At 41.5% G+C, this 229,198-nt stretch overlaps 15 protein-coding genes, 1 non-coding gene and 1 pseudogene across 24 annotated transcripts in view; 9 read left to right on the top strand and 8 right to left on the bottom strand.

Moving 5' to 3' along the window:
* celsr2 (cadherin, EGF LAG seven-pass G-type receptor 2) overlaps positions 1-47,924 on the top strand; it is a 70,091-nt gene extending 22,167 nt beyond the window's left edge. The window contains exons 2-34 of one of the 3 annotated variants that reach the window (XM_006783399.3): positions 3,634-4,335; positions 12,547-12,769; positions 20,097-20,212; positions 20,309-20,397; positions 27,090-27,247; positions 27,668-27,831; positions 28,116-28,241; positions 29,831-30,000; positions 30,393-30,572; positions 30,656-30,769; positions 30,946-31,102; positions 31,286-31,427; positions 31,642-31,762; positions 33,286-33,469; positions 33,583-33,684; positions 33,812-33,906; positions 34,970-35,179; positions 35,397-35,580; positions 37,412-37,730; positions 37,877-38,044; positions 38,119-38,242; positions 38,329-38,529; positions 38,618-38,792; positions 40,217-40,329; positions 40,568-40,650; positions 41,417-41,543; positions 41,634-41,744; positions 42,829-42,959; positions 43,046-43,131; positions 43,235-43,405; positions 44,282-44,494; positions 44,587-44,809; positions 46,710-47,924. In XM_006783399.3, coding sequence (XP_006783462.2) covers positions 3,634-4,335; positions 12,547-12,769; positions 20,097-20,212; positions 20,309-20,397; positions 27,090-27,247; positions 27,668-27,831; positions 28,116-28,241; positions 29,831-30,000; positions 30,393-30,572; positions 30,656-30,769; positions 30,946-31,102; positions 31,286-31,427; positions 31,642-31,762; positions 33,286-33,469; positions 33,583-33,684; positions 33,812-33,906; positions 34,970-35,179; positions 35,397-35,580; positions 37,412-37,730; positions 37,877-38,044; positions 38,119-38,242; positions 38,329-38,529; positions 38,618-38,792; positions 40,217-40,329; positions 40,568-40,650; positions 41,417-41,543; positions 41,634-41,744; positions 42,829-42,959; positions 43,046-43,131; positions 43,235-43,405; positions 44,282-44,494; positions 44,587-44,809; positions 46,710-46,716 — 5,489 coding nt within the window. In that variant the 3' untranslated portion in view covers positions 46,717-47,924. Of the gene's footprint in view, positions 1-3,633; positions 4,336-12,546; positions 12,770-20,096; positions 20,213-20,308; positions 20,398-27,089; positions 27,248-27,667; positions 27,832-28,115; positions 28,242-29,830; positions 30,001-30,392; positions 30,573-30,655; positions 30,770-30,945; positions 31,103-31,285; positions 31,428-31,641; positions 31,763-33,285; positions 33,470-33,582; positions 33,685-33,811; positions 33,907-34,969; positions 35,180-35,396; positions 35,581-37,411; positions 37,731-37,876; positions 38,045-38,118; positions 38,243-38,328; positions 38,530-38,617; positions 38,793-40,216; positions 40,330-40,567; positions 40,651-41,416; positions 41,544-41,633; positions 41,745-42,828; positions 42,960-43,045; positions 43,132-43,234; positions 43,406-44,281; positions 44,495-44,586; positions 44,810-46,654 lie in introns of all 3 variants that reach the window. The other 2 variants (XM_035904082.2, XM_035904077.2) reach the window with 2 other exon arrangements.
* Positions 47,925-49,736: 1,812 nt separating this feature from the next.
* Positions 49,737-80,495, bottom strand: dstyk (dual serine/threonine and tyrosine protein kinase). The gene is made up of 14 exons (XM_006783400.3): positions 79,299-80,495; positions 75,138-75,547; positions 65,812-66,306; positions 65,462-65,657; positions 60,284-60,522; positions 59,185-59,268; positions 58,902-59,078; positions 55,629-55,758; positions 55,068-55,224; positions 54,420-54,552; positions 54,166-54,279; positions 52,259-52,373; positions 51,978-52,112; positions 49,737-50,376 (listed from the first exon to the last, which is right to left on the bottom strand). Exons 1-14 carry the CDS (start codon positions 79,495-79,497, stop codon positions 50,189-50,191), a joined length of 2,772 nt encoding a protein of 923 aa, XP_006783463.1. The 5' UTR covers positions 79,498-80,495; the 3' UTR covers positions 49,737-50,188.
* A 3,907-nt stretch (positions 80,496-84,402) lies between these two features.
* Positions 84,403-94,110, top strand: nuak2 (NUAK family, SNF1-like kinase, 2). The gene is made up of 6 exons (XM_087840765.1): positions 84,403-84,832; positions 88,788-88,908; positions 89,630-89,781; positions 90,708-90,773; positions 90,902-91,154; positions 91,248-94,110. The coding sequence occupies exons 1-6, from the start codon at positions 84,593-84,595 to the stop codon at positions 92,294-92,296; spliced, it is 1,881 nt and encodes a 626-aa protein (XP_087696891.1). The 5' UTR covers positions 84,403-84,592; the 3' UTR covers positions 92,297-94,110.
* ccnd3 (cyclin D3) lies at positions 93,985-97,766 on the bottom strand. 2 transcript variants are annotated; one of them, XM_087840766.1, is made up of 5 exons: positions 97,438-97,766; positions 97,150-97,365; positions 95,810-95,972; positions 94,935-95,077; positions 93,985-94,709 (listed from the first exon to the last, which is right to left on the bottom strand). In XM_087840766.1, the coding sequence occupies exons 1-5, from the start codon at positions 97,678-97,680 to the stop codon at positions 94,512-94,514; spliced, it is 963 nt and encodes a 320-aa protein (XP_087696892.1). In that variant the 5' UTR covers positions 97,681-97,766; the 3' UTR covers positions 93,985-94,511. The 2 variants fall into 2 exon arrangements, with proteins under 2 accessions (XP_087696892.1, XP_087696893.1); XM_087840767.1 differs by having other exon boundaries at positions 94,575-94,866.
* Positions 97,767-99,541: 1,775 nt separating this feature from the next.
* bysl (bystin like) lies at positions 99,542-107,850 on the bottom strand. Its single transcript, XM_006783402.3, has 7 exons — positions 107,458-107,850; positions 106,286-106,436; positions 104,402-104,540; positions 104,059-104,192; positions 103,805-103,965; positions 100,351-100,453; positions 99,542-100,193 (listed from the first exon to the last, which is right to left on the bottom strand). The coding sequence occupies exons 1-7, from the start codon at positions 107,720-107,722 to the stop codon at positions 99,839-99,841; spliced, it is 1,308 nt and encodes a 435-aa protein (XP_006783465.1). The 5' UTR covers positions 107,723-107,850; the 3' UTR covers positions 99,542-99,838.
* A 177-nt stretch (positions 107,851-108,027) lies between these two features.
* med20 (mediator complex subunit 20) lies at positions 108,028-110,537 on the top strand. The gene is made up of 4 exons (XM_006783403.2): positions 108,028-108,110; positions 108,322-108,467; positions 109,741-109,994; positions 110,125-110,537. Exons 1-4 carry the CDS (start codon positions 108,097-108,099, stop codon positions 110,344-110,346), a joined length of 636 nt encoding a protein of 211 aa, XP_006783466.1. The 5' UTR covers positions 108,028-108,096; the 3' UTR covers positions 110,347-110,537.
* Positions 110,538-111,827: 1,290 nt separating this feature from the next.
* Positions 111,828-120,752, top strand: usp49 (ubiquitin specific peptidase 49). The gene is made up of 7 exons (XM_006783404.3): positions 111,828-112,065; positions 113,378-113,500; positions 113,639-115,083; positions 116,692-116,899; positions 118,609-118,717; positions 118,931-119,136; positions 119,245-120,752. Exons 3-7 carry the CDS (start codon positions 113,704-113,706, stop codon positions 119,346-119,348), a joined length of 2,007 nt encoding a protein of 668 aa, XP_006783467.1. The 5' UTR covers positions 111,828-112,065; positions 113,378-113,500; positions 113,639-113,703; the 3' UTR covers positions 119,349-120,752.
* An 851-nt stretch (positions 120,753-121,603) lies between these two features.
* Positions 121,604-128,803, bottom strand: tmcc2 (transmembrane and coiled-coil domain family 2). Of its 2 annotated transcripts, none has more exons than XM_006783405.3 (5): positions 128,410-128,803; positions 125,367-125,780; positions 124,409-125,031; positions 123,179-123,314; positions 121,604-122,879 (listed from the first exon to the last, which is right to left on the bottom strand). In XM_006783405.3, the coding sequence occupies exons 1-5, from the start codon at positions 128,410-128,412 to the stop codon at positions 122,580-122,582; spliced, it is 1,476 nt and encodes a 491-aa protein (XP_006783468.1). In that variant the 5' UTR covers positions 128,413-128,803; the 3' UTR covers positions 121,604-122,579. The 2 variants fall into 2 exon arrangements, with proteins under 2 accessions (XP_006783468.1, XP_035760039.1); XM_035904146.2 differs by having other exon boundaries at positions 128,415-128,803.
* Positions 128,804-130,524: 1,721 nt separating this feature from the next.
* cdkn1a (cyclin dependent kinase inhibitor 1A) lies at positions 130,525-134,244 on the bottom strand. 2 transcript variants are annotated; one of them, XM_006783407.3, is made up of 3 exons: positions 133,919-134,244; positions 131,931-132,381; positions 130,525-131,848 (listed from the first exon to the last, which is right to left on the bottom strand). In XM_006783407.3, the coding sequence occupies exons 2-3, from the start codon at positions 132,370-132,372 to the stop codon at positions 131,793-131,795; spliced, it is 498 nt and encodes a 165-aa protein (XP_006783470.1). In that variant the 5' UTR covers positions 132,373-132,381; positions 133,919-134,244; the 3' UTR covers positions 130,525-131,792. The 2 variants fall into 2 exon arrangements, with proteins under 2 accessions (XP_006783470.1, XP_006783469.1); XM_006783406.3 differs by lacking the exon at positions 133,919-134,244 and adding an exon at positions 132,718-132,795.
* An 8,711-nt stretch (positions 134,245-142,955) lies between these two features.
* On the bottom strand, positions 142,956-148,487 carry srsf3b (serine and arginine rich splicing factor 3b). 3 transcript variants are annotated; one of them, XM_006783409.3, is made up of 6 exons: positions 148,363-148,487; positions 147,607-147,817; positions 147,040-147,180; positions 145,020-145,058; positions 144,469-144,555; positions 142,956-143,681 (listed from the first exon to the last, which is right to left on the bottom strand). In XM_006783409.3, the coding sequence occupies exons 2-6, from the start codon at positions 147,807-147,809 to the stop codon at positions 143,654-143,656; spliced, it is 498 nt and encodes a 165-aa protein (XP_006783472.1). In that variant the 5' UTR covers positions 147,810-147,817; positions 148,363-148,487; the 3' UTR covers positions 142,956-143,653. The 3 variants fall into 3 exon arrangements, with proteins under 3 accessions (XP_006783472.1, XP_087696887.1, XP_087696888.1); XM_087840761.1 differs by lacking the exons at positions 147,607-147,817; positions 148,363-148,487 and adding an exon at positions 145,994-146,441 and having other exon boundaries at positions 147,040-147,168; XM_087840762.1 differs by lacking the exons at positions 147,040-147,180; positions 147,607-147,817; positions 148,363-148,487 and adding an exon at positions 145,994-147,038.
* Positions 148,488-149,757: 1,270 nt separating this feature from the next.
* On the top strand, positions 149,758-163,902 carry LOC102780377 (S-adenosylhomocysteine hydrolase-like protein 1). Its single transcript, XM_087840760.1, has 17 exons — positions 149,758-150,282; positions 153,309-153,420; positions 153,683-153,826; positions 154,998-155,098; positions 155,436-155,538; positions 156,363-156,457; positions 156,683-156,789; positions 156,875-156,991; positions 158,765-158,828; positions 158,974-159,062; positions 159,319-159,389; positions 159,558-159,652; positions 159,792-159,890; positions 160,164-160,232; positions 160,577-160,655; positions 160,820-160,940; positions 161,097-163,902. Exons 1-17 carry the CDS (start codon positions 150,103-150,105, stop codon positions 161,101-161,103), a joined length of 1,653 nt encoding a protein of 550 aa, XP_087696886.1. The 5' UTR covers positions 149,758-150,102; the 3' UTR covers positions 161,104-163,902.
* A 1,453-nt stretch (positions 163,903-165,355) lies between these two features.
* On the top strand, positions 165,356-177,703 carry strip1 (striatin interacting protein 1). Its single transcript, XM_087840758.1, has 20 exons — positions 165,356-165,487; positions 167,460-167,529; positions 167,627-167,701; positions 167,796-167,930; positions 168,027-168,147; positions 168,475-168,650; positions 168,734-168,861; positions 168,978-169,160; positions 169,622-169,842; positions 169,970-170,035; positions 170,130-170,193; positions 170,306-170,377; positions 170,777-170,851; positions 171,224-171,321; positions 171,679-171,805; positions 174,207-174,307; positions 174,429-174,495; positions 174,589-174,693; positions 174,800-175,004; positions 176,319-177,703. The coding sequence occupies exons 1-20, from the start codon at positions 165,377-165,379 to the stop codon at positions 176,564-176,566; spliced, it is 2,448 nt and encodes an 815-aa protein (XP_087696884.1). The 5' UTR covers positions 165,356-165,376; the 3' UTR covers positions 176,567-177,703.
* A 211-nt stretch (positions 177,704-177,914) lies between these two features.
* Positions 177,915-183,067, top strand: LOC102793897 (tripartite motif-containing protein 16-like protein). Its single transcript, XM_006783496.3, has 7 exons — positions 177,915-178,385; positions 179,346-179,441; positions 179,522-179,755; positions 179,836-179,992; positions 180,069-180,158; positions 181,688-181,747; positions 181,860-183,067. Exons 1-7 carry the CDS (start codon positions 177,915-177,917, stop codon positions 182,402-182,404), a joined length of 1,653 nt encoding a protein of 550 aa, XP_006783559.3. The 3' UTR covers positions 182,405-183,067.
* A 1,209-nt stretch (positions 183,068-184,276) lies between these two features.
* Positions 184,277-204,729, bottom strand: LOC102790228 (sodium-dependent neutral amino acid transporter SLC6A17-like). Of its 2 annotated transcripts, XM_006783412.3 has the most exons (12): positions 204,400-204,729; positions 200,679-201,124; positions 196,947-197,104; positions 196,258-196,384; positions 192,942-193,123; positions 192,740-192,850; positions 192,417-192,658; positions 190,255-190,447; positions 189,985-190,177; positions 189,549-189,708; positions 189,288-189,450; positions 184,277-188,953 (listed from the first exon to the last, which is right to left on the bottom strand). In XM_006783412.3, exons 2-12 carry the CDS (start codon positions 200,959-200,961, stop codon positions 188,552-188,554), a joined length of 2,214 nt encoding a protein of 737 aa, XP_006783475.2. In that variant the 5' UTR covers positions 200,962-201,124; positions 204,400-204,729; the 3' UTR covers positions 184,277-188,551. The 2 variants fall into 2 exon arrangements, with proteins under 2 accessions (XP_006783475.2, XP_087696883.1); XM_087840757.1 differs by lacking the exons at positions 200,679-201,124; positions 204,400-204,729 and adding an exon at positions 197,321-197,451.
* On the top strand, positions 197,474-197,544 carry trnag-ccc (transfer RNA glycine (anticodon CCC)). Its single transcript has one exon. It is a non-coding gene; the product is annotated as a tRNA-Gly (tRNA).
* A 6,961-nt stretch (positions 204,730-211,690) lies between the features above and the next one.
* LOC102780081 (RNA-binding protein 15 pseudogene) lies at positions 211,691-215,743 on the top strand (annotated as a pseudogene).
* An 8,070-nt stretch (positions 215,744-223,813) lies between these two features.
* LOC102779804 (amphoterin-induced protein 1-like) lies at positions 223,814-228,924 on the bottom strand. The gene is made up of 2 exons (XM_006806727.3): positions 228,757-228,924; positions 223,814-228,404 (listed from the first exon to the last, which is right to left on the bottom strand). Exon 2 carries the CDS (start codon positions 228,334-228,336, stop codon positions 226,816-226,818), a length of 1,521 nt encoding a protein of 506 aa, XP_006806790.1. The 5' UTR covers positions 228,337-228,404; positions 228,757-228,924; the 3' UTR covers positions 223,814-226,815.
* Between the last annotated feature and the right edge of the window lie 274 nt (positions 228,925-229,198).

Genomic DNA, 229,198 nt, shown 5'->3' with positions numbered 1-229,198 from the left:
AGTCTGTGGAAATATGTTTCTAATGTACTGTATGTTTCACTTGGAAAATAATCAAGATGTTATCAGATAAGCTATCAGAAAGTAATTTCAGAGACAAATCGTAGCAGACTGTCACTAAAATCACTGGTTTAAGCCCTGAATACACTGAAATAACAGGTCGATTATCCTGTGAAACCTCATATTTTTCTTTTCCAGCCACCAGGTCCTAAATTCCACCTTCAGTCTTTAAACAGTGGTTTATGACAATAATCATGAGTGTGACACATAATGAAAACAGTAACTTTGTAGCTTCTGCTGTAAATTAGGGGGTTTTTTTCTAAAAGAAGATAGAGCATCATCTGCCTTTGTCTTCTCTTTGTCACCTTCTAGACACTTATCTGCAAACATTTCCTTGTGTACACAGGTGTGTGTGTGTGTTTACAGTAGAGTGTGAATTAGGAGCGACCCTCCTTGTTTTTGGTCTTTGATTTATTCCCTGCACTTCCTCTGCTAAGGCCCTGTATTATTACAGTGCTGGAAGCGCTTGAGTGAAAACTGAAGGATTAAAGCCGTGTCAAACATGCTTCTCTGTCTCACTTCCTCTATGAGCCCCCCTCTCCACTCGTCCCCATCCCACCCTCCTCTTCTTCCTCCCCCTCCCCCTTCCCCCCTCCCCTTGGCACTTTGTGTTTAAACTTGTCTGGTGCCAAAACAGGGATCTGGTAACTTTGAGCAGTGCTGTTTGTGTGAGTCCTGCTCACAGGTTCTGCTCTCTGGCCGGCGTCCAGACACCCCAAACAAAGCGTCCTATTGATTGTTTTAGAGGGAGAGGCCGAGGCTTGTTTTAGTGACACATTTGATTTGATTAAGCCCGCTTTGTGTTTGCTCTCGAGGCTACAGAAACCCACGGGCCGGCTAGATAGACAAAATGATAGTGGTCTCTCGCCGTGACCTCAAAGTAAGCCTGTGTAGCTTTTTAAAGGCGGATTGATGTAAGCTTCCTCTTGGAAAATAATAATGTTTCAGTCTTTAAATAGACTGGTTCAAAATAATCAAATACAGATTATGGTGTTATTCTGCGATTACGGTGGCTGCAATAGTGGCATTTCAGCAAAAGCCACTTAGGATTAATTAAGACACATGAACTTTTGCATCAGCCTTATTCTGACATTTTGCTATAAATGCCTAGAATAGAAATGATTGTACATGCTTCTTTCACTGCTGTTGTTGATTTTTGAGCATTTTTAAATAATTTGTTGGCATAAAAAGGGAAAAAGTGAATGTTTGTACAGCTTAAAGTGTTTGAACATTGTCAAAGTGTTTTGGCAATTTATATTTATGATGACGATAAAGCAAGAGATGTGCCATGTACATTTAAATTGGTCCTAAATGTTAGGAGAACATTTAGCAGAAATGAATTAGGTTTTCAACAATGCAGTGCAAACTGTTTGTTGTGTAACTGTATGCTGGCTTTGGCCCTTTGTCACTGGGCAGAAAGCCAAAGATCCAGGTTAGGAAGTACATTTGTGTTAGACTGTTTCTATCGACTGGATTTAGAGCAACATTGAAGCTGTAACAGACCAAAAAAAAAGGTTTTGTGCTTGTTAGCCACGCACTGGACTTCCCTGTGTGCTCCTTACTCACATCAAGGCTGTTTTCATTATAATTTTACTCCTCAGTGAGCAGTGCTCTGACTCTGTACTGTTCGACTTCCAGCTCATACTTGCTGATGAGCATTTTTACTTTATTGTAAATGGGCTCACAGTGGGGGGAAAATAACCCAAAAATATCAGCTCAGCAAAGTCATAAGTCAGTGCAAATGTTGGCCTGATATGATGCAACATAATGTCTACATTAGAAAGTGAACTCTTTAGTAAAGACCTAACACACAAATTCATGCAGTGTACAGTCAAGACATCATGTACAACAGCAGGAGTAAAACAACACTGGATTCAGAGCTGAACATTTGAAGTGTACTGATAATTAAACGCTACCAGGATCTGGTTTTAAAAACAAGAGATCCGCTGAGCTGAGAATTGCTGAAAGTGGTGAATTTGAGACTCGAGGCTTTCAGCGTGGCATGTATAATGAAGTAGCATCTCTGCTTCCGGACAAAGAAAGCAAAGAGTGAGCTGTGAATACAGGCGTGAAATTGCTGATTAGAAAGTTGGAATGTATTGAAAGAAAACATACACTTGTTCTCTCTTGGGCCTGGCATTCATTTCTTATCTACTCTGGCACAAAACAAGAAAAACACCCGTCTGAGCCAAGAACAAGTAAAAAGGTGTTATTATTATAATATTTATCAAAACACCAATTTGTACATTATTGTGGCTACCGTCTTTGCTTTATACCACCATCCTGAGCTTTAGGAAAGATGCTGCTACACTGTGTGGAACAGCTGTGTAAAGCCACCACCATTCACCTTCATGTCCTGATGTTACAGCTGCTCCGTGTGTTGGCGAGACTCAAGTTTAGATTATTATAATATACTTTGGAGGATAAAAACATCCTGTTATTTCAATTACATTATGATGGCATGGCTCAACCCCCCCAAATCAAATGTATGTGTGTGTGTGTGTGTGTCAACAATGTGTGCAACATTGCACTACATTCCTATATGACTGTGAACACTGGCACGTCTGAGTCACTCCTATGTATACAGGCCTGCTTTTTTCAAATGCTGCAGCACCAACTGTTAACTCATGTCTGAAAATAGTCCCCGAACAAATACAGCGTTTACTTTCCCCTGAGTAACCGACTGCATCTAGCTTCTTCGAAGTGTATTAGTTCCTAAATCAAAGTGGATTTTTTAGTGACGCGTGCTTTGACATTTGTGTGATTGGGAAGGCCGGTAAGCTGAGAGGCGCAGATCGACTAATGCGTCGTTGTTTTTCATCTTTTAAAGATTTTTGTGACAGCGTGACATAAAACCTGGAGTACATTCAGCCTTCTTCATCCAACCCACACACCAGCACTTCGCAATCGTCCCCATCGCTCTACTATTGGCTACCGTTTTGAAGCACTGAGTACAGCGTTTTGGCCGTCGACATGTTTTCTTTAGAGCAGCAAACAACCATATTTGGACGAGAAGGTGGAGTGCTGTGTTCGTTAGTAAGCTGCATCCGTAGGCTGTACGTATGAATCCTGCAGACACAGATATCTGATTGTTAGTGCAGCTTACATTTAAACAAAAATAATGCACATATTTCACTCACTGGGAAAACAAATGGAGCCCAGACTTCTTGGGTGGGTTGTTAGCTCAGTTAACTGCACGGCAAGACATAATATTTTCCAGGAAATCACCATGAGTATGCTCCAGGGGTCAAATTCAGAAGATCAGAATAGCAGGTAGTGATCAAGTCGGCAGCCACCTGTCACACAGCAGTCTTTATAATGCATAACTTCAGGCCCAAATACAGGTGAAGTATGTTAGTTATGGAAAGTTCATCACTACTCTAAAGAGGCCAAACCTGTTTGTCTACCAGGCTGTAAATGTGATTTTTGATACCTTTAAGTTTGTCATTTTAAAACTGAAGTCTATGGAGACTCATTCGTTTTTTCAGTCCTGGAGGTTGGCACTTGGTTTCTGCTAAGAGAAGTTCCAAAATTGCCATTTTTAAAACGTTTTTCTTTTTCTCCCCTGTTTCTCAGATGGTGTCCACTCAGTCTCAGCTCAGTGCATTCTCCAAGTCACCATCATCACAGATGAAATGCTGTCCAACAGCATCACGTTGCGATTGGCCAACACCTCCCAGGAACATTTCCTGTCCCTGCTGCTGTCGCAGTTCTTGGACGGCGTGGCCCGGGTCCTATCCGCTGCCCCTGAAGACGTTGTGATCTTCAACATCCAAGATGACACGGACGTCAGCGCTCGCATCCTCAACGTCAGCTTGTCGGTGGCTGTGCCCGTGTTTGGGGAGGGACACCAGCGTCCTGGTGGGCTCGGTCACGGAGGCGACGGGCCGGGGAGAGGGGCTGAGCCTGGGGAGTTTTTCGGCTCGGAGGAGCTCCAAGAGAGATTGTATTTGAACCGCAGTCTTCTCGCTCAGATTTCCTCCCAGGAGGTTCTTCCCTTTGATGACAACATCTGTCTGCGCGAGCCGTGTGAGAACTACATGAAGTGTGTGTCGGTGCTGAAGTTTGACAGCCTGGCGCCCTTTGTTGCATCCGATACCATCCTGTTCAGACCCATCCACCCCATCGCTGGGCTGCGCTGCCGCTGTCCCACCGGCTTCACGGGGGACTACTGCGAGACTGAGATCGACCTGTGCTACTCTAAACCGTGTGGACCTCATGGCGTGTGCCGCAGCAGAGAGGGAGGCTATACCTGCGAGTGCTTTGAGGACTACACAGGTGAGAGACTTCACTGAACACAATAAGCACACTCTTAGACACAACTCAATTCAATAATTGACCCAGTTATGTTGCGTTCATGTTAATAGACATATGAAAAGAAAAGCTGTCAGCCTTCGGCCTCTTTGCCTTCTTCCACATGTGGTGTTTTCTTAACTAGTATCTAACTCATGGGCCTGATCCATCACAAGGCTAACATAGAGAGACAAAGACCACCATTCTTTTTTTTTTCTTTGCTCCTCTTGTGTAATGCGTCCTTGGGTTACAATTTGACAGTGTTTGAATTTAACAAAAGTGGGGAAAACAGTTTGTTGGTTTCACCTTTAGTTGCAACGATTTTCTGGCATAGTTTGCAAAGTACTGTGCTTTGTTGGAGGTTGTTGAAGTCTGTTTTGAGGTACTAAATCGTCAACAGGCATTCTTGTTGGCTCACTAGGGAAGGTAAAAGCATCGTGCTGCTGTACAATGAAGTTGTGTTATGGCATTTTTACATCACATAAAGATTTATACGAGTATAATTGTGGACGGTGTTTGCCCTGGGATAGACTGGCGACCTGTCCAGGGTGTACCCCACCTCTCGCTCTATGTCAGCGCCCAGCAACCTCGAAGTGAAATAAAAAGTTAAAACCTAAAATATTGTATTAAAAACCCTCCTCTAAACTTCAGTTGCAAGGTTTTGCACCATTCTGCTGTGTGCAGAAATGAGGTTTTAGCAAACTGTCACTTTCAAGCTCCATGCTGAAAAGCACCTGTCTTCAAGTGTTTAGTGCCACTAGAAAGTGAAGCGGACCAGTTTCTGCCAAGCTGTTCACATGTCTGTTTGTCTCTTCACAAACTCCCACGGGGGCTTTAATGTCTACATCTGTCCCTTTCACTCCCCTTTTCAGCTCTTTATACCCACAGACCGTCCACTTCACTAATAACCCGCTCGGCAGACACAAGCTGAGTGATGACTTATTTGATTTATCCTCATGCAGTAAGTCACAGCAGAAGTAAGCGGAAAAAACACGAGCTGATTAACTGCTATACATCTGTGTGACCTCTGACTCACTTACCGGAACAAGATCCATAAATATCAGAATACTTTTTCTCCTTCTCTGTTTGTGTGTTTGTGTCACAGCCACTGGATAAACTGTATAGTTATAGACATTCACACCTACACTCATGGGCTCAGCAGTGGACGGGGTCTCAAAGCTAAGATCCAAGGAACAGGAAAAGTGATGATAAAACAGCTCTGTTTGCCCTCTCATGTTTTTTTCTGAGACTGGAGACATTAAAAAAAAGTTGTTTATTGTGTTTTTAAAACAAAAAACAAAAAAAACAAGACCACCAGAGCCCTGAGTGGAACAAGGGGAGGAAATTATTAAATATACATGGCTACAGATGGAGCGTGTCCCCTAGCTGTGAAATACCCCACGGCTTAACAAAAAAGCATCACAGAGCGCACACAATGTCGAGACGGAGAGGACAGAAGCTTCCATTTCCAGTGATAATGAAGGATTAATTTATCACTGTTGGCAGCAGAATAGTGAAGCAGTTGCAGGAATTGTAATTCATTCATTGCTCTAAAAATTATTCACGTCTTCAAAGGGTTAAAGAGGGTCCGCTCATTCGGGTTTATAGTTAAGGGGTAAAGGGGGAAGTTGAAAAGGAGTTTAAAGAGAGTGAGAGTTTAAATATGCTAATTAATACAGTTTGAATATTAGGCTAGTTACCCTGTCTTTTTGTTGAGAGGTTAAGTGGGTCAAATACTGACTTTTTAATGTGATTTAAAGTTTCATCTTGTCTTTGAAGCCCCCATGATTGTATATTTATGATTACAGAGGAGCATTTTAACACCCTCTTTTCATCTTAGCTTGTTTATAACACGGAATAATATATACATATCTATATATTTGCACTTTATATGTCAATAATTAATATTCACAGTCAGAAGCTAAGTGTAAGTGTAAGATATAGACTGTATATAAAAGATGGAGAATGTCACCTGCTTATGCTAACTAGCTTCTTTTTTTTAGATTATATGTTTTTGTTTGTTTGCCTGCTAATTAAACTTAGCACACAACTGTATCTTAGGCCTCTGAAAGTTTTTCTCTATATCAGATATTATAGCTTTATTATGTTGCCTAGCAACCACCTACCAAAAGGCTAAATATGTTCCCTTCATGGTGTTTATGCATCTACAACACCTTAAATTTTGATTTATTCATAAATACATTCAATAAATCTGTGTGATGTAAGGCATGCTGTTAATAAATAGCATTATTAAAAACCCAGCAATTCAAAATATTATGAAGGCATATTTTATTTTATTTATTTTTACTTTTTTAGTTTATTCTCTATTTTGCATGCTGAAGCAGAAAATGCCCTTACAACAGCTTAAAACGACTATAAATCTTTTATTAAGTGTTGATATATCTCATACATATTCCATAAAAGGGTGTAAAATAAAGAGTGCACATTACATATTTTTTCTGTACTTACTGAAGGGATGATACTTAAATAAGAGACAGTTGTTTTGGAGCTGATTAGTTTATGTGCAGATGTGTAGCAGCTGTGAAATCAAAACTGCAGACCTGGTGAAGGAGCACTTCACTTCCTGAATAATCCGAAGATGATTACATTGACTAAGATCTGCTTGAAAAGGCCTCTAGTTTAAAAAAAGAAAGAGCTGAACTGAAGAATTGCTGAAAACCCCGCTGTTGTTTTTGTGCTCTCATTAATAGCGTTGCTTCCTTTGTTCCTCATCAGGCAATGAAAGATTTTTTTTTCACCTGGAGCTGCTCACAAAGACTCAAATAGTGTCGGCATTTGAGTGTGTGGGCTGGGTCGCTCCGAGTCCAGGTTGAGTGGCACTTACATATTCTTGCACAGTTGTGGGTGTTGGAGCTGTACCGCAGGTGCTTTTAACGGGAATCAGCAGAGAGGGAGTGAATGTGCGAGTGGGTGAAGTGGGCGTATTTTTGTCCACAGCTAGATTCATTTGCATCACTTGATGAGGTTTAGACCCCGATGCAGAGCGTTACCTGAATATGATGCAGTGGTTTACAGTTTAAGATGTCTCACTTAATCGGTTTGATCAAACAAGGTCATTTAAACACGGTTATACATGACGTATTTTCCTCTGATGTACAACTCCTGCTGCCGTTCCTCAGTTCATCACTCTCTACACTTCGATGGGGTTCAGTGAGAGTGTGTGTGTGTGTGTGTGTGTGTGCACGCGCGCGCTCTAAATTGCTCACTCTGTCTCTTTCAGGTGGGTGGCTAAGTGCTGTATAGCTGTGATTTTGTGTGTAAAGAAAGGTGGATGGACAATCTGTGCAAGGTTTATGTGTTAATGGTGCGTGTGCGTGCGTGCTGGGCAACTGTTGGACTGTAGGCGTCACCAGATGGTAGCAGGACAGAAAATGAAAAAAGAAAAAGAAACAAAAATGTATAACAGCCATCATCGTAGCTGTTTTTCAGAAACACGGAGTAAATGATTTGGCTCCTCCGATTCATTCTGTAGATGACGAACAACAAGACTGTTGTGCTGCTTTTGCTCTCACACATGGTCGTCTTAAAACACACGGCAGGAAGGATGCTCCTCTTTTCGAGCTCTCTGCATGAACGTGACTTCTCGTAGGAATCCTGGATGTGTTTGTGTTGATCATTCAGCAGATAACTACTGACCTCCACCTCCCTGTGATGATGAGATTTTTTTTTTCCTCTTTGCTAATTCGTACAGTCATTGAGAATACATTTGTGGGCTTTTAATGTGCAGACATGGTTTGCAACAAAAATATTCACACTCACATTTACAAATCGCCATGAACTCCTGCCAGACACACTGCAAGCCACTACAATTTTCTTCTGAGAGATGGCATGAATAAAAATGTTACCAGACACGTGTGTGTGTGTGTGTGTGTGTGTGTGTGTGTGTGTGTGTGTTGGTTTTTTTTTAATCACAGCATTTGCAAGATGCAACAGCCTCACTTTTTCTAAAGACTTTAGCTTGGGGCATCAGTCGATATGGATTCCCTGAACTGACTACCTCGCGTCTACCTCACTGTGTGCCCTTTGTCTTTATTTAGCAGTCAGTGGTGTAGAGAGGTGCACTAAACACCTGTAAACACCTCAACTTCAATTTCAGGGATTAACTGTTTTATGTAAAAAGATCCAGGACATTAAAAACTCACAGAGCATGTGTGGTCTTAATGCATGCAACAGATGATTTGACTAGTGATGAGGAAATTTATTTATGTGAACAAGTCACATTTGCCTCATTCTGTGTCCCTAATTTTTCCCTCGTATTTGCCTTAATTATTTATTAATTAAAGAAAATTTTGAGATGATAGAAAATGAACGGAGAGAGAGATGCTTAGTGATCTTATCTCTGTGTTGTAGGTATGTTTGTGTTGCGTGTGTGTGCGTGCGCGCTTGTGTACCCAGATGACAGATACAGCCAGAGGTCATGTATCAGTTGGGCTATCGATCACTTTATCTCATTATTCCCGAGTGGTTGCTCGCTTTAGCTGAACACTTTGCATATTCTCGCCCTGACCTCCTTTCTGTTACAGACAGGATCCTTGTTTGTTCTGTGATAGTGGATTTTACTCCCGGTTACTCTGCGTTTTTCGGTGCGTCCGGAGGGATCCACCCACCCGCTCTGTTTCACTGAGGAGGAGCGCTGATGCTCTTCTGTTACCTAGCAGCTCAGAAACACCCAGCTCTAAGATCTCTGAGGAAACGTCCCCTCTAGGAACGGTTTGCACAGATGGATGGTGGAGAGCTGCACTACGACCAGATATGTTTTTTTTTAAATGTATTTACAGCATCCCTGCCGTCATACTCACCCTGCTTCATCAAACACAACAAAGCGATAGACAAAACATGCATTTTTTATTGCTAATTGGCCTCAGATAAAGTGCAGCTGAATGTTGTTTTAATGTGCTGAGAGTGTGAGCCATAAGGAGTAGGTGTTGTCCAAATAATACCAAATAATTATTAGGTTATTTTGTCATGTTTTGATTTTCAGGGGTACATTTAGGGGTTTTTTTTGTTTCTCTCTCAATGTGACGATCCTGTGGGATTTATGATTATCTAAAAATACTATGAACCCATTTTGCAGAGAAATTATCAGAGAAAAACATGAATCATTTTGCTATTTGTGTAGGCAGAGGTGTTAATATCCTATTTTATATTCCATGATGTTATTTGCTTTGAAGCTTTTATTTCACTTTTACAGTTTGATGATGCCAAAAGTGACGTCTGCCTTATTTTTAGCTATAAAGTTTAATTATGGTTATTAGCAGAAAAGCTTATCTACAGGGCTTGCTAATAATATATAAAGACTGTATAATGTATATATTTAGATGTACTCACAAAAAGTAGAAAATGAAGGAGCCCAGTGGTTCCTCCTGTCTAAATTAAAGCGCGATCTCTGAGGTGTCTGTTCAATTTGCTGCTTAATGATTCATGCCGGCAGCAAACAGAGAGTGAGGGCACTGGATGGACTTATAGAGGTGCGTAAACAGAGCACAGAAGATGTGTCTGAATTATTGATCAAGACATTGTGTGGAATTGGGATTGTGAGCCCGTCCCCGCCCTGCTGCGCCGCTCACCTGGCAACACAAAGCTGCCATTTGCAGCACCTGTGGTGCAGGCATCTCCGCAGGGAGCCGGCAAACACTGAGAAGCATTTTACCTCAGATCAGTGAGCATGAGCTCTACAAATCGCTACCAAAATGTTCTGACTAATGTGTTTTTCCACAGTAAAGAAAACTTTGATGTTACTGGGACTTTTCTTCAGCTTCAGCTTCAGTGTGTTCGTCCACAGCGACTGCTTAAAGAAACAAAAGTGCTCTATTGCCTAAACAGCAAGTTGCTGAATTAATAACAAGGTTGCCAGCAGTGTAACAGGAAGGTTTTATTTTACAGCTGGCTGGCCATCAGTGGCTGTTTGTTCTCAGGAAGCATCAGTAAGAAGAGGACAGCTAATATTTGCAAGATGACAGGTTGGAGCCACTGTTAGGCTTCACTCCATCTGGAACAGAGCACTGACAGATTTTGACTTTATGCCACTTCAGGAAAGAGCGCACTTAGAAAGTGTTCACGATGGAGAGAAAATACACTGTTGTCCAGTTTTGCGATATTTTACTCATTTTTCCATTTAATGTTCATTTTATCCCACAACTCAGAGTTAAAGCAGCAGTTTATCTTTTAACCGCCCCATTAACCATCGCATTTTTATTCTGCAACCCTTCAGTGGGCCCTGATCCCCAGCTGGGATGCTAAAAAAGCAGTTCATGGCAGACTGGGTGGTTCCCGGGTTGTTCCTGGCCAATTTCCTCTCATTTGAGGAAAACGTCTTATTAGTGATTATTAATAAGAATTTATGAATAAAGGAATGAATACTATGTCGATGGTTTTCTGACTGAGAAACTGTGCTGTGAGAGCATATATATATATATATATATATATATATATATATATATATATATATATATATATATATATATATATGTATGTATGTATATATATATATATATATATATATATATATGTTTCTCAGCATTAATCTCTGCATTCTGACCGTGTCTCTGCTTTTGTGTTTATATAATCTTTTCTGTTAATCAATAAACGTTCAGAGTCATTATCAGGAAGTCTCGACCGGCAGTTCCTGAATTTATTGAGACTGAATGGATGTTTTCCAACAACGGCAATAAAACAAAAAAGCGTGCTTTCTGTGGACTGTGAATGGAGTGATTAATAGTGAAGGAGTAAATGAAAGGCCTGTGTATCAGTGCTGTTGGATGAAGATGTGAGCTGTGTGTGTGTGCCAGTGTTACAGTAGTGCTGCACGCAGCGGAAGTCTTCCACACTGCTGGCTTAGTGGCTTTGACACAAATTCCTGTTCGCCCGTGGGAGAGCGAGCAGTCTCGCCTCAGCAACCACTGCAGCCTCCCGTCCCCAAGACCGAGACAAATGGCACATGTGAGACAGACAGCGCTGCAGAGAAGGATGAAGACTCATTCATGGAGTCACAGTACACCGTCTGTCGCTGTCCCACGGCTACCCTGGTCCTTCCCTTCACATTGATCACAGTCTTCCTTTACTGGCGTCATGTGACCTCTAACCTCTCACAGTTCATCTCTGTGGATCTGGGACTGCAACTAACAATTCTATCATCACTGATTGAACTCTCAGTTAATCCAAGAACTGCAGGGTTTTTCCTGGCTCTGAATGGACCTTCGCTTCCAGTGACTACATGCGTAAACAGGATCTCAGTCCATGTGCAGTTTTTAGCATTATTCTACACATTTAACTGTTTTTCCTGATAGTTTGTTAATCACAAAATGCCTCTTATGTCTAATGAAACCCTATTTAACAAAACGGATTAACTTGGAGGTGCTAAAAAAAAGTCCTCTATGCAGACAAAACATCAACAAGAATATTTACTGTCTTATTTTTGCTTTGGAAAAATACTGATTTATTTGATTACCAACATTGCTGTTCGCTTATTTTCTGTTTATCTGTTTACTGATTAGTAAATGTCTTGTTTCCAGCCCGGTAGTTTGCCCAACCCACTATGAAACTTTACCGAACCCTAATGGATCAAAATAGATAATTCTCGATGGAGTTCTAAAAATGATATTTTTTTTTAGAGGAAAGGTAGGAGACAAGCCCTTTTTTGATTTCAAGTGATGAACTCGTCAAGTGTCTGAAAGGTGTGGAAAAAGCAGGGAGTAATCATCAGGAGCCACCTCAGTCTGCAGCAGAAAGTGCAATCATATCGTTTGAAAGCTTCAGAGTCTGAATGCACTTCCAGCTCGCTGCTTTTCAGCCATCGTGTCATTCTGCTGAATATAATTCAGCACAAACTGCAGCCTTATTCCCAGAGGGAGCAGAGGGAGTCATGCTGGGTGTGATACAGAGGAAAGAGACAGCCTGAAACTGCAGGCACTATCAAAGAGAAGCCAGTGTGCATGATTTCCTCTGATACACTCTGTAAACAGTGTTTCTAATTTATTTTTTATCGTCTCTGTTTCTGTCTAAGAGGTATTTATGAGCTGATATGAGGTGTTACTCTTGTGTAACGGCACATATAGGAGAGTTGCAGTGACAGAAAATAGCATATAGCACTGCCGCGTCCCAGATGGTATGCCTGCCTTATCACAAGTGATATGAATTCTCATTTCGCTCCCCTGCCTTTCTTCTATCCACCTCCAGGAGAACGCTGCGAGCTGTCGTCTCGCTCAGGCCGCTGTGCGCCGGGGGTCTGCAAGAACGGAGGCACCTGTGTGAACCTGCTGGTCGGCGGCTTTAAGTGCGAGTGTCCACCGGGAGGCTACGAGAAGCCGTACTGTGAGATGACCACACGAAACTTTCCCCCGCACTCCTTCCTGACCTTTAAGGGCCTCCGCCAGCGTTTTCACTTCACCCTCTCGCTCACGTAAGCTCCTCCTCCTCCTTCTCCCTGCAACCAGCTGCAGCTCACCTGCGCCACCTGTTCTGCACCATAGCTCTGTGATTCACTCTTCATCGACTCCCACACCCTGTGTCTGCATGCTCACTCACCAACCCTCACCCTCGCAGGAGTGTGCTCTGCCACCTCACATTTATGTAACCATAATGGTGTTTAATAGCAGTAATGGGCTCACTGAACAACAGCCATCTCCTGTAGAGCCACTTTAACTTTAGAGTATAGTATCTGTGCTGTGAATACACAATCACTGCTCAAACATACTTTCTGTTTGGCCTGTGTGCTCTGCACAGGCGTGCAGCATGACAAGTAAATGTTAGAAGGAAGGTGACCTGAAGAAGCTATGGTTTTGGAGAGGAGCCCTGCATAACATGGGGATGCTAATCCAACTGCCAAGAGTTAGTCTGATCTTATTACAGTCAGTGTCACCGGTCACTGTGAGCTGTGAGTCAGCAGCTGTCCTATTTTAGCACAGTCTCCCTCACCAGGACAAAGACTGGGAGAGACTGGAAAATGTGTGGCAGCATTACTTAGATTTAATCACCCTTTAAAATGTGTTTTTTTTATTCACAGTTCCTGGTTTTCTCTCCCTATTGTTGGAAAGAAGTCCTTGAATTCTTAGAAGAGTCAACATTTCTAAATGAAAATGTAAAATGTCATTTACATGTAGTCAAGGTTTTTGCCGTCTGTTTTTGGCAGAAACTTTCTTCTAATTGCTTTGGTTGCTATTGTAATTGGAATGAAAGTGATGGATCGGGCTCCTCAACCGGTACTGAAACTGTGAAAACGTGCAGCACAAACCAGAAATGGTTTGCACCCTTTGAAACATGTTAGCTGCAGTGCTGAAGCGCAGCTTTTACTTTGAGGATGAACCTTCTGAATTTATGGTCCGCATCATAGGTTATCATGCTGCACTACCCCTCAGCTAGCAGTTAATATTTCCAGACAAAGATGCAAACTCTTTGCAACCAATTGGATTCAAGAAGAGCCACCAACTTCCAGGAACCACTCCCCATATACATGTTCTTCTAGCAACCAGCAGTTGTTACACATCCACTATGGCGGACAACTCCTGAGTTTTGCACATGTGAGAAACGTCACATGAAAAATTTCAGTAGGAGTATAATCAGAATAGAACCATTTGAGTAAAGTCATCTTACCGACACATTGCAGATAAGTTACAGACAAGTTGCCCTCATTTGCACAGACTGACTCAGATTTATTGCAACGTGTTGGCAATCTGTCTGGGTTTAAAAGGAAGGCAGCAATTATTTGCAAACCTTCTCATATTTGTCAGAGACTGATTGTAATTGTATGTAGACTGGTTGCGTCCCCTTGCTCGAGCTGTATAATTGACTTGCAACTACCGTCAACCTCAGGGCAAGTTGCAATAATTACTTGCAAACACCAAGCAACCCACAATTTTTCTATTGTTGCAAGGAAAAATATCTACTCTAGACTGAGCCATGACGCATTAGACAGGGGGATGTGTGTATCTACAATATTTTTATTGCACAAATAAGATATAAATCTAAATCAGTGAGCCTGGTGAGCTGTTGGTGAGAAGAACAAAGCAACCCATATCCATCTGTTAACGAATGTAGCATTATCTATTCATCTGTTTCATCTATATCTATTCAAATAGCAGGAACAAATATGCACATTTTCTGTCATCTAACATAAAGTTAGAACTCAAAAGCAGCCTCTTTTTGTTCCTTTAAACTTTTCCCTGAATTTAACAGCGTAAGTAATGTCAGTGCTATCACTGGCGCTTTCTCTTAGAGCTAGAGGCGATACCTCAAACTAAAATTAGCATTTAGAAAAAATAGGAATGATTTGAGCCCAAGGTTCACTTTATTTTTTTTATACAAAAAGAAAAAGCTAAGCTACAAACCTCTCATGTATATTTCATGAAGCTCTGTTAAGTTTTTCTTCTACATCTTTTCAGCTTTTATTTCCTATCACGACAGTCCTTCTGTAGATAATAACACTTATAGTTTTACCTCAGAAATGCTCTGTAGTATCTGTGAATGCATTTTTTTTCCTTCCTTGTGGCATATCCTCCTTAAAGGTATTTTATCATATTGGTGCATTTTTTGTGCAACTTTAGCAGAATTCAAAATTAAACCAGAATCTTTAAATGTGTTCTGATTATTTTAAGGAGGATAATGAAGGGGGGGAGGTGCTTTAGAGGAGAGCAGAGAGTGAACACATGCAAAGACAGCAGGACCTGATGTCTTTGCATGGATCCTCCGTGTTATGAAACTAAATCAATGATAAAAGCTGTTCGTTGTGTTTGATATATGTCACAACAAGTGACAACAAGTATCACCTGTGGGATGGTTTCACAGGGAGTATGTCCTGACATTGTGCTCAGCTCACAATGGCTGTTAGTGGAAATGATATCCTCCCTTTGCGCTTTCTGGACCGGTCCATGTCTTTAAGTGAGGTTCAGATGACAATCTTTTTTGATGGAGAACTGCTCAGACCAGTTTTCAAAGCCATCTGTATTTCATGTGCATGTGAGAGAAGCTGTGAAGTAGCTGCTGTGCCAATACTTAGAGCTTAAAGCTGGTGAGGTCAACAAGTGGCTGTGTTACCTGAGCCTGCACCGATTGGGTTTCTTGCAGAGCTTCTGTCATGAAAAATGGCTCAGGGTGTGTGGTTGTTCACTCACTCAGTGTGACGACTAATTTTAGGTGGCTGAGATTTCAACAATATTACAAAAAGTGTATTTGGCTCAGAGCGAATAAGATTTAAATAAATTGCTTAAAAACTCAAGCTAAAGATTTTTGAGGACTTCTATTTTATATTAATCTTTTTAATATTGTCTGTAAGTGAAAAATAATATAGAGGTCACAGTTTATCCCATTTACTAATTCACATTAAAGTCAAAGTCGTGCTGAAAAGGGTTGTAAATGATATTTGACAGAGTGAGATGGAGGCAGATGATTTGCTGTGGTGACCCCTGAAGGGAGAAGCGAGCAAAAATAATGTAAACGTTTTTTACAGGATTAAGGAAACATCAGACATCCTTTGGTCCAAGCAGAAACTGCTGAAGCAACGGGATGTAAAGGCCTTGTAGTAGTCTGGTGGCTAGATGGTTACAGGGCTCACTTTGCTGGGAACCCTTCATCAGATTCAGCAGGTGTCTCAGAAGTGTCTCACCCCACACCCCACCTGTGAGAGGCATGCAGGTTGTGGTAGATGCTATGGGGTGAAACACCGACCCTGCAGAAGGGTTCTCATCAAGCAACTAGTCTCAGCTGCCCACCTGCTTTCTTCAGTTTTTGAAGCTTAAATGCAAACTTTCTTGAGGACATAGTAAAGCAGAAAACCACGGCTGTTGAGTTGGATGGTAAATGAGACGTGCAATACTTTAGCAAGGACCTCATCAAGCAGATATTGGTTCTCAGCTTTCTTCTGTTTCATAAGAACTAGTCTGTCCTCCCAGGACACAGTATGTCTGACCACCACAACGTTTTTTGTCGTGTCTGTATGGTGTGCGCTGTCACCTATTCTGGGAGTCTCCCAGTGAGAAGCTTGGTACAAGATAGAGGGCGGGTCCTAGGCAGGTGTTGTCACCTTGTCACCTTCCCATTGGAACTGAACAGGTTTGATCTCCCATGACATATTAGTGAGACCATGTTAATTGTAGCCTTTGTTTCCTGCTGACAGAAGTTGTACCCAGTGTGGTCTTCTGCTGCTGTAGCCCATCTACTTCAAGCTTCAGCGTGTTGTGCATTCTGAGATGCTCTTCTGCAGACCTGTAATGAGTAGTTATTTGAGTTACTGTTACTACTCCTATCAGCTCAATGCAATTTGGCTATTCCTCTCTGACCTCTGGCATCAACAAGACCTTTTCACCCAGAGAACTGACTCTCACTGGATATTTTCTACTTTTCAGACCATTCTCTGCAAACTCTAGAGATGGTTGTGTTTCTGAAATCCCAGCAGATCAGCAGTTTCTGAAATACTCAGACCAGCCCATCTGGCACCAACAACCATGTAGCATAGTCATCAAAGTCTCTTAAATCCACTTTCTTCATCCTTCTGATGCTCAGTTTGACCTTCAGCAGGTCGTCTTGATCAAGTCTACATTGCTAGATGCAGTCAGTTGCTGCCATGTGATTGGTTGATAAGTTGTTTAGTGAACAAGTGTAAAACAAAAAAAGAAAGAAAAACATTGAGGTTATAAAACTATTAAATCATTAAATCAGTATGTACGTGTGGGAAGATTAAACTAAAGCTCAAAAAGACTAAAGTATTTTACCCAACCCTAGGCTGTAACATCAATAATGGGATCATTTCTTTTCCTCCTGACTTCACACGTCCTCTGTATCACAGCATGTTATCATAGCGTGACATGGTTCCCCACATAAGGGGAGTCTGGTTGTTATTTTTACTGATGGGTGCCTAATGTGACACGCAGTGATGCCCGTGGAGTCAGTATTTAGTTCTGGCTGATTACCCTCATAGTTCAGAGGGCTCAGGGGGGCATTGTAGAGCAGCCTTTTAAATCGATACGTCAAAGACGAAGGACCGCTGAAGAGGCTCCAGAGCGGAGATAATAACTCTCCTTGACATTCTCTATTTTTCACTGCATGTTTAGAAGGAGTGTGACGGCACTGTCTGTACTCGCTCCACCGTCATTATCAGCCGGAGCATCGGCATCCTCTTTTCTCTGCGGTCGTGATTATCTTATCTCTCAGTAAGCAGGTCAGTGGTGCCATGCCCTCTGGCTGCTCTTCAGCTGGAGAACACGGCACAAACAGCATCATATACAGTAGCCCCTGAATCCCTGAAGACTGGCGGGGGCAGCTGTTCATGTATGGATATTTGGATGTATGAATGACATCCTTGCTGTAGAGACATAGCTTAGTGGGAGGCTACAGCTTCATTTTGGTAATGGAGAAGTCTGAGCGTGACCTTTCTCAAAGAAATATTTAATTAGCTCTTTCGAGGAAAATTTAAGCCGGATATCAATCGAGTAAAACAACCTGAAAATTCAGATGCCAGAAAGTCACACATTCTTCTCAGGTGGCAGATTTGCCCATTGTTGGTTCCCCTGTGGGGTGGATAATGAATGAATGTGGTAGTTAGCACCAGATCTAGTTTGTCATGGCACACTTTTAAATATCTCAGTGACCCATTTCCACAGGATCAGATTTACGACCACAGACTGCAGCTGACAGGTAAAGGCATGTTATTTTTAAACCACATGCTTTGATCACACATAGACAAAGCATCATCAGCTCTTTGCACCTGGGCTGTAAACTGTGTGTCCATATGTTTTGAAAGGTGCATTAATATGCGAGGACTATCCCTCTCTCTCTCTCCTCTCTCGATGCACCATCAAGACACAAATTTAAATCTGAACAACCACAGCATTGACTCCTTTTATGAGAAAGCTGCTGTTGTCATTACTCTGAGTTGTTTTACGGTGTGCATCTTCCTTAGTTGCAGTAGTGTTTTCCCCCCACTCTGCTGCTTTGACATTGCCCTAGTTTTCTGTCTCAGTGTTGCAGTGTGTCATTTAATGTGGCTCTGCTTCTATTCGTGGCACGCTGATTCCTTGACTGTCTGTGCTTCAAATAGTACTTTTTCCTCTCCTTTTGTTTTGTCTTGGCCTTATGCACACGATTAACCATATTATCTGTTTAATAATAGTTGTAAAAAAATGTAAAGAATTCTTGAGCTCATCTTCGTGCCAGCAAGCTGCACATCACACTGCGTTACTGGCTGTTTCCCTCCTTAGTGAAAGAAAGCAAGGTGATTCAGACGGGGTAGTATGAATCTTTTTAAATGGGTCAAACCAGACCCCTGCCCTCCTTCTTTTCTCTTTTAGCAGCAAATACAATCACGGCACCCTGCGTTTGCTTTTTCTGTTAGACGTCGTGTTTTTTGGTATCCTTATGTTTGAAGGCTGTAACATAAAAAGCAAATTCCATGCAAACAAAATTCCTGATGACCACAATACTTTAAAAAATACAGTAATTTTTGGTTGGAGACACATTTTTTGGACTTTATTTCCATAACACATTAATGTGCACATACACTTACAGTCATGGGGAAAAGGACTGTACAAAACTAAGCACGCTTTTACTATTTCCATATGAATTACAAGCATAAGTTGGAGCCAGGTGGTGTGAATCAAATGTATATGATTAATTGATCATCAGCAAGTGTAAAGACTTCTGTAAACAGGCGTCTTTATAGAGGTCTGGAATGTGTTAGCACAATGCCAAGGAGGAAGGGACATTGGTAATAATCTTAGAGAAGCAATTGTTGGTTCCCATGAATCTGGGAAGAGTTTTGTAGAAGAACCTACACAGACACACACACACACACACACAAACTATACTGAGCATTTTGTTTTTGTTGCTCGACCCACAGCAATCCTTTTTGGTTTGGCACACACTTCTGACTGCAGCTCTCTCCCGGCATTGTGCACACCTTCTGAAGGAGGCGTCCTCTTCACTCCAGCGTTACTAAAAGAAGTAGAGACCTTGTCAGTGTCACTCACCTGCCTGGCACCGCCCCTTGAGCTCACTGCGCCACCCCTCCCCTGCAGCTGAGCCAGAGACCACACCTCTGCCACATGTTACAAGACCATTTTTAAATAATAAGAAGTCCATCATTCTTAATGATTATACACAATTGGAAAAAAAATTAAGAAAGTTGCCAGTAGTGGATGCCCCAACAAATTCACCTCAAAGTCAGACTGTGAAGAAACTGCAAATAAGAAACCAAGAGATACATTTCAGACTCTGCAAACCCCAGTTTGATGTTAAATATTAAAGTTCCTGATAGTACAGGTACAAAAAAACAAATGAACAGGTATGATTTGTTTAGAAGGGCTGCCAGGAGAAAACCTATTTTCTCTGAAAGAACTTGACAACACAGTTTAGGTTTCAAAAGCTGTGTCTGAATAAACTACAAGAGCCCTGAAAAGGATGAGCATAAACACCTCATACCAACTCTGAAGCACGGTGGTGGAAGGGTGATGATTTGAGCTTGTTTTGCAGCCCTTTCTTTGCAGGACCTTAGCACCTTGCATTCATTGAGTTTAACATGAACTCCTTTTTGAACCCAAATGTCTGCAGGTGTATGAGATGAAAATATAATATAATACAATAACCACAATCATTGTTGTAAAGTAACAAACAGTTAAGTTTAAGCTGTGTAGGCAAATTTTGCTAAATGCAAAACAACAGATTTCTAACTTTAATTTTGGGGTTGAGTAAAAGAGACAGGAGATTGAAACCGGATTATACCATGTTTTCTCTTTTTTCAGGTTTGCCACCAAAGAGCCCAATGGTTTGTTACTTTATAACGGCCGCTTCAATGAAAAACATGACTTCATCGCAATGGAAATTATCAACGAGCAGATACAGCTCACCTTTTCCGCAGGTAGAGAAGTTCTTCATCAGGGTGGTGTTCAGAAAATACCTTTTTAATTCTCATTATCCTTGAATCTGTGCAGTCATTCACCTCATTGTTCTCCAGGTGAAACCAAGACTACAGTTTCCCCCTACATCCTCGGAGGTATCAGCGACGGCCAGTGGCACACGGTGGAAGTTCACTACTACAACAAGGTTTGTGTGAACTCTTAATTTTGCGTCTATGGTTCAAAGCAGTGGTCCTCACACTTTCCCGGGCATAACCTTGTTTCAGAAGTTTGCACTCACTTCTCACAGTTTGGTTTAATCAGTAACGAAACGAATGGATCTGAGGGGAATTTTCTTGAAAGAAAGGTAAACACATTAGCAAGCTGTCACTTAAATAAATATAATTTATTGCAAGTAAACTAACAAAATTCAGATATAAAAGAGGATTGGTGGCAGGTGGAAAGGAAGAGATGGCCAGCTTTTATAGCCTGGAAGGCCCGAGTGAGCTGCACTAGCTCACATGTCAGTTAATCATTAAGAGTAGGCCGGTACTTTCATGCAGATAGCAGGAGGAACGTCACAAAACCATAGAGAAAATACACTATTCCGTTTTTTTCCACTCAAATCGCTCATTCAACTTAGTTTCACTCATGATTTTTTCCCCCTAATCATCCACACCAACCCTGCAGAGGCTCACTGCCCAACTGTGCTTGTCTATGTCCAAAAGTGCTTACTTGCCAGGATCAGGACAAACTAATTAACACATTTGTTTTGTTTAAAATGTGCCAAAAATGTGCCCTTTCTTTTTGACTGAGATTTTTCTTGTGTAAAATTATTTTCTTTAGACATTAAATATTTGAAATGGCTTCGGTTAAACATGAAAAGCAGTGACCAGTTGGGGTCGGTCACTCTAAATTTATGCTGTGCATCGAAACCCAGCTCAGCCGTTTTCACACATCAGCTCCAGACAATGCTGAGAGGTTCAGGTCAGGACATCATCTGACATCCTTTATCATATGTAGACCACAGCATGAGATTGTTGCCTGGTTATGTTATGTGGTCATGTGATGTGTGTATAATTCACCTTCAAGGTTAAGGAACATTTAGCATATGTTCTGACTGAGTCAGACAAATATACCCCCCATGTTTAGAAAAGTACAGTGCTGCAGTGTATATTCAAAAACTGCTTTTCAGAATACAAAAACATCATTAAGCATTGTAACTAGACTTTCTATTTGATGCCCCCTTTGTAAAAGCAAAGGTCTCTTGGGTTTGTTCAGTTGGCACTCGAGTGCAAAAACCTAAATCAGTCACTGAAACAGGAAAAGGTGGAAATCGGTGCTTTCTTGTGTTTGCTCTTCTTTTCTCTTACACTTATGTTTAGGCAGAAACAAACTCATGATCTCGAAAAGATAGGAAAAGGTTGAAGTAAAAATTCATAAAACCATTAAGGAAAACTGGAAAGTGCTCGGGGATAGGAAAGTGTATACCAGGTGGTTAAATCCAGCCAGGCTGAGTTAGTGACGACATCTGGAGAGAAATCCTGATATTCTGCAGTTGACAGACTGCAGTGCTCCAGCCTGGCTGGCAGCAGCGATAACTGGCAGCTGACGCTCTTCCTCAGCGGCCTTCAAGGCGTTCATAGAGGGCTGACTGTAGTGGATGTAAACCGGTTTGCAGACAGGAAGCTGTGAGCTGTGTAAGTTGGCTGTTCTGCTGCGCCATCAGACTAAAGAGTCGTTGCTGACAGGCTGATGATCTGGAAGAGAGCCAGCATGCCAAGCAGACACTGATGGAGGGAGAGCGACAGACGAGAGAGGAGGGGCGGTGAAAGAATGAGTGGGGAGGCCCGTGTTTTTTCCAGACATGCTCAGATTGGGCCTAATATGTCTGACTGGTACATTTCTCTGTAAGAATCTCACAACAACTCAATCAGTGGAGGAACTTATGGAGCTGTTGTGTCAGTACTTTCCCACCCAGGACCAACAACGCAGGATGTCACATTTTAGTCTATTGAGGAAGTCACTTTGCATCATAAAGATGTTGCCAGGCAACACCCCCGCAGTGCATATCTTCTATTCAATGCGTATAATAACACGGCCATGTTAGATTTTAGCCAGTTGTACTGATAAAAAAAAAAGGGGGGGGGGGCACATCTTGTTAACTTTTGGATGGAAACTTGTTGATTCTTCGCCTACAAACATTTTTGTCTCATTAATCAAATCGATAACAAAAACTTCAACAGCTCTGATTCTTTGTTCAATTTATTTTTAAATTGGGTAGAAATTCCCAATACAGCCAAATGAAGCCTTATTTATACTTCTGAGTGAAATAGACATCATAAGCTACGTCTTAACTGGAAACTCTTTTAACCCTACCCATATGAAAAAGAAATAGTAAAAACATATATGATTTTCTCATGAAAGTGGCCACTTTCTCATTACTTTCATATATTGTTTTAGTAAGTATCCAAAACATACAAGTTTCATTATATAATTTTTCAAGGGATCTTATATGTGTTTTCACTCTTGTATGCTTTTCATAAAAGTTTCACACAAGACAGATACAAACTTTATAAGATTTATATATATCTTTTCCATATGGGTACACCCAATCCTTTCGCGTAACCTGACGTGGATGTAGAGAAATTTTGCTATGTGTAGAGTCGGCGCGGTCCACAACACCTGAGTGGCGTGGAAGGTTATGGGATAGGGTTAAAAGGGTTTTCCGGTTAGATTGTCACTACTACAGTGTAGCTTTCCCACAGAAGTCTAAATCATGCTTTAAGCACATGGCTCTGGCTGTGGAAGCCCCACCCACCTGCTGCTGTTTGAACATTATGTTTATGAGGGGCAGCCAATCAGAAGAAAGCTGGCTTACAGGGAGGGTGGCCTTAATGGGAAGTAGTTAAAACAACTTAAACAAATAATGAACATTGAACTCATTGAGCCGTATGTGTTCGGCACAGTGGCCACTTCATTAAGGAGAAGAGTAATCCTGCCGTCACTAAGGTTGTTCAGTGTGTTCATTCAACAACTCTATGATGATTTCAAGGCTGTGGTTTGTGGTGCACCTCTTTGAGGTGTTGTTCTCATTTTCCCACCTTGTTTATAACAATGAATGTAAGCCACATAATATCTAACTAACGCAGAGCAGTCAGACTTCTCTGTTTGGCAGCTGAGAATATTCATTGCACTGAAAGCCTCATATTTTCGGGGGCTGAATATCCCAGAAGTGTGCAGGATTCAGCTCAAGCTCTAGCTGAACTAATCCTCTCATATTCCACATCCTGTGAGTCGCTGAGGTAGAAACATGGCTCCTCCCTCAGGAGGTATCCCACGGTGGCCCTCTCTGACCCGTCCCTGTCCACGGGGGGGTGGGGCAGGGTGAGTGAGGGAGGAAGGGGGGTGGTGGTGGGGGGGCATTTTTAGATTGAAATGTGGCTTTCAGGACGGCGGGGGACTGTGGAGAATGGCAATGACCGCTGCCTTTGTGTTTGCCTCTGCTTCCTTTGGGACCATGGGCAGTGAATGATGCTGCCCCGGGGAAGGTGCCCCTCTCTCTCTTGCCCAGCGAGGACAGAAAGGCAGAGCAAGAGAGGAGCGAAAGGAGTGTAAAGAAAGGCAAAGTGAAGTATTGACTCGGGCTTTGAACGAGGACGCCGCGCTTCAGGGCCAACCCCTCTTGTTGCTATGGTTTTACTAGTCAATCTTAGATCCCATATTTGTGTTGCTCGCTGCCAGGCTCCTCCTGCGCCACCCCCGTCACCCTCTATGACAGGGAACTCATATTCCCATAATCCCCTGTAGCGGCTTGTGAGAGCAGCGTTTTAAGCGGAGCAGAGCAAATATGTGCGCTCCGATCAGCTCTGACAGGACGTGTTTTGTGCGGCAGAAAGACACGCTGACAGACAGTCATTATTGGAGAGTCAATAGCCGTGACTGATGACAGCAGAGGTCAGTGAAAGGAGCGTCCAAGCTGGAGCGCTGCCTGTTTCAGAGCTTTCACAGCGAAGGGAAAACCGTGGAAAAGAGCATGTCGGGTGATTTCACCTTTGGCAATTCAGACAACATGTTTGCTTGTTTCATCATCAACAAATTTGTAACAAATTGGTCTCAAGGAGGAAAAACTGCAAGGCAAAAGCCACCATCAGACTCTCCTTTTTCCATTCACCGCTGAGCGTATTGTGACTTCCTGTGGGAAAGGTGCTCAATAACAGGGCCCGTTGTGCTTTTCTGGGAAATAACACTTTCAGGACATGCACAAAATGGATTCATCTTCATATTTGACTCTGTAGGTTTCAAGCGAGTCAGTCTGGAGGATAGATGGGCATTTGTGGCGATGGTCGTTCCAGCAAAATAATTAGTGCACCCATGATGAATCTGAATGAGCTGTGTGCTGTCAGGGCCAGACATAATGGCCTAAGCATCCTTTCTGACAGTTCTCACCATTTACCGCCTCAGTTTGAGCCCCTGTGAGGTCTGCAGATCTGTTCATGCAGTTAGGTACCCTGCATTTTAAATTATATTCAAGTGTTTTATGCATCTTTTTTGATGTATGTGCAGGTTTATGCTTTACTTTCAGAATCAGAAAAGGTATTTTTCTATTGCACAAAGCTTTGGACTATTTCATCTCCACAGCTACAGCACCAAGATTAAATAATACAATATATTACAAATGTTCCCTAATAATACATATAGGTCTAATAATAATTTAAGAAAGATAACCTGCTATAAAGAAGTTGTTTCTGACTCACTCTCAAAACCTCCTGAAGAAGCCTTCATGTTCAGAAAAACAGCAGCACTTTAGATTTCTTTAATAAACTTGAGTGTGCTCAGTCCCTCCGGTGGATCTTCCACAGCTGGAAGCAGAAAGGCTTAAAGGGATAATCTGGGAATTTTGGTGTCTCAGATTGGGTGCAGGTACCCCCGGGGGTGCTCTGGTGTACTGCTATGAGTGGATGAGTTCTTTTGTAGCAAAAACAGCATTGAAGTGTTTTTCAGTTACTGGTTTGTTTAATAAATCAGACACTGATGGTGCACTGCTGTTTTCAGGTACCCATACATATTTTTTCACCCTTTTTATTCAAAGTGGAATACGGTTCTGAAAAACAAACCACTACTTTAAAATCATTTCTATGATCTTTGTGTTTTTGAATACTTTGACTTCTTTGCAAAAGTCCTGATGTTTATGAGTCAACGTAGATTGCATGAGTTCAGTACAGAGTCTACTGCTAACTCATAGAAAAACCTCATGTTTAATCTTTTCTGCATTATATAGCATTATATCAGTAAGCCCTCACCTGCCCACTATTGTTTTACCACCTTTTCTATAAACCATCCTTTCTGTATGTTTTGAGCTTCTGAAGAGTCGTTAGTGATTAACTTGGATCAAAACCTGAAAATCCACCTACGTGATCCTCTTTGCATTGTGAAGCATTTCAGGTGAGGTCCTGTGAAAAGACCAATTATACAGCCAGATACGTTATTGGGTTATTATTGGTGCTGTTCATATCACCAGCACTGTGCACACTGCAATCACAAGACACAAAAGGGAAAATTTAACAAACTGTCGCCTCTCTGTTACAGATTTAATGCAATCCGCTCGATGAAAATCATGTGAGATGAGTTAAATTGCTGCAGTGCCTTCAGCTAAAATTATCTGTCATTACTTCATACTTTCTATACTGGTTTTTTTTCTTAATAGTCTTGCTAGGATTGAGCTGCTGAAAATCTGCAGCATATCTCTAGCTGGGTTTCTCTCATCAGAGCTTTTAAATTAAGAGATCAGACGTCAGCGACAAAGGAAGTCATAACAGTCAGGAAATTATCATTCCTGAGGCTCATCCAGAGGGGATGTGTTTTAATTTAACCTCATGGAGGAATCCGTTTTTCAGACAGCGAAAACAGAAACCTAATGTGTGTTTCGAAGACATCAACAATAAGCCAGTTTTTTCTTACTATCGCTGCACATGAGACTAGATAATTCCTGCTAAATCCTGTCTGACCAGCTGACGGCTCAGCGGCCCGTCCTCGCCTGCAGACGGCCAAACTGGTCAGCTGTGCGTGAGGGTGGTCACTGCTCTGCTCTCAGCTCGTGACACCAGCTTGAACCTACACTTAGGGTTATTAGAAGCTTGACGTGACCCCGGAGAAACCGGGCGGTTTGAAAAGAGGTCGCAACCTTTATTGACAGCATCATAATTCTCTCTCTCCAGCCCTCCTCCTCCTTTTCTTACTCCCCCCCCCTATTGATTTCTCAGACAATGAAAAGATCCTTTGTCGACCGGGCGATGTCCTGCGGAGAGCAAGCCCATCTCCCGCATGTGTGTGTGCATGCATGCGTGCATGTGTGTTTGCTTGCCAGCCGTTGCCTTTACCTCGAGCTGCTATGATCTGAATTATTAAAATGCTCGACGGCAGCGAGCTGATGCTGAACGGGAACTGAACTGAGTGCGATGCCAAAGATCATTTATTTGCCTGTTGTTTTCCACTTTCAAAGTTTGAATCTTTAATCTGGCTCATAAAGCTACAAACAGCTTAGCTCCGGATGAGACACGCAGAACTTTTTGTTCTGTTTTATTAATCTTTTAGCAAATGGAGCACAATAATGTGTATTTTCATAATAACACATTTCTGAGGCTATTTATGAATGCTGAGTGATCAAAAATACCTCAATTTTTCAAAAATAGCAACATGGTAATACTGTTTTTTTCTTTTTCTGTGGTTCATGATTTTGTCGGTAATTCTCATTTATATCTGACATGCAATACAAAAATGGCAAAATTCCAAATCCCTGTGAACATGGATGAAAATGTGAAATAAAACTATTCTTAGTTAAATCCCCACCTTATGGAGAAAGTGCCCCTTAATTTATCACGCGTTTGTTTCGTTCTACAGCCAATCTTAAACCAGGCCGGCCTCCCGCAGGGCCCCTCAGACCAGAAGGTCGTCGTAGTGACGGTGGACAACTGCGACACCTCTGTGGCCCTGAGGTTTGGGCACATGATTGGAAACTACACGTGCTCTGCTCAGGGCAGCCAATCAGGGTCCAAAAAGTAAGTTTGCAACAGGCACACCAGAGAAAAGAGCTGTTCTGTTGAGATCGAGAGATAAACCGTAACTAACCTTCTTTTCCTTTGCTTTGTGTAGTCTCTCTTTACTTCTGTATTGATCTCAGCCATTTACTTTATTACTGTCTTTGCCTTCACCTCAGTAGTTCGAGTAAACTTGTTTTGAAATGAGGTTCCACATCTGCGGGGTGTTGGCTAAGCTTTGGTTTCTTCATTTACTGCAATGTTTATCCTTTCTTTTCCTTTTTTTTATCTCCCAAGGGAAAATAACACAGCAAGACCGTGCCTGTAATGAATATTTCATCACCTCTCTCCCCATACCCCCCACATTACTGTTGATAATGTGTTTGGTTTAGGCAGAGTGATACTCTGGGTGCATGTATGTTCACGGTTCTGTGTTGTCAGGTCTCTGGATCTGACGGGCCCCTTGCTCCTCGGAGGAGTCCCTAAACTCCCAGAAGATTTTCCTGTTTGTAACCAGCAGTTTGTGGGCTGCATGAAGAACCTGCGTATCGACAACCAGCACATAGACATGGCCAGCTTCATCGCTAACAATGGCACTCTGCCAGGTATGCATTGTTTTTAAGCTCGCTGTCCTTTAGTTCAGCTCTTAAACCTGGCTCTGCTTTGCAGTCAAACAGTGCACACTGTTAGATCAGCCAAGTGAGGAAAACCTGGCAGAGGAAACAGCAGTGACTATAATGAGAGCAGCGGGGAAGGTAGAGTCAGTGGGAAATGATTGTTGTACCTGCTATGAATAGTTTATTACCATCTGACTCTTTTCTACTGATGAAATAATGAGCTACGATAGATCAAACGGGTGTATTACCCTCTTATTTTCCTGCCCTTCAAGGATGCTCTGCCAAGAGACACTTCTGCAACAATAACCCGTGCCTGAATGGAGGAACCTGTGTGAATCTGTGGGGCTCCTTCAGCTGTGATTGCCCACTTGGGTTTGGAGGACGAAACTGTGAAAGAGGTGAGTGAGTCAAGTGGAAAAGAGCGAGGCATCAGGGAGGGGGAGACACTCAGACATAAGATAATAGTAGATATGAATTTGTCTGCAGCTGTGATGGAGGTCTGTGAACTTGTAACGTGAGTGTGGAGGCGGCAGCTAATGCCTGAAAAAGCCAACAAACAAAGAAAAAACCCTGAGCAGTCTGGAGTGTTTTGCTGCACACTGATAGCTGCTTTCTGGGTGCAGTGATCTCATTACAGCAGCTTAAACGCCCGATTTAGGACCGAACTTTAAATGTAATCTGCTTGATGTTGAATTTTCTCTGGTTTACATGATGTTGAACCAGTTTAATACTAATGTTTTTTAACCTTTGAAGATATATACAGTATGTAGCTTATATTTCTGTTCAGCGTCTCTTTATGTTTCACTCGATCTCCTGCAGCTGTTGTCTGCGCTGATTTATGGTTTAAAGGAATTTGAGAAGAGACAGCCGAAGAGAAACGAGCTTTAGAAGAGATGGCAGTAAAAAAAAATGTTCAAAAAGCACCTTTGTTTTTACAAGAAGTTGGGTCGGGTTATTTATTGGTGTGTTTCTTTCATGCAGAACAAGTGAGGATTGCAAGTTCCTGAGTTGCGCTGACAGGTGTGCTGTGAAGAACAGACACGTGTGAAGGAAAAGTGAGGATGAGAGTGGAAGTGGGGCAGACTTTAGTGTAATAATGTGAAATTTCAGCATACTTTAAACAAAGGAGTTTTTAGTGCCTTAATGTTTGTGAAGCTATCCGTCCCTTTCACCCTTCAGCAAATTGCATTTTTCATTATTCGCTGACATTTACCAGACAAAATCAATAGAAAGACATATTTCTTAGCTTTCAGCTTGATGCACAAAATATGGATTTATAAATGACGACTGCCAAAGGTAACCAGGTGTTGAATGAAGGGTTTTTTTATATATTATTTTGAATCTAAATGATTGAAATCTAACTGGAGATTCTCTCTCTGTATCTCACTCATGCAGCCACAGTGTGTCAGGTTTATTTGTCATCGATAATCAATCCTCAGGGCCTGGGTGACTCAGGTGCTTCACTTCACTTCACGCAGAGACAGCTTAATGACGAGGAAACTGCTCCACATAAAGCAGAGTGTCCTTCTGTGTCACTTTTCTCAGCGTCTTAAGGGACCGAGGAAACTTCTCATTCAGTGCGTGTTGGAAGTTGAAATGAAAAAAAAGAAAATGATCAAAAAAGCAAAAAATGTAATCAGAGTTGAAAAGAGATAAAAGAGAACTTCAGAGTCATCTTATCTGTTCCATGGAAGCATTTCTAGAAAGCTGCAGTTCAGAAAGCAGATCTGTAGAGAAAGGTCTCTTACGTCTCTTTTCGTACCTCAAAGAGTGACGGTTGTTCAGTCAGTTTTGGCTAAAATCTGAAGAAAAGCTGCAGAGAGCTTCCTTTCTGACAGTAATGGCTCCCTCTGTCAGCTACTGTGAAATTCTCCCTCCTCATTTTCAGCATCACCCCTTCTGCCTTTCAGCCACTCGCTCTCTTTACCATGAAGTATGTCATGTGATTTTTGTCATCCGTTTTCGTCTCTGCCCTCTTTTTCTGTAGTTATGGCCAACCCACTGCGTTTCCTGGGTAACAGCCTGTTGCAGTGGAATAACCTCGCCACGGTGGCGGCCTCCGTCCCCTGGCATGTGGAGCTCATGTTCCGCACACGCCAAGCCAGCAGCACGCTGCTTCACATCTCCTCTGGCCTGCAGCACAACCTCACACTGCAGGTGAGAGCCACATATCCGAAACGCGCATCCTGTCAGGACCGAAGCAGATATGCGGTTTAATAGGAGAGGAGGAGCTGGGGTGATGATGGGTTGCAAAGAAGCTTGCAGATGTGCAGTCGCTGATGTTAAGAGAAAACATGTCCCAAAACACGGGACATTTTCAACTTTATTCTAACTTTAGTTCTTTTTTTTTGAGCTTGTCTCGACTGGCGCCTCTTTGATGTTACATAACTCAGTCTATTTCCAGCCCTGCACACCTATGATGTGCTGCAACACAAGGGATGATCTTTTGAACTGGAGGCTGTTCAAAGGTTGTTATCTTCTGCAGTGCAGTTTCTTTGCGGTCAGTTTTTCATCCTGTGTCCGTCTCCCTCCTGCTGTCGTCTTTGTAGCTGCGTGGTGGGAGTGTGTTGATGGGGCTGCACAGGGGGGAAGACTCCACTCTCTCCCGTGTGGAGGAGGTGCTGGTGAACGACGGAGACTGGCATCATCTGCAGCTGGATATCAGCATAACAGGGGGAGCGGCAAGCTACCATAAGGCTGTTTTATCTTTAGATCACGGACTCTACCTGGTGAGTTATTAAATTCTAGCTGCGATTATAAATGAAACTCTTGTAGCTTTTAGCCATGAAGTCACTGCCGTGTTCCTTTTCAGGCCAGCATGGATGTGGATGGAAAGCTGCAGGACTCCAAATTGAAGACTGTGAGCGTAGGTGGTTTGGCAAAGCCTGATGGGAAAATTCAGCATGGCTTCCGCGGCTGCATACAGGTTTGTCCTCTCTGCAGACCACATTCATGTCTGCGTTTGTGATCGTGAAGGCGAGCAGTTCAGTTTGATGTTTTAACGTTTTAACCTTTATTTGAATTTGTGTGAACAGCTGTTTGTGTAGTTTAAAGACATCGTGCTTCACCCCTTTGCTTGCATGTATGATTGTTTCCCTGCAGGGTCTGCGTGTTGGCGGGGCTGTGAGTCTCTCTCAGGCGAGGAAAGGGAACGTGGAGCAGGGCTGCAGCGTGCCCGATCCCTGCAGCTCCAATCCCTGTCCGTCGAACAGCTACTGCAGCGACGACTGGGACAGCCACTCTTGCAAGTGCATCAATGGTCAGTCTCGTCACATGATCACAAACCCATGAACGTAACATGTTTTTTGCCTTTTTATCATTCTGTTTCTGTCTTTAATCTTTAGTTCAAATGAATAATCATTTTTTTAAATTGTTGTTTATTGTTTTTACCACGAGCCACTGCAATTTACTGAAAGTCCCCACCTGCTTTATTTTTTTGCAGGTTATTATGGCTCCAACTGCACTGACGTGTGCTCGCTGAACCCCTGTGAACACGAGTCGGCGTGCACCAGGAAGCCGAGCTCCTCTCGGGGTTACACCTGTGACTGTCCCAACAACTACTTTGGCAATTACTGCGAGAAAAAGTATAGCCTTCCACATTTATGTAAAACACTGCAGGGCTGGTTTTAACTCGGCTAAATCCAGCTGGCCGGGTTTAAATCCAACCCTTTGCTGTGTGTCTCTGTTTCCTCTTCACTGCACTGATTTTCCAAATTATAACAATAATAAAAAACACTGCAGTGTTCTTCCTCCTGCACCGCAGACAGGACAACTGACCTGTAATGTCTGTCTCCACAGGACCGACCTGCCGTGTCCCAGAGGCTGGTGGGGTCACAAGACCTGCGGCCCCTGCAGCTGTCAGACAGACAAGGGTTTTGATTCTGATTGCAACAAGACGAGCGGAGAGTGTCGCTGCAAGGTGAGCTAGCATCCCCGATTTATTCACCTGTAATAAAGTGCACATCATGTCCACTCAAATAAATACAAGCTGTGCATTTTTTAACAACTTTCACACAATCCCAGCCCATTCTTCGTTAGCAAATCTCTCTCAATCTCTTCCAGATTTGATGGTCTTCTTCAGTTAACCCACAGATTTTCTGTTAGATTAAAATCAGGTCTTTGTGCAGGCCAATGAGTAATGCTCACTTTGGTCTTCTGATGGTAGTTCTTCACCAGGAGCAACGTATGTTTTGAGTCTTTGTCACGTTGCAAGACATCATGACGACCCAGACCCCAAACCTTCACAAATCATCTTTCCTTCATGATTCACCTTCCAGGTTCCAAATGCACTGAAGTATCCCCACAGCATGATACGCCCTCCACTGTGTTTCACTGTGGGGACATTGATCTTTGGGTTGTACTCCTCTCCCTCCTTTTGCCAAACATAAGCAGCGTCTCTGTGGTCAAGGAGCTCTAGTTTCATGTTATATTCTCATTACTTCAGTCTGGCTTGAAGATATCTTTTCTGCAGAAGTGGAGTTTTTCTTGGTCTGATACGTTCAGTTCACTCCTGCAGGGTTCTAGTGACAGTCTGCTTTAACACTATAATTTCCAACTTGGATAAGTCATTCACTCGTGTCTTGGCAGTTGTTCCATGTTCTTTAGACTCATCTCTCACTAGTTTTCTTTCCAGAGTCTTTGAAGTATTTCCCTTCATTCCTCTGCCAGACTCGTTCTGTACTCTTTAGCTCTCTTTCTTGATCTTGATGATACTTCTCACTCCAGTTCTTGACACTTGGAATCACTGTGATAACTTTGTATAGCCATCTGCTGCTTTTTGAGCATCGGCAATTCTTTTTCTCAAGTCTAAACTGATGAATTTTGTTTTCAGCATGATCCTTTCTCAATTGACTCCTAAAATCTTGCTGCAGTTTTTATACTGTGTGCAAATTGAAAAATAACCCACAGTTTAAACTTTATTTTGCAAGCTTTGAGCTTTACATAGTTAAAGCACATTATTGTACACCTATAATTATGCTTTCTAAACACACATTAGAAATCTGTAGACATCCATCAGACGTCTGCTGCTTTATGGGAACTCTTTCCTGAGAAATGAAGAAAAAGCTGCACAAATGTGGCCCTCACAGGAACATGTGAAACTTCTGAATCTGTGTCCAAACTTGGTTTCTTGCACACTTCTACGACACGTGTAGCAGACTGGCATAATATTAAGGAAGAAGCTGTTTTCATAAGCAGTCGTTATACATCTTCCAACATTCAGCGCTGATCCATTTTTACAGCTGTGTTTGCTTTGCATTGCACTGCGCTGAGGGACAATTAAAGATTTATTTTGTGTGCTGGAGGTTTGTAGCGTCGTTTTCCACCTTTTTCTTTGGCTAGAAAAAATCCGGGTGGGAGAACAGCTTGTCTGGTGGCAGTCAGATGCTTTTGAGCGTGCGGTTTGAGCTTGCCGTGACGCTAAGGAAGAATTCTCATTTGCAGGACAATCATTACCGGCCTGAAGACAGCGACACCTGCCTGCTGTGTGACTGCTACCCGGTCGGCTCTTTCTCCAGAGCGTGTGACCGAGAGAGCGGCCAGTGTCAGTGCAAACCCGGCGTCATCGGACGTCAGTGCGACCACTGTGACAACCCGTTTGCTGAGGTTACCCCTAACGGCTGTGAAGGTCCGAACACGTTAATTACAGCTTCGCATCAATTCCCTTTTTTTCATTATAGGTACAAATACATTAGATATTGTTCTAATTTTATCCTCATCATCTCCTTCCATCTCTCTTAGTAATATATGACAGCTGCCCTCAGGCCATCGAGGCTGGGATATGGTGGCCCAGGACTAAGTTTGGTCTCCCTGCAGCGGTTCCCTGTCCCAAGGGAACTCTCGGTATGATGTTTTTTTGGCAGCTCATCAAATTACCATATAATAATGGCACTATATGAAACTTGCCTCAAGCTCTCTCTCAGCTGCAGCCTTTTCCTCATGCGATAACGCTCCCTCTCCTCCTTCCCAGGCACAGCGATTCGACACTGTGACGAGCATAAGGGCTGGCTGCCTCCTAATCTCTTCAACTGCACCTCCGTTACCTTCAGCAAGCTGAAAGCTTTGGTGTGTAGCTTTTCTCTGTCACTATTTTAAATTTTAAAGTTAGTTTCCAGTTTCTACAACATCATCCTCATTTGTGAGGAGAAATAAAATGTTTTCATGAGCGTCTGCTGCTCTGCGGTGCTGCTCTGAGCATCACTGGCTTAAAGTGATAGTCCCAAAAAACTGTTCTTCGTTAGGTACACTGTTAAATATCTGCGTATGTGTTGTGCAGATTAACGGCACTTAATAAAATCCAGCTGAGGCTGCAGGTGTTTGGTTCTAAATCAAAGCTAATGTGATTAATCCCATCGGAGGCTGGATCGGATTTCATGATGGTCTATTTAATGTTTCTCAAAATATTTCACACAAAATCTCACTAAAGGATAAATCAGGCGATTGCTAAAGTCAGTATGGTTGATGCTTTTGAGAGCAGGAGTGTTCACAATCTACTTTCCAGGGGTGCTACAGGAGAAGTCAGTTACTTCCTGGGATAACTGATAAGTGCTGCAATGACACGTCACAAAATACAGGAAAAGATCAAAGGATCATTAAAACCTCAGATTCATCCTCTGGGAAAAATCAATGAATGTACGTTCAGCCACTTATTTCCCAATCGCTCACCCCAGTGGGCAGATCCACTATTTGATTTGGTGCAGATTTTATGTTCGATTCCTGATGCAACACTTCCACTTCTCTGGACTTGGAATAGAATTGAATTCAGTGGAATTCAAGTGAATCTCTTTATTATTTTAAACACCTTTGTGGTGTTTACGCCCCAGGAGAAGTCTGTGACCCTCTCCACACGTCCCACTGATAATTAAAGGCTTAATGTTCATATTTTTTTCTTCTTGAAGTCATGTGATCAGTTCTTTTGTTGACTTGTTATTCTGCACCAGTGAGACAGGCACTCCACCTCATCTCGGGCACTAGTAATGAAGCATGCATGGCAACAAAGGTGTTGCTTCAGTTTTAATCTCGTCTGACCTGCAGACATTTACATTTTAAATCTCATCTCTGTGTTACTAACACTTGTCTTTGGGATTTCTTTTCTTGTGAAAATTGATTTATTTATTTTCTTCTTCAGTCTGAAAAGTTTTTCCGTAACGCCTCGCTCCTCGAGTCTGGGCGCATTCAGCAGACGGCGGCGATGTTGGCCAACGCCACGCTGCACACGGAGAAGTTCTACGGCAGCGACGTGAAAGTGGCCTACCGGCTCACGCAGAGTCTGCTGCGTCATGAAAGCAGCCAGCAGGGCTTCAACCTCACCGCCACACAGGACGTCCACTTCACAGAGGTGAACAACCACGTCACTTCTAACACTCGTGCAGACGGAGAGCAAGAACAGAGCTCTGTTGTGGCTGTTTCAGTACACAAAACTGGAAACAGGAGGCCAGTCCTGCCTGGCTGGACATCACAGCCTGTCATGTTGTATCTGCAGGGAGTACATCACACTTCATTTCACTCTCTGCTCTGACATCCTGTCACGCTGAACTCTCGCTGTTTTCTGACAGAATCTGGTCCGAGTGGGCAGCGCCATCCTGTCTCCAGACACACGGCAGCACTGGGAGCTGATCCAGCACACGGAAGGCGGCACGGCGGCGCTCCTGCGCCACTATGAGGAATACGCAAACACGCTGGCGCAGAACATGAGGAAGACTTACCTCAGCCCCTTCACCATTGTCACACCAAACATAGGTTTGCAATATTTAGTGCCCAAAGTTTTCAGCTTATCTGTCACAGCTGTCATCACAAATGAACTCCACTTAAAAAATATATCAAAGAATATATTAAAAGAAAATTCTTATCTCAATCTTTATCTGTGAGATATTAGTCCATGCTTTCATATCAATCAGGTTAGTTTACTGTAGTGCTGTATTTGCAGGACTGTTCAGATCATCAGACTGATACTACCCCAGTACTGAAGTCACTTCATTCATGCCCAGTTAAACACAGAATTACCTTTAAAATCCTTCTATTAGTTTATAAAGCCACCAATGGTTTGACACCCCCCCCCCCCCCCCCCCCCCCCCCCCGTGACTCGCTCAGTCCCCATAACCCTGCTACGTGGGCCTCTTTCTAGAAGAAATGCACACTTACTCCCTGATATATGTTATTGTTAGAAAAAGAAGTGCAATTTCAACAGTGCATCTCAGTTTTCCTGTATAACAAAAAAAAACAGCAGCAGTAAATGAAAGAAATCATAAATTGTAAGAAAAAATGTGGAAACATTACAGAAAAGGTTCACTGCCCAGACTGTCCTGTAAGTATAAAACAAGAGGTTTTTGTTATTTCACAGTGAAATGTTTTTAATTGCTGTGGACATATTTTTATAGTAGTTTTTATAGTAGATGTCTGTTAGTTTGATGTAATAGGAATGGTTGAATGGCTGTAGGGAGGTCAAAGCAGGAAAAAGTAATGAAAACATAGTTAAAAGTCCAAAATCTACTTGTTCCAAAGCTGTGAAGTGGGCCAGATTGGAGTCTTTTGTCGGCTGATTTTGGCCCCAGGGCCTTATGTTTGGTACCCCTCCCTGCTATATCTCTCAGGTCAACGAGTGCAACTCTTTTAAATGTTCCCAGAATTTGATCTAAACGTGCTCAGGGTTTCAGTTACTGTGCTTCTGTTCTTTGCAACCAGCTGCTGCTGACCTGAGGTCAGTCACAGCTGCGTCTACATTCAAGAACAAACTCAAACCCTTTTTCCTCTCCCCAGCTTACATTTAATCACTGTGTGCATTTTTTTGTCTGTTATGTTAAGCACATCGAGTTTACACGTAATGAAATTTTGCTATATAAATAATAATGTCATTGCCGTGATCAGGACACATGCTGCACGCAACAGGAGCACTTCAAACAGCTTTAACTGCTGGAAATGCTTCACACATGACTCCCCACTCGCATGCTGTGAGGTTTTCTGAGCTATCTGTGTAAGAGTTCGTATCAGGCACAGTAAAGACCGTTTAAAGTGCACGTCACAGCTGTTAAAGCAGAATTTGCCCTGAAGAAACCGGCAGTGGTGCAAACCCCAATCAGAGCAGTCATGTGTAGTCGAGATCAAATAAAGGTTGAGTTCAATACCTGATCAGTTTGCTGCGTGGACGAAAACTGTTTTAATAAAATAGGGTCAAACTTTATTTTTAAAAACAGACACTTAGTATGGTTCTCATACTTAACTAGATTAAAAACAGGCTGTGTTGATGATTTTTCTATAAAGATTTTGAACATTATCAGTTCAGTCACAGGGAAAGCATCCTTCGCCTTCTTCTGTGTTGCAGGTTTTAGCAGATTATGTCCTTTTATTTCCATTAAACTTCTTATTGCACAGATAAATCACATGGTTCATAAAATGTGAGGAAATTAATATGAACTGAACAAAAGCCCTAAATTCAGACGTCCTCTTTTTTTTTTATCTAAAATGAGAAAGTTATCAGATTCGTTTCTGTCAGATTAACTGTTTGAACTTAAAAACGCCGAAGCCCGTTTTGAAGCAGCGTTCTCTGACCTTCCCTGTGTGCTGGTTTTTGCAGTCATCTCCGTGGACCGTTTGAAAAAGATGAATTTCGCCGGCGCCAAACTGCCGCGGTATCAGTCCCTGAGGGGCCCTCGTCCTGCGGATCTGGAGACGGCTGTCACCCTCCCAGACTCAGTCTTCCAACCACCTGTGGAAACGAAGGGCCACAGACACCTGGACGTCTTCCCAGAGTCCTCGCTGAGGAACCGCTCGGCCAACAGGAAGAAACGCCACCCCGATGACAGCCAGCAGGACGCCGTCGCCAGCGTGATCATCTTTCACAGCCTGGCCTCACTGCTGCCCGAGAGCTACGATCCAGATAAGAGAAGTCTGCGGTAATAAAACTTATTCTGACTTTTTTCAGAGTGTAGAAAGTATAGAGAGGCTAATCTGCTGCTGCTTTTAGTCGTTTTCATTTCCTTTCCCGGCAGAGGAGAGAAAAAAGAAACTTTATTTCTTCTTTCGTGTATTTTTGCCTCAGTGTCCCAAAGCGTCCTGTCATCAACACCCCGGTGGTCAGCATCACTGTGCACGACAACGACGCGCTGCTGCAGCACGCGCTGGACAAACCCATCACCGTGCAGTTCCGGTTGGTCGCCACCGAGGAGCGCTCCAAACCCATCTGTGTCTTTTGGAACCACACCATACTGTGAGTGCAGCTGTAAGTGAATGGGGGCGCCCGGGCGAGGTTGTGCTGTGCTCACGTTTGTGTTTGTGTGTCAGAGCTGGTCACGGCGGCTGGTCGGCGAAAGGCTGCGAGGTGGTTTTCAGAAACAGCACCCACATCAGCTGCCAGTGTTACCACATGACGAGTTTCGCAGTTCTCATGGATATCTCCAGGAGAGAGGCGAGTGACACTCACGCTTCTCATGTGATCAGAATCAGAGTTGCTCCTCACTGTAACGTCGCATTTTCTCATTCTAAACGCACCAGAACGGAGAGATCCTGCCCATCAAAATCCTGACGTGGAGCACAGCCGGTGTGACGCTGGGCTTCCTCTTCCTCACCGCGATCTTCCTGCTCTGCCTGAGAGCCATGCAGTGCAACAAGACGAGCATAATCAACAATGGAGCCACCGCTCTCTTCCTCTCAGAGCTCATCTTCATCCTTGGCATCAACCAGGCCGACAACCCGGTAAGCGCTTTGGTTCTCGTCTCTCTCGCCTCTTCCCTCTGGCCCTGAGAGCTCCCAAAGTTTTAATCATTCTGTATTCGCTCTGCAGTTTGTGTGCACAGTCATCGCCATCCTGCTGCATTTCTTCTACCTCTGCACTTTCTCCTGGCTCTTCCTGGAGGGGCTGCATGTTTACCGCATGATCAGCGAAGTCAGAGACATCAATTATGGACCCATGAGATTCTACTACCTGATTGGCTGGGGAGTTCCTGCCTTTATCACAGGTGTGAACCTCGAATTAAAAACCCACTCTACAAAGGAAAACCACTCCACCCAGCTTGTGTGTTGAGTGGAATAACGAGGATCTTAAACCTTTATAACGTCTTTCGTGACAGCGGGAGCGGAAATGAGGAAAAGAATCAGACACGTCTCAAATACAATCACAAAGAAGTTGAAAAGCAAATTAAATTTTTAAAATAAAGCTGAGTGGATAATAAAAATAACAAACCAATTACATTTGAATTATCTTTTTCATTATATCTGCTCTGTGATCTGAAGACATCGCAAAAGGTTTGAGGAAGGTGTTTTTTTACAGGGTCACCTTTCTTGATCAGATTTTTTTTAGATAATCACAATTATATTATTACTGGCCGGCCGTCAGCTGTTGGCTATTTTTAAAGTCTTTCCGCACTGATCCATTCAACATTTCTTTGAATCGAGTCATTTCTTAAATCTTTTAGCTTTTCCCAACATTTTTATTTTGCAGAAGGATTTTCTATAAATCTACACTGCTAAAGAAAGACGGGAACACTCGATCATCACAGTATAACACAAAGTCAGTTAAACTTCAGGGATATCAATCTGTTCAGTTAGGAAGCATCAATCACTGTGAGTCCATTTCAGCTGTTCTGGTGGAAATAAAAGTGACAACGAGTGTGCTGGAGAGGCAACAACACAACCTCCAAACAGGGAATGGCTGTGCACACACTCTCTCCTCATCCTGGCAGGCACTGCCCACTAGAGGACGTCAGACCCTCAGGCCACCCTCATGAAGTCTGTTTCTGATTGTTTGGGCAGAGACATTCACACCAGTGTCCTGTTGGAGGTCATTTTGGAGCTCTGCCACTGCTCATCCTCTTCCTCTTTGCACACTGGAGCAGATACCAGTCTGGCTGATGGGTTAAGGACCTTTTAAGGCCCTTTCCAGCTCTCCTAGAATAACTGCCTGCCTCCTGGAGTCTCATTGTTGCCCCTCTAGTCCACCTGTTATTCACTTCATTAAAACCAAAACAGCTGAAACTGAAACAACCCTCTGCTACTTAACTGACCAGATCAATATCCCAGAAGTTTAACTAATTTAATGCGACAAACCTGACCCAGGACCACAACAACTAAAGAGATTTGTGTTTCTTCCCAGGATCAAACCAGGGGTCTGAATATCAGATGTACATGTTGGTCATTACCAACAGTCTTACAGTTAAATTAGTTTCGTTGAATAGCCAATTAAGTTAGTTCCTGTACAGATTATAAACCCACAGAACGTGTCTATATACCCAGCCACACTATGAGAAGTCATTATTTATTCAGCTTTAGTAACTTTAACTGTGACATCATCCTCTGGAGATAAAATAGTTTCAGTAAAAAGTGAATCAAGGCAAAAATTAAACAAACTTTTCACACTGTCTATTTTTTCTGGGGTCAACTCCAGGTTTGGCGGTGGGTTTGGACCCCGAAGGCTATGGAAACCCTGATTTCTGTTGGTTGTCTATGTACGATACCCTGATCTGGAGCTTTGCAGGACCCATCGCCATAGTGGTGTCAGTGAGTACCTGCATCCATCCATCCAATCGCACATGAATATCTTGTAGTTTTACTAAAAGATATAAAGAGACGGAGGTAAAGCTGTCACCTCAGCAGCGTGCATAGCATTTTCACGCTACATTAACTATTGTTTATTCTTCTAACATGCTGCACTGCAGACCTTCACTTTACTGTAGTTTTGTCACAAACTCCTGCTGTGTTGCAAGTAGTGACATACTGGTGTGTTGTGTATCCACAGATGAACATCTTTCTGTACATCCTGTCGTCCAGAGCCTCCTGCTCGCTGAGACACCACAGCATCGAGAAGAAAGAGTCTCGTGTGTGAGTGTCCCGGCCTGTCATTCAACACCAGCGCCGTTTACTTCCTGCCTGATTAGAGGATGTCAGTTTGTTATTTAGACAGGAAAATGTTTTGCACATAGGCAGTCCTTATGTTTAGCAACACAATTCAATTCAGTTTTATTTATACAGTTCACAATGCCAGTCACCTCAAGCCTCTGTAAATTTAAGGAAAATACCCAACAAGTAGTAGAGGGAAAATCCCAACAATCAGCAAGCACTTGGCGACAGTGAGAGGAAAAACTCCCTTTTAACAGGAAGAAACCTCCAGCAGAACCAGGGTCGGGGACCCAGGGACTATGAAACCAGTGCAGATGTCATTATTGGGTATTTCCAAAAAGAAAAGAAACCAGGCTGACATCAGCATGTTGTAATATAAACATCATAAAACATAAAATCTTTAGTCTAGGCCTTGCTCTTCGGGGGGAGCTGCGGTCTGTGCGTGTTCTTTTTTTTAATATTTTCTGCAATAATCCCCTGACCCAGGCCACTCTAAGCACTCAGTTTCAGACAGTTTTTTTCAACTCTTGGGTCTGTATGATGTCATAGAGAAGGGATTCCCCCAATATGGTCAGCTCAGGCTTGCTTATCGTTGCTGTTTTTGTTGCTGTTTTATCCTCAGATTCATGTGCTGCTCTGTTTTTCCGTGTGTTGCATTGAACTCTTGTTGTTGGTTTCCGAGTCAGGTCACTGGTCACTCCAGAAGTCCTTCCTCGCTAACTTCTCTTTGTGGTTTCTCTCGCTGCAGATCTGGCCTGAAGACCGCAGGCTGTGTCCTCTTCCTGGTTTCAGTCACGTGTTTTCTCGCACTCCTCTCCGTCAACAGCGACATGATCATCTTCCACTACCTGTTCGCTGGTTTCAACTGTGTGCAGGTGAGCCCATCGGTTCACCCTGAAACTGCTTGAAAGGCTCAGTTGTGCCTTTTTACTAACCTTTAACCTTTTCCTGTCGTCCAACTCCAGGGTCCCTTTGTTTTCTTCTTCCGTATTGTCTTCAATAAAGAAGCAAGGAACGCTATGAAATACTGCTGCAGCCGCAAGCGACCCGATCACATGATCAAATCCAAGGCCTCCGTGAGTCCCTCGTAACAAGCGGCGAGAAAATATTTCATTCGGTTTGACACCTCTGGGATACGTAGTTATGCTGTTGATACTGCACCATCTGTTCCCGACAGACTCAGCTTTGAGCTTTTTTTGACATTTAAAAAAGGAGGATTTATTCTCCACCCTAAATGACTGACTCTACTAAACAAGTAAAGTAAATCTCATTCATCTGTGCCAAAAAGCGCTATCTCCACCGTAAAACTGTTGCTGGAAACAAACAGGTAAACTGGAGCGTGGCATGTAATCCACAGACAAATACTCACTCAGATATTGAATGGATATTCTTAGCAAAAAGACCTATCCTTGTGCCTGAAAATCAGTCATATTGAAACTGATTTTCAGGCAGAAGGATGAAAATCAGTTTCAATATGACGTTTTTTGTAAGGATAATGTTGTGCTCGGCGCTCCAAAAACAGAGACAGAGAGGCCGGTGTTTGTGAGCACTGATCAGGAAGGAAATAGACGATCTGAGTTTGGAGGGGAATCTGTGCCGTATCCTGAACTGTTACGTCTGGCACGAACTGATTATGTGCGCATGTGCTCTGGAGCTGTGATTTCTGCATGAGATCCTCTTGCCAGGCCTCTCTTTGATACTCCAGTGTGGCTGTACAGTCGATTCGTGACAGATCTTCTTCAATTGTAGATTTAGAGATAGATCCGGTGGCTTATTGGAGAAAGGGTGGAAATGTTTTCATTAAGAAGCTGCAAGGTTACAAAATTCTGAAAAAATCCGACTTGGATCAGCAGAACATTTCTTGTAAATGGGAAAATCTCTTTTATAAATAAGTCCTTTACTGGTTGTCTTCACTTAGAGTCTTTTAGAGTGTGATGTATCCTTCAAATGACTAAACAGAGACAAGTTCACATGACAGACCAGTTTAAATATTATTTAAAGAATAAATTTTTTTCTCTCTGATCCAAGTTTGTTTCTTAGCATCTGTACAAAAAAATTGCAGGAACAATAAACTCCCTGTTATGTTCTTTACATCTGAAATAACTCTGCATCGTATTTTTATAACATGTTTCTCTGCCTGCCTCTTGCCTCCAACTCCAGAGCTATAAATGCAACACGAACTACATGGACGGGAGGTTGTACCACCTCCCCTTCGGCGAATCCAGCGTGTCGCTGAACGGCACCATGCAGAGCGGGAAGAGCCAGCAGAGCTACGTGCCATTTGTCCTCCGGTGAGGAAACCACTTAATAAAAAACTACTATGAGTGTGCTGAGTGACGGACTGAGTAAGTGAACTGAACTGTTTCCATCTTCTCAGTGACGACGGGTTGAGTAACAGTCAGGCACACATCGCTCTCAATGACCACACGTCGCTCTTCCATGAAACTAAGGAGCACTTGGACGGTAGCGTGCTCATTTTCCTCAAATCTGTTCTTCACTCTCCCACTTTTGCACTGATGGAGTCACTGGATTCGTTTTTCACTGACGCTAACCCGTCAATGTTTAGATCACGACAGCGACTCGGACAGCGACCTGTCTCTGGAGGACGACCAGAGCGGCTCCTACGCTTCCACTCACTCCTCTGACAGCGAGGACGAGGAGGGCCCCCTCCCGCCAGAGGAATGCTGGGAAAATCTGGCATCCAATGTCGCCAAGAGACCCCAACCACTCAGTCAAGGTGCTCTCCTGAACCTGTTCACATGTATTGCTTTTACACTAAAGTCACACCACAAAATGGTTTACTTTCTGAAAAGCAGTCAAACAGTCAGAGTGAAAAGAAAGTGCACTTATGAACTACATGGAGGACAGGCTGTACCACCTCCCCTGTTCTAAAGTCTTAGAAGGAATATAAAAAAGTCACATAGTCCTTAGCAGGTCTTAAAATGAGGTCGATACAAGCTGCGATTATCAAAAAAACATGACACGACACAATGGGTCAGTATTTATTTACCTAAGGCGAAATGCACGCCACGATTCAGCAGGTTGACGTAATAGTTTTCTGCGTGACGTTCAGTCTCACATTATTGTCGAGGAGTTTTGCCTCAGTCGTCTTTACCGTGTTGCTTCTATTCATTGAGCTTTGCAGGCATTCATTTACACACAGCTCTTTCATGGTCACACACAGGATTTCAGTCGCGTTGAGGTCTGAATCGGTGCAACACCTTACTTTATTTTCTTTTTTGCTTGGCGTTGTTGTTCTTTTGCATGTTCACGTGTTCAGTCGAGCTTTAGCTGTCGGACAGAGGAGAGGAATTCATGAGCAACTCGGTGACTGCTCAGGTCCCATGCATGAAAAACAAGCCCAAATCACCACCCTTCCCCCACCATGGTTGACAGTTGGTCTGAGGTGTTTGGGCTGATGTGCTGTGTTTGGATTTCAAACATGGTGATATGCATTATGACCAAACATCTCCACTCCGGTCTCATCTGTCCAAAGGACATTGTTCCAGAAAGAAAAGTGTATAATTTGTGTGTATTTGTGTACATGTATAATAAGAATCCAGTACAAGAAAATTGGATTCGCTTTTGGATGTAAATTGTTTTTGTTTTCCAGACAACGGTCTGAATAAGCTGTACTGGCCCGGAGAGTACGCTGCCACAGTGAGTGACAGCGAGCTCACGGGTGGAGACAGAGCGAAGATGGAAGGGCTGGCCAATCAGGAGCCAATCGTCCGCGACCCCCGGTTATTATCAGACGACAGAACAAAGGAAAGCGTGACGGTGCTGCTGCCTAGTCTGCCGAACTTCAGCGCCCACCCTCACAAAGGTAAGCTCATCCAAACCTCAGAGCTTTAGCTTGACCATTATTAAATAAATAAGCTAAACCTCTGACACAAACCAAATCTTACCCCTGTCCAGGGATCCTAAAGAAGAAGCAGCTCTCTCCCATCGTGGAGAGGAACAGCTTCAACCGCATCAACAATGAACTGTGCGAAAACGCTCCGGGTACGGCGTCCCCTCATGGATCTTCCTCTAGTGAAAGTCGAGTGGCCTCGGCTAAACGCAGCTTGCCTGACCAGCTGAACGGGGTCGCCCTGAGCATCAAGGCGGGGACAGTGGACGGCGACTCATCGGGATCAGAGTGAGTATCAGGAAGTCGATACAGATGAAAACCAGCATCAGATTCTGAGAAAAGGGAAACTCACTCATGCAAACGCATCAGTGTCGTCGCCTACGTGTGTGTCCGCTGTTTGTTGCTGGAGTCGTTCAGTGTTTCGTTCAGCTGTCTGTGTCAAATTATGAGTCTTGCTGCCATCAGTGGTCGTTTTCATTCCTGGTAGTCTGTGTCGTTTCCACTCGAACCGCTTAAATGTTAACGTGAAACCAAATGAAGACAGCACCATTCCTGATATCCTGTACACAGTGAAAGTCAGTGTGGGCTCAAAGAGTTCACTTAAGTCTAAAATATTATCACTATAGGCACTGACCTTAAAGATCAATATATTTTTGGAATAATCACTATATTATATATGTAATAAATTTCTGTGGCCATCATGTTTAAAGGAGCAGTTTAGACCTTTTCTATTTTAAATGTCAGTTTTACTGCCATCGCTCCTTTTCTCTGTTCTGGACATCGGCAGCTTTCTGTCATTGTTTTAAGGCAGCTTAGTGCTTCACGCAAACACATCTTACTAGTACAGAATAAAGCAAAGACAACATGTGCATGTGCAACATGTGAATAATACTGCGCAAATGTCTTGAGTCCCATTTATATTTTACTTTGAGTTCTGCAGACTTTCTCGAGGTCTTAGTTATGGCCAGAAGAGAGAGAGTTCAGACTGAAGAATAAAGGAGATCGTAGCAAATATTGATTTCGAAACACGTTAAAAACTGTACAAACTTTGCTATATTTACATTTATGTTTGCGTGTTTCAATAAATCGCCGCAGCTATTGTCTAAAAACATATACAGAATATGTCTGTGAAGGTTCTCAGTCATCCATATACAGAACATATACAACATATACAGAAATAACAGTGGGGCTCAAGACTCATACACAGTACTCTTAAGTGTGGTTTTTACACACAGTTTGAGATTTCTGGAACAACAAGCCAAAAATACCACATTTATAAAACTGCTTGTTAAATGGCGTCTCAGTGTCACTGATCATGAAGTCAGTTTAACTGTAAACGCAGTGATAGGTGACGATTTTCACAGGGTAATGAAAGCTTTAGTGCCATAAATGTAAACATAGTGATAGTTAAAGATCCTGCACACCTATCCATAGGATTTTATTAAGTCTTTTTTTAGCAGCTGTTAAGAAAAATTAAAAGTGACCTTACTCTTGTTCTAGTAGGAGAACTAATCAGGCCAAAGATTTGATACAGACGGATGCTAGAAAAGTTTCTCAGTTAGGAGAAGGTTCACTGCAAAGAGGATTCAGACAGATCGTCAAATTTGCACATTAAAAGTATTTGAAAAAGGCACAGAAATTATTTGTGATCATGTAGACAAAAACCTGGAGATCCAGCAAGAAGAGAGGAAATCTTTTACTATGAAACTGTATAAAACCAGTGGCCCACGGCTGGTTCAGACGTAAACACTTTTCTATTCATTAAAAGGTACTTTAAAGATTTTGAAATGCAGTCATTATTCACAGCAGTGTGAATTCCAGTTTACTAACCAGCCTTCTTTACCCCCTTTTTCTCTTTCCAAAAATCTCAGATTTTTATTCTTTAGTTTTATCCCATGAAGCTCTGATCCTCATTCAGAAACAATCAGGATCACTGTCTTCAGATTGGTGCATCATTTTTTCGGTCACCCCTCACAGCCCGTGTGTGTATCTGTGTGTGTATCTGTCTGTGTGTGTGTGTTTCATTGTCATTTTTATTTCCTTTTTTTAATTTATTGCATTCGTTTCCAACACTTGTCTCTCCATCCCATCATCCTCTGATTCATCTTCATCGTACCCACCCTGTTTTCCCAGCAGCCACTGCAACACCTCCATGTGACCTTGCTGACGGAGGGGTGTGTCTTTGCAGGTCATAGAGTGACTGCAAACAGGAAGCACTGGATTTCCCCTTTGATAAACTGTGGAAAGAAGGAATTCCCCCTTCCCCTCTCGTCGTCTGAAGGAGTTTATGTGTGCGTGCGAGTTCATACACGTGTGCCAAAACTTCAGGAGTCCCTGCGCCACCACCCCGCCCGCACCCTCACACAACAAGCCTCACTCTCCCTTTAAAGAAACGGTTTTGTTTACATACTTGAAGAAATGCACTTTTTTTTTGATTTACTGTCCTGATTGGCTGGTGGTCCATGTTTTTTTCCAACTTTGTTTATTTTTCCAGGATTTTTATATCGTTTTGATGACAGATAATAAAAAGAAGTCATACTTTCAGGCTCATTTAGTTGTACACTTGCAAACATTCAGGGAAATTTTCCATTTTCATCTACTGCTGTGTTTTGTGCCGTCTCTCTGGTCACTGGAGCTGTTGCCGTCTCTGCCCGTCTGACGTTCGATGACTTCAGACTCAGGTTGTTGAGGTTTTACAGGCCTGAAAATATCCAAGAGACGCAACACGCTCGAGTGCGGGTCGTCCTCAGAGGCTCTTTGCGTGTTCGTGGACCGTGAGCTGCTCACTAAGACTGACTCCATCTGCCTGGATTCTCCATGTAAGCTACTGATTACTGAAGGGTGTTTCCAGAGGCCACAGGTGGGAACAAACCTGTATGTGCAGACCTTAAAAAGTAAAGACTCAAAGGACTTTTGATACACTTTTTTTTAAGCCACTGAGAGCACGTCTTTTTTTTTTTTACGGATGTGGGAATTTTTCATTGTTTTATCCGAGGGACGCACACATCTGAGTTCAGTGACTAAACAGCTGTATTTTATAGACTAGCAGCGAAGCTTGTGTCTTTTGTAAAGTAATTAAATACATGCAAATTTGAGCTGTAATTCATTTTTACTGTACAGAGTGGCCTGTAAATGAATTGAGAACATATCGTTAAATGTTAGTAAATATGTACACACGTTCAGACCTTGGTTTTAGGAAATACTCTTGATACCTGAGAGAAAAAAAAGTCTCTTATGAGTAACTACTGAGATTGATGTGAAGCCATTTTTTACCAACCATATGAGTTTAATGTATAAATTTCATGCCAACACTACCACGTCAGTCATGGTGTTATAACACTGGTGTCCAAACAGAGGATTGTCTTTCATTCTGCCGCTCCTGTTTGTACTGATTAAACTGTTTTCTACCATTCCCGTCGTTTCGGCCTGTTTATTGGAGCCAGTTCAGGTAACGCTGCGTTTCAGATGTGTTAGTTTGATAGTCCTTCAGTACAGCTGTTTGCAGCTGTCACGCATGGGTTATATTCTCTAAAAAGAAAAAAGAGTTGATCACACTTACACACTTTAACTTTAGAAATTAGAGTGTTGTTGTGTTCTTATAAATGAACATCACTGGAATCTTTTTGGAATTTGGAAAAGTGTGCTTTTATGTCTTGAGAGCTAGAAAAATGAGTCATCCACAGCCAGGAAATGGTTATTTTAGATAAAAATGGTAATGGAGCTCAGCCTGACAGCTATGATTATTGAAACAGATGTTATCTCCGTGTTTTTTCTAACATTAAAATGACAAATTGTAAAAACAATAGTTTTACTTTATATATTAAGTGTTTAGTGGGGACTTTAACCTCCACCTGCAGCAGTCCAGAGGCAGCTGAGAAAAGCCATGGCAGTGGTGGGCGACTAGTTTTTCCTAAAGGGCCACATAAGGAGCTGGGACTGTCATGGAGGGCCGCACCCTTATTAGAAAGGGCCTCCACAACAGTCCCAGGTCCTCATGTGGCCTGTTGGGAGTCATGTTGTTTTATTTTTGCTTTTTATGCTAAGCTAAGCTAGACATGTGAGCTGCTATTTCACTGGTAAACCTTTTAACTGTAACTACATTTTTCATTTTTTAAAAACTGTTTTTTTTTTTTCTTCTAACCTTTGGATTGCAGGGTTAACAGTGGCGTCATTGCTAGGCCACTCTCAGAGATGAGCTGCCAGACAGAAAAAACTGAGTGCTGGGAACACAGTCATTCATTCCTTTCATTTTTGTTTTTAAGTTCATGCTTTAAAGTTCAGGTCTGTTGCTATAAAATCACCACACACAAGAAAAATGTTTGATTATGGTTTAAAAGAAGACATCAAAAAAAAAAAAAGCCAGATTTGTGTTTATGTATTTAAAAACAGACGCACAGTCAAGTTTATACCGAAATAAAAATATAACACCGGATATCCTGATCTGGTCGTGAACCATGATCTGATGACAAGCAGGTTAACTTAAGATTGTAACTACCACAAAACAGACATAAAAGGTGTTTTTATAGATCATTTGTTTGCACAGGTGACCACAATTGGCCTGGGTTTGACGGACCTCTGTCCAATAAAGGCTAAAATAATCATTCTAAAAACAAAATTGATGGAAAGTATGATTGCAGTTATTGGTGATTCATCACTCAGATATTTTAATCTGTTTATTATTTATAATATATTAGGGAACTTTTCTGAGAGACTAGGTTAGGACTTTTAAATGGAGCTGGATGAATTTGGGTTGTTTTCTTATCATGTACTGTATGAGCTTTGTGCCACGAGTCACCCATAACTTTCCAAACTTGTCTCTCAATATTACAACTCAAGCCTGTAGCCCACTAGATGGTGCTAATGCTCTTTACCTGCTTTCTGTCTGGAGCTCCAGCTGCTTCTGAAATGAATGCACAAACTCAATATCTTCGAAAAGCACTGCTTATTAAACATTTGAATTATAATTTTCCCTGAGAAAAGTCCTCAAATGCAAGAAAGAAAAAAAAGTGTTACATTAAAAAACAATAAGAATATTTAACAATCAGTTGTAAAACAGCCTTTCAATACTGGATGGTTGGTGATGAGCCTTTGCCTTTGCATCAGCATGAGGATTTACTGCCGCAAGAAAATGTCCCCAAAAGTCAATTTCTACTAAAAACTTCTTAAAAACTTGTTTCCTAAAATTGACTTAAAAATGAATCTGCAACATGATTGATTGGTTGTAACAGATAATTTTATTTAAAAAAAAGATGTGCTTGTATAGACAGACATGTTCAGTTTAAATACAATCTAAAATTAATTTTATATTTTTTTCATAATACTGGGAATGGACTACTTTTTAAAACACTTTGAACCTAGTAACATTTCTATGACAAAGTAGCAATTAGCAGTGCAGCAACAAGCAAATAGTAGAGTTTGTATACAAATCAATTACACACAATCAATAAAACACGTATTTGCAAACTTCTGGTCAACATCTCATAAATAATGTAAATGCAACAAGTGTGAAACAGGGAGGTCAACTTGGACATCTTTTTTTGTTTTTGTAAATGGTGCCTGGTTTTCCGAAATTCTCCGTTCAGCTCCATTCTTCATAAATACAACAAAAATACTTTTCCAAACAGTATCTCTATCACACACACACGTGTTAGTTTGTCTGGAGTGTATTCAGTTTGAGTCCTCCAGGCTGCTGCTTTTCTGCTGCGAGTTGCAGTTGCAGAGCCGCTTCATAATACTTTGCAGGCTCGGCTCAACGATACCAAGAAGGGGTCTCTGGGAGGGGTCCCCGTTCCAGCAGGCCTCCATCAGCTGCCAACACTCTTCGTCAAAAGTAGGCACGCGCTCTGGTCTGGAACCTGATGGAGGACAACATGGATACAAGTGAGTCTCTGGCCGAAACACGAGCGATCCAAAGATTTCCTCAAATATTCACCCTGTTTGACAATCAACAGATTATCTGTGTGTTCAGCAGTGACAGTTACACTTCCTTACATGACCTACCACTAGGGATGGGTACCGGTTCTGTCATAAACGGTAGTAACCAGACCGAAAAGCAGCACACATTTCGGTGCTTTATTTCGGTGCTTTTTTTTTTTTCCTGAGCTGTGCTACACTTTAGATTCTAGCCAATCATTTTACGTTTCCGAGGATAGTAGGCGGGCCCAGGTAGGTACGTTCTTTCAGAGCAGAGCTACAGATTAAAAATGCCCAAGGCGAAGCGGTCAAAAGTCTGGCTGTACTTCACAGCAAAATATGCAAACTCACCAGCCTGCAACAAGTGCTTTAAGGTGACACTGTGATACTGTCAAAGGAGGTAACACCTCAAATCCGATGAAACACCTGGCGACGCATAGCATTTTTTTTAAAAGCCGAGAAATGCGCCGTATTTGATAGTTTGCTGCGAGACCTCACACCGAGCACATCTACTGCGGGTGGGTTGCCTGTTATCGGACCCGGAGTTAAAAACATCCCCCAAAAACCCGAAGATTAGAGTCCTGGCCCCAACCCCATCCAGTGTAGCAGAAATGATGAAGGATGAGCAGCAGCTGTTCTTCTCTGCGTGAGTAGCTTAATGTTGCCCGTGTGTAATTTACGTTGAGTAGGCTAACCACGTTATTACATTAATGCACGTAAGGTGAACTAGCAAACACCGTCGTAGTTACATGCGGCTGTCTTCTTTGATGGCAGATACTCCCTTCACCCTGGCCAAAAAGGCTAAAATGACCAAAGAAAAAGTGGAAAACAGTTAAACATGAGAGGTTTTTGGACAAAGTTTGTTTTTTCCATTGTTTAAGCTCTGCTTCCAGCCAAGAGTGATACCATATATGCCCCATAGCTGCAGAAAAGGCTAACATTGTTATCTTTTTACAAAAAAAAACAGCTGAACATGAGAGGTTTTTGGACCAATTTTATGTTCTCCATTCTTTAAGCACCGGCACCGTTTCAAAAGTACCGGTTTGGCACCGGTATCGGATAAAATCTAAACGATACCCATCCCTACCTACCACTTCATGGCCGAGTTGCTGTCATTCCCAATTGCTTCTACTTTGTTATAATACCACTAACAGCTGACTGTGGAATATTTAGTAGTGAGGAAACAGCTGGACTTGTTGCATAGGTGGCGTCCTATCATGGCACCACGTTGGAATTCACTAAGCTCCTGAGAGCGACCCATTCCTTCACTAACTTTGTAGAAGAAGTCTGCATGCCTACGTGCCTGATTTTATACACCTGTGGTTGTTGAAGTAACTAGAATACCTGAATTCAATGATTTGGATGTGTGAGTGAATACTTTTGGCACTGTAGTGTACATTTTGTTTTGGGATTAAAAAAAAAAAACTCTCTCCCAAATTTGCAAACTAAACTAAGATTTGTATTCTCCAAGATTCAAAGTTATTAAATGAGTCCAAGTCCACCACCTAGGCTCATGTGATTCTAAGGTGTTAGGGCCGTTTACCTTTTTTAACGTTGTTCCAGAGCTGATCCTTGCTGGAACATTTCTCAAAAGCCTCTGGAAGTTTCACTGAACCGGTGCACAGGTACCAGAACAGGATCCCAAAGGCGTAGACGTCGACAGAGTTGTCATATTTTCCTGTCGGGAGACGAGCCACAGTGAAGTTAAAACCTGACACACAAAACAAGCTGCAGTTATGACTTCCTGCTCTTATAACTCTGCTGTCTTCTTCAGTGAGTAAAATGGCAAGGTTTCTTTTTTAATGCACTGCCCCATCATCATACCTGTAAACAGCTCTGGAGCCATGTGGATGGGAGTTCCTACTATGCTGCCAGACATCATGGCTTCTGGTTTACAGAAGCCCAGGTCGGTGATCTTTGCCCGATTTTGTTTGTCCAACTAGAAAAAGCAAAGAGATGGTTATCTAATCAAGTAGAAAATACTGCAGTAATTAAATTTTCGCTCATAAAAATGTGGTCTGATCTTTCTGCGAAGGCCGAGTTTACAGTCACCTGAGAGCATTCGTGCACACAGCACGTTGTAAGAGTCCAGCTGTAGGACGCATGCATAGCTATTGTGCTGCAGTCTGTAATTTTATATTTATTTATAAGCATGCGTGTATATTTTCAATTGTATAATCAAAACAGGTATACAAACAAGATCTGCTAGACAGGAGCAGGCATTAACAAGCATGTGATTCCTCCTACGCTTTTCCAAACAAAAAGGGGTCAACTTATTTTTCGAAGCTTTCTTTGATTCATGTTTATTCATTTTTTTTATGTGCATTAACACTTGTTACTTGAATGTTTAAAATAAAGATTGGAAACTGTACTTCTAATGTTGGCTACAGCTATTAACAAAGTTAAATCAAACTACACTAATAACAATCAAACTGAACTTGCATCTGTTGAACACTTTTATCATCACATGCATTTAATGTGAAGGCTGCAAAAACTAAGAAAACTCTTGATTTTACTAACTTGTGGAACCTCATTCAGCAGCAACAACCTCCACCAGATGCTCCTTGTAGAACGAACACAACACAAAGGACAAATTTAGGAAAGTTTCTCCCTGCAAAGCTGTCCAATATTTATGAGATTTCCTGATTTAACCCTGGGCAGACCATGCCACAGCATCTCTACAACCACTCTGATAATTTAATTTTGTGCACTGAATTAACTGTTTCCTCATTGAATACAGACTTCAGAGCCAGGATGAAGTTTTGTTCATTTTTCTCACAATTCTGTTTATTAAATTTGGGAAAGATAAAAGAACAAACTACAAAAAACTATCAAACAACGCTACAGTGATGCTGTTAAACTGAAGCTGTGACATCAGTAATGCAATGAGACAATACTCCGCACTTGCACAGGGCCCGTTTTATATAGTGAAATACAACAACTAGTCCATAAATCCAGTCTACGTACTTTAGACCAAAAAGGTGGCGATCATCCGTGTCATCTATTCAATTCCAGATTATAAATCAACAGACGTTCCACTGATCACGTTCTTCCATATTCACAACCTCTGAGATTACAGATTTCCACAAAGAAATAGAGGAAGGATCATCTCTGACCCACTTCAACATTAAAGCATTAAGAGACTGGATCACATCCTCTTTTGCAGACAGGAGGGAATCTTCCCAAGCAGATGTAAGAGTGCATTTTCCAAAAGCTGCTGACCTGTTGTTGCACTAACACTTGAACATACTACCGTCCAGACGGTTTGTGCATTCCCACAAACAACGCAACCTGAGATTTACATTTACTTTTCTCCATTTTTGCACCCGTCTGTAAAACCTTTAGCCAGAATGTGTGGAGAACATCCAGGTGGTCTTTTGCAAACCTGAGACATGCTGTATTTTCCTTGTGGTGTTTTTCTGTCAGCACTCTGCCCATTTACTATTATTTACAGTGGAAACAGACATACAGCTGTTTGCATTTTATTAGTGTAATCAGACTGTTTATATTTGTGACTCAGATCACAGGTGAGTAATCGATGTAGAGATTATTGTAATTGTATGATGCTGAACCTATGGAGTGCATTTTCTTCTGTGCTTGGAAAGGTGTCATTTCAGATCAACTGTGCCATTTATTTTATGAACGTGGGCCACTTTGATAATATAGTGTTCTGATAGAGCTACACAGTCACAGACTATAACCGGTCTAACTGACAGCTGATCTGAACTTACCAGAACATTTTTTAGCTTTATGTCTCTGTGCAGGAGACCCTGACCATGGAGGAAACGGATCCCCTCCACCACATCCAGAGCAATCTGCAGTCTCTCCTTCAGTGATAAACCAGCCTGGCAGGGACGGACAAAAACAACAGAGAGAGAGAAACTGGAGACTTAACAGGATGTAAAGAGCAGAGTAGAAGAGTACGGAGTTGCTCCTATAAAGCAATGACCTAAGATCTCTGTTATTCGCTGCTTTATCGAGTCACCTTCAAGCCTGTGTAGAGGTCTCGGTGCAGCCGCTCCATGATAAGCAGCACAGATATGCTGGAGCCGTCTCCGTAGGTGTAATCAATCACAGAGCCGTGCAGGTCGACCAGCCTCTCATGTTTGGGCAGTGACCTGAGGAGACGCACACACCCAAGGAAAGGGGAGGGAAAAAATATATTTTAGCTATAAAATCATAAAATGTTTACTTCCCACCCGCCGTCCACCTTCTTCTGCTTATACTACTGTTATCTTGAAGTCGACCTTGTTTGCCTTTGATAAATTCGCCTCTGCAAAGTTTTGGAGATTCCAGAATTCCTCAGAGCTGAGGCGGTTATAGCGCACAAGCATTAACTGTGCTAACGAACTCATGCTGTCATCTTTAAAAATAAACACTGACATGACACAAAAGAGCTTCAAGGCTTCAACAGCCAAAATGACTTTTCTATAAGCTGGGTGGAGTTTGGCCTTGAAAACAGGCAGCCTGTCATGTTCTATAAGCAGAGCTCTGCTCTTGATGAATGCACCTGCTGCCTGAGAAGCTTTCTTAGTCACAGCTGCTGAGCGCGAGTAAAGCTGCGATGCATTTGGAGCCAGCTGTTTGGTGTGAAGACGCGACTGTGTTCAAACACTTGTTCCTAATAACTCACCGTGTGTAGTGAAACTCTAAAGCCAGGTCGTTCCAATGTTTATCGTCAGGCGGGACCACGGACTTTAGTGCACATGGGTAGTGTCCTCCCCAGCTGTCACACAAATACACAACGCCGTACTGACCCCGACCCAACTCCCGCCCGAGCTTGGGCTTGCCTGTGAGAAGAAAGGGAGAAAAAAAAAAAAAGAATTGCAGATAATAAGATTGTGTTTAGAAATGCAGCTTTGAAGCTAAGTCTGAAACTTTGCCAGTGTCTGAGTATTTTAACCAGTCACTTATTGTGTTTCTAAATTAGATTTGCCTATTTTTAAGTAGTGTACTCACACTCAATTATACAGTGACCTTCACTGTACAGTTTCATCTACTGGGAGTGGAAAGTCTCCCTGCGTTTTTCCCCCCATGACCTAAAATTTATACTTTTCATTCAAGCAGGGACACATCTTGGAGTTAAATTAGTTAAGTTCAGATTTAGAACTTGACAGAGCCACAGTTTAGCAGAAACGTGTGAGTGCACTGTGCCTGTTTGTGGAAACGACAGAGGAATTTGGTGGCGACTCACCGTGCAGCAGCACATCCCTCAGAGAGCGGCTCTCCAAAGACAGGCGGGCCAGTCGAGGGGCGTGGTCCTTCCTCACACGCAGCCACAGGTCCTCGGTGCGCTCCAGACGGCCCGTGTGCCCTTCCTCCAGCTGCAAACACAACACATGGCGTAACAACTCATGCCCAGCATTAGGACATATCAAAGAGCTGATCTCATTCATTAGCAATAACATTTATTTTCCAAAATAAGTTACTAACCAGTTATTTTTGTAGGGAAAAAAGCCAGCAGAGAGGCTCCTCTCTAAAGGTTTAAACTTAATGTAAGCACAGCTCTGACTGCTTCTTGAAAATCCCCCTTTAACTAACAGAGTCCATGTACAGAGCTGATGAATGCTTCATTGAGCCACCCATCATGTTTGTTTGGCCCAAGAACGTTCTCCCTCATAGTAAAACAAGTTTGGTCTCAAAAGAGTTGCACTAACATGAGTCAAAGACTGCTTTGCTCTCTACAGAAACATAAGCATAGGCAGCTCATTACACATTTTAAGTTTCCTCCGTTTCCTTTAAGAACACCACATCACACCATGCTGAGATATACCAAAGTTCAACTAACAGCCTTGGTGAATCATCTTATTAGTACAAAATATTATTTTATGTCTGTCAAACTGGGTTATCGTTACCATTTTTGTAGATTCAACTAAATAAATGGTTTCTGTGGTTTTGTGACTAAAGAAAATGTAAAATTTGTCCCTTTTTGCACATCCTGTACATCATTTTAAATTGAAAGCTCTGACCACATGTTTTTGGATTCAATAATCTCAATCCATCTGTATGTTGTTTTTACATTAAAGCGTGAGATACTACCATGGAAAACTCGCTGGCCCTGACGTTCTCAGTGACCCCTGGCCAGCTGTTTTGACCCCTGTGGCTATGTGACGTCATTTGTCAGGGGTCAGCGCAGAGGAGCTCACCGACTCACTCTTTTTTTTTTTTAAACCAGAGAGCAACAGTAAATTAAAGAACGTGTGCTGTGTGTAAAACAGCTCTAATCTACACGGTCTGGTCACCACTAACAGCTCACTGTTACCAAACTAATAAAATACTGCAAGTTCAAACATGGTTAAGTAAATTAAATTACTTATTTGTTTACATCAGGGTTTTTCCTGCATTGTGAATTTTTTTTTGGTTCCAACTCAAAGAGAATTCAGGCAGCTCCAGAGAAAATTCCCCTCCTGGCTTGTGATGAAATTATTTTTTAACCAGTTTTGTTAACTGGGGTTTCATCAGCTCAACCAGAAAAGACATTTCTGTTTATCCAATGTTCCCCACAGGCCGATTCTGAGCCAGAAAACAAAATGAACAACAATTTAAAATAATAATAATAAGAAGAAGAAACGGAGCAGATACAATAGGGCCTTCGCACTCTCAGTGCTCGGGCCCTAAAAAACAACAACAGAGTAAGCTAGATTTGTTCATATATTCAACACAAGGCAGCTTTGCAGCTAAAGACAGAACTATGCTAATCTCAGCTTGTCTCGTAAATAAATCACGAGACAAGCTGAGATTGTTAAAAGACATCTGCAGGAAAAAATTCACAACAATTAGAGTGATTAAAAAAAATGCTTGATTGTATAAAGAACACATTTTTCTTGGTTTTTATTTACTCATGTATGTGAAGTATGAGCTTTGTATTTAAGAAATTAAGAAAAAAGAAAAGTTTGGATGCTGCAAACTGTAACGTGTTGCTTAACGTGAGAATCGGTGAGACTGGAGATCATCCATATTTTGCACCAAAAAGCTGAAAAATTGCCGATAGTTTAATATCTGACTCTACCGATTCCCAGATGCAGCTCTGTAATGGGAAAAATTACAGGTCTGTAGTGTGTAAGTGAAATCACCTTAGGGGCTCATGTAAAGTGCCGAGTATCATCGTCGGGTGCTCTTTTAGGCACAAAGGCCATTACACACCATTGTAAAAAACCATGACATCAATTTGAACATCTTCACGAGTTATTGCATTCACAAGATTTTCAGAAAACTTGATCTGTGATCTTGACATTGAAGTCGAGGTCACCAAGATTCAAACTTATTTGAGATTTTTAGTAGATACACCCTTTGTATGAATTTGAAAATCCTACGTTGCTGTGTTCTTGAGTTACTGAATTCACAAAGCTGGGAGTCCACGCAGCTCGCCCACCTGTCTGGTGAGGTGACAACAATACCTTATCAGACTTTCAAGTGTTACTAATCCTGAATATCACACCAAGCCTGCGTTTTAATGTCCGTTATTCGCCGGTGTCCTGCTTGTTTTTCTGGTCGCTCCAACAAGAACGTGACACACGTATGATGTTATTTTAGTCAGCTGGTTTCCACGGCACTCGACAAGTGGATCGGAAGCATAAATAACCTAATTTTCAATTAGTTATGTTCACCCAACATCACCTCCTCTTCTGTCACAATAAATCATTGTATTTGTGTAACTGCATGATAATGGAGACACTGATGTGGCCCACACTGTCTGTCATGTGATAAATATCATTACTCATCTGTCGGGGGCTTTATGGAGGGATGTCCACACCATGCACGCCATTTGCATAAATACAAAAATAATAACAGTGAATCTGATTAAATAACTAATTTGTTGTTTTATTCTATATTCTATTGTTTGACATTGTTATTTTACTTCTTGCTTTATTGTGATTTGTATCTGTGAAAAGTGGTATTTAAATAAGTTTTACTGATTTAATAAATTGTCTATTTTCGAGCTGTGCAGTTAGCAGCCTTTAGTCTTGCAGCTGCTAAAGAGAACGGGCTTTCAAAGCGTTCGGGTGAAGAAGCGGCTGTGAATTGCTCCCAGCTCTCGCATTTTTTGGCTCCCTGTGAAACCAGCTGCTAATGTTACACAAACAATACTAGAGCCGTCCCAAATACCTCTCTGCATATGTGAGAGCTCCAGGAAATGTCTCATAAGGTATACCACAGCATCACACGGCACTTTCATCTCCGCTGCTCAACAAACAAACAACAGTGTGTAGATGTTTTGTGGTCACGATTTTTCCCTATACACCAGCGGTAGTTCTAGTTTCACAGCCTCACTGCCCTGGAGGTGGTGCCTTACTTTAAACCAACATTTTTTTGACTGCAGTGAGAGTTACTGGTGAGTAGTCAACCTTTATTGAATCATCACCATTTCATTGACAGTTTTTTACGTATATTTAAGATCATACAGGGGAAAGTATTTGTAGGAATAGGAAAAAAAAAGTGCAGCTAAAGCAAAAGAGAAGGTTTTAACCTGACGCAGAGATGCCGCGAAAGCCTCGTGGGAGCTGTTGAGCCGGGTCCTGAACTGCGAGCAGATACTTCGGGCCAGTTTGGCAGCGCTGAGACTTTCGATGGCATCCTGGGCCACTTTGCGCTTCCACTCTGGAGTGATGGCAGGAGGGTTAACAAACGTTATCCGGTGGATTATCTGCAAGGAAGACGAAGAGACTCATATCAAAAGGGAAAAACATAGCCATCTCATCAGAAGTCCGTGTACTTTAAAAATGATTTGTGTGAATGTTTGAGACACCGACCTGTTTGATTTGCTCCCAAACGAGTCTCGTGACAGAAGATCCAGAATGAAAGGTGACCTCTACGTGATAGGCAGCATTTAACAGCTGTGACAGGTGAGAAAAGAGTTAGCACAAAACCAAAATTTTAAGACAATCTGTGAGTCTAAAAAGCCTCTAGCATGACTAATAAGGGCTCATTATTCTACTTTTGTGTAAAAAACAAAACAAAAAAAACCAAACATCTCGAATAACACGTGAAAAAAAACACTTTTCCACTTCAGGAACTCAATCAGGCACAAGTTCACAGAACAGGCTGCTCTGTTCCACTGTGTAACATCCACTCACCTAATGTGGTGATGTAACAGCACAACAGCTTTGACAGTGACACCGTTCAACAACACAGCACAAAGTATGAATAACTGTATCTGTCAGACGCAATCAAAGACAAGAATATTAGAATTAAACTGTTAAATTGTTAGACGGGCGCTCTACAAAAGATAAAGTCACCAAAAGAGTGCATCTTAACCAAAACCACAAACCCAATTCCAAAAGAATTGAGGTGCTGTGTATATTATTATTAATATTAATTATTTAATTAATATTAAAAACAGAATGATTTGCAGATCTCAAACTCATATTTTATTCACAATAGAACATAGAAAACATTTCAAACGTTTGAATTGAGAAAACATAAAAGACACATCCTAGTACACACATCTGTGGTATAAATTCAAAATCCTACGTCACCATCGCATTCACCCCGCTCGCCCACATAACAACAGTAAAGGCTGAGGGGTAAAAACAGTGATATAAAAGAAGAGAGAAGCAAACCAGAGACACCGGACGTCACACATCTTTGTTGTGCTTCTGAAAATGAGCTTTTAAAACTGTGATGGTTTTAGGTTTAATTCCTGTTTCTTTAGAGGCCCTCAGAAGTCCACAACCCAACAGGAAATACTTTCTTTCTGCAGTGGAAAAGACCATTGTTCCTGTTGGCCCTTCAGTAAAGTTTCCCCTTTAAGCTTTAATGAAATACTTCTGACATTTTTATATGCAATTAGTGTTCACACCTTACATTTCTTGACACAAACATGTTACATTAGCCTCCTTTCTCACCCACCTGTTTGAGATGATTAGAAGTGATATTGTGAACAGAAGAATCAAAGTTGGACTTCTCCAGACTGTCGAGGCATCGCTCCAGAGTTCCTACAAAGCTCTCCCTCAGATAATCCACGGAGCTGATGAGCTTATTCGCCACAGCCTGATTCAAACTGGCCACTATCAGCTCCTGGATCTGGTTGATGCAGGATTTTATCTCTTTTGACGTAACAGGCTCTCCATTTGTTGTCACGATGACGTCTATTTGACGTAAAAGAAAACCATTTGTCATGTTAACGTGTGGTACATGTAAACAATAAGGACAAATAAATATTGAATAACTGATGTCACTGGATTTTCATTTGATGCTCAACATGTGTACTGGAGGATCAACTTTATATGACTGCATCAGTTTTTGCGAAGACTACTTGTTGAAAATCACGTTTCTCCACAAGAACAAACTTAACAACGCTTCCTACAAGAAAAATAATCACCCCCAGAGGGATCCAAACTACCTCACAGGTACTCTTCATGCTGTTTGGAGGTAGATTGACTCTCCAGGGTTTGAGCCAACAAGAATGACGAGCAGCGATCATACACTTTAATCATCATCCAGCATTAAAAAAAATTCTTGAAAAATTATTATATATATATTATACATTTTGCCTTTTACTGATCATCACTAATATTAATAAATGTAAACACATTTTAAAACACCATTTCTAATAAAAATGTTAATGAAATGTTAATAAACACTCTGAAGACTATTGACACTTTTCTATCACACCCACGTTTTTGGATGAAAGGTGAAAAAAAGGTTCCAAACTCTAACACACATTTCATTTTATCACTCATTAATTGTGCTGTAGGAGCGGGAAAAAAAGGTTCTGAATTCTATTAGCTAAAAAACTAGTTAAACTTTTTTTTTTTTTTATAGTAACTACCTGATACTATGATTTTATGAATATGGACTCTCAAGAGTGTAGTTTAAGTTAAAATAGAACGATGAATGAAGTCCTTAAAATATTTTGATGTTCATTGTCTGGCTGCAGATTGGAAGGCCTTTAGAAACTGCATAAACAAGGAACTTAATTCTTCATACTTGTTTAAAAACAGCCCAAATCACAGATATTAAAGCTTTAAAATGAAAAAAAAAAAAAATACAAAAATTCAACGTCAGTGCAATAGTCCCAACGTACAACACCACGTACCAAATTCAAATGATTTTTTTTTTCTTTTTAGAAAGAGAAAGTTTCAGTTAATATACTGTCCAAACTTTCTTCTCTGTAATTTCTTGATAAACTCAATACATTTTTGAATTATTTTTTTTTAATTTGATGAACTGACACTGAGTGCTCCAGAGCCAAGCTGGATTTTTTAAATTGAAGTAATTAAAGGAAAGGGTTGACGTTGGCACAATAGCGTTTGCAAACTTGTCAATATAATTTTGTTATAATTCTGCTTCCAACAGGTCTTCTTCTCCTTTGTGTACAAAGCATTGTGTCAGACTTACTGTAGTTTCAACAATGATCTCTACTATCTTTCTCCAGAGGAGAAAAATCTATTTATGTTGGAACACTGATGATAAGGTTATGGGTGGAAAAAGTGCACGTTGCTGATTTCCTGATTAATGGATGACTAAAAAGGGAAAAAAAGAAAAAGAAATGGTTCAGTGTTAAAACACCTGCACGGAGTATTACTCAATGTTTTCCAGATAACCAAGAGAAGTTGTTTCTCGAACATACCCGGAGCAAAAGCAACAGCCAATGAATGCCTTTTCTTTCTGAATATGTTGAGTCAGACAGTGCCAAACTTTGGGGGCAGATTGTGAAGCACAGATGGCTTGGTTACATCTGCTTAGATCTATGTAAGTATCTAAAGACTATGCACAGTCTGGCTTTGTAGGCTGTAAACAATGATACACTCACTGGCCATGTATGTATACCTGTTCAATACAAATTTCTAATCAGCCAATCAGATGGCAGTAACCCAATGCATTTAAGTACGCAGACACAGTCAAGGCGACCTGCTAAAGTTTAAAAGGAGCATCAGAACGTGAACAAAGGTGAAACTGAAACTCGCCTGACTGATTTTGGGTGTCAGTCAAGCTGGTTTAAGTATTTCAGAAACTGCTGACTTGCTGGGATTTTCCCACTTAACCATCTCTATTGTTTACAGAGAATGTACAACATGTTGCAAAGTCCAAATCATCTCAAACTGGTTTCACTGTACTCCAGTGGCCTCCACAGGTACCAGATCTGATTCAATAGAGCACCTTTGGGGTGTTTTGGAATGGGGGATTCACATCATGGATGCACAGCTAACAAATCTGCAGCAACTGTGTGATGCCATCACTTCAGTACAGACCAAAATCTCTGAGGAACATTTTAGCACCTTGTTGAATTTTTGCATTGAAGAATTAATTCTGCTCTGAATGCCGAAGTTGGGGCGAGGGGGTCCAATCTGCTCCTAACATGGTATACCTTACAAAGTGGACATTCCCCCAGAAACTCTGAACTGGATAATTGGGGAAAAAACAAATGGATGGATGGCACAGTCTAATCAGAGGAATAATGAGTTTAACTTACCTAATTAATAGGGGTGCAACGATACAACAAAATTCACGGTTCGGTTCGATACTTTGGTGTCACGGTTCGATATTTTTTCGATACAAAAAAAATGTTCATGCCTTTTTATTAATTTGTCATTTATTAAATTTTCACGGCACATTCTGCACCACATCTCTGTGCGTTCATCATTTGTTTGAAGCCAGCTCACCTCCTGCAACCACTTTTCCGAGAATACGTGCTTCTTTTGTGGTTCGGACTCCTTCTGACATTTCTTTGGAGGTGGAGGAACATCACAGTAATTGCTTAAAGGAGCTTCTTCGACATCTTTAAGAGTTCTAAACAAATGTCTGTCCTCTTCCTTAAAATCTTATGTACGCAAACACGCGTTGCAACTTCTTATCTTGTGCGGGTTTTTATTTTGACAGCGAATGCGCACCTGCGGACCACTTATGTGCAGCCCTGGTTATTTAGCTCGTCATATTGCAGCCACAGAAATTCTTTTGTCCATGAAACCATAAAGCTGCACTTTCTTTTTGCCTTATAGTCTGATTTGTCATAACCTTTCCGTTTTGTCACTTCTTCACCCTGACCTGTCTTATTTGGCTCAGCAGAACTAAAATATATATCCTGCTGCTTTTACACACGCACTAACATAACGCTCAGCGATTCTCTGCGCGATCAACCTCTCACATGTTTAAGCTGCAGGAGATTTCACTTGTCATGTTTGCATAGTAAGCTAACGATTGATAAGACGATGTCAGAGGAATTGGTGCGCAAATTATCATCACTCACCAATCAGTACTGTCGCTTTCTATACACAGTTCACGCGATTGCAAAGTGAAAGCAAAAAACAAGCGCAAATTCAAACGCGATTTCAGTATGTCACATATTGACAGTGGCCGATGCCAATGACATAATTACCCAGCTACATTTCCGAAAGAATGCAAAAGCACTGACATATATTTTTCCTTCCTACGATAGGCCGACGGGCAGGGCAGAGATAGATTTTGGTAGCCCGACTGGAAAAAAGCCCCAGGACGTCGGGCTAGCGATTTTGCGAGCCCTGTATCTGATTGAGGAATCACTCATCTTTGGAAAAGAGAGTTTATTATGGAGAAATGTCTCTTTCCAAAATAAAAGCTATACTATACGCTTCTTCTGGGCTATATTCTCAGCAGCATATTAAACATATCAGGTCCCCATAAGGAGAATCATGTGCTAACGGCTGTCTAAATGACTCGGGTAAAGTTTGTAGCATGCGTGCTTGTTTTTGTCTGCTTCCACTTGTCTTTGCACTAGGATGATGTCGGAGTAAATGTGCAGTCATATTGGTTGTGTTCCCACTAGTGCTGTCAGCGTTAATCTGAAATGACGTTAAGGTCACAACACGGCAAATCTCCGTTAACGAGCTACCGCGGATCGCCTCATGAGTGGGGCTGGAAGACGTCAACACATTAACGAGCTAACTGCGCTAACACACTAGTTCCCACCAATTGAGCATTGCTGGCACATCCAACATACTGTTTTACTTTTGTCCATGACACGCTTACCTTCAGGGTCATACGTCACATGAAAACCAAAATAGTTCCAAATGCCAGATCTGAATGAGGGTGGGGGAGGTTCAATTTGCCATGTTGCAACGAGCTTAACTTCTGTCTAGCTAGCTTGCCCTGCGCTCAGTGAATCTGTGTTCGACTACTCCGCCTAGGCTGCACTGTCGAGCGCAGATCCACTGAGCGCTCAACACAGACAGCATCGTCAGAAGGAAAGTTGATAAAATAAATTAAAAATGTTGTATCGTTCGATACATATGCTACCGAACCGAAAGCACTGTATCGAACGGTTCGATATCGATACGAGTATCGTTGCACCCCTACTAATTAATTAATTTAACTAATGAACACCGTGCATGCACGTGTGCCAGCGTTCAGCCAAAAATATTATCAGGGTGATTAAATTAATCTCGAACAACACCCATACGCCCTCCTCAAAAAAATATTAAAATAAATAAAAACAAAAAACACAAACAAAAACCCAACAACAGGCTCCTGTAGATGGAAACGTAAACATATTCCATTTATACAAATCACAAATAGAAATACTGGGGCTCTATTAATGATATATTAATGTTAATTAGTCACAATTAAATATTTTAAGTTTTTCCTCAGAAACAGAAAACCTTATCTTGCTTGGTGACATCTAACAGCCACAGAGTCAAATTACCAAAAACCACAGAAATCAACAGCTCATCTATGCTAGCCACAAACACCAAACATGGAAACCGCAGTACTGCTAAGGTTAAAACACATCCTCTGCGATGCTCATTCAAACAGCAACCTTGCACATTGTGTGTGCAGACGTACACAGAAAGACTACAGATGAGGTGAGGTGCAAAACATTATTATTATCATCATCATCATCATTACTATTAACAATAAAAACATTAGTTGTGGTTTTCCTTATACTTTTTCAAGGCTAAATAAAAAAAACTGAAAAACTGTTTAGACACAAACAAGCCGATCAGATTACTAAGATACTTTGATGTAATCTGTGTAGCATCTTTTGTGCATTTCCCTTATAGTATGAAAGATCCTACGCCTGTCTATTAGCACCGGTGCTTATCTGCTCACCTGTAAACTCCAGGTTGGCAGCATCCTCCAGTAACTGCTCTTTCATGCTGGTGAGTGTCTCCACTATCATCTCCTTCATCTCTTCCTGTTTGCGGTTAGCAATGGCCATAAGGGAGTTGAAGAGTTCACCCTCTTTCTCGCGGGTGTACTCCAGCCTGCGTGGTGTTATCTGCAGGTCCCTCTGCATGTCAAAGGCCTGCAGGAAAGTGAGGCACAAAGGACAAAGGTCTGTTTGGACCCCCACTGTGACCAAGCAAATCATCAAGTGATTGTCTACTGTGAAGCAGTAGAGCAATACATACAAACATATGAATAAAGACGAACAGTAGTAGGAAACATCATTGTCTGACCTGGTTGATAAAAAGATCTAGACACCGACAGTGAAGTCCATTTAGAAGGCTGGCAGCTTCCACCTGCTGATTTTGAAGCACCTGGCGAGCAAACGGCACCAGTAACCGATGCAGTCTTTCGAAAGATTCACCCAACATGCTCTGGGGCTTGGAGCCCGGTGTGGGCATCTGCGTTGGGGTGCCACAGGAACAGTTTCCTGTCGGGCTATTGAGAAAGCCAAGTGACAGTAGCTGCTTGTGAAGGGGGCTCTTCTCTTTCTCTGTGTGGCGGCCACATTCTGGGGACGCTGCTGGAACGCTGTCAGGCAAACGGACAAAACAGATGGGAAAGGAGAGGATCTCTTTGACCTTCCGGAGCTGTGCCACCTGTTCTGAGCTGAGGGAGTCCTGTTTGATGGCATAGAGTATGACTGGGATCACATTGCGAGTGCAGTCTTCCAGAGCTTCTTCTATGGGCTGGACACTTGGGCAAGGCACCACCATGACCTTTGCTTCCTGACGAGGGAAAACAAAACAAAAACAAAACAATGTGACGCTTATTAAAACCAAATGTTTATGCAGACATCATTACAGGCAACGTGTTCATCTTTTTAGAAAACAGACAATTCAATCAAATTAAATAAAAATTAAAATTTTAGTGAAATCTAGCAATACAAAAACTACTAAAAGGATGACGCCGGGTTTATTTCACAAATATCTGACGAAACTGGCGTCATTTAATTAAAACTAATAAGGACAGAAAACAGAGTTACTTTATTTATTGTACATGTAATAAAATATGTACAATTTCCCATGTGTGAAACAAAAACTCAACAGTATCAGGGGAAAAAAAACTTCAGATAAGACCTTCATTCAATCTCTGCTCGGCACCAAACAAAAGGCTGATAAACAGTGACTATTAGTAAATAAGTAAAGTAAATCCCCTTACAGCCAGACTTCTGGATACCACTGATTGGCTGTCTCGCTATGTGGCCCACAGATTACAGTCAATCAATTATATATACTCATGATCTCAACTCATTATGTATATAAGACGCACCTGTCCATCGGATCAGTTTCCTCTATTTAAACATCTCCACCATCACGGGCAAAATCATAGGTCAAACAACGTCAAACCCTTGCCTCATGGGGTGAGTATGGTCATGGGAAAAGTGGTGGATCAGCCCAAAACCACACACGAACAGCTTGTAAATAATCTGAAGGCAGATGGGACCACAGTCACCAAGAACAGTAATGGTAACACATCATGCTGTAATGGACCCACAGGGTCTTACTGCTCAAGAAGGCAGATGTACAGGCCCAGTTTAAGCTTTCCAGTGAACATCTAGATTCAGAGAAGGCTTGAGAGAAAGTGATGTGGTCAGATGAAACTAAAATCAGGGTTCTCTGACATCAATGCAACCCTTTGTAAGCAGGGAATCAAATGATTATTTACCCCACTGTAGGTGTCTCATGGGAGCTGGTGTAGGGCATAGATTTAAATGTTTTCTTTTTTCAAAAATTTTTTCCAAGCTATTACAGCCGTGGCAGGCGTGCCTTACATTTATGTCTTCAACCTGCGGTGTCATGTGCACGTTGCGATAACACCAAAGTGTAGTGGCACACCAGCACTTCAGCTGACGTGGCATCACTTTTTGCGCATGCTCCTTTTCGCAAGCATAAACCAAGATGCGGTGCTGTGCACTGGCTAGTTTACAAATGCAGATAAACATTAAAGAGCTAATAAAACACTATCAGATGATGATGACTTCGAGATTGCATTTTGGCAACTGGAATTCATCTTTTTCTCAACATGTAACAAAATGCCTGCTTAAACACGATTGGTTGCTAAAACCCAGTGTACAAAACAAACTAAAGAGCTACTCTCACCAAATATTTGAACCCTTGCCTACTGCTCAGCTGTGATATGTGCCCTGCTAATAGAGAACTGTGAACAAAAGCTGAAGCCGCACTGCAAACTGTCCAAGCCTGTTTTTCTGCATTAGGTTTGGCAGCAAGTACAAGCTTCCATATTGGTGCAAATCAAAAGGCAAATACACCGGTACCAATCTGTAATTGGTTAATTCCCGATCATTAACCAATGGACTGCTATTAGTCAGGCTCTAACTCGGCCATTAACCTTATGACCTCAAATACCAGCACGACAAACTCCTGTTAAAGACAATCTACAATTCATGCAACAAGATGTTCAAAGAGCTTTCCCTCTGGGAAAGAAACAACACGTCACAGACCGTTTCTAATTCTGAATACATCATGGCACATAAATATTTGTAGTGGTCTTGGGAATGGCTGTGACAGGGCAGAAAAAAAATTAATGCAAAAAGATTTTCTTAACCCTTAATAATTTACGACATTTACAAAAATAGAAGGAGAGACTGTGACGGGGTGGAGGAAGAAAAAAAAGAGCCAGAGGGGGGGAAAGAGGCAGAAATGACCAACAGCTACACAAAGGAGACAGTCAGTCCTGTCTCCAAGAAACAAGCAGCGAGGCCGTCTGAGCAGTCTCTTTGGAACAAAGATAGCCTGCAAACATTTGGTCGCAACCAATCAAAATCAATACAATGTTTGAATTGCCTTAATGGAGCCTGTTTTCAACAACAACCCTTCAAGAGGAAGCCTGTAGGGTATTTAGATGTTACTGTTCAGGTTTAATACGACTTCAAAGCCCACGTTAGACTGGGCTTCTACAAAGAAACACAGCAAAGAGAAACAATCATATAAAGTAATTATAAACTTCTCCTAAATGCATATTTTAAGGGTGACTGGCAAAATCACAGTTGTTTGTAAGAGTCTGCAGAAGTGTGGCAGTAAACATATTGGATTATATACCTCAAAAGAATTTTTAGAAACATGGTGGTAGATTAGCACCCTCATATGTCAACATGGTTAGACTGCAGTTAAGTTGAAGCAGGAGGCATGCGTAAATACCCCGGGATGAAGTGAGGGCCAATTAGCAACTGGGCTCTGATCTGCTGGCCTCCTCTATGGCAGGAGTGTGTGAATGCCACAGCCAGCAGAGAGATTCTGTGCCTCCATTTATTTCTTATTCTCTGCTCTTCGTTCAGCAGAGACATAAAGCACTGGGCTGCTTTAGTTGTCTGGTTTGAAGAAAGTGGATTTCATTTTCTTCAAGTGTAGTTAATCAAATGCATACAATACAAGATCACACTGGTCCTTCTGTCTTTAATTTTTTCAAAGAATCTGAATCGTTGCTGAAAAATATGTCAGCTATTTCAGCTTCTAAGGTCACAATAAGGCACATCTCATGCCCCCCAGTCACACATGAAAGTAAATGGAGATTTGAAACAACCGCCTTTGTTTTCAGTATCGAGGTTTTTCCTTCAGACATTAATCTGTAAAATACTAAACTGTCGCTAAATTAATTTTAATTTGGTACTTACAAATAAACACGATTGGATTTATCTCTGTCTGTTGTGTTTTTCTCCCACACGCATATTCTGATGTGTGCTTATAAACCCGAACACTATTGGCTTTTTTAAAGAAAAGTTTTTAATGGATCTTCTTTTATTAGCACAGCCAACATCAAATGCTAATCTATGCCTTTGAAAACAAAACAAAACACAACAAAATATTTTTCCTAGTGATATGAACACCCAGTGTCCCAGATCTCAACTGTAACCATGGCAATTGTACCACACCAAAGAGTTTGAGATCTGTTTTTTACATGACCTAGTCATGTGAATCACACCAGACCAGTAGCATTACGTAAGGGGGTTGGGCGGGTGGGCTGGGAAAGCCAGGCCTAGTTTCTGGAGATCTGGGATCCTTTGGGAGGCCTTTCCATGTGCCACGCATGATAAGAAATGACTACAATTCACAGACCAAACCAAATCATTTAATTTTCTCAAGATGCTGTGATTTTCTGGTCACACGACCGCAGAGCGTGTGTGAAAAACGGAGGTGAAACACTGCATGCCTAAACAACAGCACAAATCAAAGTGAAAAAACGAACAGCACAAGAAATAATCAGCTCTGCTCAGTAATCTGTTTATGAGCTAAGCCACGTGAGCAAAGCTAATTCAAGCAGGAGACAATGATGAAAAGAATAAATCGATCCATGAAGGGAAAAAAAAAGGAGAACAATAAATATCAGCTCACAAAATATAAGTACACACTGAATTTTTTTTAAATACATTTCATGACTGAAATAAACCGTAATCAAGGCACTGTTTCATCATTTTTCCACATGATGAAAAATTAAACCAAAAACGTTATCTTTACCGGCTCTAAGTTCATTTAAATAAAAACCTGATATGAACAAAAACTAAATATTACAAAAGTATTACGCTGTATCATTATTACTTTAAACAAAAACTAAACAAAAATGCTAAATTCCTATTTTCCAGGGTCAGCATCAGCCAGGTGCTGATAATGAAATACACTTGACTAACTGATCAACAACAAGTGTTAGCACCTCTATAAAAGATGAAGTTCTGGCAGTTAATAAGTCTGGAGCATTTGGGTTTGTGTTAATGCCAGGAAGGAAAGTCAAAGGAGCTTGCAAAGAAAAGCGTCTGGACTTCTTTAAGTTACTTGAAGACGTTTCACCTCTCATCCGAGAGGCTTCTTCAGTTCTAAGGTCAAATGGTGGAGAGTCCCAGATATAACCCTAGTGGGAGTGTCCCCCCACAGAGGGACAAAAGGACCCCCTGATGATCCTCTAATCGCCTGAGCCAAGGTGTGGAACTGGGTGTGGGTCCCAATCACAGACGCTTTTCTTTGCAAGCTCCTTTGACTACGATGACCTGGATGACTGAGAACCTTCACAGCCAGGAAGGAAAGACATTAGCGATGATCTTAGAGAAGCAACTCTTCCTGCCCATCAATCTAAGGGGTTTAAGGCCATTTCCAAAGGTTGAGAAAGATAATTCACAAGTGTGAAATGTTAAAGACAGCTCCCAATAATCCCAGTAGCGGTCATTCCAGCAAATTCACCCCAAGGTCAAACTGCGCAATGCTCAGAGATATTGCAAGAAATCCAAGAGCTACAATCTCAGACGCTACAGGCCTCAGTGACCATGTTAAATGTTAAAGTTCATGATAGTGCAATTAGAAAAAGACTGAACAAGTGTGGCTTGTTTGGAAGGGTAACCAGGAGAAAGGCTTTTTTCTTTAACGACTTATGTTTGCAAAAGTTGAATCCAAACAAATCACAAGACTTCTGGAACAATGACCAAAACTGAGATATTTGGATATGATACACAGAACCATGTTAGGAAAAAACCCAAACACAGTATATTTGCCTGAACACCTTATAACAAGTGTCAGCACGGTGGTGGAGGGGTGATGATTTGGGCTTGTTTTGCAATCACAGGACCCTGACACCCTGCAAGTGTTGAGTCAACCATGAACTCCTCTGTATACGTACTCTAAAGCCAAACTGGAGGCCATCTATCCGATAGCTAAAGCTTGATCTAAAATATGGATCAACAGGGTTGGTCAACAGGATAATGACCCCAAACACAGCAGCTAAACTATCCCAGAATGGCTGAAAAAGAAAAGACTCAAGGTGTTGCAATGGGCGAACCCAACCTGACTGAAATGCTGTGGCAGGAGCTCAAGAGAGTTCTGCCTGCAAACCCGATCGAAGTCAAGCTAGTCAAGTGTAATTTCATTTTCACACTACAGGGTGGGTCATTTATATAGATACACCATAAAAACATGGGAATGGTTGGTGATATTAAAGTCCTGTTTGTGGCACATTAGTATATGTGAGGGGGCAAACTCCTCAAGATGGGCGGTGACCATGGTGGCCATTTAGAAGTTGTCCATCTTGGATACAACTTTTGTTTTTTCAATAGAAAGAGGGCCATGTGACACATCAAACTCACAAGAAAAACAATGGTGTGCTTGGTTTCAACGTAACTTTATTCTTTCATGAGTTATTTACAAGTTTCTCTTTGTTCACAGCCATTGACATGTCGAAGAGGTTAACACGTGAGGAGCGGATCGAAATTGTGTTGATATCTGGTGAACGCAGTAACCGGGTCATTGCAGCAGATTTCAATGCAAGACACCCTACGAGACCATGTTACAGTTAGCAAACTACTTGCTAAGTTTCGTGAAACTGGTTCAGTGCTGGATTTGCCAAAATGTGGACGCAAGAAAACTGTCACTAATGAAGAAACATCAGTGGCTGTCCTAGCTTCATTCAGCAAGAGCCCACAGCGTAGCACTCGCCGCATGTCACTGGAGAGTGGCATTAGTCGAACATCCCTTGCGCAGATATTAGCTACTCACAAATGGCACCCTTACAAACTCCAGCTACTGCAGCATCTCAATGAGGATGACCCAGATCGGCGCACAGAATTTGCAGAATGGGCAAAACAAAAATTGGAACAGGACCCTCAGTTCACGCAGAAGATTTTGTTCAGTGATGAGGCAAACTTTTATGTGAATGGTGAAGTTAACAAACAAAACCACCGCTATTGATCTGACACTAATCCACATTGGATGGATCCCTCCAAGACTGTTGGAACAACAAAAGTGATGGTTTGGTGTGATATATGGGGTACAACGATAGTGGGTCCATTCTTCATCAATGGAAACCTCAAGGCCACTGGATATTTGAAATTGCTACATGATGATGGTTTTCCCTCTTTATGCACTGAAGCTGGCACGTTCCCTGAGTTTTTCCAGCAAGATGGTGCACCACCACATTATGGGTGCCAGGTCCGAGCATTCCTAGATGAACAGTTTCCTGGAAAGTGGATTCGTCGTCGTGGGCCAGTTGAATGGCCCCCAAGGTCTCCTGATCTGACCCCCTTAGACTTTTATCTTTGGGGTCATCTGAAGGCAATTGTCTATGGTGTGAAGATATGAGATGTGCAGCACCTGAAGCTACAGATACTGGATGCCTGTGCTGGCATTTCTCCTGCGGTGTTGCTATCAGTGTGTGAAAAGTGGGAGAAGAGGGTTGCATTGACAATCCAACATAATGGGCAGCACATTGAACACATTTTATAAGTGGTCAGAAACGTGTAAATAACTCATGAAAGAATAAAGTTACATTGAAACCAAGCACATTGTTTTTCTTGCGACATTACCAATAAGTTTGATGTGTCACATGGCCCTCTTCCTATTGAAAAAACAAAAGTTGTATCCAAGATGGCCGACTTCTAAATGGCCACCATGGTCACCACCCATGTTGAGGAGTTTGCCCCCTCAAATATACTAATGTGCCACAAACAGGACTTTAATATCACCAACCATTCCCATTTTATTACGGTGTATCCATATAAGTGGCCCACCCGGTATATCATGTTCTAATAGAAGTCTATAACGAGTAACAATACACTATGATCATGATTTTCCATAAATCTGCTCACACCAGATTCACCAAAACCTTTTCAATTAAGAATCAGACAAAATCACCTGCCTTCACCCTAATGAACTTTACAACAATAACTACACAACTGCTCGAAGCTTTGGGGTCAAATGGTTCTTGAAAGAAAGCACGTTTGTTTATCAAAGGTTGTAAATTATGACGATGATTATTAGGGCTGTTCGATATAACGATATATATCGGATGCCGATATAAAAACGTCTATCGTTTCATTTTACGCTATCTTTTGTTTCGTGGTGTTGCAAAATAAACTGTTTACAGCAATATTTTTTCATCGTTTGATGGTCACTGTAGTGGCTATAATAATTTCTTCTTTCTCTCTTTCTCTTATATTTTATATAACCACAATAAAGACGGACAAGCGCCTGTTTTTATGCATTGTCATTAGCAACAACGACGGTAAAACCACCGCGTTTCCGCTTGTTTATTTTCCACATAAACCTTTCACAATAAAGCTCAAGATCCTGTTGAGACTTTTCAAAATAAACTGAATCACGTGAAAGAGTATGCGGAATATTTACGGATGAAAAGCAAAAAAGAGCCATCAGGTTCTAAAAAATAAATCTTAGACTCAAATGTTAGAACAGGCTTTTCCCCGCAGCACGCTGTGTGATAAATACTCACAAAGAAACGGCGGCCGTTACAACTTATGTCTAAAAATGTATCGTTTCATGCATCGGTTAAAACACTGGACTCCAGCTACATGACGCGCAGCTGGAAACAATTCCCGCAAGTCGAGATTCACAGAATTTACAGAAAATGTTTTGTGATTTATATCGTTATCGGGACGATAGAATTCTTATATCGGGATATGAGATTTTGGTCATATCGCACAGCCCTAATGATTATGTTTATTGTTATATTGATTCCATTAAACAAGTAACCACACGGGTATAAAAAGCGCGTTGCATTACCTAATGCCAGTTTATTGTGTTAAAGTCTAACTGATAACGGCAGAACAGCTTAAATCCACTCTGCTGATAACAGACGGAACAGAATTGGCCAGTTAAATGTCTGAAACATCAGCCGTTGTGGGTTGACCATAAAATCAAAATGCTCCTCAAGAAAAACTTCATTGACAAAACGTCTCAGGATATTCTTACTATCCTAGTTTGCTTTTCTGTAAAAGGAGTAGTAAACACGACTGCATTGATCAATAGTTTTCACTTCAAATTACTTTAAAAAAAAACACAAAAAACAACAACAGAAGTTTTGTGTGCAATAGTGTACCGTACATCAATGGGAAGCACATATATGGCACCAATCTCACATAAAGGAATTCATGTCACACTACATATTTAAATTATGAGGGTAAAAAAAAATTGATCCAGCCATCTGTCACTTATGCTCCTGAGCTCACCTAGCAGGCCTCCTAATCAGATCTGTGAACCACCAACAATGGCTCCATTCAATTAACACTAGTATCAGCTCTACTCTAAGCCTTTCATGAATGGCTCAACCCAAACACCATTCAGAACAAACTCATTATCCGTGCTTCTATCTCCAATCTTACTAATTCAGTCTTTATCCACAATCGTAGCGATCACTGAGGGCAAGAACGTGGATAAACCTATAAATCAACAGCTTTTTATGCTCAACTCTCACTCCTTCGTTGAAACTCCTTCCTGGCCCAGAGAGGGAACGCCACACTTTTCTGTCTGAGGGACATGGCCTGAGATTTAAACAGCTCATTCTCTTCAAAGACACTTCACACCTAGTTGCACACTCCCCACCACGGGCTGGAGGTCACCGCTCGAGGAAATGTGCACCTTGGTTGTGCCTTGAAATTCTCTTTACAATATTTATTAAAAAAATGTTGACAAAGGAGAACCCTGTCAGAGTACAACACCACCAACACCAACACAGGAATGAGTCTTACTTATTGCTAGCAAAGCAAAGCAAAACCTCTCTACTGTTAAACAGAGTTAATTCACGACATCTGCACATGTTTCAAGCCTACCTGAAGCAGCGAGTGATGGAGAGTGATTTCCAGTTCTGCTAGCCTGTGGGCTGGGTCTTCACATTCCTCATGGATCTCCAAGTCCTCCCTGGGAACCGTATCCCAGCGACCACAATTAGCCGCCAACTGGTGCACCAGCTCATACTGGCCAGGCAGTGCCAAGCTGAGCCGTGTCTGTCTCCCATGGGTGAAACAAAGTTTCCTCCTCTTGCAGACAGTGCCCTGGACTCCTTCACAAGGCTCTCCAGCCTCACCGCCCAGTGGCAGCAGCTTCTCCCCTAGAAGGCTGTTGACCAGCTGGTAGCGAGCAGCGCAGTTCTGGCCCAGCACAACGATGTAGGGGGCAGCACCCACATTGTTGCGTAGGAACTCTTCTTCATGAGCAGGGAACGAGATGCAGCTCAGCTGACCTGGACAACATGAGGAGGACATGTTATTTAAAACCACATCAGTATAGTAGAACAAACACTTCGACTCAGTAAGCTGTTTAGAAACTCTTGGTCGGCACTACAGGTGTCAGCATCAGCATGCTATCTGTGTTTCACCTCCTCCTCACAGCGTTTTTGAATGTTTAGCCAGCGAAAAATTAATGTGACATGACAGCCACCGTAATGGGTAAATCACTTTGCTCTAGTCCTATTAACCTGCATTCACTTTACCCTTGTTTGATACGCATCAAACCAAGAAGTCAAAGTGGTGACTCTTGTAAATTAAACTGGCTGTGTGTTTGAGCAAACATTTATGGTGGGGGTTTTTTACATCTAAAAAACACCATGAGATTGTGTTGTGCACGGATTTTGCACTGGTTTTGCTTTCAAAGGCAGAATGAAGAGCTGAATGTTGTTAAAAGAGAAGCTGTTCCTCAATTCCCTAGCATTAAAAAGGCAAATAACAATAAACAAGTAATACCTGACTTTTTGTGTTTGTTTCGTGTAACTGTAAGAAAATCTTATCTATCACTAAATATTGCTATCGGCATCCCTTTAAAAAATCCAATCAGTTAGACATCTCGACTTTACCTACCATTTGTTAGATGTTACAGTCATCTTAGATGCATAGAAAGTATAAAAACATGGATGTAACTAGCATGATGTCATCCACTGGGTTCAGAAACCCTGTTTTGAAGCTTTAAGATTTGCGTTTTAATTTCCAACTCGGATAAAATAAAAATTTAAATGATTTTTAATTGACTAACCACTTGTCATTAATATGTGTTTACAGGGGGAAACACAGTAAGCCATTTTCCCTTAGACTTCTATAGAACCAGACGTCCTTTCCCCCCCCAACAGCAGCTATCGCAATCTGGTGGCCCTTAGACAGAACGCAGGTTTAAGGCACTTTCTCATCAAGCCCCCAGTATACTCGCCACAGTGGTCACAACCTCGTCTCATAGTCGCTTGTATTTTTACCCGCCATTACAGTGCAGGGAGCCACTGCAGGATTCTCCTGAAGGATAGGTGTCGCCACTCAGACAATATCATCACATAAACACTGCTATAGGAGGAGAAAACTGGAAAACAGAAAGACTCTGTCGAAGGTTTTTTGCAAAGTTTTTTGCACAAACTCAAGTTTTCAAACTGTTCCAACATGTCCCTCTGTATATCTGTGAGCTTCTGTGCTGGAATATCATGAAAATGGTGCTAAAAAACAACACATACCAGTTTACAAAAATCAAGAGGCGCATGACCAACCAAAGCATCACAAAGATTGTTTTGCACGACACATGACGTGACATCAAAATGGGTGTGCAACACAGGCGATGTTGCGAGCATAACAGCCCCATTAGCTTAATTTTTCCCAACACAGAAGATACGTCCACACGTTAAACAGTCTCTGGTTAGATAAAGGAAATCTCATTCAGCTCATTCTACAATAGCTGCGCGGTTAAAAGCCTGTAAACAGTATTAATGTCACTTTGGCAGTGTTGGATATTTCCTGTCTTGTTTCTTTTTGACCCCATAAATAACTTTGAAATAATCCAATGAAAATAAGTGAAGATTCACCTGAGTCTGTAAGAGCTAGTGCTGCTAGCATTATGATGTGGAGTTTGAAACATGGAGGCTGCCATTAATGATATCTGCCACTCTCCTCACAATGCCCGTGTCTACTAGAAGTTCGGAGGAATTGGTGGGAATGCTATTTAAGGCCGCTCACACATGGACTCGATCCTCACACCAAGCCCTTTGCACTACTTCCAAGCATTTTGTCCTCTAATGTGTACCTTTCTACTGTTTTGTATATATTCCTCCAGTTTGCATCCATTTATCCTGTTTGTTATTTATTACTGCACATGCGTGCGCCGGGGTAGTGTGGAGCACTCATAATTTCGCTGTACAAGCGAAATGACAATGAAGGGTTATTCTATTAATGAAACTGTTCCTAACCGGTTTTAATCACAGTACAGCTAATTTTTACTGCATGCTTTCCTGGGCTATTTCCAGTATAGATATGGCATTATGGTTAAAGATTTTCCACTGTCCTGACAAACTAATCAGAATTAAAAGGTGGTGTTTTATCTGTAAAATTAGTAGAAAGAAAACTGGGCACAAATACTTTAAAGGTATCCAGGACACCTTTAAAGTATTTGATATCCAAGTACTTGTAGGGTATCGTATCCTACAAGTACTTGGATATCACTAATGCAGTCATCAGAGATACCCAGCTGTTGTTGTGAACAGTCTTCCCACCATTATTGTTTTTCAAACCTTCTGTTTGCAAGACTCAGCCAATCAAGAGAAAGCTGGCTTGAAAAAAGAGGAAGCACTAATACAGTTTAAAGAATGAAGTGAGGTAATGCACCACAGTACATATAAGATAAATATGGGATTTTTTTAAAATTATTTTTATGAAACATTAATAAGAATAACAGGTTATCTTTACACATCATTCATAACCTTCATATTGGCTCATGTGCACCCTTATCAATAACATATCACATAAAGAAGCAATACAATGTACTATTGTACTAAAGTCTTCTCCCACCCCTAGTCAGCACTGTCAAAGATGGGACACTCAGATTATTACATCTATATTATTCTTGGTATTTTAGCACAACTCCAAGAATACAGGACATTATATTCCACAGCAGAGACAATGAACCACTCTTGATCAAATATTATTTTTTGGGATTATTTTTTTCCCCCCTAAGGTATGAAGCGCAAACAGAAGAATCGATTCATTTTGATCATTGCGGGGCTCTGATATAATCCCCAATGATGCTGAGTCACAGTCTAACAGTCTAACACTTACATAACGAAGACAGCGCATAGCTGCAACAGCCGCCCCTTTATAGTCACATACCACTGCATTACTTTCTAACACTACAGTGGCTTTACTGCACTTCTAACCTGCCCTTATTGACCTAACATGAAGCAATAACGCAAGGAAGTCTACACAGAAATGTACATACCAGTACAGGACCCCCGCCCCCCAACACACACACACACACACACACACACACACACAATCACACACACACAGAGAGAGCAGGTATATATACCCAGGACATTTCCAAGATGAATCTACTCTGGCAGGTGAAGGCATGCACTTGGCAGCATTTTGTTATCGTCTTTTTTCTGTTGATTATGGCTAACCTTCAGTTATCTTTGAACATTCAACACGGAGAGGAGGAGGAGGAGGAGGAGAACAGACTCTGACCCTCTCTGTATGCAATTCCTGAAGATGATTATCAAGTCTAGTCTGTTTATTTCACAGAAACAGATATCTGAATTATCTGATGATAATTATGTGATGAAATGATGCTGCTGACAGTGCTCATAGTTTCGGACACACAAATGTAATGGCGAGTAATATATATATATATATATATATATATATATAAAGAAATCTATGACCCGTAACTTCAATCTAATCAGAAATGACTCAAGCAGCCAGTGCATAATTCTCAGCATATTTGGTGCACTTATTCTGCACATGTTTTCCAGAGGGGGGGTTAATCCCTTTAGTTTTCTTTGACCCAAATGAATGGATTTAGCTCCCAACCTGCCCGCTAGTGCAATAATCACTTGGCAGTAGCAGCAGTTAGCCTTTTCTTTTTACTTCCCTTCTGCATGCTTAAGTGTAACCCCGGCTGTGGGTGCTTTAAACATGCAAACATGTGGGTGCAGTACTGATGTATTTCCAGGTGGTGTTCAAACCTACCTGCCTCCAGAGAAGCTGAAGCCGAGCTCATGGTCGATGCACAAGCATTGCTGTAGTTTTGCCGTATTTCCCGGAAGAAAGCATTAGTCTCCTTTAGGTTTTTCTTCAGCTGTACGGAGTGCTTGTTGTAGCTGGTAAATACTCTCGTCAGTTCCCGAGTTAGAGGAGTCGGTTTCTGCTGTTGTGCATTTCCCTCCATGGTAAACAGACTGGGCTGCTGCTGCCTTGTCCTCGATGCAACTTAAGTGGTTAAGCAGGTGCCAAACACCTTAAGTGAACCCGAAATGTCTTAATGCACACACCTTTCCTTGCGCGCTAACTGGTTAGTTAGTTCCCATGCTCGCCCAAAACCACCTGCTAGCATTTGTTAATTAAAAAGAAAGAAAGAAAAGGAGTCAAGTTAACAGGTAGTCCTTAAACATACATGAAGTAGGAGTGTGTCAGTGCTGAACGGTCCCCACAGTCTGTTGTGCCCGTGAATGAGAAGAAGGCATTTGTTGTTGTCCAGTTGACAAGCACGGCTAGGCTAGTTTCACGTCAAGCTTTGAGTGGAAGAAAACCGCTTCGAGTTACCGCTATTTAATCATTTTTACTTCATTTTGATAGTCGCAGTTTTTTTCGTTACTAACTACAAACTTGTGAGTGTCTTAAAAACAAAGCACGCCTGTAAGGCTATGTTGTGTCGGCCAAAACGCTAAGAAATCAGTGCTTCTGCGACCTAGCTACGGTCCACTGAAAGTTAGCGTTGCTAGCCAGAGGGCATCTCCGATCCGTCCCCGCCTTAGCCTGGCACGGCACACATATCCATTTAGCCTGACGAGGCACACTTTCACAGCAGTGCAGCCCCGTGTTTAAAAGAGAGGGCCCGGCTTTAGCGTTTGCCTGTCAACGACAAAAACAGCCCGAGCACGACTTTAAAACAACAACACCAAAAAACCTCCGTTTTTTCCAGAGGAGGCTGCGCTATTGACCGTTCCTAGCCAACAGTGGCCCGGTGGAGCCAGCGGACATCCTCCACCCCCGAACACCGACGACTGACAGCGGCCAAACCGAGCCGGGTGCTGTCGCTGGTGGTGGCGATGAAGAGGACGAGTGGTGCTGGTGCAGGGCGAGGAGTGTCCAAATCACATAGCTGAGAGAAGCAGGAGTGAAATCACAGCAAAACAGAAACTCGACGAGAGCGGTGTGCGGAGGAAAAAGGCGGGGCCCAAGCGGCATTCTGGGAAGTGTAGGCATTAGAGAGAACGCCTTTCCACCGGGAGGCGAAGATGTAGAAGCCTGGAAAAAAGTAATTATGAACGTAAAAAGAAGAGTGGAAAATATCCGGTTTATGGCTTTTTGCACACAGTCTAATATATGATAAATAATAATCCCAGCAGATATATAGATTTACTGATTAGTTCTCCAACTAATTCATGAGCACACATGTATGGATATCCTTGAAAATGAACGTAACTTGCTTTTGTGTTTGGTTATACTATCACCGGTATGTACATTTGGTTTAATTATTTCGTTTAATAATTGGTTAATTCTAGGTCAATCACAAGTTTCCTTGCTTTTCTCGCAGTCTATCCAGCATGCGGTTACCTCTCATGACACATGGATTTCTTTACATTCAAATCATTTTTATATCACTCCACAAGACAAACTTCTGCTAGACAAAGACACTAAGAAATTACAAGTAATATGGGGCTGTTATTAGCCCCATTCCAAGACAAGAGTGAGAAACTGAGTGCAGAGATGTGTCAGGACTACAAGCTGCTAGTGAGCTCCCTCTTTTGGCAGAAAGGTTGAATTACATAAACAATATCTTTGAAAGGGTTAGTTAAGGTCAGATCAAATCAGGAATATTTTCTCTGCCAAAGCTTTATATGATCTGATTTAATGAATGTATAATATTTCAGATATAGCGTCAGATAACACTAATAATATTTGGACATCACATGTACAATCACTTTACAGATTCATTTATGTTCTCTTTTGAAACTTCTTGTTTCAGTTAAAAGGTTGCCACTGCAGAGCATCTGCCTCCATCTCACTTTATCCCCAATCATCCTCCTCTGTCATAGCAACCCTCTGCATGTCTTCTTTCACTACATCCTCCTGTCTTCATACCTGGCAGCTTAATATTTAGCGTCCTGTCAAAGGTCAAAGGTCAAATGTATTTATATAGAAGATTTAAAACAACAGCGTTGACCAAAGTGCTATACATTAAAAGTATATAGCCTCAAGAAAAACTACAGTAAAATCCAGAAATATTTAGCACAACACATAAAATAAAATAAAATAAAATAAAATTGTCCAAAAGTATGTTGCACTCGAGTCAAATGCCAAAGAGAATAAATGTGTTTTTAATAAAGATTTAAATGTGTGTACCCTTTGTCCAATGCATCCACAGTCCCTCCTCTGCACATGCACGTCTCCAAATTGCTCAGCTTGAGCTGTCGATCTAATCTACTCCTTTCTATTTTTGTCCATTCTCATCACTCCCAGTGAAAACTTTAACATCTCCAGCTCAGCCTCCTGTGTTTTTCTTAGTTCTGCCGTCTCCAAATCATACATCACGGCAGGTCTCACAAGCATCGTGTAAATGCTTTCTTTCACGCTTGCTGCTATCCTTCTGCCACAAATCACCCCTGACACTCATCTCCACACACTACACCCTGACTCCACTTTTCTTCTTCACCTCTTGTGCACTGTCTGTTCCTTTAGATGGTTGACTCCAGGTGATCTGCCTTCACCTGTCTCCTTCTCATTCACATACATGTATTCTGTCTTGCTTCTACTGACCACTACAGATCACAATGTCATCTGCGAACACCACAGTCCACAGTGACCTTATCTGACCTGACCTCCTTGCCAACAAAACATTTTTGGTTATCTAGCTGGTATTTTGATTTGATTCCCAAAACAATATAAAAGTGCTGCGAAAGCACTTTTATATTGGTGTTCTTTTTTTTCTACATCACTGTTGTTTATTTGTTCACAATGTTCCTCTGCATGCACGAGTGAATAATCTGTGAAACATTACTGAGCGGTAGACAGAAAAAGGCCAACGAGTTCTAACACTGGTTCCCAAAATGTGGAGCAGACCCCCTGCTGAAGCATAGCATCGCTGCGGGGTGCGCAGGCAACCAGAGTGGGAAAAACTGCAGTTCAAGTAAGTTTGACTAACAGCTTGTTTGTTTCAGTGAAATGTAATGCTGTATGTGACTTTTCAGCTTCTGAAGGAGAACAGAATAAAAGTTTGAGGTCCTGTCAGTTAAAACAGAATGTGTGAACACGCAGCTTTGCTTGGCTTAAAGTATTAATTCATGAAGATCAGGGAAGGCGGCTCATCTTGTCTTGACTGACAAACACTTGTCAGATGTTTTGCCTTAAAGTATTTACTGAATATATAGTGATGAACGTGTGGCCTCAAATCAGGTTAACCAGCCTGCGGTGTTGCAAACAGTGACTGCTTGCTGACCTCCAGTGGCCTATAGCTGTAACAACATTATTCATCTAAACGTTTTCTGTAACCAGATTTCACTTCTCCCAGCTCACCACTGGCGTCCCATTTAGATCACAATATCCAAACACAAATAGCTGCATGAAGTCAGTCAGGACTGAAAATGTGGTGCACTGATGGAATAGAAGAAAGCAAAAGAAAAAAAACTCATTTTTTGCCCTTGTGGAAGCCAATTTATGCAACTGTATTTTTCTCCACTTCATTGGAAATGAGCAAGAAGCAATGATGGGAAAGAAGCTGGCTTATTCATCACATTTTAAGAGGATAGCTTTGAGGCATAAGCTCCAGTGATTACACAGTGGTTTCAAAATAAGCAACAAACCTCTGTCAGAAGTAATGCTTTCAGAACCCTATTTAAACCCTGTTCAGGTTTTAAATACATTTTAAAACTACACGTGCACAACAACACTTTATAATACCACACACTCTTATACCATCCATCTGCATTTTATCACAGAGGATTATAGTATCATATGTCATCCTTTACCCTCATTTGCTGATAGCATTAATATTATAATCAACACTGGGTCATTTGCACTACTATTCTCATATATGAGATCTCATGTGTGTGGATATTTATGTTTATATTCATACTCCAGTTTTCTTTCTTATGAATAGGGGGAAATGGGATATCGGCTACCGTACATAATATCATTTTAAGATTTTGAGAATCTGAAGAAAGGTTGAAAACCAATATTGGAAGCCTGTGATCGTCAAGCCCTCAGGCAGCACTGCATCAAAAACAGGTATGATTCTGTCATGGAAATTGCTGCATGGGCTGAGGAACACTTCCACAAATCCCTGTGCCGTCCACAAACGCATGATAAAGATCCATCATGCACAGAAAAAGCGTTATGTGAACATGATCACATAAAAAAAGCACTGCTGTCTTCTCTCGTGGTCAAACCTCATTGTATTTATATATATATTTTAAATAATAACATTATGTAAATATATATATATTATGACGCATTAATGCTTAGACAGTTTATTTTAATAACTGTTTGATCTGCAATATTATAACATAGTTTGGTAGCTATGTGCATTCCTAACCGCCCGTGCAGGAATACAAACTAAAACTGTGAGTGAATTAGAAGTAACATGAGATGGAAATATTCCAGCAAAGTAGGCCAACATGTCGGTTACCTCAGACGGCGGTCGTTTGAGTAAATTTACCTAAATGCCACCACTGGATATGTTGCAACTACCTGTTAAACTTCTTTGCCCCACTTGTTTTTTGTTTTTTCGTCTTCGTGGGGTGTCCTTGGTCTGTTTCTGCGGAACACAGATTTTTACACCAATCACCCAAAAACAAAAAACTAAACAAAGCATGTGTGGGAATTAAAAGAGGTTACCAGGCAACACTGAATAATTTCTTCTTTTTTTAACATTAACTTTAAATAAAGCTGAAGCCAGTAAATCCAACACGAACTAGTTCGCTCTGTTTGTTCACTCCACGGTATGCGCGGTGCAGCAGATCCAGCGCTCCCTTACCTGAAACTCCCCCTCCACTATTTGACGTGTCCGTCTGTGGGCGGTGCTCCGCTGCTTTCCCCCTCACTCTTGCCTACCTGCTGCTGAGTTCCAGCAGCATTACCGAGCTAACACGCAGATGTTCCAGTTCCTGCCTACAGCTTCTTAATCACACTAACCTGCAGCTGAAGACTTTATATCAAGACTTTAACCTGAAGCGTGCCTGCGGCTCCACACAGAGGAAATGCATTTTTAATACCTGGCTCTGAAAGTAAAGCGACACAAGACAACACCTCTGCCGGGGGTCGGCATGGATGCGTTACGCGCTGCCCATCTTTCGTCTGCCTGCAACAGGCCGTCCGTCGGGGGAGCTTTTCACGACGAAAACACACCCTTCGGGAAAGCTCAATTCCAGGTGCCCGTGAAAAAACAAGCCGTGAAGAGGCACCACCACAAACACAACCTGAAACACAGGTACGAGTTTCTTGAGACCCTCGGAAAAGGAACCTATGGCAAGGTGAAGAAGGCCAAGGAAAGGTCCGGTAAACTGGTAAGCATGGTGTTATTTTTCTTTTATTATTATTTTTTTTAATCTGATCACATTTTACCTGCAGTCAGTCTCAGGTCAGTCTTTGGGCTGCTTGTCCCATCGGCCACCTGTTGTTTAGACAGCAAGCGCTATTTTTAGGTGACTGACTGTCTGCAAACAGGTAGAGCACGCTTGGATTTGAATTTTCAAATAAAGGCGTGGAAACTCTACCGCAGAGCGTTCACTTTGAAAAAAGAAAAAAGCGAAGTATTGCTGGATTGTAAGAAAAATAATAGTTTTTTTTTTTTATAAGGCGGATTGTAAAGTTGAAAGTGCGCCTGGCATCTCTCCTGAGGTGTTTGTCTATTGGCTAAAGTTTGACGAAGGGTTCAGTGTGTTTATTTATGGGGTTTTCTTACGTTCACACTGAAATATACTGACCATGATCTAATAATTTCCTCCTCGCCAGCCCGCAGACTCTTTCTGATCTGCTTGATAAGCGCTTAAATTTGGCTTAAGCGCAAATGCAATATGCAAGCATCTGCCCATGCCTCTTCATGGTGTATTCAGGTTAAACAGTGAGATCTGCTCCAGTTTGAGGTCATTATCATGGAGTTTCAACAGAAATTTATCACAAGGCATTTTACATAACCTCTCTCTTCTTCTTCTGTCTTTTTTTTTTAAATTAGCCCATGTGAGGTACAAAATAAAGTCTCTTGGAAAGGGCTGGGTAAGTTATTTTCCCCAGGAAGCAGTTTAGGTAACTTTCTTTTTGTTGGGTTTTTTTCTGATAAAAGGAACAGGAGGGGGTTGCAATTGGGCTTCCAGGTAAATTCCAGCTCTCCATGGCCTAAGGGGAAATGGGAGGAATTTAAAACATTAGAAAGATAAGCCCTTAAAGGAGGCATAAAAAGGAGAGAGGGGGGGGGGGGGGGTTCCCCTTGATTATAAGATCTTGAATCTCTTTTATTTTTAGCTTCTAAATATTTTAGAAAGGAATGTGGAAGTGGTTTGATTATGATTGTGAGACCAGTTAAAAAATACTGTACGGGACTGGGTCAGGGTCATGTGGTACCACAAAACAAACCCTGACTCAACAACAACACTTAAAACCAATTTAAACAAACCCACATAATAAACTGGCACCTGAGTTTATTTTTGGTGAACCTATTAACATCTTCGTTCTCTCGGTAAACATGTGATTTGCATTGCTGCCTAATGGTTTGTTTACTTGCCGTGGCTTATCGAACATACCGGGAAAGTGTGTTAAAATGATACAAATCAAAGCCCACATCTAGACTTTAAAATGAAAACTAAACGTTCCTGCTGTAGATACCTGGGCCTTTTCTTGGGAAGCCTGACTTGGCTGCTGTTTCATACTTTATCGGAATTTATCGGAAATGCCCTTGGTCCTGCTTTTGTGTAAGTGAAAGTAGAGAAGTCAAGGAAGTAAGTGTTAGGGATCCCTTTCCCCTTCCCTTTGGTGCTTACAGTAAACATGCAGTGATACAAGTTGAGCCATGTCCACACACGCCCATTTCTGCTCTTTCACCGACTGGCTCTGCTGTTTTTATTAGAAATGAGTTGGTGTCTGGGATTTATCCCTGCCACCAGCTTCCTGATGCCTCAAACCTACAATTTTTAATTTTTTTTATTTTTAAGTATCAAAATACTGATTAGCCCAAATACGTGTTTTGAATCTCACACCCAACAAATGGCATTTAGCAGAGAAGCCTTTGCACGCCTGATTATTGACAACATAATGGACAGAGATGTGTCATTGACTCAGGGAAGTGACACAAAAACAAAGAATGGCTTCATCTTGCGTGCTGTGGCATTACAGCTGTTTCCATTGTCTAAGTGCAAGAGTTTGATTGCATAATCCACTTAGGTGGGAGGTGGGGTGAGGTAGGTTGGGGGGGTGGGGTGTCAACATACATCAGGATAGGGGTTGATCTGCAACTCGGTGCCTGACATGAATGTTGTTTGTGTATTCAGACGCCCCAGTTAAGTCCCTAGACTTGGTTTGCATCAGCTGTTGATTAATTCATTGTGCAAGAGAGTTCCCAGGGGCGTTTTTACTCATGCTCCACAGTTAAACTGGTTAAATACTTGTGTCTGTATGTCTGTGTAGGTTCTCAGTCATTCAGGTCATGACAGCCTTAAAAAAAAACAACACCGACCTTTTTAAGTTAAAGTCCATTTGCCTTCTTTTTGAGCTCCTAAGACTGCGTCTATACTTGCTTTATTTAGATAAAGTGACTCAGTATACCTGTAAACAAAGTGCCATTTACTGATGTCAGAGGCCGATACTCACCTGTCGTGACTCATCTGTGTTGTCACATCAGCTGAGCACGGGATAAATATTCCAAGATGGTCTGAAGAGCTGATATAAGGATCTTAAGAAATCCTTAAACATGCTTTTTTTATATCATGATTTATTGTTTCCCCGGAATAAGAATAAATAAAAAGGATATTAATGATATCAAATCTGTCCCAAAATGTAGTTTTTAAACTTCTGGATCGACCCAGGATTTTGTGCATACTTGATTAAAACTTCATAAATTTCACACTCTACAAAGCTTCACTAAGCCTACATTTTAACAGGGCTATCTGGTGCAAATGGCCAGGGGGATAATGGTGGCTCATGAGTTGTGTGTGTTGTGCAGAAATGTGGTTTGAGTCTTTGCTGTGAAATGTAAAAGATTTCAGCCCCTCGGTGCTTATTACGTGGAGCAGACTGTCTGTAACAGAGATTGCACACACACACAGATAACCTCACAAGGATGTGAACTCCTCATGAGTGTGAGTTCAGGCCTGTCTGACAGCTACGCAAACAAATGCAGGAAACCTCCATTCTCAGAGTCAGGAAACGGGCCCGGGTGGGGGGAATACGGGGGTTTATTTGCAAGATCATCCACGCCAGACAGTGACTCACGACGGGGAGACAGGTCGCGCGTTGACACGGATATGACAAGTCGCTGCTTTACTCATTTTCCTGTCTCTGGAACCTCGAGGGTTAGAAATGAGGACACCCCACCGCCTGCACCATCTGGTGCCTCACAGCACCTCTTCAACCTTGGGGTGGACTGATGACGCACTCGGCGCACAGAGGAATCCCAAGCATCTGCGCTTCCAATGGGCAACAGAATGACATGAATACAGCTTGCCTGCGAGTTCAGACCGAGATGCTATTCACATTTAAATTTTTACTTCTGTGGGCCTCGCAGACCTAACGGCCAACTCTAGTTTTCTTTAAAACAGACAATACTTGACCCGGAGTTCCCTTTGCAGAGTTTAAAACAGCACAGGTTTCAGTTCACTGCTCATTGTTCCACTCGCAATCAAATAAGCAGTGGGAGGACGGCAATTTATGTTAACTAGCGGCTGATTTGTGGATTTTTTTCTTCTTTTTTTTAAACCATACTGCACTTAATAGACATGACTTATCTAGTACGTGCATTTTATACCTCTGCTGATCATTGCATTAAGGTTTTGTTTGCTTTTTAACCAATAATTATGCAACTTTTGACCTGAATTTGATTTAAAAAATGCCTCATTTGAGCAACATAACCAGTAAAGTTGGATAAAGTTGACGTGAATATTACTGTCACTGATTTTTATTTTTTTCAACTTGTGCACCTTGTGGTTTAGCATTTATAGAGTCTCCTACAGTCTCTTGTGTCCTTTTGAGTGTTAAAATTAGATTTGCTGAAACACCTCGAGGACCATTAGAGTTGTCATTAGCATTAGAAGCTGGAGAGAGCTGGAGTACAGGCTCACTCGTTCCCTTTTTTGTCTCTATTCATGTAACCCCCTCCAGCAGACTTCTAACCCTTTTTACACAAGGAAGCCCATTAAAGTGGTTTAGACCTTATGTGGGGGAAGAAAAAGTTTGATTCCGTGTTGGATGATTAATTATTCCGTGAGCTCATTCTTACTTACCTCTCACTTTATTGATTTTTCTTTCTCAAAGGTTGCCGTAAAATCTATCAGAAAGGAGAAGATCAAGGATGAACAAGATCTGATTCACATTCGCAGAGAAATCGAGATCATGTCCTCGCTCTGTCATCCGCACGTCATCACCATATATGAAGGTACATTATTTCAAAAATAAAATACTAATGACTCTATGTTTGGGTTTGACTTTAATCATTCTGTCCCACACGCTACATACAAACGTAATATCTTGGGTGGGGGGAAGGAGTCTCTCTGTTTGAGATTCTGAGTTTTGTCACGCACGTCTTTGTGCTCAAGTCTGATGCAGAGTTACGTAAGTGGCAACTTCCTGCCGTAATCCGGCGCCGCTGATAATGTGCAGAGCCCCGTGTTTTCCAGCACCCCTCACGCCTGATGAGGTGGTCATCACTCAGCGTTTCTCCACTTCAGTGCACATTTGTTTGCTGTATAGTCGTAATTGGTGTAAATTAGCGGTTGCACAGATAATGGCACTTGCACAGAAAGAAATCCTAAGCTTTGGAATAATCTTCCTCTTCACATTAGGCAATCGACATTAGTGCTGGTTTTTAAATCCAGATTGAAAACGCATTTTTATTCACTGGCTTTTGACTCAGTGGTTGACTGACTTGTATTTTATTGTTTTTGCTATGTTTATTATTTTATCGTATTTATTATTCTTATGGTATCTATTGTGTTTCTATTGTTCAGCACTTTGGTCAGCCTCGTGTGTTTTTAAAGTGCTATATAAATAAACGATGATGATAATGATGATGATAATGGACGTCTCTCACACAGCTCAAGTATTGCAAATGGTTTGAAGCGTTGAATTCAAAGGAGCTCTGCTCTTCTGTATTTCAGTATTTGAGAACAAGGACAAAATTGTGATTGTGATGGAGTATGCCAGCCGGGGGGATCTGTATGACTACATCTGTGACAAGAAAAGCATCCCCGAGCAGGAGGCCAGGCATTTCTTCAGGCAGATTGTGTCAGCTGTCCACTACTGTCATCAGGTAAGGCAGTTTTTCTCATATTGGATCTTCAACCTGCTGTTGTCTTAAGCCTAATGACACAGGGCTGCGCTCAGATTCACTGTTTTTCCAAGGCGCTGCCACCTCCAAAGTTACATAATGGGCATTATTCACTGTTAGCCTGGGGGAAAATGAACAGTTGATCTGTACTGAGACCAAGTGTAGGCTAAAGGCCAGCAATCCCAACATGCACACGCATGGTCTCACAGTTTAATGAGGGTGTGAAGGAACAGAACACACACACACAGCAATCGGTTGTTCTAGCAAGCCCAGAGCCGTGCAATTACCACCATTCAGTGAACATTATATTTTATCATGGCTCTGCTTGGCAAAGCATTTATAAATAAACGTTTGCTAGACAGTATTTACTGAGTGACCTGCCCTTTCATATTACTGTGTTAACCACCTGTCCTTTACCTCTTTACGGAGGTCTGATGTCTCGTTAAACATTTATTTATCGAAGTTACTCAGCAGAAAAAGGCCATCTGTTATATCACCTACATTTGGCACAGCGTCAAATTCCAAAGTTTCTTCATGATGGCATTTTAACAATAAATGAACGCCACGCTACACAAAGAATGTGTTCGTTGCTACAGCAAGTGCTCATATGTAAGGAGCAGTAGCTGACCTGCTTTTTTTTTTTTTTTTTGTAAGTGAAGCAAATGCAAACTTGAGTCAAAGGCATGCCCCCCTACAGAGCAGAGCACAATGAGGCACTGCTGACGTACCAGAGAGGTCTTCTGTTAGAGAATAATGTGGTGTAACCCAGTAAAGCAAATCCTTTCTACGTAATGCAGACAACTCCCAGTAAACCGATCCCTGACAGCCTGCATGAAACAAAGCTTTTTAAACAAAAAAGAAGGAAAAAAACCCCAAAACAAACAAAAATAAATCCTTTTTCCTCTTAGAATGGAATCGTACACCGGGACCTGAAACTGGAGAACATTTTACTGGATGACAACGGCAATGTTAAGGTATGCATGATTCATGTGGATTGAAATCAATAGCCTGCGTTATGTATTTTATAACTAACAGTGATGCGCTGTAACTGAAGAACTTCAATGGGAAAATACGCTTCACGTCACATCTTTTGTTCTCACAGATTGCAGACTTTGGGCTGTCGAACCTCTACCATGGTGACGAGTTACTTCAGACTTTTTGCGGCAGTCCTTTGTATGCCTCCCCAGAGATTGTCAACGGGCGTCCGTACCATGGCCCAGAGGTGGACACTTGGTCTCTTGGGGTGCTTTTGTACACGCTGGTTCACGGAACCATGCCATTTGACGGAAACAACCACAAGATGCTAGTGCAGCAGATCAGCACCGGAGACTACCGGAAACCAAACAAACCCTCTGGTAAGTTTTTAAAACTATTTTTTTTCCTCAGTGAAGCTAAATTATATTTTAGCTTTTATAGGAGTCTTGATTTTTCCCATTTCTTTCCATCAGATGCATGTGGACTCATCCGCTGGATGCTGATGGTGAATCCTGACCGCCGAGCTACAATAGAGGAGATTGCCGGTCACTGGTGGCTCAACTGGGGCTATCCGCAGCCGTTACTGTGTGAGAGAAGGAGCAGTCATGTGGAGCAGACCTCTGCCCCAGTATCTCCGTCAACATCACAGCCTGCTGGGCTGGCCGGTGTTGCTAGTTGGCTGCGTCGTACATCCAGGCCTTTACTGGAGAATGGCTCCAAGATGCGCTGCCTGCTCCGCACGCAGGGCAGTGCAGGGGATGTAGTCCGACAACGGTCCCTGCGAAGGTCACGTAAGGAGAATAACATCACCCAGGCAGTTCACGAGGGTAGCACAGACACTCGGCCGTCCAAGGGAATTCTGAAGAGGCGTAACAGTGTGAAACAGAAGTCGATAAGCGAAACATCAACTGTCAGTTTAGTGGAGCCACAAAATATCTTGGACTTGTCTGCACCAGGTAAAGCACCTTCAGCTGCACAGCTGCCTCGCAAAGGTATCCTAAAAAAGCCTGCTGAGCAAGAGTCGGGGTATTACTCATCATCTCCAGAGAACAGTGACTCTGGCTTGGTAACGCAAACTAAAGAGTGCCCTTCAGCACCACCCTACAGGAAGGGCATCCTCAAGCGTAATGGAAAGTTCTCTTCTGGTGGGTTACATGAGTTTGGGTCTTTGGACCAGCTGGCGACATCTCTGCCCCATGGAGGTGGCCGATCAAGACCAAGCGGAGCCATCAGTGAAGATAGCATTTTATCTTCAGAGTCCTTTGATCAGTTGGATCTACCAGACCACGTGAGGCCAGCAATGCAAATGGATAAACCAGCCAAGGCGAGCATGAGAGGCTGCGTTTCTGCTGACAACCTTCTGGACATCCAAGAAGACAGAATTCTGTCCAATGGGCTGTTGAGGTCCTGGGACTGTTACAAGTCTGGAGTGGCTGACAGTGCCTTTTCGATTTCAGACTGTGATAACGTCACAGAGGCTTACAAACAGGCCATGGTCATACGAAGCTCCAATGCAAGCTGAAGACCAGTAATAAGGGACAAGATGCTGGCTAAAGAATTAGTGGTCATCCTGAATTTTGAAGTGACTTTAACAATATTGTGGTCATGAAAGCCAAAGTGCGTTGTGTGAAAATACCAGAACACTGTAAGGTGATCATTTTGGCAGAATTCAGGAATTAACACAGTACCAAAAAAAGGGAGAAGACTGATTGTATTTGAGATGGTCGATTTGATTTAACCGAAACTAAAATAAGGAAATGCAATTACGCAAAGGAAATGTTACAGAGTGCAATTTGACTTTCATCAAACAGTCTCAGGAGAAGAGAGCTTGAACTCTGGTTTTCATTGTTAGAGGTTGCTAGTCAATTAATTCACAATGAAACCAAAAGCACTTCAGAGACAGAAATTCGGGAGACATTTTTAATACAGTTACAGTAGATCTGATTGAATCTAGCTGGTTTGTGTCCGAGTTACAGCAGCAGAATATTCTGCATTGTGGTTTATTGTCAACGAGAAAGTTTGAGAAAGTTCAATGAGTGTTATTTGGATTCTAGCTTCGTAATCTTCTGTCAACATGATGTTTGTCTAAGATGATGACGGCAATAGCACACAGTTTCGATGTTGGAATGAGTTTTGTTTATGGGTAAGGTAACATTTCACAGATGCCAAAGAGCAGATTTGGAAAACCTTGGCGCTAAAAATCCCCAGCAAAATGTGCCAAGTTTTGATGTTTGAAACAGGGACTACTGACTTTTTTTTTTTTTTTTATAAATGTTTTTCCTGAAATGACTTGTTCTGTGTTTGGATAATGACTTGAATAATAATAGTGACCCTATGAATCACTGGCCTAACCAGTCGAACCTGCCTTTGCTTGCTAGCTTGCGCTGATACAAGTGCACAAATAGCCTTTGAGTCTACATACACGTGTGGGAGTTTTACAAAAACAGGTGGGGCCCAGTTATTTTTTTTTTTATTTTTTATTTTTTGAAAATCAACAGTATGAAGTTCCCCAACTAACTACTATTTGTTTGTTTTATGAAGTTGAATCATCGGTTATGGAACAGCGTAGTATTTTATAAGGCCAGATAACACCAGTTAAAAATAGCGCTGCCAAAAAGTAGTCACTGAATCAAAACTAGAGTTCAAATTAAAATCATAAATTAGGCATGCAGGTATTGATCCTTAATTAAGCTTGACCAGATATTTTCGTAGCTACCTGGCTTTGTCTTGCTTTATGAAATACTCCTGGTATTCAGCTACATCAACATGTATGTTTGATTTTAATTTGGATGCTAAGCCAGTGCCTGGAATAGCACTTTCAGGCCCCTGAAACCTGATAAATATACCATTTATGTATCAGTGTCATGTAACAAGAGTTGCACAAAGCCATTGATGCAAGCTGCAGAACCATGTTGTTCAGAAACATGGTTCTGATGAAGGAGGCTCATCAGGAATTGAAAGCCTGTTCATATGCAAGAGATACATTTTTTTTTTTTTTTTTTTTTTTAATCATTGAAAGTTATGTTTTTCTTAATTTCTGGAATCTGATGGATTGTATTAAGATGAAGGTAAAACTCATTCTCACATATGATCTTTGATTATTCAGGTGTGACAAGGAAAAGATTGTTTGTAGGATGTTTGTTTTGTTTTTTGCTTTTTTTAAATAATTTAATGTGTTTGTAATGTGGGCATTTCATTGTTTTTGTTTCTTCCTTTCCCTTATCCCACATATTTCAGGTTTAATTTAAACCATGTCTGCCAAAGTTACTGGCTTATCATTTGTATGACTGTTCTGCTGTGTTGTCCTTGCTGGGATGAGGAAGTCAATAAAAAAACGACAACAAACAACTCATTTGCTGGCCAGTGTTGTTAATGGCCTTCATACAGATATTGCATTGACGTATAACAGGATTCATTTGCATTCAGCACAGCTAGAACCGCAGACAGACTTCAGTTTAAACTTAACAGAACCACCATCACTAGTATTAGATTTGATTTGATTTGATAGATTAGATTTAGCAATTAAAATGTGCAAACACTGCTGGCAGGATTGGGTGCAATTTAATTCTCACTGTCACAGCAGGTTTTTGTGTAGATCAAGGGATAAAACTGCTTACACGAAAACAACACTCTTAAACAAAGCATGCACAAAAAAATAATCTTAATCAAAGAGCCACGTAGATGAATTTCTTCCATCTTATCTGGCCTTCTCGTTTCATTTCCTGGCAGTAAACTTTTCAAGGCAGGGAGGAGTGTTTTAGTTTGATTTCCTCAGGTGGGGACGTTGGTGTCAGTACAACATCCTGAATGTCAGCAGGGGTGTAACTGCTCCCTGATCCGTGTTCCTTTGGCTTGCAAACCATATCCTGAAAACTGGAGGGCAGGCTGAGCTCTAACACAATCCTGAGCTGGTCATAGCAGAGGAGCAGGGCGTTCTGTTCGGGGCCACGTTTCACATAGAAACAATGAGTTTGTCAGCGGTGACAAGGCCGCACATATAATCATGGATATGTTTTAAGATGCTTTTTAAACAGTGGTTTGTTTGCAGCAGTTCTCGGGCTGTTTGATCAAAGACGACAAATACACCCATCGCTGTTGACGAAAGGGCAAAGTCAAAAGAGATACTGCCTGAAACTCAGTCAGTTAAACATTAGTCTTACCTGATCAGTGGCCAAAAGGTCGGCCAAAAACTTTATCACTGAATCTGCAGACACGCCAGCGTCCAGCAGCTTTAGCTTCTGTGTGGCGATGCTCACACAGGCACACGTTACAGTGGAGGGCGGGAAGACTGAAAACCTGCATTCTGATAATTAAAAACATTTTATTACTTTCGTGTCTTCTATTAATAATGAGCACTTTGTCCATACAATTTTGAGAAAGAAAATAGATGGTAGACAGATGGTCACCACCACTGTTGACACACCCTGACAGATGAACCTAAAAGCTTAAAACAGACACTTCCCAGAACAGGATAATATGATATCCTAATTGCTTGAAGCAGGAGAAATGGTGAGACAAAAACTCAGCCATTCAGTTCTTGCTTTACACCCTTAGTGGGTTAAAATGTCTTATTTTTATGGGGCTGAAAATGTGTAAAAGCTGCCTGAAAGAGCAGCAACAAACTGTATCCCTGTGACCTGCAGCCTCGGGCAGTATTGCAGATAGAGATAGGTGGGAAATCGGCCAGCTGAATAGCTGGATGCAGGTCTTTCATAGCAGACAATGCAGGGTTACGCAAACTCTGCTCTCACTATCCAAAATAAACTGCTGACACATCGTAATCATGGTTGGGGCTGTTTGGTGCCCATTGTTCACGGCTTAAATAGTCCCTTGATGATCATGAAGTAAAAAGTCTTATCACCGATTGTTTTACAGGGGGGTGTAAATGAGATGATTTCATTACATTACAAGATTTTTTTTGTTAAAATGTATTTTCCATTAGTTGTCTGCCTTAAATTGAACACTAAATTGACTGATATTGTCTTTCATTTGGGGATACCATTTCATGTTTAGGTAACGCAGTTATGCAACGTACCCATGGCAGCCAGAGCGATGTAGGTGTGAACATGCCTGCGCATGTTCTGAAGGTGGGGAGGTCGGACAAAGGGGAGAGCGTGAAGAATTGGCTCCAGGAAGTCAGAGGGGACCACGGAGGCCAGACACCACTCTAACCTTGACACCACTGCCAGCTCCCAGTGCTGCAACACACACACACACACATTCCTTGAAACCAGTCCACCATCAAAATCCCACAGCAGGAACGCTCATTCAGATCAGCCAATGAGTGCTGGTCACCCTAACCCCTCAGTCAAACCCCCGTGTCCTGAACAGTGTGCATGCCTGCAAGCCTTTGGTCAAAAAAATGATTATGAAAAGGGAACATTTCCGGCTTCCTACCTACAAAGATCTTCTAAAATGTCCTTGATAAAATTGTGCCCTTAGAAATCGTACCAATAAGTGTCTCTACTTAGTATTCAATGAATATTACAACTGTTGTTCCTTTTCAGATGGAATAAAAGTATTGAAAGGTGTGTCCATGATCCATCTGCAGTTGCCCAATGTCATATCATTGAGGCCTAAACCAGTTTGAGAAGCACTGCTTTGGTCAAAGTATGCATTTCTGTCAAGTTTAGAAATGTCCTCTCATGAAATTCATGACAAAAGGAAAGCTACAAGACTGTCATTACGCCGTCTGATTTTCATTTGACCACTAGGACATTTGAGGTTCATGGGAATGTAGCTGGCCTTTCTGGATGCGGCCAAAACAGGAAAACTATCCACAGATTAAGAAGCAACAGTGTTGATTTTGGGGATTGTCGTGAGATCCATGGAAAACAAGTATTACAGATTCCACTTTTATAAGAGACAAACTGGAGGCTCAGTTAAGTCATGAGGTCACTTTGAATATTTGCAATAAATGCAACAGAAAGAGGGGTCACAGTGGGGTGGTTTGCAACACCGCCTCACTTCAAGAAGGTCCTGGGTTTAAATCGGGAGGCTGGATTTAAACCCAGGACCTGTGTATACATGGGATGTACCAGTAATGATCTGTTAAATAAAATAAGTATAATCCTTTCACAATTTCTTTTATTAGAAGCCTAAAGAGGTTTAAAAAAGTGCTTTAAGAGAAGGATAAAAAGCATCAAGGATGTCAAATAAATACATTTTATTTTAGTGGGAAAAACGGATTCATTTATTCACTTATTATGTGGGACCCCTCAGACTTATGCACCAAACTTAATTGTGCATTTGATTATTACTTTTATTTATTTATTTTTAACCCAGACTTGGTCAGTGGTGGTAGTTTTTCTGTGGTGTTTGAGGGGAGATAAACATCAAGGATATTAGCTCCTTTATAATAGTTAATGCCTTTACCAGAATGTCTGAGACTGAAATGGAGTTTTCTGTGTAGACACAAAGCTTGCTGGCAGTCAGGGGGGTCGTTTCTCTCATTTTGGAGGCCAGGAACATGCAAACTGCCCCTAACAGCTGCAGGTTGGTCTTCTCAACTGCAAAACGGCTCAGGTAACAGTCCAGGTAACGCATCGCCTGCGGAAACACCTCCTCCTCGCATTTCTGCTCCTCACACACCTGTCAGACAGTAATCTGGTTTATTTCACCTGAACTAGGTGGAAAATTACACTGTGACTGATGAGTGTATACCTGAAACATCCACACAGCTAGTATCCTTCTCATGTACGGCTGGATTTCTGTCTGCACCCCGTCAAAGGGGGAGGTCACCCGGCTGGTCTCCTCAAAGGCCCGCAGGTTGTGTAGCACTCTGAGGTCACCGGTCACAGCGTGGTCCCTGTTCGCCCGGGGGACCACAGCCTGCTCTGTTTCACTAACATTTCCCATCTCTGGATCAACTCTGAAGGCCTCCATCTCCAGACACATCCAGAGCATCAATAAACCGTTTAGCTAACGTTAGCTTCGGTCCGTTATGGCGGCCATTCCTCTTTTAGCTAGCTGTCCAATAGCTGCTGACATAACGCCATTTTCAGCCAATATTTTTTCTTTAATTTTCTTTAAGAGTATTAATTTCAAACTGAACTGAATTTTATTTTAGCCCTCAAAAAATAAACAAAAATTAAAGCTGAATATTTTCCAGCTTATTTGCATTTTGTCTTCTTCTTGTTTTTCTTTGCCATTTTAAATGCATATACATTTACTAAAAATTAAAAATATTTTTGGAATTTTCCCCCCCTGGAAATCTCGAAGACCTCTAAACAAAAATCCACCCATATCTCATAGCCTTATTTAGGAACTTTCTTTTTTGTTTATTTTTGTTCTGTGCCATTCAGCAAATTTGATACCAAGTAAATACAGGTCTAGTATTGTCGATACCAACACTTTCATGATTTATGAGATGAGTCATCATTAACTTACAAATACTGAACACATTTTAATGATCACTAAACCACTGTAATATTTACATTACAAAATCAACCTTTCAATTTTTTATGTATTTTGAAACTAGTTTTTTTGGAGACCTTGGATATAAATGTGCCTAGCTGTCTCTAAAGCAGTTTGGGTCAACTTCTGTAGTTGGCATTTAGTTAAACTATATTCAAGCCAATGCTCACTCAAATTCACTCAACAACTACATCTCAGACTCTACCGGCTTAGCAAGCATGTTAAATATTAAAGTTTATGGCAGCAGAGTTAGAAAAAGACTGAACAAGTATGGCTTACTTGAAAGGGTTCTCACGAGAAAGTCTTTTCTCTCTAAAAAGTTGCACCTGAGAAAACAAGACTTCTGGAACAGTGTCCTTTAGATAAACAAGAGCAAAGTTGAGATGTTTTGGTCATGTTGCACAGCACTGTTTGGCAAAAACCAAGCACGGCGTATCGGTATAAACACAGTGGCAGAGGGCACCTTGCACTCATTGTGTTCACAATAAACTCCTCTGATTGCTAAAGCTTGACTGAAATTAGTTCTGCAACAGGACAACAAACCCAAGCACAACAGCAAATCTAGACTGCTCAAAAAAGTCAAAGAAGCATTTTTTAGTCAGACTAAAGCATCGAGTTAGGTAAATCTCTGAGATATTGATCTGGTTAGTTAAGTTGCAGAGGGCGTTGTTAATCAGTTTCAGCTGCTTTGTGTTTCAGGGAATTAACAGGTGCAACAATGAGACAACCGGGGTCCTTTTTTGTCTTTTGGAACTTCCTTCCAGGAGGCAGGAAGTTATTCTAAGAGAGCTTGACAGGGCCAAAGGTGGTCCTTAAACCATCTGCAGAACCGGTGTCTGCTCACTGCCATTAGGTGGCAGGATAAAAATCTTGGACCCGTTTTGAGACTGCGCCAGTGAACTCAACCCCCTGTAGGTCGATCATTTTCATTTCCATCACATGATGTGTGACAGCCTTTCATTCCTTACACTTTAGTTAGTTCATATCAGAAGAGATCAGCATGATTTTATCCCCAGTGAGATCTGATGCTTTCAAAGTGTTCCTTTAAGGTTTTGAGCAGTGTACAAAAAGGCCCTGGAAAAACTTTTTTGGTGTAACTATGTTCCATTTGTGGTCAATAAACTGAATTACCTAATGGTTGTTAAACTCCTTCACAAGACGGACACGATTATACACTAGTAATGCCGGACTCATATTAACTTAGTTTGGTGGTATAAATCTGTGAAGTTATTTGTAAAAATGTCTAAAACCAGAGGCCGCTCTCTACTTGGTAATCTGACATACTCAACATGTTACAACTCCTACAGAACTCTAACAGGCAAAAGCAATAAATGGACATTGATGGCAAATGTTTAAAGATTCCGTTCGTTTTTAATCAATGTTTTGCTTCATAACAACAGAGCTGTTCTTATTTAGATGAACAGAAAAGCCACGTGACCACTCCTCTGCATCTGTAGAGAAAAAGCTTGAGCGTGACGATACGAAATTACATTAGCAGTATCACTAGTGATGTGCATTTCCAAATGTGCAAACTCCAAGACACTGATCTTTCCAAACTCTTTTATCCCATGACAAGAAGAATATTGAAAATCCAAGATTTTTTTTTTCACGCTGAGGAAACATTACTAAGGAAGAAAACCGAACCAAATCAGTCCATTTCCACTGTAACAGGGAGCCCGATTTCAATGTCCCTCGATCCGGAGTTCTGCAGCTCCCTGCGGATCTCTGCAGAGATCTGTGGGTGTGTTTGTATCTTCAGCAGCTCCAGCAGTGCTTCCTTCTGTTCAGACCCCAGGTCAGCCTTGTAGCGCTGAGCCAAGGTGAGTAAACTCTGATGCCACAGCACAGGAAGCTCGCGCTTTTCACTGCGGAAAGACAGGAAGTGGGCCACCAAGGCATCCAGAACACGGAAAGGCAGGGCGTACTTCTTGTCGAGCAGGAGGCGCAGGAAAATGCTGTTGGCACCATTATACTCCATCTCTGCCAACTTAAGCATTGCAGCGCTGAAAGACAAGAAAGACTGCTTGTTAGATAACCCTGAACTCGGTGTTAACTTGCCTGCACTGCACGGAATGAGGCCTTCAAGGACAGCTGGTTAATACTTCACATGAGCAAATGCTGACATCTGTCTGCCAGCGTATGTCAGTGAGGAAGCCTCACCTGGAGTGCAGCACGGGAATTGAGCACTTCGTGAGGATACTCCCGATGATGATGGCTTCCCTGAGAGTGCATGTCCCAGATTCACAGAGAGGAATCAGGATACCTGTGTGAAGGTCGAGGAAAGAAATGTTAAATGAGTGTTCCAGAAAAATTACAATAGACAGAAATAAAAAAAGGTAAAAAAAAAAAAAATTAAGGATCAAACTGCAAGGTTTTTTTTTTAACATTTTCAATTAATTATAGTATTATGCCATTATACACTCTAATGGAACACTCAATTCCAATGATGTTCCATTCTATACCATGACGTGGCGTTCTGTGATTCTATTCTATGATTACAGCGTTCCACTCTATGGCACACCATTCTATACTATGGGGTTCTCTTCTATACTATGGCAAGTCATTTGTGACTTAAAACAGACTTGCAATAGAAATGCATTTAGGAGCAGTGTATGAACAAAAACTCTGACAACATTAAACACGTGCAGCGCCCAGTTTTAAACAAAAACACTGATAAAGGCAACAGTGGCAAAGTGGAGCTGGAGTGTGTTTACACACCGTGAAGAGCAAAGAGGCGGAGCTGTTACTGAGATGGTGTGCTCAGGTTAAGTAAATGAAAACACTTCTCTTACGTCCAAAACAGCAGCGCTGTTCCTGTAATCACCATTAAAACCTTTACTGATAAAACACTGGGGAAAGTCTTCCAAGAACACAGAGTAAAGGTAAATGTTTGATGCTTTAGTTTAGATTGAATATACACCTTATTTTATTTGTCTTTCACTGTACTTGAGTTTATTTATGTGTTTTTGCATTTAAGAAAAGTTATCTTAAAAAATGTTTTAAATATAACATCTTGTTGCATGCAGTTAAACTTTAAAACACTAGAATTTCTAAAATTTAACCCAATGAGCAGTTCATTTTGACTGACTTGTGTTTGATCATTCTTGAATATTTATTATTGCTCATTAATAAGACAAAAGTATTTCTTATCCTATTAATCAATAGGATACACATTTTCATTATTTGATTACTAAAACAATCGATAGCTGCAGCATTAGTCTATTGTATGACATTCCATTCTATGCCACAACATTCTATACTGCGAAATTGCAGTCTATGGCGTTTAATTCTATACTATGGGATTCCATTTGGTGACACCGTTCTGTACTATGTTACATTCTATACTATGGTGTTCCATTCTATATTATGATGTTCTATTATATAGCGCTCCATTCTACACTATGGCATCCCATTGTATGGTTATAGCATTCCATTCTATAGCTTCCCATTCTATGACACCCCACTGTATAATATGACTTTCCATTCTATACACACCATTCGATGCTATGGTGTTCCACTGCATAATGTTCCATTCTATACTATATCGGTCCATTCTATGACATTCCATTCTATACCAAAGCATTCCACTCTATATCACCCCATCATATACTATATCATTCATTCTATGATGTTCAATATGTCATACAGATGCTGACGGTCAGTGTCAATGTCTATGCAAAGTTTCATTAAAATTGCTCCACTCGTCTAGGAGTAGACAGGATCCTACAAACATACATACATATGCTAGAATCATTATAACATGCTTATGATTATGATTATTATTACTGTTATTTTTCTTTGGGCTGCATGTGCTCATGAAATCCAAATTAAGGTGATTCTGCACAATTTTGCCCGCTGCTTAATTATGTTAAAAATAATATTTGAAGCTTTTTAACACATTATTCTAGCGTCTTCAAATTCTCCACTAAATTCAATATTTAGCATGCTTCTGATCACTTCTCACTCTCCCACTCTCTCATGCTCCCTGGGTTATAAAATACATCTTTGTAAGCAACACTGCCACACAGTGGTGACATCTCGCATTACCTTTTTGCCAGAATATAGGTCACAGGATGTTTAGGGAAAATAGTCCCACTGAACTGGGACAATTTGTGAACACAAGACTGACAAGATTAAAGAAACATCATCCTCAACAATCAGTTGTGGATGTATGAAAGACACTTTGACCCAATTAGATTTGAGTGTGTTAATTACTTTCCTACCAGAACCAATGGTGCTATTTACCCTGTGGACACTGTCTAATCCTCCGTCAGGGTCTTCAGAATAATATTTCTAAATTTAGCGCTGAAATTGGAAATCTGAGATGTCCCAGAAAGCTTGTTTTCTGCAATGCAACAAGCTGCCAAATCCTCTCAGTCATTTAATGTACCCACTTCTTTTCCAAGGGTTACATGCAACTGGATCTAAGCCCACCGTTCGATGAAGATTTAATCAAACAATAACAAAGGTTACTGTTTACAGGCCCGAGAGACACACAGCTGTAGCCTGTAGGGGTTCTTGGAGTAGTTCATGGTGGATTTCAAAGTCTATGTTGGATCACTGTCCAGTTGTATACCACAATCTTATTTCAGTTTCCCTGTCATGATTGAATGCATCATTTTTGCATGCAAAATTTGCCAAAAGTTAGTGAAATCTATTCCTCTCAGCTTACAAAGATGCTGCCAATGACAAGATCTCTTCTGTGCATCAACACAGTGAAACAGTACAACCACACCAATCAGTTAAAGCTTCAAGCAGCTGCTCTGCAGTCATGTGGGTATTTTGCTTTCTGCTCAACATATGTGCAAATTTATGGAGATGTTCTCTTCCAGAATTTGTCCTGACTTCACAGATACCCTTTACTTTGAATTCTTAAAGATATTTCAGAAAGTGGAAACTGTTCTTTGACATTTTACATATTCTTCAATGTGCACAACAGTTGTCATTCCTACACAGTTAATGCAACACTTGTGTTAAAATGCTCAGCGACCTGAGTAAGGAAATCCTAGAAAGCTGACAGAGTTCATCTACATGTTGTGTTTTCAGAGGGAAAAACATTTCATGACTCATCCAAGTGACTTAGTCAGTCTCAGCCGACTGTAGGCATCTCCAGCACCACTGCATAACAATGAGCCACAATATCAGTTTCATTATAACTGATGTGCAGATTGTCATCACCATTAATTAAAGGCCATGGGTCCTATTCACAGGGAATTGAGGAATGGCTGCAATCACAGCACTGTAACACAAAGAAAGATGTACTTTTATGGTCTCTCCTTCTCTTTTCATATGAATACTCTTTATGAACATATGTGTGTCATATGAACACACAGCATTTTGAAAATATGCATTTCAGTGTTTCAGCTGAGACACAAGTGGCTCACCAGTGGTTTTTCAGAAATAGTCCAATTAGTTCTGCTTGTTTGCTACATTTAAATATAACACCTAGAATGTACAGTAACATAACATTTATTTAAATCCTTTAGTTTGAAAACACATGACTCTATATTACGATGATTACTATATTTCTGTAATCATTTCCACACAGACTTCTACTCAGTTCTGTCACCGTCTGTTCTCAATCTTAAGTATGTATTCGAATCCTCAGTCTCACCTTTAAACCATGCTCCCGGTTTGAACAGGGCCTTCTTCAGGGCGCTGTAAAGGTGAAAGTTCAGTCGCTTGTATTCTGCGATATCATCCCGTACTCGAGGCAGCAGCACTAAGTTGTAAAACCTCTGGGCCATTCGTTCTTTCAGATTGGACGAGAATATCCTTTAAAAGGAACAAGGAAAAATACTTCATTATATCACTAAAGAGAACTTGCGGAAAACTGATCATCACAAAGCGCATCAGCTCAAAGTTTACCTCGTCGCCTGGTACATAGCAGCTGCGGACCAAGAGTCGGGGTCAGTCAAATACAAAACCTGCTCCCAGTTTGAAAGCGCAGGTATTATTTTAAAGGCCTTTGGCAGTTTGCCGCTGCGGTATTTCGACAGAACCTGAAGCACAAGAAGAGAAATGACAACTTTAAACATGTCTCCATTAACAAAAACACACCTGTTATACAAGCGGTGTCTACAAACTCCCCCTCTGCTCGATATGATATGCATGACTAACCGGGCCAGTGGGCTTCTCCACTTACTGTGTCTATTTTCCTTTAGTTTGTCTCACAGTTAGTTGACGTGTGGTGGGCTTGAAGTAAACTTACCTTACCGACACCTCTGTACACTTCTGTTACTCTTGGGTCCAGCTGTGGCATCGGACACCCAGAAACCTCTGACATCACCGTGCCCACCTCTGTCTGCTTCTCTGTGATCTTCTCCATAATGATGTCGGCTAACGTCCGTCTGCAAGAGCCACAAAGAAAGGAGTTAGTGGTTTGCCGACCAATCCAAATATTGATACCAGTGCTGGTATTGGTATCGGATCAATACCAGCACAATTTGATCGATAATTTGTTTCTATCCTCCATGTTCATTATGTAGCCGACTGAATTATGTTGGATAAGTTATGTTTTGGAAATGAAAAACTACACTTCAAACATGCACTATGAACCTTGTTGTGTTGATCGCAACAAGAGAACCGGATCCAAAAACCCACAATAACATTACAGCTCTAAAAAACAAAAAAAATAATAAACAAGTTTCAAATTAAATGAAAAGTTAAAAAGATGTGCTTTGGTGTTTTAACTAATTATTGTGGAAAGCAAAAACCAGAGATTTAGCTGTCATTAAAATATATTTAGAATTTGCAAATTGAAGGCGACTCCTTTATAGGTTAGAAGTGCTGGTATTGGCTCATACTAGGGCTGGGCGATATGGCCTAAAATCCATATTGCGGTATACTTTGAAGCATTTGCGGTAACGATTTATATCGCGATATACTCTTTTCTTCTGTATTTTCACACTATAAAGATGCACTTAAAATCCTTTAATTTTCTCAAAAATCGACAGTGTGCCTTATGTATGAATTCTGGTTGTGCTTACTGACCTAGAACCGATTTCATGTGAAACACAGCGCTCAAATCTGTGAAAAAAAGTTTTAGTACAACTCTGGTAAACTACGAAGCCGCACCGCTTGATGGATTGTTGCATGGATTGGATGCACTACAGCTACCGTAGTCAGGAGCCTCGTGGAGTAATCTGTCCGCTTCAGGTCCGAAAGTCAAACAAACACTGCTGCATCACTGAGCGTTAAACACTGTCTCAATTCTTTCATCTTTAATAAAATGGTCAGCGTCGCTGCTTTACCAGGTGTAACAATTAAGTTTAACATCCATGAAAACCGAGCAGAGCTAGCAGGAAGTTAGCTCGCTAGTTTCCACCTAAACATGATATAGCATGTTCTGACAGAGAGGTTTCTGGGGGAAAAAAATGAAACATACAGCTCTACTATCACTTCCAACATAAACAAAGACAGAAAACTAAACAGCAGTGACATTTGTAGGGTTACTGAAGTTGGATTAGCTGGTATATAATGATGTGCTTTCATGATCACTAGCAACACAGCTATGTTAGCATAACAAACACACTTTTATCACTCGATAAAAGTTAACGTGAGGGTCTGATGGCTAGCGACAAATGCAATTGCATGGCAGGATGCTGTAAACGGACCAAACTTCAGTCAGGAGAACAACTGAGATAATCCACAATACAAGGTTAGTCATTAGTATACTGGAACAACATTGGAACAGAGCAGCTGCGAGAGAATTAAACATTAATGAATCAATGTGCAGAATGTACGGAAGTGGAGGAAGCGCAGTTTTTGGCTTTCCTCATATTCTAAAACGTGCTTTGTCTCTTCACTATTACTGTCGCCCAATTTGCAGATGACATTGCTTGCAGCCGCTTCAATGCTTTTGACCAAAACAGGCGCAGCTTGATGACACCATCAACATGCGCTATCGCGGCAGAGCGGTATAGTCAAAATCTCTACTGTTGGCTAAATTCATATCATTTCTACCGTATACCATTTATACCACCACCCCTAGTCCATACCAGACTTTCCACTATTGCACAGCATTAATACAAACACAAAGTTAGGGATTTGCTGAGCTCGCAGCGCCTCAAGTTAAAGCGACGGTGTAGCTCACCTCACTGGAGGGTTTTTGTTCATGAACATCTCGATGGCCTTCTCATCTTCAGCGTCAACAACGATTTCTTCGTCGTACTCAACATCTGCAGGACCTGCTGCTCCCAGCGCCGGCCATTCTTCATCCGAGTCTGCATCCTGAGAGTCAGGCCCTAAAATAAGATTACAAGACTCATTAGAAGATCACACTGAACTGTTTTGGGTGTAAATATTTTAATTAAGTAATGTCTCTTGATAAAGACAATCACAAGGAAAGATTTTACACTTTAACATGGATTCAACATGTGCTGCACTTCTATGTATTTGTGTGGGAAACTCCTAGGTCATTTAGCAATAGGAGGATAATTCAGGCATTAAATATTTCTTATCATTTTATAATTTTCTGGTATGTATTTAAGAAAAAACTAAATATTAAATATGTCCAGATCAGGCATTAAATATAAACTTTTTATGATATTTTTGTTTCTATGCGCATCTCTGCAGCCAATACTTCAGAACCCGAAAAAGTAGATTAAAAAATATTGTTTAATAAATTCTTGAGCATCTTTCACACTTGATAACAGACAACACTCGATTCTTATTCATTTAAGCAACTTTCAAAACCTACCAAATTTTCAATATTTACTTGTTTTTTGTAAAAGCAGTTACAAAGGCAGCAGATTAACAGATCAATCCCTTGAGCTAATATAAACATTTATGACAATTTTATTAAAAATGATATGATTGGGGGTAAAAAAAAAATAGTAGTGTAACAGGGTTGCACATGATATAAAGGTTTAATGGATATATCACTTGTATTTATAGATTATGACATACCTGCTACAAATAAATATCCAGGACCAGAGAAATGCTTTTTAATTATATTTTATGTTTTAAAATGTGCTTGTGAGAGTGTATTTTATATGTATAGTAACAAGACTGCAAACCAAAGCTAGTATAAGTTTTTTCCCATGAAAAGATGTGCGCTGTTGAGTGTTGTGGATTATGAACGTTAAAGGACAAATGTAGGTATATAAACAAAAGCTACCTAATCTAGTCAGAAGACATTGAACAAATGCGATGTGTGTCAAAGACGACTGACTTGATGTGCCCATGGTGCTAGCACTTGGCTCACCAAACTCTATTCAAATATCTGCCAATTTAAGGATAACTACGACACCAATCCAACATTACCGAGAACAGTGACTGGTGCTTTCTTCTTTTCTGGTGCCAGCCCATATTCGGTCTGAAGTTCCTCTTGCTGAATGCGGGCTTGTTGTAAGATTTTCCGTGACAACCGCTCGTCCACGTACTTGTCGTCGCTTTCTTCCCGGGTGTCTCTGATTTTGACCCGGCCTTTGGCTCGGACAATGTCCGCCTGCAGGATCTGGTCGGCCAGCGCCACTGGCGCGGCTCCGCTCTTCTCTCCTCCACCTTTGGACCGTTTGACTTTCGGCATCGCTGGGTTTTACTTCAGCTATGACCACAGTGTGGATGTTTCCGTGGACATGTGCGAGCTACGGGACAGACCTCACCAAACACTGTAAACAGTCACTGCTTCAACACGTGTGCGTAGGTCCGGTGAGAAGGAAGTGACGCAACGCACTCACGTAAAATCCGGCTTTCGGCGACCACTTCAGAAAAAAAGTACAACAACGTCAGTTGACTGTTTCATTGTGAAACGGTGTTAATATTCACCATTCTGTATTATCGATAATATTTTATTTTTTATTCGTTTTTTTCTGTTGTTTCCTTTCACTTTACCGGAAGGCGTTTTGTTTAACCCGGAAGTGCTCAAACTCCGTACTACAAGTGAAGAGAGGCAAAACATCAATGGGTGTTACTTGGTAAGGTGGTTTTTAAACCTACGTTTGATTTTAAACGTTTTTTAACCCCTAAATATTCAGACAGTTTTAGCCCAGCCTCAACCATCCTGCGTGGTTTTTTTTCCCATGGATCCGCGGAGCGTGGCTGTGTCTCATTCAACAATGCTGGTAACGTGACACAGAACAAAGTGTATGCTGGTTCCTCAAGTGCTCTGCTTGCTGTGCCCCGCAGTGTGTGCCAGGTGCCCGTGGCGGAGGGGAAGAGCGTGCAGCAGACTGTGGACATGCTGCACAAAAAGCTGGAGCAGCTGGGCGCCGTGAAGCAAGGCAGCTTCTGCGTGGACTGCGAAACTTACCATGCCACGGGAAATTCCAGCAGTAATATTTTTTTATCTGTTTGTTTCTGAGCTTTAGAATTCAGATTTATAGATCACATTAATGCAGACGTATTGCACTCACCCATGAGGTTGACCTGATGTCCCTGTCTAGGTGGGGCTACAGAGTATTTTATCCCCTTTTCGTGTGATTGTTTGCAAAGAAAAAAAGATTGCCGGTATTTGAACTGTTGTAAATGACTTATTGGCCTACAATCTGTCAAACAGATCTCTCATGAACGATTCTGAGTCATTTTGAGTAAGAAAGAACATTTCTATCACAAAGCAGAACTTGTTTTTTGGCAAAGTGATTTTCGTATCTCCCTTATTTATGCAGCTAAGTGTCACTGACATAAAAAAAAAATTCTAGAGAGATCTGGCAAAGAGGGCAAGAGAAATTGTGATATATATATATATATATATATATGGAAACGTCAAAATTCACTTTTTTGTCACACGAGCTGTGGCTCAGCTGGTAGAGCGTCATAGATCCCCATCTCCTCCAGTCTGCATCCTGAAGTATCCATGGACAAGATACTGAACCCTAAGTTGCCCCTGATGCATCCATCTGTGTGTGTGTGTTAGAAAACAGTTAGGCATAGACAAAAGCACTGTATGAATGTGAGTGTGAGACTTGTAGTAGGAAGTGCTTTTGAGTACTCAGCTACATTAAAACGAGCTACATAAGTACTGGTGTACTGGTTTATTTACCAGTTTGATTGGCTGTAGTTAGGTCAACACAGTAAGGTAGTCACTTTTATTGGGAATTTATGCTTCAGCAGCCTGGTGTGCACCTCCTTAGAAATGTTACAACAAGTTCCATCGACATACTGTTACTGTCCCCTTCAGTACTGCTGATTCCTCCTGTGCATCTTTGGCTACTGTATCGCCACAGTTTTTGAATGTATCTGTGGGAGAATAACAATCATCATCAGTATAAGTAATAGCTGTATATCTATATGGCCAGAAGTCTGTTTCCTTTAGATGTCACCACAGATCATCTGCCTCCATCTCACCCTTGCAGCTTCTTCTGTCACACCGACCATCTACAAGTCCTCCATCACTACATGCATAAATCTCCTCTGATGTCTTCCTCTTTTCCTCCTGCCTGGCAGCTCCTCCATCTTTAACATCCTTTTCCCAATATATCTACTATCCCTCACTGTACACGTCCAAACTTCAGCTGCAAATCTCAGTCTTGCCGCTGTAACTTTGTGGAACTTTCATTTCCTTCCCCATCTCACCTGACAGTTTTAAGTGTTGTCTGTCCATTGTAGGTCAGCCCTCCAAGCTCCTGTATGTGATGCACAACTCCGAAACCCCCCTGAGCTGCTTGGCTCTGTTTGAAGGTGGACCCTGCCTAATAGCGGATGCAAATTTTGATGTCCTCATGGTGAAGCTGAAAAGTCACTTTCAGAATGCCAAGGGACACAAGGTGGAGTCTCGTGGTTCGAGATATCGCTACTGCGACTTCTTGATAAAAGTTGGTACCGTGACGATGAGCTCCAGTGCCAGAGGGATATCAGTAGAGGTGCGTGTGTATGTATATATATGTATGTATATATATATATGTATATATATATATATATGCTGTGATAAAGACGAGTCACATCCTTCTGCTTTCTCTCCTTGAGGCGTTAACTCCTGGCTTGCTTCCTCAGGTGGAGTACTGCCCTTGTGTCGTTCCTGGGGACTGCTGGAACCTCATGAAGGAGTTTATGCAGTCCTTTCTCGGCCCCAGCGTCCCTGAACTGCCATCTGTGTTTGCTGCCAAGCCCGAGGGACTCTTTGCACCAACAGACTGTGTTGACACCATGACTCAGTACCTGGAGTTATTCAACAAACTGCGCAAGCTGCAAATCCCTGGAACCAATGTGCGCTGAGTCTGCAACAAAGATATCTGTTTTTTTTTCCTCTCCATGTTTGTACAGATGTTGGTATATTTCTGGTCCTATGGATTAGCGTTGATACCCAGGCATTTTCTTTTTGAACGTCTGGGGTTTTATTATCACTGCAGAACTTCACATTAGTGTTGGATGAAAGCATTTGCAATAAAGAGACACAGTGAAAACAAGTAGTCAAAGTCTCTGAGCGTTCATACTGCGATGCCCTTTTGATGGTGCTCTTTTATCTGAGAGTAGAGGCACAAAGTATTCATTGATTTCTTGCTAGTTTACACAGGGATGAACCAATTTATCAGCTGAACACTGGCCCTTTTGACTGTCAACTGATCTGATGATGTTTATCAGTGAGAGAGGTCGATTTTTATCTGTTGCATCATCCAAGTTTTGCGCTGGCTGAATGTTTAAAGATGATGTCACAAGCAAGTGAGAGATTTTCCTTTTTAAACAATCAGATTTCTTTGTTTTTCTCTGTCAGAAAGACAGGAATGAATGAACTAAATGTTGACTACAGGTCGAGGAATTTCATAGTCCAATCCCTAGGTTTATGCAGTTGGATTAGTGTTCCGGTATTAGGTGGAGGCTTGTGTTTACACATGCAATGAGTTTACAGTGGAAATGCTTTATTAAATCACAAAGAAGTATCTGTGCAGATATCTCAGGGTGACAGTAAGTTCGATTGTTTATATTGGATTGTTAAAATGTCCAAAAGACTGGATCTAGCTTCTAAAATCTGAGAATAGACACTTTAATCTACAATAATCTGAAGATCTCACTTATGCTTGGCATTGAGTGAACTCTTATGTTAGAGCAGGGGGAAAAAAGTAAAAATGCAGAACAATGTCCTATTAAATTACCAGTAATTTGATTTTATTTATATATATATATATATATATATATATATATATATATATATATATATATATATATATATATATATATATATATATATATATATATATATATATATATATATATATATATATATATAATTCAAGTGTCCTACTAAATTACGATAATTGCTATTGTTAATTTGGTTATTTTTATCCATGCGTCTCCTAATCTCATGTGAAAAAAATCCTGGATATGCAGCGCAACCACAACTGTATTATAATTAAAGCTGATAAAACTGACATGACTTCTCTTTTAGAACTTGTGATATGTTATTCAGCTTTCAAACTCTCCCGGAATGCTGCGCATTTCTTCTAGACAGCGGCTTTGTTTTTATGTTTAAACTTGAATTACACTGATTTGCGCTGACGCATTTTGAAAGTAGTCCCTCCCCACGACAGCATCCAAAGGAGATGCGCCTAATAGGGCGCTTAAAGCTAAACACACGCACAGTACATGCACGCGCCTCAGGTGTATTTTACCAGATTAACACTACTGAGCTTGACACATGGCGCGCACGGGGTTTAACGGGGACACCGGGGATCAGGGGTAGCGGCTGTCCTCTTAAACCCGGCTTCCACTCTGGCCTCGGTTATTGTTCCATGTGGCCGCTGTGGGTGGACGGACGGACGGTCCATCCTGCTGCCTGTTGTTCAACCCTTCCGCCAATGAGAGCCCGGCTCCCGCTCAGCCCCGGTCCAATGAGAGCGGCGGGGTCTGTGCTCGGATCGAGAGTTGGGTTGTTCAATCTGTGAGGAGGACAACAAGCAGCTCTCTGAGTGTACACCGGATGGATGGATGCTGGCGATGGTAACGTTACCCAGCTTTACCATTATCAGGTGTTGCAAATATAGTGAGGGGCACCGATAGGGCCGAGAGCCGCGTTTCAGCAGCCGGCTTCCTGCGGTGAATGTCACCGGGTAGTTTTTTTTAACGGTTAACGGCGCAGTTTGCTAGCCTTAACGTTAGCGACCGACGGCAGCCGTTAGGTTAACTTCGATTGTCCTCAACAAACAGGTTAGCAGCTTAGCTAACGTTAGCAACTGTGGCGAGCAGATAACGCGAATTGTTAGCTGCTTGGAGCCAAGCGAATAAATCCGTGTTTAACTCCGCGCGTTATTAGGCGAGACACAGCAGAGGGACGGGAGGGAGGAGGTGGGGGGGCAAGCGGTGTTAACCCTACGCACAGCCGCCGTGGATAAAAACGGTTAGCGGCGGCAGCTAAGTTGCTGCCTGCTGGGCTGTCTCGGACCAACAAAGTTGTTGGATGTTCCTGGAGAGTCGCTCTCTGGCTGCTCTTTGTTCTTCAGCATGGTGATGGTGGGATAGCCTAGCATGGCGTTAAGAGCCAGCCTGTCTGAGCCAGAAGGCATCCTTTTTAAAACACGGACAGACACAGTGGAAAAATTCTAACATTTGTGAATATCACATGCAGGAGTTGAGGCGCTTAACTTGTGGCGTGCAAAAAGCGTGGCATGCGACTGAAAAACAGTTGCGCCGACCTGAAAGTTCATGCTGCCATTATTATTTTTATCCATTGTTATTATTATTATTTTTTTAATGTAGTGGCTCATTTACACAAAGAGATAGATAAAAAAGAAAGTGATGTAGCACAGCGCTGGTACTGGTGAGGTACATAACTACATCCATTAACGTTAAGAATATCATTTCAATGGACAGACAGGCGCTCATGTCATCATTTCCTTGCCCTAAAGCTCAGTTTTAATTATTGCCCCTGATCAAATGGCCACATGTTGATTTTCTTAAAGAACGAGAGCGACATAACAGTTCCTTTTCCGTGTGTGATTCCTGTAGATGTCAATCATTTGTCACGTTTATTCACAGTAATGTCAACCAGGGCAGTCAGTGTCACAACTGGAGGAGATTCCCACAATAAAGTCACTTCCTGAGTTATTTGGTTATGTTACTTTTTGTTAAGAAGTTTTATGGTCACTTGTTTTCAGTCCACTTTTTTGTGTAAAGATAGATTTTTGAGAATTTCCTAAATGCGTGGTTTTCATTAATTGGAGAAGTGTGTGATTTATCTCTGTCGTTGTGGGGTGGAGTGGTTGCTTTGTCTGTTTTTTGTTTTTTCATTGCAGCTTTCACCCCTATTTCTCAGACTCTCTCTGGAGCCGCTGGTGCTGACGGTGGGCATGGGTGATCAGGCTGAACTGTCCTGTTGTGTTCTTTGCAGATGTTGTGATGTGTTGTCCAGAATTTGATCACAAAAACTCCTTTTCCAGTTAGTACATCTTCTTTCTTTTTTGTTTTTGTGACAGTTGCTTATACACTGCAGTCTTTTCATTAGAAAAACAGAAAACAAAAACACTGGATTCTGCTATCAGCAGTAATCTTGCTTTATTTTTTTCTTCCCCTACAGAATGAGTTGCTGTTTGGCTGCGGGACGTGTGTCCTATCGCTGAGGCCACATGTGTATCTGGAGCAATGGATCGTTGTAAGCACGTGGTACGCCTTCGCCTAGGCCAAGACCATTCGATCCTTAATCCGCAAAAATGGCACTGTGTCGACTGCAGCACCACCGATTCGGTGTGGGCCTGCCTCAAGTGCTCCCACGTGGCCTGTGGACGGTTTATGGAGGAGCACTCACTCAAACACTTTCAGGAGTCGCACCATCCGCTGGCTATGGAGGTGCGAGAGCTGGATGTTTTTTGCTTTGCCTGTGGAGACTATGTACTCAACGATAACGCAGAGGGTGACCTCAAACTCCTCAGAGGGGCGCTCTCCACTGTTCGGAGCCCGGGTAGGCGCTCACTGCGCTCTTCAACAGGGGGGGAGTGTACTCCCTGGGTTGGGGAAAGTGGGCCGCAGCCCGCCATGCAGCTGGCCTTGCGGCACAGGAGGAAAGCACTCCTGGGGAAAATGCTCCGGATGTGGATCAGCAAACATCAGGAGCTCCAGAATCAGCGTAAAGAGAAACTTGAGGAAGCTAGAAGACAAAAGAAGGAGGTGAAAAAGAGACTCATGGAAGAACTTGGCAATGTTCCTCCCAGGAAGAGTGCTAGGCTTCTTACTCAGGCGCCACGTTCAACCATCACACTCATTCCACGCAAATTTCGCGACCCTCCAGAACGCCTACCTCCTCCTCCTGCCCAAAAGAAGCCTTCACTTTTAACCCTGTCCCGCAAGACTTCTCAGAATGGCAAAGCTGCCAGACTGAGGCGATACTACTCCACGCATGCAGTCACACGACGGAGACTCGCTCCGGGGGTCACCGGTCTGCGCAACTTGGGGAACACGTGCTACATGAACTCAATATTGCAAGTGCTGAGCCACCTGCAGAAATTCAGGGAGTGTTTTCTCACTTTGGACCTGTGTGAGACTGAGGAGCTACTGGCCAAGACCAACCACTCCCAGGGGATGAAGGGGGTGACAGGAGGTGTGGTCAGCAGTGGTAACACAGCGCTGGCAGAATACCCTCTTGGACGTATGGGGAAGGCGGGCTGTTGGAATTTGCCCGTGGGGAAAAAGGAAAGCGTCTCGCCTCCTCCTCGCTGCTCCACCCGCCAGCAGATGTCTCTGTGCCATGAGTTACATACGCTTTTCAGGGTCATGTGGTCAGGCCGGTGGTCTTTAGTATCTCCCTTTGCCATGCTGCACTCTGTGTGGAACCTCATCCCGGCTTTCCGTGGATACGACCAGCAGGATGCCCAGGAGTTCTTGTGTGAGCTGCTGGACAAGGTGCAGCAGGAGCTGGACACAGAGGGGTCCAAAAGGCGGATAGTCATCCCCATCACAAAGAGGAAACTATCCAAGCAAGTGCTAAAGGTTCTCAACACCATCTTTCACGGGCAGCTACTCAGCCAGGTGAGACTCCTAACTTATAGCTGCATGCAGTCAGTGTTGTCCAGTGTGATGTAGGTTGTTTTGTTTGTGTATTTATCTCTTTTGCCTCTTGCTTTCCATTTCTGCATGTCTGTTGTGAAGTTCTGGGCTAATGCCAAGATTTTGACTTTTGTGTTTTGTTTTGCTTTCATTATTATTTCTGTATATTTATATTCCCCCTTTGTGCCAGAGACACAAATCTGATAATAAAATAAGTAATAAATGTTAATTAATAAGTGATAAGTAAAAGGATAGCGTTTTAGTCTTCATGCCTTTTATTTTGAAAATTGACCATGTTCTTTACTCTCCTGGGTCTAACTTCCTTCCTACAAGATGAAGACAAGATAAAAAAGGAGAAAAAAATGACCCAGTGGTATTTTTAGTAGGTGCTGTTTCTGGGATGCTTCTGCAAAAACATGCTTCACCGGGTACAGTTAAGCTGTAGTCATTGTTTTGAAGAGGTGTAATCAGCTCCTGTAGCTGTCCTTCAGTTAGTCCCCAGTTAACTTTGAAAACTGAGAAAATTCACATGAGACATCAGATAAACGTCGGCCACTGACATCAGTAAAAGGTATCAACTTAGGTGCTCTTACCAATCACAAAGGCCCATATCAGTTAATATCAGTTATATATAAGCTGAAATTTATACACTGTGCTGCAGATACAGATGCCATGGATACAGATTTCCAGTTAATCCAAGTCTGTGGTTGCATGTAAAATCTTTGATGTCACGTCACCACATTCCCATAACACTACATTACACTACAATAGTGCGTTGTAGTGTATTGTCTCTGTGATGTCCAAACTTCCACTCTATCTGCAGTCTCCTCTTCCCAATAAAGGCAAAATGCCCACAAAATATCTCTGCGTTTTCTTATCCACCAGCCCTATGATAGATATCCTGGTAATCATAGGGCGAGAGGCGGGGGTACAGCCTGGGAGTGTCATCAGCCGATCACATGGCCAACACAGAGAGAGACAGACAACTATTCCTGCTCGCTGTCACACCTATAGCTGCTTTAGAATCACCAGCTAACCTTACATCCATGTGTTTGGACTGTCGGAGCAAGGTGGAGTACCCAAAAGGCTTCCCATGCAACATGCACGCATTACACAGAAAGCCCCCCCCCCCCCCAAGTCCAGCGGTCCAGCAGTTTCAAAGGCGACACTCTGCAATTCTAATTGTGATTTCATTTTTAAAATTCAAAATTAAATCCACTCTGAGGTGATGTGTTCTTGATGTTGTGAACAAATAAACAAACAAAAAAACTCATAACTGCATCTGTTCAGCTCTGTTTGCAGGGTTTGACCAATCACAGTTAAGATCGTGAGTTTAAGCAGTTGCCTGGAAGAGCAGGCTAAAAAAGACAGTTGATTGATTGTGATCATGTGTGAAGAGCATAAACCTGTGCTGGAATGTAGTTAGAATGGGGAAGTGTCTGGTTTTGTAATTCAGGCAGATATTTGTTTTATTTATTAAATCAGTTTATTTATTTGTTTGCACTTTCCAGAGTTCTGCTACAGCTGAAACTTGGAATCATCGTCACACTCACCTTTGCTTGTGTTCCTCATCTTCTCTGTATGTTTTAGGTGACATGCCTATCCTGTAAGCACAAGTCTAACACAGTAGAGCCATTCTGGGATTTGTCTTTGGAGTTTCCAGAGCGATACCACAGCATAGACAAAGGCTCGAGCTCGACGGCTTACCAGCGTAGCTGCACCCTCACTGAGATGCTGTCCAAGTTTACAGAGATGGAGGCTCTTGAAGGCAGCATCTACGCCTGCAACCACTGCAACAGTCAGTACAATGTTTAATGCACCACAAGCTAAGCTCATCTTAAGTTCATTATTAGCTGATAAGACTTTGCTTCTTAAGCTCGAGTTGAATAAATCTGTATTATTTCAGGATATCTGCCTATTATATGACAACTTGGATGCATTCTGATAAAGCTGTTTATCAACCCTAAAATATGAATTGGCAGATAAATTATTCTCTTGATTCATCAGACAGAGAACTGGAAAGTGGACCATACACTTGGGTTCACATGATGAATGTCATGAATTTGGATTATAATGGGAATTGGTTTTAAATAAGTTATTATCCAAAGTGGAACTTAAAGTTATAGATTTCCCTTCATGATTTATTCATTTTGACTCCGGACCCTGCTTTTTCTTTAAAGGTCAATGCAGTTTTTCTTGCGAGGTATTTCTACGAATAACTGAGGAGAATGTCAGGACAGCAACTTGTAAAAATGAAGCGTACAGAACATTTTCCTGTTAATCTGATGGCATCGGAACTAAACGCACACCCGGGTCATGACTAATTAAAAGCTGTCATTTCATTCTCATCAGACGCACAATAGTAACATGCAAACTGTCGCATAAATGAAGAGGATTGCACAGGATTACGACTGCATGCACGTGTTTCCCGATGTTCTCAGTTAAAAGACTTGATTTTTCAGGATGGAGAGAAGTTTGTCTCCGAAGTGTTACACATGCATTCAGTGTGATCCAAATGCATAAAGCAAGATTTACAAATGTATGTATTGATTTGTGTGTAGCGTTTGAGGACACACAAGCAGGTGCTTCAGTCCACACGCAATTTCAAAGCAATTTTACCACACGGAAAACTGTTTTACAAATGCGCACATCCACATTTGAATAAATATTGAATGAATACTGATCAGCTGCTCACAATTCCTGTGCATACAAATGTCTGAAACTTTACAGACATCCTCCTACTCACGAATTGCCTGGCACGCACAGATCACATCACATGCTCACGTAGGGTTTTGAGACAAATTTCAGGCTGCCGGCTTCGCATACATCCAGAAATGTAAGCTGCATTCAAGTACTAGTGTTCTGTTTTCCTGCATTTTTCCTACTAAAGTAGGAAAAATGCATTTCTTCTAAGTAAACAGAGCAACTAGTCACCCCGCTACTAGAAAAAAGATTTTCCAGTTATGTAGTTAGAAGTTTTCACTTGAATGGAGACAGGATCTATCAGGAAAAAATGTTTAAGTAATTCATTTCAGGGAGGTGAGGTGAAAGCTGCTGTATTTACTGAAGTGCGAAGTCTTGTGGTCCCAAATCATCAAATAAACATCAGTAAAGTGTAAACACTTACCTCAAGTATGATTTGTCAGGTAATGTATTGTCAGATTTCACCCATGGTGTGCATACAGAGTACACTGTAGAACTGTGGGTGCATCTGAATGTACCCATGAGGAACATTTGTGTGTAAAGTGACCTTTACCTGAATGACTGAATGCTTTCAACAGATTAATGAAGCCAACGGTGTTATTTATTTATTCATTGTCTAAGAAGCCCTTTAATCTCCTGCTGACAGCTCCGGCGGAGGCAGTGACTTAAAAACTAGGCTGGCAGCTTTGAGAGAGCCACACAACACTTTCGCAAAGCCTGAGATTTTGTGAGAAAGCGTCACTTGTGCAGCGGAAACAAAGCCTCGCATCAGTAACCTGTGATCTCCTTGTTTCATGGTTTCAGGAAGAAGACGGAAATCATCCCACAAACCCTTAGTTCTGTCAGAAGCATGTAAGCAGCTTCTGATCTACCGTTTACCTCAGGTTCTCCGGCTGCACCTCAAACGCTTCAGGCAAGTTTCTGTAAAGGCTGATATATATAATCTTTGTTCTATAATCAAGTTCTTTGAAATTTCTCAAAGAAATTTCAGGATTTCCTGTAGTTTTGATCTTGTTTTCTCTATTTGCGTTGCCATTGTGAACTTGGGGTGCTCAACCTTTTATTTATTTTGTAAGACGAGGCTTGTGAAGTGTAGCAACACTAACTATCGCCTGTTGTACGGCAGATGGTCGGGGCGGAACCACAGGGAGAAAATCGGCGTCCATGTGGCCTTTGACCAGGTTCTGAACATCAAACCATACTGCTGCACAGGCTCAGGTCACTCTGTCCACAGAGGAGGCTACACCTACGATCTGTCTGCTGTTGTTATGCATCATGGTAAAGGCTTCGGCTCAGGGCACTACACCGCATACTGCTACAATACAGAAGGAGGTGAGGAAGAGCGCACAGGATCCTGTGATTTATTTAAGATGCAAATGTTCTGCTGTGTTGTTGTTGTCTTTTTTAACATCTTTTTTAATGTGCATTTGCTATCCTCAGGTTTCTGGGTCCACTGTAATGACTCTGAGATGAAGGTTTGCAGTGTGGAGGAAGTGTGCAACACTCAGGCCTATATTCTCTTCTATACCCAGAGGTCTGCTTAGGTACCTCTCGCTGTGATGATAACCTGTGCGTGGAAACTTAGGGCTGCATTCATGAAAAGGTTTTCTGATGCTTTCCCAGATGTCATTACATTTTAGCAGCACAATCCAGATAAGAAGTGTGATAGTGGTGAGTAATGTTGCCATAGCTAGTAGATCAGAAAGCTCTGGGTTTATGTCTTACTTTTGACTCGGTAAGAAAACATTTTCGTAAATGAAGCCCAGGTTTCTCAGCCTGTAGGACCAGCGTATTGATTCCTGGCCTGAAGACTGTGGTCGGACTCTGTCCTGCTGAACAACAACAATAACCATCAGGCTCGTGTCTGTTGAGTCTGGGAACAACCAGGCGCTCTCCCCGAGACAGCATTTTACATTAAAAAGGCAACACGGATTCTGGACTTTGGAGCGTTTGGCCACAGTAATGTTGACGATGTGCATTTTTACACGTAATCGTACGTTTGACCGCTGAGCTTTACATGAAGCGACACATTTTTAACGTTGCCAGCGACCGCACTGATGGTCCACGCTCCATGTTGCCTTCTGCTCAGCTTTTTTAATTATCGTGAAACGTCAGTTATGGAAACTTTTAATACTCACCCCTGTGTCATTTGTATCTCATCATGTCCTCTCCCTCAGATGTACTGCTGTGACTGGATACTGTGTCTTAGGCTCAAGGCTCTCAGTGAACACGAATAGTTTTTGTTTTTAGTTTATTTTGTAGCCGCTCTGTTCCATGAAAAGAAGCAAAAAGCATGAGTATCAGGCACTCGGTGGAAAGCTGCGGGAGGAGCTGTTGCTGTCGGCTCCTGTAACAGCTTGAAGTGTCTGCTCCTCCTCCTGCGGTTAGACCGGTCTGAGCCTGGGTTGGACACGCCGCCTCTCTTAACCTGCCGGAGACGGGACGCGAGTTAAAGGGTAGATACCGAAGAATGTGTGGTTTCTTTTTCTTTCTTTCTTTTATCTGTTTTTTTGAGTACCCATTTTTGAGTTGAGCACCTGAAAGCAATATATTGTACATCTCGCATCTTGACAGGAAATTTAAGAAAATCAGGAATTCTTCTGCTTGTTATATACAATGTGTTTTGGGTTTTGTTTTTTTTTCTGTTGTCTTTTTTTATTTTATTTTTTTCTACTCTGCTGTTTCTATCGAGGTCTTTAGATTTTGCTAGGTTGTCAAGAAAAACTGTGTTTGATACGAGTCAAATGCAAAATACATTTGTGAACTCTGTGACAGTTGGAACAATCTAATGACGATGAATGTCTTACTTTTTAGCGGTCAGGTGTGGCCATGCCACCGGCTCTGATCCCCTTGAGTTCTGTCGTGTACTGTAAGAATACCTGTCATAAATGTAATGGTCATATGGGTTTTGCCTGACAGTAATTATTAAAAAGACAAAACAAAATTGAGATGCTTTGGTTCTCTTGCGTATTTATTTTTTTTATATAGTATGTTTCCAGAGGGAGTGGTGATTCTGATTAAAAGAAGGTTATGAGCAGCTTCATGAATTTAGCTTCATGGCTGAGCCAAGAGAGTAAAGTAGAACTGAAATAATCAGGTTAGTAGATGGATGCACAGCTGATCCGAGGCCTAACCACTAATGTGTTCTTAGAAATATAATCTGATCCAGCCAAGGATGGTGCTCATAATCAAATGTAAATCTCTTTCTTGCCTTAACAGTAAAGTGATCAGGGGCGTGGCTGCTACTCCCAAATGAAAAAGATATGAATCAGTAATTATGATCCAAAAATATGCCAACGGTGTCTGAAACAGCATTCTACAACTGCTTCCTTAAGGTATGTATGTGTTTAAATGCTTAAGACCAATCAGCTTATGGGACTCTTTCACACTTGAAGCTCCTACATTTCCCTTTTTCCATGCTTCATATCTGACTTTTATGGAAGATCTATGTTACTTTGTTTGTATGCGATGGTCAAGGGTGGAGCAAAAGGATGGCCAAGCTCACCGCAAACTAACATTTACCCGTCCCTCTGGCCTACCTCTTGCAACCAAAGGTAATCAGATGATTATGCACACAGTCAGAGCTGGAGCTTTATCCACTCTCTGCTGCTTTTTTATGCTTCCCATGCATTCACATTGTAACAGCAAAACCACCCATTTATATGCAATAATCTTACAATTATTATAAGCAATCAAAAGAGAATACGCTTTGGTGCCTGCATATGCAAATACGTTTTTAAAAGTAAAAAAACAAACGGGTGTCGGCGTGATGGACGATGAGGAGATGACTGAAGGTCAGCCTAATATATGAAATCATTTATTTCTTACATTGTTTAATAAAACAGCAATAATTCTTCTTTCTTTTTTTTTCTTTTTTTGCAAACTGGATATAAACTTTGAACATGCCAGTTAAGTTGACACTGTGGATAGTAGCAGTTCTACAATAGATATAATATGAAAATGCATTTGTGGACAGAGCAGATTTTTACACTGTTGAGTCAGTATGGTGAATTGTAGCAGATTTTTTTTAAACTATTCATTCATTTGCAAGAGAAAAAAAAAAGGAAAACGAAAGAAAAAGCACTGCTTCAACACCAGAGAAGAATGTGAAACAAACCGGGAATGACACAGAGTGGAGATACGACAGATCCGCGCTGCAATTCTGACACCAAAATGGCAGTTATAGAAGATTCAGTCTGTCAGTAATGACATGTTAACTCATGCCAGCTAGATGCATCTCAGTGCACATATGAGGACATGCATGAGCATATAACATTCATGGAGAAAAGAAGAAAAAAAAACCTTGTTCCTCTCAAATACACATTAGCTTCAACATGAAGATTACAGCAAACATGATCGGGCATTTTATTTTTGCTCCTGTCTTTGTAATGAATGTATCATAAATCATTAGAAAAAGGCCAAAGATTTCTTGCAAGAAACTCAGTTTTTGGTGACAGCGATGCGATCGACGGTTGGTCATCAGTGCCGGTACATGTGGGTGAGAGGGAAGGATGTCTTTTGTCACTTGGCAAGCAGAGAATTTCACTTGTTTTTGCTCTGTAAACACCTCTCGGCGCTCCCTGTAAGCCGGGTCTCGACTAAAAAGTGCCGTGCTTTGTTCTCTCCCACTCCGCCTTCAAACTCAAAGGGAACTCGCCACAGTGGCTTTCATTTCACTTCAGTCTCTGGGTCCCTTCAGTGATGGCGAACTGAGCTGGAATCAGCTTCTCTGGTCCCCTCCTCCTCTTCCTCCTGTAGAGTGTCTTTCAGGAAGCTTAGCTGGGCAGCAGCCACAGCTCCACAAAGTCCCACTGCTTCCACAGCACGAACAGCAGCAATGTCAGCAGGACGGTGGCAGCTACGCGGGCCCGGGTCTTCATCAGAGGGGTGATGAAGTTGGCCAGAGTGGAGACGAAGACCAGCAGCACGGCCATGAGCGCCAGGATGACGTTGATGAGCTTCCCCAGCAGAGCTCGAGCGTTGGCATTCTCCACGCCTTCTAACTGGACAACCTGCTGCTGCTGCTGCTGCAGCTCCAGCTTGGTGATGCGGGTCAGGCATGACTCGACTGCCTCCTGTGTGTGCAGATCCCAAAGAAATGAACCCAATTAGTGCGATTTTGTTTTTCAAAACCTCATTAAAAGGTCTGAAAATCTAAGACACCTTTTACAGGGAGCGATAATGTCTTAATTCAACTGCTTTAGTCAGAGTTGAGACTACCTGTGAAAATCACAGTCAGTAAACACAGTTTGTATGTTCACATCTTTGAAGCATATACAAGTTTTGGAGAAACATATTGCCCACACACAGCTCTGATCCCAACTTCTAGCAAACTCCAAAGTCTCCAACGATCTATCAGAGTCTTTGTTTTTACCTGAATGTCTCTCGCCCTCTCATACGACTGGTAGGCGACTTTCTCCTCCATGCTGGCGAGCTCCTGTTTCAGGTTGGTCATCTCATTCTGGTGCAGCTCCGTCAGGTCATTCAGCTGCTCTTCAAGTCGCTCGTACCTGAACACACAGCGCAGCACACACTGTACTCCAAAGCATGCATGTCAAACTTGTTTTACATGGTTTATCTACATATTTAATCCCTGTGATGTCATTTCTTCTTCTTTTTTATTATTATTGTGGACTCATTGTACAAAACATACATTTAGTAGAGGGCAAAAAAATTGAAAGTTTCCTTGCATTTAATTCATCCTCTGGTTGTTTGTTGCTTTCTACCATCTTGAAATTTTGTGTGATGGTAGAGATCAATAAGAGCTCAGCTGATTTCATTTGGGTCACACCAAATGTAAAAATCAGTATAAACTTTATATTACCCACAGTGTTTTATGGATCTTCAATCTTCACAACAGTATAACAGGCTTGAATGACATGATTACCTAGGTTGGCTAAGCATTTGACCTTGACCTTCATTTTCTAGCGCCCAAGGTTAAAAAAAACATTTGAAAGGGCATAGAGCGAACACGCTTTTAATTCTTTTCAATATGATGCCCTAATTGATCACGATGACAAAATCACACACTGCATGAAGATATGTCAAAATCTGAAGTTATTGCAGCTTATTGAAGCCAAAGATTTTGGCCGATTCTGTACCAATCGTCTGGGTATAGATAATAAAATACACTAGGATGTAAGCCTTTAAGGTCATAGGTCAAAGGTCAGACAGCATGTTGCAAAACAAAAGCTTTAGTATACTCCTTGACCTTCAGGGGGAGTTGTGCTCTCTGAGTGCTATTGTTGTTTATCTATTACTTAATTAATAATGAATTATTAAGTGACTAATTAATTTGTGTTGCATGCACTGTTAGAGGGGAGGTGTTTATCAGAAGGAAAAGCTGTAAAAGCCCTGAAAATGTAGTCAGAAATTTCAAACTCGATGCCCTTCTTCACATTTTCCAATAACGTCTGGTGGGCGGCACTTTTCCGGCCACTTTTGGCTCCTGGGCCTTAACTTTGACACCCCTGCTCTAAAGTACATATTTAATGATGATTTTAAAAGGAGCAGTGGGGACTGAGTTGTTTTTTCCTTGTGTGAATTGCATCTTGATGTTCAGTGTAGCACGTTAGTGATTGCTTTTCTTTGCAGGGACATCTACCTGTATCTCTCTTCCTGCAGGCACTGAGTCATGTAAGAGTAGTCGCTCTGCAGCTGGCCCTTCATGTCCTCGATGGCGTCCTCCATGTGCGTCTGGCTGGCCTTGATCTCCTGCAGACCCTCAAGTAAAGAGTCCCATGAACTATGCATGTGATGGTGGTGGTGGTGGTGCCCGTCCAATCTGGGGCTCCCCATCGTTGGACCTAACAGAGCACCCCCTCCTCCTCCACCAGCCCCACCAGAATTACTGCCCGCTCCGGATCCGGACGTGGCGCTGGAACACTCGTCGTCGCTGCCGTACTTTGGGCTGGAGACCAGGGTGGCGCTTCCACTCAGGGCGCGGGGCGTGGGGGTGTCTTCAGCGTGGCCCCCAACTCCGTCGTCTAGCGTGTCTTTTAGGTGAGCAATGTTATCAGCACTGCCAAACTTGTTTCTTATAAGACTGGCAAACTCTCGTGGCTTGGAGACAACGGCCGTGTGCGTGAGAGCAGAAACTCCTCCTTTAACCCCTTCAACTACTCCACCTCCGAATCCACTTATCCCAGCACGAACGTTGGCTCCCACGTCCTTCAGTCCCTGCTGCATGTCCCGCAGGACATCCTTCGGCTGCCGGGCTGGCCCATTCTGTGAAGAGGGGAAAAGGAATGAGGAAGCAGAGAAGTGGAGGATCGTAAAGGAGAGAGCTGATCATGTTATGAGGGTAAGTTTTAACCCTCATAACACAGATGAGGAAAGCAGTCCCTGTGAAGAATCAGGTGAGGCACAGGGGGGATGCACTGGTTTAAATAAGTGTTTGGGAAATCATCAGTCTATTTCTGGACTCAACTGCGCTCCCAAAGATAGACTGAACACTTGTTCAAGTCACTCATAAGATAAATGTTCCAACAGACCATAAAGAAAAACACGTGCACACACACACACACACACACACACACACACACACACACACACACACTTACCTGCTCTATCTCCTTCAGCTTCTTGTGGTAGTGCTCTAGTTTTTTGTGTAAGTGCGCAATAGTCTGTGCCGATTTCTGGTTCTTCTTCTCGAACACTTGCTTGATTCTGGACGCCTGCTGTTTGTCCGCGTTGTGAGCCAACTTCAGGTACTCCGCCACGTTGTCGTCACGCGCCTCCTGCTCCACGCGAATCTGCTCGGTGACCTTCAGGATCTTCTGCTGCAGATGCTCCAGAGCAGCACGTGTCCGCTGCGGCTCACCGGCCACAGCACCTTCCGCTCCCCCTGCCATGCCCCCAGACACCGACCCCACCGCCGCTGCTGCCCCCGCTCCGTCCATGCTGATGTTGGTGTCAGAGCCTCCATGGCTGGTAGTGGAGGGCAGGCCTAGAGTTGCCACCTCACTCTTGTCCAGCTGAGGGGACAAGAGAGCAGTGACTTGCTATTCAGGGGTGAAAAGAGAGCTACAACTGCTCCAGATACATTAGGGGTGTTAGTCAAACTAAGGAATCAGAACCTCATCAGTATAAAAGTGTAAAAGTAGAGATAACAAAGGTTATTCAGATAAACGGTGCTGGAGAAGCATCTTCACTGTAGCTGACTCTTCACAGACTGGGTTTTACAAGAAAAGAAGTTCATCTGCAGACATGTGGTGCCAACAGATACTACTGTTATTATTGGTGTTATATTCACATAAACATTACTGTGCAAAAGTCTTGAGCCACTCCTTATGTCTATGTGTTTTAATGGGAAATATGTGCAGTGATTTACATGTGCAAACTTAACATAAATACAGCACATTAAGGCAAACAGAGTTTGTACAACTCCAACGAGCTTGAAATTCAATATTTTGTTATGACCGACTGAACTCTCTTACTCAAGCTTTCTTGTAATTCTTGCAATTTCTTTAAGTAGCCTTCAGGGATATCCAGGATACTTGAAGGACATTCAAGGTTAGATGCATCTTTTAGGTCCTTTGTCAGGGATCTATTTTCCTTTCCTTTTTTTTTTTGACTTTCAGATATTCTTCATCTGCTTTAGTGTTTTTAGGCCTGCCATTTCTTCTTTTGTCCACTCGTGCAGTTTCCTCAATTTTCTTAAGGACACATTACACACTGTGCCAGCTTTCAGCCAGTAGCTCTTTGGGATGACCTTGCTGTTGAAAAAAATACTGTTTAAACTTTATATTAAGCATTATTCAAAGATTCAGCTAAAGAAATGGAAACAAGTTATATGCTGTTGTGACAGGCTGCTAGTAACAAAGTGCCTAGATGAGACTTATTAATAAATCTATTATTAAATATTTATTGGATATGATGCAATGTAAAATCGGTTCTTTGCTAATATACTGTCACATATCGAGACAACACTGGTTCATCCCTTGAGTTAGATGCTGTTTTTGTTCTTGAATGACTCATAGGTACAAGGACTGGACTGAAAGTGAGAAAAAACTTTGAAAGACTTTTGGAAAGCCGAAGCAAAATATAAAGAAACAAGGGTTGGCTCAAGACTGGTGCTGTATGACAATAAAACAGTAATGCTTCGTTTATAATTAAAGTACATCATATAAGTCGCATACATAAAACACTCAGTTCATTTTTAGTTGTGTGTAATTCAAAAAATTCTCTTCACAGGAACAGACAAAATGTAAAGTATTTGAATCTTTACTTTCTGCAGGAAACAAAATTTCTTCTGTTTTTCTAAACTGCAGATTATATTTTCCAGATCTCAACTGCCAGAAACAAAACACCTGAGTAACCTCAGTAAAATCACTCAACAAAATAAATAAACCTCCTTCGATGGGAGCAGTTTAGACTGCCAAAATGTGTCATTTTGCCCACTCGGCGCATATTAGCTTTAACCGATCTAGCGGAGAGATTAGAGACCACATAGAAAGGCCACCATGCATTAATTAGATGATGCTTCCTGCCCTGCTGAGCCTCAAAAAACGAAGAAGAAGAAGAAGAAGCTGACGACGATGACGATTAGTTAAGATCGAAGCAAATTGCACATGTAAACCCACGAAGGTGTGCAGCACGTGGCGTGTACTTTAATGCTAAAGACACGCTGAGCGTGTATGCAAATCTATTTCTGCCTGAACGTTCGTCTGACTTTTCCTTCAGAAAAACAAAAAACATAACAGCCCGAGGATGTAATCCCTTTTACACGACGAGACCCCGCGTTGACAGATCCACGCGGGGATTCCCTGGTCAGTATTATATGTTTTTGTTCGGCTTTGGCAGATGGCGCGTTTGATAATGACTCTCCGCCTGACGTCAAAACGCAGCAATCAGACCCTCAGACACGAGCTTGGGCTCACACATGACGAGAGCAGTGCTGTGAGATATTTCTCACAGCACTGCTCTCGTTTCTGTCTGCGGGATGGCGCGAGGATTTATTTTACATTATATCTGCGCGACTGCGTGAAATGAGCACGCGCTGTGATTGTAAAAGTAGGTTACAATCACGGTGTGATGGAGAGGAAAACGCATGACTGCAGCCCCGTGATGGAAAAACAACAAATCATTTTACTGATCTTTGAAAAAAAAAAAAAATGTGAAAAAAAAAAGTGGGATGCTTTTTTGAGTGGCTGTCACTCGCAGGACAGAGGGGGTGAGGTGGGTGAGTTGGGGTGCAATGTTACATATGGGTGAAAACAGGCAACCAAAAAAAAGCGCAAATCGGCATATAGCGACGGCTGCGGTGGTGCTCAAACCTGACGCGGTGTCTCTGTTTAAACGTGTAATAATAATAATAATAATAATAATAATAATAATAATAAAAGATCCACGGAGCGACGCCGTGGATGAAGCCGAGACTCCTGAAGGTCGGGAGAGAAGCGGTGAGGATGAGGATGGAGATGGCAGATGTCTATGGCGTGAAAACAAGAGGACAGGGTGATGCCTGTGCATTCTTCACTCAGCGGGAGACGCGCGGGGACGTGATGCCAGCGAGCACGCGAGGACGAGACACAAGCAGCGCAGGAAAATGAAAATGAAAAATTTAAAAAAGGAAAGAAAAAAAAGGATATCAGAAAACGTTACCATACTGCTTTAATCCAATTTTTGCAGTGCCATTGCAAGTCTGTGTTCGAGGCCCATCCTCCTCCTCCTCCCTCCGCCTCCCCCTGAGCTCACCGAGGAGGAGTCCCCCCTCCTCAAATGTCTTTACCCCCAGCCGTGGGTCTGGCTAACTGTCACCTCCCTGGATCCTAACGCTCCATCGTTAACACCATCGATATCTGCAGCCTCCCTCTTCCTATCTCTAATGCTCTGATCTCTCTCTCTCTCTCCCTCTCCTTTGTGTCATATGCTCCCTCCGCCTCCCCCTGCTTCACTCTCCTACATCTCTCTCTCTCCCCCTCCCTCTCTTTCTGTCCCTCTTTCGGTCTACATGCAAATGCTATCAGTCCTGCCCTGTAATGGATGTGGGAGCTAAGGGACAGATGATGGAGGGGCTGTGAGAGCTTGGCGCAGGCGTGCAGGTGCCCCCGTGCTGCTAAGGCCAGAGGAGGGAGGGAGGGGGTGGGGTGAGTGGAGGGAGGGAGCGCTCCGCTCACCTAAACTAACTCCAGTACAAACACGCGCACTTCGCCTGTGCTGGTGTGGGACTGCAGTGATGTTGTGCCAAAGTACACAACGCCTCAGAGCGCCGACTCGCTCTCGTAATTTGCCTACTTCACAAAAGAGTGCAGGAAAAAAAAGTGGCATCACAACAGCAGAAGCCAGTTTGCATGACTCGGCACTACTCGAGGATATATTCACCCAACTTCAGATCTCTCTGTGCCTGACGGTGCGTCAGGATGTGTCTCCGCGGAGGGACGCCCTCTAAAAAGGAAGCATAAAACACGCTTTCATCGTCGTCTTCAAAAACGAACTTGGAATAGATTTCAAAGAGGAACTGAGAACAGAAAAGAATAAAAATAAATAAAACAAGTAAAAGAACTGGAAGGTATAATAAATAAAATAGACTTCAACAACACTTGATTTTAGTGTGTTGTTATTTTTAAATTATTGTATTACTTATTGATCGTGGCCCAATAATAGCAAGACATAATACGTTAACACGCTTACTGGACACTTTATTAGGGTGTATTCAACCTCTCCTTAACATAAATATTTAATTAGCCAATCACATGGCTTCAGGTCCATGTATTTATGCATGCAGACTGGTCAAAAGGAGCTGCTGAAATTCAAACTAAGCATCAGATTAGAGAAGAAAGACGACTTATGTGCCTTTGAATGTGGCATGGTCTGCTGTATTTCAGAAACTGCTGATCTGCTTGGATTTTGCTGCACAGCCACCTCTTTAAATGGTCTGATGGTCGGAAAAAGAGAAAATATCAAATTAGTGAGCGGCAGTTCTCTTGGAGAAATACCTCATTGGTGTCAGAGGTCAGAGGAGAATGGTTTGAACAGATAGAACAGACACTCAAATAATGTTACAACCAAACTATGCACACCATGTTGCCAGTGACGTCAGCAAAGAACGGGAAACTGAAGCCACAATTTGCACGGGCTCACCAAACTTGGACATTAGATGTTTGGATAAATGTTGCCTGGTTTCAGGAGTCTCGATTTCTGCTGCAGCCTTCAGATGGTAGCATCAGAATGTTCCACAAACAGCACAAAAACATCGATCCTGCCTTGTTCAGGCTCCTGGGGATGATGTAATGGTGTGGGGGATATTTTCTTGCATACTTTGGGCCCCTTAGTGCCAACTGATTAACGTTTTTTTTTTTTTTTTTTTTTTAAAAAACACCACAGTGGCCTCCACAGTCACCAGATCCCAATCCTGTAGAGCACCTTTGGGATGTGATAGAACATCATGGATATGCAGCCGACAAATCTGCACCAAATGTGTGATGCTTTCATGTCAACATGGACCAAAATCTCTGAGGTTTGTTTCCAGCACCTTGTTGAATCTGTGCTACAAAGAGTTAAATCACGTCTGAAGACAAAAAGAGATCCAACCTAGTGCTAGCGAGGTGTACCTAATAAAGCGGCCAGTGAGTGTATAATGGCCTTAATGGAGAAATGACAAGTTGTTGTACTGTTGCACATCACTGCAAGGGTTCAACCAAACTAAGGAACAGTTTTACCGTTGATACTAAGTAAAGTGACGACACATTAAAGACACAAGGCGGTTCATTTGACCATTTTATTGGATTTTCATAATAATTAAACAAAACCTAAATTAACACATGACATCGTATCTCACAATAAATAAGGACAGAGATTTTCACTTGTAGCCTTAAACAAAACACAATACAGAGGAAATGTGCGCAAGCATCTACAAACAGAAGTGCATTCGTTGTTTGGGGTCATTCGCTTATTTTCTCGGCTTGTGACAGTGACACCCATTCATATTACCCATAGCAGCAGGATTTGCTAATGTAGACATAAATAAGTGCCAAGAGGGAAAAAAAGAACAAATTTAAGGCAAAAAACCCCAAAACAAAACATGTCATTAGTTAGATTGCACAGTGAAAATAATAAATGTGTCATTTTAGCTTAGTATACATTTGCTTATGATGAAGGAACTTTAAATACCAAAAACAAATGCCAGTAAAGGCACTTGATACTGGGTGTTTATGTGCAACACTGCAGTTTAAATGATTATGCTACCTGACAACACCATATTTAACTTTATAGATAAATCTCTTACACATATATAACTAAATAAAAGTGTTTAAGTGTTCCTAGCCTACGTTATCAGTATCAGAGTCTGGACCGGGCAGCCGAAGGACATCAAAAATCAGCTGACGTTAAGTAGATGAAAAAGGATGGAAGAGGACATGATGGCACTTCTGTCTTTTACAATCTAAGCGAAGCAACTGCGTGTTTGAGATGTCAGAACTCTTCAAGCATCTTCCTTTGATTAAAAGATGGTCGATAAAAGCACTGTGTACAGCTGGACATAAAAAGTATAACATACTTCGGACAGTAAAAAAAAGAAGATGACTGGTAAACCCTTGTGATACACATGTGGAAAAAATGCTGTAGAAAAACAATAATGGATTTGAACTATGGAGCCAAAGAACTTTGTCCTCTCAGCTTACAGACATGATGAGACTGGATGATTTTAATCGACACATCTCCAGCGGATGTGACTGTGCTTTCAGTGCGGCTGAATGTGCAGTCGGGCAACACTTTGGCACCCCCCCCCTTCCCCAAATGAGTGTAAATCCACTGATTCCAGAGATTACTGTTAATCTTCTCTGCTCAAATGTCGCATTCTTGCCACTGAGGGAAAAAAACACCAATCTCCTCAGAGTGACTACAGTACCCTAATTAAGTGTTTTGTATTGACGTGTGGTTGAGGTCCCTCCTGGGTGCACGGCCAGAGTCTGTGCGGGACGTGTGATTCCTGAGCGTGGCCCTGTCTGTGAGGTTCTCTTGGAATATTGGCGTTTCTCCACCAAACATCACTCGCCGGATTTGCGGGGCATCCACACTACTCTTCTTTTAGCCTGGTAGAAATCTGTTGGGATAAAGCGCAGGAATTTTAAGCTCATGCACTCTCACGTAAAATGACGAGACTTCTCGCTTTCAGCTACACGTACCTGTGATGTTCGTCTGCTTCCTCTTCAGCTCTGTGTTCTCGCCCTTCTCCGGTGTTTTCTCCAGCATCTCCTGGCTGTGCGTGCATTTCCCCAGCATACCGGGGATGTTCTCCTTCTCGCTCTGTGCCGTCTCCACCCTCCCTCTCTTGAGAGTAACTGTCGCTGCTGACCTTTGGCCTTCAGCTTGTCCGAGATCCTGCAAACAGGACCTGTAGAGCAGAGGCACCCTAGTGCTCGGGACACCTTCCCATTGGAAATCACTGCTCTCCAGAGGCTTGTCCAAGCTAAAGTCAAAGCCCCACCGCTTTGAAGCCTCCTGAAGGTCGTTATGCATGGCAGCCTGGTACTCCACCTGTAGCTGCTCTCGGTCCACAGGCCCAAACAGGTTTCTCCGGGCTGGTCTTTTTCTCAGAGCCCCCAAGATTCGCTTGTGAGAAGCCATCACTCTACACTGATGGAAACAGAAAGAAGATCTCAGGTTAGAGTAACACTGATTGGCGTTTTGCTTTAAAAAGTAGCAACAATAATAAACCAGGCATGGCATATTTGAAAGTTAATTTTGTCTCCATTAATTAAGCATCTCCAGCGATGAGACTAATACTCCCAGACACTCGGTGCTGATGAAATGTTGCACAAGTAAAACATGCAGTGACTTCTCTGAGAGGAGAGGAACTTCAGCGCCAGTCTTATTCTAAACCAAGCAAAATGAGCTCTGTAATCCATTACAAGTGCATCCATCTCAGTTACTTGAAACTGTCTTGAGTATGAAAGTAAAAATCAGTCTCACCATCTTTCAAACCAGCGTAAAGCTCCTCAGTGAACTAACACACTGGTCTCACTGGGCAGCTTTTTATACTAAGGCAGTGACTCACTGAGCGCTCCTCCCTCTCTCTGAATCATTGGTACATGCCAGGGCATAATCTCAACCAGACATGTAAGGACAAGTCCTAAGCAGCGACCAAGAGCGCAAACACCGAGAATCACCACCAGGTGGCAGTATCAGGCCCCCTGCAGATTAAAAATCAGAGGCGGTGATTTGTGAATCCTATTTCCACATCTGCAGATCTGGACGGGACTTACAAACAGCAAACACTTTACTGCGAAGGCTACAGGAAGGAATCAGGTGTGTCTCAGGTGGATGACATTAAGGCCATCCGGGAAGTACTGGGCAGAATTCCCAGGATTTTGTTTTCAGGGAACAATCATGAGAAGCAGTTCCCATCATGATTATCCAGCTGAGAACAGCAGGAGGGGGAGAGGTCAGTCTGATTAGAGTTTAATAAGTGATGAAAATAATGACGATGAAGAGAAGGGCAGATGAGGCAGAGAAGCAAATCCATCAACACAACCTGATAACTGTTCACTGGCACATTAAGTCCATTGGTTTTTTCAACAAAGCTTTAAACACGGGCTTTAACCCTCCCATTTCCATCCACTCAGTCATGCGTGTGACGCGGCGTGAGAGGAGAGGGCGGAGTGATTCAAGCGAGTGGCGGGAGAACGAGTCATGCACGGGCGGCGCTGGAACCGGCTCGGACCCTGCCCAGTTTACTACACGGGTCCACGTGAGGCTGGAACTCGTGCTGGCCGGCCAAACTGCGCTGTCACTGTCTGGAGCCCTTACCACCACCACCACCCCTGCACACCAATGAATCATAACAGACGTAAAAACAACCGTGCAGGAAGCTTTGGTAAAATTTTGAGTTGATACGATGAAACCAGCTAAAAGACATACAAACCCCACAACAACACGGGGACGGCGGTAATCATGGAAAGGTGTAATTTAAGGGATTAAACGAACAAATAAATAAATAAATAATGAAGATAAAAAAAAAAAAGATAAAACATATAGTTAAGTTCCTATAACATTGCAGGTTGTATAGCTATATAATGTAAACAGCGATTTGTTTTAGAGTTGTATACACTAACAGGCCAGTGACAAGTGAACACACCAAAGCGCAAAAATTCAAATTTTTAGTTTTACTTACATTTTAATTCAAAGACAAAAAAATCTTCCTTCTTTCAAACTTGCTGGGGGAAACCTGACTGTTATCCACCTTATCTTGCTGTTTTTCTGATTTCCAGTCTTCACAGCAGCTTTGAAGTAAATAAAAGCCCGAAGCTGATGCTATGTAACGCAGCAGATTTACAGGAAAATACTTCTCCGTGACACTTTCACTAAGATTTCTTACATACACGGACTCCTGCTAAACTTTTATGATCTCGGGTACCCTCCTCTCCAGTCCAGAGGTGGAGACTCGGGGGACTTGCACACGTGGATTTGGCCCGGTAAAAACACGAGCGCACGTGAAGCTTGGCTCGAGTAGAAGACGAGAGGAAATTCCAGTTCAGGACACGGCCCAGCTCAGCCTCCCCCTCCCCGTCTCTCCCTGCCTCTCAGTGCGCATGACAGAGCGCAGCGGCGTGTATACTTGTCCGGTTTCCAGGATACATTATAATGACACATCTCGTTTGCTTCCTCCCATTTCTAAAACAGCTCACGCGACGTGACATCACAGAGCAGACAGCAGCGAAGGAGAAAGTAGAAGTAAAAGTGGAGAAACTCGTAAACAGTAAATGGAACTACACTGGGTAATTGCACTCATGCGCTCTTTGTACCCGTGTCCAATTTAAATATATCCTTCCTGTGGTAACCCAACCTCCCCAAAAAACTCACTATATGTATCGACCACTTCTATATATGACAACATTCACCGGCCACTTCATTAGGTACACATGTTCAACAGTTTGTTAAGGTCAATATCTAATATGCAGATCATATGGTGGCAACTCAATATATTTAGATGTGTAGACACGATGAAGATGACCTGGTAACGTTTAAAGTAAGCATAAGAACGGGAAAGAAAAGTGATTTAAGGGAATTTGGTGCCAGATGGGCTCTTTGTATTTCAGAAAGTGCTGCTGTACTGGGATTTTCCCACATAAACATCTCCAGGGTTTGCAGTATTGTCCAGAAAAGAGAAAATACCCAGCAAGCAGCAGTTCTCTGGGTGAAAATGCCTTGTTGATGTCAGAGGAGGATGGACAGACTGCTTCGAGCTGATAGGAAGGCAACATAAACTCACATAACCACACGTTATACTCAAGTTATTCAACTCAGTTCAGTTAAAATTGTTTCTTTACACGGTGTCAAATAACAACAACAATCACCTCAAGGCACTTTATATTGTAAGGTTAAAACCCTACAGTAATATGAGAAAACCCCATCAGTCAGAGGACACCCCCACCCCCTGATGAGCAAGCACTTCTGGGAAGGAAAAATTCTCCTTTAACAGGAAGAAACCTCTGACAGAAGCAAGCTGAGGGAGGGACAACCATCTGCTCTAACCGGTTGAAGGTGAGGGGAGGAAGACCACCAGAAGGCCACACAGGGCACCACTCCTGTCAGCTAAGAGGAGGAAACATAGGCTAAAATTGGTATGGAGTCATAAAAACTGGACACTAAAAGACTGGATACATGTTGAGTGGTCTGATGAGTCTCGATTCCTGCTGCCACATTCAGGTTGTATGTTCAGGATTTTTTGTAAGCAACACAAAAGAATGGATCCATCTGCGCTCCAGCTTTGTATTAACACGTCAGGCTGCTGTCGATTGTGTAATAGTGTGGAGGGATATATTCTTCACACACTTTAGGTCCTTTAGTTCCAGCTGAGCATCACTTAAACACCACATCCTACCTGAGTATTGCTGCTGACCAATGCACCATGTCACAAAGCTCAAATCATCTCAAACTAGTTTCTTGAACAACTGTATCCACAGTCACCAGATCTCAGCCCAATAGAGCACCATTGGATGTGGTGAAACCGGACATTTACGTAATAGATTTTCAAATCTACCCATGTTTTTTTTTCTATATGGACCAAAATCAGTCAGCTTATTGGAAATTTAAGGCAACTAATGTAACTAAAGAAGTGGCCCATGAGTGCAACTTACTTTGACATAAAAAAACTAAAAAGAATAACAGAATTATTTCATAAAATGTCTTCAAGTTTTACAGAATAAACCCAATCTTATACTAGCAGCAATGACAAGACAGTAATAAACTATACATAATAATGTTATGTAATAATAACACCCTGAAAGCGTCAGCAGGGAATACAGTCTGCTTATAATAATCAGGCTTTATTCTTGCAGCTTTTTAGCAATGCACAAGCCACTGACACTCGTCTAATTTCTAACTATTCTACATCATTTTATTACATTTTATTGGATCATCACTGGCAGACAGTGAGTCTGAATGTACCGCCTCTGCCTGTAGTCCATCTTATCTTCATGTTGAACAGGATTCGTATGAAACTGTACAAATCAGTGCAAACAATAGAAGCTGCATTTTAGGCTATAAGTCTAGGAGTACTGGTCCACACCGGTTACATACTGTACCGGAAGGTTTTTCTTTTCCTCCCACTCTTGTGTCATGTCTGTTTATTTCAACACCCCCGCCCCCAATGCTCTCCAGCCCCATCATGCTGCCCTTTAGCCTAGTTCCCAGAACATCAACAATAAGGGCCCAGACTGTAGGATTCTGTGTATAAAGGCCCAGCTGATCTGACTCTACAGTGAGTCCTTTGTTAAGTAACTGAGTGATGAGACACAAGAGAAACACACACACACCAACACACCAGCTAGGAAGTTATACTCAGTGGAGATATGCACTGGAGTTAATTTGCTTTTACACTTGTGCAGCTGAGTGGACACTCTATTATCGCTCAGCTCTGAGGCGGCTGCACAGTGCACAGGCCTAATCAAATTGTGTTATTCAGGTCTTTGTTTTGCACCCACCGTAAAAGCTTTGTTTCACAGATAATGCCAAATGAAGTGCATGGACTAAGTAAGCTACCACTTAGTTAAATATTTATCAAGGAAGTCCCGCTCTTTGCAATTTTACCTGACACCATGCTTATGTAATACTGAAAACATACAACAAAATCAAAATCAAGTACTTGTGTATGATCTCATTAAAATATTAAAACCTGTTTGTTATTAATTATGCTTACAGTTAAATAACCCATATTTCAGCCTTTCAGGGAAACTGCACAGATTTGTATTTGCTTCAGCTTTCTACTGTACATACTGGATGTTGACACTTTGACCTGGGAGCACAGCATGTCCTGACAAAGCACCCTGCAAAGCACACAATTATGTAGCCTTCAAAAATGAATAGAGGGTTACTGATTTTACCATACCGCTGCAAAAAAAGGATTAAAGTTATTTAGATATGCCAAAGTGTCCAAATTCTGGAATAAACACAGAGGAAAAACATTTACAGAACTATCGGTCCAGGGTGCTGTATGACAGCACCGTGTTACGACATGCATACGGGATGTGCAAATAACTGTTTTTCTATCTAAATCTGCAGCAGTCCCAAGATTAAGGCTGAGTTCAGACCGAGTTCAGTTTCACGCAAATAAAAGCAGCTTCTTCGTGCAACAAGCCAATGAAAAGGACGTACATGTAAAGGCAAATTCCTTGTGGATTACTTTTTAACCTGAATGCTGGGTTTCTTTTGTTACCTCGCAATTGCTTCAACTAAAACTTGGCTTTCTGATATTGTTTGTATGTCTAAGAGTATAACAAACTGTTGTGGATCATTGTTTTTACTTCAGAATCAATGCTTAAATGTCCTTAAGGCTAAAAAAAGTCTTCTCAAATATTGCAGGTATAGACACGTGTCTAGTTGAAGCTGCAGAGGTGCATTTACAAGGCAAGAGAAAAAAAAGCATAAAATGAGTGATGGTATCAGGACAGAACTTAACTGATCCGAATCAGGAAGTTATCGGGTCATTTGCACCAATGTTTCCAAAAGGCTCAGACTGAGTTGCTGAATATTTTCACTGCGGAAAGAGATTTCCAGAAGGTTCACCACCAAACAGCTGCTCTGATTTTTACACACAGTATGAAGGATCGTGCTCCATTCACGTGTATAAAAGATGGATACAGCTTCTGGGTCTTAGAAATTACCTTATGCATTCTTTTTAATTGCCAACAAATGGCAGAAGCTGTGGTTGCAAAATATTTCTAGTCCGATTGAGGTTTTGGAGACGTTAACTAATCCTTGGCACCTGTTTAGCTCACTGGTTGAGTAGGCGCCCGGAAGCCATATATGGATGAGATGCAGTGGCCTGGGTTTGAGTGTGACCCTTTCCCACGTGTCTTCCCCTGCTCATTCTACTTCTCTTTCCTGTTTACCCCTCACTGTTGATGAAAGACAAAAAGACCCCAAAAATATAAAAACATTAATTTGTCCACCATTTTCAATGTGTGACAATCGTAGTGACAGAGTAGGATCAAGTGAATAAAGCCCCAGTCACACAGGCCAAGAGACTGGTCTGCAACCATCTAGCAACCATTCATCTATCCATCCAATGGCTACAACCTGTCAGCTTGTGCTTCTGCAAAGCCACCATCAGTGCTCATAGGTAGGTATACATAAATTTTAGAGCAACATACGCTCCCATCCAGATGATGTCTTTAGCAAGAAAATGCTAAACTCCATACTGCAGCGATTACTGCAGCATAACTTCATAGTAGAAGAGTCCGAGTGCTGAACTGATCTGCCAGAACTTCAACATCTGCTCATCATGAAACACATACGACAAAGAAGGCCCAGGACTGCTGAGCAGCTAGAATCCTGTTTGAGACATGAATTGGACAATAGTCCGATCCTAGAAGTCCAGCCAGCTGGTCTCCTCATTCCCCAGATGTTTGCAGACTGTTAACTGAAGTGGGGACGGGCCTTTCCTGACTGTTTGAGATGTACTGCTCAACAGGACCATGGGATGGTACATTTTCTCAGTTTAAACAGTTGATATGTTTTTATTGTAAATAAATCATTTAATTTCATTGGTCATTTCGTTTTTATTTAGCATTATTTAGCATCAAAGCTACCTTTTTGGGGGTGGGGGAGAATTGGGGTTGTACAATACAAAGCGCCTTGAGGCAACTGTTGTTGTTGATATAAATAAATAAAATTGAATTGAATTGAATTAAATAAAATTGAATGCAAATAACCAACCACACTGCTGTCAAAGGGTTCCTCTGAGAAAGGAGGTGCACAGGTGTTCCTAATAAAGTGTTGTGTTCAAGGACAGAGGTAAAATATTCGCCTCCATTAACACTCTATAAGAAGAAAGAGAGGATGCCAAGTTCTTCTTCTCACTGATATAAAATCCCAACCTTGGAGCAGATGGAAGAGAGTGTATGGACTGATTATTAAAAGTGTTTTATTTTGTCTTCATCTTCATCTGATCGCCCAGCTCAGCGCTGGGTAATCACAGGGTACTGAACTGTGACCTCGTCTAGAATTAACACACTGCAGCACCTTTGTGTGCTTTACATCATTCTGTCCTCTGCTCCGTGGGCGTCAAACCCACAGGCAGTGCGTAACATAACGCTTGGGTGGAAATACCACGGCTCAAAGAGTGGCTTCCCGTCGCCGTGGATGCAGAGTCATCGTTCCAGTGACGTCACACGGACTTGAGTAATTTGCGGAAAAGCGCGCGCAGATTTGAGAACTCAAGTCTCCTTATGCCGGCTTCACGTGGACTGTGAGCGTGAACAGCTGGAGCTGGGTGTAACCCAGGAAAAGTTACTGGACAGCGTGAGAGCTGTGGCGGGATGTCTTAAATATAGTCCGCCACCCCCAGCTTTAAATTTAGTGAATGAAACTGTGTGAAGCACCCTTATGCGTCATGTTACGCTTTCACTCTTAGCTACTATTTTCAGTATTAGCACTGTTTTCAGACGCTTTTAAGAGCCTGCACACAACTTTATCAATAGCACAAGGACATCATTGTTTGGATTGGTTATCTATCCTGCTGAAAGGGTTAAACAATCAGTCAACCTATTACATAACAGCCTCTTAGTGAACACGTTCAACAGAAAAGGAGGGAAATTACGAGAACATGAACCTGCCATAGGCTGCTTTTTTCCCTTCTTAATCCTGACTTGGTGACACACTGGGAACAGTATTGGCAAACGGGAAGAGTAATAACCTCCTCAGTCCTCTCATTGCTCCTCTACTCAGCTAATCGTCTTTGAAAGTCAATATTAAAGCCTGTGCTTTATTTATAAAAGATATCACATTTACGTTATTTAAAATTTTAGTTGGCTGAAGGGGAATTTTACATCGAATTTAAACACTATATATATATATATATATATATATATATATATATATATATATATATATATATATATATATACACACATAGTGTTTAAATATATATATATTTATTTATTTATTTAATTATTTATCTATTTATTTATTTATTTATTTAATTATTTATTTATTTATCTATTTATTTATTTAAAAGACCCTTTGTGCATTATTTATTACATAAACGAGGACAAATATGGGGAAACCTGTACTAATGTGGAGTTTGAACTACCTGAAGTGAAACCGTGAAACAGAAAATGATGTTCAACAAATCAGAAGGAAAAAATCCCAACAGCGCCACCAGCTGGAAGTGGATTCAACAGGTTGCTCTGAGTGAGGTTTTTGTTAAAGGGTCACCATTGTGGATCTGTCTCCATGATCTCACTAACTCGCATGCCCTCCTTCAAGAATCTTCTCTCAGGTTTTCCTCTTTTCTGCTCAGCTTTCTCACTTCTCCAAACCATACCCAATAGCAGGTCTCACTACCATCCCTTTCACTCTCGCTGAATCCTTTTTTTTCTCTTTTAAAATACTTTCTCTTTATTGATTTTCATCTTATTTTACATACAGAACTAAAGAGGGCAAGGGAAACCAACACATTCACATATGTTCACATAGTCCAAAATACACAGCGCCTCGTTTTACTTGCATATATTACATATTACACAGGTGCATGTTCCATTCAAACAAATTCGCAGTTGTCCCTCTGCATCACAGAGGTATCAGTTTCTAGTCTTTCAACGTATAACGATCCAATCTTTCCCAAAGTCTCTCTTCTTTCTCCTTCTGCAGCCGCAGTGAGAGGGTAATCAGTTCCATATGATGAATTGTGTTAATAATGTCTAGCTTCCGCTTGTCTGTAACCAACATTTAGTAATTGCCTTTTTGCATGCAACCATAATTATTTTCAGTAAGTATGAGTCTCTTTTATTTATATCCTCAGGGATATTCCCAAGGTACATGGTACTAAAGGAGAAGTCCAGTGTTACTTCCAGCACATCCATCACCAGTTAATCTCCTCCCAAAAGGTCTTCAGTTTAGGGCATGACCAGAAGACATGGAAGCAACCTGCAGCGACCTCCACGTGCTCCCTCCAGCATGAAGCGCCTGAACCACTTATTTTGGATTTCTGCTTTGGTGTGATGCAGAATCTAATTAAATTCTTCCATCCAAAATCTCGCCATGTTAAAGAATTTGTGGTAGATAACACATTCTTCTACATCCACGACCAATCTTCCTCTGAGATAGTTAGACCTGCTTCTTTTTCCCATCGATGACTGACATATCTTGTTGAGGTCTTTTTCATAGCTATAAAACATCAATACACTTTGCCTGTAGTACCTCTTATAATGTTCTCACCATAAGCATCCATAAATATTTGGATCACCCCACTAGCATCTGCGTCAGGCATTCTAACTTCCTTCCGGAAGAAGCTCCGAACCTGTAGGTAGCGATAAAAATCTTCCCTGCCGATCTCGTAAATCTGACACGTCCTCAAAATTTATCAGCTCCCCATGCTTAACTATCTTACAGATTGCAGTGATTCCATGCCTGGACCACTCCCTGAATTTATGGTCTAACAATGCTGGAAGGAAGCGTGGGAGATACGCTGGCCATCCCAGCAACCCCATTTCCCTATTAAGACCAAAAAATTTAATCACATCTGCCCATTTTTTCAGGGAAAAACTTACACAAAAATTTTGCATCTGATATGCCTGTGGCAAACTCTCAAGAGATCCCAGAACAGACTGTATTGGGAAATCCAACAAAGAAAGCTCAACGTCCTTCCATTTTGCCTCATACTTAGCGTTACACCAGCACACTAGAGGTCTGATCTGGGCTGCCAGATAGTAATCCTCAAAGCACGGTAGGGCCATGCCCCCCCGCTCACCAGGCAGCTGCAATATTGCATATCTCACTGTCGGCCTTTTATTTCCCCATATGAATCTTGAGCAATGCATATCCCACTCCCTAAATTGTTTTGCTGGAACCTCCACTGGAAGTGCTGCAAACAAATATAGCACCTTTGGGAGGATATTTATCTTTATCGCTCTAACTCTGCTGGCCAGATCGAGGTGGAGCAGACCCCACCTCTCCAGATCTTCATATATCTTCTTGTTCACCTGATTATAATTAACTTCATATAACAATGCAAGGTCTTTTGTCAGCAGGATCCCCAAGTACTCCATTGAGATTGATGCCATCCGAATCTATATCTTGCTACCAATTGTCTTGAGGGGTTAAAAAAAAGAATGTCAAGATTTTAGTTTTTTGATTGTTTAGTCTATAACCAGACAGTCTGCCATATTCTTCCAGTATTTCCATAAGCAGAGGAATTCCCTCTTCCGGGATTCCTAGCGCTACCAGCACGTCGTCTGCATACAAGCAAATTTTATTTTCCACGTTCCCTGTTGTAACCCCCTCCAATCGAGTCTCTTCCCTGATGCATTGAGCACTCTTGCTGAATCCTATCAAAAATGACCCCTGACACTCATCTCCACCTGCTCCACCCTTCCTGGACTCTGTTGCTCTGAATATTTGACCCAAGGTGTTTAAACTCATTTTACCTTCATTGCACTGCTTATAATGAAGAGAGAGTTGCTTGAAATTTATATTAAATGCAAAAAAGTAATACTTGCGAATGAAAATAAAGCTATTTAAAAAGAGTGAAGCCTCATTTACGAAGCAGCTAGGGTTAAATAAAGGCACATCTTTAACTCAGCTGAAACAATGCTCTGGGCTTCTTCACACATCAAGAGCGCCCTCTGGTGGGGGTTAAATGCTCAAAGTACATTGGTACTTTATAATCTCAGGAAAGGTGTGAGGAAAAAATACAAAAAAACCCAAACTTTTTTTTTTAAAACCAACCAGTATTTTTAATTGAGACAATTTCACATAGTATCAAACAAAAGAAAAAATGAAAAACTTCACAGACAAAAATCTGACCTCTGCTCCATGTAGTTATTTTGATTCACTGGACAGATTTGCATTTGAAAGGGCTGCCTTTTTTTTTTTTTTTTTTAAATAAACAAAAACAGCCAACCACTAACAGATGGAAAACTTCATTATGAAGAGTGTAGCTAGAAAAAAAAAAAGTTGGCTTACAAACAAACAAAAAGGGATTTATCCCATCTTTTTCTTTTTTTAAAAAATGCTGACATTTACACAGTGAAAAATGACGGACTACTCACACGATGTCTAACTACACAGAACATTCTTCAAGAAAACAAAGCTCAGAGATTAACTGGTGAACTGGAATGCTGGGTGGCACTACTGTTTCAGGACCAGCAAGACAGACGTGGCACAGGTGAGCCATTATACCTGTACACGCCCAGTCACTGTATTTGAAAGTCACCACAACAGGAAAAAGGGAGGGACACTAAAATGCTTGATTGTTGTTGTTTTCTTTTTAAAAAAAATGGGAAAAAAAGAAAGAAAAAAAAAAAAAAGACAAAAGTGACCTCACGGTCATGATGAGTCCATCATATGAAACGGGAAAGCCCGTAAAACCGTTCATCTTCAGCTCCCTTTACACCTGGCAGACCTCTTATCTTCTGCCATTAGACCTGGAGCGGCTGTGAGGGAGAACAAGACAAAAAATAAATACATTTCAGCTCATTTTTGCATTAAAGCGCCCTTCACCAATCACAAACAAACAAATTGGGTTTTAAATGCACCTGAAATGTGTTTGTGGGAGTTTGTGCTGCGTATAAAACCACACCCACACGATGCCAGATTCATTAATCGTGTGACCAACAGCAGCAGACTGATGTCACACAACACACTCAGCTGAGTGGTTATTGATCAGTTTACTCTGAGGCGGACACTCTGGGTCATATATCTCTTTATTTTCAGCAGAGAAACAGGTGCTGCCAACAAACACCCTATGATAAGCTATCATCACAATACTTCACTTACATTGCAATAACATATACTGCAATTTATCAGCTCTTTTTTTTTTAAATTTCAAAGCTCAAAGCCTACTTTAACTAACTGGATAAAACAGATCAACAAACCTGCAACACCCCCAAGTTTTGGGCAACCATTTAGTCACCAAGAATAGCAATAAGTCGTGTTTTTTTTTTGTAAGAAGGTGGCTGTCCTGTTTTTTTACTGGTGGGATGGAGACATTTGCTTGCTCTGGATTAGGAGGCAGCTTTGACAAGAGTATCCGGTGTTGGATGGCTTTTCAGTCGAGCTGACTTTATCTCAGTTTGGTCAGCTAAGAACCAACACTGTCACTGTACATTAATATCACAATATTTTATTTAAATAAATAATGTTTGTCTATTTGATGAGTCGCTAACAACCCTACTTTAATGGACTGAAATAATCTTCAGACAGTTCAAGGTGTGCAAGTACCTTCTTGATCGAGAGAAGGATCTCGAAGGTTTGTGGTTCCTGTCCCGGGAGAGGGACCTCTCTCTCCTCCTGTCTCTGGAGAAAGACCTGAAGAAGAAAAACATCCCATTCTAAAAAATTTTACAACTTTTTTAGAACATTGTTTTTTAAAACAAAAACAGTTTAACCAAAAGTTAGATATATTTAAAAAGATGGTGGTTTGATTTCAAATGACATTCAATTTAGTGTAAAGATGCACGTAAACAAGGTATAAATATTAAGTGTGCATATGTACACACTCCGTTTTCACTTAGTGTAAGCCGACTCCACTTTGCTTTCCACGTTATATCAATTAGCACAGAGCTCACACTGCATCACCACAGAAACAGCAACAAAGGTTCAAACAGGCTGTAAAGTTAAACAAGCACCTCTGCAAAAAACATTTCAGCTTCCACACAGGTCAGGTTTAGTGCAACACTTCTGCATCACATTTGTATGCTACAAATAAAACACATGCATACACAATGCTGAAATTATAGAGTTAATCTCATGCAGCGTGAAAGATGACTTGCCTGCTACGGCTGCGGCTGAAGCTCCTCCTGCGTGGGGATCTGCGCAGGGAAAATACAAACGTGTTAAGGACAAAGATAGATGGATTGATCACTGTGTAGAGCTCCACATTATTTACTCCTTTTCTTACACGGGGCTCCCTCAGCACAGCCCTTTGGCTATCTCAAGAACTCAAAATGGAAGTAAACGACTTGCGTGTTTTTCCAAGGAAAACAAAGACTTCAACCAGAAAACAGAAGTCACTGGCAGTGGACCCAGCACATAAAGATGGCAGGTGCAGAGGAAACCACCTCTCACCTTTCCCACAGTAAAACATGCACCTTTCAATAAAGTCCAATTATATTTCAGTCTAACTTTGAAATGCAGATTAGGATTCGTCCCGTGATTCATAAGCAGTAGGTTCAGAGCTCCGAGGCATGAAACACCAGCAGGATTTTCATCTTAAGGTAATTTGATATCGTACTGTGGATTGGCTCTGATGTGGGGAATCAAAAACCCAGCACACCATTTGGGCCACCATCTGTATGAATTCAGTCCACTGCACTTTAAGGGAAAAATGTACAGAAATGGAAATTGGTACCAAAATTTATTTTTCACAGGGAATAAGCCTCGTGAAACAGCCAGGCTAAGATCTCAAACCAGGAACACACACATATACACACACACAAAAAGATCTGATATTCATAGGGGGTGTTTAAGGAAAGTTTTGATGTGACTTCATAATTCTGCTCAGAGCCCCAAGACATACCAGATGATTATCTATCATCGAAATCTCTGGAAACATGACGTTCCAGATATTTGATGTTGGTCCATCCCCCTTTGAAACAAGGACTACAGAAATGGTGGACGACAAAATGACAAACTTATGATCAAAATAACAATAATTTTAAAAAAAAGAACAACCCTTTTAAACCAGCTGTCTCTTCACTTTTAAAACTGTAATCAGCAGTGTACTGAATGAAGCAGGAAAACTTACTAGTATTTTTGGTTTTCAACAAGCTAGAAATGACGAAAGGGAGGCAGACTGTCGGCCGGGTGGGTAGAATTGGCTGAATAGGACTGGCCAGATGCTGCAAGGTGATTAGGTGGCAGGCAGATGGGGGCTGGCTGTGGCTTTTTTCCTGCTTTAATTGGTTAGCCGAAGGCTGCTGCTGGTAGGTTGTAGACATTTGGGAACGTAATACGCTGATTGGTCGGGAATGTGAGGTGGCCGCTGCCGTTTGGGTTAAGGTTGAAGGAGGAGGAGGTTGAGAACGGCATGCTGAGGAACCAATGGGCTGGTGCAACCTGACGACTGGCCATGCCTGGGTCATGTGACAGCACCAGCCAAGCTGATTGCGGCCCGATGATCAGCAGTCACATGATGCTGAAAGAGGACTAGTTGATTGACTCAGAGGGTGGTGAGAAGAGGCATGGTGGTGGCTCTGCAACGGGTTCATTCTTATTAATATAGATGAAAAATAAAAAGCATCCTCAAACAAAAAGAAAAAAAATTGCATCACATTTGGCACTTTTATTCCCCCCAAAATGTATACTTATACTTAGCCTATACTTTTACTGACTGCCTAAATCTGTTTCCCCACACCCATTTTTGCCTTTTTAAAACAGTTAAAATGAGACTGCACAAAAATGTGCGTTTCAAAGGAAGCCTTTATAACCTAGGTCTTGCAGACCACACTTTAGATGCCTCAGAAACAGAAAGGCAGCCCTCTCTATATTCTGAAATAATGCCCCTTTTTCCACTACATGATGGTGAATGACTATCTGTGTGGCTCCTTCCATAAAATGACCATTAATGTCAATGAAGATGAATCTGCAAGCCTTAGGCATTGCAACACCCACAAATATATAATCACCAGAAAAGGTCACAAACACTAGAAATACCTACACTGGAAACCCAAATGCAATTAAAGGGAACTGTACTGTGGGCAAGAAAGTTGAACCGGTAAGTGACCAAGCAAGAATAAAGTGCAGAATAGATTGGTTATCGTGTCTACTGGCCAACAACAACATGTAGGTCACCTGCGTCTGGGTGGTGGGCTACGCCGCCTGTAGTCGTCTCGGTCTCTAGGACGCCTGCTCCATGAAGGGGGAGCGCCTCGAGTGCGGCTACGCTTCTCGCCAGTAGATAACTCCACACGCACCCGACAGCCACACAAAGTCCTGCAAAAGAAAAAATAAAAAACATAAATAGAAAGTATTTTTCCTCGTTTTTCCAATAAAATGACTTACTTAGCACACTTTAGTGGGCTGAATATATCATTTGAATGTCTGAATGTAGTCTAAATGTCTGCTAATGTAACAGATGTGATGACCAATAACATGTTATCATTGTTAAAAGTGTGACTGCATGAGAGGAGCTCTCCTTTCTGCGGAATGGGAGCAATGTCCTGAACTTGAGGGAAAGAGTAGTACCGATCCAATAGCAATACCTTCATTTAAGTAGACTATTCATGTGGATGCAGCGTTTTCAGTAAGAAACGTTTCATCATCTTCCACTGAAAACGCCATGTCCAGATGAACAGAATCCACTTACCTGACCTGGATGATTGAGCATGCATAAACTGATTTGCATAGGTTGCCACCTACCTTCCATCAAGTTCCCGCACGGCATCAGTTGCATCTCTGGGATCTTCGAACTCTACAAAGGCGAAGCCTGGGGGGTTCCTGGCCACCCAAACACTCCGGAGAGGACCATAGTAGCCAAATGCTCTTTCTAACTCTGTCTTGTTTCCATTGTTGCCGAGATTTCCAACGTACACCTTACAGTCAAGGGGACAGTCACGATGCATGACTGTATCTGAAAAATGAGCAGAATAATATTAATGTTTTAGCTCTAAGTCAAAGACTGGTAAATGGCCTGTATTTGTATAGCGCTTTACTTAGTCCCTATGGACCCCAAAGCGCTTTACACTACAAAGACTGGTCACACTCTCTCTCACTTAGCCATTTACCACAGTGCAATACATGCTACCCAATGACCCACAAACGAATTGGGAACTTGGCCTACTTTCTGCGCTGGATTTGCAGGTTATGCTAACGGAAACTTAAAAAACAAACAAACAAAAACAGACCGCCAGACGAAGCGAATCTCAAATGCCTTAGTTAACTCGTTTGCTTTATATCTCCAACTATATTGTTGCATATTCGACGCTGCATTGTGTTTCGAGGCTAACAGCTTATTTACAGGGAGCTAAAATGGCTGCCGCCTACCGAGGCCTACTCAGCGGTAGCAGCACTCGGCTAGCAGCCGCAGAAATTTATACTATACATTCACATATGTGAAGTAAACTCACAACAGGTCGTTTTACAAACATATAACAACGCAATAAATTGAAACGCTACCGTTTTAGGTGTAAATATCAGCTCAGATTATCGATTGTGATCCGGCTAAATTGTGCCTTTTCGTCTTCGGTGGAAAATGGCGTGACGTCAGTGGATTAACAGGATGCCACTTTCGAGAGGGCGGGGTTAATGTCGCCTCCTTCCTTTGCCCCCCTCCCCAACAACAGTTGTCCAAGTTTTGGCTGCCTTTTCATTCTATCCAGTCCTTGTACATGGCCTTCAGAGGAATGTATTGTTTACAGTGTGAATAGATTTACCAGAGCTCAAGGAAAAATTATGTTACTAACGAGTTACATAGCATAGTTAAATTGATGTAAAGTATTTCTTCAAATCATATTAAGAGAAATTGAGATATTTGAACTAATAAAGGTATAAATAAATTGTACTCTGTACAATAAAGCACTTTGGGACTCTTCTTCTCTCGGTTGCTCCCTTAGAGGTCTCCACCACAGTGGTCATCTGGTCACCTGTCTCCATTTCACCCTATCCCTGGCCTCCAGCCCTCATCATGCCCTACTTCACTACATCCATGAATCTTATCTGTGGTCTTTCTCTTTTTCTACTGCGTTGCATCTTCATCTTCAACATCCCTTGTAAAATATATTCACTATCCCACCTATCCCACGTTCAATCCATCTCAGCCTTGCTTCTCTAACTTTGTGTCCAAACCTCTTCCACCAGCTCCCTACCCTCACTACTGATTACAATGTTGTCTACAAACATTATAGTCCACATAGACTCCTGTCTGACCTCATCTGTTAGCCTGTCCATCACCCCTCCAAACTGATGTAATCACCTACCCACCTTAAACCCATCCTTCACTCCTACCATATTATTACTGAGATACTAATGTACAAATGTAATGCATACTGGAAAACAGAATTTTTTCTGTTTTTGAAAAGAGTAAGTTGTGGCTAATAAGATAACTTCATTCACAGAATCACAGAAAAGAAGTGGAAACATAATAAATAAAACGTGTTATGGTTGTATTTTCTTGGCAAGATTTTTGTAAGATTTTTCTGCCAGTGGTTTTCCAAAATAATAGCTTGATCCACGTATAACTGATACACGTCCAATTTCCTGAGTACAAAGGCTGTTTACTCCCTGCCAAAACAAATGAGTACACACTGTGTTTATTTACAGTGTGGAATTGGGACATACTTCCTGCTTAGACTACGACTAAAATGTGGGGGAAACTGTAACTGTAAAGTTAAAGTTACATACGTCCGCCATATCTCACAAAACCGAAAGTACTATACTATAACGGGATCTAACATGTCAAATTTGGCCAAAAAGGCAATATATATACATTAAAATGTAAATTAAAGGACGTGTTCATCATTCGTAACGTGCTATCCCAGTTACCCTGAACGTAGCTTAACACGCGAGCCGCCCACTCAGTCTGTTAGTAACCGCCCACAAAGTTGGTCAGCCAGGTGACAGGAGAGCCAGCCGGGAAACAGCACGGACCACGTCCCGCCTGCGTTAGGAAGTCGACTACGTAACGATTCACAACCAAATCAAAGTCGACTAGGCAAAACCACCTGCTTAAATCCTGCGTTTATTGCCTGCTTTCACGTGCTCGCAATCTGACAGCCTCTTATCCGTTAGCAGTTGCGACGTAACCAGCTAGCAGTTCGAGGACACCCATAACATAACGCTAGCCTCTGACGTTAGAGAAGACTCAACGGTTGGTTGTTGTATTTCTGTCCGGGTAAAGATAGATAAGCCAGCAGCGAGATGTCCGAACCGGTCGGAGAGGCGAAGCTGGAAGTGAAGCAAGCGAGCAAAGAGGTGAAGGAGAGCGAGAACGTAGCGGAAAAATATTCAGCCATGACCGTGAGCAAAAACAGCGAAATAACCATGGGAGAGCTGTCGACTGTCTTCAGCGCTGTGCCCACTCACAAACCGGTTAAAAAGGTAAGTCTGCACCAGGTGTAAGCATAACGGCACCGAGGAGGACCCTTGGATAATAAAACAAACCTCCAAGGCTCTTTTTAGCGCGATAACAGCACTTTATAGGTGCTGTATCTTCTTTGTTTATGGGTATTTGTATAGTCAGACTTCACCTTCTTTTTGCAACGTGAATACATTTTATTAGAGCTCAAAGACTTCTGATTTTAAGAAAATATATATGGTACTAATGAGTTATATGTCACAGGGGGTTAGGGTATCTGTGCACCCATAACAGTCCACACACATTGCTATTGCGTGTGACAAGAGAATTAAAAAGTTGTTTAAACCCACATTAAGTAATTAAAGAGTCACACGTCAAGTCCAAAGAATCTTAAGCATTTTCTGCATGTGTATAATGGCTCACACCTCTAATAATAACAATAAAACTTTATAATTGTGCATTTTTATTCACATATCCCCCGTATTACAAATTTACTACAGTTTCAGCACACTTTCAGCAGCGGCTTCTGACCTGAAATTGCGAAACAAAAGAACCACTTGTTCCTTGTAAAACTTGCAAAAAGAAGTTATTTGACACACTCCAGGAACAAGGAAGAGCTGTGCCTTTCACTTTTGAGGCTGAATGGACAGTGTTTGCACACTCCATGTAAGTTGCACTGAAGTGGACAAATCACAATGCACAATGCAACAGTTTTTGCATTTAGAAAGCATATAGCTCGACATGGGGCACGCAGTCTGTCAAATGCAAGAGTCAGCATGCTCAGCCAAGAACATATCAGGCAGACGTTCCTTTTATACTTGACTGTTTCACATCCTCATACCGTTTTAGGAAGGATCTTTACACTGAAGCGTCACTAGCTTGCAAAGTCAGGAGCCAAACATTTGACCCTAAAGAGTTCAAAGTTTTTGTATTGCTGAATTCAAAATAGTTGTGCTTAGCTGATATCAAGAAGAATTGGGAAATGTGAACATAAAGCACACTTATCAGCATGTCCTCTATGACAGCACAGTTGAGATTACTGACCTTTGATTTTAAATGTAATGCTTATGTATTCTTACATATTTAGTGTAAGACATTTAAGTTTCAAGCTTACTAATTATTTACAGTTGGAATTGGAGGGATAATGGTTAAGTCTGGGCTTCCTGGAGTTCTGATATCAGAAAGACTGTAATCTCTTTGACAGGCATTTAAAATAAAGCAACAAGTGTGATTAAATCACAGATGGCAAAGAAGAATATTGTAACACACTGGGGGGGGGGAGGCACACACAAAAAGAAGTTTTAAGTTTTCCTTAAAATATTGCCAAATGGTATGTGCTCAGATTCATTTTTAAAATATCTATCCCTTACTTCACCTTTAACTTTAGGTTCCATGTGGGGAATATACAGACAGATGTGTCTTCCTCCCACTACTTAAAACATGACTACAAAAAAAAGGTTTCATTTCCTCTGAAACACATTTTTTGTTTATCAAATGGCCGGAAATAATAGGAACATGCACAGAGTCCTGATTAAATATAGTAATACAGACTCAATACCTTTGAGTCCGTGCTAACCACATACTCAATCATTCTGGTAACTCACCCCCCCAACAGCTCACATAAAACAGTATGTTTCATTCAGTTGGGCCTTGGGACCCTGAAACCTACACCACCCTGCTGAACTATGTGGTGTTTTTCACCTAAATCACAAGAAGACTGCTCCTCATTGTCTTCTGTTACCATGGTGTTTAGCAGGTATGTGGATGGGGCCCCTCAAGTCAAGATAATTAATTGGAATGATGAGAATATTTCATTTACAGTTCTATTCATGTTTTATTTATATAGCGCCAAATCACAAAACAGTTGCCTCAAGGTGCGTTTATATTGTAAGGTTAAGACTCAACAATCAGACGACCCCTTGAGAGCGAGCACTTGGCAACTGTGGGAAGAAAAACAAATGGCAAACTGTGGAAGTAAAGCACAGATTCATTGTTATGCATGTATATAATTTATTGTCTAGGGTGATCTTTAAATCTGATACTTGGATACTTGGATCCAACACATTCCAGAAACTGCTGAGGTGGGGCAATCTCCCTGTCCTCTGTTTGCATTGGAGCACCTTGAGAGTGGAAAATCCCTGTCAGCATAAGTTTTTTTGTTGTTGCAAAAAAAATAAAAAATAAATAAAGCCAAAAATACCCCAAACTGTCCAGGCATGAAGTTAGTTACACACAACAAAAATACCAGTCCGGTTTCTTCATCTCGCAGAAATGTGTACTGTTTGCGTTAAAGGGGCAAGGTTAAACCCTTATCGTGCAGAGAAATATTTTATTGAAGGCCAAAAAAACCCCCCCAAGATGAGAGCCTGCAGCACACACAGGGAGTAGGACTGTTTCATAGTTCTGAAAAGTAATCAGTAGGTACAATTCAGACTTGCACTCATTTCACATCAGTTGCTTAAATACCACAACAATGTGAGCAAAATGTCACACGTTTGGCTTAACACACTGCACTGGAACCAGAGCTGGAGAGTTTTAAAAGGTCATATAAGGTGATTTATTTTTTTTTTTTTCCTGCCATTTGTACACCCCTGCAGGGGATCAAATAACACGACAGGGAATTTTTCGACGTCAGAAAAGCCGAGAGTCGATAGTTACAATCGTTACACAAGCACGAGTCAGATGGGGTCATTGAAATCAAAATATGGCTTGAGCAGCTTAATTTTGGAACATCAGTCTTGATGATGCAGCGTCTGCTGGGCTATAGCCAGACATCCATTTTTGGTAATAAACTGAAATGAGCTCACAATTTTGAGGGGGATTTTTATATTGCCAGTAATTTTCTGGGATTCTGCTCCATTCAAATCTATTAAAGTCATTATACTATACAAGAAAGACAAAAACAGCTCTACTCTGGCTCCTGAAGGACTGTAAGAAATTAACATTTAGCTGAGCCACAAGAAAATTATCACAAGACATTAAACTGGTTGTGTGTGTGTGGCTTACATTGTCTGCCCTTTTTGTTTTTTTTCCTTTTTTTTTTTTTTAGCAAATCCAGTTTGTGGAGGACAAGCAGGAGTTCAGCAGGTTCCCCACCAAGGCAGGCCGTCGCTCCCTGTCCCGCTCCATCTCCCAGTCCTCCACAGACAGCTACAGCTCTGGTAAGAAGGAGCCAGAATCACGTGTGTGTCATTTGTGATGTAGATGCAAAAGATTTTACACTGTGTTGTATTTATGGAGGTAATGAGAGGAGTCCGTTAGGCCATTTGATGACATCAATATTCGTACATTTCTTTGTTATAGGTTTTGTGGTAATGCTTCTTTTTGTCATCCTCATCTCATTTTGACCTTCAGCAAAAATGATTGCTTAACTTCCTGAATCTTGAGTTTGGTTGGTGTTAATAATAAAACCCTCTTTTACAGCTGCATCATATACGGACAGCTCTGATGATGAGACCTCGCCACGGGACAAAACTCAGGTCAACAGCAAGGGCAGCAGTGACTTCTGTGTCAAGAACATCAAGCAGGCTGAATTTGGCAGGCGGGAGATTGAGATCGCAGAGCAAGGTCAGCACGAGGAGCGTGAAGTGATCTCAGCATTTCATTTAAGCAACATCTACTAAATTTACAAGTGTTGTGGAGGAAAACAAAACAGGAATCAAAGGTTAATGTTTAGGTAGCAATGAATAACACTGTCGCCTAAAAATAAATCCCCTTACACAACTGAAGTGTGACATTTCAAGGGTAGAATATTTCACCCCGAACATAAGGTTATTTGAAGTTATTGAGTAATGTGAGTAACTTTCTCAGTCTGTCGCTGCTGTAAGTGATATTAATTTGTTTGTAAAAAGGAAAGTAGTTGTCATGATATCACATCTCAAAAGATGTTAAGATCTCTAGCACATTGTCCATTCTTTCTTGCTTTGGATCAAAGAACCTGTGCTTTAATAAGATGAGCCACATGGTTTTAATCATGTCTGGATATGATACAGAATAAAATCTTGTTAGTCTCATCATACAAGAGTTAAGTATCTGTGCAGATGAGTGTTTGATGCTGAGAAGCAGGCCTTATTAATGTGCCAGTTACGAATGTAACAACAATATTTTATAATCCTAATTTAAAACAAAAAAATTCATGATACATTTATAGTTCACACTTAAGATCTTTACTAAATTTATCAATCAGTATTCATCTGTTTATAATTTCTCGACAATAAAACATTAACATGATTCCTGCCTGTAGTATTTCGTACAACATGAAAAAAAGAGAAGGAAAATCTGGACATGATTCATAAACAGACTCTGCATTATTGAGCAACACTGACATTTGGAACCTAAAGCAGCATTTTAAAGGTCTGTTTGCTGGCAAAACGTCACTGAAGCAGATGGGAAACTTAAGCTTGTTCGCTGCTGTTGCTGCTGCTGCTGTTATTTAAGCCCTGGTCACACAGGCCTAGAGGCTTGCTTTATTTAAGAAATACAACACACAACCAACTATAACACTACATATTTCCACCCAAGAGAGGAAAGTAAAAACTGTATATTTCAAAGAGTCCCTTTATCCATCTTTCAAAAAATAGCCAGTAGCTCTGTATAAAGATAACTGCCTTTAACTGTTAAAGGTTTAGTTTTATTCTGTAACGCCTGCTAAAAGAAAAGGATGAATTTCTTTTCTACTGCATCGTCTGCGTTGAAGTGTTTCCCACTGACTATTTTCATTATGTAATCTTGTTTTCAGATATGTCGGCACTGATCTCACTCAGGAAGAGAGCACAGAGTGAGAAACCGTTGGCAGGTGCCAAGATTGTGGGCTGCACTCACATCACTGCCCAGACTGCAGTAAGATTCATCTCTGACATCGAGCTTCAACGCCTGAGCAAAGACTGCACTGTGATTGTGTCTCTTCGTCATATAGGACTTTAAATCACTATTTAACTGCTTCTTACTTCACACAAGCTCGTGCTTCCTCTTATTATTATATTATTATTTTGAATTAAATGAGTAAAAAGAAAATCTATTGTATTTCAATTAAAATGTATGTAGCTGGCTGTGTTCATGGGCTGTCAACAGCCAGATGATCCCAAAGAGTTAAAGATAATGTATGTAGACGTGGGTCATGGTAAATTCATGTGTTATATAACAATAAAATACACTTATTGTGACTGTATTTCTTCAGGTGCTGATTGAGACTCTGGTTGCTCTCGGAGCTCAGTGCCGCTGGACCGCATGCAACATATACTCCACACAGAATGAAGTGGCTGCTGCCCTGTCGGAGACAGGTAAGCAGCAGAGATGGTGAAGAAGCTCAAAGACCATGTTGGGTCTTCTAGGCGAGCTTGATTGCAAACAACATTGTGATAACAGCAGAACACAGGATCAGATAAGTCTTCTTTTTAATCTTTAATGAGCAAAGGTTTGTTCTGTTGTGGGAGCGTCTCGTGGCTTTTAAAACCAAGGTTACGGTTTGTAAATGTTAAACTCATGACAGTTCATCCCTGCAGACTTAATGGGAACACATAACTCTGTCCATGTAGTGAATTAGCAGCACTCTTTATGCCCTTTATCTGCGGTTGCTATGTGATGGTTAAAGTGTGCATTAAATTTTCAGAGTAGACTCGTCATGATCGGGAAGGCTGGGGGAGTCTCAGTGATCTGCATTTTTTACAGGGTGTCTAGTGCTCATTTAATTACTGCTGTACGTACTGTACTGAGCTGTTCATTAAACTGAAGGGCACGTAGAGAGTACAAATGTCTGCCACTATTAAACTGGTCTCAAACTTGCTTTTACACCCAGTAATCATATTGATATCATCTGTTTGGAGTGTGACACATTTCATTTGAACAAATACTATGTCATGAAAAATCTTTGGTTTCCACTGAGATGAGTGAGATATTACATCTATAATACCAGTTATTAAGCGAAGAGGTGAATTTGACTGTATTCACTGTCTTTATTTAAGACTTTATGTATGCTTTCATGCAGTTTATCCAGTTTCTGCTCTGTGAAATGAACGAGACAACGTAATTGCTCATCAACATTGAAGTGGTTTCTTGATATGACGTACTGCTACTGAGATACTATCGCCCATCTGCTATGTTTTAGGTGTGGCTGTGTTTGCCTGGAAGGGGGAGTCTGAAGATGACTTCTGGTGGTGTATTGACCGCTGTATCAACACTGAGACCTGGCAACCTAATATGGTTTGTGGAAAACATTTTTCAGGTGCTGTACATGGACATTTCTTTTGCCAGGTGTAATATGTGAATGATGTACACAAACAGCAATGTTGAAAAGACCCAAATAACACCAGAAGAAGAACCCATTCATTAATAACAGTCTGTAAATATTTAATTACTGAAGAGAAGATGAGAAACACCACGCTCTGTTTATAAGAAGATGACGAATCTTTTCCTCCTGCTTATTAGATCCTGGATGATGGGGGAGACTTGACACACTGGATGTACAAGAAATACCCCAATGTATTCAAGAAGATCAGGGGCATTGTAGAGGAGAGTGTCACTGGGGTTCACAGGTAATTTATTTTTGGATATGTGGATATTTGCTTTCTTGACACATTTAGTTGCGAGCCAACATGTTTCCATCATGTTTCTGTCTAGGTTGTATCAGCTGTCTAAAGCTGGAAAACTGTGTGTGCCTGCGATGAATGTAAACGACTCTGTGACAAAGCAGAAGTTTGATAACCTGTACTGCTGCAGAGAGTCCATCTTGGATGGGTGAGTAAGCTCGGGTTTTAAATGTTTTGCTCATGTATAAACAATATTACAGTTTGTATGTTGGATAACTTAAATAACATGGTTTAAGGGGGGAAAAGGGGGAATCCAGTAATTTTAGTAACTTTTCTAGAAGTGATAAATGAGAACAACTTATCAACTTAGAGTTTAAAACCTTTAGATATATGTGCTTTCCTTTATACAAATCCATCTCTATGTACACACTTTATATTTGAATCAATGTAATATAAAGATTTCTCTGGCTCCAGAGGGAGCTAAGCAAGGTAATTTTGTGTTGTGTTATCATTTGTCTACAAGTGGGGAAATCTGGCAGAACAGGCCCTTTATGGTCTGCTTTTCATCTCAGCATCATGTTAGTGGGTGCAAACACAATGTGCTTAAATCTCTGGATGATGGTCGATTTGGACTGCGGGTAATTCTTTTGGCTTTTGGGTCAGCTTTTCACAGGAGTGAAGAGAGTGAGGAATAAAATGGAGAAAATCTCTTTGTTCAGCTGCATCACTTGTGTTGCAAAAGGGTCTCGTGACCACGTTGTAAAGAAAAATAAGCATATATCACAGCATTATTCATTAATAACAATCATAATTGATGTTAGTGGAGGACGGACAGCCTCATATGCTGCTATCACAAAGAATGTTGCCGTTAAAGATTTAAACTTGATTTTTAAAGAGATGTTACCCTTGTAAAAACTTGTCTAGTGTGAACATTGCACACTCTGCAGTCTCTGAAACAGCCTGACAGCACAGTTACATTTATAACCCTACTGTTATTTGGCAGCATAAAAGGTCTAGTGTTCTTTAACAGTGTGTGCACATTTCTGCATGGAACAGTGCTTGCTGTGCTTTTCTGTGCTTACTGCAGAAAATTTATTGCTGTTCCTCTGGATTAATTATCAGCAGGTACAATGTTGTCTCGTAGCAGGTGTTCCATTATTAAATTCTAATGATATTTCCTCGGTTAGTGACCAGGGCTAACTGAGAAAATTGGCTTCCACATTACTGTGTTAATTTAATTTGAAGTGGGCTTGTATTGGAAGCAGGTCTTATTTTCTAATACCCTCTATTTGACAGGTGTAATTTGTCATATTTTTGGTGCCTTGCCTAATCAGCTTGTTTCCTTTATTAAAGCTATTGCACTATAATGAATATTGTGTAGAACAGCGAGCCACTTCTGATAAGGATTGGTGAAGTGGCTCAAGTTTCTCTACAGACAACATGAGGGGCTCACGTTTCATGCCTGCATCTCTGCTGAGGGATTGTTCTTAACCCAGAAACCCACTGCACTCCTGCTGTCACAGCTTATTTAGTCTAATATGAATGACTAACTGAATTATATAAATATAATGGGACCAACATGGTAACTTGCTATAAATGACTGTGTGTAGGATGTTTTGAACATTTGAACATCGATTTGAACATCGTTTTGAACATTTTGAACATTGTCAGCATCATCGAACACATAGAGTCAATCAGTCAGTCAAACTCCCACATTCATGAAGAAGACCCTGAGAGACTTAAACTGCTTCATTTGGGGCAACAAAAATTCCCTGGACAACATGGCTCTTAGGATCACTAGAGCGCACAGACTCCAGTGTGACAATGTGGAAATTTAGGATATATTACAGAGACTTTTGATATAAGCAGTACCAAATAACATTTTACTGTGTGCCATAATTTTGCAAACACTATTACAGATTGGCAGTTTTGTTTTCCAATTCTACAAAATGTGCTAATTTTGTGTCTTAAATGTCTGTAGTTTGAAGAGAACCACAGATGTCATGTTCGGAGGCAAACAGGTGGTCGTATGTGGTTACGGCGAGGTGAGTTGTTTCCTTTCAGTTTATCATTCTGCAGTAATCATAATCGCATAGTTGTGAAAATGTGTGAGACATTTTAAACATGCCCTTTAAACTCTTTTCTGTAGTTTGCCATTCATGAATTATCTACATTATTTTGTCTTTTCAGGTTGGAAAAGGTTGTTGTGCTGCTCTGAAAGCATTGGGAGCCATTGTCTATGTGACAGAGATTGATCCCATCTGTGCCCTGCAGGCCTGGTGAGGAAAACATGATGAATGTATCGAGCGATAGGAACAGGAAAAAGCTGCAGAGATAAAAACCGAGCTGTCCAGAAAACTGTTCGTGTTAATTATCTGACAAAGATATGAAAAACTAATGATCAGCTTTAACTCAGATGCACTACACACCCAATCAACAATTGATTTGTTTGTCAGTAAAAAGAGATTTTCCAGCCTGTCACTGTCCAGGCCTGAGCTGAATGCAGAATCTCTTCCTTCTTTTGTGTGTAAATAGCATGGACGGATTCAGAGTGGTCAAGCTTAATGAAGTCATTCGCCAAGTAGATGTCATCATCACATGCACTGGTAACTACATTTAATACAAAAGTGTTGTACTCACTGACATTTTTATAGCTTTTTAATATAACATAAGAAGTTTTAAGTTCATGGAGTTTTCCACTGCTTCTTAGGGCTCCAGAGCGTTTATTTCTCCTGTAATAGATGAGGATGGTATATGTTTGTGCCTTTCTGTAGGAAATAAGAACGTGGTGACCAGGGACCAGCTGGACAGAATGAAAAATGGATCCATTGTCTGCAACATGGGACATTCCAACACTGAGATTGATGTGGTAAAATAGTGCTTTAACGTATGATGGTAGAATTTAAAATTTAATACCACGATTATACATATAAGTAAAGATCAAATAAATATTCTGTCATTTTAAATGATCACAAAACGAGGTTTACTTGTGTTCTCGTCTCAACTAGGCAAGTCTACGGACCCCCGAGTTGACCTGGGAGAGAGTCCGCTCTCAGGTGGATCATGTCATCTGGCCTGATGGCAAGAGAATTATCCTCCTGGCTGAGGTGACTGCCTGTGTCTGTGTCCCTTCACTTATGCATTTGTGTCAGTTATAGCTACACAACATTAAACTGCGTTACAGCTATGCACGTGTGATCTCAGGTTGATAGCATCCTTGTTAATAAACAGTGTTGATCCAGTCCAATCCATTCTCCTCTTTAATGTGCTCTCATATCAAATCGCTTTCAGCTTACGTTAGACTGTAACAATTGTGCTATAGACCTTTGATTAAATTACTTTTTAAAGCCTGCGATAACGTGTTGTTTTTTGTCCAATAGGGACGTCTCCTGAACCTCAGCTGTTCCACTGTCCCTACCTTTGTGTTGTCCATCACAGCCACCACTCAGGTAACATGTAATTGGATGCTGACGGCAGCTGAAGCTAGACCATATTTGCTGTTGATGTCTGGTGCAGATAGCAGAGTACATAGGAATCAGTGTGGGTTTTTTTTTTTGTTGTTGTTGTTGTTGTTTTTTCCATTTTCTGTAATTAGATGGCTGTCCTTGCAGATAAGCTCATTTGCTGACGCTGATATGTTATAATACACAGGACACTCAACATCTACACGCTGTTTCTGCTCATAGTTGCACTCTCTCATTATAATCAGCAGTTCATAATTTAATCCTGCGCTATTCATTAAATTCATAATGTGCAATAAAATTTCAGCAGTGTTATTGATGTTTGTTTTCAGGCTCTGGCACTCATTGAGCTGTACAATGCTCCAGAGGGACGTTACAAGCAAGACGTTTACTTGCTTCCCAAAAAGATGGGTAAGGATTTAAATACTTAACCACTGCCTGTATTATTTACATGTTGAAAGCCTACAGGCATTATTTATGGACGCCTGCAAGAATGGAGTGCATGAACTGACAGATACCCATCTTCTGTGTGTGCGCCCATTTCTTTCTTATTAATGGATGTCTTTGTTTTTCAGATGAATATGTTGCGAGTCTGCATCTGGCCACGTTTGATGCCCACCTGACAGAGCTTAGTGACGAGCAGGCAAAATACCTGGGTCTGAATAAGAATGGCCCTTTTAAACCCAATTACTACAGGTACACTTTTACACATTTTAAAATTTTGAAATGGGGAAATATTTTTAAACTTATATTAACTTATTGTTATTGCACTAGGTTGTTTGCCAACACATAAACAATTTTTAAGAATTGTGTTGCATTCACATTATCTGTTTTTGTTGTTGTTATTCACAGGTATTAGTCTGTCTCACCTGAGAACAACAACATGTGGATGGTTCCTGATTAGTACCCGACCTCCAGGCAAAAAAAAGATTTGTGTATTGTATTTTTTACCCTTCATGGGACACATGGCTCATTTACTTGTATTTTAGTGACTGTAGAAAGTTTTGCTGCTTTACCAATGACACCCAAGCTGGCAATGAAAAGTGAAGCGTATGCACTCAGCTCATGTGAGGTAACACATGCAAAAAAAAGAAAATATATGATTTTTTTTAATTGCATGCGTTTCCATTCTGAAAGCTGTTGGGTATATCAGCATATTGTGCCAAATGACTGTGAGAGGAGGGTTGTGGTTGTTCAGAAATATTAGTTGTTAAACATGCTAAACCCACACGGCGCACTATTTTTGTATAATCATTCCCTCCATGTACTGCAAAGCAGTTACTTAAAATGCCAAACCCAGGAATCTCAGGAGCTTACTGTGCTTTTTATGCACTTTTAGCTCCTTATTTTTGGCATTCTCATCAATATTGTGCTTAAAACTGTTTGCAGTCTTTTCCTTAAAAACAGACAAGCCAACAATTGCAAAAAAAAAAGTGACATGATTTAAACTCCTGGTTGTTGTTTTTTTTTTTTTAATTTCTTCTCTCAGGAGTAGGTGGACCAAATCGGAGTTGAAAGGCCAGTTGATATGAGACTTAATGTTACTTTTAAACTAGCCAGTGATTTGGCATTAATCGGATGTCAAATCAGTTTTTCCTGTGTATCTGCTGAGTAGGCAATCGTCTGCTTACAGATGAGCCATAATAACCTGATGAGCTGACTGTAAATCAAAGTTTTGTTCCTCTGAGTATTTTTACTGTCCAGTGGTCAGAAATTGCTCTGTGCTGCTTTAATCGTTTCTTCCTGCTTTGATATTAAAGCACTTAATCACCTTATACGTTCCATACACAAGATACACTCCTGTTGTAGTATCCTCACAATTAGTGCTAACCTTCACTGGGCATAACAGAAACATAAGCGCTTGTTGAGCATAGCAAATGTAAGAGCTTGTCTTTTTTTTTTTTTTTTCTTGAAAAATAATTTGTCCATTTATGAGGTTTTGGTGTCTGGTGAGAGTTATATCTGTACCTCAGGGCATTCAAATATCTCTAATTATTTGTAAATATATGTCAATGCATCTGCACTATCTAATCTTAGTATTCATGCGTAATCTGTTGGTTTGAATTGAATATTTACAGCACATCTGTAAATTAGAGGGATATAATCGTGTCTGTGATCCGTGTCATTTTTCAGGTTTAGCTGTTCAGAGTAAATTGAAATTGGCGGCTTTGTAAAGCTAGCTGAGCATTGTTACATACAACACATTTATACTGTACATACAGCAGCGTCTGATCAGCTGGTCTCATAATGCTGTGTCTTGTTAGATTTGTCTCAGGACTCTGTTAAAGAATGCTAACAACGGAAAAGTAACTGTTGTTTCCTAAATGCTCTGGGACTAGACATGGATGAGCTTTGTTGTATTAGCTTTACCTCCCGTTATCTTGTGGTATTATAGTTATTCTAATCCAACACAGTATGTGTGTTTCCAGAAGATTGTGATCATTTTAAAGGCTTACGCACTGTGAGGCGTAAACGCTTGTGAGGCTTGTTAAATGCAAAGTCACATTTTGCTCTGTTATATTCACATGTGATTTTTTTTAAACAGTGGGCACTTTGGATGACTGAGTTGAGCAACTCATTTTATGTCTAAACTAGGTATTACACAGATAGTTGTATCTTGTTGAACTTGCAGCTCTTCAACACATTTCATTGTGCTGTATGAGAGGATGGTCGCTTTACAGTTGACAGCACCGCTGTTCCTCTCAAGTGTTTGACACTTTGTTACCATTTAAAGTAACGCGCCACATGACTGAGGATCCTGTTTCATCACTGCACTAAGCATAAACCTGAATTTATAGAAACTGCGTAATTCATTTGTGCAGTAATTTTCAATTTTAAATGAACAGGTTGCGCCCCTCCCCAGTTACTCCTGTTGTTTATTGAATAGTAGCCTACAGTGTGCTACTGCTAAGTGCTTTTCATCTTTGCACTAACAGCTTTAAGGGCATTACAGCCAAGGAGGACATCATTTTCAGTAAAAGGAGTGCTGCAACCATGGTTACTGATCAGTTGACAGTGCCTTGTAACTCACTTAGTAATTTATATTCACATGGACCATCTGTGCGTTTTTCTTTTTATCCATGTTATTGTCCGTCACAGTTATTACCCTGCAATATACAGTTCTAGCTATGCAGCAAAGAATCCTCAGCCTTTCTTCTGTAAAAATCAGTGTTTCACAAATTCCATAAAAGGTATGCTAATAATTACTGTAAACAGTTTGAATAAGCAGCATTTTACATTCTGATATTTACCTTTTACATTTATTGTGATGGGGTTTTTTTTTACCTTCTCTATGTTAGTTCTTGTAATAATGGCACATTTACTTTCATAATGGCACTCGGAAAATGCTTCGCTTTATAACTAATAGTGACAGTCACTTTAACCTAGTTGTTCCTCTGTTATAGAGACAAATGAATGTTATATTACTGGCACAAACAGCTTGACTTTTGTTAAATTGAAGTTAATCAGTATACCACTGTGATTTGGAAGCTGTACATTGTTACATTTGAATACAAGGTTGTCTACATTATATAGTACCTATAATGTTTGCTTATTTTTCAACTTTGTTTCTAGTTTGTTTTCATAATGTCAACTGAATACAGCTTGTTAAATTTCTCTTCACTTTCTCCTTTAATAAACTCCAGTTTAAATTTGAAAATGGCTCAGAAACATCATTTTCCTGCAGACAGACAATAAGCTTTACACAATTTGATTCCATTTAATTTATATAGCACCAAATCAAAACAACAGTTGTCTCAAGGCGCTTTATATTGTAAGGTAATGACCCTACAAAGAAAATAGAAAACACCAAAAATCCTATGACCGCCTAGGAGCAAGCACTTTGGTGACAGTGGGAAGGAAAACTCCCTTTTAATAGGAAGAAACCTCCAGTAGAACCAGGCTTAGGGAGGGGTGACCATCTGCTGCAACTGTTTGGGGCTAAGGGGAGGAAGACAGGACAAAAACATGCTGTGGAGAGCCAGAAATGAATAACTAATAATTAAATGCAGAGAGGCATATAAACACATAGTGTTTATTCGCTTACTAAGGCCACAGGCAAAAATATGTGGGTAACTGTGACAGCGAGCCAAATGGAACAATATTTTTTTGTGTTCATTTCACTCAGCATAATCTTATTTGGGCATATGTACCCCTAACTGGGGTGACTGTATGCCAGGTGGGAGAGCAGGTCATTTCTAATTGCAAGGTTGGTCCAGTCTGCATACCAAACATCCCTGAGCAAGATACTAAGCCCAAGTTACTTCTGATGCACCCATTCAAGTATAAATGTGTGTGCATGTTGGACAAAAAGCACTTACCTAGAAAGAGCATAGGGAAAAAAGTGCTTGTATGAATGGGTGAACTAGTTGTGTAAAGTGCTGAATAACCGCAGAATAAGAACTAGTCCATTTACCATTGAAAAATAATGTAATTATGATGGTTACAGTTGTGATTAGATTTTTACATCTACCCATCATGGGCATGAATGACGCAGCAATTTGGGGCTTTTAATGATATCCTGTGAACAAGCCTATGCTTGTAGAGAATACATCTTTAATGGCTTTACAAAAACAAAAACTGGTTGCACAAGCTTGGGATTTTCTCTAATCCACACAGGGTCAAAATATTATCGTCCCTTAGTAAGTTGCACTTCGACCATGCATGCACCGTGATAAGTGAATGCAAACATCTGACCACAACTTCATCCATAATTTACAATAAATGCGAATTATATATTTTCTTTAATTAAAACTGTTTTGGAGGATTGTAAACATCTTTAGATGTTTATCCATCACGTAGAAGAGAAGTTTCTGAGTAGTCCCGCATTAATTCTACAGTAGCTACGGCAGATCCTAAATACAGAAGCAGAGTTGTGAACTTTCTTCATCCTGAATGAGTCCTGCAGCAGATGTCAGGCTCTGCTCCGACTTCTGATCTCATCATCATAGCGTCAGTTCGGGATTGAAGCCTGAAGAGGCAGAGAAAAATTCATTTCAAAAATACTTCTACACAACCACACCTCGGGCCTCTGCTGCGGACCTTCGGACAAGATTCTGCGAATGCGCTTACGCGAGTCCGACAGTCGCGTTCCATTTCTCATCTCGCGAGAGTTCACTGCGCCCCCAAAAATTATGGACGTCGGTGGAAACGGTAGTGGGCTACCTGTAAACAATAAGCAGAGAGCTATGCTACCTAACAAAACCAGGGGCGAATTTACCCGCAATCAAAGAAAAGATTCAGAGGTACATATCCAGATGTTTATGGTTGATTTCCAGCGTGTATTTTTTTTTTTTAGCTAAAGAGACGAGGCCTTTCCTGCTGCTAGTGTAAAGTTAGCTAGCTCTGTCATTGTAGCACAATTAGTATTTCTAACATGATTCGGGAGTTAAGAGCAGAAAACGACTTTTATTACGGTGTTTGTACGTGTACCTAGCTGTACAGTGTTCCGTTTGTTTTCCGGTGTTAACACATTGAAAAGCGAGCAGGAGACGGCTAGCTGACGTTAGCCGGCTACAGGCCAGGCTTGTGTATGTGTCAGGAACCTAATGACCTGTTGAAAACTGATTGTTTAGGTCCTTGTTAACGCATTTAATCTTTCTAATGCGACAGTCGGTTATTACAGTGTAATTTTACTGTATATATGCAAAATTGGTCACTCATTTGTGTGATGTTTAAAGAAAAGAAGCTGAGTGTTTCCGTGTAGTGGTTTAAATAGCCACTGGAGACAGTCATGGTAGCACTGATTCCCTGTCTGTCTTGAAGAGGTGTATTATTTCCAGTCTTTTCTTAAAAGTAGGCTCACAGTGGCAATAGTAAATCCTCCTGTCTTTAGTTGTAATGCTTCATGATGGCAGCTTCAGTGTGTTACTGTTACTTTCAGTGTTGCAGCTGGTACACATGATATTGTTATTGATTCATAAACTTTATATTACGAATCAGAGACTACATTAACTAGTCTGAAATGTAAATTATAGAATAAGCGATTATAGAGTTGTCAGTAACAGATGCTCAAATACAAGTTTATTACTACTATTGGTACAGCCTTGTAACAAACAGTGCCCAAAGCGGTTTATGTAACCAAAATATAGTGAGGTGTTAAAGTAACGGACATCAGCTGTGCACGGTGTTTATGGACAACTGAAAATATAATTGACTGAGTGTGACAGAACTAAGTAACCCAACAAACCAACAGCGTCATGATGAAACTTTCCAAAGAGAGTAAGCAGACTGAAAGTGGAGGTTTTAATAACCTTCACCTTCACCTTCATCAATAGCACTATGTCCTGTTTAAGACCACCACTCCCACCTGAGTGGTGGGAGTGGTGGTCTTAAACAGGACATAGTGCTATTACAACAGTGTTTGATTGCATCTTATTTTTTACTTTGTGCTCCTGAACTACTTCGAACAGTATTGCTTGTTGTTGCCAACTGGATGTTTTTATACCTTTATACCTTTATACCTTATATCGTACTTTATAGGCACGTATAAAGTGGATAACGTGCCTGATTAAAATATATATATATATATATATATGTTAAAAGATTTTAACTTTTGTTAGAGAGTAGCTGCCAGCACAGAGGAGTGTTTCACCTGTAGCTAAATACTAAAATGTGGTGAAATGCAGCTAAATGCATTGACTCAAGTACTCTACAAAGGAAGATCATAGTGATTATGATACACTGCTGTAGATAAAACAACCCAACAAAATGTATAAGCTGAACCTCAAACAGTGTTATCAGCAGTAAAAAGCCTCAAAAGACATTAATGCGGGAGAAATATTAATCCAACAGTAAAATACTAATGGGGAACATTTTTACTACACACTTGAAGTACAACTTGCTGGCTTACATGTGTTAACGTAAGTGGGCTTTTAATCCAGAAGGTTTCCTAGTCAAATTTATTTTTTGATATTGTAAATTATCAAAATGCTACTTCCACCACTTTCTCTTAGCGAGAGTCACTTGAACATTTTGGTGCTTTGACTCTTGATGATGTTGTTGCTGTTGTTATGGAGAGTTTTGGAAAGGAAATTAAACACTACTAACTAAATACCACCACGTATTAAATGAGAAAACAGTTTTTTATGTGCTTGTGTGTAGAGTTTGGGTAATGTGACTTCTTAACATCAGTCGGATGTGATTAAATTGGATTAATTACATTTTTTTTTGTATCTAGTAGCTCTCTTTCTAACCTCTGCGGTGTGTTGTGCACAGGGGCAGTCTGAGTCTCCAGATCTGGAGTTTGAATATTCGGACACAGATAAGTGGGCTGCAGAGCTGTCAGGTACGTGTGTGTAAGTGTGTGTGTGTCACACTTTAAGAACCTGTAACCACCTAATAATGTGTTCAAATTACTTATGAACTCTTCATGTGTCTTGCAGAGCTTTACAGTTATACTGAAGGACCAGAGTTTGCTCTTAATAGGAAGTGCTTTGAAGAGGAATTCAGAGTTCATGGTAAGCACTCAGAATATACATACACAGCCATACAAATAAAAGATGAAGCAAGTATGCATCTTAGTTTATTTTCTTCACCTCTGCTGTGCCTTAGTGTCTGATAAGAAGTGGACAGAGCTCGATGAAGCTCAGCACAGAGCTCACGCTATGCGCCTGTTGGACAGTCTTGAAGTCACTGCCCGGGAGAAGAGGCTGAAGGTTGCTAGAGCCATTCTCTACATGGCTCAGGGTCAGTCCATCACACATTTCCATGATTTCAAGTTAACTAGAAAATAGTTTGTCTTCATGTACTTCATGTACTGTCTTCTTTTTTTTCTGTTTTTAGGAACCTTTGCTGAGTGCAGCTCTGAGGTGGAGGTACAGCACTGGATGAGATACAACATATTTCTGCTGCTCGATGTGGGGACCTTCTCTGCTCTGGTGGAACTGCTCAACATGGAGATTGAGTATGCTCTCCATCAATTTTTTAGCCTTGCAGAAGTAAATGCCAATTAAAAACAAAACAAAACAAAGAAGCAATTTTTTCCTACCACATAGCTTTCTGGAAGCATTTATTGATGTCCAAAGGTGCCATAAATCAGTCAGCATGCAATTTTACTTTAAATTTAGGACGGGGGAAACACATTATTTGTCTGTTGGTTTTTTGTTTGTTTGTTTTTATTGTTTTTGTTTTTTAAACTAATGAATTCACTCAGAATAAAAAAGAAGAATCACTGGTTGTCTGTGGTAGACTTCAGGTTAACCAGCTTCCTGGTGTGCTGTCTGTGTTTCAGTAACAGTGCTGCCTGTAGCAGCGCTGTCAGGAAACCAGCCATCTCCCTGGCTGACAGCACAGATCTCAGGGTGCTGCTTAACATCATGTACATGATGGTGGAAACCATCCAACAGGACGACCCAGCCGACAAGCCCGAATGGAAAACCATCAAGGAGACCTTCAGGACAGAACTGGGTAAATTTCATCAGAGTAGCTGAAGACTCGTTGAGGTTATGTGCAGAATCAGCCTTGTAAATGAACCTGCTTCTCTGATCCAGGATCTCCTCTCTTCAACAACGAGCCCATTTCCGTTATGCTCTTTGGTATGGTTACCAAATTCTGCAGCGGTCATGCGCCTCACTTTCCCATGAAGAAAGTTTTGTTGCTGTTGTGGAAGAGCATACTGGTGAGAGACTCAAACATCAGCCTTTCACAGAGATACTGATATCCCAAAGAGTTTATCTTCATTTTCCTCCTAAATCCCATCTTATCTTCCAAAAACCTTCCTGTCTTCTGTTTCAGTTCACACTCGGAGGGTTTGAGCGGCTGCAGAGCATAAAGGTCCGTAAGAGAGAGGAACTGGGTCTCCCTCCTCTCCCGGAGGACAGCATCCGAGTCATTCGCAGCATGAGAGCAGCTTCTCCTCCTGCATCTGCATCTGACCTCATTGAGCAGCAACAAAAGCGGGCACGTCGTGAACACAAGGTAGTTATAGCTGCTACCATCAGGTTAAAGCCAGCTATAAGCAAAACACCTCAAAGTGGACTGTTATTCCAAATGCTCGTTACACGAACAGGGGAGCAGTGCTCTCGCAAACCTGTATTGGTGTGTACGAGGGACTGTGTGCAGCAGCACACATGTTACAGCACCAATTCCCTCTTTGTGCAAACAAAACTGACAAATCCAGGAACACGAGCACGAGCGAGGAAAAGATGACTGCAGTCCAAAAACAGCTAAATAAAGACATTATTATAATTAATAATAATAATGATGATGTTTTTTTAGAGCACCAGCTTGTATTGTTGTTTCACTTAGACGACGAGCCTTCTGCTTATAATGTATTCATGCAATAATTCTCTGCATTCAGAGGCTTCACAGATGTAATACTTGAGTAATTTTAGTATTTGCTTCGGTCTAGTTGTAATTATCTTGTAACTCAAACACAGGCGCTGATAAAACAGGATAACCTTGATGCATTCAATGAAAAGGATCCTTACAAGGCGGATGACTCACGAGAAGATGAAGATGACAACGATGACAATGATAACTCTATAGAAGCAGAAACTTTCCCTCTTGAGCGGGACGAGGTGATGCCTCCACCTATTCCTCATCCTCCATCGGAGAGGGTGTCCTTCCCAAAAGGTCTGCCGTGGGCTCCTAAAGTCAGGTACTGCTCAGTCTCACCAAACAGCAATGCTGAACTGTAATGATGCCTGTTAGTTCCTCCTTTATATCCACAAATATACAATTAAGACTTTTTTTTGTTATTGATGTTACTGTTTTTGCTCCAACAGGGAAAAAGATATTGAAAACTTCCTAGAATCAAGTAGAAGTAAATTCATTGGTTACACTCTTGGAAGGTAGTGTTTTCCTCATTTTTTATGAGATGACAGTTAGCTTTTGTGCAGAAATATTGACATGTTAAGAACTGTTTATTTTGTGCACACATTACAGTGATACAGATACAGTGGTTGGATTACCCAGGCCAATTCACGAGAGCATCAAGACCTTAAAGCAGGTATTGTAGTATTTTGCACTGTACTTCATTAGGGATATTGAAGCATGGCTTAATTTCACACACCTGAAGTGTTGCTGAACCTTAATTTATTAAATGCTATCTTATTTTTCAGCACAAGTATGTCTCTATAGCTGAACTACAGATCACAAAGGAGGAGGAATTTCAGAAAACCCCTCTTTCTGGCGTAAGTATAAACAGATACAGCTTTATTAAAAGGAGATCTGTTGTGGTACCTCTCATTAGACTTCACTAAGGTTGGTTGGCATGGTTACTCAGTTCAGAATAGTCCTTTTTTAATCATATAATGGGCCTTGGTGCAGCCTCTTAGTTCATCTTCTATCTGAAACACAACTTTGTTCATTCATATCGTACACATCCAGCAGCAGAAACAAATTGCCTGACGCCTATCTGAAGCCTTTTGCACATACACTGACCTCATAATTTTAAATCTGGCCATGCAGAAATTATTCCCACAGTAAGCATAATAGGTCCACTTTAATTATTCAGTTAAAGAAAAACACACAAAGTAAATTCTTCAACTTGACATCTCTTGTTTTGTGTTTTTCTTCTTTCTTGTCGTCAGGGGGAAGAGGAAGTGGAGACGTGTGCCACCGAGCTGCTTTACCAGGGGATTCTGCCCAGTTTGCCTCAATACATGGTTAGTATTGTATGGTTTATATTGTGCTACTGTGGGACTACTCATACTACAGCTGTGATACAGCTGTGGTAGAGTCATAAAAAGGCTTTAAAACCTGTAATTCTGTGTGAAAGCAACAACAGAGCAGGGTCTGCTCAGGGATGGCAATAAAGACTATTACACAAATACTCTATTGCAGCACTTGTGTAAAGTGTTGTGTCACAGATCAGTGGTGTGCTGTTAGTTATACTAAAGCATTTAGTTAGATTTTACAAATTATACCCTGGATACATTTGAAGTAAATAAATAAAACTCCAAGATTTAGAAACCTCAGTGTTGGCAGGCTGGATTTAAAGTGTTTAAATCACTCAATCATGCTTGGTCTCTCTGCAGATTGCTCTGCTGAAGATCCTGCTCGCTGCTGCTCCGACATCCAAAGCTAAAACCGACTCCATTAACATCCTGGCAGACGTGCTGCCGGAGGAGATGCCGTAAGTGCCTTGAAAAGCCTGCCAGTTTCTTATCCACTGTGCCATTATGTGATAAAGAGGGAACATATGCTAACCGAGAGACATTTCCATTATCTAATGTACTCACATTTAAGGGTGAGTACAGGTTTTCAGGTCATGCACACTTGTACATACAGAGCTGCAACTGGTTTCACGCTTGTTTTTTTTTTTTTAAACAAGGAGATGTGGTTTATCGGCAGGTTATTTTACCTGAGCATGTTTGAGAACAGTAGACTCTAAGATTGCTACGTTCTGATTTACAGGCAGGTGTTAGTTTTTACCTGCGAGCAGAACAGACTGAGGGTTATCTGACCTGATCTCTTCTGTCTGACCCTGCAGGACCACAGTGCTGCAAAGCATGAAACTTGGTGTTGATGTGAATCGGCACAAAGAGATCATTGTGAAAGCCATCTCTGCAATTCTGCTGCTTCTCCTGAAACACTTCAAACTCAACCACATCTACCAGGTGCGCACGCCACACGCCTGTTTAACGTTGCACATTGTTATTATTCCAGTTTAAATTATAATTTTGAATCACATCAAATTTCAAAACATGGTAATAGAGATAAAACAGATTCACTCCCCTTCACGCTGCAGCAGGTTTAGTTTAACTTACGTTTATTTATTTACAGCCTTGATTAAAAAAAAGTGACCAAAAATTATTTGCACGTCTCTTAAACTAAATTCTGTCCACTGTAGAACACAGAAAACATATCAAATGTTTAAACTGAGACATTTTACTTGTGCATGAAAAGTATTAGTGGACACACTAAGAAAAGTCTAGAAAAGTAGGAAAGCAGAAACTGCTGGAGGTACATTTTACAACTAATTAGGTTAACTGACAACAGGTCATTAATGTGATTGGGTATAAAAAGAACATCTTAGAGAGGCAGAGTTTATCAGAAGTAAAGATGGGCAGAGGTTAACCAATCTGAAAAAAACTGCATCTACAAATTGTGGAAAAAGTTCTTTAACATAAAACTGTGAAGAGGGCTATCTCATCATCTACAGTACATAATATCCAAAGATTCAGACCAAATTCCTGAATCGGATATTGGCGAAAAATAAAAAATATAATCCGATCCATTAAATATCAAAAAAGCACCTCACAAAACTTGCTACACGGCATAACCCGGCTCATAACCGTAGCACGTTGCAGCAGTATGCTCATGTGATAGAGCGGTTGTGTGCTACCAAACCAGCATTTCATCTCCGAGGAAGATTTCCCAGAGAGAAGTAAAGCAAGTGTGTAAGTTCATCTCTGAATGTTTGTAAAGCATTCCAGCGTTAAGCTTAACAACCGATATATGGAGCGACTGCCTCTCTCTCTCTCTCCTGCTCCTACTTCAAACGTGAAACTGATCAATGATCAGCTGATCGGCTTTTCTGTCGCAAGTCCGTCTCTTTTGTTTGTTTTTGGCCCACTTTGCACCAGAAAGAGGAAACCAGCGGCTGAACAACAGCAGCACGTTTAAGCTTGATAAGCTGTTGTTAGAATTTATTTAATATTACTTTCTACACCAGGATTTTTTTTCTACGTAGCTGACGGCTGGTAACTGTGCAGGGGCGGATCTATCAAAGTTTAGCCAGGGGGGCTGATAGGGCATGAACAGGGAAAAGGGGGCACAAAGACATACTTTTCTTTCTTATTCTCATTTAAAATGTCTAGCTTTTAATAAATAATTATCTGACTCTTACACCCAAAGTTTTAATCTGATGTAAAATATATATATAAGTCCATTACTGTATATAGTAACTGTTAATTCTAATATACCCTAGTAAGCTATAGTACTTTTTCCTTTGGGAAGGTACCATCTGTGCAGTCTGCAATTTTGTTGAAGAAAGATGTTGAATCTATTTAATTATTCTTGAAAAATAATTTATTTCTTTATTTATTTTTGATTACATCGATTAAGCATCATGAGGTGGGGGGTGGTTCCCTATTTTTTTTTGCTGGGAGTTTGCAACCCTATTAGTTAGGTTGCTTAATATTTCTGCTAAGTACTCTTTAAAATACCAGAATAGGAAGGATGGAGCAGGTTTAAGTTTATTAGATTAGTATTGCTGAACTATGAAATATTTTGGGCGCAGTGTATTTTTTACATACAGGTATAACAGAATAGCTTTAGTGTTGTTATTTATTTAAACTTGAGTATAAACTTATACAAAATGCAGCAAGATATTAACAAAAACGTTTTATTGATTAAAAAACACACTATATCGGATTCATATCGGTATTGGCAGATATCCAAATTTATGATATTGGTATCAGTATCGGACATAAAAAAGTGGTATCGTGCCATCTCTAATTAAAACAACATGGATTCATAGTAGAAGAGTCTGGGTGCTGAACTGACCTGCCTGCAGTCCAGATTATTTACCAACTAAACAACTCAAAAACAAAAGATAGCACAAAAAAGACCCAGGATTGCTGAGCAGGTAGAGTCATTTCTTCCAAAAGTCCAGCAGCTGGTCTCCTCAGTTCCTCCTATCAAACTCAAAACAAGCTAATAATTTTCCTAAAATGGTAAATTTATTGTCAGTTTAAACGTTTAATATGCTTTCTGTGTTCTGAATAAAATCTGGGCTTATGAGGTTTTTGGGTCATTGCATTTTGTTTTTATGAAGTTTTAAAACAGGGAATTGGGTTAAAAAATAGTCTTAAAAAATCCACCTAAATAAAAAAAGGCGAGTTTCTTCTTTTCTTAAACTTAAATAAATCCTAGATTGTTTTCAGAGTTGAACAGTTGTTGTGTTAATCGTGTGTTCAGTAGTAACCAAAATACAAACTACATACATGTACTGATATAAAAATTAATGCTTGTGTAACTGCTGTCCCTCTGTGTGTGTGTGTGTGGTGTTCATAGTTTGAGTACATGGCTCAGCACTTGGTGTTTGCCAACTGCATCCCCCTCATTCTCAAGTTCTTCAACCAGAACATTATGTCTTACATCACAGCTAAGAACAGGTACTTTCAGTGTGGCGTTACATAACAAAGTCATGATTCCTGTTTGCAGTGCGCATCAATAAACTAAATGTACATGACTCTGTATTTCACTACATTGACATTACTTTTTTCTTCCTCAAAGCATTTCAGTACTCGACTTTCCGTACTGTGTGGTGCACGAGCTCCCAGAGTTAACCGCAGAGAGCTTGGTAATTTTACCCCCCTTGTTTCTGTTGTTTTGTTGTTGTTGACACGTGACTGTAGGATTTGGATGTTTACTGTGGACGATTTCTTTGTTACAGGAAGCAGGAGACAACAATCAGTTTTGCTGGAGGAATCTGTTTTCCTGTATTAACCTGCTGAGGATCCTCAACAAACTGACCAAATGGAAGCACTCCAGAACAATGGTGGGAGGACGTCACGTCACATTTGCTGTGACACACGAATCACATATGAAAAGACAGGATATAACTCTCTACTTTGATTTTTTTTTTCCTTGTTATTTTCTGCCAGATGCTGGTCGTGTTTAAGTCGGCACCCATCCTGAAAAGGGCGCTGAAGGTCAAGCAGGCAATGATGCAGCTGTATGTCCTCAAGCTGCTCAAAGTGCAAACAAAATACCTCGGACGTCAGTGGAGGAAGAGCAACATGAAGACCATGTCTGCCATCTACCAGAAGGTCCGACATCGCCTGAATGACGACTGGGCGTACGGAAACGGTGAGAGGAAAATCTGAACAGCTTCCGTGCAGAATGTACAACACTACACACAAACATAGGACAGCATTATTCAAGTATCATTCTAGAAAAAGTGGGGAGCAGGTGATATTTGAACACCATAAAATCCTTTTTATATACAGAGAACCAGTCAAACCTGGAAGATTCTAGAAACATTGCTCAGAGATTTTGGTCCATGTTGACATGACAGCGTCACACAGTGGCTCCACAGTAATGATGTGAATCTCCCGGTCCACCACATCCCAGAGGTGCTGTGTTGGATTGTAAATAAAGAAATCTGGTGACTGTGGAGGCCATTTGAATTCAGTGAACTCATAGTCATGTTCAAGAAACCAGTTTTAGATTTATGACATCGGTATGCTATCCTGCTTTAAGCAACAATTGAAAGATGGACACTACATGTGTGTTGTTGCTGTTGATGGACAGCAACAACACCATCCTTTACACCACTGCTGTGGTGTTTAAAGGATGCACAGTTTGGTACTATGGGTTCCAAACTGTGCCAAGAAAATATTCCCCACGCCAGCACCACCAGCAGCAGTCTGAATTGTTGATAAAAGCACGATGCTGTTTATGGCAGATTGCAATAGTACCATCTGAAAATTGAATCATCAGACCAGCAGTTTCTCTAGCCTTCTGTTGTCCACTGTTGGTGACCCTGTGGAAACTGTAGCCTCAGTTTCCCTTTCTTAGTTGACAGTAGTGACACCTGGTCTAGTCTTCTGCTGCTGTTGCACATTTTCTTCATGGTTCAGTGTGTTGAACACTCAGAGATGCTCTTCTGCATACCTTGGCTGTCATGAGGGGTTACTTGAGTCACTGTTGCCTTTCTATGAGCTCAAAGAAGTCTGGCCATTCTTCTTTGACCTCTGACCTCTAAGAGAACTGCTGCTCACTGGAGATTTTCTCTTTTTTTTTTTTTTGGACCATTCTCTGTAAACCCTGCTACGTGATTGGCTGATTAGATGTGTGTTAACGAGCAGTTAGACAGCAAATAAAGTGGCCAGTGAGTGTGCATTTAATAAATGTCATGAGTGCCGCAGACTGACTGAGGTGAGACAGCTGGTGTGTGAGTGAAAGATGAGCTGTAGATTCAAAGTGTTTCGTGTTTCTCAGATTAGTCGTCTGTTCGCTGCATGAATGTTTCATGTGTTTGTCGCCTTTATGACACAAACCTGCTGTTTTGTTTTTATGTCCTAATGGAGATCAGGATTTGTGGGCTGCTGCAGATTGCTGTTACGCTCAGAGCAGACAAAATCCACTAACTTCCAGTGACTGTTTGTTTTGTGTGAGCAGATCTGGACGCTCGTCCGTGGGACTTCCAGGCCGAGGAGTGCGCTCTACGAGCCAACATCGAGCGCTTCAACAGCCGCCGCTACGACAAGAGCCACAGCAATCCCGACTTCCTGCCTGTGGACAACTGTCTGCAAAGTGTTCTGGGCCAACGAGTGGACCTGCCCGAGGACTTCCAAATGAACTACGACCTTTGGCTGGAGAGGGAAGTCTTCTCCAAACCTATTTCCTGGGAAGAACTGCTACAGTGAGACTCGACCACCGTCAACATTCTTGTAGTTTATTCTTGTTTTGTTTTTTTTAAACAGTTTCAGCCAGGTGTCCAGATGAAGCACCACCAGTGCTCTCACTGATCAACAGAACTCTTCTCTGAACAGAACATTATGTTACACATTCTGTATAGACTGAAGGTGACGGATGGATTTTATTCTCAGTTTCCAGCATGGAGGAGTGTTGTCGGGGGTCCTGCTAAATGCTTTTGGTGTTTGAACTTTTGCCTTTTGAGAAATTTTGCATTGTTATGATTTCTGTGTAGTTTTTAGCCAAAAAAAAGATCATCCTTTTGTACTTAGGTTCTCTGAGACTTCTCTTGCCTCGTTCCCAGTTTTTTAATGAAATAGCTGATAATGACCTCAGTGCTAAAACTCCATTTGTGGACTTGAACTCTGCTCCTTCTTTACATTACAGATATTTCCTCTGTGTGCCTCTTACCTGCTACTGTAGTTTCGCAACTCACCAGGAAGCACTACATGACCACACTTTCACTTTTAAGTTTAAATAGAGTATTCATTTTAGGTATTAAGTGTTAGGCCAGGCTCAGCACAGTGAACACATGAATAAAACATTCCTCGTTCCATCTCACGAGTTCTTCATCTTCAGAGAGATGGAAGGAAAGGTCAGGATTTTTTTATGTACACTCATGATAGTCGGATCATTGCTCCTTTAACAGTTGGACCTTTTTGTTGCCCTGCTGGATTTTCAGGATGATATCATATCTGTTTTGCCTGACTAAGTGCTTTTTGCTCTGGGACCATCAGTGAGGCTGAATGGACATTAAAATCCCAGTCTAGACAAAAAACAAACAAGAAGCTCGTCAGCATCTTCATCTTTTTTGCTTGTGAAAGAAAAGAGTGTTTCTGGTCTCATAAATGTGGTTCTTGTTGCCTGGTTTTATTCATCAGATGGCTGTTTTTGAACAGAAGGGTACAACTGAATTTAAATTGCCAGTTACAGAACTGTTATACTTCTACATCTTTTTCAGATATTAGTTTCTTTGTTTTTATTTAAACATTCAGGAAATGAAAGTACATGTAAATTACAAAGCTTATTTATCACTGCTTTTCTTTGTTTTATGTTTACCTAAATACTGTAATAAAGACATTCATGTTGGATTTATTTGTCCTTTCTGAAGGTTGTTGTTTACATTTGTCTGGTCTTTGAGATTCAAACAGCCAGTGTGGAGGAGACACGGACTCCGCCTTCCTTTTCACAAGAATTTCAAAAGTTTTAGTCACTCCCACACACAAACACACACTTGTGAGTCATTTGTGCAGGAAACGAAACTAAACTTGTGACAGCCCGCCTTTTTTCCACAGAGACATGGCGGACCGTAACATCCCTGCGAAGATGAACCACCTCTGCTGTCAAATTTGCAGAAAGCTTCTCAGGAATCCTGTGATGATTCCTTGCGGACACAACTTTTGCATGCACTGCATCCAGGACCAATGGGATTGTGACCAGCTAAGGAACAGTCTCTGCAGGTGCCCCGAATGTAAATATGAGTTTCCATCCAGACCTCAGCTGATCAAGAACGCCACTCTAGCTGAGGTGGTGAGAGAGACAGAAATGAGTTGTAATAAGGAGCAGCAGTCCTCAGAAGGGAATCGGAGAGTCCTGAAGAGACCCTGGAGCTGTGCAGAAACATCAGAGAGCACTTTGTGTGGGAAACACGACAAGCCCCTGGAGGTTTACTGCTGCACAGATGAGCAGATCATATGTGCACAGTGTGCTTCAGCTGAGCATGGAGGACACAGGATCGGGTGGGTGAAGGAGGAACGGAGGCGGAAGGAGGTACTTAAAACAGGATAGAAATGGAGAAATCCTACTTGAAAGCTCAAATTTGCAGGAAGAAGAAACTGAAGGAAGCGTCTCCTGGAAAGCTTTTGGTGAATTAGCCCAGGAGTCAATTTATGCAGTCTTATGGCATAATACTAGACCTTCTAGCACTTAATATTTCCAACTCCAGATTTAGTTTTGAAATGACAATGCAGCGACATAGCAAAAATATTACAAGAACATGTTTTCTCTTTGGGTAAATCCAGGAAACTGTCATTAACCAATTGCTCGTGATTTCCTGCAACTTCAAGATTGCTGACAATGTTTTATATCCTGGCGGATATTTGGAAACTTTTGCATATCTTGTGATTTATATATATGTACAATGATTTTAGCCATGTAACTGAGATGAAAGCAAAGTGCACGCTGCATCTAAGGCACACAGATCGATGATTCAAACTTCAACATAAGCCTAAAAAATGAATAATTGCTGAAACTAAGTTTTGATTGGAAGTGAGGGGAGGAAACAGAAGAAAAGACACCCTGTGGAATGAAAACAGGCTGATGATAACTAATATAATTATTAAATGCAGGATGGTGAGTGAAAAAGAAACGGTGTATCATGGGAAGCCCCCAGTAGAACAGACCGACTGCAGAATAACTAAAGGAAGATTCATGGTTATCTGATCCAAATCTATTGATAATCCCTTATCAACAAGGGATGTTTTAAGCCTAATTTTAAAGGTAGATGGACTGTCTGTATTTCAGACAGGTGACATTTCCACTTTATTTGGTTAAACAAATCATTCCTGAGTACTGGGACAGCCTTACAAAACATTCAAATGACTTACAGCATCGACCCAGTTTTAGACAAAGATGCATTTGATTCATACAAATGTAAAAAGTGCCATCCAGGAAAAAACTTACAAAATCTAAACAAATTATGTGTTTGCTTCCAACTAACACATCCTGAAGAAGGAACTTAAGGACATGCAGACAAAGTTCAAGCAGACTCTTCAGAAGCAAGAAAGGAAAAGAGAGATGATGGGGGAGATGCTCGGACAGATTCAGGTGAGGGGAACATGTGACCAAAAAGTTATGTTGTCTGAAGTGTTTGTAGTGTGTCACCCACTCACATGTGTATCAAACAGGACGAGGCGAGAAAAACAGAAGCCTTCTGTGAAAGCGTCATAGTGGGCGCCATCGACTCCCTTCAGAAACATTACCTGTCAGTGAAGGAAGTGATTGCAGCTCAGGAGGAGGCGGCTGCAGCTCAGGTTCGCATCTCGCTGAAGAGCCTGGAGGAGGAGATGAAGCAGATGAAGAAGAGGGATGCTAAGCTGGACCGCCTGGCACAGACTGAGAGCAACATCCGTTTCCTGCAGGTATACTCCCAACACAGTGCTGGAAACGTTGCCTGTTTCTGACGGGTCGTATCCTAAACTTCTCCCCTCCATCCTCACAGAAATGGCCCTCTCTGAAGCTCCTCTGTGACCACTCGTTCCCGGAGCTTTCAGAGGATCCACTCCTCCACTTTGAGCTCACAAAGAGAGCCGTTGAGCATCTTGGGAAGCAACTCGAGGAATTCTGTGACAAAGAATTTGCCTCAATCTGTAACACTGGTATGTGTCATTATGTGGAAAACATCTCTCTTTAATTATAAGAATGTAAGAATATCTATGTCCTTGTGTATGACAGCTGATGGTGAGGAGCAGCAGGAATCAGCATCAGAGATGGAGGAAGATGATGTCCAGCGAAGAAGTGAAGCCAGTGTCTCACAGCCCCATGGTTTGTACTTCAAACTGTTTCCAGATCAATTTTAATATTACCTTACAGTTGTGGTCAGAAGTTTACACCCACTCGTCATCATGGACATGACCGTCATGCTAATTTTGGGTTTTTAATGGTTTCTTTAAACTGTTGTTCAGCACACATCTTTAATGGCTTTGAGAAACAAGAATTGAAGGGAGAAGTTTGAATATATTTTGGATTTCTTTAATTCACACAGAGTCAAAAGTATACATACAGGCTCAAATATATTAACCAGCCCCCAATAATATTTTGTTAAATGTCCCTTAGTAAATTATCCATCAACAAGCTTCTGGGATAATTCTGGCTGATTGCTCTTCTTGGCAGAACTGGGAGAATTCATTTAAATTGGCTGGTTTCCTGTTACAGACCCTGCTTTTAAGCAAAGTCCACTGAATTTCCAATAGGGTTAAAGTTGGGCTCAGAAGCTTACTGTGAGCCTCCTTCATCCAGCTGTGATGTGTGTTGTCCTCATTGTCCTGATTATTTGACATTAGGTTGAAGAATTTGCAGGTAGTCCTGCTCCTTCTCCATTATTCCATCCATTTTATGATGTACCACTGACATGTTTATACAGGAGAACATCTGTCGTTTAAAAGGATTTATTTGCTTCAGCAGTTGAAATTACAAGTTTACAGCACTGGACTTTGATGTGAAATCAGCCATCTGCTTCACACAGAGGATGACCCTCAGAGTGGGCAGTCCAGTTTTAAAACACCTCCCTGCCTAGCCTTGATTATTAATATTATCTAGCAACCTTAAGGCTACTGATTCCACTTATTATCTAAGTTCGGGACATTCTGTTCGGACTCCCTTGGCCCAGAAAATATAATCTGGACTTCTAACCAGTTATGATGTGTAAGCATGCTTTGCAAAACCCTCTGCACTTCTACATGTCAATCACAATAATTCAATTCATAGCGCTGAATGAAGCTTTCGACCCATATTTCATGGAGTGCCTGATACCAGTACCACTGCTAAAAATAGCCCCAGAGCATGATTCGGAGGTGGTACAGTGTTCTTCAGTTTAAAAGCCTCACCACTATTCCTCCAGATACACCTCAGGTCGTTGTGGCCAAAAAAGTCTGTCTTTATCTTGTCTGACTATAAAACTCATCCATGTGAACAGCTGCAAATTTTAGTCAAGCTTGAACGTGGAGCAGGGTCTTCTTTCTTGTTTGGCACCCTTCTACATGCCAGTGTAAAAATCATCTCACCTTGGACAGGGGTGCTGGCAGTTTACAGTTAATGTCAGGTTTGAGTCGGTGGTTCCTGGGTTGTTCCTCAACATCCTTAAACATGTCCTCTCATCTGAGGGTCAAAGTTTGAGTCTTCTTCCAGACCTTGGCAAAATGGTGACACATCTGAATAACTTGTACTTACAGGCAATTATGTAAACTGCTTTACAGGATAATGAACTCTATTACATTATCCTTGATTTATTCCATTTTGGGGACCAGTTTCAGGGTCTCTGATGCTCTGATGTCGTCTCCCGTGTCTCTTTACAGCTAGCAGGCCTCTGGCTAAACAGAAAGTGGAGCCTAAAACCAGAGAAGAGTTCCTGCAATGTAAGTTTATCTTCCAACCTGCTCTCACCATGACTTTACCCACACACAGACTCATCCAACCACAGCTGTCTTCTTAGAATTCAGTCCTTAAATGTCCTCTTCATTATCTCAGATGCGTGTGAGCTCTCTCTGGACCCCACGACAGCACATGAGGACCTGGTTATTTTGGAAGGAGAGAAGATGGTTAAGCTGTGCAATGAGAGGTCCAAGAATCCTTGTCTTCGTAACCCAGAGAGGTTTATACATCGGCGGCAGGTGCTGTGCAGGGAGGGACTGCAAGCTGACTGCTACTATGAGGTAGAGGTGAAAGGAGACAAAGCAGAGATCGCTCTAACCTACAAAGGAATAGACAGAAAATCCCGCACTACACTGTCAGCCTTTGGGGCCAATGCAAATTCCTGGAGTCTGGATCTATCTAAACATTACTCTGTGAGCCACAATTCTGACAGCATCCAGCTCACTACACCACCCCGTCATCACAGGGTTGGAATTTATCTTAAATTTCAAACCGGAACTTTGTCTTTCTATGAGGTGTCGGACAGTATGAACTTCCTGTACAAGGTTGAAGCCAAGTTCAGAGAGCCGCTGTATCCCGGATTCTGGCTCGGAGAGAAATGTTGCATCAGGATCTGTGATCTGAGACAGAGCCAACTGTAAAAGTACCGAAGAGGACTGCAAACAGCTTCTTTCTACTTAAAGGGAAATTAAAAATAATATGTATAGATTGCTGTATAGATTGCACAGTGCACTGACATGTCTGTTTCCTATGATGTGTGGGGTGGTTGATAACTCTGCAGTATATGAAGCCCAAATTGCCTATATGTGTAAGTTTGTATAAATTCAATAGTATAAAATTACATTTTTATTCATGCTGGACACGTTTTACTGTGGACAGAGTGCTGAATGTAGAAGAATGCCTTGTTTCTACGTAACCTCCGAAGGCAGGATTTAGCAAGTACATATAGTTGAGGGTATATATATACATGTTCTGTTTCTATTTAACATTGCTTTGTGAAATTACTGTGTCCAGAAGAGGGCGCCATGTGTCTGCGGTTTGCCTAATACTCTAGCCTTGTATGGAATTTCAGTCAAGTCAATATTAAAGAACTAAATAAATAAGTGGACAAATAGAACTGTAATTAAATGAATCCTGAAATATTTTTCTAATTAAGAAAATGAATAAAAATAGAGGCCGTCTCTCTTGATTGCCCACTTCAGGGCGGGAGAAACACCCCTGAACTGTGTTATGATTGTTGATGTAACATAGTTTGCTTACCAGAGGGCCCTCTGAGCTCTTCCCTGTTGGTAACACCAGAACACTCAGTGGGAAATTAGTAATAAATTAGTCATCTATGACTTGTTGACACAATAAAACAAGATTTATTTAAACTGCATTGCCATATTATCTCAGTAAGGCTCATAAATACGTCCACATAACAACGCATTTAACGCATTCGCTGATATATTGGACTTATAAATCACCACATATTGTTGCTGGTCTTAATAATCCTCTGTTGGTCCAGCTTTACTCAAGTCCTCTGTATTTGAAATGCATGTTTGATTAAGAATGATGGATTTAACAGTGTGGTTAAAGGGAGATAGCAGGCAGGGAAATTGTGTAGATTTTATATTGCAGTGCTGGTTGGTGAGAGTCTCGAGGAGATTGTCATTAGTCTGCATCTGAACTCATTGTCTAATCTTCCTGTTCTGCTCGGTATGGCAGAATAGGAAGAATAGACTGTTTGGTCCTTATCTTTTTATTAATTGCTAATTGTGCACATTAAAACTGTGTGTCATGTTTTAAAGTCTATGGTGATTATTTAAAAGGCTCTGACTCTAAAAACAGTGCTTTATATATCGATTCTACCAGTTGAACCTGGTTACTAGTGTTTGTTGATGACGTGAGTGCTGATGGAAGCAGCAGGATGAGTCCTGAAGTGTACAGGGCTATACTCTCTGCGTGTATTATTGAGACAATCGCTTCACAGTGTGAATGGATAATGACCCAAAACATAATGTTCAAGCAACCCAAAAGGCAAAGAAATAAATGAGGACTGGCTGTGTCAGTCATGTGATCTCAGCTAGAGTACGACTGATATGGGATTTTTAAGGCCGATATGCGGCGGTTTAAAAAATCTGTTTAAAAAACTATATTTAAACAGACAGATTTCCCTAACATTTGTTATGTCTAGTTATATATGAGTGCTTACTAACATAATAAAGCAATACAGTTTAAAAATACTTGTGGATAACTCATTTACACCCGACTCTGCTCTGATCTGTAGTTGCGTTTATGTTCCAGACACGTGTTGCCAACAGGGAAGTTGAAGAGTAACATCAACACTCCCGGCGTTGCAGGTCGTCTCTTCTTCACTTTTAAAATGTTCATTTATCGGCTGTAATAAATGCCGACACTGATATCTCTAGAAAATAGTACTGGCTGATGTATCGATCACCACCAACATCTGATAAATCATGTTTTACTTTGACCGAGAATGAATTTAAACCAAAAACGTCACAGCAGCTTGTCCACTCTTTATTAGAATAATTTTTTATGGTCACAATTTTTACAGTATTTCTCAGTATGATACATTCATAAAATGAAAGAGGAAGGAGAGGGAAGCTGTAAAGGGACATGTGTCTCCTGTATAGTGTTTGAAGTGTGTGCTCACTAAGGCCTTGCACACACCAAGCCAAACTCACATCTCGCACACACACACACACATGTGCACACATCAGTGTTGGGGGTTATTTCTAAGGATTGCTTTTCACAGACAGGATTTGCTTTCAGCCACAGTTATTCTGTCATTTAAATAACATCATATTGCTTTTCATCAAATTTGAAATGTACTGGAAACAAGACAACGAAAACAGACGTTAGCTTTTTGCAGTCTTGTGAAAAAAGTGCATTGATCACATTCATTTCTAACTTTTGTTATACTTACTGCTAAAACTTTTAAGACATTAATCTACATCACGTTAATAAAATCTATCTCCAGAATAGTTTGGTTACATAACATTATTTACAGACATGAACACACCAGAGATGTCTGCGTGATACACTCTTACACTAAAACGGCTCACACACCAAACACAAAACATCTGTAACCACACTAGTGATCCACTCATTACACAGCAGAAAACTAATTCCTGAATGGACTGTCACAACTTGCTGTTCATAGAGCTACCACCAGGGGGCGAAAACATTGCCAAAGGAGGATTAGCCAAACCCTTTGCTCAGGTCTCTCCATGCAAACTTGGATAAAAAATGTGCTTGGAAGCTGAAAATGTTTGATTCAGAGAGAAAAACAAAACCAATCAAACAGAAAAAAAAATCCCACTTTGTGGATCAAACCTACCGTGTTACATTCATTTCTGAATCCTTACACTGTTAAAGGAAACTGTATTTTTCACATATAGAGCAGTTGAAAAAAACACAGCATATTCCTGATACATGTGTCTGTGTTTTTCCCACCAATATGATTTTTCCAGTAAAGTGTTTGTCTGGATGCTGTGTTTTGAATCAGCACTTTTTCCCCTGCCCCTAAATAAATTTGCAAAGGTGTGGACCACCCAAGCAGCAACCTCCAAGATTGCAGTTCCTCTGGTGGCCACTTGAGGCTGGCTCCAAAAGTGAGTCAATCCCTATAGGCTCCCATGTTAAGATGCTAACCTTTGAAGCACTAAAAATGAAAAATGTTCTTTGCTTCTATGGATAAATTTCCCTTTTATTGACTCTGTGTTGGCTACATGTTTTTTTAATCTAATAGATCTGGATACTAGAGTCAGGGGTGTGGCCTTTCTTAACACAGCTCAACAGTGAACACTAACTTTTTTAAAGGTTCTGGTTCCAGAAGTTAATTTTCCATTTGTTTCCTTCACTAATGTTTCAGAAAATCTTAATATAAAGAGTGTTAAACTTTTTAAACCGTAGTTTTAAACAACTATAAGGTGAATAAAAACACAAAGAAAAAATAAAACGGGACAAAAGTACCAGACTATGTATATAAGTACTTTTAATGGTAAAAGAACTACACATCCCTATAACTCAATGCTTCATTAATGACTGTAATCACCGCTCACTAAATGACCTGATGTTTGCTCGTTTTAACATTTCCATGGTAACAACAACCTCCATCATCAGAGATGTCACTTTTTCAATTTAGGATTGTGGTTAGTGTAGTTCTTTTCCATCTCATGCAGACTTTTTGGTCTCCACAGGAGCAGATTTGTCGCACCATAGTTTGATTATGTTGTAGCTTGTAGTGAGTCTACTTTAGACGGCTAAAACATTATAGCTCATAATTAAAATCCCTGTGGAGAAATTTACTTTCTGGAACCTTGTTGTTGAGCTTTATTAGCAGGTGTTTATTATTGTGCATTGAAGCTGTACAGATTATGAATGCAGCTTAGTAGCAAGCTTGCTAACTTTAGCTTATAACTTAGCATGCCACAGTCTTGTCCAAATACCAGAGGATTAAAAAGTTGAACAAAGTCCAAAATCAATGGATGACCTCAGAGTGGTTCAACCTAAAAAAAAAATGTGCTTGCATGTTTTGTACACATCTGGAAAGATATCTGCTCAGGATGTTAGCATGCTGTGTCATCTACGCTAAACATATTTAGCGTATTTAGAGACAACCTTTCATGAACCTGTTGGCTAACAGGACATTTTGAGAGCATCTTTTCGCGAACGATTAGACCACTAAACTGGAAGTGGACACACACGACTAAACAAGACCGTACATCAGCTCCACAGTGCAGCATCATTTTCATGTCCACGATCAGCTCCACAAACTACAGAACAGTCCTAAAATGTACAGACTCAATAAGCGTCACACAAGATTAAAATACACAGTATACATACTAAACGCTTGTAAAAGATAAATCTTTGTAATTCATCACGCCTACGTAACAGCAAATATACAGGAATATAAATATAGTCCATTTATACCTAAACACCATGGCTTTAAATATTGTGATAAAAAAATAAATTAAAGATTCCTTTAAATAGGAATTAAAATGTGCTCAGTTTAAACTCAAGTCAGCGACCATCACCGTAATCCCTGCTGCGCCACGGCAGGGCCTGTAACACAGAGTGTGTATGTGTGTGCATGTGTATTTCTGTCTGTGCATGAGGAGTCTAAGGCTTTCAAAGGTGCACACTATCAGGTCGGCTGATAAGTTCACAGAATTGGGATTTTTGCTTTTTAATCTTTTGGTCCGTAGATATTTTTCTTATTTTAAGTTCATTTTTTTTGTTCAAAGTTAACAGAGTTTGTGCTCCAATATAAATATATATTGCTGTGTGTCCCATAATATGTCTCGGCAGGAGTTAATTTTAATATGTGGATCAATGCTTGAGACAATTCCAGCCAATAATCTGCTTGTGCTCAGTGAGTCAAAATCTCCTTTGTGCTTTTTTGAAGGAGGAGAAAAGCAAATTTTGCGTGCTTCGTGCCCGCCTTGTGTTTTGGGTTGTAGTTCACTTTCACTGCAGTCCAGTGTAACAGGTCTGTTATTCTGGAGCAGATTTCAAGTGTTTTGTTGTTTACTTTTAACTCTTTGGTGGAGAAACTGAAATGAGTGTATTTCTACAGCACAGAGACGAAGACGTGAGAGTGATGGATAATGAAAGTTGTTTGAGCTCCCGGTTAATAAAACCCAGAGTCCTAAAGGTATGTTATATTACTATAACTATACTGTACATTGTGATTTTACACCTTGTTTTGTTTTTACAAAATGAACAACAACAATAGACTCTACACACAAATTACAGGAGGAGGTGGATGTGGGGTCTGATTGGAACATAAACGGGTGCCTTTAGAGTCGTCTTAGCATATTTTACAAATCATAGTCCTATGAAAACAAATCTCACGGCATCAGAACAGAGCTGCGAGTCTGTGGCCAAAAACGTTACCTGATCTTAATTTGGAAGTGCTCACCTTTAAGGTCATTTTCTTAAACATACAGAGTCGAGTGTTTTTTTTTTTTTTTTTATTTCTTGTGCGCCAACACACAGTGGCAAACACCACAGGTCAGGTGGTTTGCTGTGAATGTCTTCCTCAGACACCTCAGGACGTTACAGTAGAGTTTAGTTGTGACTTGAATTCACAGCGCACACTGTGGAATGAAAATGGGACTTCCCACAGCTGTGCTGAGCATGACCTTGAAGAACAATTTGTCCAAATCTGAATCAGGTATGGTTTTGGAACTTTTCAGCTGCACCTTGTCGACTGCATAACATCTAATATAAAGAAAACCTGCTGTGTATTAAGTGGTACATGGCTTTGACACCCATTATTGCTACATAGGAAACCAGCAGAACCTCACAAACTCTACTACATTCACTCTTTCACACTACCTGCACTGTGCAGACATTTTCCTTATACTATGGGGTCGGTGTCTGCTGGGGGATCCTTAAACTAAGGCAAAGAAAATCAGATCACAGAACTTCATTCTGAACACATTAACCTGATGTTTTTAAATATATACAGATGTAGTGTGTCACTGTTAATCTCAACCTGATTCCAGAGTTTTGTTTATTGTAAAAGAGTGAAATGCATCCCTTTTTTCCTGTTTTCTAACTTCCAGATGCTCGGAAACATTCTGGAAATCTTCTCATGAAGTTCCTTTGTGTTATTTTGGAAGCGCTCATAAACTGGATGGCTACGTACAGTTTTGTGGCGTTAGCAGGGCAGTGGTGAGGATTCCTGGAGCTGCGCTGAGCTCCAGTGGAGACCTCATGGGTAAAGTTGTGCTACAGGGGTGGTCAGAGGGGAGTCTGTCAAGACTGGGCAACAGTCAAGAGTCAGACTCTGGTGTGAGAGGTGTGCTTGGTGTAGTTGGTGTGGTGGGGCTTATGGCAGCATTTTGGTAGCTAGTACCATAGCAGATGTTTGGAGACAGGGAGTCCATGGGTTTGTTTCCTCCAGGTGTCAGGAAGGGTTTGCGTGCTGGCCCTGATGATGGGGCCTCGCCTGGTTTGCCTCCAAGGATGAATCTAGCCTCATCCTGCTCCTCAAGGTTGGATATGTCCTTCATCATAGATTTATGGTAAGAGACAGACAGCTTGTTAGAGCCGTCTGACATCAAGTTGAAGTGTCGGGCGATGAAGACAACAGGGAGCGGAAGCATGGCCACAACGATAAGAGCGAAGCACATGGCCAGAGCCCAGGGAGGATAGCTCTGGAAGCGTTCCTGAGCCTAAAATGACAGAGGGGTGAAATGAAAAGGAAACACTTTTCCAAACGTTCCATATGAAAACTAACCCCCCAATCACTCCTACAAAGTACACCCTGTGTGGCTGTGTAATGGTGGGAATTTATTCTGTGCTTTTTATTCTTACTCACACAGAGACACGGTATGCAATCCTGTGAAAAACTAAGTACAATTTGTCATATATGACTGTTGCTGTTGGACATTTTGCTTACATTTTAGCAGTTTTCGTGTCGTGTTTTAGCTTCTTTTCCCTGAGTGAAGCATTTGAAAACTTCTTTTACACCAAAACAGCACAAACACACACACAGACAAGACTGACCAGCTCTTCAACCCAGGCGTTGTATCCTGGTGGGCTGATGGCCATCTCGATGACAGTGGCCGAGATGAGAACGATAAGACAGAGAGGGGAGACGTACTTCCAAAGGTAGAAATAGATAATATAAGGTCGGAAACCTAACATGTCCTCCAGGTCCTGCATGAACCTGACAAAGAACAACAAATTGCAGTAAGGATCCTTTCCTTGGATACACTTTTGTAGTTTGATACACAGCTTTCAGCAGCATCTTGTAGTTAGCCTCACCTTTTGGTGCCATATATCCAAGCAACAGACAGATTTTCCAGGATGACCACTACAGTGAGAGGCAGACCAGCTGAATAATCATCGAACATGGTGACAAAGTAATTTCCCGACCGCTGAACAAACAACAAGCCGCATAAGAAAGCGATGATGCAGCAACACACTGAAACAAACAGAAACAATTGGAGCTCATTTGGAAGAAAAGATTAGGAAAAAGTTTGAAAAAACAGATGAGAATTAAAAAGGTTTTATTTGCCATTAAGTGCTATTATTTCCTGTTTCTGCTTTCCATTCAGTTTGCTCACAGCACATAAATACTAATGCAGCTCATTCCCAGATGTACTTTAATCCTTTCTAAGTGCTGAGCAAGGGGTTTCAACTACTAATAGCACAGAGGCTGAGGGAGTCAGTGTGGCGGTGGTGCTGGGGAGCGGCGTACCTGTAAAAAGCTCCTTCTGGACTTTGTAGGCGTCAAGGACAGGTGTGGTGATGCCAGTCATGGTGCCGATCATGCTGCCCAGACCGAGGTTGATGAGCATGAAGAAGAACATGACTGACCAGAAGGGAGATGCTGGGAAATGCGTCATGGCTTCTGTGAAGGCGATGAAGGCCAGGCCGGTGCCCTGGACAGCCTGCAGAGAGACATTGAGAGGTGTGAAACACAGAACATGCTGTGGATTCAGCTGAGTTATGTGTGCCAAAGGCTCACTTTGTTCAGCTCATCCTCCAGAACACACGGCTCCAGACCCAGCTGGGGAAAGCTGTCCTCTTTGACCGTTTTAATGACCCCGTACATCTCAGCGTAGTCCGACGTGGTGAGATGGGAAAAGTTCACATGTGGAGGAATAAGATCATGACTCAGGACGTTGGAGTTGAGGTATCCCAGGATCTTTTCTGCATTCCTGCAGACAGAAAAGGTCAGAATCACAATGAATCCAATACATATTTTGCGCCACACTGCTTGACTGATGCTCTGACAAAAAGCCATGTAAGGTACAATTTCTTGACAACCTGTTGCTGTTAAATTACTTAAAGATTAGATTAGATTAAATTAAATTAGATTAAATTGTCTCTTAAATTAGATACAAACATCAATTTACAATTTCACCTACCACTCAGTAATTTAATAAATGATCACAATAGAGACAATTTAGACCTATTTAGACCGTGGATCAGGGGGTTGGGAAGCATATCTGTAACCGGAAGGTCGCCGGTTCGATCCCTGGGCTCTCTGTCCTGGTCGTTGTGTCCTTAGGCAAGACACTTTACCCTACTGGTGTTGGCCAGAGGGGCCGATGGTGCGATATGGCAGCCTCGCTTCTGTCAGTCTGCCCCAGGGCAGCTGTGGCTACAACCATAGCTTGCTTCCACCAGTGTATGAGTGCGCGAGTGAATGAATAGTGGCATTGTAAGGTGCCTTGAAAAGTGCTATATAAATCCAATCCATTATTATTATTTAGCTTACACTTTGGTATCCTCATATTCTTTATAAAGGATGTGATTTCTTTCCTCATAAATAATTAGGTAGGTAAAAAGCGCAACAAAAATTTGGGTTTTTACTCCTGTACTTTGCGTTTGGAACAAATTTACGAAGTTTTAACTTGTTAATGTGCCAAAAACATGTATTTTTAAGAGTAAATGGATACATGCATTTTTCATGCAATGGTTAGTGCTGTGACCTCAAAATAAGCTCTCTGGCTTCCTCCCATAGTTCAAAGACCTATTATGCTCATTTCCAGATACATAATAATAATAATAATGTATACTTTATTGAGCCCCGTGGATAAATTACTCTCTCTGCATTTAACCCATTCACTCAGTGGGCAGCTGCAAATCAGGCGCACGGGGAGCAGTGTGTAGGGACGGTACCTTGCTCAGTGGAACCTTTCGATCATGGGGTGACCACACTACCTACTGAGCTATCCCTGCCCTTATTTTGTGTGACCTGCTCCATATCACCACTGTCTCCGACCCTCTTAGATCTCATCTGCTATTCATCTTACTGTTCCGTCCGCACGTCTTACAACTATGGGGAACAGAGCCCTCAGTCGCTCTGCTCCTCGGCTCTGGAACGCTCTTCCTCCAGCCATAAGAAATATAGACTCTCTTCCCGCATTTAAGTCACAGCTCAAAACACATCTGTTCAAACTGGCTTATTCGCTTTAGTGCTGATTTTATCTGTTGTCAAGTTCTGCTTTGCAATTTTAACTGATTTTATGTATTTTATGACTATTGCTTCTTTTATTAATTTTGTTCTTTTGTAAGGTGACCTTGGGTTTTTGAAAGGCGCCCTCAAATAAAATGTATTATTATTATTATTATTATTATTATTGTATATTCTTGGACTCTACTTGAGTAGCTTGCATGTTTCAAATTTATTAAAAAAACAAAAAACATCACAATTTAATTTAATTTTCAACTTTCCCCTGATTGTGTGGTCCTCATATAAGTTTGAATAGCAGGTTTGTACATTTATTATATGAGGCTAAAACTTTGAGAAGAATCATCTTGTCTTCAAGCCGGGACTTTCCACGTCTTTGACATCAGATAGAGTCATGAACAGAAAAACACCATCAGAAACTAAGAACTCAGAACAATCTGAAGATGGGCCTTTTGGCTCGAAAGCACTGCTCGCACGTGCACTGACCACAGTATCTGAAAATATGAGGATCCATCACTGTAACAACATATATGTGACAGAAAATAAGGATAACTGCCACTGTTTATAACATAAAGACTGTGGGGATTGTAACTTTGAGGGGTGATTTTTGGTTAATATGCAGTACTCATGAACCTTGCTGTCGGACTTTTGTTTCTTTTTTGGGGGGGTTACATTCAATGTTGCCAAAAAAAAAATAGTGTTCAACTTACTCCACAACACACTTTTCATTCATGATGTTGGCCTTGAAGCCCAACACAGCAAACACAACCAGTGTGGCCAAAATGGAGGTCAAAAAGTTGATGACAGAGACGAGCACGGCATCAAAGTGGCAGTTGTTGTCAATCTTATTGTAACTGGAGAAGGCAATGACTCCTCCAAAACCCAGACCGAGGGCAAAGAAGACCTGGGTGGCGGCCTCCCTCCACACCTGCGGTTCCAGCATCTTCTCCAACTGAGATGTGAGGAGAGGCTTTTGTTAGCATGCAAGGTTGAAAAAAATAGAGGTGAGGAACAATGACTCTTCCATCCTAACCTTGGGTGTGAACATGTGAGCGATACCATCTACGGAGCCCTTCAGCATTAAACCCCTGACCAGGAAACAGAACAGCACCACGTAGGGGAAAAGAGAACTGAAGTACATCACCTGTACAGGTGCAAAAGAAAAAGACATCCATTCAGCAAAAACAAGCCTCCACACTTTTCTCTTAAATGTTTCTGTGTCATGGTTTCCCAACCTTCCCAGAGGAAGCGATTCCTTTAATGACGGCGAGGCAGACAATGATCCAGGCTACCAGCAGAGACAGGGTCATTTTGATGTTGAGGCCGCCGCTCTCTGCGATGGTGCTGGTCGTGTTCAGAGTCTGCCGGTACCAGAAATAGGTCGTAGCCGAGCTTTTGTCACATTCTGGCTCCACAACTGTAGATGACAGGAAGAAAAAGTTTAATTTGGGTGATAATGAGGAAGCAAGAAGAGGAAAGGTTTGAAAAGACTGCAGGGAGGCTGAGGAGAGTGAAAGGAGAGTATACTGGTGCAGAGGATGTTTGCTCGGGGTCAGTATTACAAGATTTAGCTGGTTTATATTTCTCACTTACACAAGGTCATCTGTGTACTTGGTATGCAAAACACACAACTCAAAGTCACAACCCTTGAGATTTTCCTCACAGTGTATTAACTTGTTACCTTGAAGAAATAAAATATACTGTGTGTGGCTGAGAGTAGAGGCAGCGGTGTTGTGATAATACGATCACGTATTACTGAGCTTTATCTGTGCAGAGACACACACGGCACACACAGAAAAGGAGTCAAGCACAAGCAGGTGAAAATGCTTCACAAATTAAACTGATTCAAGTTGTTCTTTACTATGTTTGTTGATCGATTTGCTTCCACGTGTATGTCATCGCAGCGGCCGTGAAATATTTTACAGTCTGCTGCTGTCCTTCAGCATTAGCGTCCTTCAGCATGAATCTCTGCTTCCCCCATCTTTCTGCCAGCCTTGCTGAGTCATTCACATGCTGGTTTTTGGCTGCCCCAGGGTTTACAATATAATCACCACTAATCGAATAAGTTCCAGTGGGTTTTTAATCTGGATTAGGCAAGTGAAGTCTTGACAGAAAGTTGTAGTGAAGGGAAGACAGCTTGTGTCTTCTGTTCAGGAGTGTTGATGAAGACTGAAGCTTTGTAACACAGTGATCCATTGAAGTATAACTGTGAGAATTATGTGCAATCTGCAATGTTTCACCAAATCAGTAGCACGATTTTCTCATCATACTGAACCTTTAAAAATCAAACCCTAAGCGGTCTGCTTTAAATGCATCAGTGACCTGCAGTTAAGACAGTTTTCCTGTACGGTCATGTGAAAAAGAAAGATTTTCACAGGACTGTAAGTAACAACAGTAAGTAGAAAGAGTGACCACCTCTATAAAAACTGGAACGTTCCGGTGTGTATTAACACAATGCCACAATCTTCCGTGGAGTGAACATCCAAGCAAATTCATCGCAGACTGTGCAGAGAAAGTGCAGAAAAACGAAGAGCTCCACCTCATATCGTACCGTTTACGGTAATACCGGTATAATGTTGGGCAACGATAAGAAAATGAAATATCGCGATAGAATCTGGGTAAAACGCGCATGCGCAGTGCCTATGTTTTCATACGCACATGGCGGAAAAAGCATGGCGGCAACGGAGAATGAGAAGGGTGAAAGCGGATCATTGAATGAAACAGATGGACCAGAATTGGTTTGTAAAAATGCTGCAACTTCAGTGGTGTGGAACTGGTTTAGCTTTCGTCTGTCAGATACACAACAAAGCCCTATTTTTGGTACAGCATGCTAGCGGGCCGTCGTTATTACCGTGTTGTTTGGAAAATACGGCACACTTAAAATCAATCCTTTGATTTTTCTGAAAATCGACAGGGCCCCTTATAATCCCGTGTGCCTTATGTATGAATTCTGGTTGTGTTTACTGACCTCGAAACGATTTTATGTGGTACACGCTTGAAAATCTGTCAAATGTTTCAGTACGACTTTGCTAAGCTACGAAGCTGCACCGCTTGATGGATTGTCGGAGCATTACGCCTATCGTAGGTAGGAGCCTCGCGGAGTGATACGTACTGTGCTTCAACATAATATTACCGTAATGTGTGTGTATAACCTCTTTTTAAGTTTTGTGGATATTATACATGGTTATGCTGAGGATATGTCGGCCAATTTCCACTGGAAATGCCTTTTGGTTAAACTGTCAGCAAAGAATTTGCATTTGCACTGTTACATTTTTATATAACTTTAATGCAGATAAAAAACAGCTGCTTGTTTAAGTGAAAATACATTGATTTCTTTTTTTGCACTAATAAAGTTGTGGAGTTGTAAAGTATTTTGTCTAGTGTCAATTATATTGTCAGTTATATCGTTATCACAAATTTTGAAATGTATATCGTGATAAATATTTTTGGTCATATCGCCCTGCTCTACGCAGCATGTCAGTACAAACACCCCAAACCAACTGCCAAGCATGGTAGTGGAAGGGTGATGATTTGGGCTTGTTTTTGCAAGGACCTGGGCACCTTGCAGTCATTGAGTCAAGCATGAACCTCTCGGTATGCCGAAGATATTTAGAGTCAAAAGTGAGGCCATCTGTTCGACAGCTAAAGCTTGGCCACAGCTAGGTCATGACAACAATCACAGCACAGTAATAAACCTACAACAGAATGTCTGAAAAAGAAAAGAATCGAGGATCTGCAAAAAGCCAGTCAAAGTGCCGACCTCAACATGGGAGAAATGCTGCGATGGGAACTTAAGAGAGTTATTAATAAACAAACACGTACAATTCTCAATGAACTGAAGCGATGTTGTAATGAAGAGTGGGCCAAATAATCACTTCAAGTTATTGGTGGTTTTACAAGAATTCAAGAATCCAAACTGTCTTTCATCTTAAACCTCATACTGGTTGTTTGTTCCCACTGTCTGAAAGACCCATGTGTGAATTTCTGAACCCTATGAGAGAAAAAATACAAACTCTTTTTGTATCCTTTCTTTAAATGGTTGGCTAAAAGGAAAATTGCTTTTCCATCCCCAAATTCCTCTTCTTAGCCAAGAGACTCTTGACATTAAGTCCAGATCAGTCTTCAGGGTTTTTCCTTTAACTTTGGTTATATGCAGGAAATATCACAGTTTGGAATAACTAAACCATGTTACATAGCTAAACTTAAGTTGCTGCACTTTAAACTATAGCTTTACATTTTGGCCAACCTGTGTCTGCACAAAACTGTCATTCCTGTTTATCTATAGCCATCCTAGCAGAATGGCATTGGAGGCAGTATCCCTTAGTCATCTTTTGTAACTGCACAACTAGAACGACTACCATGAGATTTTGGAGAGAAATTCAGACATTTAGTCCCCAGAAGGCGATTCTTCGCGATTCTATGACTCTTCCTTTAGCACTACCATAAGGGTAGTCGTTCCAAACTAACGGCAATTAATGCATCTGTGAAACAGCGTTTACTGTCAATTAACAAATGTTGGTATTGCACTAAAGTAAGTTCATATAAACTCACTGGCAAGTGTCCCATTCTTTCTGATTGGGCAGTCACTCCATGGGAGAGGATACTGGAAGGACTGGAAGAAGTAGAAAATGCTCCAACCGATGATCACATTATAGTAGAGACCCACAAAGCCGCACACCTACAGACAGATAGATGGCGTTATGCGACAGAAACAGCCAGATAACATTTAATGAGGTACAAATATGTGATGTCAGGTTTGATATAGACATCACATGTGCAGAGGATCATCTGTGCAGAGTGAGAAAAGCATGCAAATGAGGCAGGTGCTTTGTGCATGTCCCAATGCTGCTGTCAGTCTTTGGAGCAGCCTTGCCAGCAAGGACATTCAGAAGCTAAATAAGGTTGAGGGAAGCATGAATAATTGAAGTGCTCTCTTTTCAACAGTGATCTTCTGTGAGATATTTATAGCTACTTCTGCAGCTCTGAAGTAAGACTACCTTCCACTCTCAGACACGTCAATACCTTCATAAACCTGCATCAAGATATAACTTTAACTAGATAGATAAATAGATAGAACCTCTTTGATCTTATCACCATGCTTCACTTATCAAACTGCTTCCTATGGAGCCGCTAAAGACTTTAAGAGCACTGCTAAAGAAAGAGTGTACATTTGGCTCACAGTTAAAAAGATGATGGCTCTGTCTCACACTCCTTACAGGAACAGAAGCATCTCAGCTTACCATCAGACTTGACATTCCTATTCCACCCAGGCGGGGACAGACGTAGTTCCACACCCCGATACTTCCACGCCTGATCTTCTGACCCACTGCCAGCTCCAAGAAGAAGAGAGGGATGCCAATAATGAGGAGGAGGATGAAGTAAGGAACCAGATAGGCGCCTGAAAAAACAAACAAAAAAAGATTTGGTGTTTCTAGGAAAAACGTGTTGCTGTTTGCTTGGCTAACTTACACAGGAAATCACAAGTCCTTGTCCCCCTGGATAGGGAGTTTTTTTCATGCTGTAAAATGCTAATGCTAAGCTAATGGGTAGCACTGGGTGTCCTCTAGCTGCTACAGTAAAGTAGGACAGTTGTATCAAACTGTGGGAAAATAACCTTTTTACTTCTCGCGTGATCCCACTAAACACCCTCAGTCCCTCCTCTCAGGTTTTATGCGATACAAAACGAAGTTCATGATGAAAACATTAGCATAAAGTGCACAGTAAAGCGGGCTATGCTATGATGGGCCTCCATTAGCACTATACCGTTGCGCCGCTGGTGTAGTGGTATCATGCAAGATTCCCATTCTTGCGACCCGGGTTCGATTCCCGGGCGGCGCACGAGTTTTTTTCCCTCCAACAATTTCGTTGTGCAGTGACGATAAAGGGCGACTCTATTCTATTCTATTCTATTCTATTGTCTGTTACATCTGGTTTAACTACAGTGAAAATGGTCAACCGATGCCTTCAATAACCATTGGCTGACACCACTAAAAACTACAATTAACTTAATAAAAAACGTAATGAACTGGATTGAAAGCAAAAAAATGTTTGCTGACTACTTGCCAGATCACTGACTTAAGAACTCCCTACAAAGGTGACTTGTGCAGCTTCAGCTTGTTAAACTGCAGCTATGCATTGCTGTCTGTTATGGAGGGTGTCTCTGACAAAATTACGTGCAGTTTTTTGGGTTTGCAGCTGTGATGAAGACTGACAGTGGATTTTGTGTCTGGGTTAAATATTCACTGTACGTCTTAAGTACTAACCCTTCTGGAACCCCACACCGTAACCTATGGCCCAACCTAAGCTCTGAGTTGCACCTCTCTAGAAAATATAACTATTTCGACTCAGCCCACAATGACTGTGATTGGTCAGTTCAGTAATTTTGTTTCCTCCTGTCCGTTTCCTTCATTTTTTGAAAATTTAAATAGAAAATAACAGATCAAGTTAAAGAAAGCAATCCCTCTGCTAACTACACACAGGGTACGTCGCAGATGTAACGTAGAAGTAAAAATTAATGCCCATTGCATAACCTGGTATATTCCTGACAGCATTTTTGCTGGAATAAAACTTGTTTTGTTTAACTCAGCCTCATTGATAAATATTCTTTGAAATATAGTTTAATCTTAAAGGATGTCTGAATTTGTCCCCTTTGGAGCTTAATCCAGAGAGGAATCATCAGGACGCAACTGTGTTTTATGTGTGAAGGGTGAGTCATCATCCCGGATATAAAGACTTATAGCTGGCAAACATGTACTATTAATACATCAGAAGCGGGAATTACATTCAGTAGTACATGCATCTCACAGTCGGTGGAGTAATGAGGCAGAGAGATGAGAGGAGGAAAAAGGCTAAATCCAGAAAGCTGAAATAAAGAGGAAGTTAAATTTAGTGAGTGAACTTGAAATCCACTTCATCACCCGCTAGTTGAAACCAGAGGCCACTAAAAAATGTGATGTAGGATAGGCATCTCAGAGGAGGAAGAATGACAGAGGATGCTGAACGAGAAAGAGAAAGGCGTGTCCTGAGGAAAGGAGGAAACGAGAGAGGAGTCCACACATCAGTAGCGGCCAGCAACCCTGATCTTTAATGTGTCTGTAATTGGGTGGCAGACAGCAAATTACACAATGAAAAATGCCTGCTTGTCAAATCGCATAACCTGGCAAGTGCTGGTGCAAGATTACTGGCAGTAAATCTGGCCTATAGGCAATAAATCCTACGTATATGCTGTAAGTCAGGCACAAGCAGTAAAGCTAAAAACACTTAGACCAATGAAGCAAGAGCAGATCTGTCAGCCCATGATGACAAGGTGTTTTTCCTACAATGAACACCAGTTTACACTGCATACGCCTCCGATTACATAGAGTACATGCATACCTGAGAAAAATAAAACCTCATACAGTTACATTCATTCTCTGTTTACCAGGATATCAGTTGAGCCTCGCCTGCCCTACTGGCTATAGTAATCAATAATGCAGCTATTTTTAGACTTGGCTGCTTTATGCACAGTACAGCTGCTCTCTTGGCAGGGATGAAATGAATGAAAGTGTCGTGTTGTTTTTGATAGTCGAGGTCATGAGATGAACAGCTCTCTCTGTGGCAAACCAACATGCTTGTCTGTAAAGAAAACAAATCCCATTGCTCAAATAGGACTGAGCGATCAATACCAAAATGTTAACAAGAATATTTTCTTAATATCCACATGCATCTGTTATAATCCCTAAGCTAATTCTTGCTGATTATTAGTTATTTTCTGTTTGGTTTTCTCAGTTCTTTGATTATAGGTTACAAGTTTATTCCGGTTTATTTCATTTTTTCATCCTAATACTTTGGATGTTACCTGGTGAGTTTTAAGCTGAACCTTTGATAATATAATTTATTCTAGTATGGGTTTTGTATTTAAGATTTCTTTTGGATGGTTTTCATGTTTGATTTCTGTTTGGGCTGTAGGATCTGTAGCTTTTAGTTCTTTTTACTTTTAGCTTCTCTTTGTATTAGAGTTTGTTATTTATAACCTCTCATATTTTGCTGGGAAAATGTAGACACTCCCTGTTGTACTTCTCTCCTGAACGCCTCTTTGAAACAGCATTTCTAATTTGGAGCCATAACCCCATTGCCACTGGTTTTCAGCCCTGTTATTTTTTGATATATTTCGTAGATTCAACTAAAAAAAATGTATACATTATAAAAACATATAACATTATGTAAGATATACATTTTATGCCTGCTAGTAACAAAGTGCCTAAAAATACAATTTATAAGTGGTTCTTTGCTAAGTTGTCTGTTATGTGTAGACAAAACACTGGTTCATCCCCTTACTTATGTGCCTTTTTATGCTTGAACGATTCATAGGTCAGTGACATTGCTCTGAACACTGTGAGGAACCAGGACGACTGAAAATGAGTGAAAAACGCAGCCGATGCCCAAAGAAAACCTTTGAAAGACCTTTAGAAAGCCTGAAGAGTTATTGCTCAACACAACTGTACAAAATTAATGTGACATCAGTTCTCAGACCAAAGCCATCGTTAACCTCAGTCTTCATTTGGGTTTGTAAAGATTTGTGACTAAAATTGTCCCACAGAGACTGAAATATAAATACCTGCTAAATATGGGAAAAAGTACTACAGTAAGTGTCAAAAGAAAAGTGTTGAGCCACAAAGACACAAACAACAATAGCAGCCGTGCTGCCGCAGCTGGTAATATGAAACTAATTTCTCCGTCATCATAGTAACTGAATGTGGATAAATGATAATAAATTACTTCCTGGCAGTGTTGGTGGAGTAACATGTAAGGGAGTTAATTAATTAAATAAAGAAATAAATGTAACTCTCATCAGTTCCATAGAATTTAAGTGCAAAATCCTCATGAGTAGGATGCCTGAAAGAGCTCAAGACCCAGACAGGCTGTTATGAATCATATTTAAAAAGAAGAATGTATATATGTGGTAAATGCTGTAAGTATTGCCTCTAACTCACCTCCTCCATTCTTTTGGCACAAGTAAGGGAAGCGCCACACGTTCCCCAGGCCCACAGAGAAGCCCACCTGGGCCAGGATGTACTGCAGTTTGCTGTTCCAGGCGGGTCGCCCATCGTTTTCAGGGACCTCTATCTGAGGGACTTTCTTCCCCGCCGCCCCTCCGACATTCAGGGAGCTGCTCTTGTAGTCGAGCGGCTCCTCGTGTGCGAGCAGGTCAGCCACCGACTCTGTGACGTGCTCATGGCTCTGCTCGCGCTGTGTCACCTTGCTGTTCTTAGGCATCAGGGAGGCTGAGGGTCAGGAGGGGGGTGGGGGTGGGGGCGAGTGGAGAGAGAAACAGAGAGCGAGAGACGGGAAGAAGTGACAGAGGCCAGATGTCAGGTGGGGATGAAAGGAAGAGCGATGCTGAAGAGCGATTGCTGGATTTCAGTTCTTGGCTTCAGTCCTGCATCAGAAAAACAAAACAGAGCGATAGTTGCACCCAAAATGGTGTTTGGACATCATAACATTTAATTTAGTAATGATGTTGTATTATTAAATGATAACAACGTTAAGCATCTACATTGTGAATGAAATAGTAGAAGGTTTCTGCCCTTAGTGAGTCTAATTTCCTGACTGTGATCGTTAAATAACACTTTGTACAGTAGCTGACACAAGTAATACCCCATTTATTGCTTGGTTAACCTCCTAATAAGCCACTGGATTGTAACACATGGTTATATCTCTCCAGAGCCAATAAAGAATGGCACCATAAAGACAGGATCACAGACAATTTGTCACAAAGACAGCTGTAAGAATAAGATTTGGGGACAATTTTATTATGCTTCTGCATAAATGTGACCTAAAACATTACCAGAGGTTACTACAAGTCTTTAAGGGAGAAAATAAGAAACCAGCAGAACCAGTCACATTGATTTATTGCAGAATTTGATCCAATATTATACGTTTGTGATGAGGAGCAGTATTAGCAGTAAATTTGAATATAAAAGCAACAGGTGATGATGCTGAGATGTTAGTGGACTCTGACCAGCTTTTAAATATCAGACCTCTGATATAGTCTGAAAAGCACTAAAAGGAAGTGAATTGTGGCGTGAAGAAATGAGTCGTCTGAACACCCGAGGACCTGAGAAAAAAGATGACTGATGCTCATCAGGCTGGAGAGGGTTAAACAATCCTTTATAAAGAATTTAGACTCCACCAGTCGGGCATTTTATGAGGTCACACGTGATTCCAGGGTAACTTTTAAGTAACTAAATGTCACATTAGCTATTGGTCATGCCACCAGGAGAACAACAATACAGAGGAATGCAGGGCTGCAAAGACAACATCACTGCTGTCTGTTTACAGCCTTTAGGGCTGTGTGGTAAAGTCAGGAGACTTTGTGGATGCACAACACCAAAAACCATTTGGTTCATATGAAAAGAAAAACAAGAACCTTATCCCATCTGTAAAACACGATCTTGTTGTGTCAAGATTTAGGCCTTTCTGCATTTGGGCCAGCACTCATGAAGTCTGAGTTATGGTAGCAAATTCTAAAAGAAAAAAAATGTCAAGACATCTGAAACTGAAAAATTGAGTCATGATAGCAATAGATGGTTTATATTTTTAAATTACCAACACAAAGTATTGTGAAAAGGCCAGAAGAGGGGCGCTCATGTGAGGAAACTCACAGAGATGTTGGAGTGCAATGTGCTCTGAGCTTTGGGGTGCACTTCTCCACGCCCCTCACCGCAGCTCTTTGTATCTCATGCAATGTTTTCGGGTCCCATAAATTCCCAATCCTGCAAATTGTTCTATTTAATTTCCCTGTTCTGAAAAGCTTAACTTTAGTGAAGCTTTTTTCATGTAAATCCTTTAATCCTCTGGAGCCTTGCGCCAACACCCATCCCCACCCCTCTTTGAGGGAGTGGTTGGTTCAACCCAAATGTAATAGAGGAAGTAAACACGATGCTTTGGATGAAGTGCCCTCATACGTTCTCCTTATCCACATCACAGGCCTGCATAGGCTCATTACTTATTGAGTGGGCTCTTTTCTCCATCATGTTGTCCAACTGAGATGCAAAAACTGCAAAATATGAGGTCTGAAGTGAAAAAGAAAAGAAAAAGAAAGTAACTAGAAAAAGAATCCTCTGTGATTGTGAGCTCATATTTCCAGTTCCACACTTGAGCTGAATGAAGGTGCTGTACCTTTCACGTGATGCTACAGCAGTGATGCGCCTGAGATCTCATCGTCACTGCTTACATCAGCCTGAAACAAGCTTCCTCCGTATCAGCCGATTCAGCAGACCTTAAATGCTCCACAAACCCTCTTAGAGCTTCTACCGACAACAACAAACCTACATATTCTTGATGCGCTTTTACTGTCCTAAAGAAACCCCCCCCACAAAAAACCAAAACATCCCTAAAACAGATTTCCTCCTCTGTGCACAACAAGATGATCCCATGATGTAATAATCCAAGCACAGCCATTCACAAGTCTTCATAATCCTGTGTGCATTAACTGTAAAAACCACCCGAGTGCTGCTTTTCTGTCTTGTCATTCAATCCCACGCTACAGTAGATACGTAATATCAATCAGCGACTGCATTATGGGGCCAACACTGGAAAAATAAAAACAGCAAACATCAACTGACCCATCCAATAATCCTCTGGAGAAAAAAAATCAGCACACAGTTCAGATGACCCCAGCTAATGCTAAGACCGAGTCTGTGTGGAGCAATTTCATACTACAGAAAAAGGTTGGAAGAAACCTTTGGGTATGGCTCGCTTTATCTGAGGTCATTCATTGTGCTGTCCTTCAGAGACTCTCATCGCACAGTTACAACCTGGCCTGGCTTTAGATATACAAGCTGCATCATCAGTCTAGTAAAAACACATGATTTGGATTTCTGTTTCTTACCAACAGTCTGTGGCTAAAAAGAGATCCGAATACCAGCATATATGAAAAGCAGCATGTCAAAGACTGAGAGGCTTGAGCCTTCCAATACAAACAGACCACGGTGTGTTAAAAGTTATATTCATTTGCAGATAAGGCTGAAGGACCTCACCTATTAGCTAGAAGAAGGTGGTTATTAGTGATACATGTACACAGTCATACACAGGTGCTGTTACTTATTGACAGTGTCACACACGATGCAAAATGCAGTTTGATTATAAAGAGGCAACCCTGTATACATCAGCTTCTGCAATCAGTCTCAATTAGATGTCCAGACTTCATTGATCAGCTGATCCTGCGATTATCATCGAGCTCTACAAGTCTGAGCCACAGTTAAAGGTTAATCAGCTGTTTCACAAAGTAAAAAGTGTTAAAAGTCTGAAGCACGCATGTCTTTAATGGCCAATTGGCAGCATTAGACCTCAGAGGCTGGGACTGTGTGAATTGAAAGCATGCGGAAACCAGCTGCAGGTTGTGAAAATCTCCATCATCAACACTACGACACAGATCACTCTCTGGGAGCACCAGGTGACACATCTGGTGATGACAGCGATACCTCTGCCTCTGTTTTCACTGCTTGTCCTGAGCAGAACCAAGGTCACTCCAGAGCCCAGACCTGCGTGCGTTGCGGAGCACATTTGAATCTTGATGCAGTTTTGTTCGCAACATAACACAACTTCTCTTTAAAGTTGGCAAGCATCTCAGGTATGACACAGAACAATTAAAACTACTTTTAAGCAGAAAGAAATGTTGAGTGAAGCAATGGCAGGAAAAGAGTTTCTCACCGTGAGTCTTGTGTAGCAGTAAAATCCGGGCTTAAGCGATCGCAGTTGTCAGAGAATATCTGGAGAGAGGCATGAATACATCCACCACGAGCATGTGTATGTGTATGTGTGTGTGTGAGCGGCTGTGGTACTGACTGAGCGCTCACAGGACAGTGCAGGACGGAGCATCACATGCTGCACTGCCAACAATTGACGTACTGGGTGGAGAGCGCACCGTGACGCACGAAGTGGCTCTTATTATCAACAGTGGCAAATTAACACGCCCCACTCTTTCACTTGTTTGAGATCCATCACGGCATCTCTGCGCCGGAAGAAGGACGCCGAGTGAATGAAGGGGGCTACAACCGTGCGCGGATTTGTCAAGGTTATCCACTCCTACCTGAGGAAACGACCGTCTGACGCAGTTTTCGTCATTCGCTTTTCAGTTGATGGAAATTTGAAGCCGTTCAGCCATGACCGGTCGTCACACTGAAAAAGAGTGCTTAGGTTTTTAAGGTAGAGCTCAATGAGCCTGGTTTCTGGTGACAGTATTATGATGAAATGAGCAAAATGTTGAAATGTGCGTTTTATAGCGGAGAAGAGTCAGTGTTGATATTAAAGGAAATGTTTATTTTAAGAAAAGTATATCTCATAACAATAATCACACGCAGATCAGGGCAACAAAACAAAGAAAACAACCAAATAAAGCTCAAATTAACGTGGTGTCTAACAATGTTTTGCATTTTTATTAAAGGTCATGCACAAAAAACAGGAATATTATGAACCTGATATAAACAGTGAAGGACAGGTTTCCAAGATTCAGGTCAGGGTCAGGTTTGCAGACCCCTTCATCCACACTGACCTGGCTCTCAACCAGACTCACCTCATCACCTCCTTTGCTTTCTTAACGCTTCTCATGCATAAACACTTGCTGGTCACAGGCTTATTCTGACATTTTCCTTGGGAGGACAGCCACCCCTCAGACTGCTCATAGTTACCTATTAACCATGAAATTTTTTTTTTTTAGCTCTACACAAATGAAATTGCTTGATAAAAGGATTTTTGGGAGCCAGTATATGAGCAGAAAAAAAGCATAAAGCAGATAATCTTACTGTTTTCAAAGACACAGGAAAGGGAAACATGAGAAGTTTTAAATTACTCAGCAATAAATAAGCATTAATAAATCAACAGTAATCAATAATTGAAATGCCTGGAGCCTCTGCATGACTCTGGGCTGATGCGTTTGTTCCTGTTAGACATGTACCTCAGGCTGAGGCGATGAGGTGTTATTGTTGCCTTCTTGTCCAGAAAGGAATGTAAAAGTCAGTAAAACCCAGTTTAGGAACATAAAAATACCCAGTTACTATTCACACAGAGATTATTTTTAATATTTCCCAACATGGACTCCACTGCAGTAATCTCAGACTAATAGCTTTATCTCTGTGATGAAACTGTAAGTCATGAGGTGGGTGGTCATTTCTCTATTGAGACATGGACGTGCGACACGGCTGCAGCAGACCGAGTCACCCAGGGGACCATAAATCATGCACCATCCAGCAGAATATTCTTTATTACCACCGAGATAGGGGGAGAAGATAGTATTGAGAGGCCATTTTTCATGCTAAGTTTATGGATCTATTTTGCTCCCACATGTCCGCTTCCTGTGCTTTAACTTTGACGTGTCTGCATCATTATCAGATTCTTTTTAAATGGAAGGATTATTATTAATGATTAGAATCATTAATAATAAGACATTATTCGATTATTATTATTCTATTTTGATTGAATATAGGAAACGAGTGTAATTACCTGCCTTTAAACTCTGTCGGAGGCCAGAATCCTGTTTAACAGTTTTAATTGACACACACAAAAAAGTCGAACATGACCTTTGTAGTGTAAGAGAAGCAGGTTTATTCTTGTGCGGCAGACTTGGTTAAGGCGGAATCAAAAAAGACAAGCTCGCTCTCACACATTTCTCCTTTTTTTCTCACTTGACGATGCTCTTGACACACCTTCATCTGACTACTGGGAGCAGTTGCCACAGCAACCCCAGGATCATATGACAGACAAGCCTCATCTCTGCCATCTCTTTCCTGCATCCCTTCACCCCCATACTTTGCTTTCTCCAGTTTGCAAACCAGTGGCATCCCGTAAGAAGGAGAGGAATGAACCTCTAATCTGTGTTAAATCAAAACCGTAAATCATGAAAGTGGCTGTACCTGCTTTAGCTTCTAGAACATTTACCTCACCTGGTCTTGTGGAAGATAATAGGAACCCTATGATGACTTACAAGGCATAGGGCATTAACTATAAAATAAATGTTTGATGCTCAGCTGCCCTTGACCAAAGCTACGCAGCTTCAGTTTCTGCTGCAGGCCATCTGCTAACTGGACAGCAGGGTTCCACTCAGCATTACGAATGGTCTTTAGGGGTTGAGGGTTATTAAGCCTGCATCAGCAGCCTTGCAGACCTGTGGGACTATTGTCACAGTGCTGCTGCTGCCATCTCTTGTTAGCAAATGAACCAACTGTCCTATGTAGATTCAGCATTGTTCTTGCTTTATATGCACCATATCCTGATACTGTCATGATCCAGGACTTTTGATCAGCCTGGAGTTCAAGATTCCAGTTCATGTCCAGGTGCTTTGGTTGCTTTCTGATTTTGTATTTCTTAGCTGTGTTTATTGTACAGGTGCACTCAGTTTGCTCAGCCTTTTAGTCTTGGTTGTGTTTTAGTGCTAAAGTTCATGCATGTTTCTATCTTGTGTTTAGGTTGACTTCCTTCCTTGTCTGATTGTGTTTATTCTCTAAACCTGTGTCTAAATTTAGTTTGGCCCACATGTTCCCACTTCCCACGATGAGTCGTCTGAGTACAAATAGTTTTGTGTTGTTTTGTCTTTTATTGTTTCATTTATTGTACTTCTCATTTAGCCAAGAGCTTGGCACTGCACAAAAGTCTTTAGTTACCACTTATATACTTACATTTTGCTTGTAAGGAGCCAGTTTTTTGGCTGCTTTTTCACTAATTTTCAATCCAGTCCTTGTACCTGATCATTTTCAGAGGAATAGTTTTTGCTTGTTAAATCACTTAACTCTGACCTATGAATCATTCAAGCATAAAGAAAAGGCCCCTAACTCAAGGAATAAACCAGTGTTATGTCTCAGTACAGGTAGGGCACTTTGCTACCCCACCTGTCACAGAAACACATCATTCGTTTCATTTCTTTACCTAACAAATTCTAAAGATAACACTGTTTGACAGGCATTAAATAGTATTTGTGCACCAGCAAGGTGATTCCAAACAAGCAATTAGCTGAAAAAATCAAAACATTTCACTGTGGTGTAGGTGTTACAAACACAGTTTATTTCCAGTCTTATATTCCTCTTTGTCTTAGCCACTGGACCTTTTTATGATCAGCGATTGTTCTCACTGTCCTTCCTTTCGCCTTAAAAAACCTCTCTTTAAAACCTCTTCCTCAAACAACATATCTCCTGCTTGTTTTGGGTTTTTTTTGTTGTTTCTCTTGACCGTTGGTGCCTGACGTCAGCACCCTTTCGCAACACATCTCTGCTCCTTTCTGCTGTTCACCTTCAGTCGTCTCCAACTCCACGTCATCTCCCTGCTGTTTCGCAGCATTCATTGCTGCTCCCCAACACCCACTCACATGTGCTCAGGCATTATGCATCTGCAACACCACATCCGCCCAGTACTTTTCCCTTACTCTAGTCTCATTTATATTCCCCCTGTCCCATCCCTTTCTTTCTCCCCCTCCCTCCCTGCTGTTTCTTCCTTCGTGGTTTGCGCTGTCTGGGTCACTCTGAGCTGCTAAAAAAAGCTTCACCCTGCACTGGGCTCTGTGGTCTCGTTTACACAGCCCATTATTCTCAGTACAAGCGCTTGAATAAACATGCTTACACGATCACTGACATTTCTACTGTAGGCGAGTGAGTATGGACACATTTGAAAGGTGTGAAAAGGCTTGTCAAAGTAACTGATTGTCCACATGTTTGACATTTCACTAATTCTGCTGGATTATTTTCGGGCAAAAAACAAGACACAAGTCGTCTATTAACACAATCAAACAAAGACTGTTTTCGTGCAAGTCATAATTCAGGTGTATCTTTAACACAGCAAATGCACATGACTCGTACTATTAGCTCTTACATTATTCTGTGTTGAGGCAGCATTAACTGCTGCCTGTGCATGAGTGCGTGGGGATATGCTGGTGTCATGCAGGTGTTCACAGGACACAGGAGAAAGTGGGTCATGCTTAGCTCTGACAGACTTAGTGCAGCGCTCACTCCAAGATATTTTTTCCAAAAAATTATTTACACATATTTTACTCAAAATCTGCTGTGTGAGAAGGTTTTCACTAATTAATATTAATCAGACATAATGATAGGTCTCATTAGGGGACTGTGATTTCAGTGACATCAGTGGGATTCATTTTCAGGATTGAGTTTCTATTGAAGATTGGAAATTCATCATGACTCCATCCATGCTGGCTCAGGTTACACAGGTGAGAGGCCGGCTGTCCTTTGGTTGGCGGATGCCGAAAAAGCACAGGCAGATCTGTTACAAAGCATCTGTTTCAGATAAAAGCTGTGGAGCGGTGGATCAGGTCACGATGTTCACCTAAAAGCAACACACAAAAATAGAAACTCATTAAAAGCTGTTTTTTCCCCTCTGCTAATCCAGATTTACCCTTTGACAGCTCATTAACAAAAACCTTGGTACGCAGTTCTGTTTTCAGGGGTTATTAACAGATGAACCTCGTATCTGTTTCCCTGTGGTCGAGGTTTAATATTTCTGTGAATTTGTAGCAGCAGCTTTGGGAAATTTGACCTAAAATGATTTAATTTGGCAAACACTTTATATAACACTTACTGACAACACTGCTGTTTGCAGCTGCTTCTTTTGTGGTATGAACATGTTCATGCTACAACAAAATCTCTTTTAACCCATTGCCACTGTTTATATGTCATTTATTTGCTCTACTTCAATGATTAGAGGCACCACACTTCTCCACTCATGCTGTTTTTGTAGACACACTTAAACCAATTTTAATACTGGACAGCAGATTGCCTTGCTGGACCTGTGAGGGGACATGTGACTCTCCGTGGAAGAACCTCACCAGATGGCCTCTCAAACAGGGGCCTATCCAGCTCACAGGGTTGAGGACAAAGCTCCTGTCCCCATTTTTTTGGACAACATAATCCTTTTAAAATACCCCTGCAGCAAAGCACACTTAACAAAAAAAAAAAAAAAAAGTATTGTTGGTGCAACACAGTTAGTGCTGCAAATAATCAGGTCAAACTCACTGTGAAAAAAAAATATACAGGTTTAAATGTAGCAAAAAGACATAATTTTGTGTCATTTGAATATTATGAACTAAAATGAGGATTTGTTTATTATGAGATAGGCTGGACAGAGCAAACAGTCAATGTTATTGATGTAACTGTAGCTAGGCATGGATTTATATTTGAATGAGCATGAAGAAAGTGGATGGAGATGCTTTGAAACTGGAAGCTTTTCTGTTCATAATAACTGCACAACCATTTCCCGCCCTGCTGTCATTATGCCTGTAATCCTACACGTGGGAGTGCCCTACATACGTGCCTCAGGGTTTTATCTCTCTGTGTTATCAATGTTAACAATGAATCCCACATAATAGGAATAATGTGGAAGATGGTGATCTCATTTTTAATAGGAGCTACAATCATGTGACCAAAACGTTTCACAGGACTCTTTGCAGTCCAGTGAAACTGAGCACATCCTGACTGCATCCACATGAATTTAGAGTGTAAGTAGCAGCTAGGTGCTGCTAAATGCATTTGATGAATTGATCATCCGCAAGTGGGAACATCAATCGACAGTGAGAAAGATTAATCACAAGTGGAAAACATCTTCCCAGGAAGAGAGTAATATAGAGCTACTACAGTAACAATTAAATTAAAAATAGAAATGTAATATCATCCTGAGAACTGAAGGAAAAAAGTATCTTTCAGTTTATTTTTTTGTGATTTCCTGTCTAGTTGGAGCTAAAAGAAGCCACCGAAATGCATGAGAAATCACTGAAAAGACCTGGATTTCCTGGACTTGGTGCGTTAGCTCAAATGGACCTAAAAAGTCCATTACAGAGGACATAAATGAACAGGCTGGGTTTCAGAAGGATATAATGGTTTTATATTTTGCTTGGAGTAGTATAGAAGAGTAACTAGACATGAAAATGTTTCCAGCTGAGCTGTTTCTACCACTGATACCCAAAGGTTTCTGCTATAGAGACTCTGTTCTTTGATTTCCTGTTTCACTGAAGATGTTAAAAGAAGCTTCTCTGCCCTCTGGTGGTGTTTCTGTGTTCAGCATGCAGCGGGCCAGCAAGTCACAGACGGACGGACATAAACGGATTTTAACCGCTGTTCACTTCTTAAAGCACAGTTTGCACTTCTAATGGCGAATAAATTGTGCTTACAATAACTAGCAGACTGAGCAGTCTAAGAAATTGCCACAGACCGTGACATTTAACACGAGCAATCTGAAGGAAGGAGGATACTGAAAATATCTGATTATCATGATTCACTCGGTTTAACAGATCAGGTTCTTGATTGGTAATCATCAAACCTAAAGGCCAGAAATGAAAGTGTGATTACGGTTTAGAAAATCAGACTATTCAAACCTTACAGATTATCCTGGAAGTTATCTCTCAGTTAAGGCGTGCACTTCAATCTAAAAACTGTCTCCTCAGCTCATCACATTTCTACAACTCTGTTCTTCGAAGAGGAATAGCAATGACCAGCTGCACCTACCGGGCTATTTCAGACACAGCACCGCAGGACGCAAATTACTTGTTTGATCCTAGCTCTACGTATTATGGCAGTCAGCCCCCCCCCCCCCGCCACTGTTTTCCTGTCTGGTATTATCACAAAATCAGTGTCCTTACTTCAAGGGCACCTGGAGCCTTCCTGTGCAGACATTACGCCACTTTTAAACTAAATCTTCAAAATATAAAAAAAATATTAGATTTTTTATTTCATATTTCAATAAGAAAATGAAAGTTATAGTAATCTAAAAGCCAAGTGTTCTCTTGCTTTGGGCCTCTTCTGTTTATGCAGTGCTTCAACCATAATCCCACAACCCGTTTTAAAATAAGCTTCTGCCTGCAGGACTGTACTTTGACCTCAGCAGCACAGCCGCACCCTCTTTTATAATAGGTGAGCTGGTTTCCTTTTTTATGGATTGACAAGCCACGGCGCCAATCGGCTTGTTTTACAGGGAGGTAGGCGGGACTTCCTGTACAGTAGTGCAAGTAATCCAACATGGCGCTTACGTTGCTCGCCTGAGAGTGCAGTGGGAAGCGCTTTAAGTTCAGCTCGATTTCAGTAGTAGAGTTCATTAAAGCGGATCAGACTTTTAGAAATGAAGGGGAAAGAGCGATCGCCGATGAAGAAGCGCTCCCGGGCGCTGGATGATAGCAGAGACCGAGGAGAAAGCCACCCGAGCAGCAAGAAGAGCGGAGCCCTGTCGGCGGTTAGCGGCAACACGGGTAACGGCTCTGCTTACAGCGGCTCTTCATCCAGGAGGAGCTTACACAGCGATAAAAGAGACCTGAGGGATTCGGACGGACACAGCACATCCAGTCGGACTAGCAGCGGCTACGACTACGGAGTTGTTTCCGGGAACAAGCCGCACGGTGGCGCTGACCTCGCCGCGGAATCCTCCAGGCCGGTTTCACGCAGCGACCCGAGGCCTCCGTCATACCCAGGAAGTGAGTACAAGACTTTGAAAATCAGCGAGCTGGGCTCCCAGCTCAACGACGAGGAAATAGAGGACGGCCTGTTCCACGAGTTCAGGAAGTTTGGGGACGTGAGCGTTAAAATGACCCGAGAAAATGACGAGAGGGTCGCGTTTGTGAACTTCAGGCGACCCGATGACGCCCGGGCTGCCAAACACGCCCGCGGGAAGCTGGTGCTGTACGATCGGCCGCTGAAAATAGAGACAGTCTACATGAGCAGACGGAGGAGCCGCTCCCCCGTTGCTAAAGACGGCTTCCCCGCGGGACACAGACCCCTACACGCTCAGAAAGCTGTGTCTCCCACAGGCATGGGATTCAGAGACTACCGGCTACAGCAGCTGGCTCTGGGCCGTCTGCCCCCTCCCCCTCTGCCGCCTCCTCACCTCAGAGACGTGGACAGAGACAGAGATTTTCCCGTGTATGAAGGCAGAAACAGACCGCCTTACATTCCCGAGTGTTTCCGCGATGAGGACACGTTGAGCCCCGAGGACGACCAGAGGGCAAACAGGACTTTGTTTTTGGGCAATTTGGATGTGACTGTGACGGAGAGTGACCTGAGAAGGGCGTTTGACAGGTTTGGAGTGATTACAGAGGTGGACATTAAGCGCACAGTGAGAGGCCAGAGCAACACCTATGGATTCATCAAGTTTGAGAACCTTGACATGGCTCATCGGGCCAAAGTGGCCATGGCTGGGAAAATCCTGGGCCACAGCCCGATTAAAATAGGATATGGGAAACCTACGCCCTCGACCAGGCTGTGGGTGGGGGGGCTCGGGCCTTGGGTTCCACTTGCTGCACTTGCCAAAGAGTTTGACCGCTTCGGGACCATCAGGACTATAGACTACAGGAAAGGTGATGCGTGGGCTTATATCCAGTATGAGAGCCTGGATGCTGCTCAGGCTGGGTATACTCACATGCGTGGCTTCCCTCTCGGTGGCGCCGACAGGAGACTCAGAGTGGACTTTGCAGAAGCAGAGACTCGCTACCAGCAGCAGCAGTATACGCAGCTTCCTCTCCCCCTGCCACACTATGAATTAGCCACCGAGCCATATTCACACCGCCTTTCTGATCCAGTGAGAGCGAGAGAGCGGTCCCCTCCACTTCCTGCTCGCTTCAGAGACCGGGATCTCTACCCTGCTGAATGGTCTGGCCTCGGTGCACACGAGAGGATGCGAGGTTTTGACCCGGCAGACCGTCTGGACAGGCGCTCCCATGAGAGCTGGTCACTAGAACGGGAGCGGGAGTTGCAAAGCAGAGATTTGTCCCGCACAAAGAGACCTTTAGATGACGGTTGGCGGCGGGAGCACTCTCCTGACGGCAGTAACTTTGGTCTGCGGCGTCATGGCAGCTCTTTGGACCGCAGCCCGGGAGGGAGCAGCCGAGATGGGGGGCGCTACAGTGACCCCGAACGCTTGCCTCGCTCTGGCAGACCCTCCCCAGTCAAAGACAGGAAGAACAGCCTGGACGCTGGGTTTGTGGACAAAAAAAGGAGAACACGCAGCCCATCAGAGCCACGCTCCGGCTCCGAGAAGGGGCGCAAACACAAAGTCAGTGACTCCTCCAAGAGCCCAGCGAAGAAAGAGGACCGCTCAGAACATCTTTCCTCCTCTACAAACTCCTCCAAACCTGGTCAGCAGCCTGACCCAGATGCTGAAAAACAGAAGCTGAGTCAGGTCTGGCAGGGCGTCCTCCTGCTGAAGAATAGCAGCTTCCCCACCTCACTGCACCTGCTGGAAGGGGACATGAAGGTGGCTGCCAGTCTGCTGGTGGACGGCTCTAAAGGGGGCCAAGTTTCCCAACTGAAGATCAGCCAGCGCCTGCGCCTGGACCAGCCGAAGTTGGACGAGGTCTCCCGTCGCATCAAGGCCGCCGGCTCCAGCGGACACGCCATCCTCCTCGCTTTGCCTTGGAAATCTGACGACAGCGGTGCCCAGGACGCCGCCAACTCTACCGAGAGACCCCTGAAGAACCTGGTGTCCTACCTGAAGCAGAAAGAGGCGGCAGGTATCATCAGCCTCCCCGCTGGGGGCGGCCGTGACAAGGACCACGGAGGAGTACTACACGCTTTTCCCCCATGTGAGTTTTCCCAGCAGTTCTTGGATGCCTCTGCCAAAGCCTTTGCCAAATCAGAGGATGACTACTTGGTAATGGTTATTATCAGAGGAGCATCATGAAAAAAAACAACAACAACATGTGTCATGTCACACTCAAAACTGTTAAACTGTGAGATGTAAACATAGGGAGAAGAAGTGGTATTAAAGCAGTGCAGGAGACAAACAGCAGGATGCAGATTTTAAGCTCTCTAACCTGCTTCTATTTCATCCTGGTGAAAGTTTATAAAATTAAAGTCAAACTGAATTAAGTACATTTTTATAAGTTGATGAATTTGATTGTTAAATCAGGTGAAATGTTGCCTTTACTATTTAGATATTTAGATTAAATGCACATTACCTGAAGGTACTATCCTAAGGTGAGTCCAGAGTGAACTACAGGTCTGTGAATCAGTACTGTGTGTGTTGCCTTATCGTTTAAAAAGAACAGGTCCTTTATGTGCTTTTCACACAACTCCTGCCTACAACAATGAGCTGAAGATCCAGAAGAGAGCATTTAGCCTCATTTTTGGTAATTGAAATCAAACTCATGTACACTGTGTTTTTTTTCTTTTCTTTTCTTCTCTTGATTAAGGAAGTCCATTTGCTTTAAATCATTATCCGTTGGCCAGTAATTGACCTACACCAGATGTTCGTATGTATGTGGTTTTCTTTTTTTTTTGTGACCAAGTAAAAAATTTTTTGAAGACTTCCAAATTCCAACTTTCAGTAAATGATCTTTAAGATGTCAAATTATAGCAGAAAGAGCAGTTAAACATACCAAATCACTCCATCACTCCTTCTGGATATTCATGTGTAAAGTTAAGGTACACGAGAGCATCAGGAGTTTCAAGTATAATTACATTACCAGTGCTTTTGTGTGTGTATGTGTAGTTGCGCGTGTGTGTGTGCCATGTTTCATGAGTCATGTTACTTTATGACTAAGTGGAGGTTTGTCATCGGTGCTTTCACAATTTTCACCAAGCACTTGTACCAGCAGCAGCCGTTTGTGAGGGGATGGACACAAGCAGCAAGCTCTGCGAGCTTTCATTTCTCAAAGGCGTATCAGGATCCAACTACTGATTGATCTTTAAATTATTATTATCATTCATCTGAAATTGTGAAAAATGCTCCCCGATTGACCAAAAGTCCAAAACCCAAGGACTAGATTTTTTTCGTGTGTGTGTGTGTTTGAAATTTTTTGCTTATCGTTATCTTTTAATATTTTAGTAACGAGCTAAATCTACTCCGCCGCAATCTCAATGCAAATTTTACACGGCTAGTCTGTGTTGTCGGGCTCTTATTTTGCAGTATGGGGTTGCTTTTTGTGTCCTTCCCTTCTCCGTTGTGTGGTTTGTTGGGTTTTTTTTTGTTCTTTTTTAAATTATCCAAAGTTTGGTTGAGCATTTATTGTTTGATCAGATACCTCACTCAGTTTGTCATGTTTTAACTCACTGATTACAATTACTACCCTAAGAAAGCATATTGTTTTTTGTTTTTTTTAAAAGAAAAAAAGAATGATGTAACCTCCAACTGAAGAGCTGTGTGCCATGCACAGGTCTTTTTTTTTTTTTGCCTGATTGTGAGTTTCCAAAAAAGAAAATGTTGCAGTACGATCAGAGGACTTTGGTGTACGTTTCACACACGAGGAACGGAGGCCATGTTCAACTGGCCATACTTGCCGCCTTCAAAAAGGGACTCATAATGATTGTTTTTCATGCTTTGATTTGAGTACTGTGTTTCAAATGGATAAAGAATGATTTGTGCTGTATACTCAGGATATCTGAAGAGAGAGAGAAATGGAGATCATCAATGCTCATGGGCCTAAGAAGTATACCTGTCAGCAAAAACACGCAAAGTGCAACATGCACTTCATACATCTTGTCTTAATAAATTTACTCTTTCGTGGGAAACACGAGTGCCTCGGAAGACAACTTTTGTGACCTTTTTCTGTTCTTGGAATTTTCTGTGAAAGTCTTTAAAAAAAAAAAAGAAAAGGGGAAAAAAAGGCTTTCACTTTGACAGCAGGAGGCTTCCCAGCAGACGTGAGAGGAAGTGTGAGAATCGAGGGAAAGCCTCTCAGTTCTGTGTTTTCGTGATGCTCGACATGTGTTCGGTGGCCTCTCTCGTGAAGAGCTTTTCCATATGACCTTCATTCAGATTGAAATTTGGCGGTGCTAGAATACTTTGTGCAGCCTGTTTGGGAAAGGCAAATGTAGAGTCCCTGTGCCTCCTCAGACCTGTGGCTTATTCCTCGGTCGCCTTTGTGCGTGCGGAGGTGTGACACAGAACCTGCTCATCTGAGAGCTGTTTCTCAACTCGTCTCTCAGCGGGAGCTTTTTCTTCCTCCTCTCATCTGGTTCCAGCAGCGCACTGGTGCACAGTGTGTTTGTTCAGCGTCTGCAGCAGGAGCAGTGTTTGTGTAGTTGCTTATTGTTCTTGCATTGGAGTTTTAAAGAAGAAGATCTCTGTGCTAGGGCCAGACCTGCTGCCTCAGCCTGTCGGAGAGGAGGTCGAGGCGGGGAGACAGCGTCTGCCAAATATCGGAAAGGAAGCGCAGTGGAGACGAGAGATCGCCCCGGTTGAGGCCTGAGCAGGGAATCCTAATCTTTTAGTTGGTTTGTTGATCTGATGATTTATGCACTTTTAAAAAGATTGTGTGGCAAACTGCATATGAAAGCACAGAGACCAGAGGATGACTCCCATCGTAGTTTCCTGGTTGTTCTTCAAACAAAGGGGACGGCTACCCTTCAGCTCCAGGTATCCGCACGGTGCTCCGGCTCAAGGTGTCCCCTGGACGGGGTGGCGTGAAGCGTAACAGCTTTACGCCTCCTGGCTGCTCCCACCCCTCAGGTAACGTATACTGATGGCCACAACGACACGAGCGGGTACGTATTGTAATGTCAGAGAGCACCACAGGCACACTGTTGCTTAAGTAAAAACTGGTAAGTGGAGGGGTGAGGAAAAAAATAGCAAAAAAAATTAGTTAACATGCAGTAAAATTAAAATAATTCTGATTTTCTTAAAAGCATAAAAGCCAGAGATTTGTGTTGAGCTAACATTGTCACAGTTTCTGTCAGTGACAGTCGGTGAAAGTTTCTTTCCTGTTGTCTCACCAAATTGTGGTTTTACATCCCATAAACTGCTGTAACCTAGCAAAAGATTTAATTTCATTTTAAAAGGTACTTAAAATTAAGTTCTGCCCCTTTGAGAGCATTAACATGTGAGTAAAGTTTAATCTCAGTGAGACGGTGCTGTAGTTTCCTTTAATTGGTATTACAGTAAAAAATGAAATTTGATTTTTCAAAGTAAGTCAAATATATGTGCAGGAGTAAAACTCATAGATGTAAAATAAATAAATAAAATAATAGAGTGGGAACAGCCAAGAAAATGGAAATGGTTCAGGTGCACTAAAGAACGATGTTTCAGGCCTGAGAGTCTCTGAGTGACTGACCTGATCGCTGCAAACACAGGACAATGTAATGCAGGCAAGATTATTATAGTTCACTAAAAACTAAAATAGGTATAAAAAATTGACTTTTGAAAAAGAAACAATTTTGTGAACTTTGAAAACTAAAATTAAAAAAAAGTTTTCGAATTTGGTAAAAATTGTTAGCACAACCTGCCTGATGAGGCTTTGGAAGCCTACAAGACTGTGAGTCGACTGCTTTCAAAAGTTCAGTGTTTATATTGTAGCATCGACACTGATTATCCAAAATCTTGTCTCTGGTGAATGCTCTAAAATGAACAAACGTACTCCGGAAACTAAAGTTAAAGTAAAATAAAAATAGAAGGTAAAGAAAATCCAAAACTGTAATAACTGAATATATGTATGTGTAATACAAATACACGGTAAACTAAACTAAACATCACAAAAATGGGGAAAAGTAGATCTCAAGACCATTATAATTTGTAAGTGCTCTTACCTGCTCTGAGAGAAAGATGTCAATGTTAGAGGCCTGCGGCTGATCCACATAATGATAGTATTGATACCAGTGATGGTATCGGATGGATACTGGAATACTAGGATCAGTACTTTGTTTTCCATCATCCAAGTTCAGAATGTACCCACTGAACTTTACTAAATATTTGTTCTGAAAATGAAAAACTATAACTCAGACATACACTAGAAAAATTTCTTAAACATTTTCCAGTTTTAAAATACATGAAAAGCTGAAATGTGTCTTAAATTTGTATTATTAACTAATTATTGTGGAAAGTAAAAATCACAGTGATTTGTTGGTCAGTAAAATTTATTCAGATTTTGCAAATTGATGATGATTCATCTCATAAATCATTGCACATTGCTCTGCTCTACATAAGCTGCCTTTATAAGATAAACGTATTGGTATTAACAATGCTGTGCTTGTACTAAACTTGCAGTATTGCCCAGTGAAAATAGTGCTGTGTGTCATGGATATAGATGCCCTGCAGTACAATCAGTCATCAGCAGGTGCTGTCAGTCACAACAACCTCAGTCTTTCATCGTTATGATGGCAGTCTGTTTAGTTTACTGTATTCTGCGCTGCTCGCCGCGGTGCATGAGGCGTGCAAATTTTGTTTTACAGCTTCAGGTTTAGTCGGTGCAAAGGTTCATGCTAACGCGATTGCTTGCTAAATCAGAGGAGGTGCAGGCGCTTGGATTTCTGCAGGGATAAAGGTGACTGAAGCTTGATGTTGTTATAGTGAACTAAAATTAGGTGTGGAAATAATAACAAGAATGAACTGAACCATTTAAAAAGTCCCATTTAAATAAAAATAAAGGCGGGAAATGGCCGAGGAGACAGTTTATGCATGTTTATTAAACTTGGGCCGTTCACATGCGTGACTGTGAGTCAGCTGTTGATAAAATATTTGTTTTTTTCCATCTGATAAATACCCTCCACATATTAATAATAAAAAAGTAAGCATTTCTAAATAAAATTAAAATGAGGAAACTCAGTGAAACAGTTTGAAATCAAGTGGAAAAACAAAAACTTTTATATGATTAATGAGTGAGAGTATCCCAGGACCATGTCTTTTAACTTCAAAGAAATTTGCCATCATTTGTGGTTATTAGAAATATCAACTGGTGTGAGTATTATTTGGCCTAACTCAATGTCATCCCGTCCAGCTCTGAATCTAAACCTGCACACCTGGAAACGTTTCTGCTGTTTCACTGAGTTTTAGGCCTTCTTTGTGAAAATCCAGTTCTTTTTGTTTTGAACATGTTTTAAAGATGCTTCTAATCAAAATGTTGAGTGTTTCAGGTCATTCCCTCGACACAGAAGCAAAGAAGAATGAAAACATCCTCAGTGGTTTGCCCTCTGAAAGCACCTTTTGACTGAATGAGCCGTCTGCAGCTTAAAAAACCCCACTTCACGCTGTGGGACGCTGGCTCTGTGAGTACAACTTAATTAAATTTAAAAAAAAAAAGAAGCACTTTTCAAATTGACACCAAGTTTTTTATTGTTTCTCATAATAATGTGAACATCAGCTGATTTTGTGCTTGAATAAAGGCAACTGTTCTTTAAACGTTTCTGATTGTCTGTGTTTATTTTGTATTTGTTTGAATGATGAACATTTTACACCGTCAGTCCTCCGGAGGGCAGCATTGAGCGGAGCGATATTAAACAGAGGCTTTGCAGCTTATATGGGGGGAAAGTTCAGCTATTTTCTCATAAGTAACATCCAGTCTCCCGTGTGCAGGATGAACACGTTGATTCTGACACAAATAGGAGATGGTCACTTTCATCTTTATGATTGCACAACTAACGTTGCGTTTGCCAAATAAAGGCAGCAACAGTATTCTTCACTTCAGAGGGACTTTTACAGGCTTTTACAGAGAGTAGATAAGAGAAGTCAACAGAAACAAAATCAGGATGTAGTGAAAGTGAGGACACCTGAGAACAGGTGTCGCTCACAGTTGGATCTATAAGCTTTTGGAAGATTAAACATGTTGACACGAGCCTCTAAAAATGGGATAAATGGTTGTAAAATGAACAGTTATGTCAATACTTTTCTTAAAAGTGTGTTTAGTGTCCTCTGTGTTGGTGCACAGAGGCAAAATGTGTCATCGTCAAATACTTATTGAACCTAACTGTGCAGTTTCACCACCGGGGCTGCGTTGTGTTCTTCATCTCATCGAGCTCAGAGTTTATAAATCACTCCCAGCATGTTATTCCTTTTTAGGTTAAGCTATGAGGCCTGAGATATTCTGGAGAAAATGTTTATGAGTGTGCTCCCAGATGTTTGCGCAACTGAAGTGAAAAGTTGCTCCAATTGCTGGCAGTTGCTCCAAGAGGAGAACATTTCTCCTGCCGTGTAGTCGTCTTTAGAGTGCATCGGCCATGATTGTTGAGCACGATGGGCTCCGCTCTGTCCCGATGGAGTGAAAAACTGAAACATCGGGAACACCAATATAAGATTAACAAATGATGGAAGACAACAGTATCAAAGTGACTGATCTGTTCTTTCACCAGCCTCCATCCTCTGCTTTTGAGACCACCAAAAAAACATTTCATCTTATACAACATCAGGGCAAATCCTACATACTCCATGCAAGCATGAAAAAATGATCTGAGAAGTGTCCAAGAATATTTTTGCAGAGGGAAGAATGAATCCTTCCATGTCAGGGTATTGGTGGCCGCTAGATGGCAGTAGACTCGCTCAACTGCTGCTTCAGTCGCTTCCCCATTCATGTGATTCTCCTGGGAGGGGCCTGAGGAGAGGATGAGTCATCTCACTTAGAATTCAGCCTTTAAGCCACCGAGCAAAGACGCCATTCATTCATTGTCAGCAGGCTCACAGTCACTGCCATCTGTGTGTGTGTGTGTGTGATGTTCAGCGATCTGATATTTTCTTCAGACAGCTGCGTTTGTTCTAATAATAATCTGGCATATCATGTAGCTCTTTCCCATTTAAACGCTTGCACCATCACACAGATGAGCCACTGTCAGCCCCCTTCTGTCTCCTTTGGGCTTTTTATGAATTAAACACTTTGCAGATCCTGATTCAGTGTTGTGTTTTTGTCCAGCATTTTTCAGATCTTTAAGCCTAGTCTCACACACACCTGGGTAGTGTTGGGTGTGTTGTGAGTAAGCTTGGTAATGTGAGAAAGCGCCTGCTGAGACAGGGAGCACGAACATCCCTGCAGACCTCTTCAATCATTTATCCACGAGATGAGTTGCAGGGCAGCCGGGGAGGTGTCACAGTGCACCGTCTTCACACACATGCCAGACGGTCACATGAAGAAGTGTCATATATTATGTTCCACATAAAATTAGATGGGTTTTATGTGTGTAAATTGCAAGTTTACAGTAATAAGATGGAAACACTAGGTTGTCAGAAGCTGATATAATGCAGCTCTGTCTTGGACTGTGATAGGCAGAGGAAACTGAATACAGCACAGCGAGTTCACTCTCCTCGGGGACATACTGTGGTCAACAATCCAAATAAGGTTGAAAATCCAGCAACTTCAAATGTGGCCAGAAGCCGGCATGTTTCAGGCACAGGTGCAACAAATACGACTCCCAGCTTCCACCCCAGCAGTCCCTGTGGTCTCCTATTTCACTCTCCAGTGAACAAGGTTGAGTCAATAACGTAATTTAGAGGATTTCCTGCAGACTAACTAGGACAGCAAGTGAAAATTAATATTTGCCTAGAAGGACACAACAGTCAGGCCAAGTCTGATCAGTCAGAGCCAAAGTTAAAGGAACAGTTTTACATTTTGAATTGGAATACTCTCTGATTAAGACTCTCTTTCTTGATAAGAGAGTCAGTGGCCCTGAGTAGTAAAGATAGCAACACTTTATAATATGGCCCACAACTAAGGGCATCATTTTCCAACAATTAAATAGATTTTAATATATTTTATTTAAAATGACAATCTAAATATATTTATCTTCAAATTCCTAAAGGTAGGGACACTAGAATAAGGATGTAACGAGTCAGCTTTTTACAGCAAACAAAGAAATAATTAGACTGTAAGTAAATTTAAGTAAAGCATAATTTCTTGGCTAGTGACTGAGACATGGAACACCACCTCTCTGGTGGAGAAGAAGCATGAGCTAATCATGAGGATGAGAGGTACCAGCTAGATATAGTCGGGCTCTCCTCAACACACGACTTGGCCTCTGATACCAGTCTCCTGGAAAGGAGTTGGAATCTGTCTCAGTCTGGTGTTGCTTGTGGTGAGAGGCGGCGGGCTGGGGTGGGTATCTTCCCTGCTGCCTGTATGTTGGATTTTTTCCCGGTGGATGAGAGGGTTTGTTCCCTGATCCTGCAGTTCAGGGAATGGGTCCTGACTGTTCTCTGCGCTTATAAGCCGAACAATAGTTTAGCGTATCTGGCCTTCTGAATCTACAGCTGTATATTCTGGACACTTGGGTGAAGAGAGGGGCTGAGCCGTCAACTGACCACCACCTCACCTGGCGGTGAGTTGGATCAGGTGGCCGGATAGGATGCTGGACAGACATGCTGTACTGAGCTGGTTGGTGCCTGTCATGGTGGGAACCCTCGAATGAGATGGTGGACACCGGTGGTGAAAGGAGTCCTACTGGGCTACAGAGGCAGCTGATAGGTACAGACAGGCCAAATGAAACACAGCTCGGGCAGTGGCCAAAGCAAAAACTCGGGCGTGGGAGGAGTTCAGAGAGGCCACAGAAAAAGACTTTTGGACTGCCTCGTGGAGATTCTGGCAAACCGTCAGGCAACTCAGGAGGGGAAAGCGGTCCTCTACCTGCACTGTATGCAGTGCTGACTTCAACTGAGGATTTTGTCAGGCAGTGGAAGGGATCTCCTTAATCCTACTGATACATCTTCCCTAGAGGAAGCAGAGTCTGGAGACGAGGGGGATGACTTGTCCATCACTGGGCGTGAGATTACTGAGTCAGTTAAACAGCTCCTTGCTGGCAGAGCCCCTGGAGTGGATGAGGTTCACACTGAGTTCCTAAAGGCTCTGGATGTTGTAGGACTGTCTTGCCTCTACGATGTTGCATGGAGATCATGGGCGGTACTTTTATGTTGGCAGACTCGGGATGTGGTTCCCATCTTTAAGAAGGAGGACCGGAGGGTGTGTTCCAACTATGGGGGATCACACTCTCCAGCCTCCCCAGGAAAGTCTATGCGAGGGTGCTGGAAAGGAGAGTCTGACAGTTAGTCGAAACTCAGCTACAGGAGGAACAATGCGGCTTTTGTCCCAGTCGCGGAAGACTGGACCAGCTCTTTACCCTCTCGAGGATAATTGAGAGTGCATTGCTCAACCAGTCTACATGTGTTTTGTGGACTTGGGGAGGGAATTTCCCTCTGAGTTTAATATTTTAAATTATTAATAAGTAATAATTTTGTTGCTGTGTTGCCCCTTATTCTAGTGTGCATGCTTTTAAGGATTCAGTCACCCGCTACTTAGCTTTGCAGAACAGCACAACTGGTCGGATTGTGTCCAAACATGTTAAAATCTGCCTTTAAAGCATCTTTAACGCAAGCAAAAACTGCAGAGCAAAAATGAAAGGTGCCTTTGCACTATGACATAGCTCATACATTTCAAGTCTTTATTTTTTATGCATGTTAAAGAAGTTGCAAAGTCACAATTAATAAGTTAGCTGGATTCTCTAAGCCTGGGACAGAGCCACGCCAGTGATTTTACCCTGTTTCTGTATTTCCACTCTTTGTGTGAAGCTGAGCTAACAAGCTGTTGGCTGCACATGACAGTGAAAGTTCTGCAGCTGCACATATGTCACAGGACATACTGCACACGCCTCTTTTTACATTATGTTTATTTTTGTTGTTTGTGAACTACATGAGGAGTACAGCAATAAACAAGCTACACAGAGCAAACAATGAAATGCAATAAGTCGTTATTCAGGATTGCATATATTAAAATACAGCAGGTGAACTCAGCACACTGACAATATACTGACTGTAAACACTGAACATGTAGGTAATGATTTGTCACACGTAGCTCCGTCTTTGGTTATTATAATGTCCAACATGATGACATAGTACATATGTGCCTCCTCTGACAGACTGAAAAGTTCCTCCAGTTGTGTTGCTACATTATAATATTTAACAGACATGCTAGATTCTGATGATGTCATGAGCCTAAACTCCCACAGACACATTTATCGTGATTACACTGAGGTTATATTGAAAAAGCACCATGAGAAGTGCATAAACATCACTGTACCTTCAACATTAACATACATCCCCTTTATAACGCAACTTTGACTATCCAGCGATTGTGTAGCAATTACGATGCTCTGCTGCTAACATTGTGACCTGAAATGAACAGCCTGAATGTATTATTATTGTTTCATTATTATTATAAGTTGCATTTATTTGAGTCATCTTTTGGTCTTCATTGATTTTCATCCACACCCCTTTCTGCACAGTGTAACACAGCTTTTGTGGTTGCACCACAAAATATGAGCTTCTAGTCCTTTTAAGAGGATTCTGTTGGACATCTGTTTGAAAAACTGCTACGTCTACATTTATATTTCAGCTGTCAGCCAGCCACAGGAGCCCAAGTGTTGGCTGCAGCTGCTATTTCTGACAGTGTTTATGAGAATTCTGGCTTGTGGCTGGCATCGGCTGATTTGCTTAGGGTTGGGCACTAATGCCCAGAAGCATTCAGTGGATGGTACTCGCTCTCAGGCTCTTCCAGGCTGCTATTTACTCTTCAGTATGGAAGTACGTGCGTTCATGTTGCCATTCTGAAACCTGACACTGAACACGATATTTTGTCACAGTGTGATAATAAAATATGCAAATAAACTTGCTCAACTGGAAACTTATTGTTATGTTTGTTAGCATTATTAATCAGTTTCAAGTTTTCCATCTAGAGCAGCTTCCATACGTTTCTAAGATTCATCCATCCATCCAAACTCACAAAACAATACTATTTATACTATTTGTTTTACTCGAATTAGTCTGTAATCTTTGGTAATTTAATTTGAACCCAACCTCTAAAATCGAGCCGTTTGACTGTAATGTTTACATCTAATAACTCGCTCATATAGAACATAATAAAATGGTGGCATTTATTTGTAGCTAAATTCAGCTGGCTGATTTTGTTTTTGTCGTCTGGAATGTGTGTTTAACTTTAGCTTATTGCAATGATTTTTTTATGAACCAGGATTTGTTTTTTCTGCATAATCCACAGATAACAGTAACTATACCTGAAGCTTAGTCGGTGGAATAGTTTCTTTTTAAATGAGACTGTATTCATGCTATTGGCATGCTATTTGCTAATCAATCAGACAATGACATCAAGAGTTCATCAATATTTACTGCAGATTACTGACGCTCAACAACAGCACTGTTTACTGGAAATGTATGTATACTGGATGAGAATAAATTTGCCAAATAACAGTCAATAATTGTGTTTATACTGATAAAATATCTGCTGAGTGTTTATATCCTGAGAACCAGCCTATTCATTTATGTCCTCTCTAATGGACGTTTGTTTTTGGTTGATATCGTTTGACTTATTTGAGCTATGCTAATAAGTCCTGGTGTACTAAATAGAGGACATCCTGGTCTATCCATCAATATCTTATGTGTCTGGGTGGCCTCTTTTAGCCCCAAAGAGGGCGAAAAAAGTTCAGTGGGAAGATTCATTTTCCCCCGGTTCTCAGGAGGATACGAACAGCTAGTCTGATTCATTTTAAAGATTTCTTTTTAATTAGTGCCTTCAGACAGCAGCTGTTGTGAACTGGAGCAATATAAATAATATTTTATGAGACAGAAAGTCAACTAAATTCGTCAGAAATTAGAATTCTTTTTAAATGATAATAAAAGTATAGCTGCATGTGATATTTAATCAGAGCTGCTTTTAAAAGCACTTCATCTTAAGGCCAAAATCACTGCAAAAAAACACATATTGCTGTTTAAACATTAAATCGCAGTTGCATCTAAAAAGAAATTTAACTGAAAAAGTTGCATAAGAGTAATTATTAACAGCACTGTTTTCTGTGAAGTTTAACCAAACAGGAATGTTACATATAGCAGAAATATTGCATAATAATAGTAACACAGTGAGTTCTGCAAGCTTTGCATAAAAATTAGCCTCCCTTTCTACATTATTCAACAAATTCAGAACTTCTCACCTTTGCAGCACCTTCATCCCAATTGCAAGAAAGGCCATATCTTTAACATGCAGGCTACTGGCTACTCTGAAGTGACCTTCTCTCAGTAATGCCTTTCAGTAGTCTACTAAGCGCTGCTTGGTGGTTAATGTCTACATGGTAAGTATTTTTAAGAAAGCAAACAATATTTAAAGTTTATATATTCTCATTTTTAGGAAACACGTGTTGCATTTAAAAAAAAACAAACAGTCCTCTACCAGAAATATAGCTTTCTGTGCCTTCACAGAGGATTCATTTAAATTTTTAAGACGCATCACAAATGGAAAGGCCTAAAACTGATTTAATCAAAAGATTAAAATCAATTCGAATCTTATGTTACTGGAACAGCACCACCGTCTCGAGTCAACTAAAGCGTTGTTTGGAAGATGCTCACTTTTGATATTTTGCTCACATTCTTAGAATACGAAGAAGCAGCGGCATCGCTCTTATTTCATATGACCATAGGAGAATTGGAGCACACCGAGCTGACATCAGACCTTGTTCTGCCCCTGTTGGCCCCCTGCCACTCCTCATCTTCCTCACTTATTGGATTCAGCCTCCCATTCTGCTCCAGCTGTTCTTTAGGTTCCAGGAAGGCCGCGTGTCTGTAGAGGAAACCTCCACCTCCCACCCTCTCTTGCCATCTCTCCTCGTGTGCCTGGGAGAGACTGACAGTTGAAGAGTGGAGGCTGTCTTTGCCGTCATTTTTCTCCATGTTCTGACCTGGACAACAAGCGCAGTGACACGGTGTGAAAAAGAGGTAGATGAGAATCATGACAAGACTGATCAGACACGCTACAAGGGTGGTGTAGGCTGTTTTTAGATTCTCCAGTCCTTTGCTCATGGTGGTATTAAACACCACTACAGTTACATACAGCGTCTCATTGAATGAATCACTTGTGGCATAGCAGGTGTAGACCCCTGAGTCTTCTACCTTCAAGGACCCAATCCTAAGGCTGCTTTCGTTACGGATTAAAGTGGTTTCGTTTTGAGACACTGTCAAGTTTCCTGGCAGCACCCATCTCTTCACCATGTTCTTCTGTCTGGTGTCACAGTCTAACACCAAAGATTGCTCCAGATAGCCTTCTTTTTTAAAACCTTTGACCTCACTGCAGTTCAGATACTGTCTGGTCAGATCTAGTATGGCCATTTTTTCCTTCGGCTGGCCTGATGTCACACATGTGTGGTTGCTCCTGAAGTCAGTGGAAGGGCTGAGCTCCCTGAGTTCCCAGTGTGCCATCAGTTCATACAGCTCACAGCTGCAGGTCAGAGGGTTGTTGTGGAAGTACAGACCGTTTTTAATCCAGGCAGGCAGAGCCTGAAGCTCATCCAGGGGCAGAGCTTTAATTCGGTTGGAGGAAACATCCAGCAGTCTAAGGCTTTCCAGCCTGCCTCGGCCCTTTAACAGCTCTACGGGGATGCGTGTGATCTGGTTGTGGCTCAGATAGAGCCTCTGCAACTCGATGAGGCCAGAGAAGGCAGAGCGATCTATCTGAGAGATGTGGTTTTTATAAAGCAGCAGCACCTCCAGATTCTCCAGCGGCTCAAAAATGTATTCGTCCAGCAGGCGGAGGCTGTTAAAGGAAAGGTCCAGGTAGCGAAGCTTTCTCACATTCACAAATGCCTCAGTGGAGAGAAAGGTGAGGTTGTTATTACTGAGCAGCAGGCTTTGCAGCCGGTCGAGTCGGATGCCAGTCCACTGAGCTTGGAGCTTGGTGATAAAGTTGAAGCTGAGGTCCAGCACAGCTGCATACGATGGAAGAGCATTGGGAACATTTGTTAGATTCTTCTTGGAGCAGCTGATGATGGTGCTGGCACACAAACAAGTCTTCTGACAATCCAGGGGGCTTCCAGTTAGCTGCCCACTGGCTCGCACTGCTGGTAACAGCAAAGTCAAGTGCAGAATAAAGCAGCTCCTTCGTTTTAACACTGCAACAGCAGCAGGCCGAAAAAAGCCGATGGAGCCCACCATGGCGCCAGCACTACGCACTGCAGGGACTCTGGATGTTCTCTTAGCTTTCACAGTGGAAAATCATGGATCTGTAATCACACATTGGGCCACGTGATCAATAAATCAGCTGTCAGGACATAATATGACATGATAATGATGCAGAGTGTCATGCCATTAAAGCAAACCCGCGCTCTAATGCAGAGAGGCGTGGTGCATTTGCGCAGCTGGATCATTAAAAAGTTGAATGTCGGCAAAAATGTTATCAGTGTCATATCTGCCGTAGCATAGAATAAATAACAAACTATGGCGATTAATCAATGTGTCAAATTATTCAAAATAAACAGAATAGTCTAAAAGTTAACGAAGTGTGTGTGTTAGTCGTTTCCCTGATATCAGTTATCAAAGCATTTGTCCCAGCGGGCGGACGCGATTCTGCGTTACCTTTTTTTCTCCCGTTTTTTAAAGAGAAAGAAGTCCTTAGCAGTCCTGTCTCGGAGATGATTAGGACAGATGCATCTTCTTCATCTTCATCATCTTTATCGTCGGCGACCCGCGAGCTCACAGACATCCACCTTAACACGCTGAGCTACGGGCTACGCACTCTGCTGTCCGGCTCCAAATGACCGGAAGAGGCTGTGTGCAAGCCTCGCTGGTGAGGAAAGGAAATGCAACTATATCCGAGAGCTGATCTGATGTGAGGGGTGCAAACAGCAGAGGTGGGTGTGTGCCACACTTCCTCTCCTGCTCTCTGTCTCTCTAATGGCCAGTCTCTGATTCAAAAGACAAAAAACAAGCATCCAACATGAAAGCAGTGAGATGACAGCTTGGCTACACAAGCGTAAACATTTCATCATCTTTATCGAAGCTGATTCTTATTCTGCTT

This window comes from Neolamprologus brichardi, chromosome 5 (genome assembly GCF_056152115.1).
Source record: "Neolamprologus brichardi isolate AB-2024 chromosome 5, ASM5615211v1, whole genome shotgun sequence".
Classification (NCBI taxonomy): domain Eukaryota; kingdom Metazoa; phylum Chordata; class Actinopteri; order Cichliformes; family Cichlidae; genus Neolamprologus; species Neolamprologus brichardi.
The sequence above is the reverse complement of the archived record's forward strand: the minus strand, read 5'-3'. Positions and strand labels throughout refer to the sequence as shown.

Bases quoted from the DNA above. Each gene is read 5' to 3' on its own strand.
- dstyk (XM_006783400.3), bottom strand. From the start codon at position 79,497: ATGGAGGGAAATGCACAACAGCAGAAACCGACTCCTCTAACTCGGGAA. The intron at 66,307-75,137 runs GTAGGCTTGAAA...TTCCCTCGTCAG, and splicing joins TCCATCACTCGCTGCTTCAG to GAAGCAAAGGTCATGGTGGT. The intron at 54,280-54,419 runs GTGACTCGATAA...CGTCCCTGCCAG, and splicing joins ACCTCTACACAGGCTTGAAG to GCTGGTTTATCACTGAAGGA.
- nuak2 (XM_087840765.1), top strand. From the start codon at position 84,593: ATGGATGCGTTACGCGCTGCCCATCTTTCGTCTGCCTGCAACAGGCCG. The intron at 84,833-88,787 runs GTAAGCATGGTG...TCTTTCTCAAAG, and splicing joins AGGAAAGGTCCGGTAAACTG to GTTGCCGTAAAATCTATCAG. The intron at 90,774-90,901 runs GTATGCATGATT...TTGTTCTCACAG, and splicing joins ATGACAACGGCAATGTTAAG to ATTGCAGACTTTGGGCTGTC.
- ccnd3 (XM_087840766.1), bottom strand. From the start codon at position 97,680: ATGCTCTGGATGTGTCTGGAGATGGAGGCCTTCAGAGTTGATCCAGAG. The intron at 95,078-95,809 runs GTACGTTGCATA...TTTAATTATCAG, and splicing joins CATCGCTCTGGCTGCCATGG to AATGCAGGTTTTCAGTCTTC. The intron at 94,710-94,934 runs GTAAGACTAATG...GGCCCCGAACAG, and splicing joins ACCTTTTGGCCACTGATCAG to AACGCCCTGCTCCTCTGCTA.
- bysl (XM_006783402.3), bottom strand. From the start codon at position 107,722: ATGCCGAAAGTCAAACGGTCCAAAGGTGGAGGAGAGAAGAGCGGAGCC. The intron at 104,541-106,285 runs GTGAGCTACACC...TGGCTCTTGCAG, and splicing joins AACAAAAACCCTCCAGTGAG to ACGGACGTTAGCCGACATCA. The intron at 104,193-104,401 runs GTAAGTTTACTT...CTTGTGCTTCAG, and splicing joins TGTACAGAGGTGTCGGTAAG to GTTCTGTCGAAATACCGCAG.
- med20 (XM_006783403.2), top strand. The intron at 108,468-109,740 runs GTAATATTTTTT...TGTCCATTGTAG, and splicing joins TGCCACGGGAAATTCCAGCA to GTCAGCCCTCCAAGCTCCTG. The intron at 109,995-110,124 runs GTGCGTGTGTAT...TTGCTTCCTCAG, and splicing joins CCAGAGGGATATCAGTAGAG to GTGGAGTACTGCCCTTGTGT.
- usp49 (XM_006783404.3), top strand. From the start codon at position 113,704: ATGGATCGTTGTAAGCACGTGGTACGCCTTCGCCTAGGCCAAGACCAT. The intron at 118,718-118,930 runs GCAAGTTTCTGT...GTTGTACGGCAG, and splicing joins CTGCACCTCAAACGCTTCAG to ATGGTCGGGGCGGAACCACA. The intron at 119,137-119,244 runs GTGAGGAAGAGC...TGCTATCCTCAG, and splicing joins CTGCTACAATACAGAAGGAG to GTTTCTGGGTCCACTGTAAT.
- tmcc2 (XM_006783405.3), bottom strand. The intron at 123,315-124,408 runs GTAGATGTCCCT...CTGTGTGTTCAG, and splicing joins CTGCAGGAAGAGAGATACAG to GTACGAGCGACTTGAAGAGC. The intron at 122,880-123,178 runs GTAAAAACAAAG...CTGCACACACAG, and splicing joins AGAGGGCGAGAGACATTCAG to GAGGCAGTCGAGTCATGCCT.
- cdkn1a (XM_006783406.3), bottom strand. The intron at 131,849-131,930 runs GTACGTGTAGCT...TTATCCCAACAG, and splicing joins GAAGCAGACGAACATCACAG to ATTTCTACCAGGCTAAAAGA.
- srsf3b (XM_087840761.1), bottom strand. From the start codon at position 146,330: ATGACCCAGGCATGGCCAGTCGTCAGGTTGCACCAGCCCATTGGTTCC. The intron at 145,059-145,993 runs GTAAGTTTTCCT...TTCCCTGCGCAG, and splicing joins GTTGAAAACCAAAAATACTA to ATCCCCACGCAGGAGGAGCT. The intron at 143,682-144,468 runs GTACTTGCACAC...TCTCCCTCACAG, and splicing joins TCCTTCTCTCGATCAAGAAG to CCGCTCCAGGTCTAATGGCA.
- LOC102780377 (XM_087840760.1), top strand. From the start codon at position 150,103: ATGTCCGAACCGGTCGGAGAGGCGAAGCTGGAAGTGAAGCAAGCGAGC. The intron at 150,283-153,308 runs GTAAGTCTGCAC...TTTTTTTTTTAG, and splicing joins CTCACAAACCGGTTAAAAAG to CAAATCCAGTTTGTGGAGGA. The intron at 159,653-159,791 runs GTAAAATAGTGC...CGTCTCAACTAG, and splicing joins CCAACACTGAGATTGATGTG to GCAAGTCTACGGACCCCCGA.
- strip1 (XM_087840758.1), top strand. From the start codon at position 165,377: ATGGACGTCGGTGGAAACGGTAGTGGGCTACCTGTAAACAATAAGCAG. The intron at 168,862-168,977 runs GTGAGAGACTCA...CTTCTGTTTCAG, and splicing joins TGTTGTGGAAGAGCATACTG to TTCACACTCGGAGGGTTTGA. The intron at 169,161-169,621 runs GTAGTTATAGCT...ACTCAAACACAG, and splicing joins GGGCACGTCGTGAACACAAG to GCGCTGATAAAACAGGATAA.
- LOC102793897 (XM_006783496.3), top strand. From the start codon at position 177,915: ATGGCGGACCGTAACATCCCTGCGAAGATGAACCACCTCTGCTGTCAA. The intron at 179,993-180,068 runs GTATGTGTCATT...TGTGTATGACAG, and splicing joins TGCCTCAATCTGTAACACTG to CTGATGGTGAGGAGCAGCAG. The intron at 181,748-181,859 runs GTAAGTTTATCT...TCATTATCTCAG, and splicing joins CAGAGAAGAGTTCCTGCAAT to ATGCGTGTGAGCTCTCTCTG.
- LOC102790228 (XM_006783412.3), bottom strand. From the start codon at position 200,961: ATGCCTAAGAACAGCAAGGTGACACAGCGCGAGCAGAGCCATGAGCAC. The intron at 190,178-190,254 runs GTGAGCCTTTGG...GTCTCTCTGCAG, and splicing joins TGGAGGATGAGCTGAACAAA to GCTGTCCAGGGCACCGGCCT. The intron at 188,954-189,287 runs GTCAGTCTTGTC...CTGTCATTTTAG, and splicing joins ACGCCTGGGTTGAAGAGCTG to GCTCAGGAACGCTTCCAGAG.
- LOC102779804 (XM_006806727.3), bottom strand. From the start codon at position 228,336: ATGGTGGGCTCCATCGGCTTTTTTCGGCCTGCTGCTGTTGCAGTGTTA.